Source organism: Lepidochelys kempii, chromosome 19 (assembly GCF_965140265.1).
Source record: "Lepidochelys kempii isolate rLepKem1 chromosome 19, rLepKem1.hap2, whole genome shotgun sequence".
Lineage (NCBI taxonomy): Eukaryota > Metazoa > Chordata > Testudines > Cheloniidae > Lepidochelys > Lepidochelys kempii.
In genome coordinates this window covers 15,762,197-16,048,473 of record NC_133274.1, presented here as the reverse complement: position 1 = coordinate 16,048,473, position 286,277 = coordinate 15,762,197, and the positions used below count along the sequence as shown (strand labels likewise).

General features: G+C 49.6%; 4 protein-coding genes and 1 long non-coding RNA gene across 14 annotated transcripts; 3 read left to right on the top strand and 2 right to left on the bottom strand.

The window, feature by feature from the left end:
* Positions 1–20,254: 20,254 nt before the first annotated feature.
* On the bottom strand, positions 20,255–51,509 carry SERINC2 (serine incorporator 2). 2 transcript variants are annotated; one of them, XM_073317595.1, is made up of 11 exons: positions 51,349–51,502; positions 46,717–46,880; positions 35,319–35,480; positions 32,558–32,745; positions 31,198–31,277; positions 26,747–26,884; positions 26,129–26,298; positions 24,692–24,782; positions 23,503–23,638; positions 22,822–23,034; positions 20,255–20,940 (listed from the first exon to the last, which is right to left on the bottom strand). In XM_073317595.1, the coding sequence occupies exons 2-11, from the start codon at positions 46,765–46,767 to the stop codon at positions 20,802–20,804; spliced, it is 1,368 nt and encodes a 455-aa protein (XP_073173696.1). In that variant the 5' UTR covers positions 46,768–46,880; positions 51,349–51,502; the 3' UTR covers positions 20,255–20,801. The 2 variants fall into 2 exon arrangements, with proteins under 2 accessions (XP_073173696.1, XP_073173698.1); XM_073317597.1 differs by lacking the exon at positions 46,717–46,880 and having other exon boundaries at positions 51,349–51,509.
* Positions 51,510–119,241: 67,732 nt separating this feature from the next.
* On the top strand, positions 119,242–225,763 carry FABP3 (fatty acid binding protein 3). 3 transcript variants are annotated; one of them, XM_073317769.1, is made up of 4 exons: positions 119,242–119,434; positions 209,957–210,129; positions 224,819–224,920; positions 225,501–225,763. In XM_073317769.1, exons 1-4 carry the CDS (start codon positions 119,257–119,259, stop codon positions 225,552–225,554), a joined length of 507 nt encoding a protein of 168 aa, XP_073173870.1. In that variant the 5' UTR covers positions 119,242–119,256; the 3' UTR covers positions 225,555–225,763. The 3 variants fall into 3 exon arrangements, with proteins under 3 accessions (XP_073173870.1, XP_073173869.1, XP_073173871.1); XM_073317770.1 differs by lacking the exon at positions 119,242–119,434 and adding an exon at positions 207,159–207,466; XM_073317768.1 differs by lacking the exons at positions 209,957–210,129; positions 224,819–224,920; positions 225,501–225,763 and adding an exon at positions 138,391–140,894 and having other exon boundaries at positions 119,361–119,434.
* LOC140900459 (uncharacterized) lies at positions 165,510–185,715 on the top strand. 2 transcript variants are annotated; one of them, XR_012155641.1, is made up of 5 exons: positions 165,510–165,656; positions 167,132–167,289; positions 178,430–178,631; positions 180,823–180,974; positions 181,932–185,715. It is a non-coding gene; the product is annotated as an uncharacterized lncRNA (long non-coding RNA). The 2 variants fall into 2 exon arrangements; XR_012155642.1 differs by lacking the exon at positions 167,132–167,289.
* A 2,733-nt stretch (positions 225,764–228,496) lies between the features above and the next one.
* On the bottom strand, positions 228,497–260,557 carry ZCCHC17 (zinc finger CCHC-type containing 17). 5 transcript variants are annotated; one of them, XM_073317777.1, is made up of 9 exons: positions 260,427–260,531; positions 258,939–259,113; positions 256,029–256,086; positions 254,244–254,344; positions 252,707–252,798; positions 251,791–251,891; positions 245,765–245,901; positions 240,384–240,468; positions 229,729–229,907 (listed from the first exon to the last, which is right to left on the bottom strand). In XM_073317777.1, the coding sequence occupies exons 2-9, from the start codon at positions 259,002–259,004 to the stop codon at positions 229,828–229,830; spliced, it is 720 nt and encodes a 239-aa protein (XP_073173878.1). In that variant the 5' UTR covers positions 259,005–259,113; positions 260,427–260,531; the 3' UTR covers positions 229,729–229,827. The 5 variants fall into 5 exon arrangements, with proteins under 5 accessions (XP_073173877.1, XP_073173875.1, XP_073173876.1 ...); XM_073317776.1 differs by lacking the exon at positions 240,384–240,468 and having other exon boundaries at positions 228,497–229,907; positions 260,487–260,557; XM_073317774.1 differs by lacking the exon at positions 240,384–240,468 and having other exon boundaries at positions 228,497–229,907.
* Positions 260,558–260,699: 142 nt separating this feature from the next.
* Positions 260,700–282,931, top strand: SNRNP40 (small nuclear ribonucleoprotein U5 subunit 40). 2 transcript variants are annotated; one of them, XM_073317773.1, is made up of 10 exons: positions 260,700–260,930; positions 261,684–261,813; positions 264,303–264,396; positions 265,316–265,481; positions 266,527–266,649; positions 267,844–267,964; positions 269,710–269,792; positions 270,201–270,262; positions 273,555–273,658; positions 282,697–282,931. In XM_073317773.1, the coding sequence occupies exons 1-10, from the start codon at positions 260,790–260,792 to the stop codon at positions 282,699–282,701; spliced, it is 1,029 nt and encodes a 342-aa protein (XP_073173874.1). In that variant the 5' UTR covers positions 260,700–260,789; the 3' UTR covers positions 282,702–282,931. The 2 variants fall into 2 exon arrangements, with proteins under 2 accessions (XP_073173874.1, XP_073173872.1); XM_073317771.1 differs by lacking the exon at positions 282,697–282,931 and adding an exon at positions 275,332–275,887 and having other exon boundaries at positions 260,704–260,930.
* Positions 282,932–286,277: the final 3,346 nt, after the last annotated feature.

Sequence of the window (286,277 nt, the reverse complement as noted above, 5' to 3'; positions counted from 1 at the left end):
GGCTTTTGCTAAGCCCTGGTCTACACTAGGACTTTAGGTCGAATTTAGCAGCGTTAAATCGATGTAAACCTGCACCCGTCCACACAATGAAGCCCTTTATTTCGACTTAAAGGGCTCTTAAAATCAATTTCCTTACTCCACCCCTGACAAGTGGATTAGCGCTTAAATTGACCTTGCCGGCTCGAATTTGGGGTACTGTGGACACAATTCGATGGTATTGGCCTCCGGGAGCTATCCCAGAGTGCTCCATTGTGACCGCTCTGGACAGCACTCTCAACTCAGATGCACTGGCCAGGTAGACAGGAAAAGATCCGCAAACTTTTAAATCTCATTTCCTGTTTGGCCAGCGTGGCAAGCTGCAGGTGACCATGCAGAGCTCATCAGCACAGGTGACCATGATGGAGTCCCAGAATCGCAAAAGAGCTCCAGCATGGACCGAACGGGAGGTACGGGATCTGATTGCTGTTTGGGGAGAGGAATCCGTGCTATCAGAACTCCGTTCCAGTTTTCGAAATGCCAAAACCTTTGCCAAAATCTCCCAGGGCATGAAGTACAGAGGCCATAACAGGGACCCGAAGCAGTGCCGCGTGAAACTGAAGGAGCTGAGGCAAGCCTACCAGAAAACCAGAGAGGCAAACGGCCGCTCCGGGTCAGAGCCCCAAACATGCCGCTTCTATGATGAGCTGCATGCCATTTTAGGGGGTTCAGCCACCACTACCCCAGCCGTGTTGTTTGACTCCTTCAATGGAGATGGAGGCAATACGGAAGCAGGTTTTGGGGACGAAGAAGATGATGATGATGATGGTGAGGTTGTAGATAGCTCACAGCAAGCAAGTGGAGAAATCGGTTTTCCCGACAGCCAGGAACTGTTTCTCACCCTGGACCTGGAGCCAGTACCCCCCGAACCCACCCAAGGCTGCCTCCTGGACCCAGCAGGCGGAGAAGGGACCTCTGGTGAGTGTACCTTTTAAAATACTATACATGGTTTAAAAGCAAGCATGTGAAAGGATTACTTTGCCCTGGCATTCGCGGTTCTCCTAGATGTACTCCTAAAGCCTTTGCAAAAGGTTTCTGGGGAGGGCAGCCTTATTGCGTCCTTCATGGTAGGACACTTTACCACTCCAGGCCAGTAACACGTACTCGGGAATCATTGTAGAACAAAGCATTGCAGTGTATGTTTGCTGGCATTCAAACAACATCCGTTCTTTATCTCTCTGTGTTATCCTCAGGAGAGTGAGATATAATTCATGGTCACCTGGTTGAAATAGAGTGCTTTTCTTCAGGGGACACTCAGAGGAGCCCATTCCTGCTGGGCTGTTTGCCTGTGGCTAAACAGAAATGTTCCCCGCTGTTAGCCACAGGGAGGGAGGAAGGTTGAGGGGGTAGCCACGCGGTGGGGGGAGGCAAAATGCGACCTTGTAATGAAAGCACATGTGCTATGTATGTAATGCTAACAGCAAGGTTTACCCTGAAAGAGTGTAGCCACTGTTTTATAAAATGTGTCTTTAAATACCGCTGTCCCTTTTTTTTTCTCCACCAGCTGCATGTGTTTCAATGATCACAGGATCTTCTCCTTCCCAGAGGCTAGTGAAGCTTAGAAAGAAAAAAAAACGCACTCGCGATGAAATGTTCTCTGAACTCATGCTGTCCTCCCACACTGACAGAGCACAGACGAATGCGTGGAGGCAAATAATGTCAGAATGCAGAAAAGTACAAAATGACCGGGAGGAGAGGTGGCGGGCTGAAGAGAGTAAGTGGCGGGCTGAAGAGAGTAAGTGGTTGGCTGAAGACAGGGCTGAAGCTCAAATGTGGCGGCAGCGTGATGAGAGGAGGCAGGATTCAATGCTGAGGCTGCTGGAGGACCAAACCAGTATGCTCCAGTGCATGGTTGAGCTGCAGCAAAGGCAGCTGGAGCACAGACTGCCACTACAGCCCCTGTGTAACCAACCGCCCTCCTCCCCAAGTTCCATAGCCTCCACACCCAGATGCCCAAGAACGCGGTGGGGGGGCCTCCGGCCAACCAGCCACTCCACCACAGAGGATTGCCCAAAAAAAGAAGGCCGTCATTCAATACATTTTAAAGTTGTAAATTTTAAAGTGCTGTGCTTAAAGTGCTGTGTGGCATTTTTCTTCCCTCCTCCACCACCCCTCCTGGGCTACCTTGGTAGTCATCCCCCTATTTGTGTGATGAATGAATAAAGAATGCATGAATGTGAAGCAACAATGATTTTATTGCCTCTGCAAGCGGTGATAGAAGGGAGGAGGGGCGGGTGGTTAGCTTACAGGGAAGTAGAGTGAACCAAGGGACGGGGGGTTTCATCAAGGAGAAACAAACAGAACTTTCACACCGTAGCCTGGCCAGTCATGAAACTGGTTTTCAAAGCTTCTCTGATGCGTACCGCGCCCTCCTGTGCTCTTCTAACCGCCCTGGTGTCTGGCTGCGCGTAACCAGCAGCCAGGTGATTTGCCTCAACCTCCCACCCCGCCATAAACGTCTCCCCCTTACTCTCACAGATATTGTGGAGCACACAGCAAGCAGTAATAACAGTGGGAATATTGGTTTCGCTGAGGTCTAAGCGATTCAGTAAACTGCACCAGCGCGCCTTTAAACGTCCAAATGCACATTCTACCACCATTCTGCACTTGCTCAGCCTGTAGTTGAACAGCTCCTGACTACTGTCCAGGCTGCCTGTGTACGGCTTCATGAGCCATGGCATTAAGGGGTAGGCTGGGTCCCCAAGGATACATATAGGCATTTCAACATCCCCAACAGTTATTTTCTGGTCTGGGAACAAAGTCCCTTCCTGCAGCTTTTGAAACAGACCAGAGTTCCTGAAGATGCGAGCATCATGTACCTTTCCCGGCCATCCCACGTTGATGTTGGTGAAACGTCTCTTGTGATCCACCAGCGCTTGCAGCACTATCGAAAAGTACCCCTTGCGGTTTATGTACTCGGCGGCTTGGTGCTCCGGTGCCAAGGTAGGGATATGGGTTCCGTCTATGGCCCCACCACAGTTAGGGAATCCCATTTCAGCAAAGCCATCCACTATGACCTGCACATTTCCCAGGGTCACTACCCTTGATATCAGCAGATCTTTGATTGCATTGGCTACTTGCATCACAGCAGCCCCCACAGTAGATTTGCCCACTCCAAATTGATTCCCAACTGATCGGTAGCTGTGTGGCGTTGCAAGCTTCCACAGGGCTATCGCCACTCACTTCTCAACTGTGAGGGCTGCTCTCATCTTGGTATTCATGTGCCTCAGGGCAGGGGAAAGCAAGTCACAAAGTTCCATGAAGGTGCCCTTACGCATGCGAAAGTTTCGCAGCCACTGGGAATCGTCCCAGACCTGCAACACTATGAGGTCCCACCAGTCTGTGCTTGTTTCCCGAGCCCAGAATCGGCGTTCCACAGCATGAACCTGCCCCATTAGCACCATGATGCATGCACTGGCAGGGCCCATGCTTTCAGAGAAATCTGTGTCCATGTCCTGATCACTCACGTGACCGCGCTGACGTCGCCTCCTCGCCCGGTATCGCTTTGCCAGGTTCTGGTGCTGCATATACTGCTGGATAATGCGTGTGGTGTTTAATGTGCTCCTAATTGCCAAAGTGAGCTGAGCGGCCTCCATGCTTGCCTTGGTATGGCGTCCGCACAGAAAAAAGGCGTGGAATGATTGTCTGCCGTTGCTCTGACGGAGGGAGGGGCGACTGACGACACGGCTTACAGGGTTGGCTTCAGCGAGCTAAAATCAACAAAGGGGGTGTCTTTACATCAAGGAGTATTTCAGGCAGGACTTCATGGAGGGTTCCAATAAGAAATGGTGCACCTAAGTTATTGTTCTTATTGGAACAAGAAGGTTAGCCTGGCCTCTGATTGATACATGGCTAGATTTACCTCGCTGCACCTTCTCTGTGAGTGACTGCAGTGTGATCTAGAGGAATGAGGCCCCTAGACAGGGGAGGAGGCAAATGAGTACAAAACAAATCTGGTCTATTTCTTGTTTTGATCCACTCCATCTATCTTTTACATCTTTGGCTGGCAGCAGACGGTGCAGAAGGACTGCATGCCATCCACATCTCATGGTTGCTCGGCAGAAGATGGTACAATACAACTGCTAGCCATCCTCATCTCTTGCCTGCCCGGCAGAAGATGGTACAGTATGACTGCTAGCAATCCGTATCGCCTGCCTGCTCACCGTAAGATGGTTCAATAGGACTGACTGCAGGACTAAAGAGAATGACCTGATCAAGTGACTCCAAATTTAGTCCCTGCGCCCATGTCTGCCCAGGTGCTCCCAGCCGACGTGGCCAGGAGCACCTCGGACACGACGAGGACAGCTACCAGTCGTACTGCACTGTCTGCTGCCAGAAGGCAATGGGTTGCTGCTACTGTGTAGCAAAGCCGTACCGCGTCTGCCAGCACCCAGGAGACATAGGGTGACTGTTACCTGAGCAGGCTCCATGCTTGCCATGGTATGGCGTCTGCACAGGTAACTCAGGAAAAAAGGCGCGAAACGATTGTCTGCCCTTGCTTTCACGGAGGGAGGGAGGGAACGGGGGCCTGACGATATCTACCCAGAACCACCCGCGACAATGTTTTAGCCCCATCAGAGTGCTCCATTGTGACTGCTCTGGACAGCACTCCCAGATGCACGATTGTTTGCCGTTGCTCTGACGCAGGAAGGCGCGACTGAGGACATGGCTTACAGGGTTGGCTTCAGGGAGCTAAAATCAACAAAGGGGGTGTCTTTACATCAAGGAGTATTTCAGGCAGGACTTCACGGAGGGTTCCAATAAGAAATGGTGCACCTAAGTTATTGTTCTTATTGGAACAAGAAGGTTAGCCTGGCCTCTGATTGATACATGGCTAGATTTACCTCGCTGCACCTTCTCTGTGAGTGACTGCAGTGTGACCTAGAAGAATGAGTCCCCTAGACGGGGGGAAGCAAATGAATACAGAACAAATCTGGTCTATTTCTTGTTTTGATCCACTCCATCTATCTTTTACATCTTTGGCTGGCAGCAGACGGTGCAGATGGACTGCAAGCCATCCACATCTCATGGCTGCTCAGCAGAAGATGGTACAGTACGACTGCTAGCCATCCTCATCTCTTGCCTGCCCGGCAGAAGATGGTACAGTAGGACTGCTAGCAATCCGTATCGCCTGCCTGCTCACCATAAGACGGTTCAATAGGACTGACTGCAGGACTAAAGAGAATGACCTGGTCAAGTCACTCCAAATTTAGTCCCTGCGCCCACGTCTGTCCAGGCGCTCCCAGCCGACGTGGCCAGGAGCACCTCGGACATGACGATGACTGCTACCAGTCGTACTGTACTGTCTGCTGCCACAAGGCAAGTGGTTGATGCTGCTGTGTAGCAATGCAGTACCACGTCTGCCAGCACCCAGGAGACATAGGGTGACGGTTACCTGAGCGGGCTCCATGCTTGCCGTGGTATGGCGTCTGCACAGGTAACTCAGGAAAAAAGGCGCGAAACGATTGTCTGCCCTTGCTTTCACAGAGGGAGGGAGGGAACGGGGGCCTGATGATATGTACCCAGAACCACCCGCGACAATGTTTTAGACCCATCAGGCATTGGGATCTCAACCCAGAATTCCAATGGGCAGCGGAGACTGCGGGAACTATGGGATAGCTATCCATAGTGCAATGCTCCGGAAGTCGACTCTAGCCTCGGTACTGTGGAAGCACTCTGCCGAGTTAATGCACTTAATGCACTTAGAGCATTTTCTGTGGGGACACACACACTCGAATATATAAAACCGATTTCTAAAAAACCAACTTCTATAAATTCGACCTTATTTCGTAGTGTAGACATACCCTAAGTCTCCCAGCATAGAGATGGTTTTTAGCTGCATATGTAGTTGTGATGGCTTTAGTACAGGATAGGCTGCAGGGATGGAGCGGGGCTGTGTGGGAACCTGCAGCTCCCACCAAAGGCAACGGGAGTGATCTCTAGTGAGTTATAATGTGTCCATCCCCATCCAGTGTAGGCTCCTCTGAGGGTCCAGCTCTTCATAGCATCCCACCACGCTGGGAATGAAGGAGAGTTCTTGAAAGCCTAAATGGCTCCCACCTGTGCTATTCATCTGCTTGGCTCCCAGAGCAGGAGATTAGAGCTGGGGCACTAAGTGTCTGCTTCTGCTAATTGCAGGTAAAGATGCAAAGTGGCTTTGATTTGTGGGGAGGTGGAGAAAGCCTCAGAGCTCCACAGTGCAGTGATCAATACCATGAAGAGAGTGGCTTCTGCTCCTGGAGAAGCCAGCACGGCAGTCTGGACCGCAGGCTCTGAGCCTTCCTGTGTTCCGGCCACCTGGCATATCTGGTCTGTTAGCAGCGCCTCTGGCTTGCCGTAAATGGGTTTTTACAGGAATCCACCTTTTGGTAAGTGTTTCTGTAGGGCCAGACCTGCAGGGATTTGCTGGTGCTGAGCTGCGTTCTCAGAGCTCGGCCGAGGAGACTGCAATGGCAGCTGCCCACACGTGTTCCAATCAGCAGGATGCTGCTGCAGAGATATGCCCTGGAAAAGGAGAGACCTGGGGAGCTGCTGCTAAAGTGCAGGGAGCTCTCAGCAAGGATGGCCCAGGGTCCAGGAGGAGCAGAAGTTGCAAAGGGGAACTGGCACCAGGAACAGTCTGGAAGAGAAGCTTCAGGGATACGTCCTTTGTCCCCCGTCTCCTAGAGAAAGGCCCTGGGGGTGGGAACCTGCAGAGAGCTTGAGCAGTTCTAACCTGTGGCCTCTCTAATGCACCCATCCCCACAGTCTCTAGACCTAGGCTGGATATTTAAGGAAGTCTAGGCTGATGTATGGTTCTGGGTGGAGACCATGCCCAGTGGAGGGATTTCATGGGGGTTCATTCCAGGTCATGCGGAGCAGACCTGGACAGAGGCTCCTACAGCTCCTGTACCAAGAGACAATCTCTTGGCTATAGTTGTGATGCAAGTTCATGCTGCTGGCTGCTTTCCAGCACCTGCCATCTATGCTCTAGGAGAGGAGCTTCCAGAGTGCTGGGCTACTCTTACAGCACTGCATCACTGTCCTTGTATTTAAGGCATTTAGGCTTGAGAGCCTGGGTCAGGGAGACAGCATGGTTTAGTGGATCGGCACTGGATTGGGAGTCAGGAGACCTGAGCTCTGGTCCCAGCTCTGCCACTGCCCTGCTGGGTGGCCTTGGGTAAATCACTTCACCTCGCTATGTCTCTGTTTCCCTTCCACCCTTTGTCTTGCCTATTTACACTGTAAACTCGCCAGAGCTGTCTCTCTTTGTACATCTGTACAGCGCCTAGCACAATGGGGCCTGATCTTGCTTGGCGCTTCTAGGTGCTACTTTTATCCCAATACTAACAATAGTCCCAGCTCACTGGAACCAGCTCCGTGCAAGTCTGTCAAAGCCCAAGGGCACAAGGTTGGGGTCACCAGCAGGAACTGCTCAGATGGCTTGGGCCATTTCCTGAACCATGCTTGAAGCTCTAGGAGCCCAACCTCCAAGTTGCTGTCTCTCCACTTGAAGTTAAACATTTTTTGCCAAGGGAGTCCCATCTTGCCTGTCATCTCAACCCCTGCAGGAGGGAGGTGCCAACAGTGTGAAACAAGCCTGGCCAGGTAGGAGTGCACAGCTGACTGTGCCCCCTCCCCCAAGACCATGTGAGGTGGCAGGGGTAGACCCAGATCCTCCCGCTCCAAAAGCACCAGCCCGGCCATTGGAGGTAACTGAGAATCCCTGTCAGCCGTTGGCAGTACAGGGCATACGACACAGAGCTCAGAAGTGCAGATTCGAAGCAGTAGAGGGTGACAGCAATACACACACACGTGCCAGGCAATTACAGTATTAATGTGGGAACAATACGTGGCACTTTAATAGCAGCCTTTAGCCCACAATCTCAGAGCTCTTTACAAACATTGGTTCATTAAGTCAGCCTGTAGCCCTGCCAGCCAGCTCAGCATTATTGCCTGGGTTTTAGAGAGGAGATAGTTGAGGCACAGAGTTAAAGAGCTAGTTTTATGCGCCTAACTCCCATAGACATCAATGGGAGTTAGGCACCTAAACACCTTTACAAATCTGGCCCAAAATGACTTGCCCAAGCTCACACGACGAGTCAAAGAAAGAACCCAGGAGTCCTGATTCCTACTCCTCTGTTCTAACCCCCACATGCACTGCCTCTGATATCATGCAGGTGAGAGTGCTCAGCCTCTCTTCCCTGCTTTGAGACGGCCCTAGGCTGAGCACTTCCCGGGGCAGATACCAAAAAACCCACAGCAGTTTAGAGACCTGACTTGCCAGTCCATGTACGTGTTTTGGCTGGGCTGCTCCCAGAGGGAATTAGGCTCCTGCAGCCATTCCCCTGGCAGGGCCAATGTGCTGTGTTTGCGCCTATCCTGCACACTGTGCCTTGCTCACGGAAGGGCGGGTAGAGGTGGACAGGCCCTGGCCGATTCTCTGGGAATTTTGGTTGGCAGATGATATGCTTGCCTGTGTGCTGTGAAACCCTGGTTTCCTAGTGAAGCGTGGGGCCTGTGTCCTGGTGGCCACTGGTTCCTCTGAGCTGGGGAGTGTTGCTGTTGGAGATGTTGGGCACTGCCTGTCTCCTCGTGTTCCTCCCTTTCTCTGCTCGGTGGTACACAGCCCCATCACCCAGCAATTCCCAGAACATGCTAGCATGGGTCTCTCCCACTGGCCAAGCTGTGTGTGGCATGGCCTTGGTAGTGGTCTCTGGAGCCCCTGCGACCATGCCAGGGCATGCTGTTACCCAGCTACTCTTGCCTGTGATGCTGTATTTGTCTCGCTCATGTTTCATGGTTCTGCTAATGAGTTAGAGCTGGGTGTTCAATCTGCTAATTAGCCTTCCAAATACCCAATGCTGGCACCCAGACACTGCCCCCGGGGAAGGCTCCTAGACCGAGCATCCCAATGGCCACCCTCCACCCAGCAATTCCCTTTCCGTGGGGGTGAAAAACCTTACAATCCCCAGAGCTGGCTGCCCAAGAAATGACTAGAGGGAGCATCTAGCAGCTTCTTTCCCAGACAGAGGAAAAGGCTGGAATTGCCTGGGTTAGGATTTAAAGCTAATGGGTTCATTGCTGCAGTGACTAAGGGCATGATTTTTCATCATACTGCAGACCCTTTGTGCCACTGTGTCAGTGGGTCTGGCTACTGTGGAATTTTCCCCTGGTGCAGAAGGAATCCCTATGTGGGACACAGCCAGGGTAAAGGCTACTTGCAGCTCCTGGCATAGGGGGCAGGTAGGAGACATAACCGGGGCAAGGGGATGTAGCTGGAGCATGTCTACACTCTGGCTGTTCCTGGAGCTGGGACAGCCTGGCCTTGGGGCTGCTCTAATGTACGCCAGGGCAGGCCCCATAGTGGGGGAGCACAAAGGAGTGTTGTGACGCATGGCTAGAAAGGGTTAAACAACCTGCAAAATAAATAACCCTCGAAAGACATGAGGGGCGATAATGTTTGTGTTTTTGTGTATTTACATATGTATGAGTAGGGTCGACAATGTAATCAACAGTCCCTGTCTATGCTGTACACTGATAATTCAGAGGTCAAAAGAAGATCCTAGCATTTAAATGAATTGTAAACAAGGGATATCTCTGTATTCATCTCTCTTTGAAATTATAGCAAATCATCTGTGAATGGTGGAGGAACAAGCAAATTGCCTTATGTTAATTCTATAGCTTATTGCTGGTGATGGATCTCCTTCAAAGTCATCCTAATTACCTTTAAACTCCCAACTTGTCAAAAGACATGAAATTGTCTAAAGGATCCTTGGGTCCTGATTCTGTCATCTCAGATCTGCTTAGGCTTCGTCAGGGGAAGTTTGAGTCGCAAGACTGAGGTCCCAGTTATGCTGGTACACCCTGAATATGGTATTTGGACATTGGACTATAACCTATGAACTGAATTCTAAAGGAACTCTTTGCAGCTACAAAGCTCACCATCTCTGCTATGAATCTGAACCTCAATGGATTGAATTCATGTCTGTATGTATATTGATCTTTTAACCATACTCTCTCTCTCTCTCTTTTGTTTTTTAATAAATTTAAGTTTCGTTAATAAGAATTGGCCATAGCGTGTATTGGGTAAGATCTGAAACATTCATTAACCCGGGAGGTGATGTGCCCGATCCTCTGGGATTGGTAGAACCTTTTCTTTTATGTGATGAAATAAGATTTACAGAAATTTTCATCATATTTGACGTGGGTACCTGGATGGAGGCCTGAGGCTGGATCACTTTAAGGGATCTGTGTTGTTTGGACTTCTGAGTAACCAGTAAGGTAATAAAGAAGCTCTTTTATGCTGGCTTGGTGAATCTAAGTATTGGAATATCCACCAGCTTTATGGGGATTGTCGGCCCCATTCTTTGCAGTTCACCCTTATTGAATGACCATAGCTAGCTCCCCACTAGGACCCTGGTCACAAGTGTAAAGCCACTTATGTCCCCACCTTGGTCCCTGCACCCAAGGAAGTCACCCACACCTGAGAATTGGGGCCTAAGATTTGATATTAAACTAGTATGTTTCCTAAATATCTGTGGTCCTCCTGGGAGGAGGGCAACTCCAGCTCCCCATGCCCAGATGTGTGGAGAAGAGGGCATGCAGACTTGTTAGTTAGTTAGTTAGCATGCTCCCCTTGTTAGTCTTTGCTGTGGGAATGGCCTAGCCAGGATCTCTCTCCCCCTTCCACTCCCTCCTAGCCCTCCTCTCTGGGTGCTCCCAGGCAGAGCAGTGGCTTCACCCATTAAAGCTGCTGATCAGAAGAGAATAGGATTTATGGGATAAGTGCAGACACCTGCCTGAGTTCAGCTGCTGGTAGGTAAGCTGTCTTCTTGTGCTGCCGTGTCAGTTTTGTCCCCAGGCCCAGAGCTACCCAGGCCAACATGGGAAGGCAGAGAGAGGCTGAGAATGAAGGACAAGGTGGGAACAGGCTGAAGCACCAGACGCAACCTCCTGCTTCTAGAAGAGTTAGAAATAAAATGTTTAGTCCACAATAAAGTCAGAGCCCCTCCTTTATTTAGCTGGAGACCTGGACTGGGGGAACTTGCTAGTGGGCAAGTCAGGGGCTGTTAAAATGCAGAGGAGTGTGCACATAAAGAATTATCAGACTGACTAAGGTATAAGGTCCAGCTAGGCCAGTGTGCTGTCTCTGACAGTGGCCCCTTCCAGATGCTTCAGCGATAGATGTGAGAACCCCATAGTAGGCAGATATAAACATCACAACATCTCAGGGTCATCAACGGCCATAGAAATGCCATGGTTCTGATGTTCAGTGTCACAGCCAGGAGGCATTTGTGCACACTCAACTGTCCGTGCACAACCAGGAGCGTGTGAGCTAATCCCTGCTTTGCACATGGACCTGGCTAACTAAGCAGTGGTGTCCATAACCTGGGATTTGCACACCCACCCAGGGCTGGGTATGGAGGGCAATGCGAATCAGGTCACAGTATAAAAAATAGCCAGCGTACACCCTGTATTTTGGCTAGGCAGCTCACTCCATCATACACAGGAACTGGGCACCTGCATCCCCTCCTAGCCACAGCCACAACTCCCAGCCCACCTCACCCTATGGCATCACCCCAGTACATGCCCCGAAACACGCTGCAGGGGATCCAGTGTAATATTTTGACAGGTTTCAGAGTAACAGCCGTGTTAGTCTGTATTCGCAAAAAGAAAAGGAGGACTTGTGGCACCTTAGAGACTAACCAATTTATTAGAGCATTTATTAGAGCAATATTTTGGTGTCTAGTTGCTGCTGAAAATGAATCAGCTCTCACAGCCTCCAGTTCTGCTCCTGTTTTACATTCCCTCCTGCAGTGGCTTTTCTTGTCCTGCTTTGGGGCATTTTCCCTCCAAGTTGCTGGCCTCTTCCTCTTTTCCCACCCTAAGTCTGTCCCACTCTGGCTCCAGCCCTTTCTTCCTCTTCCCAGTCCCTCTAGCGGGTGTCTTTTTCTTTCTGGTTTCACCTTTTACCTCACTTTTCTATGTAGATGCTGGGTTTCCAACCCCCCCTTCCCCCGCATTGCTCCCCTTCCTGGGGTGTCTTCACCTCTTTCCAAGGTGTTTTCATTCCTCACCCACAGGGCCCTACCACCTCTCTTTCCCCTTGACTCTCTTCCCTATGCCCCCTACCCATCCCTTTGGCTTTCCCTGCTGTCTCCCCTTGTGGCCTCATTACCCTCCGGCCCTCATCACTCCCTCGCTCGCCACTACAAGCCATACCATTGCCCCTCTTGCACCTCCAGCGCTCACCCTTGCCCCCATCAGCCCTACCTTGAGCCTCCCAGCCCTTGGTACCTTCATCCCCCCCACCTCCCAGGATGCATCTCCCCCTAGGGTTGTCAACTTTATGCATGCACAAAACCGAACACCCCTGCCCCCCCCCCCCCTCCAAAGCCCTGCGCCTCCTCCGAGGCCCTGCCCCGCTCACTCCATCCCTCCCCATCACTCGCTCTCCCCACCCTCACTCACGTGCTCATTTTCATCCGGCTGGGGCAGGGGGTTGGGGCTGGGGGTGCAGGCTGGGGGTGCAGGCTCTGGGGTCAGGACAGAAATGAGGAATTCAGGGTGTGGGAAGGGGCTCTGGGCTGAGGCAGGGGGTTGGGGTGTGGGAAGCAGTATGGGCTCTGGCCTGGGGGTGCAAGTTCTGGGGTGGGGCCAGAAATGAGGAATTCAGGCTGCAGGAGGGGGCTCCAGGCTGGAGCCAAGGGGTTCAGAGTGCAGGAGGGGGCTCTGGGCTGGGGTAGGGGGTTGGGGTGCAGGAGGAGGTGAGGGCTCCAGCTGGGGGTGCGGGCTCTGGTGTGGGGCTGTTGATAAGGGATTCAGGCTATAGGAGGGGGCTCTGGGCTGGGACCGAGGGGTTCCAAGTGTGGGAGGGGGATCAGGGTTGGGGCAGGGGGTTGGGGTGCAGGGGCAGGGCAGTACTTTCTTCAAGCAGCTCCCAGAAGCAGCGGCATGTCCTCTCTCTAGCTCCTACACAGAGGCACAGCTAGGCGACTCTGGGTGCTGCCCTGTCCACAGGCGCCGCCCCCGCGGCTCCCATTGGCTGCGGTTCCCGGCCAATGGGAGCTGCAGGACTGGCACCTGTGGACGGGGCAGCGTGCGGAGTCCCCTGGCTGACCCCAGGCGTAAGAGCTGGAGGGCGGACAGCCACTGCTTCCAGGAGCCGCGTGGAGCCAGGACAGGTAGGGACTAGCCTGCCTTAGCCCCACTGACTGGACTTTTAACCTCTCCAGTCAGCGGTGCTGACCGGAGCCAATAGGGTCCCTTTTCGACCGGGCGTTCTGGTTGAAAACCGGACACCTGGCAACCCTAGCTCCCACTCCCGGCCCCCTGGGCTCTCCAGCCCGGCACTCGGGCTGGCAGGCAGAGGCATCATAGCAACGGGCCTATGAGCCGGAGCTGCATGGGCAAATGGGGCTGCGTACTGGGGCTGAAGGGGCAGCAAGGACAAGTGCTGGGCACAGACTTTCTCTGGCCTTGAGGACCCTAGCCCAGTCCTGGGCATCGCCACGTGGCTGCTGGGTGTGTCCTGGGAGCTCGGGGTGGATTTGTCCCCAGTGCCACATGACACACAGACTCTGCCCCATCCTTTGGCCTCAGGAGAGAGCGGGGGGTTGCAGCCTCAGGCCCTCCCTCTGCAAGGGGCCAGGACAAGGACTATTTCTCCTTGAGAGGCTGCCCACTGCGGGGGGTTGGGGGAGTTTCCCTGGGCAGTGGAGGGATCCCGCAGGCCCACGGCAGGGGCACAGCGCCAGGCTGGGTCTCCCGCATAGGCTGAGCTCCGTGTGGTGAGGGAGCAGGGCCAGTTCACCTGGCCTGCTGGACAGAGTGCCAGCACCTCGGACCACCAGGCCTGTCAGGCCCTGGCTGCCCCCTCTCTGCCCCCCAGCAGTGGCCCCTGGGGCCTGAGTGTGAGCAGGAGGCACTGGGTTGGGGGTGTTTTAAAGGCAGGGGAGCCTTCAGGGCCATGGGGCTGGTTTTTCAATCCCTCCCACCCGATGGGGTGAGGCCTTGGCCCAGATCCGTCAGCGCTTGGCCCCCCCAGCATGAGCGCTCAGCTGAGCGGACTCCCTCCCTCCTGGGGAAGTTGCCCATGGCCATGCCCCATTGTCCAGCGTTAACCCTCCGTAGCAGCGGGGCAGGCAAGTGCCCTGCGTCAGAGCTACGTCATAACAGCAGCCGGCGCGTGATTCATCCCCCTGCCATGGCGGTTCCCGGTAGGCAGGGCCCCCCTTCGCACTCAGCTCTCTTGCCTGCCCTCCACTTCTGGGCTCACACCCTGGGCCCAGTGCCCCGCCTCCCCGGTTGGATTCAAGTTGCTGATTCAGCCAGGGCTGCAGACAGAAGGGCCGTGAGCTCAGCCTGAGGTGCCCTGTGGTGAATGCAGTGGGGTGAAGAGGTCGAGTCTCTGCCCAGAGGCTGTCAGACTGCTCCGCTGCCGAGCCACCCCCGCGCCGGGAACAGCAGCGAGTCCCTGTGCCCTGCCTGTGGCAAATGCTTCTGTGCTGGTGGTTGCCGTTTCAGCCTCAGGGGCAGGGACCAAGCTCCGACTCAGTCTCCGGATCTTTGTTGCCTGATAAGGGGGTAGTGGGGAAACCGAACAATGGCTTTGAGCTGACTCATGAACCGTAGCTGCCCCCAGCCGTGGGCAGACCAGGTCCCATGCTCCAGTGGTTTCACAGGGGTGACACAGTAAGTCAGTGCCAGGGCTGGGATTAGAGCCCATGAGCTCTAAGTCCCAGTCTCATGGACTAACCGCAGTTTGCCAGCAAACGGAAATAAATAAGGGATTGGACCTGTACCTATCCTCTCTCTTGAACGTGCTTATCACTGGGGGAGCTGGGCACCTCACAATATAACATATTTACCCTCACACAGCCCTGGAGGTAGTGCTATTATACCCATTGTACAGATGGGAAACTGAGGTACTGAAAGGGTAGATGACTTGCTCAAGGGCACACAGGAAGACTATGGCAGAGCAATGATCCCAGTTCTCCAGCATCCTAGATTAGTGTTCTAACCCCTGGACCATCCTTCCTCTCACTAGAGCATTTACTTGTTTCTGCTTCACATGGCCGCATTGAACCAGTGAAAGTACCAACAAGGCAGCATGCCCAGAGTAGACACTGTGAATTGGTTTAAGTTCTGCCCTATGCCCACCCAAGGTTCTGTTCTCACCTGATTCCAGGGGGAGGCTGCCCTCTCTAAGAGCAGGCAAAGATGACAGCTACCTCCATCGCCAAACCTTTGGTTCACCAGCTCAGTCTTTTCTCTGCCTCAGCAAACCCTCAGAAATGCCCTCCTCAGCCCATGAATCTCTGTGGTTTGCCAGCTGGTGGAAGTGGGCAGGGTTTCTTGGAGGGTAGGGATGTAGGCAGGTGCACAGAGCTGTGGGAATGGGCAGCTAGCGTTTTCTTAGCCAGACAGCTCAGGAAGTTGGGCGGCTGAAGAGAGCTGCCAGCTCTGGGATCTGCCACAGGGGAGAGCTCCCAGAGGTGCCAGCCCAGTGTTTGTGCCAAGGGGACACATCCAGCCTGCCACACAAACAACTGAGCCTGAAGCAAATCAAGCTCAGACATCACTTATCCTCCAAATCCCAACCTGTGCCATTTCCCACCTGTCCTGGCACTCAATGAAGTGCTCCTCAGTGTGCATGAGTGTTGGTGGAAGGGAAACAATGGTTACGTTCCACCTTCAGAGTACGCCGAAGTCTGTGGCCTTGTCCTGCTGGAGAGCTTAAAAGCATCTGCACATCAGCTCATGACTGACCTGAGCATTCTCCATGGGGCCCCGGGGAAGCAGAAGCTAAGATCAGCGTTTCACACTAGTTGCCTTCACCACTGGAGCAGAAAGCCCTGCTATGGCAGGGCGTGGAGTGCTGCTGTATTGAGCATGTGGCCAATGCTGATGGAATTCGTTATGCATCACTGAAGCGTGTTGCACGAAAACATCTTCCTTTATTCCAGTCTCCCTTGGAATTAGCTGATTGCGGGGGACGCCAACACAGGGGTTCACAAAGGTAGGTTGAGAGCACCATCTGGTGGCAAGAACATGGAACTCATACTTGCCTTCAATCCATAGCAAGAGTCAACTGGTTCCTCGCATTCCCTTGCCTCTGTTTAATAAAGTGTTCTGGATTAGAGCTGGGTGAATTGTAAATCCCCCTGTTCATTAATAATTCCATAAATAACAGCACCAATTCAGGTTCACTCTGATTCACAGGCTCCTGCTGTTCGTTGTCTGTGAGTACTGGGATGAACACAGGCACTTATACATAATCACCTTTATTACACGAGTGACCAACCGAGATTGGAGCCCCACCATGCCAGGTACTGCACAAACACAGAGCAGTAGACAGACCACTCTGAAGTGTGCAATCTAGATAGACAAGATTTAAGATTGTAAAATTATTTGGGACAGGAACTGTTCACTATTGTTTGTACAGATCCTAACACAATGGGGTCCTGGCCCATGATTAGGGCTGGTGTATGTGGGGGGTAGAACAGTGCTGGTGACAGCGTTGGAACAAGAACATCCACTTGACTGTAGCACTCCAGCCAACTGCCTGGGGGTGAGGAGGGACTGCTGCCGAGTCCTAGGGTAGGCTAAGGCAGTGGTTCTCAGCCCAGGGTACACATACCCTTGGGAGTACGCAGAGGTCTTCCAGGGGCGACAGCAACTCATCTAGCTCTTTGCCTAGTTTTGCAACAGGCTACATAAAAAGCCCTAGCAAAGTCAGTACAAACTGAAATTTCATGCAGATAATGACTTGTTTATACTGCTCTATCTACTGTACACTGAAATGGAAGTAGAGTATTTATATTCCAATCGATTAATTTTATAATTATATGGTAAAAATGAGAAAGTGAGCAATTGTTCAGTAACAATGTGCTGTGACACTTTTGTATTTTTATGTCTGATTTTGTAAGCAAGTAGTCTTTATGTGTGGTGAATCTTGGGGTAAGCAAGACAAATCAGACTCCTGAAAGGGGTGCAGTAGGCTGGAAAGGTTGAGAGCCACTAGGCTAAGGTCCCCAGCCCAGATTTCTGCTGCTCCTGCTCTATACAAGAGACTCTCTCTGCACCAAGCAACAAAAGCTCCAGAGAATCCCTGTCAGGCCTGATCTACGCTACAGAGTTTGGTTGACGAAGGCAGCTTTACATCATCTAACTATGGAAGTGTCTATAGTAAAATTTTGCTCCCGCCACCATAACTTGCCTGCTATGTCAACAATAATTCCACCTCCACGAGAGACACAGACTCAATGTCAATGTAGCTAGGTCGATGCAGCATCAGTGTAGACAATTCATTGCTTACATCAACTGTTGCTGGCTTTCAGAAGTCGTCCCACAATGCCCCACACTGGCAGTTCAGTTGGTGCAAGTGCTGCTGATGAAGATGTGCACTGCCAACACAAGGAGCAAAGCATAGACAGCCACAAGCAATGTAATTACTGTGGCGGCTATATGCCAGTGTAAGTTAGGTCGACTTAATTTTGTAGTGTAGACATGCCCTCAAGACAGAGCGAACTGCCAGAGTCTGAGCGGTCATGGGCTTTGAAGGCCTGGGACTTTCCAGTCCCGGGCCCCAAAGCGCAGCCATGCAATCACTAGGCCGTGTTGTAGGAATGGCTGCAGCTCAAAGGGAGCACAAGGCTCTCAGCAGTTCCTCAGGTTGCTCTTCTGCCTCGAACAAGAACCAGGCCAATGGAGAAAACTCACGATGGGGCAGCAGCCAGCACAAACACGTGAACTTGGGCCTCTGTATCAGCACTGGCCTGCTCTGAATCCGCTGAGGAGCTTGTGGGCCAGATCCTGTCTCCCTGTACTTTGTGCTGTCATTGCCACCAGGGCACAGCACTAGCTGTCCTGCATGGGGGGCACATTCCACCTTTTTTGCCTGGTGTAAATGATACAAGTTACAGAGCAAGGGAGAATCAGACCCTGGATATTTCTGTGCGCAGAATGGGCCCAGCTGAAGTGCACTAACTTAGCTGTGATGCTTCATAACCTCTTTATGGTTGTGCTTTTTATAAACAAGATACTTACGATTCTATCATCTTTTGTATAATCCCCCCCCCCCCCCCCCCCAAGCTATAGCCAAGGAGGCTGCAGGATCCTGCAACACTGAGTAAGAATGGTGAGAGAATCCCCAGAGTATGGGAGGGAGGGAGGAGAGGTGGGAGTTCCTCGGCTTCCTGAACTGCAAAAACTAGGACTAAGCCAGATATTGCTTCATGGTCAGTTCTCCCCATACCTGCAGAAACCCCTTTGGGGGAACAAAACAGGCCCCCGTGCAGACAAGAAAGAGAACATTGCCTCCTGCTCTAGACATCATTTGCTGGGATGAAGTATGAGACACTTCTGCATGAAGGTCACCTTCAAAAATCCCCATGAATCAACACCTGCCTAAGTTAATGTCTTTCTCGCCTCCGGTCCCACTCCTTTCTTAACTCCTGTGTCTGCTTTTCCCAGTCTCAGCCTTCTGCTGCCTTCTACACTTAACATTAATACTTAGCTCTTACATGGCACTTTTTTCCAATTGATCTCAGAGCACTTTACAAAACAGGTCAGTATCTTTAGCCTCATTTACAAATGGGGAAACTGAGGCATGGGGCAGTAACCAGCAGGCCAGAACTAGGAACTGAACCTAGGTCTCCCGAGTCCTAACCCAGTGCTCTATCCACTAGGTCACATTGAGCCTTGTGACCCTTACAGTGTCCCAAATAATGTACCACACTGAAACAGCACTTGTCAAAGCACTTGACAAAGGAGAGCACCCATCTTCCTCCTTTCTTCAGATGGGGAAGTGAGGTAGGTCGCACTCTGTGTCTCAAGGCCACACAGCAAGTCAGGGGTGAAGCTGGCAATAGAAGCCAGGTCTCTCGAATCCCAGTGACTAGGGCTGGTCTACACTGACAACTTACTTCGGCACAGCTGTGTCTCTTGGGGGGGTGTAAGACCTGAACGCAGGTCTCCCACATCCCACGAGTACCCTAACCAGCAGGTGATTGGCTGTTCCAGGGAGCGGGCTTGCTCCCTCTCTCTGCCCCCCGCCCTCCTATCAAACAGTGAAAGGTCTCAGTACCAAAGAGGAGAAATCTCTAAACTCTTTTCCACCCAGCTCTACGACTGAGCTATCCAAAAGGCCCACAACGCCTCTCCTGCCTCCGAGAACTCACCTGCTGCACAAAACATTCCAGCCACACTGACCACGCCTCCATTTGCCGGCTGCTACCTGTGCCCATCGTGACCTTAGTGTCAGTTCTTCCATGGGGACTGCGTTTGGACATGCTGCCTACTCTAGAGCTCCCTGGGCATTAAGTACCGTACACATCACACGTTGCTGGACAAAGGGATTTGCCAAAAAAAAAAAAATTCAAACCACTCTTTTATTGGCAGCACAATCTCCCTTTTTCAAAAAAACAAAACAAGCAAAGACGCTTCACAGCCAAAAGGAAAACCTGCCTCAAAGGACACAGGAACCAGGATTTCGGCCCCAATCCTGAAAACAGCCAGAGAGGGAGGATTCTTGCACCTACATGAATTCCCATTGGAGTACCCAGGGTGTAGGCTGCTCCTACACAGATCCAGTTACAGGATCAGGACCTTACGGTGCCATGGGGTTGAAGAGGCACGCAAGACTCTCTCAGTCACAGCGCAACCGTTTTCATTTCTGCTCCTAGTTCTGTTGAAGCATCTCATCCTAGAACGCTAATGGGGAAAGATCGGATGGATTTCAGCATGTCATTTCACCCCACTTTGTCCTTGTACAACCTGTGCAGGGCCAAGCACATAAGGGGTAACATGAACAGCAGAGAGCACTGTGGCAAGGAGGTTTCAGAATCACAACTATATCATAAATATCATTCTTGTTCTCTAAGGCAATGGCTTGTGAGCATCACAGAATTCCCTGTGGCGGCCATTGCTGTCAGTTTGGACTCGGGGCTTCAGGGAATAATGATTTGGAGGGAGGGGCTTTCGAGTGCATTGACTGCTCATGCGAGAGGCCTGTGTGGAGAAAGGCTGATGCGATTGGATGGTGTAAATCTGGTGTAATTTGTGAAAGGTTTCTGCTATGTTTCCAAGGCTACAGCTCTTCCTCAGCCACGTGTCTGGAGACTTGTAACAGTGAGACAGTTTGATCTATTGAAAGCCGGTTTATGAAGTTAGAATATTCCCTTGCGCCGATCGCTGATTATACAGGGATGGCTGATACTCAACCAATGCCAACTGATTCTGAATTCTGGCCATTTATTTAAATCTTTGCAGGTCTATAGACAGGTACATGCCAAAATGGGCTCTGCAAGAATTATACAAAATGCTTCCTGGGTAACATGAGTCAAAGAATGCATTGTACAAGCATCTGATTCAAAACAAAAATTCTCAAAGGTGATTCAACTGCCTCCTTGCAAAAGAGCAGCATGGAGGCCACGCTGAAACACCAGACAAACTTGGAGATCTACAATAGTAAAACAACCCATAAACCCATTTCCTCAGACACTTCCAACTTCACCCACAAGCTAAAGACTTTCCCTGCTTGGCACTTTTTCCCTTTTAAAACAATAAACAAAGAAAGGCACAATTCCGAGGAACAAGTCTCCGTGCAGAAACAGGAGTCCAGGGTTCATCCATAGCTAAGGCTTTTCCCACCATGAGAACCAAACCCAGCTACAGACACAAGTATAGGGACAGGGATTGGCCTTTGGCAACAGGGCTCCTTGGCTTGGAGAGTCCGAGCTGTCCAGCAGGTTTGGATCATGGTGGTCTGCAGGTCCTTTTTAGCTGAACTCTCGGCCAGGGAGTAGGATGGGGGCCACTAAGGTCCAGAGATAGAGGAGGAGACCAGCCCAGCTGGAAGAAATCTTCACCCAGACTGCAGTCCACGGACTCGTCATTGTCTGGGAACCTTCATCGGGCCTGAAACACCAAACACAAGCCTCCCGCAGTCAGGTGAAATTGGGTCACTGCAATGTACCGGGTAGGCTAGTTCCAACTAGTATCTCCTGCCCATTCCCCTCCCTGTGCCCAGCTCTGTAGCTGGGGGAGAAATAAGGAATTGAAATCCTGTACCCAAGTGGATACATTGATTGTAGGGGTCATTCATGCATGGGGCAAGGAGTGTGGGGGATTCCATTAACTAGTCGTGCACCAGTTTAAATTCCCACCTTTCGTTAAACGGGTGCTACCCTGTGAGCACAAGGGTCACTCCACACCAGCTTGCGTTACTGCCAATTGAAACCACCTGCCCCCACTTCCCCTTGCAGAGCCAAGGCTGCCCCATGGACAGCGAGAGCCGGACACAGGCCCAGCTAAGGGGAGAGCACGCTGGACACTGCACAGCTGCTGGGGAGCAAACTGGAGCTCATTCTGACGCGTGCACTGACAAGGCAGACTGTCAGCGAGGAGCTGAGGGCAGTGAGGAGCTGTACTGTGCTGCCAGAGTGGGGACAGGAGAAGCGGCTGAGTGACTAGTGCTTTAGAAATAGCCAGGGAGAGCGGGGAGGGGCAGGACGGGGCAGCGACGGACAGACCCAGATAAAGGGGGCAGTTAGTCTCCCAGGTGAAGTTCTCCAACAGCCAGATCATCTTGACTTCAATGGAGCCTGCAGAGCCCCCACCAGGCAATGATCTCCAGACTCTCACCAGAGGTTACGCTCCATTGCAAGCTCCCTGCTCGCAGGTCTGGCAGAGTTCAGCTGAGGACACCTCCAAGGGGACCCAGCCTGCACCGCTGCTGCCCCCGCTCTGCACTGGTTACCAAGGCAACCCTGCTACTGTGGCAGCAAAAAGGCGGGGGGAGCCTGCCATGGGCCGCATGCCCCCAGCGAGCCGAGCTGCACAGCTCACAAACTCCACGTTCAGAGCAGAGCCACAAAGTCGCTTGGGAGGCTGCATGCAGCTAGGGCTTGCTGAATAGCTGGGAAAGCTGTCAGTCACACCAGGCCAAGAGCGCCTAATACTCCTCTGCCTCTCGCCCTATGGGCCTGCTGGGGGGAGCGGCAGGGACGGGACGGGGAAAGGCATGGAGCCTTGGGCCGTATTACCAGCGCTGGAGCCAGCTAGGGTGAAACTCTCCTGGGGCAGAGGACCTGCGCAAGGCCTATGCACCACTCAAGTCCTGCTAGAGCCTCACAGGGCTCTGCCTGGCGTGAATTTTGCCTTCAGAGATCTCTTGCTATGGTTAAATAGATGGGAGCGTTTGTCCCTGTGCTTCTCAGTATCTGCGATGGGGGCTCAGTGGCACGTTTACAACGCAGATTGCGTCTGGGGGAGTCTTCCCCTGCCATTGAAATCAAAGGTGACTCAGTGGCATCATCGCTGTTTGACTGATGGGGAAACCGAGGCACAGAGCAATGAAGTATTTTTCTTGCGACGCAGATCTGGGAATAGAACCCAGCTTCCCTGATTTCCAGCCCAGTGCCTCATCCACCAACCCAAGAACATGAGGAGATTAAAATGCTTCAGGGATAACCCCATTGCAGGCCTAACCTTTCCTGTGGGCAGTAATGAGGGGTCTGATACTTCCTTAGCTCAGTGTGAGTGGGAGGAAGAACAGCCACACCATGGGTTGGGGACACAGATGCTCCACTGACTGCTCCCTCCACCCCAAATCACCGCGGAAATGCCTCGACACAGCCAGTCATTGCTGGGGCACTGTGCTGTGCTGCCAAGCAAGACGGATCCCATGCAGGCATGGCCCCCTTTTCTGCCCTGCAGCCCCCAGCCAGAAGCACCGGCTCTTGGCACTCGCAGCGGGACACCAGTGCGGACTCAGAGGGAGGTGGTGGCAGCTCCTACCTGTACCAGTTTGTGAGTGTCATCATGATGTACAGGGAGGCCAGGAAGAGGCAGATGTGGAAGAAGGTGTAGTTGTAGGCCACTCCGTCCTGCTCGTTGTCATAGGCCCGATGTGCCCCATCTTCCACGCCCAGGGCCCCACCACTCAGCATGGCCGGGCTTTCCTCAGTCAGCATCATCTTGTTCACTTGGCTGTGGTCTGAGGAACGGATGCTGAGAGCAGAGACATCAGGGAGAAGTTAAGTCCACTGTAGAGAGGCTCAGAAGCTCTATACTCCTGCCGGCTTTGGACGCTGCCTGCAGGTGAGTTCCCCTCCCCTCCTCGCCCATCCCTGTGGCTCACTCACGACAAACGGGTCATTAGCCAAATGCCACAGCAGGCCAGGCTGTGCCCTCAGTTACATCTCACTCAGGGGACGTCTCTGTCAAGCCCGGGCTGCACGACCCTCAGGAGAAAGCCCTGCGTGGGGGGACACTGCACAGGAGCTCCTAGGCCAGCACTGCTAAAATGCCTCACGCCAACTTCCGGAGTCCCCCTGCTCTGGCTGCTCCGCGGCAGGGGACAAGACGCTGAGCACCGCTGGGGAGGAGGAGCCAGGGGGTTTCCCGCATGGCTCAGAGACTCGAGCAGACACTCCCCGTCGGCCACGGCAGGAGAGCCGCAGCAGCCTCAGCCCTCACCTGATGAAGAGTGTGCACAGGAGGAAGATGACCAATCCCACAATGCTCGAGGCATCCCACCACTGAGTCACCTGCCCGTCAGCCGCGAGGCCGGCGGTGCTGTTCCTCACCAGGAGCGTCGGGTTACAGTACTTGTCTGAAAAGGAATTCAAAAGCCAGCGTACGCAGCAAGACACTTTCCACCCACTCAGGCCAGCAGGTCACTGCGGCTCTGGTGGGAGGCGTTGGGCTGGCGGCCCTGGAGGCTGGAGAAAAGGCACAACCAGCAGCACAGTAACTCCCTACTCCTCCTCCGGCCATCCCAGTGAACCCGGCCCTGGGAGGACCCCTGCTGCGGGGAGAGAGGGTCAGGAGCAACGCACTGACCAGCTCAGGGAGCCCTGCGGAGGTTGCTAACAAAGGTTGAGGTGAGAGCCAATTGCAAAGGTATTCGGTGTGCACTGCACCGGGCTTATTTCACAGAGACCAGTGTCCCTTCCCCCCAGGTCTGCTTTCCAATACAGACCTGAAGGGGAAAGCCCAACACTACTGAACTGCCCCCCTCCCACCCCCCGGCCTCTGAAGCTCAGACCCCCTTCACGCTGGAGTGGGGACAACAATCCTCATGCAACACACACACGAGCCCCGGACTGGCCGGGGTGCCAGGCTGGTGCACACCCCTCACCCGCTGGGCTGGGCTGGATCTGGGCATGCGTCACAATGCCCAGCCAGTGGGGCCTATAGCTACAACCCACCCACTGCAGGACTGGAAAGGGTCAGCACCAAGCAGCAGTTACAGCTCCTGGGACTCGCTGGCTTCGGTTCTAGTTGGTAACTGGTAACAATCGCCAGTGAGGGGAGCTGGGTGCATGAGGGGCAATGAAGCCAGCTGGATGCCAGACAGTAAAAGGTCACATAGTCATTGGGAGAGGGGAATGAACAAGGAGAGGACTTGGTCAGGGGGGTTAGGAGACAGACACCCCCTGCATTAGCCTTTCTGGATGGTGTTGTGCCATCCCAGGCTGATCCAAGGCTACCTGCAGCCTCTGCTGGCCAGCATCCGCGCCTTCGAATGCTACCTCCCCCTGCTCGTCAGAGGAGCTGGTTTGCCAGGCTCCATGGGCAGGGTCTCCCCAGAGGCTGAGGCAGGGTTCACGAGGTTCACCCTCGAGACATCGGCTGCAAGTCCTCGAGCGCCAGCATCACTTACTTGGTACATTCGCCAGGGCTGACCAGGTGATGAACAGGGTGTAGAGGGTGATGATGGAGGCCTGCAGCAGGCCTGAGTGAGGCTGAGCATCCTGCAAAGGCGAGGAGCAGGTCATTCAAAGTCGGCCCGGTCCCCAGCACAACCAACCACAGGGCTCAGACCAGCAGGCAGCATCACTGCCGGCACTGGCAAAGCACCACACGCTACCAGCCCAGCCCAGGGCAACTCCAGCAAAAGACTCCTGGGGGATGTGGAGGGAAAGGAAAAAGTCTTCCTCCCATTACTGCTCCTGAGTATGCCCCAGCACAGCTAGGGCTAGCCTGACCCCTGCCCAACAGACCCCGAGCAACTGGACTAGCCCCCTGTCCCAGACAGGCCCTGACAAGCCACTGATTTCAAACCCAGCAAATCTGAACTGAAAGCACCAGATGCTTCAGAGAGAGGCGAAGGAACCCTGCGGCAGCAGTTCTGGGATAACCTGCCCGAAGGAAGAGTTTCTTCCTGACCCCAAACAGTCAGTTGTTGGCCTATGCCCTGAAGCAGAAGGTTTTATACCCCTACGTAGTGCAACTGTTGATATGCTCATCATTCATAGACATGGCTAACCCCGTTTTGAATCCTGCTAGGCGCTTGGCCTCAGTGAGGTCTTGTGGCAGCAAATTCCACAGGTTAATTTTGTGCCGGGTTATTAGAAGCATCAAACAATCCTGCAAGATGTCCCCTCCCAATCCTGATGACACCGCAAGCCAGGGGTTCTCAGTGCTGAGCAACCAGAGGGACCAAAAAGCAGCAGGTGACCTTGGCTCAGCAATCTGGAAGGCTGGACCAGCGCTGCCTACCAATGCCAGCTTATGGCACAGCCTCAGAGCGTCTCCACCCTTCCCCATCTCACCAAGCTGGCTGCCAGGAGGAGTGGCAGAAGTTCCCTTCGCCTCTTCCCCTTCTCCTGGCTGCTACAAGGAACTAGAGGATCCCACAGCAGGGCCCTGTATTACAGGCCCAGTCACTCTGCACTGCCCATATCAGGCAGCACAGAGAGTGCTCCTGTGATCAGCACTCTGCCGGACAGACACAAGCAGAGTGCAGGGAGCCCAGCACACCCTGCTGGAGCTGCTGAGACGCTCTATGTGGCCACATGCCGCTTGTGAGCCAAGATCTGAGCAGCCTTGCTGCAGACCATTGCTTGAATATTAACTCTGCTTTCAAGAGTCCCTCATGTCAGCCAGTCCAGCAGAGACGGTTTCACAGAGGCTGGGCTGAACCGACTTCAGCATCGGTAACTCATCGCCATTGCGAACTGGGCCTGCCGTTGGGCCTAACCCAGGCATGCAGCTCAGCCGCTGTTCCCTGCTCAGCCACCAGATGGTGTGCGAGCTGCAGGGGGCGAAGCAGCCTGTGCCCTGGCAGGCTTCCAACAGCCGCCCGGTTCCCCCTCACCTGGATCTTGGGCAGGATGGACACGACAGAGGCGATGACGCAGAAGATCAGGTTGAGGCTGATCAGCACCTTGTTCTCCGTGCAGCCGTCAGGCTTGGTGTAGTAGACATACAGCAGCACCACAGCCGCGAGGGAGACCGCATAGAAGAGGAAGGTGAAGATGAAGAGGGCTGGGGAGGAGAGAGGATGGAACTAGGTGCAGTGCTCTCTGGGGGCCTGTACAGGGGGCAGAACCTGGCTGAGCCCAGACACCAGCCCAGAGTTAAACGTCACACGCCCTGCATGGGTTTCACACCCTGTGAAGTTTTGACCTGCTATGGGCACAGGTTACCGCTGAGATCCCTAGAACTCACAGAAAGGGGTTAGTCTGTTTTTCTAGCTTGTGTGTAGTCACTTTCACTGTCTTCCTGCATGGTCCCACAGCTGTAGGGAAGAGAAACGCTACCGGCAGGGAAACGTGATCCTTAAGCCACCACAACGGGCAGGAGCAGGGTCTTACCCAACTTTTAAGCTGATTGGATTTTAACACTGAAGGGGCCCCATCAACTTATCTTCCCCATTTCACAAAGAGACAGGAATTTACTTGGGTGGATCAAGCAAAATACGCTCTGTACAGACCTGCATACCAGCCCTTGGCGTTGCCTTCGTTCGCATTACGAAGCCAGATCTGACTCCAGGAGTGGGCAAAGTCAATCAGAAGGATGAGCTGGATGAGGATGAAGAAGAAAGACCCCACCACACCGAAGTAGAACCACACTGGAGTGGGGAGAAAGAGAGAAAGGAGTTAATGCTGGGAATTTTTATAAGTTTTTGATAATGGGTACCAAGGCAGGTGGTGGAATCTCCATCCTTAGAGGTTTTTAAGGCCCGGCTTGAGAAAGCCCTGGCCGGGATGATTTAGTTGGGGTTGGTCCTGCTTTGAGCAGGGGGTTGGACTAGATGACCTCCTGAGGTCTCTTCCAACCCTAATCTTCTATGATTCTATAATACCAATGAGTCCCCTGGGGATGAAGCCAATAGACGAGACTTCTTCCTAGCTTCTCTGCCCAAGCAATGAGCTGCTGAGGGGACAGTGATGCATGTCAGTGATGCATCCTTTCTGAGCAAGCACTCCACAGTGCATCCTACTGAGATCAGCTCCAAGGAGACCTTATGGGCAATTGTCTGTCCTCTGGGACACGAGGGAAGGTTCCTATTGCAGAAAGGGGTGCTTAAGACTTCATCATAAGTCTTTAGGCTAGCTTCTCTTCTCCCTCAGCCCCCACCCCACATACTGGCTCATGCTGGGACCTTGACTAAACTACAAAAGAGGTGTGCTCTTAACTGGGGTTAAAACAGCAGTGAAGACATAGCCACTTGTCTTGTACCACAGGTTAAAGTCTACATGGGAGGCAGGAGATGAACTCATGCTGCTAACCTGAGTTAAAAGCAGAATTTCCATGTCATCAATGCCATTTTAACCAGATTTAGCTAACCTGAGTCAAGGACACAACTTCTCCTGAGTGTAGATAACACTGTACCAGTTGTTACCCCATTACCAGTTAATTCAGCGTAATGAACACATCTAACAAGGCTAGCTTGGCACTCCCCAAACATCCATGGGGTATCCTAGGGCTCAGCTTAGAACATTAGTTATTATTTGTATTGCACTGGAGCCTATGAGCTCCAGTCACGGAGCAGGGCGCAATTGTGCTAGGCACTGTACAAACAGAAAAGAAAGACGATCCCTGCCCCAAGAGCTTGTGCCCTGGAACAAGCATTCAGGGAGTGTTGGGGCGAGGTGGTTAACATGTCTGTAAAGACCTGGGTTAATCAGCAAAAACAAATAAGCCCTAAGACCTGGGCCCAGCAAAGAGGTGTGGCAGGATCGGGAAGGGTTGGGGGAGGATGGGACCAACCTGGGGGAACATGCCTCACACTGCTGTTCTGGGGTTTGAAGTACTAGCTTGAGTTTGTGAACCTGTTGACCTGTAATCTTAACCCACCCACCAAGGGAGAGTCAAAAAACTACCACGTGTCTCAAGCTAGAGAGCAGCTCGCTCTCCCTCTCTATGCTGTTCCGGTAGAGAGTGGTAAAAGCTCAGCTGAAGAGCCTCCATACAATGCTCCGGATGTCACCTTTCGCAGCCTCTTCAAAGAGCACCCAGCAATAGACAGACTGATCTGCCAGTCTGAGATCAAACAGCCCAGCGACAGAGTCACTGTAACAATCAATTAACCTCGCCTGAGACTGCACTGGAGACAGCCACCCCCTCTCACCTGCAACAGACAGCCAGGCTGGTACCCGAAGGATCCTTCACCATGCCGCATCATTCCATTTAATGGAGCTCTCTCCCTCCCTGCTTCTTTTTCACAGCCTTGCTATGTTGGTTTCTTACTCTGCTCCTGGCTCTATTTTCAGCTGGATGTTCCCTCCCAGATCTCTGCTTTTTTTCTCTCACAGTCGTGAGACTGCAAACACGTGACTGCTATGCCAAGCACAAGCACGCTAACCGCACGGATGAACCAGATCAGGAAACACGCAAACCCTTTTGTCCTGGAGAGTCATTTTCTTATGTCGCTCTGCTGCCAGTGTGCCCATGTGATCAGACACACAGTATTGATCCTATTACATCCCAGCCTGCTCCCAAAGGCTCAGGCTGCGCCAGGGGCTAGTTAGATATTTTTCCCCCAAATGGGAATTTTGCTTTGGCAGAGAAATGGGAGATAATTTCCTATGGAGGGACTAATGGACGTTCTGTCCCCACCCCAGCTAATGGAGGGGCTTGGTTTTATACTTATATCACGCTCTCATACGCCATCACTTGCGATTCACAATGCAAACAACTCCAGCGAATATAATGGGCAACAAAGGCACGGTTACTGGAGGCGTGAAAACCATTCCTCTTTCTTGAAATCAGAAGCTGTGGCTCTGCTGCCCCGGGGGAGGGTCACTGCGGGCTCTGGGTGTGTTCTCCCCGCCTCTCCTTGCTCAGTCGGCTCTGAAGCGATCGCTCACATTGCGGAGGCGGCACGAGCAATCCCAGGGTGGCCCGGAAAGCCCCCCCCGGCGCCTCCCCCACTTCACATTCCCCTAGCAGCACTCTGACTACTCCCATCCGTGGCCACTCCCTAGGAAACTGGGCCACACTTCGCATGAAGGCTCCCCATTGAGAACGGGTCAATGGACGTTACAGCACAGGGGTCCCCAACGCGTGCCCGCGGGTGCCATGGTTCCCTTCGGGGCATTGTTATGTGCCCGCAGGGCACCCTGCCGCTGAAATGCTGCTGAGAAGCGTTGCCCTTTCTCGGCGGCATTTCAGCGGTGGCGCTTCTTCCCACAGCTGCTTTTTTCTCTGCGGTATTTCGGCGGCGGGGTGTTTGGCGCCCGCCACAGTCTTCTGGGAATAGCAATATGCTATTCCCACAAGAAAGGTTGGGGACACTGTTATAGCATGTTGCAGACAGGAGTGAGGGCGTATTACAAAGGGTTATAAGCACAGCAGTAGAAGCTGTTGTAAATGGTTATAAGCAACTTAGTGACCCCCTGGACAATCTGCAATTGATTCAAACATAGATGAAAACTTTATACACAGAACCATAATACGAAGCATGAACAGAAAGGGTGCATGACAAATCCAGGGCCAGAGGACAATGCTGTAACAGACACAGCAGCAGTGTGGCATGGAAAGTATACACAGGACAGAGTTGGTCCCCACTCCCACCTTGAAGGGCTTTCTCCCAGCACTGAAAACTGCTGCACCAGAATGATGAGCCGGATTTGTCAATTTACCGTGCAACAAGATCTCACCCTGCTGGAGCCATAAAAGCCCTGCTCTCTCGGTAGAGAGGGATGCTGGGAAATTTACTCCCACCACAGAAGGCACCCACCACAGAAGGCAGCTGCGCTCCAGGTAACAACTTCAGGGGGCAAATAACTGTGTCTGCAAAACAGGAATGCCTTGGGCAGAGTGCGATGGGGCCGGCCCAAGAACATGCAGCCATAAGGCAGGTGTAAAGGGACACACTTTATCAACCAGCTTACAGTTGCTATGGATCTTGCAAGACACCATGTTGTTCCCCCTTGTTAACTTTTCTGGCTTGTCTACGCAGGGAACCTGACCAGAATAGCTATTCCAGAATCAGAGTGTCCACCCACACAGTTATAGCAGAATATTTCTAGTACTACAAATTCACACCCTATCTTATCTGGATTAAGTCCCCTGTGCAGACAAGCCCTTATACAAACAAGGACCAGTTGCTAAGACACAGAATACAGCCACTGGATTACAGCAGCATCAGTACTGGGTTTGCGTCATAACTTATTTCTTGCTGTTAGTCAGCTAAGCTATTCTAAAACCCGCCTCAGCCATGAGGAGAGTGTGTGGCCTGTCCTGGCTCTGCAGGGTGCACACCCACCAGCAGCGACTTTCCTATCCCTGGAAGGCCAGGCGCACGAGCAGTTAATAAGGCATTAATACCACGCTTCTGTAGCTAGTCAGTCCCACTTGTATATGCACCACTGCCCTCAGCTGGGGGAAATGAGCAGTGCTCAAAAGTTTGGCAACTTGGTAAAGACACTCTCCGTGGCTCTTTTATCTGTCCTACAATGGGCACCCCAGGGCACGCACCCCACCCCAGGTATAAGACCTGCTTGAACCAGCAGTGCATCAAGACCCTGAGCTAGCTAAAGTTGGGCTCCAGCAGACCACCAAGGAAAGTGGATTTAAGAGGCCGGGACCTCTTAGAGGGAAGGGATAGCTCAGTGGTTTGAGCATTGGCCTGCTAAACCCAGCGTTGTGAGTTCAATCCTTGAGGGAGCCATTTAGGGATCTGGGGCAAAAATTGGGGACTGGTCCTGCTTTGAGCAGGGGGTTGGACTAGATGACCTCCTGAGGTCCCTTCCGACCCTGATATTCTGTGATTCTATGACCTCGCCTGAGAACGTCCCGATATTTGTTCAAGACTCCAAGGACCAACAGCAAGAGCAGCCTGTAAACACTGACTGTACAATTGTATTAAGGCACAGCCTAGGTCGCAGGTAACCCGTGGACAGGCATGGATGTGTTTATACATGTACGTGTGTTTACCTGACGTGAACGATCCATCAGGAATATAGAAAGCGCCCACTGTGATTCCAATCAAAATCAGGAATTTGAAGAACCAAAACCTGGATGGGAAGACAAGAGCCAAGAAAAGCCATCTGAGACCGAGGAAGGGAAGCAAGCTGGTGAGGCCCATCTGGGCCGAGTCCTACGCCCACTGACGCTCTTTACTTCTACTTGGAGTTCAACCAACGAGCAGAAGTGCAGTTGACTCATGCTATTTATAGCGCATGGAATCCATGGCAGGTGTTGGCCGGCTGCCCTGTTTCCAGTCAAAAATAAGCCACACCTCTCTCTGGTCAGGAAAATAGTTACCTTTAAAAAAAAAAAAAATCTGCTGTTGTAGATAAGCTGCTCTGTGATTGGCTTGGAAAACAGAATGTTTACATGCAGCAGCCAATCAGAATACAGCTATTAAATAATGCGAGACAGAAGAACTGTTCCTTTCTTGCACCAGCATTCACTAGGGAAAATAATTAACGCTCTAGTCAGCATTTTATGGAATAGAGCAGTCATAGATCAGCGACGCCTGCTTTAAAATGAGTAAGAACCGCATATTTATCTAGCAGCAGGAGGCTATTACCCTGCAGTAACATCTGCTTCGACCATGAGAGCTGCAGGGAATTCAGGGCCAAAATTTGAGTGTTTGTTTATTTTAAGAGAAATGTTACATACCTACCATTACGAGATTTACCTTTGTACCAGTTCCCCTGCAGGGTTTGCAAACTAAACAATGCAATTGGGCTAGAGCAAACTGGGCGTCAGGACTTCTCAGGGGGTTGCGAGGTTATTACGGGGGGGGAGGAGGGGTTGCGAGCTGTCAGCCTCCACCCTAAACCCTGCTTTGCCTCCAGCATTTATAATGGTGTTAAATATATAAAAAAGTGTTTTTAAAATATAATGGGGGGGGTCGCACTCAGAGGCTTGCTGTGTGAAAGGGGTCACCAGTACAAAAGTCTGAAACCCCCTGGGCTAGAGCATGAGAAACAGAAAACAAAACTGGGGTGCTGCCTAGTTATTGGACTCAATATCCTTCCCTACAAAGGGGGTGAATCCTAATTGCCTTCATTGCAGGAAATCTTTGGTGTGTTTCTGTGGTCTGCATTAGTCAGGAGGTCAGATCAGAGAATCCCTTTCTGGTCTTGAAAACTGAAAAGCAGATTCCCACCATGGAGATGAAAAAGCATCCGCAATATAAAGCAGACAAGATTTTTTTTAATTACTTCATTGTGAACAATCAGTGGCTTGGTTAGTAACATGCCAAGAACATTTTAAAATAATTGTGACTTAAGTGAAGCGCTTCCTGTTAACATCAGGGAGGTGAGATAAATCACAGTAGCCTCACCCATTCTGAATTGCTGCTCTTGGGTCCTTACTGCTCCTCACACAGATCATGATCAAGGCAAAGAGGAAGAAGAACGCAGCCGTTGCAAAGCACATGCGGTACACAGACTTATGACCCAGGAAGGACTTGCAGTTGACACGACCTTGGATGCCTAGATTTGAACTGCCTCCTTCACAAAAGCCAGGAAGCTGTTACAAGGAGAGATGGGGAGAAAACACTTCTGTGAGCACCTCAGAACATTATCTCAGAGCAGTGCCTAGAGACTCCACCAAGATCACGACCATTGCGCTAGGCAGTGAATTTATATAGAGGACTTGTCTACAGATGAAAATTAATCCAGAATAAAGTAAGGTGTGAATCTGAAGTAGATTAATGATTCCTGATCAACTGCATGTGTGGATGCTCTTATTCCAGAACAAGTGCCTCCAAATTAGCTTAACCAACTTTCAAAAAATAAGTGCATTCAGCTGATTTGTAATAAGGCATTCTAATTCTGGAACTGAGTTAGTCAGGAACAGCTATTCTGGAATAACTCCCCATGTAGACAAACCCAGAATAAGACTCAGTCCATCCCTTGAGCTAATAGGCAAAACAAAGGGGTGAGAGTGGAAGCAGAGGTGAGGTGACTTGGCCAAGGTCACATAGCAGGCCAGCAGCAGAACCAGGAATAGAACCCATGCCTCCCATATCCCAGTCTAGTACCCTAGTCACTCCACCATGCTAGGTAATTATTTTTCCTTTTTAACTGGGATTTCAGGGGAAATAGGTCCCGGTCTTGCAAGCAGCTCTGTGCTGGCAAACCCTTTACGGTTTCTGTGCAAAGGCAGAGTTATTTGCAGGACATGGGGCCTTTAATTCTCTACAAGTTTAGGCAAAGGGAGTTGGTAGCCAGAGTCTGACTGGTTTCACAACATCTCTTTGTAGCTTGTACACAAGGACTGACGAGAATTCCCCGAGTTCTCACCAGAAATGTAACTGTTCCTCTTTGGGGGAAAACATTTAGTGAATGTGCTGCTGGCAAGGGTGCAGTCCGCAAGACACAGACAGCTCTAGCAGCGGGAGTATCATCTCCCACCAGTGAGCCTCAGCCTTAATATGGAGTGACCACTTCTAGCAATGGTGGGGGGGAGTTAAAATGCACACTTCAATCCCTGGAACATCTTCCTAGGGGATGTGGTGGATTCTCCATCACTGGGAATCTTTAAATGAAGACTGGCTGTGGTCCTGAAAGACACCCCCTCATTGAACCACACGCTCTTGGGCTCCACATAGGAATTATGGGGTGACATTCTAAGAGCTGCGTAACACAGGGCAAATTAGTTTAGCATATGTTAGGATATAGATATTCAGGCCTGTCTGTAAAGGCCTATACTCTAAGAATTTAGGTGTATTCTTATCACTTGGCTAGTTATAGAGGTACAAAAGAAAGAATCAAAATCACTGTCTGCCGGTGTAAGGGCCTTCTCTTACTGTGACAGTCTGAGGTCCTGTGCTTAGGCTAAGACCTTTGGCTAAGCAGCAGAGGCAGCCATAAGCTGGGAAGCGACTGGTCACCTCCTCACATTCCAAACTAGTCACATTGAAAGAAGGTGCTATTGAACTGTTGGGAATACAATCCTCTCCTGATAGTGCCTATCACCTCCAGAGAAAGGGAAGTGCCTAGAAAATGTAAAAGGAAACTTAGTTTGATAGCATCCTGTCTGGCAAGAACTCATTTATCGATAGCTGGGATGTGAAATCCTCACTTCTGTATTGTTTTGTCATTATAGTTCCCACTTTGCTATTGTTTGTCTGTATAATCTGTCTGGTTCTGTGATTGTTTCTGTCTGCTGTATAATTAATTTTGCTGGGTGTAAACTAATTAAGGTGGTGGGATATAATTGGTTACATAATCATGTTTCAATATGTTAGGATTGGTTAGTTAAATTTCAGGAAAATGATTGGTTAAGGTATAGTTAAGCTGAACTCAAGTTTTATTATATAGTCTGCAGACAATCAGGAAGTGAGGGGGTGGGTGTGTATGGGGAAAATGGGAACAGGGAATGTGGGTAAGGAAATTGGAATCATGTTTTGCTAAAGGGAGAGATGGGAACAGGGAATGTGGGTAAGGAAATTGGAATCATGTTTGGCTAAGGGCAGGAATGGGAACAAGGACACAGGTGTAAGGCTCTGTGGTGTCAGAGCTGGGAAGGAGGACACTAAGGAAGGAAACATGCTTACTGGAAGTTCACCCCAATAAATATCGAATTGTTTGCACCTTTGGACTTCGGGTATCGTTGCTCTCTGTTCATGCGAGAAGGACCAGGGAAGGAAGCGGGTGAAGGAATAAGCCCCCTAACAGCATAATTTAGACTTAATCTATTAATTCAGTCTTCATGACCCATTGGTTACTCAGCCAGTTACAATGCCAGAATGGGACTGAGGCAGCATGGCCCAATGGACAGCGAGTTGTGAGAACTGGGTGATAAGTCACATTGTCTCACTGTGCCTCAGTTTCCCCATCTGAAAGGAGAGTTAATAACACCCTCTCTTTATAAGGCACATTAGGATCTCTGGGTGGTGGAAAGGGAACACTAAGTGCTAACTATTAATATCATTTTTCCTTTCTTCAACATGTCAGAGGGCTTCATTATTTAAATCCTCTTTCCCCGTTACGTTTTCTGACACCCACCTTCACAACCTCAGTTCACGCTTTGCTTCTGCCTTTGCTCAGAGGTCCCACGTCAGTGAAGTAGGGCGGGACATTGGAAATGCTGCTTACCTTGTGCAGCTGTTCTTCCACACCGGGTATGATCATGATAATGGATACCAGTGTGCCCAGGAAGAGGAAGAAGGTGAAGATGAGGCGGGAGATGGTGGAGTTCCTTGAGGAGGGGCAGCAGCCGCACAGGAGGCAGGGAGCTGAGCCGCACAGACATGACACCTGGCAATGGAAGAGTCAAACTGAGCAAACAGCGCAGAACAAGAGATGGTATTGGGTGCCATGGCCAATTTGCTTCCTGCCACGGGACTAGAACCTGGACTCCGCAGTCCCTGCCCCCATGAAGAAACGGCACCTGGTTGCCTAAAAGGAGAGGGCTTCCCTCTGTCACCCCAAACCTAACCGTGAGGGGCCATTATACAAAGGGGAAGGTACAGGTTAGGCAGGGCGGTGAGAGACCCAGGGTATGACAAGGTTTGGCTGACAAGCAGTGGGATGGGCAGAGCCCAGGCTGAGAGATTCTAAGGCCAGAGGCACCACTGTGCTCAGCCAGTCTGACCTGCATCACACAGGCCTGAGGACTGCCCTGAATTCAGATAAAAGAACCTCTCTACTCCTACTCGAGATTCCCGTTCTCACATCCCAGGATTGCATTAGCCCTTCTGGCCACAGCATCGCACTGGAAGCTCATGTCCAGCTGAACATCCACCCCCAAGTCTCCTCTCAGAGGAGCTGATTTCCAGGTTACATAGCAAGTCTGTAATAGAGCCAGGAATTGAACCTAGAACTCCCCAGTCTCTGGCTGGTATCATAACCACAAGACCATCCTTTAGCGCACTGTAGCCTGTGAACCTGATGCTGGTCTCACACTGATCAAATATTGCAATAACTCAATTGCAATCAAAGGAATTAAACCAGAATGAGGTCAAAGTCTGGCCCCGAGTGTCTTAGAGCACTAGTGGTAGCAATGAGGATGGAAGAACTAGTGTGGACTAGCAGTCAGTGTTTTCACCACCATGTGGTCCAACTCTGCTCTGAACAGGTGAACAGCACTGGACTCCCAGCCTGCTACACCAGAGCTCCCCCAGAGAGCTGTCCCAAGTGGGAAATCCTAGGGGAAAGGCCAGTGCTGACACAGAGCTTTAGTGAGTTCTATTACAGTTTGCTTCCAACCACACTGGCTGGTCAAACTATAACGGGCTTCTGCATGGCAATTTGCCTTGTATAGATGATAATTATCCCTAGCTCTTACTTAGCTCTTCTCATCTGTAGATCCTAAAGTGCTTTACAAAGAGGTCAGTATCGTTACCTCCTTTTTACAGATGGGGAAACTGAGGCACAGAGCTGTCAAGTGATTTGCCCACAATCAGACAGCAGGCCAGTGGCAGAGCCAGGAATAGACCCCAGGTCTCGAGTCTCAGTTCAGTGCCCTAGCCACCAGGCCATACTGCCTCCACTGCACCTATTCCACTTTCACCTAGTCAGACCGTGTCTGCTCTGGATTCCCAGGCTGCCAGCACCATGGCACCAGAGTGCAGAGCAGTGGCTTAGCTAATTCAGCATAGGCTGAAGAAGTGGCAGCAGAGCAGCTACATGGTCATTCCACTGCCAAGGGGGATCCTTCCTCCCTTCGGGCCGTGCACTGCAAACAGAGTCTGAATACTGGATTGAGAGGATACCTGAAAAGGACTCTGTGATGCTGGCAGGCCAGATGCCAGCTCTTGCCCAGGCTACGGGCATTCGCTAAGAACTAACAGCCTCGTAGCTGGAGACCAGCGCAGGTCACCTGTATGTTAGTTTTGCTCAAAGTAGGTATTAGTTTCCTAGGAATGTATTCAGTGTTTAGACTCTGTGAAATGCTTGTCAACTGCTGCCTGTGTTTATCTCCCTCGTAACGTCTGGATTCCAGGCTATAAGAAAACACATACGTTTTGGTTCATAACTTTAAAAAATGTTTGCCCTGAATTTGTGAACTCAGGCTCTGGAATCATCACCCTGTCCACCCAGAAGGGCTCTCGATATCAAACAGCCCATAAAGAATGATCGGTTGGTTCATGGCCCTATTGCACTTGGGAAATGCTACCTGCAAGGAAGCTCCTTCTGTCAGCTTGGAAGCTGAATGAAGAAAATAAAAACAAAGCCACAGGAAAATTTTCCATCTTTTTGGCTGTTTAAACTCTAAAGGGCTAGAGGCTCTAAACTGAAACCAAAGATCTCCAGGGTCTCATTCCTTGGCCTGCCCTGAAAGACACTTTGAATGGACAGATCACTACAACTCTATCACTCTTAGGATTTAGCTGGTAACTCATTGGTTTGTGTATGTTTGCTTGTTTTAACCTGTAAATAACTCTCCTATTCCTTTTTCCTAGTTAATAAACGTTTAGGTAGTTTATTACAGGATTGGCTACAGGCGTTGTCTTTGGGGTAAGATCCAGGGCACCAACTCATCTGGGGGTAAATGACTGGTCTCTTGGGACCGGAAGCAACCTGAACCTGATGTGTTTTTTTGGGTAAGTGAACATTTATCACTAAATCCAGTTTGTATTGGTGACAAGATAGACAGGAGAATCTAAGGGGAATGTCTGTGACTCCATGGTAAGACGGTTATGGTAATCCAGGAAATCACATTTGTTACCGGCTTGGTGAAATCTAATTCCAGAACACACCTGTCATAAACATACAGCTAAGGGTAGCATAAAATCCCTCCTTTACCTGTAAGAGGTTAATCAGTTCCATTAACCTAGTTGGCACCTGACCAAAAGGACCAATGGGGAAAGAAGATACTTTCAAATCTGGGGGGGTGGGGGAGGTTTTGTTTGGGCTCTCTGTGTGTTCCCTCTTGAGACAAAGAGAGAGACCAAGCAGGTAATTCAGCTCCTACTGAAACGATACATCTAAACTTACAGAAATTGTAAGTAATAGCAAGGAAATGCATTAGATTCTCTTTTGTTTTAGCTTGTGAATTTTCCCTATGCCTTATTTCTGTTTTGTAACTTTGAACTTGAGCCTAGAGGGGAATCCTCTGTGTTTTAAATCTTTTTATTAGCCTATAAAAAATTACCTTCCATCCTGATTTTACAGAGGTGCTTCTTTTACTTTATTTTTTTTTTATAACAAAGTTCTTCTTTTAAGAACCTGATTGGTTTTTAGTGTCCTAAAAACCCAAGGGTCTGGTCTGTGCTCACCTTGTTAACCTATTTGGTTGGTATTTTATTCTCAAGTCTCTCCAGTAAATGGGGTGAAGGGGCTTGGGGGGATATTTTGGGGGGGGGGGGATAGGGCTCCAAGTGGCCCCTCCTTGCATGTTTGTTTAAATCACTTGGTGGTGGCAGCAATACCGTCCAAGGACAAGGGAAGAAATTTGTGCCTTGGGGAAGTTTTAAACCTAAACTGGTGGAATATAAGCTTAGGGGGTCTTTCATGAGGGTCCCCACATCTGTACCCCAGAGTTCAGAGTGGGAGGGAACCCTGACAACACTACTGATTTGGGGTGTCTGCCCTGTGGTAGGCACTCAGAGTCATGAGCCACTCCAGACAGCGTGACAGCCTCTAGTGTAATATGGGAGGTGGAAATACTGTCTTGTTCAGGTTACACAACTGAAGAGGCCTCCTGGAGAGGAGTGTGTATATGTCATATGACAAGCTGCATAAAGGAAAAAAGAGCATTTGAAGTTAAGTCATGGGGGGGAATGTTACAGGAATTGAAAGTGGATTTAAATTTTAGCATTTTTGTGGGGCGAAAAGTGAACCCGTAAAACCCCTAGCATGACAGACTGACTGCTGCTTGACAGAGGCTGGGAAAGGAAGTTCTCTTCTTTGGAGTTTCTTTGCAGAGTCGCACGCTTCTGTGCGTAAGAGGACTGTTGCTAGCTCCCAGTACTAAAAGGGGGAAGGTCGATGGGGAATCAGGACCCTGAGACTGACAGCCCCCAGGAACAATGGGGAGAGGCCAATGCTCCAGGTCAGCCTGAATGACAGGGCGGGCAGGCTAATCAGGGAGTCAGGAGGCCAGGGAGGTCCCGTCCTCTGTGTGAGCTGGAATTGCCTGGGTCAGACAGAGTGGGGCCGAGCTAAGGAGAAAGCAAGGGCCCGAGCTGTGCTGGGGAGCAGAGCTGGGCCAGATCCCGAGGGACCAGAAAAGCAGCCCAGAGAGAGCAGACCCTGTCCTGGGAGCAGAGCTGCAGCCCCAAAGCCAGAGGCACAGCCCAGAGAGAGCAGACTTGCCCTGGGAGCAGAGCTGCAGCAACCAGAGCTAGAGGGGCCAGAAAAGCAGCCCAGGAAGCAGGTCAGTGCTGGGAGCAGAGTCACGGAAGCAGCCTGCAGAGCAGACCTGTCCTGGGAGCAGAGCTGCAGCAACCAGAGCCAGAGGGGCCAGAGAAGCAGCCCAGGGAGCTGGAGGCAGAGCAGCAGCAGCAGGGCAGAGACCGAGTGGTGTAGCTGGGGCTGGAGCCGTCTGGAGCTGGGTGCGGTGAGCAGCTGGGGAGAGCGAGGGGGACCCTGGGCAGTAGGCCCAGCACAGGGAGACCCCTCAGCCAGGAGGCTCTGCAGGCCAGACTCGGAGGGGGACTGGTAACCCTGAGCGGGCGGGGGCAAAGCTGGGAAGAAGGGCCCTGCCACCTAGAGCCTGTAGCCACCGCCAGAGCAAGTGTCCAACCTACAGCAGCCCTGCAGCACGGCCAGGGCCTGAGCAGGAGGCCTGGGACTTACAAGGAACAGATTGTGAACTGCCCTGACACTCCAGAGACACTGTTTGTGACATTCCCTGCCACAGAGCAGGGTGATGTGTTTCCTTCAACCTTTCCCATTTTCCCTTTTTTTTAAAAAAAATTAATTGTTGATTAAATAACTTTCATTTGCTTTAACTTGTATGTAATGGTCAGTGGGTCAGAGAAGTGCCCAGTGCAGAGAGAGTACCCCGGAGTGGGGACACCCTAGCCCCTGTCCTAGGTGACCGCAGCAGGGTTGGGGGTCGAGCCCCCCGGGAATCCTGGGCCCGTCCTTGTTGGGGTTGCGAGGACTCTGCCAGGCAGGAGAGTGGAAGGGGAGTCCTCAAGGGCAGGGAGGCCACTGGATAAAGGAAGTGGGAGCGAGGACTCGGATCCTTTCGCTAGCCCACTTCACCGGGGTAGTGCAGAAGCCAGGAAAGTTCCCCACAATAGCGGGCCTGTTCCCCCGCTTACATGTGTTTACCTCAGCTGGGCTCCGTTACCCAACCTTTCATATTACAGCCACGATTTACCTGCCTAGTTTTAAACTTCTCATTATGCAGAAGTGGCTTTCCCAATATTCACCCAAATCAACAGGGTTCTGCCTATTGGTGCCTGAAACTTTGGACTGGTCCGAGTGGTGTCCAAGAGTAATCACGTTACAGACAAGAAATGCCTCCCGGAGCTGATACTGAGGCCTCACTTCACTTGGTCAGTGGCAGGTTTCAGAGCCGCCGCCGGGTTCGTCTGTCTCCGCAAAAAGAAAAGGAGGACGTGTGGCCCCTTAGAGACTTTTCACTTGGTCAGGAGTTAAAAGGGTACTAAATTGCACATTTTTAGGCAAAAACGGTCAGTACTGTATTAAAGTAGGCAGCGTGACCCTGCACGCGCACAAGGGGGAAGAGCTAAAGTTGCGTGTTCGTCTTACTCTAACTTTCTGACTTCCTGGCTTTTTCAATCCTGCATTGTGCAACTTGATTGCTCTCTGAATGTGGCTCATTTGTATGGAACGTTCGAAGGGTTTGTTTTTTAAAGCAGGAGAAATAACAAGAGGATTTAAGAAAAAAGCAAAATAAAAAAATAGAAAGCATTAGTTTCTGTTATCTATGACTCCCTAAGCAGCGATCACTACCCCATCTGGAAGGAAGCTAACACAAGCAGTAGGTCCTTGTTAGGACAGCACGTCCATGAAGAAAAGGTTAAGTTACCATGGAGGAGAAAGATACCACCCTTAGTTGACTGACACATGCTCAAAACTTCTGGAAGAAGCAAGGGAATCAAAAAAAATGACCTTGTCTTTTAATCAAGAGCTGAACATTAAGACAAGTATGAGGAATGAAAAGTCACTGCTGTAATTTTGAGCTTAAGGGTGTTTAAGGTTGTCAAATTCTGTCCCAGCGCAGAGACCAAAACATGGCAGTGTACACGAGCTAAATTGCTAAGGAAAATCTCTCCCATGTATAACTTCATACATGATTTGCCCAGTGCCCATAACTTTGGCAAATCAAAACTTTTTTCCAAATCAAGATCATACTCTAATACTAACAGCTGGCTCTTATCCAGCGCTTGTCATCCACAGAGCTCAAAAAAAGCTGAGTACCAACCCTTTTACAGATTAGGAAATTGAGACACAGAGAGATTAAGTGGTTTGCCCAAGTGAGAGAACTAGGAATAGACTCAGTCCACTGGACCATGCTAATTCTCACTGTTTCCAGGCCAAATTTCAATTTTAAAATTTCATACAGTTTTCCTATAGTTTAAATGGGTAAAAACAAAAGTTGTGATTTTTTTTTTTAAAGGCAGTAACACAAATATTGTTTCTCCCATTTTCTGCTTCAAAACAATCTCACTCTCCTTTGGTCAGCAAGTTAAAGAAGTATGGGCTGGCTGAATGCACTATAAGGTGGGTAGAAAGTTGGCTAGATTGTCGGTCTCAACGGGTAGTGATCAATGGCTTCATGTCTAGTTGGCAGCCGGTGTCAAGTGGAGTGCCCCAGGGGTCGGTCCTGGGGCCGGTTTTGTTCAATATCTTCATAAATGATCTGGAGGATGGTGTGGATTGCACTCTCGGCAAATTTGCGGATGATACTAAACTGGGAGGAGTGGTAGATACGCTGGAGGGCAGGGATAGGATACAGAGGGACCTAGACAAATTGAAGGATTGGGCCAAAAGAAATCTGATGAGGTTCAATAAGGATAAGTGCAGGGTCCTGCACTTAGGACGGAAGAACCCAATGCACAGCTACAGACTAGGGACCTAATGGCTAGGCAGCAGTTCTGCAGAAAAGGACCTAGGGGTGACAGTGGATGAGAAGCTGGATATGAGTCAGCAGTGTGCCCTTGCTGCCAAGAAGGCCAATGTCATTTTGGGATGTATAAGTAGGGGCATAACGAGCAGATTGAGGGACGTGATCGTTCTCCTCTATTCGACATTGGTGAGGCCTCATCTGGGAGTACTGTGTCCAGTTTTGGGCCCCACACTACAAGAAGGATGTGGATAAATTGGAGAGAGTCCAGCGAAGGGCAACAAAAATGATTAGGGGTCTGGAACACATGACTTATGAGGAGAGGCTGAGGGAACTGGGATTGTTTAGTCTGCAGAAGAGAAGAATGAGGGGGGATTTGATAGCTGCTTTCAACTACCTGAGAGGTGGTTCCAGAGAGGATGGTTCTAGACTATTCTCAGTGGTAGAAGAGGACAGGACAAGGAGTAATGGTCTCAAGTTGCAGTGGGGGAGGTTTAGGTTGGATATTAGGAAAAACTTTTTCACTAGGAGGGTGGTGAAACACTGGAATGCGTTACCTAGGGAGGTGGTAGAATCTCCTTCCTTAGAAGTTTTTAAGGTCAGGCTTGACAAAGCCCTGGCTGGGATGATTTAATTGGGGATTGGTCCTGCTTTGAGCAGGGGGTTGGACTAGATGACCTCCTGAGGTCCCTTCCAACCCTGAGATTCTATGATTCTATGGTCAGAGATCAGCCACGGAAAATTTCAGTCCTAAAACTGTATGTTTTGGAGAATTATGAGTATCTGAAAACAAGGGGCTAGAAGAGAAACTATTTTCCACCCTTCACCCTAGTGGACATGTCCTGCTCCTGCTGTGTGATACGGGCACAGTACAACCGTACTCGGGGATTGCATGACACATCCAAGTGATGTTACATCCATATTTGGGGATAAAAATAGCCAGGAAACCAGTATGTTAGAATTAGTGAAACTGAATTACAACATAACTGCTGCTGGTAACACCCTCCCAACACTTCTCTGCACAGAACGTAACACCATCTTATGCTGCTAAAGCAAGGCCCTGGAGCAGTAACAAAGCAAATAGCCTTGCTATGTCCACGAGTCGGACAATAGCCAGACCATACATCAATAAGGATCAACAGTTCCACCAATAAGGACAACCTAATATGGAAAGATTAGGGCTTGTTTGTTTGTTTGTTTTTTTTATGATGTACAGAAGTGGCTACAGTTTCACTTCCAGGGCATTTGTGACATAATAATGCTACTGATCCCCCAGGCATTTACAGAGTAACAGGAAAAACAGGATTGACACCATCTGAATTTCTAACATAACAACCAAACAGAACCACCCACACCCACAAGAGAAAGGGGAAAAAAACTATTTTCAGACTTTTTTGTGTATCTAATTAAAAAGCAAAAATGGACTAAACCCACTTTTGCCCCACTTCACAGGTCACCTGAATTAAAAATTATGCAAACATCAAATTAGAGAATCATCTAATATTGCCAGAGATCTTATGACTCTTGACCATATAGTCCACCTGCTCACTGAGAATTTACTTACTTAGACACACAAAGGCCTCAATTCTCAAAAGAACAGGGGTTTTGAGTGCCAGACACAAGACACCTTAGAAGGGGCAAGTGCTCAACGGTTTCTGAAAATGAGATCTCCTTAAGGTGTCAAGTTGGGCACAAATAATTGTTAGTCAATTTGGAACATGTAAGGCCAGAGTTCATCTTGAGCCTACAATATTTTTGATCTGATCCCTCTAACAAGCCAGTGACAAGGAGCTCACATTAGCGAAATGCCACTCCCTGGAAATGACAGCATCGCTACCCCGAACATACAGAAGACATGTTCAGTTCAGCTCTGTTGGGATCATTTGTGTGGGAGAAAGATGCAAATTAATGTTTGCTGGGAGAGGGAGGGCATTGTCAATTGCTTCCAATTTTTAAACAGCTATTGTTTGGTTTTGATAATGCAAACATCGGAAAACTTGCAGTTTATGCAAGAAAGTATTTCAAACAAAGCAATGCTTCTCTATTTAACTTCTTAGTAATTTCCTTGGGTATTTTCTGATTTATTGCTACTGACTAATGTAGGCCCTGATCCAGCAGTGTACTTAAGCACATGCTTATCCTTAAGCACAAATAGTCCTGTGCATTTCAATCCTAAGATTTATTTTTTTGTTTGTTTGTTTGTTTTTAAAGTGTAGGGCCTAAAAAAATATGAGATCTTTATTGTTTTTGCTGTCTGAGCCTTTAGGGCACACTTGATTCACATTTTCAGGCTTTTCTCCACAACTATGAGAGCTAGATACTTACTTTTCATTTTTAAAAGACAGTTGGGGTTCTCATGCAGTGACTTTTCAAGCATCTGGGGCTTCACACTAACCAAAACAATCACAAGAGTGCAAGACCAAAGTTAAGCATGCACATCAGTGCTTTGCTTGGTTGGGGCCATAAGCAGTTTCGGACGTGCCTGGGCAGCAGGATGTTAAACGTATAGATTGTTATTGATTCCAAAGGAAGTATACTGGGAGCAAATGCTAATTAAAAAATTAAATACAGCTGTTTTGAGTTCCTCACTACATTTCTGTTATCCTCAAGGGAAAAAAATACATCCACAATATTTTTGGAGAGTGTTAAAAACAACTGGAGTACTGTGTCCAGTTTTGGGCCCCACACTACAAGAAGGATGTGGAAAAATTGGAAAACGTCCAGCGGAGGGCAACAAAAATGAGTAGGGGGCTGGAGCACATGATTTATGAGGAGAGGCTGAGGGAACTGGGATTGTTTAGTCTGCGGAAGAGAAGAATGAGGGGGGATTTGATAGCTGCTTTCAACTACCTGAAAGGGGGTTCCAAAGAGGATGGCTCTCGACTGTTCTCAGTGGTAGCAGACGACAGAACAAGGAGTAATGGTCTCAAGTTGCAGCGGGGGAGGTTTAGGTTGGATATTAGGAAAAGCTTTTTCACTAGGAGGGTGGTGAAGCACTGGAATGGGTTACCTAGGGAGGTGGTGGAATCTTCCTCCTTAGAGGTTTTTAAGGTCAGGCTTGACAAAGCCCTGGCTGGGATGATTTAATTGGGGATCGGTCCTGCTTTGAGCAGGGGGTTGGACTAGATGACCTTCTGGGGTCCCGTCCAACCCTGATATTCTATGATTCTAATAGAGAGGCAAAAATACACAGGATTTTCCAGGAGCATATGTCATAGCACATGCTCAAAACCTGCCAAGAACTCTTCTTCAGAAATGTTTCAAGGGGACCAGGAAACACCACCACACAGCTTATGCCCAAGAGTTCTAACTAAGTAATGGAGCCTAACAATGCACCAATTAGTCTTCAGGTTTAATGTGAAAAACGTTTTTCAAACATGTTACCAGTCTGTCTTTAAAATCCATGTACCAGCACATCTATGGAGAAATGCAAAAAGATCCTATAATCTCGTATATGCCGACCCTGCATGGTGTGAACTACTGGGGGGGTGAGGTGCTGGTGAAGTCAAGCAGATTTTATACAGGGGTGAAGGAGGATCCAATTAAGTATAAGCCAGTTGGTACAAGTGTCAGAATTTAGTGGTTCAGCTCCAGAGAGAGCAGCAGCTGAATAAATTGTTTCTTAAGTGAACCCACCTGCAAAGTCACTCAGCTTTGTGTATCATCTGAGAGCAGACGGAGACTTTAAAGGCGTTAAAGCCAGGGCGTCTAGAGATTTGTTATTTTAAAATAGAATCTCTACCCAGTCGAGTTTTACCTCTGGGTTTAGCTCACTTCCCTCACACTAGCAGGGCAGAAGTAGCAAAATAAATACAGCTGGCTTCATTTCAGCAGACTGCCCCCAGAGCAAACTTGGTGGCGGGGGAATGTCTCTAGCTAGAAAAAAGAAAAGGAGTATTTGTGGCACCTTAGAAACTAACCAATTTATTTGAGCATGAGCTTTCGTGAGCTACAGCTCACTTCAGAAGTGAGCTGTAGCTCACGAAAGCTCATGCTCAAATAAATTGGTTAGTCTCTAAGGTGCCACAAGTACTCCTTTTCTTTTTGTGAATACAGACTAACACGGCTGTTACTCTGAAATCTAGCTAGAAAGTTATTCCGTGAGGGGGAAAGGGAGTCACAGACACCTACAATATGAACAGGCTGTGGCATGCTGAGCAGCTTCAGAGAGAGAGACTCTTTCAAGACAAAGGCCCAAGTCCTGCTCACTTTACTGACACAAGTAGCCCAACTGAAGTCCAGCCAGATCAGACTCCAATGTTTCATCTTCACTATGTTAGCGACCCCATTGTAAAAACCTAGTGGAGACTTCCTGTGAGGCAGGTGAGGTCATCTGCGGGCCAGGTACAGGGCTGACCTCGTGGAAGGCACTACAGGTGTGTAGCTTCCACTTAGGATTTTATAGCAGGATAGCCAACACCAGTTAAGTTATCCCACAGCGACAGACTCTTTAGTAGGGAAGACATCGCCTGAGAATGGAACAGTTAAGAGTGCTGTGCAGCTTACTATCAGCACCAGACTGCAGGGCAATGCTACCATCATACGCCTGGGAGACATCAGTCCTGACAGCAAAGCTACATTCACAGCCGAGACTGTACTTTCGTTCCCGTTTCCAGCGGACCAGTTTCAAACAAAACTTCTGGGCTGAAAGTTTATGCAGCTGTTTCTTCCTGTTGGATAGCCCAGAAACAGTGATTTTTCGGTCAAAAACGTTATTCACCGTCTTCTCGCTACGGAATGTGTGATCTACTAAGCTTGAAAAAGAAAAGTTATTTAAAGAAGTTGCATAAAGGAAGTTAACATGTGACACATGTGCCAGACATTACTTTCCTTACAGACCAAAGTATGCTGTGATCTATAAACATTTATTTCAGTGGCCACTCATGTTCTTCCTTTTTAAAACCCTTAAGAAATTAAATTACCCATCTCCCCCAAAAGTGCAGCATTACTGCCAAGAATCAACAGGCACAAAAGTCAGGAAACTCAAGTTATAGTTCTCATTCTGAATTTAAAAAGTGACCTGCAAAATAATTATAATGTGGTTGGCAAAGGCATAACATTTAACATCTACAAGAATGTAAACAATATTACAGTGGTTGAGTATACCAGAACTTTGCATATACTGAGTAGAGAGTCTAATTTTAAATTCTCTGTCATGACTATTCATTACCTATTGGTTAAATTCTGGGTGCTCTATAGCAGTGGTTCTCAACTAGGGGTACGTGTACCCGTAGGAGAATGCAGAGGTCTTCCAGGGGGTACATCAACTCATCTAGAATTTTACCTAGTTTTAAAACAGGCTACATAAAAAGCACTAGCAAAGTCAGTACAAACTAAAATTTCATGCAGACAATGACTTGTTTATACTGCTCTATCTACTATACACTGAAATGTAAGTACAATATTTATATTCCAATTGGTTTATTTTGCAATTATAGGGTAAAAATGAGAAACTCAGCAATTTTTCAATGCGAGTGTGCTGTGACACTTGTATTTTTATGTCTAATTTTGTAAGCAAGTAGTTTTTAAATGAGATGAAACTTGGGGGTAGACAAGATAAATCAGACTCCTGAAAGGGGTGCAGTAGTCTGGAAAGGTTGAGAGCCACTGCTTTATAGTGTTGCATTAACAGTTTTTTTGTATTAAATATCATTAATCTCCAGTGTAATACTGAATCCTTGGGCACTGTGGTCTCTTTGATATCTTACCATACCTTTCCTCGTTCACAGAGCAGGCTACTGCACTTTAAGAGAGAACATAAGAATGGCCATACTGGGTCAGACCAATGGTCCATCTCGTCCAGTATCCTGTCTTCCAAAAATGGCCAGATGCTTCAGAGGGAATGAACGGAACAGGCAATCATCAAGTGATTCATCCCCTGTCATCCACCCCCAGCTTCTGACAAACAGAGGCTAGCAACACTCAGAGCATGGGGTTGCACCCCTGCCCATCCTGGCTACTAGCCACTGATGGACCTATCCTCCAGGGACTTATCCAGTTCCATTCTCACATGTGCTTGCAATTTAAAAACTTTCTAGACAGAAGAAGCTTGGCCATAACCACTTCACCTAAGCCTGCTGAACCCACTCATTACACACATCTCTCCCCCCTCACCAGTGCATCCTCCAGAAGACTGGGAGGAAGGGTTGCTTTAAGACAAAAATGAAACTGAGCAGCTAATGTGTTTTGTCATATTACGGAACCTGACACTGGGGGCCAAATTCTGGTGCACTGTGTAAAAATAGGCTCACAGCTATGTGCTCACATACCATAGTACAGAACTAGATCCCGGCTGGTAAGAGGATCAGCCTCCACATGGATTATTTCCACCAGCAGCACAAATAATCTGTGCCAGGGAGGTTGCATCGTTCCTGTCACTTGGTGAGGGGCCCGCATGCGTAACCATAAAAGAACAGATCCTCAGCTGGTGTCAACCGCCACAGCGCCACTGACGTCAATGGAAATACAACCATTTCTGCTACCTGCGGATCTGCCACAGTGACCACAATCCCAGCCTCCAGGCTGCCCCCAGAATGACCCTCTGGCTTTTGGGGGAGAAAACCAGAACGGGGGTTGCAAACTGCCAGCACATGCTCTCAGACCACAGACTGATTATCTGGCACTTACATACGTGCACACAGAACGTTCAGCTAGAGTCTGCAATACATTTCCTACCTGAGGCCTCCAAACATTGTTCACAATCATACAAACTGAGCTTTAAACACCCTAACGCAGGAGGCTGCAGGCCACTTGTTGCAACTGCCTTTGGAGCATTTTGTCAGGTTGTGAAACCATCTCAGTTCCAGCCAGTATCGGCCACCTGATACGACTCTCAGTTGTGTTGCAATAATTACTAGGCCTGGCGGCTACAAGTAGGCCCTGGTGATCCTGTTCTGAAGTTAATTTACATTGGCCTCCTTCCAACAGGTAATCACATAGAGGTGTGTTTAGAGGAAAACAAACTGGTGTTTAAACTTCCATCTTGGGTAGGTCCCTTTAATAATATCTTGGTGCTTTCACACACAAGGAGGGTGTGAGTTGATTGCAAAAGCACGTGTGATTCAATGAGAAAGAGGTATCGGGGGAGGGGGGGTAGCCGTGTTAGTCTGTATCCACAAAAACAACAAGGATTCTGGTGGCACCTTAAAGACTAACAGATTTATTTGGGCATAAGCTTTCATGGGTAAAAAAACACTTCTTCAGATGAGAAAGAAGATTCAGAGCACATTTGTACATATATTTTGTATATATATATATATATATATATATATATATATATATATATATATATATATATATATAGTGTGTGTGTTTTCAAGCTCCTAAGCATTTTCACCCTACTACTGTGCCTATCATAGACAGGTCTGAAGCACTGGAAACATTTGACTAGGAAGATAGGACACGCCACTGAAAGCCTGGATCAGATGACAGTGTTGCTAAAGAAAACTCCCAAACATTACCCCAAAAGTCTAGAAGACCCTCCCACACATTAAAATTACACATGGCACAGTTTGAAAGAAAACTAAAAACTGATAAAGCCCTGGTATTTAATAGACAAACATTACTTATTTTAGCTTGATCTAACTAAAATACCTACATTAAAGAAAAAAAACTAGTAATGTTTAGGGCAGCGGTCCCCAACCTTTCTGTGGGAATAGCATATTCTCGGCAGCATTTCGGTGGGCGGTTCTCCGGTGGCCACGCTTGGCGGTGGCATTTCCACGGCATGGTGTCCTGTGGGCGCACAAAAATGCCCTGGTGGGCGCCATGGCATTGGTCCGCGTTGGGAACCACTGGGTTAGGGGATTCTTTTTGGCTATCTGAGAAGTGGAAGGGTGTTTTACCTTTTAAGAGTTCTTTACTTTCTGTTGTGAAGAATTTATGCTAGTGCCACATTTACCAATTTCGAGTCTGATCCTGCAAACCCGAGGTCATGAGAGTTGTCCCATTGGGAGTACTCATTCTTGTGTTCGCAGGATTGGGTCCTGCCTCCTTACACCTCATGGTTTTATTTGCCTTAACAAAATCTGCAATTTTGTTTTAAAATGTCAACATGTAAAAACATTACACTGCTGCTTTAAGCCATAAAACCACACAGTCTTTCTTGATAAAGAACTTCCTTGAGGTTTGTCTCAAACAGTCACAAAAGATGCATGCCACAAACACAAGCAGTTTCTGGCTTTGAAAGAACAAGAAACAAATTTCATGCAAATTACTCTAACTGGCTATACAGTCCTCTCTCATTTTAAAACCAAGTGTGCGTATGTGTGTGTATATCTATGTGCAAGCTTTGAGTAACAACTAACTAGTCACTTTAACAATAAGCCATACACAGTTCTGTATTATTTTATACACTCCGGCTTTTAAGTTTAGGGAGATTGGGAGAATCCAAAATTTGCAAAGAATTTGTAGACAGGAAATTAAATACCATGATCAAGTTTTGCAATAAATATTTTAGACACTTTAGAAATATTTAGAGATACAAAAAAGCTCCCACACAAGTTTTTATGTTGCACAACATATGGTGATACATGGACTTCCTTCTGACCTCACTCCCCTAATTTACACTGTTGGCTTTATTTGAAGGTTTCGGAGGTTGGAAAGATGACTAAGAAATTGGTTAGTCTCTAAGGTGCCACAAGTCCTCCTGTTCTCTTTAAGAAATTATAGTGATTGAAGCATTTTGTCTAGAAGAGAAGTGGAGAACACATTCATTTATTAAAGAAAAAAAATATCAAACTTCCAGATAACTCTTTATATTTCAACAGAGAACAAAAAGCAACTCAAGAGAGGGTTACAGCCAGCGAGGCGCAGGTAACAAGGCTTAGCGGGACAGAGTCAATTTCAGGGGGGGAAGAGAAGAACAAATCTGAGCCCCTGCAAAAAGGCAGATCTTCGCCCTCGGGAACAAAGGGAACTCGGAGGGAAAGAAAGGAGCAGAGAGAGACAATCAGCAGGGGAGAGGGGGATAGGAAAAGTGGGACGGGGGAAACAGAGAACGAAAAGGGGATGGAAGAAGAGGGACCCAGAAGGCTGGCGGGAGCAGACCAGATCGAGAGAAGCACCCCGGAGAAAGGGCAGAGGGGAGCGGGCGGCGGGGCACGCCGGAGAGGGCGCTGCCCGGAGCGGGGCACTCACGCAGCTCAGCAGGGAGCAGACCCCCAGGCAGGCTCCCATGGCGCAGGACGCTCCGGGCGCAGCAAGCCCCGCTCCAGCCGGCTCCCGGGGTTACAATGTTCCCGGCGCTCGGCCGCTCTCCGGCCCCTTCCGCCCCTGCGCTCGGCTCGTTCCGCCGGGCCCCGCCCGCCCAGCACCTGGCCCGCCGGCCTGAGTCACGCATGGGCCGGGCGGGGCTGGCGCGGGGTCCCTGGGCTGGCCGCTGGCCACGCACCCGCTGGAGGCGAAGGGCGGCCACATTCCCCGGCCCCTGGGTGCCTGCAGCCTCCAGAGACCAGCCCGCTCTGTGCCAGAGCCTGGGGCGTGCAATGCCCCGCTCCCCCTCCGAGCTGGCCAGGGCTCCCCTCAGCATCCCCCCGGGATGGTGCATTTTGCATGTGGCAGCAAAGGAGTCCGTGATGGCAGGGGGGCCGGGGCTAATCAAAGGGCAGGATCCCCGTTCAACCCTGGCTGTGAGTCCTGGGCACACACGGCCTCGCTCACTTACAGCCCACGTCTACTCCGCTTTAGTTACAGCAGGATAAAGCGGGATAGTCACGCTGGGCTCTGGCACACCTAGGTGCATGAGGGAACCTCCACCCTGCAGTAAAACACCTACAGCTGGCCTGGGTCACCTGACTCAGGGCCAGGCTGCAGAGGTGTAAAAATACAGTGTAGAGGATGCTCCCTGCTCATGGGGTCTCAGCACCCAGGCTCCAGTCCAAGCCCAGCCATAGACACTGTGATTTTGTAGCCCTGGAGCCAGAGTCCCGGGAGCCCAAGTCAGCTAGCCCAGGCCAGCCACCTGTGTTTTATTGCAGTGTAGACATACCCTGAGCGCCCCCAGGCAGAGATGTTGATAATGTAGGTAACCAAAATTGCTTCCACTAATAAACAGCTCAGTTCCTTAAAATCTAGCCTAAAGCTCTCCCGAGCCTCAGCTTCCCCATTTTACCCATGAGTACAATGGGGAAAATACCTCAGAGAGGTGTTATAAGGCTTAACTGGTTAATGTTTATGAAGTGCTGCTGTTAAGGTGTTTAGGACTATGTCAGTCTTAAGTACTGGTGTGTTATGAGTGGGGTTAAAACTCATTGGAGCCAGTGGGCGGAAGAGCTGCCTTTCATCCAGAATAAATGTAAGAAGCAATTGAATTTGTTCATGGAATAGGTAACTGAAATAATAGGGGCCCCTGCCCAAAACAAAGCCATGTGCAAGGCTAGACTAGGAGCCGAGCTAGGCAGCCCAAGGGGGTTCCACTGTGATCTGCTAACAAACGCTGGGACAGGGGAGTGATTGGATTGGAGCAGTGTGTCTGTGTGTGAGAGAAAGAAAGAGAAGCAGCAAGAAGCAACACAGAAACAGACACCGAGAAGGAGCAGAATGCTAAGGAATAAACGGAACAAGTGCTGGGAGCATGGCTCATAAAAAAAACCTAGAGAGAAAGCTTTGGGGCTGAGTGCTAGCTGAAAAGAGGTGTGGAACTCTGAACAAGGAAACCATCTTCTGTTTAATTCCTACTGTGCTCAGGAAAGCAGGTCTTTGCACATTCTTTGTAAATAAACAAGATTGCATCAGAGAAATACCTGATTCATATCGTCCATTTCTCCTCCTAATGGAAACAACTCGCAGGGCCTCCAAAATTGGCAAACTGTTCCAATCAAAAAGGGGTAACAGTTAGTATGATGATGAGGTTGTTATGTGACCCAGTCAAATGCAGATTTCCACATTCTCCTCCATACTCCTAGGAAAGCAATGAAAGTACATGGAGAAACTCTAGGATGGGGAAACCCTGTAAGAGTTGGTTGTATGACTGATCCATGGAAAACTTCTCCCAAGGTAAGAACAGGCAGAGCCCTAAAGAAATGAGATCGCTGGGGAACAATGTACTCTAGGAAGATGGTTTCCCCATCTCCCTGTACAGTAGAATTAATTTCTTAGATATCCAAATGTGGCCACGATGTGTCCCAATGTAACTAAACAGCTTTAACCACAGAAGTATGGGTTTTCATGTGGCCTCTGCAGCTGAAAAAAAAAATCAGTGAAAAACTATCAATGAACAGCTCTCCTCCATGAATGGCTACAGCCCAGGAGAACAGCCTGCCAAACAGACGAGGAATGCAATGAAACATCCAAAACTGGGGGACTGGATGAGGAATGTGGAGAACCAGCATGTAAAATGGGCACCCTGTGAAACCTCAGGGACCTGTGGATTTTTCATAGGCATTTCCAGAATGGATAAGACCTGAGGTCCATTTAGTTCAGCATCTTCTCTCCAACAGTGGCCAGCACCTGATGAAGCAGAAGAAACGCCACCTGCTGGGTGACTTTGGGAAGTCATGTCCCCACCCTGTGCTTTCGTTTTCCCATCTGTGAAATGGCGCAAATGATACTGATGTCCTTTGTAAAGCGCTTTGAGATCTATGGATAAAAAGTACAGTATAAGAGCTAGGTGTTATTAGTCAGCTGTGGGATAATCAGTCCACCGTGAAGGTCTCACCCTAGTCGCTATTACACTAGAAATCTGTAAATAATGCACACACATACAGATACAGCATCTCTTTGGTTATGTTCTGCATAAGCCTGAGCATAAACTAAACTGCAAATTCTGAAGCTTTTTATTTCTATTCTCTTGTTCAGACTTCCAGACATCAAATAGGTTTGATTGTTGCTATGTCAGCAACTGACCTTCAGAGCGATGTTCATTATTTGTTTTGTGAACAAAGCATTTTATTCACCCGATTATAGACTATACAGGCAAACTTTAGACACTCATCTTTTAAATTCTTGGCCTCAGCTTCTATCTGCCCCTCTTACCCAGTACAAGGGCTTGAAAGGTTTCCATTTAAAAGGGTTTTAAAACCCTATTAAGTGTATTCCATGAAATCAATTCCCTGCAGTCCCTATTATCTGAGGCTTGAAGAACTGGAACCCACTATATTTATATTGGGGTGTTTTACCCTTTTTCTGCACTGCCTGTGTTCACATTAGCTCTTATGTCAGGTGCAGATGCTAAGAAGGCCCCCATTCAGTGATGATTCCCACTGACAATTGCTTTTTGAGATCTGTCAGTTATGCAGTTCTCAATCCATTTAACATGTGCTTAATTGATATTGTATCATGCTAATTTTTGTAATTAGAATGTCACGTGGCAGTAATTCAAACACCTTAGAAAAATCTAAGTATGTTACAGCTACACAGTTACCTCTATCGGCCGAAACAGTAATCTCAACGAATGCAATCAGGTATGTTTGACAAGACTATTTTCCATAGAACCAGGTTGATGGGCATTAATTCTATCCCTCTCCTTTAATTCTTTAACAGTTCTTTGTCTATTTAGGTTGTAAACTCTTCAGGGCAGGGACCATCACTCACTGCCTGTCTATACAGCACCTAGCACAATGGGGCCCTGGTCTTGGCTAGGGCCTCTATTGCTACTGCAATTCAAACAGTAATAAGAAGAAGCTGGGGTGGTTTGAAGCCAGAGGTCCTTTGTTAGGGAACTGGGAGCCCTATAAGCAGGTTCCTATTCCCAAGAATCTGGCGCAGCGTCTGCCTTAACTGATATTGGTGAATAATGAGCAGGTGTCAAAACAGGGGTAGGACTGATGGCTTCAGAGAAACCAGGAAGGATGGGGAGGAGAGGCGGATTCTGACAGCGCTGGGAGAAGAATGCAGACTCTGCTAATGGTGACTAATGAGAGTCACTCCGAGCAAGCTGGAAAACTGCTTTGTGCAAACAAAAACCTAGGAGCTGCAGTGTCCAGAGTTGTCTGATTAACAAAGAAGGAGACTCCAGAGTAATCCGCAAGATGAAATTCATGGAGGGGTAATAAAAAAATCTCACCTGAGGCAACAGATATATCTGAAGGTAAAAGCAGGGTGTTAAATGAGGCAATATGTCCTACTGGCTAGAGTACTGGACTGGGACTCTGCCACTGGCCAGCTGGGTGGCCTAGGGCATGTGAAGTCACTGCTCTGTGCCTCAGTTTTCCCACCTGTAAAAAGGGTATAATTATGGTGACCTCCTTTGTAAGGCACTTTGAGACCTACTGATGAAAAGGGCTATAAGCGTAGCATGTCCTGTTGAAATGCTAAACTGCAGCTTCCCCTTGAACTAGAGAGGAGAATCTGTGGCTTAAAAAAAAGTCACAGAGCTTAGAGATGAAAGAGCGATAAATCCCATCTAGTCCGTGACTCTGCCAAAGCAGCACTGTTCCCTTTTGCACATTTACTGCAGTGCTCTCCACCAAACCAAACTAGATATGTACACAGCCCTTGTTGCCTTCCTGCCGAGCATCGCCCAACATCTATGACAGAGAGGAGGGTTTTACTAACCCCACTGTACAGATAGGAAACTGAGAGACAAAGTAACTTCCCTAAGGTCTCACAGTAACTCAGGGCAAAGACAGAAATTCAGCTCAGGTCTCCTGCATTGCAAGGCATTGCCTTGCCTGCAAAAGCACCCCGTCCTGCAGTCTTATTGAAAAATGGTTCTTCTGCCCCTTCCCTTCAGACGACCATTCCACGCCCTGACAAATCTCACTGCCAGGGCTGTTTGCATGTTCATTATCTTAACTTTTCCCTTTCTTGGTTCCCCCCCAGCTCCTAGTTACACGCTCTTGCACTAGCCAGAATAACTCTTCTTCTCCCTCGACGTTCACATCCTTCAGGTCTTTGGTGACTTTTAACATTCCCCACCCCCGCACCTCCTGTAACACGTCATTGCTTAGCCAAGCTAGACATGAATTTCTCCTTATAACCAGGCCCTTCACCACTTCCCCATATAATCTGTGCTGCTTTTCTCTAAACTCCCTCCATCAGTGTCTTCTGGCAGAGAGATGCCCAGACATAACTGATTGCCCCTGTTTGTCTAGTTCAGCACTGCTCTGGCAGGAGAGTGCTCCAGCCTGGGGCTCCCTTGACCTTGGTGAGGGGGTTCCCATCTGCCAAAAGGAAACAGCTTAACCGTTACTGTCACCCACTCAGTAACGCTGCATCCCCAGGTGGGTCAGCAGCAGGAGGGATTTTACTTGGGACCTGTGAAATCACAAGGGTGGTGAAAGGGCCCTAAGGGAGTAAGGCACCCCACTGTCATGGAGTTTCAATGGGATTTGAGGTTCCTGACTCCCCTAGGTTCCTTAGGATTCTGAAAAATCCCATTGTAGAGCCAGATTTTCAAAAGCACTCAGCAGCTCCCACTGGGACACTGAAAGCCCAGCCCTTTAAGTTAGGTGCCTAGAGGGGAGCAGGGGAGTCATTTACTATGGGGAGGAAAGGGGCAGAAGTTGTCCCCACAACCTTAGTTTGCACCCCTCACCTCCCCACCCCCAACTTTTAAGCTGCAGCCTAAGGCAGCAGATTTCTGAGAACTGCCTCGGGCTGCCGATTTGGCCCAGCTGCCTCAAACCTCTACATCCTAATGCAGCACCCTAACCGGCAGGCTGTACCGTGGGACATGTGCGCACCCTATTCTGCAGCTTGCAAAAGGAGGGCGTTTTCTCTAACATTCAGTCTAAATTTTCCTTTGTTTGCATCTAGGACAGGGGTCAGCAACCTTTCAGAAGTGGTGTGCCGAATCTTCATTTATTCACTTCAATTTAAGGTTTTGCATGCCAGTCATACATTTTAACGTTTTGTAGAGGGTCTCTCTCTATAAGTCTATTAAACTATTAAACAAGGTTTTCAAAACATTTAAGAAGCTTCATTTAAAATTAAATTAAAATGCTGATCTTACGCTGCCGGCCCACTCAGCCCACTGCCAGCCTGGGGTTCCGTTCACCTAGGCCGGCAGCGGCCTGAGAGGGGCCCTGGCTGGCAAGGGGCTGGCAGCCAGAACCCGAGATTGGCAGTGTTCCCCAAACTGGGGTTCCATCCGCCAGCTCCTGCCAGCCAGGGTCCCGGCTGCCAGCTCCACTCTGCCCGCTGCCACTCCGGGTTCCCGGCCTGCCCACATACCTTCTCCCTGTTCTAGCCCATTCTCTTCCTCTCTCTCTGCACTGAGTGAGGGTGGGAGTGCACTGAGCACAGGACTGGGGGTGAAGGAGCAGGCTGGGGCTTGGGGTGCAGGGTCTGGCCAGGAGCTAGAATGAGGGAGGGGGCTCAGGGTTGGGGCAGGAGGTTTGGGTGTGGAGTGCTTACCTGGACAGCTCCCATTTGGTGCGAGGGGTGCAGGGGCTCCTGTTTGGTGCTCAGGGTGGGGGCGGGAATGTGGAGTGCAAGAGTCAGGGCATGGGATGCGGGGGCTGGGTATGTGTGGGGGTGCTGGGGTCAGGGCAGAGGGTTGGGTATGTGTGACGGGTGCAGAAGTCAGGGCAGGGGACGTGTGAGGAGGGTGCAGGAGTCAGGGCTGGGATTGTGGGGGGACTGGTATGTGGGGAGGGTGCTGGAATCAGGGCTGGGTTGTGGGGGGGCTGGGTATGTGGGGGTGCTGGAGTCAGGGCTGGGGTCATGGGGGTGCAGGGGTCAGGGCAGAGAACTGGCTGTGTGTGAGAGGGGGGCAGGGGTGTGTGCGGAGGTGCAGGGGTCAGAGCAGGGGACTGGGGAGGGCTGCTGGGGTCATGGGGGTGCTCACAGCAGGGGGCTGGAGGGGATATGTCCTGATTCCACCCCCTTCCCCAAGGCCCGGTCCCCACGTAGTCTCCACCTCCTCCCTGGAGCAGCGAGTGGGCGTGCTGCGGCTCCGCTTCTCCCCCTCCCCTGCAAGGGCCAGCAGCTGATGGGTGGCAGAGGGGGAGTGGCAGGACCCCAGCACGGGGAGGGGGGGAAGAGGCTGGGGGGGAGAGGAGGAGGGGCAGGACCCCAGCAGGTTGGGGGAAGAGGCGGGGGAGGGGCAGGGACCCAGCACGCTGGGGGAAGAGGCGGGGGAGAGGGGAGAGGAGGAGGGGCAGGACCCCAGCAGGCTGGGGGAAGAGGCAGGGGAGGAGGGAGAGGAGGAGGGGCAGGACCCCAGCAGGTTGGGGGAAGAGGCAGGGGAGAAGGGAGAGGAGGAGGGGCAGGACCCCAGTGGGGGAAGAGGTGGGGGAGGGGGAACTTGCCTGCCCGGCAGCAGCAGCCAGCAGGACCAAGCTTCTTCACCCTGCCCCGTGTGCCATTAAACATCGGCTCGTGTGCCGTCTTTGCCACCCGTGCCGTCGGGTGCCGACCCTGATCTAGGACCATGCTGAACAGCTTCTTTGTCTCCTCACAGGGAGTAAAGTCTTACTCGTGGCGTATGGTGCTACTCGGTGGGTGAAGTACGTCCCTCTGAAGAGGGCCAACACAAGGAACCGCTTAGCGCAGCGCCTCCAAAGCGGTGCCTAGACCTTGTGCGGGCTCTCTGCACAGTGGGGAATTTCATCCTTCGCTGGCCTGATTTTCAGAGGTGCTGAGCGCCCCCAGCTCCATCCAAAGTCAATGGGAGCTGCAGGTGCCCAGGCTATGGGAGTAAGAGTGACAGAATCTGACCCCGAAGCCAGAGGGGACAGGGCAGCTTTCTGCAGGGCTGTGGGGCCTCAAGAACCCTCCCTTTCTGATGCCCCGTTCCCATGTTCCGTTTGCTTTCTGGGAGCGAATTCCTCAGTCAAACAAAGTCTCTGACACCCTAAATCTGGCTGGCTGGGAAACTGCTCTCAGCTGCAGTGTCTTGTTGCTCATTTACACTCCTCAGGAGTCTGGCTGAGCTCATTACTCACTGTCCAAAGATCTTCAGGTGGTTACTGAGCTAAATTTAAACCCAGCAAACTTGCCCTGACTTTCCTGTGCAAAGTCTCTGGAAACTATTCAGGCTCAGGTTTCAGAGTAGCAGCCCTGTTAATCTGTATTCACAAAAAGAACAGGAGGACTTGTGGCACCTTAGAGACTAACCCATTTATTTGAGCATAAGCTTTCGTGAGCTACAGCTCACTTCATCGGATGCATTCAGTGGAAAATACAGTGGGGAGCTTTATATACACAGAGAACATGAAACAATGGGTGTTCCCATACACACTGTAAGGAGAGTGATCAGGTAAGGTGAGCTAGTACCAGCAGGAGCGCAGGAGAAAGGGGGAACCTTTTGTAGTGATAATCAAGGTGGGCCATTTCCAGCAGTAGACAAGAACGTCTGTTCAGGCTCAGGAACCTAAAATGATGCCACTTCTTCAAGGCAAAGGCAGATGAACAAAACAGCCCTGAGTGAAGTCCTGTGAATTGTCCCCAGCTAAGGTGTGCTGGGCTGGTCTCACCTAAAACCCTCTGTCTCCATGCTCCGCCTCTTCGATCTTACAGCTCCCTCTCGGTCCCTTGCTCCTGGTTTATGTGGGTAGGGTGTTAACTCTGAGGGCTTGTCTGCATGGAAGTTGCCACAGTGGCATAGCTCCTCCGTGGCAGCAGCTCTGCCATGGCAAGACGCTAGCTACCCCAACAGCAGGGATTCTCCTGCTGGCGTAGGGACTCCGCCTCCTCAAGAGGCAGTAGCTAGGTTGGCTGAAGACTCCGACCATCGCCTAGTGCTGTCTGCACGGGGATTTAGGTCGGCATAATTACTCCACTCAGGGGTGTGGATTTTTCACACCGTTGACTGAGGTAGTTAAACCAACCTAATTTTCTAGTGTAGACGAGGCCTCAAGTTCCAACTAAATCCAGAAACACTGCAGTTTAGTTCCTTTGAATGAGTCAGTCTTAGCATCTGGAACATCTTTTCACCCTATCATCTCTTTGGAAGACCTCCTCCCCCCTTCCCAGCCCCCTTGTCTCTTCCTCAGCTAGTATCTACCCTTTCACTCTGACACTCGGTTATTTATCCTCTGGGAAGTCCTTTTGCATGCATGTGCTATGAAAGACATTATGCAAAATGAAGCAGGCTGGGAGACGACAAAGGAGCAATACGACTTTGGGAGTGAATAATGACTGTGATGAATTTGCTCTTTGTTAGCCAGTGCACCCAAATCAAAGACACATGAGATTTTGAGCTGTGCATCCAGAGAAGCCTGGAGGATCTATAGGAACAAGCGTTTCCCTGACAGTACATAAGTCACTAGACAAGAGAGTGAGTCTAGTTCTGGCAAAAGGCACAAATCCGGTCACAAGAAAAATGCTGAGACAGAGACAGAAGTGTTGAGTGCGGATGAGTTACAAACAAAGACCAGCCAGCTCTTGCCACTGTAAATGGGAGAAAAGAAGACAAAGATGCCATGGAGACATGGAAAGGAAAGGGCTGGCCCGAGGCCAAGGAGCTCTTGGAGATATTAGGAAGAGGTCATGGACCAAAGGTGAAAGTGGGAGCAGTATCCAGGCAATGCTACTGGAATGTCTTTCCCTGCAGGCTGGTTGGGGTCTCAATGGAGCAAGCTATCCAAAGAGAGCACATCAATTCCAGGGGAAGGAAGCATTTGCGGGTCCCCTAGAAGAGGGGGCAGTCGTGCAGGGGAGCAGGCACTGGCTCTGCTGGGGGAGTTAAGATGCTGTAGATTTGTAAAGAGAGCAGCTGGTTGTTTTTTTGCATTTTCATGTTTCTTTCTTCCTACCATGGGGGCCTGATTCTGATCTCCCTGACACTAGGGGATCAGCATTGTAACTCCAGGGACCTCAGTGGAGTCACTCCTGATTTACACCAGGGTCAGTGCAATCAGGATCGGACCCACATGTAGGTAGCAATGGCTTTGTTGTCAGGCATTGTACACACTCATCCTTTCCCAGCCTGACTGCACCAGCTTTCGGGATGGTCTCTCAGGAGGCCTTGGCATGACTAACTGGCGATGCAGCGTCCCAACTGCATAATACTAATTATAGAAAGAAAAGGAGTACTTGTGGCACCTTAGAGACTAACCAATTTATTTGAGCATGAGCTTTCGTGAGCTACAGCTCACTTCATCGGATGCATACTGTGGAAACTGCAGCAGACTTTATATACACACAGAGATCATAAAACAATACCTCCTCCCACCCCACTGTCCTGCTGGTAATAGCTTATCTAAAGTGATCATCAAGTTGGGCCATTTCCAGCACAAATCCAGGTTTTCTCACCCTCCACCCCGCCACACACAAACTCACTCTCCTGATGGTAATAGCCCATCCAAAGTGACAACTCTCTACACAATGTGCATGATAATCAAGGTGGGCCATTTCCTGCACAAATCCAGGTTCTCTCACCCCCTCACTCCCCTCCAAAAAACACACACACAAACTCACTGTCCTGCTGGTAATAGCTCATCCAAAGTGACCACTCTCCCTACAATGTGCATGATAATCAAGGTGGGCCATTTCCAGCACAAATCCAGGTTTTCTCACCCCCCCCCACCCCCATACACGCACAAACTCACTCTCCTGCTGGCAATAGCTCATCCAAACTGACCACTCTCCAAGTTTAAATCCAAGTTTAACCAGAACGCCTGGGGGGGTGGGGGTAGGAAAAAACAAGGAGAAATAGGCTACCTTGCATAATGGCTTAGCCACTCCCAGTCTCTATTTAAGCCTAAATTAATAGTATCCAATTTGCAAATGAATTTCAATTCAGCAGTTTCTCGCTGGAGTCTGGATTTGAAGTTTTTTTGTTTTAAGATAGCGACCTTCATGTCTGTGATTGCGTGACCAGACAGATTGAAGTGTTCTCCGACTGGTTTATGAATGTTATAATTCTTGACATCTGATTTGTGTCCATTTATTCTTTTACGTAGAGACTGTCCAGTTTGACCAATGTAAATGGCAGAGGGGCATTGCTGGCACATGATGGCATATATCACATTGGTGGATGTGCAGGTGAACAAGCCTCTGATAGTGTGGCTGATGTTATTAGGCCCTGTGATGGTGTCCCCTGAATAGATATGTGGGCACAGTTGGCAACGGGCTTTGTTGCAAGGATAAGTTCCTGGGTTAGTGGTTCTGTTGTGTGGTATGTGGTTGTTGGTGAGTATTTGCTTCAGGTTGCGGGGCTGTCTGTAGGCAAGGACTGGCCTGTCTCCCAAGATTTGTAAGAGTGTTGGGTCATCCTTTAGGATAGGTTGTAGATCCTTAATAATGCGTTGGAGGGGTTTTAGTTGGGGGCTGAAGGTGACGGCTAGTGGCGTTCTGTTATTTTCTTTGTTAGGCCTGTCCTGTAGTAGGTAACTTCTGGGAACTCTTCTGGCTCTATCAATCTGTTTCTTCACTTCCGCAGGTGGGTATTGTAGTTGTAAGAAAGCTTGACAGAGATCTTGTAGGTGTTTGTCTCTGTCTGAGGGGTTGGAGCAAATGCGGTTGTATCGCAGAGCTTGGCTGTAGACGATGGATCGTGTGGTGTGGTCAGGGTGAAAGCTGGAGGCATGCAGGTAGGAATAGCGGTCAGTAGGTTTCCGGTATAGGGTGGTGTTTATGTGACCACTGTTTATTAGCACTGTAGTGTCCAGGAAGTGGATCTCTTGTGTGGACTGGACCAGGCAGAGGTTGATGGTGGGATGGAAGTTGTTGAAATCATGGTGGAATTCCTCAAGGGCTTCTTTTCCATGGGTCCAGATGATGAAGATGTCATCAATATAGCGCAAGTAGAGTAGGGGCTTTAGGGGACGAGAGCTGAGGAAGCGTTGTTCTAAATCAGCCATAAAAATGTTGGCATACTGTGGGGCCATGCGGGTACCCATAGCAGTGCCGCTGATCTGAAGGTATACATTGTCCCCAAATGTAAAATAGTTATGGGTAAGGACAAAGTCACAAAGTTCAGCCACCAGGTTAGCCGTGACATTATCGGGGATAGTGTTCTTGACGGCTTGTATTCCATCTTTGTGTGGAATTATAGAATTATAGAATTATAGAAGCACTCGCCGCTTGTGAATTCCTTTGGAGGTGGGTTTCCACGGAGCCCCTCTCTGTGCAGGGACAGCTCCCTGTTTTCTGCCCTCTCTTACTCCAAGTACAATAGCAACCCTTTGCCCTGGTTTAGTGCCTGCCCTCCCTGTTCTTCACTACCAGCAAAGAGCCACATTTCACCACGCCAGCCCGTTTTAGAGACGGGAAACTGAAATACTGAGACTTCTCCCTTCCCACCCTGCCCAGGTCAGAGAGGCCATTGGCAGAGCCAGGAACAGAACCCAGGCATCCTGGCTCCACCTTGTGCCCTAATCACTAGATCAGGGGTTCTCAACTTTCTTCTTTCCGAGGCCCTACCCCCAACATGCTATAAAAACTCCCACAGCCCAGTTGCGCCACAACTGTTTCTCTGCATATCCAGTAGATTAAAAGCCAGGGCCAGCATTATGGGGCAGCAAGCAGGGCAATTGCCCAGGGCCCCACGCCAAGGGGGGCCTCGTGAAGCTAAGTTGCTCAGGCTTCAGCTTCAGCCCCGGGCAGTGAGGCTTGGGCTTCAGCTTTCTGCTCTGGGCCCCACCGAGTCTAAGGCCAGCCCCTCTCTGGTTTATTTTCATGGCCCCCCAGGGGCTCCCTGACCCCTGGTTGAGAACTGTTCCACTAGACCACGTTAAAAACAGTGTTCTGGCTACTGGGTCTCCTTTCTTACACTTTGTCCTGATCTCCGGTTCATTCCCTGATGTCATGGAGCCACATGGCGATTGACTGCAATTAACTCAAATTAGCAAACAGTGTGGCAGGGCTGGTCTGGTCACACACAGACATTTGTTCCAGAACACACGGGTTTTTGCTTTGCTAGGCTGAGTCCAAGGGTAACTAGAGCTAATGTTAGCTGTGAACTGGCAATCACCTAGGCCAGCTGCATTAAGTGAGATGGGTACTAGGCCCTATGTGTCTAACTATTGATTACCGACTTGGGATAACCAGTCACCCCTGCCAAATGGGGGCATGCTGCCTGGTGCTGAGAAGGAAAGTAATGACTGAACAATGTGGCACATCAGGGAGGGCTCCCAAACACTCTATTTCTCAGGATCAGCGGCCACTGTTGGACATTTTGGCCTTTGAATACATTTAGCCTGCATCCACCATCAGGCTTGTCCCTGGCTCAGGTCAGGGGTCAGACAGGAGTAAGGAAAGTGGTGGGACTCTACCTAAGAACCACCCATAACCTCACACTGCCCCCACAAACCCAGCTCACCTGGGTGGTTCTGCTAACCTGAGGGGAATTAAATCATTTATAGCAGGAAGGCCTAAGGGGGTAAGGGTCTGTTTCCACTGCAGTGGGGAGCAAGCCTCCCAGCCCGGGGTAGACAGATGCACACTAGTAGTGTGGATGTTCTGGATCAGACTGGAGCTTGGGCTCTGACACCTATGTGGCCAGGGGGCTGGAGAGCCTGAGCTTCTGCCCAAGCTGGAACATCCATGTTCCTGTTTTTAGAGCACTGGCTCAAATCCTGCTAGCACAAATCTGTCTACCCAGGCTGGGAGACTTGCTTCCGCTGCAGTGGAGACAGACCCTGAAAGGCCCAACTCTCATTGAATTTCACTGGGATTTGGACACCCAGCTCCCTTCAGTCCTTTGAAAATCCCAGCCACCATGGGCATTGTTGACATGATGAGTGAGACTTAACTGGGGGCAATTCTCTGAGCTATTGTTTCAGGCTGTCTGCAGACTCAGGCAGATGGGCCTGCATTGGATCACATGTGGAATGTTTTCTTTGCAGTCATAAGGGCTGGAGGCTTAGGACCTGATGTGCCTCTCATTTACACTGGTGTAAATCAGGAGTAACTCCACTGAAGTCAATTGAGTTGCACTGATGTAAAATCAGTGTGAGTGAGGCTCTGAATTTTGGTTTTGGCTGTTGCAGACGCTGCCGGGAAGGCAGCCCACCAGGTACCAGCTCTCTGCCACATCTGCCTTAGGGGATGCATCAGATCCTCTTAATCCATTTGACACTTGGCCAGAGCCTTGTTTCCAAAGTAAATCCAGATTTAAGAGGGTTTGCCTGGCAATATATCTGGATTCTAGAACTGCAGGAAACACCCCATCCCTACATATTTCATGTTGCCAAATGCCTCCAGCCAGGCATTGCTGAGAAGGCTCGGGTAATGGACAGGAAAGAGAAAGTGTTGCCTTCAATAGCTTTGGGGAGCATATTGCATAAGTGTCTGAAAGACCTATGTATGCAGCTCAAGGGGAGAGGGCTGCCATAGCTCCGCCAGGAACTAAGAACGGTGGAAGGTGATTCAGGAGAATCACTCAGGTTGTAAACACCTCCGGAGAGGTACCGCCTGGTGGGGTGTGGTGGGTGGTGGGGGAGGCCTGCATACACTGGTTCATACTGGATTTTCCAGAGACCCACAGACCTAGAAAGGGCTTTTGGCATAAAAAGGCTGGATTTACACTGCTTCAGGGACCTCTTTCTGATCCAGCAAACGGACAGGGCCTCCAATCCAAGGGACCCAGCCTTGCAGAAGGGTTGGAAAGTCTTTGGCCCACTAAGGCCCCATAAAGCTGATGGGTGACCTCTGGTGAGCATTTAACATGCATGTGGGAACTTGTATTGTTTTTATGTTTTCTTAGTGATGCTTTTGCCTTAAGAATAAAGGTGCTTGCTTGGAGGAGCTGGATGGTCATTTGTAACTGCCTGCAATACACGGGTACTAGCCCTTGGAGAGAAAGTAATGTGCAGGAACTGGCCTTTAGGCAGCCTGACTTGCTGGTGATATCTCAGCGCAGTCGAGGAGCCACCCTTAACACCCCGCAGCCAGAAGGGAGAGAGACGCGGGTCTCCACCCAAGAGAAGCGATGCCTGGGAGCTGGCAACCTTAACTGGATGCCATCAAAGGACCATGGAGGGGAAATACGGGTGCATTTACCCTGAAACTGACCACCAGTTGGCTGGCCTGCTCTCAGGGAGCTGTCTCCTGCCTGGCTGGTGTCCCAGGCACCGAGGTGCAGGGCAGCTCCAGGTTGTCTGTGTGGAGCTGGAGAGTCATTTCAGGGCCTGCCTTCCTCTGGAGAAGCAGCGTAGCTGCAGCTTTGCAGCACATCAACAATTTGCCTGGCACCTGGGATCTGGGAGCGTGCTCTGCTCAGCTGTTGGGCTGCAAAGAGTGCAGCCTGGGAGCTAGGGAGAGGAACTGATGCAGACTTGCCAGACACCCAGCCCAGCTCCTTAGTAGCAGCAGGCTGCTGCATGTGTTCAGACGGGTGGTGAGGGGAAGGAATCTGGCTGGCTCAGGGGATTAGGAAATGGATACACAGAAACTTCCATCTCTAGGTCATTGCTCTGTATTGGACCTAGGTCAACAGAGGCTGAAAATTGTTGCTATGCTGACTACTCAGTGGTTTGTGGGCCCCAGACTACTGGGCCTTGCTCCAGGACACGGCAGGCAGGGGCTCAGTTTGCAACACGCAGCTGGTGCTCATTGTCCCCTAGGCAGAAGGGCCGAGGGCTGTGTACACCATGGAGCCTGACCTCCCTCCCCTGGCATCTCTGCAGGGCAGGGCTGATGATACCCATTGCTGCAATATGGAGTATGGGTGATGCTTTCGCTGCTGTTTTCCCTGCTCCGGGGATAGACAGAGGATTCCTCCCCAGGGCTGCTAATCCAACACCTTTCAGCAGCAATTAATTCACTGGCAGCGTGCGCACACCCACAAACCCACCCCCACACGCGCACACACACACACCCCCTACCTCCTCAGCTGTCCAAGTCTTTGGTATGAGAAAAAAGTTGGCTGGAAAGAAACGTCTGTGATAAACGATTCTTTCCAGCTGGAGTCAGTGTGAGAAACAACCCCGTAGGTGTGCAGGAGACTGGACAAGAAGACCTCTCAATGTCCCTTCCAGTCCTATGATTCTATGATCGTAGGGGACAATGGGCATTCTTTGTAGATTGGATGGAGTTAGAGGGGACACAGCAGGAAGGGAACTTGCGGAAGAGCTGATTTCAGGAGCTATAGGCCAAATCCTACCTTGAGTTAGGCAACAGTAGATTCATAGATTCCCAGGCTAGAAGGAACCATTGTGATCATCTAGTCTGATCTGTTATGGGCCATAGAACTTCCCCAAAATGACTCCAATTGCAGATCTATTGGGAAAGATCAAAATAAAACATAAGGAAACATGGTAAAGGGCTGGTTGTAAAGAGGATCATATTAGGATTATAGAGACTGATCTGTGCCCCCACACAGAGCATGTATTGGATTGCAGTCCATGGGGCTATCACTTGCTATCAGTTACAGGATCATGATCCTTACATTGCAACAAGGCCAACGTAGGCTAAATGTTAGTAAAATTTCTATAAGTATACATTAACTGAGGGTATCACAGAACTTTTCAGAACTGCCATCACTGGAAATATTCAGGGCTGCATGAGGTGACTTTCTTTGTTCATTTAATGATAATAAAGTACTTAATTTCATAATTCAAACTTTTAATGCATTGGCTAGCTCTTCCCAACCAAGTTATGTATGGTTCAGCAGGGGAGACTGAATTAGACATGAGAGGCAAAAAAAAAAATTTCAGCTGAATAGAGCCAGTTAAAAAACAACTTATTGGAAAGAATATGGGCTCACCAATGAAAAACAATCCCCCTTATGATCATAGATCTATGCCTGCTGTTAAACCCGGGAACGTTTGACACTTCAGTACAAGCCTGAGCCACATTGTTGACTACATCTAATTTAATGGGGCATACGGGGCACAACTAATGCACAATGTGCATTATGTGTGTAAGGGAGCCAAATGTTCCATTAGTGTTTTCAACGCTGGTGTCTCTCAGGCACTGTAAGATGAGTACAGTGCGCACTTCATCAGCCTGGATACAATTTACTGATTGGGGCAGACATTGCCAAAAAATGGTCCGATCTGAGTCATTTCCCCCCACCCCCACCATTTGTAGAAGACGACGTTAGAACAAAAGGGCTGACAAATTGCATTATTGAAATGAAAGTCAGATATGAAGCTCCACAAGAGGTTTAAATGTGAAGGGTTTAGTAAGAGCCTTGCACAAAGTCTGAGGGCTTGTCTACACTGAAAACACCACAGCTGCGCCGCTGCAGTGCGTCCGCGTAGACACTACCTATGTCCCATCGGCGTAGGCAATCCACCCCCCTGACAGGTGCTAGCTAGGTCAACAGAAAAATTCTTCCTTTGATCTAGCCCTATCTACATGGGGACTTAGGTCACCTTAATTGCACTGCTCAGGGGGGTGGATTTTTCACACCCCTGCCTGATGTAGTTAAACTGACCTAATTTTCTGGATGGGTGTCATTAATGACCCAGTTAAAGGACTTGGGTGGAGTAGCCAAGCTCCACAGAGGTGCGTCAGAACTGCCTCTGAAAAAGAAGAAAGGCCTTGCAAAGGAAAACGGGACAAACCCTGAGGCCTGCTCTATGCTAGAACATTAGGTTGGCTTAACTGCGTCACTCAGGGGTGTGAAAAATCCATGTGCCTGAGTGGCCTGGTTAAACTGACTGAAGTCCCCGTATAGAGAGTACTAAGGGCTTGGCTACACGTGCGAGTTAGAGCATTAAAGCAGCCCCGGGCGCCCTAGCTCACTACCTGTCCACACTGGCAAGGCACCTAGAGCGCTCTGACTCCATGGCTAGAGTGTCCTGGTGCTCCACCTCGGCAAGAGGATTAACACTTGATATGCCTTGGCTGAAACGCCTGGGTGTCAGTGTGAATGAGGTGTTGCATTACTGCGCTCTGATCAACTTCCAGAAACGTCCCATAATCCCCTTAAGTCAAGTGGCCACTCTTCTCATTGTTTTGGAATCGCTGCAGGAATGCGGATATGCCCTTTGAAAGCTCCATTTCTGACAGCTGGCTGCTTATCTGCTCCAGGACAAAGCAACCATTGCTGTGGAATGCTGTGTGTGAGAGAGAGGCAGGGGGCAAGGAGGGTCTGCTGCTGTCTGAATTTACAAGACAGCATGCTGACTTGCTCTTGGCCTCCCCAAAAACCCACTCTCTCTCCCCCCACATACACACAACACACTCCCTGTCACACTCCACCCCACCCCTCCCCCCATTTGAAAAGCACGTTGTAGCCACTTGCATGCTGGGATAGCTACCACAATGCACTGCTCTCTGTGGCCGTTGCAAGAGCTGCTAATGTGGCCACGCCAGTGCGCTTGTAGCTGTCAGTGTGGACAGACTGCAGCGCTTTCCCTAGTGCGCTCTACGAAGGCTGGTTTAACTCAAAGCGCTCTACATCTGCAAGTGTAGCCATGCCCTAAGTCCCCATGTAGGCTAGCTATCACCTCTCAGGGAGGTGGATTACCTACGCCGATGGCAGGATCCCTCCTGCGACATAGATAGTTTCTACGCTGAAATGCTGCAGTGTTTTAAATGTAGACATACCCTGAGTGTAAACATGGTGCCAGTCTTCCAGACTCATAACTCTTAACTTTCTTGCCTTTGCCTTCCCACAGAAAGGTTGCTAAAGTAAATCCAGAGTGACTCCTCCTCAGAGATCCTTTTTCATGACATAGGCAAGTCCAAGGCCCTGCAACCTGATATTATAAAGGATAATACCCTGGGTTTCCCAGTTGTCACGGCAACTCCGAGCCCTTGTTGGGAATCAGCTCCATTGCATTCTTTAGCTTCTGCCTTGTCTTGGCTCTGATTCCATCTTGGGGCATCTATTTCACCTACCTGCGCTCAGCTGCCCACAGCTTGAGCTGTTCTCATCAAACCCCATGGGACAGCTGCCCTCCCACACGGAACCCACCTGAAATCGTTGGTCTGCCAAGCTTGAGGACCCCTGCAGCTTGCCGACTCAGCATGTCGACTAATAGAACCAGAACAAGTTCTACATGGTTTTGAGAGGGACCCAGTTCTGGGCATGCACATGGGCGGAGGGTGCACAGGGTCTTTCCTCTCCCAGGTATCGGTGCGAGGTCAGCCGAATCGTGAGTGTTCATGCCCCTGATCACGGGATGCAGGGGATTGGGGCTTTGTCTTCACTGCACAGAGAGGTGTCTGACTCAGTGTAAAAGCCTAGTGTAGACAAGTCTCTGTTGTTTTTACCCCTATGTTGCTAGTCCAGGTCGGCCACAGGAGCCGGCCACATGGATGAAATCAACTCGGTTCATCGAGGTGCAAACTACCTGTGCTTTGTCTCCACTAGGATTTTACATCCAGTTAGCTATCTTGATTTAAAAACCTCCTCTTTTTGCCGTGGAGATGTAGCCTGTTATAGCTGCCAGTGGTGATGTGTAGCATATGGAGCATGGCTGGGTGAGGACACAGCTGTAACACAAAGTGGTGAAATGACTCACCCAAGGCCACAGAGTAAGCCAGTGGCAGAGACATGATGAGAGCTCAGGACTTCCTGGCTCACAGTCCCTGTTATTATTATTAATTATTTGCATGGTGGTAGCTGCTGACAAGTAGGCAACTGAAGCCTTTGTCATGTAGCTCTGGCGAAGACTGTTTCGCAGTGGTCCCCAAACTTTTTACCTTGTGCCCCATCTTGCCCCTGTCCATGCCCGCCCCCAGCTGGGGCTGGGAGCAGAGCTGCGGCTCCAGGAGGGGGGACGTGGACAGGGTAAGGCAGCCAAGACTGGGACAACAGCTGGAGGCGGGTGTGTGGCCAGCATCCGGGAGCCCTGGGGATGGGACCAGCAGCCAGGGCCAGGGCAAGGAGCAGAGCTTGGTAGAGCTCCCTCCCGCCCCCATGGCCCCAGTCCCAGCTGCACCCCCCCGCACATTTCTTCATGCCCCCCTAGGGGGGTGTGACCCATAGTTTGTGGACCTCTGCTTTTGCATATCTCCTGGATGGAAAAGACCACAAATGCCCATGTTAGAAATAGGATGGGAGAGAAGAGAGATTTCCCTGCTGTTGGAAATCAACAGTCGCAAACCCAGGCCCGCTAGGTTCATGGAGCTGGAACGCTTGAACCCTCCATGCAGCAGTCTGCTGGCCAGAGCTCTCCTGGGACCCACAAAGCCCAGCCCTAGCATGAGACTCCGCCCCTGAGGTCTGATTGGTGGAGTGCCAGAGCAGCTGATTGGCTCCCTGGCCCTACTTAAGCCAGCAGCAGGCCCAGGAAGCTGTCTGAACCAATGGCTCCATCCTGCTCTGGACTGTCTGCGATGTGCTTCCTGCTCCCCATTCCCGCTTCTGCTGCCCCAGCTTGGTTTCCTGGCATCTGACTTGTGGTTCCCGATCTCCAGTTTGTCTCTGCCTCTCCTCCCAGTATCCTGACTCAGCCAACTCTTGACTCCTGTCTCGTGGCTGTGAACTTGGGCTCTGACGAGTCTGGCCGCCCAGCAACCCAGGCGGGATACTTACGTACATTGGTCAGATCAGGCATAGAGATGGAAACAACCTAGAGAAAGTTGTCATGGTGGTGGGTCATTATATTAGGGGATGACACACCCCAGTTTGTTACACTCGAGTGCCCCAACCCTTTATCTTCCATACACCCGCAATGTACACTGATCCACTGCCTCCATGGAGACAGTGCACCCTCATTCACTGTTTCACCTCAGTTGAACCCTCTCCTTAGCCCAAGGCACTTGGACAGTCTATAGTAAAACCAAACTGGAGTTTATTTTACAGAGCTTAGATACAAATTCAAATAAAAGCAAGTATAAAGGTTTGGGAGCGTAAGGTTACAAGTAAAAGGAAAACATAAAACACAATGTAGATCCTATACTAATTAACAAGTTACTTTCCTGTCTAATAAGGTGTTTCTCCTTCTTAGAAATCCTGCATCTTGTCAGGGGCTTAGATTAGATGACCCTTGTTGTCCCTTCTAACCCTATGGTTCTATGATTCTCACCCAATGGTTAGTTCTTACAGTGCCTGTCCAGTTCAGAAAGACTGGACCCACCTTTCTGGAGACACCCCTGCTGGCAGAGTCTCTCCTCTGTAATGGATAAAATCTTGTGCCCTTTCCTCTTTTAATAGAGTTACAGACTATGTCTCTCACCCTACGGGTCACCTACTTAGAGGTGTTTCTTGGGCTTCTTTTGTCTTTGTAAATCCCCAAGCCGGCACCTGGTCTAGACAGCAAACACAGGGCTGGCTCCAGGGATGTCCATAGTTCTCAATGTTAACTGAGTTAGCCCCGAGATCGCCTTGCCTCCTGGGACAGGTTTCACTTTGACAGTTTTAAAACCTAACATTCTACATTTGACATATGTCGTAAGCTATTTCCCGGACAAATATCTTGCCATAACCATGATGATCAGCTCATTTTTAGCTTTTGGCAGAGACCACACACAACCCCTTTGGGTGAAAAATGGAGAAGACGGTCAGACACGGATAATATACCTGCCTGGGTTTGGCTGCATCACAGGTACCTACCTCAAAGAGTTTATAATTGAAGGCAGTGGTTCCCAGACTTGGGACACCGCTTGTGCAGGGAAAGCCCCTGGCGGGCCGGGCCAGTTTGTTTACCTGCCGTGTCCGCAGGTTTGGCGGATCGCAGCTCCCACTGGCCGTGGTTCACTGTGCCCAGCCAATGGGGGCTGTGGGAAGTGGCGCGGGCCGAGGGACGTACTGGCCGCTGCTTCCCGCAGCTCCCATAGGCCTGGAGCAGCGAATCACGGCCACCGGGAGCCGCGATCCGCCGAACCTGCGGACGTGGCAGGTAAACAAACCGGCCCAGCCCGCCAGGGGCTTTCCCTGAACAAGCGGCGGAACAAGTTTGGGAATCACTTATCTAAGGATAAAACAAGAGACAACAGAAGGAGACAGACCAGTGGGGGAGCACAAGGAAACAGTGACACAATACTGGCCAGTGTGATCGGCAGTGGTCTCTGAACACGGGCAATCGCACCATCATCAAGTTTGTTGGAGGCCTCATGGCCACGGAGATCATAGAATCATAGAATATCAGGGTTGGAAGGGACCCCTGAAGGTCATCTAGTCCAACCCCCTGCTCGAAGATTTTTGAGGTTGGATTTGAAAGAGGACAGTGTGGTGGCTTTGAAGATGTTTATGGGGCAGCCTGGGAGAAAGCACAAAGGTGCTGGGGCTGGCATCATGGGATGATCGGAGGCAGGAGTTGACATCTCAACAGTGACTGAGAGATGATAGGTAGGGTGGGGATAGGCCATGGCGGGCTTTGAAAGAGAAGTCAAGTGTCTTGTGTTTGGTGCAATAGAGAAGGGGCAGCCAGTGGAGAGAAGCAAAGAGAAGGGTGATGTGTCATCAAAGCAACAGAATAGCGAAGTCCGGTGACCCCACCACCTCCCTTGATGGTGCACGGTGTTACATGCTGCTCAGACAATGCACCAAAATTTTCCCACAGGATCAGACTGCTAACTAGCCTTTGTTGTGTTTCTTTCTCCTCAGTGTGAAGGGCATTTAGACTAAAGGAAAGGCAAGTAAACGAGTTTCTTCAGGAGAGAGTACGGTGTGTGTGTCCCCTCTGGAACAGGCTGCATCGGAACGGAACATGCAGCAGAGTCCCAGAAATGTAAAGGTGCAGTGCACAAAACCAGTTCCATTAGCAACAGATGCCATAACCTTCAGAGGCTTTGATGGGGGGCTGCAGCATCCTGGACTTTTCACGTGGTGGTGAGCCAAAGCTTTACATGAGAGGGAGCACATTATATAACAGAGACACTCACAGAAAATGTTGCATCTGTGCTAAATTTCCTGCCAGCCTTCATCCATTTGTGCTGTGAATGGTTTTGCAGTTGGGCTGAAGGAATGAATTATTCAGAGTACCTGTGTGCTGAACCTGCTCCATGCTGAGGCTGTGTGAGAGAAAGCACCAGACCAATGAGAGCAGGCAGCAATAGCTTGAGTGTCAGCGGCCTGAGAGCAGGAAAGGCAGGGAGGCAGAGGGTCGGGGCAGAGCAGGGCAAGCAGGATAGATGGCCCACAGGCAGCACCTATCTCATGGCCTTCCCTGCAGTTTCCGTCTGGAGTCAGGAGCATCCAGCCTGGAGATCTACGATTGGTGTTTGTACCATCACCCAAGCATTTATAATTCAGGGGATGAGATGAAATCTGATGCATTAGCCCACTTTGGAGCCCTAAATTGAGCTACATGAGCGCAACATGTGGGCTTTAGATCAGTGGGGAACACAAGTAAAAATGCAAGGAGGAAAGAACTCAGCCACTGGCTGGTTAGTCAATGGAGAATCCCGTCCAGCAAGAACAGCTCCAGAAAGTCATGCTCTTGGTATTGAAATCAAACCAGCCATCCTACTCGAGATTTGTCCTAAACCCAAATGAAGACACCATGTTAGCTTAAGTGACTCAGTCCCAGGCACCCAGATGGCATCTGTGGTAAGAAATGCTTTCTACTATCTGTGGCTGCCTAGTAACCTGCACCCTTCCCTCTCTTGCGAGGATCTTGGCTCTGTGACCTACGTATTTATCTCCTCCTGGAAAATAGGTAGAAAACCATCCTGTCAGCATCATCTCCCCAACGAAGGGTCAGAAGTCCCATTGCTACAATTAGGCAAAGTACAAGAGGTCTGATCCCAGTGGGTACTGGCCCATTGAAGGCAAAAGAAAAATTATCCTTAACCTCAACAGGCTCTAGGAAATGCACCACAGGGAACCATCCTGCAGTATCAGGGATTAGAGACAGCTGAATTATTCATTGCTAATAAATTATCCCATGAATTTAGCCTTTTTCTCCGTGAATCATTCATGAGCCAACCGAGATCTTTGCAAACAGATTTATTATTCCTAAGGATTCACTGACTTGCTCATGCAAACAGGTAGCAGGTTGTGGTGTGTTTATCAATAGGTCACTTTGCCTATTTGCTGTGCATGGTGTGTGAACCGTCATCTAAGTCACGTGGTACTGTTACTGCTCAGTGATTGAGTGACAGAAGCTTTCAAAACAGGGGAATAATGGACAACAGATGGCAAATAAGCAATGACACTCTGTGCACAAACACTCTTGTTCACCTGTGAATCCTGGGGTTCACCCAAAGAACGATTGTTCCCCAAACACCCACTCACAAACAATGACTAACAGGAGTGTTATGTTCATGGCATACACACAGCAAAGTTACAGTATTTTATGTTTTTATCTTTCTGGACAGTTGCAACGTAACACGACCTTTCCAGAACCTGAGCACACAAGAACCAAATACAGAGAGAGACAAAGCAGGCTGCACCCTAAGGCAAAGAGGCACCGCTGACCCCAGCTTGCTGTAGGCTGGCTCTGCATACTGACTGACTTCACAAGGCCCAGATTGCACACTTTCATACAGAGCCTTCTAGCCTGCAAGCAGGATGGAGAAACCCCTTACAAACTTAGTGTTTCTGCAACATTCAGCCAGCTGGGTCTGGAGCATATCGACAAGGGGATCTCAGACTTTGTCATAGTGTGGCCCACATGTCAGTAAAGATGTAAGCCTCATGAACCTAGTGGGGCTCTTTGTTCCCATCTCCTGGGCAGACCTTTGAAAGAGGATTAAGACCGTTGAAAATTTTCAATCCAAACTTTTTTCTGTGGGGAACTGGGTTTTTGCCAAAACAAACATTTTTGCAGAATATTTTCTGCTTTCTTGAAAATGTTTGAATTGTCATTGGGAAACCCCCAACATTTCAGTGTATGTTTTTTTGACAAAAGGTACAAATTTTCCACTGGAAAAGTCTCCCTAGTTTCCAGCCCGTTCTCGTGGTGGGTGTCTGAAGGGACGTAGGGAGATCCTGCTGTTCATGACGTTTTAACATCACGATTGTTATCCATTGGAGAGCAGAGCTGGTCTGGGTCCTGACCCAGCCACAGGGACGCTGCCCTCCTGGGGCATCTGGAGGGAGGAGAATTGTGAGCTCTCAGATGGGGCAAGGGATGGAAATTGTTAACACAATTTCGGTCTGTTGGCCGAAAACCACAGACACCAGGCCCTAACCAGTCATCCAGCGTGAGAGATAGAGTCCAAGCCCTAAAACCACAACCATCATGGGCAGTAGAATCTGGGTCTGTATCTTCTGTGGGCATCTATCTAAGGTCCGTATATGGCCTGATTACCTCACACTCCTTCATGTGTTCATCTCCACAAAGCTCCCTGTCAGGAGAGACTGGGGAACAGAGGCACAGAGAGACTAAGAGCAGGTCTACATGCTGCACCAATGCAACTGTAGCACTTAAGTGAGGACGTTCTTATGCTGACAGGAGAGATTCTCCCAGTGACATAGCTCTGTCTACACGGGGGGTAGGTCGGTATAACTGCGTTGCTTGGGGTGTGGATTTTTCACACCCCTGAGCAATGTAATTATACCCATAGAGGTCTGTAGTATAACTTGGCCTTAGGTCACACAGGAAATCTGTGGCAGAACAGGGAACTGAACCCTGGTCTCCTAAGTCATAGGCCAGTGTCCTAGCCACTGGGCATTGCTTCCGACCCACCTGTGCAGATGTACTGCAGCAGATCTTATTCCAGGCAGCAGAGGGCAGCAATGCACACAGGCTCCCCAGGCTGTTAGGGAGGGACAGACCCCTTAGTGCAAGCTGGATTCCCAGCGACATCTCCGGTCTTGCAGAGTCACAGATGCTGGGAATGGACCAGCCTTCTCCAGCCTTCTAGGCCCATCCCCAGCCAAGGCAGGACGGTTCCCTGCAGCATGTACTCCAGCCTTTTGTCCAGTCAAGTTTTAACCTCTCAAGCAACTGGGAGACCGTTTCACAGCCGAGCTCATCTCACTCCTCAGATGCGTTTCCACTGCTATTGGGCTTTTGCGTCATTCCCTCCCCTTGTGCCACCCTAACCAGCTCCTCACCCTCCGGGACACTGCCAATCCCCTCTGCTTTGCCCATGTACCCTACCAGCTCCCACCAGCCTCTCTTGAGAATGGAGGGATCAGCCAGCTGGCCTCTCTCTGACCCGACTCCCTCCAGCCTCGCCGGCCGGGGATGTGTTTGTTTCCTACGGAGGTATTTGCCCAAGACACAGCAGAGCTGGTAAAAACCGGCATTCTGTGTTAGTGCCCATGGCTTCGTTCCCATAACCACCAGCGAGCGCTCCAGCTTAGGGGGAGCAGGGGTGGGCGCGGGGGCAAGGTGAAGCGCTGGGCACTGAGTGGGGAGAAATCTCCAGCCCCCGGTGCATTCATTCCCCCACTGTCATGGGGCAGGCTGGGTGGAGAATGGGCCTGTCTGAACAGAGAAGGGTCCTTAGCTACCTGCTCCCTTTGTAGGCCTCACTCCAGCTGCTAGGCAGCCGTCACCTGGAGGCAACCCAGCAATGCTCTCAGAGTCCGCTGTGCTCCCCTGGTCTGCAGGTCCTGGTGCTTCTAGCCCCTGTGCTCGGCACTTCCGCTGGGCTGGATCAAGCCCTCGAAGCCACGGCCCGATGCAAAGCGGGAGGCTGTTTGTCCCACGTCCTTTGATCTGGATTATTGCTCCAGCAGCATGAGCACCATCAAAGCAGCATCCTACACCTGCCCAGTGCCTCCCCAGGGCTGGAAACCCACTGGGCACACAGGCAAAGCAGCTGGTGATTACAGACCTCTCCAGAGAGGTCCTTGTAGTTACCAGCATGCCAGGGAAAGGATCAGCTTCTCCAGGCAGCCCCCTGTGGTTCCCACAGCAGAATGGAGAGCCCTCAGCATGGGGCCTCTCCTAGGCAGGGCCAACTCCACATGAGCAACAGGAAGGAGCCTAGCTCCTGCCTTCATGCTTGACAGGATGACAATAAGTGGAAGGGAAGGAGAGCAATTAGCTGGCAGCCCCACGCCTCGCAACTAGAAGCAGGTTGCTGCTTAGCAAATCGCAGAGGATTTAACTGGGGAGGCGATTAGAGAGAAGTGACAGAGAGAGATGAAGCCAGGACTTGCCTAGAGTTTAGGGAACTTCTCTATGATTCTTCAGACTAAGTGGCTGAGTCACCGAGTGGGAGAAAGGCGTGGTCGCTGCTGGCTTGTTGTGAGCTGTGAAAGAAGTCCAGGGGTGAGGAGTGATGAGTGACTCCAGGTCTCTGGAGGTGTTAGTGGCTGGGGCTCCACATTCAGAGCAGGGTCTCTGGCTCAGGGTGTTCTACTCGGGAAAAAGGTCAATGTACGGAAATCCCCTCCCCGTGCTGAGTCCGTCTGCACAGCCACATCCTGCTGCTGCTTGGATTTTAGTGTGTGGCTATTGGGGCAAATTCTGTGCCAACATGCACCTCGTATGGCCTCCTGGAAGCAACCAGCAGCAATGGGGCTGTGAGTCAGGGGAGAACAGGGTCCACTGAGCTATAGATTTTGTTTTAGCATGAAAAAGAAACCTGAGCTATATTTTGTTTTGATCGTGTTGTATATGAAGTGGACAGGGAACAACGTTTGGGGAGTGGAGGCCTATACTCCAATTCATGCACCAAATCTATCATTTTCCATAGCACCAGAAAAACGAAAGGTTATTTGGGTGAATCTGGTTAGTGGAACTGCTTCTAGCTGAGGGTTTAAGAATGAATTTACCTTCAGGTCTGTAATTTAGCTTCTTAGAGCCAAGCACGGCTTAGGGGTTGATCCTGCCACCAGCCCTGAGGCAGGGTCTTCTGTGGCTGTGAGGGGCACCCAGAAATTTGCAGAACTGATCCTTCCTTGCAAGGTGAGAGCTATGCATTGTAGTGTATGGAAAACTGTATTAAAAAGTGTAAGTTATTTAAAATCCTCAGGGGTTTCCTGGTCCTGCTTGCAGGCTAGGGGCCTCTGTAGGGAAGTGTGCCAAAAGTAGTCAGTTTGCAGACAACCAACTTACAGCAAGGTAGATGAGTTGTGAAGATCTGCCTTTGGGAGCAGCCTGCTTTGTCTCTCTCTGATTTTGGTTCTTGTGAGTTACAGATCTGGATTTTAAGAAATAAAGTCATGTTACACTGCAACCTTCCAGCAGGAATACTCTATATTTTATAAGATGCATCTAAAGAAGTGGGGTTTTTACCCGCAAAAGCTTATGCCCAAATAAATCTGTTAGTCTTTAAGGTGCCACCAGACTCCTTGTTGTTTTTGTGGATACAGACTAACACGGCTACCCCCAATACTCTATATTTTATATCCTACTACTACGTGTTCATGTCAAAAACATAACATGAACTAGAGCTAGTCAAAAATTTTCAGAAGCAATGTTTTTCCATCAGGAAATGCCACCTTATCAAAATCAAAATCTTGTGGTGGAATGTGACAGTTTTGATGGAATTTCATTTTGAAAAATAAATCAAAGCCAAGAGTTTAATGTCCATTCTGTATTTTCAAAGGGGAATCTGATTTTTGTATCAAAATGACTTTTTATTTAGAAATTTATTTTATATTAAATTACAGATTATAATATACATTTTCCAATAGCCGAATCAAAACAAAACATTTTAATTGACCCCAAATTATTTTTTTCCAGATTTTTAAAAATTCAACCTCAGAATGAAAACAAACCTCGAAATTGTGGACTTTCCCAGGAATTCTCTGGTTCCTGCTTAGCTCTCCTGTGCCCTGGGAACCAGGATCACCTCTCTGTCCTTGACCATGCCCTTTCTGAGAGGGCTTTTGAGCTTCAAACAGAAACAAGTGTCCTTGATTTTGATGCCAAGTGTCCCCACTACTACATCTACCCAGTGTTGTATTCAATGACAAACCCTAATCTCCTGGTGTATGTGATGCGGTTACTATACCTCTTGTGACTACACAGCAATCCACTGCCCTGCCAGCCATTGTGGGAGCTGCTTGGGAACCTCCGTGAGTGCAGTTCAGTGGGGCAGGCTGGCACCAGAATTAATACCCATACTGGAAACAACACGTGCAAAGCCTGATTCTCTCCTTTCCCCAAAGTCTTGGGGTAAAGCACAGGAGAAGGGCTTGGGAGACCTGGATTCTCCTCCTGGCTCTGCCATGGCCCATCTTATGTGACCTTGGCCAAGTCACTTACCTTCCCCGTGCCTCAGTTTCCCATCTGTCACATGCAGATAATAATGCTTGCCTGCCTCCCTGGGGTGCTGTGAGGCTGGAGAATGGCAGAGTGCTATATTAACAGGTCTAATTAAGGATGGATAATTGGGGGATGGGGACTGAGTATGCCCATGACGCACTATAATAGGGGTGGCCAAACTGTGGCTTGCGAGCCACATGCAGTTCTTTTACAGTTAAAGTGCGGCTCGCGGAGCCCCGCACCCCACCCCCATTCTCTACCTACCAGGTGCGGGGGAGGAGGAGCTCGGGGCTTCTGCCCTGTGGTGGGGCTAGGAGCTTCTGCCAGAGACGACTGGTTCCTGGTGAGAGTGGAGGGGCACAATGTAAAGGTTTGCTCCCACCAGCAGCTTGAGTCACACACCCCCAGACATTCCCCTTACCCTTAGCAGCCCCTCCCTGCGGCTCCCAGTGGCAGTAGTAACACGTGGAGAGGCACAGCTGGGAGCTGCAGGGTAAATTTGGCCACCCCTGCACCATAAAGTTAGTAAGTGGGGGGACAGCGTCAAAACTCTGGGTACAGGCCCTGCAGACCTTACTTGTTACTAGGGTTGGCCTCTCAGGGTGTTTGTCCTGTGGGACAGGTTTGCCCCTCCCAAGACCCGCTGGGATATTTAGTGACATGCCTGTCCCGCACCAGTGTGTCACACCCAGCCGGTGGCGTGGGGTGCTGCATCAAAACATGCTCCCCGTGGGGGGCCGCTCACAAGCCCCCAAAGGGACACCTGGCCCAGGAGCCATGTCTCTGGGACATGGGGTCATTGTCTTAAAACCCAGAGGATCCATAGAAATCTAACAGAGGTGGCAACTCTCCTGATGTGGGGCAGACCTTGGCACCAACTTAGGACAGGAAGTGAAGAAGAGTGGTATATCCAGTGGGCATGCAGCATGAATGTACAGCAAATAGGCAAAAATGGGAATTAATATCCCCTATGGAAAGGGCCACAGAGGGCTTCCTAGCCAGGCACTTACCCAGCCCTCATCACCAGAGTCTCCAAGCCCTTCCCAAGGATTTATGGATAGATCCTCCTGACCCCGCTATGGGGCAGGACAGTGTCAACCTCCTCCGCTGTAGCTGGAGAGCCAAGGCCCAGCAGTGACTTGGCTGAGGCCATGCAGGGATCTGTGGCGGAGCAGGGAATTGAATCCAGCTTGAGAGGCAGCATGGTCTGATTGCAAACGAGCGCTAGGCTGGGAGTAGAAATGGGGGGTATGGTCCCAGCTGGGGGGACCTGGGTGAATCATTCCACCTCTGGCATCTCTGTTTCCTCGCCCACCTTGCGTCTGTCTTGTTTGTGTGATCATAAGCTCCTGAGGGCAGGGAGGGACTGTCTCTCGCTCTACCCCTGCCTGTACAGCACCTAGCACGATGTACTTGCTCTACCTGCCTATACTTAGCCACCAGACCATCCTTCCTCTCCTCTAATGAGCTCCAGCTCCCAGAGCCGGAGTGTAATGTCTCAGCTACAAGCTGGCACCTACCGCAGCCCAGCGCACCCAGCAGGGCCCGGCTCTCTTATCTCCTCCCTGAACACCATGCTCGAAGGAGCTGTTGTCATCATTTATGTGCTGGCATTTGGGGCTTTGTCCCAGGGTCCACGATTCCATTCAGCCACCTGCCGCCTCTGTGCCCAAGGAGCTGGAGAGCTTGTTGCTACCCTGGCTGCTGCAGGACCAATGATCTGAGGTGCTTCTACAGCCCCCATCATCACAGTGTCTGGTCCGCTCCCACTCTTTAATGTCCTTACCCTGACAACACCCCTGCAAGGTAGGGTGGAGCTATTGGCCCCATTGGACAGAGGGGAAACTGAGACACAGAGAGACTTGCCCAAGGCCACACAGGAAGTCTGTGGCAGAGCAGGGACTTGACCCCTTATCTCCCAAGAGTTAGGCTAGCGTCCCCACCACCAGCCCATCATCGACTTCACTCCTTGGCAGCCAAAGCCTCTCAGGGTCCTTCAGGCGACGGCACTGAGTTGTCCCTTCCGCCCAGGAGTCTGTAATAAATGACCATCTCCAACTGATCGGGGCTTCTTACAATACGGGCTGGCACTGGTTGCTGTGAGAGCATTTTGACATGGGGCAGACATGGCCTGCCACTCTCATGTACCAGCTGCTGTATGGTTTTGTCTCTCCAAGGCTGGATTGTTGCTTGTGTCTGGCGCCCCGCAGGCCTCCCCTCCATCTCACACTGCAAAGAGGGAGCATGTTGCAAACCACTTTAGGTTCGTTTCCCCCTGGATTTATTGAGTGTACTGAGTCCCCTGCAGTGTTCCTGTACTCATCAGTAAATACACACAGCCGTCTGAAACCTTCCACACACAGCCCTGAACTGGTGGGGGGGAAAGCAAACAATAGCAAGTGACGTTCTGGGACGCACAGAGAATGGAACCGAGTAATGGCCAGGCCCAGAGGAACTCCTTCCAGTCTCTAAATCATCCAATGAAGTGAGCTGTAGCTCACGAAAGCTTATGCTCAAATAAATTTGTTAGTCTCTAAGGTGCCACAAGTACTCCTGTTCTTTTTGTAAATCTTTTCACAGGCTCAGAGAGGGGAGCCAGGGTCAGGCAGCTTCAGGGCATAAACTGATCACCTGCAAGAGCCAGGAAGGATATTTTCCCCCACCTCACATCGCCCTGTCCTGCAATGGGCCATGGACCTGCCCCAGTCATGCACAGGCCCTGCATTGACTCTGGTCCTCACTGCCCCGGCCTCATGGTAGCATGGTCGCCATGCCACTGTGCTCCCAGGGGCTCCCCTTGGTGTTTGCTGCCCAAGGCACACGGGGATAAGCTCAATATGACCTGGACCCATGTGATCTTGTCAATTCCAAGGAAGACAATGTCTTTCTCCCTCTGTGCGACACATGTTCTTCCCCCTAGCCAGGCCGAGTCTGCACCCATTCCCCCTGCATGGAACCCTGGAGAGGCCTCCATTGGGACCATGTTGCAGACAGAGGTTGACCCTCCCCCTTGCACCACTCTCAGAGGTATGAGCCAGGGCCATCTGATGAATGGACCTCGTCACTCTATAAAGCAGGGGGGCTGTGGACTGGTCTCTCAGTGCCCTAGGCCAACAATCAACGGGAAGGCGTGTGTCCCACTGCTTGGCAGCCAGCCCTGCAGGTCAAGCTAGGAAAGCATCCGATGGGCTCTGAAGGGAAAGGAGCTGCCAGGTCCAGGGGAACTGAAGGAGGTTTTCGCATGAAGGGACAGGGCACTGGAGTCTCTATAAAAGACATTGTGGCCAGCTAACGAGAGAGAGAGAAGATGCAGCACCTGTTACCACAGTCAGGGATGTGTGTGTGATGGCCACTGTCTTGGCTGGCATGAGGGATTGAACTGGGGACCTCCAGAGCTAAAAGCATTAGCTGCTATAGCTTGAACTAAAAGGCCACCTCTTGGTTGATGCTATAAAAAGCCTCATGTTCTCAGTGGCTTGAACCTGTAGCTGAACCTATCTCCTGAGTCCCACTCCAGTGCCCTCTCCATAGGCTCCTCCCACTTCTCACTCTGCATTGTGTGGGTCTGGGAGCCTGGAAGCCAAATTCCTACATGCAGGAACAGGGGATGTTAGGGAGAGTTGTTTCCTAGAACAGAACCAAGCCTCTAGAGTGGGAAATATCAGCTTTGGAGTTTCCAGACTAAACAGTGAGTATTTCTATCCATTTCTATAAATATTTCTATAAAGGACCCAGGTGGGACAAGCTGAAGAGTCTCTCTGGACCCTCGTGAATTCTGGCTGATGCTATACACCTTTTATGAGATTTGCTGAACCGTCAGCTGCCTCGGTGAGTGTGGCATGCATCCCATGCTGACAGGGGCCGTGGCATGTCCCTCCCAGACCAGTGACAACGGTGGGTTGTTAGAATTTAATCGCCACCTCTTCACCACCATGACCCAATGGGTTAGCTCCAGCCTAGGAGAACCAGTTTTCTCTTGACTCTCTGCAGGGGCTGGTGTTTGCAGAGTGGGAGAGCCTCAAACACAGAGCTACACATCCAAGGTCTTGATGCTTCTGAAAACCACGCAGGCTGAGTGAGTGGGGGAAGATTCACGGGAAGTGTTGGGATGAGATGGGCATGCTTTCGTGGCAGAGGTGTCCTTTGTAACTGCAGACCAGCCGAGGCCAGAGGAGGCTAGCCAAGATATGGAAGAGAAGCCATGAGCTGCTGGGGAATGATCCTGGGTCCCCAAGAGAGCTCTGCACTAGCCCAAGCAGCTCTCCTGAGGCTGGGGAACGCATGTAGGTGTGTTCGTTACTTTGTGGAGATCACTGTAGCTCTCGTACTGTGAGGAGCACTTGGGTTTTGGATCCGTGTGTGAAGTCTCACTGTCATGTGCCCCTGAAGAGCTGCAGTGTAAGCAAGCCGGCTCACCCCTTCGAAAGGGCTCTGGGGAGTGTGACAGAGCTGCTGGGGAGGCTTGGGGGAGATGACACTTAATTTCAGGGCCTAGGTAACTGGATTGGGGGTGTTCCTAAGGTTTCTTGGGGCCATGGGCCACAGCAAGTGGAGAGCCCCTCCCCACCGCTTCCGCCAGCAGTCCTACCCTCTGTTCTGCCCCTTCCCGCCATGGCACTGCCCTGTTCCACTCGTGGTCTGCCCCATTCGGCCCCCACCCACCCACTGCAGCCCCGCAATCCCATTTGATATTCTCTGTCTCCCTCCCCCACTGTGGCCCCAAGATCAGAGATGCTCTGTTCCCCCCACCCCGCCCTGCCATGGCTCCGGGGCCACAGCGGGAAGTGAGAGCTCCTCCAGCCCCGAGGCTGCAGCCAGGGTCCGGGCACTGGGGCTTCCCCTGCCCCGCCCTGCCCGCCCAGCGCTCCTGCCAGGGAGCAAGGTTGGGGTGTGGGAGGTGCCCATTTTTCGAGGGCCCCGGGCACGGGCCCACTGAGTCAGAGTGTAAATTGGTGTAACTCACACAGGTGGGGCTAGAAGAGGCGTGCAGCAAGAAAAGCAACTAACAGGACAGCCTGAGTGCGAGCAGATCAGCTCTGATTTAACTGACATCTCCCTCCATTTCACTTACCTCAGTTTAAATCCCCTTGTGCTCACTTCTGCACTGGTAGGGGGTGAAGTAGTTACAAGGGACTCGCTTTGTCAAAAGGAAGCACTGATTTGGGGGGTCTCGCTTGAGACATTTGGGGCCTGGTGTTCAGAGGTGCTGAGCACTTGCAGCTCCAGAGATAAAGGTGCTTCAGCAGCTCTGAAAACCAGGCCCAAGCTGGACATTAAAAGATTGAGACACCCCAAATCAACAGCCACTTTTGGGAATGGAGGCTCAGTGCAAGGCAGTCTCGCGTCCATCACTTTACACATCATCTCTGACTTTGGCCTGCTCTTTGCGTCTCTACTTGCAGTACGTTGTTTTACTTGATGTTAGCAGAAGGTAACTATTTTTGCCTCTGATCACCCCTCTGATCTCGATTCTGATCCACTTACATTAAATGAAGAACAAAGTTCTTTCTAAAACTATTACCCAAAGCTAATGTTAATATTGGCTAGCCGTGGCTGCTGACCCAATGGTGAATACTCTCTATTTTCAAATGCTTCTCTAGCAATCTCATAATGGGACAGCTATGTATCAGTATGAACATGGCATCTTTTAAAAAATTCATGTGGAGCAGAGGGTGATGGAATGTGATGTGAAACAGGGAGGCAAAAAGACCTTGCCTCTTGCATGCAGGAAACGAGTTCTAATTTGTCTCTTATCGATATCTGGGAAACTATTTGAAAATACAGACGGGCTGTAACCAGAACCTTCTCTGTGAATCAGTGCAACTATGCTCGTGTAGGTAAAAGGATGTAGGATATGACTCTGTTTACAATGTTTTGGTTACAGCGTGGAAACAAAATGGTATGGTCTTTGGACCCAGTTTGGCTCCCCTATGTCATCGGGAACTGAAATATTACAGTATATCGTGTAGCACAGAAACTGCCAGCATACACAACATTGCCTGCGAGGCCACACATAGGAAAAAGATACATGAACCCTGGTGCAAGTAACACAGTGGCAGTGCAGATTGTTGTATATTTCAGAGGACTCTCCAGGACATAACTGTTAGCATAGAGGCTTGTTTGTTGGCCTGAAATAGAATTTGGGGGTTGATTTTTAATACTTTTATATTTTTACTACCATGTGTAAAGAACAATGAACAAAGCCATTATGTATTGCATTTTTTACAACCAGATGGGGCTTTTAGTACAATAAGAAATAAATAAGGAATAGAGCTAAAAGTGTTACAGGGTATGGTAAAAGTGTAATATACGAGCATACACTGCCTGGCTTCTTTTTGAAGCTAAGGTCAAGCAACCAGTTAGGCGGGGCAAGGAGGGCTGGGGCTAGGGGGCATATGACGCATTAAAAGCCAAAGAAAATCCTGGCCTTGGCCAGAACAAACCTCACTTCTTATTCCTCCCATAGGATACAAAAGAGGTGGAAGGAAGACTCCAGACTCACAAACATCCAGAATGGAACATAACTATAAGTTGTAAGGGGTGTGACTTGGGGCATGCATTGCAGGTATATTTGGGCCTGCTAAGAAGGAAGAGGTGGGACTAGGGAATGGGGACACAGGTAAGGCTCTATGGCATCAGAGCTGGGAAACAGACTCTGACAGCGTGTAGAGCTATGGACATGCGTGCTTGAAACTAACCCCAATAAACATTGCATTGCCTGCACTTCGGACTTCTGGTCTTCTGCTTTCTGTCTGCGTAACAGGAACCAAGGGAGGAGGTGAAGGGAAAGCCCTCTAACAATAACCAGCCAATTTAATAAGTTAAGTATAACCAGTCTGAAAGATACCAAGGAAATACATAGTACCAAGCTGCATCTCTACAAAGATGAGTAAATCCTAACAAGATATGCATGTAGCCAAAACCACTGTGGGCAACATGTCTCATGTTCTTGTAAAGGAGTTTTGTCAAACACTGGGGTCATATTGACCAAGAATTGAATGATTAAGTAGATTAAAAAGACATGCGTTGCACACAGAAGATTGCAACATTGAATCTGGAAACAGCATGGTGTCACACAAAAGATGAAATTTTATGTTTCCAATCCCGTAGTGTCCAGTACCTTACGCTAGGAATATGAAACCGGAATGCTGGCACATTAAGTCAGAAGTGTTTCATCAAGGGCCCTTTTAAGCTTATCAACTGGCATAAGAGAATAAGGTCATGGGAAGAGGTTGCACAAATAGTATCGAAGTGACACTTTTAAATGCACAGCTTTGCTCGTTAGCTCACATCTACTGTATATATTTAAGGCCCTTCATTTCTGGTTTGTTTTTTTTTTTAATTTCCTGGGAATTTATCAGTGTTTATCTCAAAAAATGGGTGAAAATCAGGGCAAAAATTAACTTCACCGTTTTCTGGGTTAATACTGGGGAACAGAAGGACAGGAGAAAAAGCGACAAATAGAGAAAAGTAAGAGTTTATTGTTTGTAAAACCATTTTCTATAATGCCCATTACAAAAATGAACCTGTCTTTTAAATGAAACCAGCTTTACTGTTTGGGGCTTGCGCAGTTTCCCTCAGCACAAGGGGATTCAGGGTGAATTCCTGGGGAACGTAGGGTCACAGCAGGGTTTCAAAGTGTTTTTTTCTAAGGCTTTTTCCACTGTCTCAGGAAAGGCTCTTTCCAACCGCCCCAAATGGGTGGTTACTACCTGACGGACACCAGAGTCACAGACAAAAAACAGTAATTGTACAGAACCCCCAACCCCAAATCATCAGCTTTCCTGTCACAGAGGTGGGACACAGGGGCAGTGGCTTCCCCGCCTGGTGCTCCTGACAGGGAGCAGGGTTGGGGCACAGGGGCACCCATTTTTCTGGAGTCCCGCAATTGGCCGGGGCCTCTGGGCACGGGCCTCGTCCAGACAGTGGCTAATCCGCCACTGCCTAGATCCCAGGGCCAGGAAAAGGGCCTCAATTCTGCCCAGCCCCAGCAGGCTAAAGCTGTAGGGGAAGGCAGCCCTTGGATCACCTTGCAGCAGTTTGGTGAGCGTCCAGCAGGGGGAGCGCAACCCAGGTATTTCTCTCTTCCAAGCCCTGCTCTGATGCCAGGTGTTGGCCCATCCGGTGCCCAGGCAAAACCCACAATGAGAGCAGGAGCCCATGGGCTGGTGACATAACTTTTAAGCCTCTCTTGTTCATTTCCCCTGGAAAGTGTCATGTTAACCCTCTGAGCACAGCTGAATATTCCAGGCCCATCCTGACCAAACGCCCACATGCCAGATGGAGCCAGGTACACACAGGTAGATGGCACCTGATGGGAGAGTCCAAGAAAGGGCAGGCAAAATACAAAATACCCCTTGTGGGAGGGTGGGAGTCCCAGGTACAGCCAGGTAGTGCTCACCTGCTGTCTGCTGCGTGACCCAGGCACACACAAGTAGCTGCCAAATGGGCCGAGTGCAGACAGGTATAATGCTCCACAGTCCCTCAAGGTTCCCAGCTACACCCAGGCAATTCGCACCTGCTGGCTGTTCCAGGCACCTGCAGCCAGAGTTCCCCCGCTAGGTGCTGAAAATCCCAGGCACACCCTGATATTTAACTCCTTTCAATGGACCATTAACGGAGCGACAGCAGCACAACCGGGGGCAGTCACAAAAGGGTTAACCACACCCCCATCCCCCACCACCACCACCACACACACACACTCACCTCCCTCCCCCCTAGAATCTGCAGAAGTGTTGTCCCAAAGCCCAGTCACCCGTGCGGATGGCACATGACAGGTCTGCCACAAATAGGCTCATGGCCTCAGTCTAGCCGAAAACATCCTTGTTTCAGAATCACCCAGCTTTGCCCGCACAGAATAAACCCAGCAAATTACCATGCTTTTGTGAGAAAGAAGCAATAACCTTTTATGAGTGTGTTTCAGGAGCCAGCCCGATAACACAGGCAGGAACGCCTTTTTACACACAAAAAGAAAAGGAGGACTTGTGGCACCTTAGAGACTAACCAATTTATTTGAGCATGAGCTTTCGTGAGCTACAGCTCACTTCATCGGATGCTCACAAAAGCTCATGCTCAAATAAATTGGTTAGTCTCTAAGGTGCCACAAGTACTCCTTTTCTTTTTGCGAATACAGACTAACACGGCTGTTACTCTGAAACCTGTCTTTTTACACACAGCAAGACACAATGATTTATTTACGCCATACAGTTCACTGGGAAAATTTCCATCTCTATCTGACCCTCAAGGACAGCTCTTTGCATGCTTTGCTTTATGCACCCCATACACAGCTGGAGGCTCAGTAATACACACCCTCATGAAGCTGTATTTTGCCTCTCTGCAGGGCACTTAAAGCACACTCTTCTGTGCTGAAGTTAAATACATGGCTAATAAAATGCCTCCTTTACAGTCACCCAGCACTGAGTCTATGCCAGTGCAATGTACTGTCGACTGCACTGTCCAAACAATGTACTGTGCCCTGCAATCTGAGAGCCGGCCAGGCCCAGACAGAGCAGGCAGAGAAGCCCGCGATGCACAACAACAAAGCAGGGAGTCCATGAAGCACCACGGCACGGACAGGAGCATGAGCCACAAGTCCAACAGAGAAGCTGGAGGCAAGATCTGCAAGACCCAGGGATTTCCCTCCGGTGTATCAGCAGATCCATTCACCTCCCAAGACATTCAGCTGCCTTGTTTCTACCTGTGTTTGTCAGCACTGGGTGGTGTCCCAAAAAAAAGGGGCTTTAATGGTTTAAGGTTGGTTTTCAAAATAGGAAGTTATTATTGATTATTATTACTCATTAATTAATGTAATGTAGCTTTATCCCCTAATAACGCTCAGCCTCAGCCTTCTTGGCCATGCCCATGGCTAATCTGGTATTGTCCCAGATTTAGTAAGAGGAGATCACTTGTTTCCAGCCTCCTCAGCCAGGAGAGCTGTAGCTAGCGATCTGAACCTGGCCATTGTTCACTGGCCAAGCTGGTGCCATCCCCAACTGCACTAACCCTATAGCCCAGCAAGGCAGGTACAGAATTACACATGGTCTGATTCCTAATGCAGCAGATGCTGTGGAGAGAGGACTCCAGCAGGGGGGTTGAGAAAGGCAAGAGGAAGAACAGAAATTGTCCCATCCCATCTCTTCTCTAATCTCTTTGGACACAGAACTCCAACTCAGAGAAGGCACCTGCACTGCCCGGTGGGGCTGGAGGCTCCTTCACCACCAGTTACGCTCCTGTTACTGACCAAGAGGGCATGATAGGCAACTAGCAGTGTAATGTAGGGTTAAACACTGCTGGGCCAATCATGCTACCGGGTACACTGGTGCAAATCAGGAGTAACTCCATGGAGGTCAGTGGAGCGATTGCTGATTTAAACCCAGTGTAACTCATAGTAGACTCCAGCCTTGTGTGTTTAATTTGCTTGGTAGTCATGTGCTGGGGACATGAATTTTTCCCCCTTCACTTCTTCCCCCATCTGAGCTAACACAGGCCCTGATTCAAAGCCAACTAAAGTCAACTGGAGTCTTCCCATCGATTTTAGATGGCTTTCTTTCAGGTCTGTGCAGGTTAGTACACAGGGGTCTCAGCAAAATATGTACTGCCCAGACAATGCACTCTCCAATGTACTGCCCAGACAATATACAGCCCAATGTACTTTTGGTACAAACTGTTACTGTTAAAGAAAAAACCCAGCAAGGTGCCATTATCATGAAAAGGTGCACCTCTGTCACCCCCCACCTCCCTGAGAAGAAGACCTCCAAGGAATACACCTGCCAGCACCCAAGCATTAGTTCAAGACAGACAATCCAGCAGCCTTGTTACAGGACAGACAGGCATCTCGGCAGTGTTCCAGAGTGGAGTGTTGTTTCATGGGAAATGCAGGTGCAGATGAATGGATCTGCTGATACATCAGGGGGAAACCCCTGAGTCTTGCAAATCTTTCCTCCAGCTTCTTGGTTGGGCTTGTGGCTCATGCTCCTGTCTGTGCCATGCTGCTCCATGGACTCCCTGCTTTGGTTGTTGTGCATCGCGGGCTTCTCTTCCCACTCTGTCTGGGCCTCCACGTCTCTCAGACTGCAGGGCAGGTCACTAGCTGCCATCAATTAGTTTCCCACCAGGAAAGAAAAGGAGTACTTGTGGCACCTTAGAGACTAACCAATTTATTTGAGCATAAGCTTTCATGAGCTACAGCTCACTTCATTGGGGCTCTTTTCTACAGTGGTCTCAGATCCCAAGGACACAGGAATCTGGCCTCCCAGTGCTTGGTGGAGATCCCACTGTACTTAATATGGGCTGGAAGGATGAGCATGGGGAAGTGCCTTAAAGACCACGTTATTGTCATTCTCATACTCAACAGTGTGGCTTCAATTTGGTGCTGCAGCTGCTGAGGGTCTCCAGTCCATGAGGGGAAGGTGAGTAGCGATAAAGGAGAGAATCCAGGCTGGTGTGGGAAACACAAATGCAACATTCCTGAGATTCCAAGCTTAAGGGCTCTTTTAAAGGGCTATCTACTCTGCCTTCCCTCTGACCTGAGGAAGACTTTGAGTCTGGGAAGTAGTGTCTACTGAGTGCCTCTGTAATAAATGGTAGGTGTTTTATAGGCCCAACAAAGAATATCTGTGTATTATGACGGCCTCTGATTATGTGGAAGGGCAGCACAAAGGCCAGGATTAAAAATAAGAAATGGATTTCTGCAGCGAGGCCCTGGGCTGATATCTGGAATCAAAACTCTCCCTAAACAGGATGTGTTTATTAAAGAAAACCACTTCAACTACAGATACAAACAACCAGTGTTCCACACTTCTCGAGTTCCAGCTTTGTCTTCCTTGTTTACCAGGGAACTCCACCAGCCCTCCGATCTGCAACTCTTTACAGCTCACAGTGACATCTAGTGACTGAACATAGACTGCAAGTAAACATATCTTTACAGATCCTGTAATTTTCCTGCACCCTTGGCCATATCACAAATACCAGTGCTATCTGGTCTCCCAGTCCAGCATGCTGCGTGCAGCAGGCAAACTACCCATGCCTGATCAGTACCAGCACAGGAGCCATGGGCTGACTGGACCATGGACACTTCTTAATCCTAGGGATAAGCACTCCAGGTGGAGCAATCTTGGAAAGGGGTGGAGACTCAGTCTGTTCTGAGGGGTTTGCTATTTGGGGCTGTCATTCCAGGACCCTTTTCCAGCTATGGATTCATTCTCTCTGTCTCTCGCTCTCATTATATATATATATATATATATATATATATATATACAGTGAAATGGCCCAATCAAGAATTTACACCAAGCAAAATACTGCCATTTTTATAGACCAAATGGGATCCCCCCTTTGTGTTCTCACGAGAAGTCCCAGGGCAAATGCTGAACATTTCATTTGTCACAATGGGCTAAGACATGATTTCTTCTCACCAATGGCCAGAGGGAATAGTTTTTGCAGCTCCCTGCTGCAGCCGCAAGGGGTTACTGTGTGATAACACAGAGGGAATCCCAAACCCTACTCTGCCCTTTAAGCCATCTTTAGCATAAGATTGAAACCGACCAATTCACTGGCAGCCAAGTTGCCTATGGTGGCTCCCAGCTGCCTTAATATTTCCCTGCCAATTCAGGACAGGCTACTATTTGTCTTTCTCATGATCACCCCCAGCTGCAGTGACTGGCGGTGGACTGGAACCTGTGGGAGGCATTTCTGCAGTGTCACACCAGCTGCTGGTCCTATTATAGAATGGAAGAATTGTGTGTCTATATTTGATTTCTTTTCCAAGGCAGAGGAATCTCCTAGGCCAGAGAGAGGAAGTGGGGAGGGAATGTGGGGGAGACAATGACCTAGCGACACACTTGAGACATGACTCGTGATGCAGGATCCCAGCACACTGCAAGGGGAAACATGGTTCTTTTTTTAGAGCCATGAATAATGGAAGTGTTGCACTTCGAGAATTCCCCAGTACCAGCCACAGGAGCAAACGAGACAGGAGCTGTCAGCCCTGTTCTCTCTTGGCAGTTCATGGGATGACACAACTGTCACTTCTATGGGGCTGAGCAGGCATCACCTGGGATTGACAAAGGAAGTCAGCAAAAGTGGAGCAGAGTGAACTGGCTCCTGAAGATAATGAGATGCTCCCTGGGAATGGAGGATATGGGACCTGCTGCCTTCAGATTCTCCTTTTCTCCTGAAAGAAGTTTTGACTTGGGCCCGAGCAATCCTGGGGCCCTATGCAGCCCCACCGCAGGGGGAGCGGGTGGGCTGGCCCCAGGCCTCCGTGGGGCGGGGCAGGGCTGGCTTAGGGGGTAGGGGGAACCACCCCCCAGCACTCACCGGCGGCAGGGCTGAGGCCGGGTTGCTGCACTCCCGCTGCCGGTGAATGCAGGCCCAGCCCGCTGCAGAGCTCAGGGGAGTGGGGGCGGGGCTGGGGTCTGGGGAAGAGCTGGAGTAGGAGCTGGAGCAGCACGCAGCTGCTCAGGGCACCAGGAAATGTGGTGCCCCAAATTTGCTGGTGCCCTACTCAGCTGCGTACTTTGCGTATGGGTAAGGATGGCCCTGGACTTGGGCTCCTGTGACCTGAGGTGCCCAGGGCAGCCCACACTGAAAACACCAAGGTCAGGGCAGGATGCAAAAAGGAGAGCAGATTCCCCCAAAACTATTGTTTAACACTGTACACAGATTACCAACCAGTCACAAACTGTGCTCCTGATCCCCGCCCCATCGGTTATCAAGGAGCTGAAAAAAAAGAAATCTCACAGCCCCTTTTATTGCATTCCAGTTCTCTGGCTCCCAACCACCACATAGATCCAGTAAAGTGAGAAGTTATTTAAAACTTGATTCGCTGTATAAAATGTTCTTCTGATCTCGAAAGGGCCAGCCACATTACCTGAGCAAAATTTTATATTAAAGTAAATGTTAAAATTATCTAATATACAGATTTAAGGAAAGAGTGTCTGTACATCTGGGTATGATGTTTAAATCATCCAAAAGTACAAAGTTTGGTTTCAGTCGTAAACTACATCATCTTAATATCCTTGATCGATTGGTCCTTCAGTCCTCATATAGATTGCACCAATCACAACACATCTTCCATTCTTCCCTTAGCCTGGCCTTCCTTCTCCATTTTATCATGCCTTTTCATGATAAAATCTTCCCATCTCTTTGGAGGTCTGCTGAGTAGTCGTTTCAGTTCCCGTGGGTCCCACTCGGCGACAGCTGTAGTCCATCGATTTTCAGTGAGGCTAGTTATATGCCCGGCCAATTGTATTTTACTGTACCTGCTTTCAACAATGACGTCCTGTGCTCCACTCTGCTGTCTGGTCACTGCATTGGGGACTCGGTCACGGATTGAAATCCCCATTCTTCTTTCCATTGCCCTCTCCATGACAAAGAGTTGTTTCTCTTCTATCAGCGTCAGCGCCCATGTTTTGCTGCTGTACTGCATTGTTGGAAGTACTGTTGACTTGAAGAGGTTGGTGCATGTTGCCTTTTGATTTTTCCTTAGAAGACATCCTTGATAGAATTGAACGTGCGCCAACCAGCTTGCGTTCTTCACGAGAGTTCACCTTCCTGATCGTGGTGCATGTTCATTTCTTGGCCCAAATAGACATGTTGTTCCATTTCTTCTATTTGTTCTCCCTGGACTATTAAACTGCATATAGTACATACAATCCATCAGAGAAGTATTTCAGCTATTTTCCTGACTTTGCTTCTCAGTGGCACTCCAGCTCATCTCTCCTGATACTGCCCATGTCAGGTGATGTGTTCTAAAGAGTTTGGGTCTTACCCAAAATACCACACTGCCAGCCAATTCTTTAGTATCTAAAACTAAAGGTTTAGTATAAAAGAAAAGAAAGACAATTGTTAAATGGTCAAATGACTTCAGAGTCCATGTATCAGGTTCTTAGCAGCATTGGTGAGTTTGCTGGCTTGTAAAGTTCCTCTGGAACGCATCCAAAGCTTGGATGGGTCTGTCAGTCCTTTGTTCAAGGCTTCAGTGTGTAGAGAAGTTAGTCCAGAGGTGAGGAGCAGGATTGAAGACAAAATGGAGAAGATGCAGTTGACTTTTTATATCCATTGCCATGTGGTTTGTACATCCTTTGTGCCAAACACAAGCTCACAGCACATAGGCATGGAAAAGCGCTTGGAGTCCCCTGTGCACAGACATGTCCCTACCTGTCCTGCTGACTCACAGGGGTAGCCCGTGGCTTTTCTCAATGGATTCCTTGTACAGCTGATTGCCCTGGATTGGCCATTAAGCAGGCTGGATAGTGCTGATGCCAGTCTGTCTGAGAGTGTCACCCAGAAACACAGCACAGCTATGAGATGCAGATATATCTGACCCAGTAGGGCCATTCTTATGTTCTTCACTGCAATTTTGGTATCAATAATATATTAAATGGTCACCCATATTCCATACAGCATCACAGCTCCCGCATCTGAATTTACACTGCAATCAATAGCATTACACCAGGGATGGATTGGGCCCATTGTCAGGAAAGACAAGCAGATAATTTATTCTCTGAATTTTACTTCTTTTTCTGTTGATGAATTGTCCCTGAGAGTCATACAATTTTCTCCAATTTCCTTGTCATTCGGAATTGTTCCCGGAGCAACTTCAGCAGATAGATGATTCTCTGGCTGGCTGTTGTGTGTAATTTGGATTTTTTTATGAGTATCAATCTCTGTCAATTACACCACCCCCAGCAGGGTAGGACAATGATCACCCTAATTCTGTATTTGATACTCAAGCTAGGTTGGTTGGTTTTCACTGAATCCTGTGCTTACACTCTGCTCCCAGAATGATCCTAGCTCGTAGAATCAGTTTCCTAGAGCAAAGTCCCGGGCATGTGAATTCAACATGGACTTTCTATGAATATTCTCTACTATTTGTTTAAAACTCACACTTCCTGTTAGCAACTAGAATATTCAGCAACAGCGAACACAGCAAGAGCACGCACACAGATAAATTACAGGTTTCAGAGCAGCAGCCGTGTTAGTCTGTATTCGCAAAAGAACAGGAGGACTCGTGGCACCTTAGAGACTCACCAATTTATCTGAGCATGAGCTTTCGTGAGCTACAGCTCACTTCATCGGAGTGTAGCTCACGAAAGCTTATGCTCAAATAAATTGGTTAGTCTCTAAGGTGCCACGAGTCCTCCTTTTCTTTTACAGATAAATTACTCATCATTCAGCAGCATCCAAGGGAGACCAGGGCCCTGTTGCACCAGGCGCTGCACAAACACATAGTGAGAGACCGCCCCTGTCCCCGTAGAGCTTACAGTCCAAATAGACCACACAGACCATAGACATAGCATTATATACATTTTACAGATGCGGAATTGAGGGTCAGAGAGATCAGGTGACTTTGCCCAAGGTCAGACAGGCATTCTGCAGCAAAGCCAGGAACTGAACCCATCTCTCCTCAAGCCCAGGCTAGTGCCTGGCCCACAAGCCCATCCTTCTTCTTTTAAGAGAGAGATCATGTTTAAAAAGTCGACCATAGAATCCTGGGAAATTGGCTGCCATCTCTGTGACACTCCCAACCACAGGCGGCAGCTTCCTCCTTTCCCAAGGGGTGCTCAACCCCCACTCCACCCCAGTCCCTGCCCCCACTCCACCCCATCCCCCAAACCCCCTCCCCTGCCCCGCCTCTTCCCATCCCTGCTCCGCCCCAGGTCATACCCCCACTCCCCCCAAGGCCCCACCTTGCCCCGCCTCTTCCCACCGCCGCCCCATCCCACCTCTTCCCTGCCTCTTCTTGCCCAGTTCTGCCCCCTCCCCTGAGCATGCCCTGTTCCTGCTCCCCACTCCCCCACCAGTGCCTCCTGCATGCCGTGGAACAGCTGATCTGCGGCAGGTGGGAGGCACTGGGAGAAAGGGGAGGAATTGATCAGTGAGGCCACCGGTGAATGGTAAGCTCTGGGGTGGGGGAGCTGGCTGCAGGTGGGTGCTATTTTTTTCTGGAGCACCCATGGAGTCAGTGCCTATGCTCCCAATGGTGACCCAAGAGTGTGAGTACCAACCTTAGGGCAGACTGTTAAAAACCAGGTCACAAAGCCCAAGTTGGCTGTGAATTCTAAACTTAGATTTCACCAAACTCTTCAGGCACTTTATCAGTCTTAACCCAGAGTCACAGACTGTCCTCGTAGGTACTGCAGTCTGTGAGGCCCCCCACGTGAGCGCCACTCTGTGACAGATGGCCCCTTACACCAAGAATCACAGCCTTTTTCTTAAATAATAAGAATTATTATCAGCAGCTCCCGATCTTGTTGTACAGAGATGAAAAAATAAGGGATGTCCCTTGTAATAAGGGGCTGTTGGCAGCCCTACTCCTAACCCCAAAGGACCAGTCGTTTATCTCAGGTCAGTTGTGCCTTAGGTCTCACACCAAGGACAATGCTTGTAGCCAATCCCATAGTAACTATATGAAGATTTATGAAACAGGAAAAGGAAATTAGAGTGTTATTTACAAGGTGAAAGCAAGCGAATTATGGACACACAAATCAGTTACACTCTTAGGTTTCAAAAAGTAATATAGGTTTCCATACTCAGCAAGCTCAATTTGTCCTTTAGGACTAACCCAGGCTAAGCACCTGGGGATCACTTGCTTATGCCTAGAAACACCCTGCCCTCCCAGAGTCCAGCCAGCACTGCATCCTAGTTCCTTTGGTTTTGGGGTTTTTAACCCCCACTCCTGCCATGTGCTCTGAGCTGCCAAACTCAGCTGTTGGGAGGAGTCCACTGGCGTGACTCACCGTCACAGGGTGTGGAGCAGATCAACAATAAGAGTCTTTAGTCCTTGTGTTGACCGTTTCTCAATCCAGGGGTAGGGAGTTCCCAGCTGTAAGATGCAACCAGAGCCTGTCTGGAAACGACGGGTCTCCTCTTTTGGGTGAGGTGTAACAGGTCCTGGAGAAGAGCAGCTCTTCATACCAACTGACCCTCTCCTGCATGGCGATTCATACGGCCACAGAGGCTCCCAGTACAACCACTCAGATAGTACCTGGCCATATGGCACATGGATAGGACAAGTGAGATTCATGCAGGCCGCATCCAATAGAGTCCAAACACTAAACACTTTCTTACCATTCCAGTCCCTATTTTATCATTATTAACCCCCAAGTGAGCCAGCCGATCCAGCCATGTATCAGTTAGTGTCCACTTGAGACATGAGGAGCATGACAAGAGTAGGCACATGGCCTGCCAACATCACAGACTCTACCCAGCTCTGACCACTAGCCGTGGGACTCGGGTTGCATCTTTCTAACAAATATGGACTGGTCCCTAGAGGACCAGGGGAATTTTCCTGGCTATGTGTAAGGAAGGCAGGCTCGTGGAAAGATATTTGGGCACTAGCAGTTTTCTAGCCTGTTAATTTTTCAGCCATGCCACTTAATTATTATTCCTTTTGGACAAATGGTTAATGAGCCATGGGAATCCAATTAGATTTCTTCTTCTGGCCCACTTGGCATTTTGTAACATTCATTTCTGTTTAAAAACAAAAACAAGAGCAGGAGTGTCGAGACAACTAGACTGGTGTCTCTAGAACGACTTCCCACTGCTCGTGAAACAGGAGAAAAGCCAGACTCCAAAGGGAAGGGGCTCATGTGTTTCATAAGACTTCTCTCTCCCCCACTTCCACCCCTCAATAAAACCTCAATATGATCCTCCTAGGTTCCCTTCAGATCCCATCTGCTCATATTAATATTGAGTAGCACAAGCAAATCCCAAAGCCCCATAAAGGGGTCAAATCCCGATTGCTCTCTATGCAAGAGTCACTTTGCTCCGTCCCCAGATCTGCTGTGTACTGTGTAAGCGTGAGTCACCCACTTGGCTCTCCTTAGCCACACAGCTTTATTATTAAGTACAGCATCTAGCTAATGATCAAGCCACATTTGTGTCTGTGGAATTGTAGCTGCTAATGAACTCCACACTCCAAACACTTCCCAGAAGTAAACAGCAGCCAGGGTTAAAAGAACAAGCACATCCTAGCAATAGTAACAGAGCCACTGGGACGTGCTGGAGGAAGAGATGGGGTCTGTGTGCAGAGTCTATTTCAAAATAGAGGGAGAGCTGATGAGGCAGCGAGGATGCTCCTGATGGTGCAGAAGAGGGTTCTGCAGGGGTGGGGGTAAGATTGCAGGAATGCCCAGAGAGTGCTGGGTCAGAGGAGTGGAGAGAGACCAGGGCTGTGAGCTGAATTGGAGCCTGCCTGCAAAGGGCACTTCTGACAGCATGGGGGACTCTGGGGAGATGGGGACTGGAACTGCGAGGATGTAAAAGGAGAGTCCAGGAGGAAATATGAGGGAGGGAGTCAGGCAGCAAGAGGAGAAGGGAAGCTCAGGGCGACCGATTGCACTGGGCTGCTGGGGCAAGGCGGGAAATTGGAGCCGGAGGCGAGGAAGGTGAGAGAGGAGGTGTCACTGTGATTAAAGGGCCTGACGGAGAAGACCTTGTGCCTGAAAGGGCGCAAAGTGGCTATGCCATGCTTTGCAGGGGACGGTGACTCCATCTCCTGTCACCAAGCAGAGGCTCCAACATTCACCCAGTGGAGGCTGTGGCGTTTCTCGCCCCGCGCGGCCCTGCTGAGCAGCTTCTGCTTAGCGCGTGGCTATATTTAGCTCCCTGTAAAAGGGGTTAGCGAGCTGTGCTGGAGCCGGTGGCACAGCTAAGGCAGCCGGGGATCAAAACAAACCAACCCAAATGCCAAGAGCTTTGAGCAAATCCCTCGGGCTGTTTGAGATGGGAACAGGCTGAGCTGGAGCAGGACCCTGGCTCAGAGAGAAGGTCTCTGGTACCACGCTTTCTGCTCACTCTTACAGAGCAGAATCTGTGAATCGCAAAGCAGGGATAGACATTAAAAAGCATCATACAGGTGGGAAACTGAGGCACACGGTGGAGCGGTGACTCTCTGCCCTAGGTCATCCAGGATGCCAGTGACAGAGCCAGAAATGGACCCTGGTATCCTGAGTCCCAGCTCACTGGCCCATGCTGCCTCCTCAGCACTTTCATAGGAGCAGGGCTCATCCCTGGGCGGGTTTCCTTCTTCTCAGGCATTTGCCACCAGACTTTGGAAATCCAGAAACCTCCCTGCCGGCCGGCCGTGACCCATCAGTGCAGCCAGCCCTTGGCTCATTTGCAGCCTGGCCCCTCTTCTCTGAGAGGGGCTGGGGGAGAGATCTGCTCAGGCCTAATTTTAAACCCTGGCATGGAGCTGAACTTGGCAGATCTGACTCGGCCCAAGCAGGTCGAGCCTTTTTCGCTCCCAACCCAGGTCTGAGTCAGCACCGCTACCTCCTGCCCATGGGCCAAGTGTATTGGCAGCCGCATGCCCTGTCCCTGTTGGCTGCTGCCACCGTGGCGCAGAGTGAGAGGAGCTGTAACCGCTCAGCTGAGCACGCTCGCTCTGCGGGAGCAAACACACCGAGCGCAGCGTGGGGTGGTGGCCGCCAGGAGCAGAGCATGCAGCTGCCACCACGCCAACCCCACGGGCAGGAGGGGCAGAGCCAACCCCACCCCCCCAGCCCCAAAGGGCCTGGCTATTTGCCTACCCAACCCACCACTTGTAGGCAGATTGTAGGGCTGCCAGCAGGCAGGGTATCTGTGTAGTCACATACCCGTGCTCCTTTCTGCCCCAGCGGGGCAGAAAGCCAGGGGGCAGCGATCAATCTATTGCAGATACTTACACTGCCTTCATCACCATCCTATGTGACAAGTTTAAACGCATGTATGTCCCCAGCACCCCTGCACGGCAGGGCAGTGATCCCCACTGGGCAGATGGGAAGTGAGACCGAGAGAAACTAATTGACTTACTCAAAGCCACAGAGGAATTCTGAGGCATGGCTTGGAATTGAGCCTCGTGCCTCTGAGTCCCAGGTGAGCACCCTAACCACTGGGCCAGCTGACTTCGATGGGCTCTAGCATGCAGGGCTTGCAGCATCCCTGAACACAGCCCCGGTGCAGCCTGCCCACGCCATACGGCAGAACTGACAGGCCCTCTGCCATAGGTAGATTGACAGGCACCGATATGGCAAATGTCGCCATAGGCTCCCTGCATGGCCCGGAGGAGTGGAAAGCGAACGTGTGCAACCACGCCTGCCTGTGGGGTCCCTCCCAGCCGGGCCCCTGGAACAGGGAGCAGGATTTTGCCCCCTCACGACACTGCAGTAAAGCAATAACAGCACTGCCCCTGTTTGCAGCTGTTTCTCTAGACATGGGCTTAGGGCTGAGTTGAAAGTTTGTGCCCCTGAGGTCACCCCGGAAGTGATGGGCTTTGGGAAGCTTCATAAAAAGCCACCCATCTGCCTGGGAGTTATCGGAGCATGAATGATAGATATTTTGTTTTTGCCCATTGAGACATTTTTCAGATGCTTTATTGCACTCAGTTAACTCACAATAGCTTTAAAAAAAAAAAAAGACTTCAAACTTAAGGCCAAATCTTGCAGCCCTTCCTTATCCCAGCAAAATGAGAGCCAGGCAAATCCTGCCCAAAAAAAAAAAAATTCCAAACGCCTCCTTGGACATTTTGAAATGAATTCACGTCCCCTGGGTCTGGGACAGGTTTGCTGTTCATTTCTTGCAATTGTAAACCAGTCTGCTGGCAGGAAGCAGCAAGTCTGCAGTGATAATTGGAGTGCATTAATGGAAAATAAATTCCAGAATCATTCATGCAAATATTTGCATTGATTTGAATTGTTACACTTGTCCAATCAGGGAGCAGAAATATGCCATGTGACTTATGTCCACTGAAAGCTGGTCTAGTGGGGAATGCTGAATGTTCCAAACAGCACGCAGAGAGAACCATTTGAGAGCATCCTGGGCACTGAAATACATTTGCATAAGAAATTTGGGTGGGATTTTACAAAACCCTAAGGGATTCAGGAGCACATGTCCCACTGAACTGTAGGGATGTGTGTCTTCAATGGTGCTTGTGCTCATAAGTCCCTTAGATACTTTTGGGGGAAAAGCTATGGTCAATTAATAATTTCAAAGATACAAATGTGTGGAATTTGGGTCCCCTTAATGGGCAATTTATGAACAGAAGAAAGAGCTAAATTCTATAAATAATTTGTTTGTTGTGAGTAACTTCTAGCCAAAACCCACACTGAGCAAACGCAGAAGGATTTAGCCCTTGGCAGCATAGTTGTCAGACCCCTAGTTAAGTCTTTCCTAGGTGTGGACTTCCCTGTAGCATTTCCTATTTAAGCCTTGTGTTGTGGACATTGTCAGCCCTAGAGCTGAGTGAAAATCGAAATTTCCATCCCAGGGGAAATTCCAATAGTCCAGGGTGTTGGTTCTTTAGTCCCGAGGGTTTAAAGAGTTACATTTGTCATAGACTGGAAAGTTCTGAAAAATTTCAATTCAGAAAAGGTGAGATTTTCCATTTTGGGTCTATTCAACATTAAAGAGTATTTCCCTGTTATGGAAGATTACAAGAAGTGGAAGGTTGGACATATGACCAGGGAAGAGTATAAAAATATTGCTCGGGCATGTAGGAATGAAATCAGGAGGACCAAATCGCACCTGGAGCTGCAGCTAGCCAGAGATGTTAAGAGTAACAAGAAGGGTTTCTTCAGGTATGTTGGCAACAAGAAGAAAGCCAAGGAATGCGTGGGCCCCTTACTGAATGAGGGAATCCTAGTGACAGAGGATGTGGAAAAAGCTAATGTACTCAATGCTTTTTTTGCCTCTGTTTTCACTAACAAGGTCAGCTCCCAGACTGCTGCGCTGGGCATCACAAAATGGGGAAGAGATGGCCAGCCCTCTGTGGAGATACAGGTGGTTAGGGACTATTTAGAAAAGCTGGACGTACACAAGTCCATGGGGCCGGACGAGTTGCATCCGAGAGTGCTGAAGGAATTGGCGGCTGTGATTGCAGAGCCATTGGCCATTATCTTTGAAAACTCGTGGCGAACCAGGGAAGTCCCGGATGACTGGAAAAAGGCTAATGTAGTGCCAATCTTTAAAAAAGGGAAGAAGGAGGATCCTGGGAACTACAGGCCAGTCAGCCTCACTTCAGTCCCTGGAAAAATCATGTAGCAGGTCCTCAAAGAATCAATCCTGAAGCACTTGCATGAGAGGAAAGTGATCAGGAACAGCCAGCATGGATTCACCAAGGGAAGGTCATGCCTGACTAATCTAATCGCCTTTTATGATGAGATTACTGGTTCTGTGGATGAAGGGAAAGCAGTGGATGTATTGTTTCTTGACTTTAGCAAAGATTTTGACACGGTCTCCCACAGTATTCTTGTCAGCAAGTTAAGGAAGTATGGGCTGGATGAATGCACTATAAGGTGGGTAGAAAGCTGGCTAGATTGTCGGGCTCAACGGGTAGTGATCAATGGCTCCATATCTAGTTGGCAGCCGGTATCAAGTGGAGTACCCCAAGGGTCGGTCCTGGGGCCAGTTTTGTTCAATATCTTCATAAATGATCTGGAGGATGGTATGGATTGCACTCTCAGCAAATTTGCGGATGATACTAAACTGGGAGGAGTGGTAGATACGCTGGAGGGGAGGGATAGGATACAGAGGGACCTAGACAAATTGGAGGATTGGGCCAAAAGAAATCTGATGATGTTCAATAAGGATAAGTGCAGGGTCCTGCACTTAGGACGGAAGAACCCAATGCATAGCTACAGACTAGGGACCGAATGGCTAGACAGCAGTTCTGCGGAAAAGGACCTAGGGGTGACAGTGGACGAGAAGCTGGATATGAGTCAGCAGTGTGCCCTTGTTGCCAAGAAGGCCAATGGCATTTTGGGATGTATAAGTAGGGGCATAGCGAGCAGATCGAGGGACGTGATCATTCCCCTCTATTCGACATTGGTGAGGCCTCATCTGGAGTACTGTGTCCAGTTTTGGGCCCCACACTTCAAGAAGGATGTGGATAAATTGGAGAGAGTCCAGCGAAGGGCAACAAAAATGATTAGGGGACTGGAACACATGAGTTATGAGGAGAGGCTGAGGGAGCTGGGATTGTTTAGCCTGCAGAAGAGAAGAATGAGGGGGGATTTGATAGCTGCTTTCAACTACCTGAAAGGGGGTTCCAAAGAGGATGGCTCTAGACTGTTCTCAATGGTAGCAGATGACCGAACGAGGAGTAATGGTCTCAAGTTGCAGTGGGGGAGGTTTAGATTGGATATTAGGAAAAACTTTTTCACTAAGAGGGTGGTGAAACACTGGAATGCGTTACCTAGGGAGGTGGTAGAATCTCCTTCCTTAGAGGTTTTTAAGGTCAGGCTTGACAAAGCCCTGGCTGGGATGATTTAACTGGGAATTGGTCCTGCTTGGAGCAGGGGGTTGGACTAGATGACCTTCTGGGGTCCCTTCCAACCCTGATATTCTATGATTCTATGATTCTATGAAGATTGCCTCATGGGAGGTGTAGTTCAGGAAGCAGATGCCCCTATTCCCTCCTATGGCCAGGCTCCCTAACTGTACTACATCTCCCATGATGCACCTGCAACCATGAGACTCCCTTATGAATCATGCCACTTGGTCAGAGAGGAGACTGCTTGGCATCGTACTGACCAAATATTTTGTTTGGGTTTTTCTTGGCAGAAAACTGAGACATTTTGGCAAAATCTAATTTTTTCCAGGGAAATTTTGATTTTTCAGAAACTGCATTTCCTGTCAAAAAATCACTCCGACTGGAAATTGCCAGCCAGCTGCACTCAGACTAGGAAGCACGTGGCTGTTTGGCCATCACTGGAAGCCAGCCTGGTCGCTTTGTAAAGAGCAGACGGAGCCACATGCAACTGCTTCATTTCCACCTCAGAAGGACGCAGCAGACTATGAAGGCTCCCGCGTGCCTCAGTGTGTCTGCAAGTGGGGAGCAGAATCTCTCCAACCCATGGAAGCCTCAAGGAGGAAAAGGCCACTGCATAATTGATGTGTCCTGACTTTTCAGCAAGAAGGACCATAAAGACACCTTAGATTCAGATGCCTGAATGGTCACATCCATCTAATTTGACCCCAAGTATCCAGTAAAGAAGGGGCAGAGAAGATCACTCAGATATTGGCCTGTCCTGCCAGGGAAGGTGCACCAGAGTTCTGTGTGATAGTCCATCTCCATCTAATACCAGATCGTGCCCTATGATACATTTGCTAGTATTGTGCCCAGTTTAGTTTTAAATGACACATACAATGAGGTTCCCACCAGTTCCCTTGGGAGGCAATTCTGTGGCCTCAGAGGTCTTACGGTCAGGATGGCTCTCCTGAGATTTATGTAATTATTTACTTATCAAAGGTATCTATATGGCCCCCATTACAGTGGGATCTGGAGGACTCACAATCTTTAATGTATTTAGCCTCACAGCCCCCTAGGAGGCAGGACAGGGCTATTTTCCCCGTCGTAGGGATGGGGAACTGAGGCATGGAGACACTGAAGGACTTGCCCAGGATCACACAGGAAGCCTACAGCCGGGAACCGAACAGTGGTCTCTGAGGACTCAGCCTTGCACCCTAGCCACTGGACCAGCTTATTTTCACACTAAACTTTCCTGTGGCTCCTAGTTCTACCCCCCGAGACCCACCCTCAATGGCTCTTCTCCCTCCTTTGCACTGACAGCCTTCAAATACTTGTGGATCATTGCCCAGGCTCCCATTAGGCTGGAGATACATCACCCACAATCCACCATGTGCTTGGCTACAGAGGGAAGCCTGCACTGCATCAGACTTGGGACTAAATCTCCCTCCCTCCCCACACCTAATGTCGGGGTTTGGGACGACTGACTCCTTTTCCCCACTACAGCCTTTGGGTTCTAGACCTACAGCTGCAGCTGACGGCACACAATGCTCTCACCCTTGAGGTGGTCCAGCAGTTCACAGGTGACTCTGGAATGCACCTCCAATTGCCCATCTGCTTCGTAGCCCCCTGTAGAGGAAAAGCACAGCATATGGAGCTTGCAGCGTCTGGCCACTGGTCCTCCAGGCGGCACCAAAATCAGCTTGACTGTGGAGACGAAGCTGGGTGGAGGAGCAATGTCACCTCGAGAGCGAGGTGCAGCGGACAGCTGAGCCCAGCAGACCTGGGCTACAGAGGGTCAAGTTGTATCTTTTTCGTGACCTTCTTGCACAAATGTGATAAAGCGGCTTAGCAGCATTCGAAGAAGCAAAGTGGTGATCTTGCTTCAATCAGATATAAGACTCTCCTGACCCATTTCCCTGAGACGCTCATCCCTTTTCCTCCAGGCAAAATAAGATTTAAAGCGAGGGTTAGTCTACAGGCAGGTTACGTGCTGGCAGTGACTAGCTTGGATCACCAGTGTAAGCGGTGCTGGGGCCACTGTGCCCTGATCATTTGCCTATCAATTCCCAGCCAACTGGAAGTGCTTCTAGAAATAGGCAATTTGCATCAATTATTATTAATCATAATTATATTAGCATAGCACCAAGGAGCACTAGTCCTGGACCCCGTTGTGCTGGATGCTGTGCACAAACAGAACAGAAAGAGGGCTCCTGCCCCAAGGAGCTTACAGTGGTGCTGAGTTTTCGGTTGCTTGCTTGTAAGATCAGAGGGGATGGTCCATTTTAAAAAATGAGCAAACTGAGCACTGAGTCCGAAGTCTGTGATTTGCTCACAAAGCAATTTACAGTGAATTTAGTGTTAGTGGATGGAGCCATGTTGATAGCCCTGGACAGCAAAGGCCTGTGGTTAGCTTCAGAACAGGTAGGTCACACTCAAAAGCAGGGTAAGTGCTCCTCACGTACTGCACCCATCCCCCTTTAGTGCACCTGACTAGTCCTCCCCCTACAGCTACTGCATCAAGGACAGAGAGAGAGAGAGAGGTTATCTGAATGTCAACATCTTCATGCCATTTTTCAAACAATGTTTGTAGGTCCCTCTTTAGGTAAAAGGGATGGTAAAATTGTAGATAATGATGCACCAAAGGCAGAAGCATTCCAAGACTGTTTCTGGTCTGTGCTTGGAAGGACGCTGGATGATGTATTCCCATTTACAGAGATAATTACTTAGATTGTGAGCTCTTGTCATTTGTTCTGTGTGTGCACAGCCCTAGCACAAAGAGGTCCTGGCCCACAGCTGGGGCACCGAGGTGCTATGGTAATGCAAGCAATAAGCAAGAAGACCCAAAGAAGAGCTCTGTGTAGCTTGAAAACTTGTCTCTTCCACCAGCAGAAGTCGTCCAAGACAAGATATTATCTCACCCACCTTGTCTCTAACAATAATCATGGCATATGTTTCATTCCAACAGTGATTAGGGAGGGTGTTAAACACCAACTGCTTTGGTTGCATATTTTTATAGCTACACAATTGGATAATTTGTACCCAAGAGTTTTAAAAGACTTGGCTGAAGAGCTAACTGTGCCATTGCTATTTAACAAATCTTGGAATACTGAGGAAATTCCAGAGGACTAAATAAATATGTGTAGTGATGTACAGAAGACTCCAGTAAAAGAATGACATAAAATAGCTGAGGGAGCACCATTGCAGACCTTTTGTGCTATGTAGATAAAAAAGGCCTCAGTCCTCTGGATTGCAGAGTTCTTCTTTGCATGATTGGGATTAACTAAAAATAGAACTAAATAAAACCCAGGTGGTGCCTGTGCACCATCAGAAAACAAGATGCTTATTGAGACACTGACTATAAAACTCCTGATTTTTGCAGCCCTTATAGACTCTGGGGACTGCTACTATTAGTAAATGCAACTCTACGTGAGCAAAGGCTGCAGAATTAGCCTCTACAATCCCACACTTATAGAGGGGAAGGAGTGCAGTGTTGTGGTTAGACAGGAGACATCCATCTGAGCCACCAACTCACTGTGTGAATTGGGGAAGTCCTAGAACCTTTTTGAGCCTCAGTTTACCCCTCCCCTGCACTGCAGAATTACAAAGGAATTATGATCCTAAAGTATCTTACATGCAATTTCCAGCAGTTTATCAAACAGCCCCGTGCTGGGCAGCATTAGCCCATCATACAGCTCCACAGGTAAACCCCATACCAGACTCTCCAGTGTGTTCTGGCCCCTCTGCACTGGTGGTGGAAGCAGCCCAAAATGGCCAGCCTGGGCAGAAAGGGTGTATTCCACTCCTGCACCACCCACACCCTAGATCCAGATCAAGCTTCACTACAACTATCCCCAGCTGGCGTAGCATCCCTTGGCATCACAGGCAGCTGGCGTAGATTAGAACAGCTCCCAAGCTGTCCTAGCCTGGAGGCAGATCCCCCACCCCCACCCGAGGACCAGGGGGCTGTAACAGTTTCCATGATGCGCCCCTCCCCACCACTTCTGGCCCAAGTGGAAACTTGGCACCACGGAGAATCTGCACCCCAGGGACCAACTCTCCTCTCGCTGACACTTGTGTAACTCCATTGACTTCTGCAGAGATGGCCTGATTCAGAGCAGTGCCAGCAGGCCCTGTTTCCTCTGCACAGATCTCTTGTGAGGGGTGGAGTCTCCTTCATCCTGCCCCCTCCTTCTGCAGCACCTTCATCCAACCTGTTACTTCCCTGGTCTGCATATGGGTTGACCCTGAGCAGCGCCAGATGGTGTGGTGGCATCTCCCTTCAGTTGCGTGGAGCAAGGGGGGTAATAACCATGGTGCCTCATACGTGTCAGAACAGCTCAGGCATTGTGCGTTATAAATACACACGGCGGACGTCGCTTCCCCTCCTGCTGAGCCGCAGGGAAGAGGGGCAGGGGCAGTGAGACAATATCGAATGAGGAGCTAAGAATAGCACATGGAAATACGTCCCTCTGCAGAACCGCTGTCAGAATGCGCCTCTCCTCGCGGCTGAATGAGCAGAGAGGATAAACATGCCCTCCCGCGGACCAGCAGGTGAAAACACGCTGCAGACCCTATGGGGCTCCTGCCCGTTTGCCAGCCTTTGATTCCCTACCTTAGAACACACCCTTGTCTACAGCCGAGCTTGGAAGAACCAAAGGATGGCAAAGAGAGACTCACAGGCAGAGAATGCCCTCTGGCGAAGCACTCGATTGGGCCGCTCCCCTGCTGGAGCAGAACAGCCCAGTGCTTTCTGGCTGGGACGCCTTCCTACCAGCCTTCGTGGCCATCTTTGATGACCCACATCACATTTGCTCTACAGAGGCTCCCTCCGGAGGCTTTGCCAGCACAAGGGCCGGGCCAGCCACCTCCTACAGCACCTACCTCTGATGGCTTGTAGATGATGTTGAGTGGAATGAGGCAGCCCAACTGAACCAATTCCACTGGGTCTCCATGATGAGGTAAAAGACAAGCTAGCCCCCATCGAAAACCTCACCCACCTAGGCATCTTCACCTTGACTATCGGCTGCGTGAATGAAAGGAGAAAAGAGGCATGCCCCAAAATCTCCATGCTTGCCCGCCTTGCCAAGGCCTGTAGAACCAAGCTCCGAACCCACGCAGGTCAACCTGGGCCGCCAATTTCTGACCCCGGAGGAGACAGGACGTTGATGATAGCTGAACTACGAGGGACCAGGAAACGCCCTTGCCTCCTGCCCAGCTTGGAAGAACTCAGGAAACAGACCTGACCAGGCCCAGCAGGGGCCCTACCAGAGCTCCATGCTCTGGAACTGCCCCCCCTGCACTGCAATAGACCCTGACCTGGGAACCATGGTACCTCCCAACATTTCCAGTTGCTTCTGCAGTTGCAGGTCTTGGGGCAGGCACAGCAGATCCTCCCTGCCCAACTAGCAATGATAGACTCTGGGGCTGCTGCCAGTTTTATAGATGCTAAGGCAGCCAAAACCCTGCAGATCCCCCTCAGGCTGAAACCTGCACTGGTCCTGTTGGAGACGATTGATGGGTCACCCTATCATTGGGACTGATGAATCAGGAGAGCATCCCCTTAGAGGCTGTAGTGGAAGGGCACCAAGAAGCAATGTGCTTCCATGTGATCTGCTCCCCGTTCTTCCCAATAATTCTCAGCATTCCTTGGCTGGAACATATCTCCTGGTGACAGAGGAACAGTAGCTTCTCCTCCGAACACTGTCAGAAAGTCTGCTGCCAACAAAGCAACCAACCCCCAAGTGACCCGCATCAGGGGCCCCAGGATGGGAGGACAGAAGCAGAACCCTGGACAGGAGGGACTAGCCAGGTAGGAGCAGCTCCAGGCCAGAATCTCAGTCACCCAGCAAGTATCGCAACTGCCTGGATGTGATCAAGAAGAAGAATTCAGATTCACTATCCCCAAACCGAGACTATGACTTCCCGACAGACCTACAGCCTCGGGCAAAGGTGCCCTATGGATGGACATATTCCATGTCTGAAACAGAACTGGAGGTGCTACATGGATATATCCAGGAAAACCTCACCAAGGGCTTCATTTGATGATCTACTTTTTCAGTGGGGGCACCAGTCTTCTTTGTGAAGAAGGAAGACAGGTCACTAAGGCTCTGTGTAGGTTATTGTGCATTGAAGTAAGTGACTCTCATTCTGGAATTGCTGGACCTCCTGAGGACAGCCAGGATCTTCATGAAATTAGATCTTTGGGGGCATACAATTTAGTGTGCATAAGGCCTGGGGATGAGAAAGACTGCTTTTTGTACACAATGTGGGCACTCTGAACACCTGGTGATGCCATGTGGCTTGACCAACAACCCTGCAACTTTTCAACATTTTGTAAATGATGCATTCAGAGATATCCTGGATCAATACACGATTATCTACCTTGACAATATACTGATATTTTCTGAGACCCTGGAGCACCACTACCACCATGTCTGGTACATCCTGGGGAGACTATGGAAGCGTGGAAAAATGCACCTTCAACCAGGCCACCATTGAATTTTTGGGGTACATCATCTCCATGGAGGGAATCCAGATGGAGCAGCGGAAGGCAGAAGTCATCTGTAACTAGACAGCGCAACAGACCTTATGGGATCTTCAGTGCTTTGTGAATTGTTATAGGAGATTCATCACTGACTTCTCTCAATTAATAACCCCCCTGACTTCTCTCCTTGGTAAAGCTGTGTGATTGGCTTGGTTGCCCAAAGCACAGCTTGCTTTTGACCAGCTAAAGGCTGCCTTCACCACAGCTCCAATCCTGGCACACCCTGACCTGACTCGTCTGTTTATAGTGGATGCAGATGCATCCAATGTGGCCCTAGGGGTGGTACTCTCGCAGCCAGAGCTGACTGGTACCTGTTGATAGTGTGTGTGGGGGGATAATTTAAAGGTTTCCCCCCCCCCCCCAACAGCTTGAGTCATGCCCATGGGTGGCATGTGAACTGCTTGCTGGGGGAGGCTAGCCCCCTGCCCTGCCCCTTCTGCCCAAGGTCCCACCCCTTCTGCACTTCCCGCTGGAGCCCAGAGCCCCCCTTCCCCCAACCACCACTGCAGTCACCAGCCCCGGACCCACACTAGTGTTCCCAGCCCTGAAGCGCTCTCAACCACTCGCCCAGCCCCAGAGTGACGTGAGGGTGGGTGCAGCCCCCCAGCCCCGGAGCGCCAGGTGGTTGGGTGGCACAGACCAAGCTGGGATCACCCCACAGGGAGACTGAAGCCTCAGTGAGCAGGAAGCAGGAGGGGGGGCTGGGGGCAGAGAATGGGCGGAGCCATGCCTGACTGTTTGGGGAGGCACGGCCTCCCCCAGCCTATGATACCCGCCACCCATTGTCACGCTCCCCCTCTTACCCTCACTGGCCCTTCCCTGCAGCTCTCAGATGTTTGCTGCTGCCTCTCCCCACGGCTGCAGCTTGCAGCTCACCAGCTCCAGGAGCTGCCGTAAAGGGAGGGGGCCTGGTTGGCAAACCCTGGCAAAAACCTGGTGTGGGGGGCATGCATGCCCCCATGTGTCACCTCTGTTCACAGTGACTAATGACCCAGTCGGTTCTGCACTCTTGGGCATTCTATTCCCAGAAGCCCATGAAGCTCATGGGCAACCCAAAACCACATGCGCGCAAATCATGGCAGATGCAGATACAAATGGAAAACTAAAGACTCTCCATTGTATGACTGTGATCAGCCAGAACAGACCAGGGAACATAACACAACTCACTCCCCGATTTCCAGATAGGAAGGAGGCATGACAGCAATACTCTCTGCAATTATCCAGCTTACCCATCTGAATGTAAAATTATAGTCGTTTATATAGACATTTCCATCAGCCACGTGAAGAAGACCCCCCCCCCGAAATAAACCACAAAACAGTGGACAAGGAGCTGCTCACCATAAAAATGGCATTTGAAGTATGGAATCAGAACCCTGCAGGGCTCGGCACCCATCAAAGGTCTTCACTGCTCATAAGAACCTTGAGGACCTCGGCAAGGCCTGAGCGCTGAACCAGAGGCAGCTAAGGTGTGCCTTGTTCTTTTCTCAATCTGAGTTCACAATTACCTTTCTCTCAGGAAGGCGAAATGGGAAAGCTGATGCTCTATTGTGGAAGAGGGAATACTACCAGGGAAGCAAAGAACTGACATCTGAGCCCCCCTTCTTCTTCAAGCCTGGGAACTTTGTCAATGCCACAATCCAGTGAGACCTGCTTTCCCTCAGCCGGTCCATCTTGAAAGGAGACGCACTAGCCCAAGGGATACAGCCCCTGCCACTGGGGGCTAAGATGTACCGTTCCATGCAGGATGGGGTAATGTACTTTGATGAGCATGTAGCTGTTCCCCCAGGGTGCCCCTGACTGCAAGTGCTACGGCTGTGCCATGCTGCGCCATTGATGGGGCACTTTGGCCACTGGAAGACCTCCTGCATGGTTTCCTGCTTTTTCTGGTGACCCCACATGCGGGCTGAGGTCCTAGCATTCCTGTGAGTGCTGTACATGTACCAAGATGCCCCAAATCAAACCCCTTGGCACCTTAGTACCCCTGGAGACTCTGGCTATGCCTTCGTCCTCCATCATTCTAGACTTTGTCATGGAGCTCCCATCATCAGATGGCCATACTGTAGTCTTGATGGTTGTGTACCGCCTGACCTAAATGGCCCATTTCATCCCCTGCAACCAGCTGTCGTCTGCCAAGAATACTGCCCAACTCCTACTGCACACTGTGGCCCCGCTCCATGGACTCCCAGACCACATAGTTTCCGATTGAAGCCCCAATTCACCTCTCCCTTCTGATGTGAAACATTCAGGCTACTGGACATCTGGATATCCACCTCCATCGCATACCGCCTGCCAAACGGACAAACAGAATGGGTGAACCAAGTACTGAAACAGCACTTGAGCTGCTTTGTAAATTATCATCAAGACAGCTGGTCCATGCTCCTGCCATGTGCAGTTTTCCTACAATAACACCGACCATGCCTCTACAGATAGGAGCCCCTCCTTCGCTAATTATAGGTTCCACCCCCATTTCCATAGAATCATAGAATATCAGGGTTGGAAGGGACCTCAGGAGGTCATCTAGTCCAACCCCCTGCTCAAAGCAGGACTGATCCCTGACTAAATCATCCCAGCCAGGGCTTTGTCAAGCCTGACCTTAAAAACGTCTAAGGAAGGAGATTCCACTACCTCCCTAGGTAACGCATTCCAGTGTTTCACCACCCTCCCAGGGGAAAAAGTTTTTCCTAATATCCAACCTAAATCTCCCCCACTGCAACTTGAGACCATTACTCCTTGTTCTGTCATCTGCTACCACTGAGAACAATCTAGAGCCATCCTCTTTGGAACCCCCTTTCAGGTAGTTGAAAGCAGCTATCAAATCCCCCCTCATTCTTCTCTTCTGAAGACTAAACATCCCCAGTTCCCTCAGCCTCTCCTCATAAGTCATGTGTTCCAGTCCCCTAATCATTTTTGTTGCCCTCCGCTGGACTCTTTCCAATTTTTCCACATCCTTCTTGTAGTGTGGGGCCCAAAACTGGACACAGTACTCCAGATGAGCCTCACCAGTGTCAAACAGAGGGGGACGATCACGTCCCTCGATCTGCTGGCAATGCCCCTACTTATACATCCCAAAATGCCATTGGCCTTCTTGGCATTACCAGCAGCCTCCCCAAACCTTGCCACCACCGACTGGGTCCAACAGATGCAACTTATTCAGGAAGAACTCAAGAACCACCTACTAGAGGCAAAGAAGCCCTACAACAGGCGACATCGGCGACAAGAAGATCTGCCATTTGTGGTAGGCCAGAAAGCATAGCTCCCTGCCAAACACCTTCACACCAAGCCACCTTCCTGCAATTCGGGCCACCAGTTCCTGGGACCTTTTCTGCTATGCTAGCAGATTAACCCAGTTACATTCAAACTCCAGCTTCCTCTGTCTCTCAAAATACACCCATTTCCCCCCCTGTTTCCCTTCTGAAGCCCTACATGGAGAACTCTTTCCCTGACCACACCACACCACTGCCTCCACCAGCTGAAATCCAGGGCCACAAGGAATATGAAATGTATGCCATCCTCCCTTCTGGACATCTGTGCTACCTGGTGGATTGGGAAGGTTATGGCCCTCAAGAGGCCTCCCATGTTCACACCTCTCACGGGGTGGAGGAATTCCACAGGGGTCAGCCAGATGGGCACCACCCCAAAGGGGGGCCTGCAGTAAGAGCCTGCAGGGCTAGAACCTGGGACCATAGGGGTTCTGATGACTCCACATCACCACAGAGGCTTAGGTTGGCCTTCTGCTGGAGGACCCTGTGAGGCTGGGCCCAGCAGGACATACTGCCCAGCAGGACCCGAGTAGCAGTTCCTCGCAGCCTGGCAGTGGTACTTAAGCCAGAAAGCCATGACAGGGAGCCGACTGAGCAACAATACAGACTGCCTGCCTGCATGTGAGAGATCCCAGACTGGCTTCTGACCCTGCCTCCCTCTTGATGCCTGACTCTTGGTTTGCCCTCTGGCCTGTCTTGGACTCTGACCCTCTGGTACCCGACTCCCACTCTGACCACTAGGTCTGACTGCCCATGACACGCTTGTGATAATGAGCGTCGAGAAGGATTCAATGCTCTGCTGAGCCACAACCTCCTTAGGTGAGTCATGTAAGGTTTGTCTACACTGCAAAGAGAGACCCACGGCAGCAAATGATTTAACTGGGAATTGGTCCTGCTTTGAGCAGGGGGTTGGACTAGATGACCTTCTGGGGTCCCTTCCAACCCTGATATTCTATGATTCTATGATTCTAAGTCTTAGAGCGCAGGTCAGCTGATGAGGGCTAAAAATAGCATGGTATACCTGTTGTCTTATCTATGTGGAGTGCAAGCTCTTGGAGGCAAGGGTTGTTTGTGCCGTGCTGCGCCTGATCTCAGGTGGGTGCTACCTTCATGCAACTAACATCATGCTTCATGGCATAAACTGATCACTGCAGGGCCCAGGAAGGAATTCCCCACCTCTAGGTGCAACACTGTTCTTCCATCTCCACTGACTGGGAACCTAAGCCCACATCTCTTCCTCAGGAGAGACACCTTTACCCATACAATGGTCCCACTGAAGTCAGTGGGCCGATTCTCGCACACAAGGGTTTTCAGGATCTGTGCTTAGATCCTTTGACGCCACTTACATGCATCTGTCCTCTTCATTAGAAGCCTTGCGACATCAGACAGTCCTAGTATGTAGAGGGGCCTCTTCTAGTCTGTGCTCAGCCAGCGTAGGACGGTCCCATAAAAAAACCTTTGTATCTCCAGCAATCGGGCTGACGTTGCATTTTCCTTGGTGGGCTAATCCAAAAGCCAATCCACATTATTGTTTGCAAAGATTCCCTGATTGAAAGGCTACATTTTGCTTTGCCCAATTCCACTCTGGTCACCCTTACATCAGCCACTGTGTGGAGAGACCGTTTAGTGTGACAGGGGCAGAGACTCCACTTCATCCCCAGCACATCAGGGGTTAACACCAGTTTCCTTCCCCCTCTGCTCGCCTAGGTGTCCAGAGGAAGCTCGGCTGGTGAGACAGAGGGTGGAGAATACCAGGGCTCTCTCGCCTGCCTGGCCCCTGAGTCCAAGCTCGGTGGCTATAACGTCCGCACTGCTATTCTCAGCACTCTGGCTCAAGCTGAGCTACTGCAAGCCTGTCTCTCCAGGCTGGGACTCACGCCCACCAGCGGCAGAGTAGATTTACCTTTACAGGCTTAGAATGTAAGACTCAGCCCAGGAGTAGTCGGATTAGTGGGCAGAGTGCAGGGGAAACAAAACTTTTCTGGATTGAATTCTGATTCCTGAACAGGATGTTTGTTCCTTACACACCAAACCAGCCCAGGCCGTGAATGAAGCAGGCTTCCTTAGAAACACAGCTCTGTTCAGTGACCCAAAGAAAGAGACCAGAGCCCACGATTGCCTGGTGTACCAGGAGTAGGGTGACCACCTTTTCAAAAGGCAGAAGCAGGACACATGGAGGACCCCCACCCCCCTCCATGGCTCTGCCCCTGCTCCTCTTCTCCTCAAGGCCCTGCCCTCTGGCCAGGCCAGAAGTCGGAGCCGGGCTGTGGCAAGAGCTGCCAGGGAGCCCAGGCTGCAGTGGGGAGTCCGGACCCTCCACCTACCCTGGGTGGGGTGCCAGGATGCCTAAGAGCAGCCCCAGCCCATGTCCAGAGCATGCCACCCAAGGCAGGGGGAGTGTCCTGGAGTCTGGGGCTCCCCCAGGGACCCGGGCTCCTTGGGTAGCTCTTAACATGGCCCAGCCTGGTTTGGCTAAAGCCCCCCACCAGGAAAAGACTGACGCTACCCCTGAGCCTCGGGCAGGCACGGAGTGGTACCAGTGGGAATCCGGGGCAAATACTGTCCTGGGACCAGCACTTGAACTCTGCATTTTGGGACTGTCCCACCCAGTTTGGGATGGGTGGTCACCCTCAGGAGGAAGGAAGAATTTCCGGTCCAAGGCACAATGCAGAAGAAGCAATTAGCCCAACAGCAACTGCTAACTTCTCCCAGCAGAAGACAGGAATTAGCAGGAAAATTGGTTCTGCATTTTCACCAGTAGGTGGCACTAGCAAGTTCTACACTGCATTAAACTGGAAAGACCGTTGAATAATGAGCAGGGCCTTGTGCCCCAAGCGATGGGTGCGGCGGCTTTTATTGCCCCCCAGCCTCGGGGATAAGGCTGGACCAGCTCAGGCAGCTTCGTTTGTGTTTATCATTCATTTCACTTCCTGCATCTCACCCACTCGCAGCCCCGAAGAGGAAGGTTCCAGATCAATCAGAAGATTGCTGAGATTGGCCTTTTGTAGCCACCTGTCCTGGAGCCCTCTCTACGCATAACACTATGCAAGGAGACTGGGCCTTGAACCAGGCATCTCCACTCCGAAGAGCAGGAGCTGTTCCATTTGAGCTAAAGGAATAGCTTCTCTAGCTAGTAGCAGTGGTAGACTTGTATGTGGGACAGCCACTAGCAGGGACCACAAAATACACACAGTTGGCTCTTAGGTTTTGTACAATCTTGTTTGGATGAACTGGCGATGTTGGGCGTAGCTGGAGCTAACTTCATATTCCTTGGGGGGGGAGTGCCAGGATAAAAATAATTTTAATAAACAACACAGAGGCAAGTTCCTCACCCGTGTCACTAATAACCCCATTTGACATTAGAGCTGGGTGGTAAAGCTCTCTCACAAACACACACACACACACACACACACACACACACACACACAGCACCAGTTCTCATTTACACCACACACGGCCTGTTCTGCTGGCAAAGTCGAAACAAACTGAAATCTCACAAGTTTAAGAACAATCCTTCCCCTCCTCCACTGGGTGTTCCCTGTCCAGCTTCCAAGCTGGAGGGTCCTGGCTCTCCCTACACAGCTAGCACCATGAAGTAAAAATAGATCAGCAGCATTCTCCCTGCAGCGAGGAAATACCCCCCACTTCCACCCACGTTTGTCATGGAAGAGACCATTGTACCCCATCCCTTTCCCAACATGCCCGGAGGTGCAGGCCTGCAGAGCCAGGTGGAACCTTAGGACTCCATTTCTCAGGATTCCTTCTGAGAGGCGAAAAAGGGAGCCTTGTCTTGCCTGAGCTTTGCCCACCCCACTCTGCCTTGTCTCCAGCGTGGGCCCTGGCTGTCGACAGAGTCGGTGGCCTGGGTTCTTCCAGTTCAGTACAATGAGCCGTTATTGGCGTGATAAGAGGATGGACTTCAGGTGAAGGCACTGGACTGGGACTCAGGAGACTTGGATTCAATTGGCTCTGCCACAGCCTCCCTGTATGACCTTGGGGAAGGCCCTTAAGCTTCTCATGCTCAGCTCACCATCTGTGACAAGGGATGACAATGCCGCCTGCCACCCTTTCTCTGTCTTGCCTGCTTAGGCCCCAGTTCAACAAACTCTTACACACGTGTGTTTAAATTTCCTCCTGTGAGTCGGTGCAGGATTGGGGCCGTAGACTGTAAATTTCTGGTGGGGCAGGGATGTTTGTAAAGTATCTGGTTCAACAAGGCCTTGGTTTCTTTTGGGCCCTCGACATGCAGCTGTGACACAAATCACACATAATAATCGATGTCTAAACAGGGGTTTCATAGATTCATACTGGCCAGAAAGGACCGCTACATTATCTAGCCTGCCCTCCTGTATAACCCAGGCCAGAGAATTTCACTCGCTTACTCCTGTAATGAGCCCAGTAATTGTGTCTGGATAAAGTGTATCTCCCAGAAAGGTGTCCGGTCTTGATGGGGAGATTTCAAGAGCTGGAGAATCCATCATCCCCATGGCAGTTTGTTCCAAGGCTCAGTCGCTGTCCCTGTTAAACAAGTAGGAACCCACTTCTGAACATTTTGGCTTAGTCTTTAATTTTTTTAATTTATTGACGACATCTAAAGTGTGGGCCCAAATGTGCTGCTTTTCAGTCCCGGGAAATGTGAATTTCCTGGCTTCCACGGGCTTCAGCCAACAATTTTATTTTCCTGTCACCCCTGCACGCGGGTCGCTACCCCTGGAGCCTCGGAATGTCATGGATGCTGGGTGGAATTTCCGTTCCTTTGAGAACCGTTTGGATGGCGGGGGCCCGGGGCGGGGGGGAAATCCCCAGGCTGTAGCAGCAGCAGAAACAGGCGTCTCAATAGAAATGTCAAACAAACAAAAAATTATTTGTTGATGGGGGAAAAAACAAACCCAACAACCCACCACCCAGAGCAAGGCGGCGGCTCCCGTTGCATGCACAGCACTGCCAGAAATGCTAATCCACATCTTTGGCACTGCTCTGCAGCACTGACTGAGGAGGCAGCCAAGGGGGGACTTGGGGGGATTCCTAAGGGGGACTCAGGGGCTTCTTTACAGGGGACTTGTCTGGAAATAGCAGCCCTGATCTCTGACCCTCAGACAGGCTGGGACAGAGAAGAGGTGCCCCTGTGTTTGGCACAGGGATGGAGAGCAAGGTTAATTGCAGGGACTCTCCCCCTGCAGAATGAATGGTATGTCTCTCAGGCAGGCAGCTGGTACCCCAATGCATTGTGAGTGCTGTTCAGCTAGACAAGGAGATGTCTTAGTGGCTGTGCTGGTCCAGGGACTTTACTTGGGTTTCCTGCAGCTCCTGGCTCCTTGGGCAGCAGCTGGCTTCTGCATTTCACCCCCTTATGGTTTAGCAGCAGGATCAGCCCCTCCATTTCTCTCTACTGCATTTGGTAAGTGTTGGGGCTCTGGCTTGCTCTGGCTGGGGAGCTGCTGGGATTAAGGGAGAATGAGGAAGGGGAGGAGTATTGAGGGGTGGGATAGGCATTGTTCCAGGCTGTCATAGGGTGCCCTGGTCAATTTCACTCACAGGGGAGGGAGGTCTTTGTCCCATAAAGGGGCTTGTAGGCAGCATGCTGCCGGCTTGGGGGAATAAAGGGCAAAGGAGGATGAAGAAGCAGAGGGAGAGAGATGTCAGGACATGGCTGACTCCAGATGGATGGGGGGTGGGGGTGGTAGGACATGTGTTTGAAATTCAGCGAAATCAAACTTTCCAGTGGGTTAAAATCACAGAGGGCTGATGATGCTTCCATCTTTGTGAGTATGTAGGACTGATGCCCAGACACTACGTTCACCCAGGGGTTACAAATACCCTGGACCCAGGGAGAGGTAATTAACAATCGTCAGGGAGTAAGGGGTCGCAAATGCAAAACTTCTCCAGGGACATGGCTGGTATTTCTTGTAGTCTCTAGTCTAAGTGGTGCCAGCAGCAGTGGCGGGTGTTGGACAGAACCAGGGCATGCCAGCGTCATGGCCGGGGGTTTTCTGTTCAGTAGCCGAATAATCCCTGGTGTCTGTGCTGCTGTTTTTCTGATTATTACACCTGGCTTGGAAGGCGGCTCCAGAAGTGTGGTCCCAGCTTGCAGGTCAGGATGTGAGGATGAGTTAAGCTGGAGGATCTGGTGTCATGGAGCTGAGAACAGGCTGAGTGATTCCTTTCGACACACAAATATACTGTGTATGATTAAAAAGTATTACAAATGAGCAACTAAGCCCCCAAACACTAAACTTTCACTCCAGATCCCTATCACTCCAACCCCCATCTCTATCTTCCAAGGTACTTGTAACCCCCACCCATGATCCCTATATTCCACCTCCCACCCCGGTCCTAGTTTCTCATTACCCCAGAAATCACACCCTATCTCCCAAGGCCTGCTATTTCCTGCCCATGGACCTCATAGCCATCCTATCCTAGTTCCCCATCACCCCTACAACTACACCCCTATCACCCAAGGCCCGATGATTCCCAATCCTGGTCCCCATCACCCCCAAACCCACACCCCTATCACCCAGGCTCCATCCCAAATTCCCATACTCACCCCATCACCTTACCCCCACTGCAGGTCACCATGCCCACCCCCTCCTATCTCCCCATCACCCCCAAACCCATACCTTTATTACCCTCATGGCCCCCACCCTCAGAGTCCTCACCCCAGGTCCACCCTAGCTTTTCTGTCCCAGGCTTCCAGAAGGAAATCAGATTTCAAGAGCTGTGGGAGCAGAAATGGCTCCAGCAGTGCTGAGCTGTGTGTTGGGATGAGAGCTTGAATTCAGGGGGCTTGCCGGTCACGCCCAGACCTCCTAGCTGAAAAGCAGCCCCGGGGTGTGTGGTTCCTGAAGCTAAGCCCTGCCTATTGGTAAATAGCACAAGCATTCCTGGCTTCTTGCCTTTCTTCACAGGCGCTCTGGGAGCTGCGTGTGGAGGATGAGGCTACACAGAAATGATCGTTCCCTTTCCAGACACAGTTTCACCAGGGCCACAGCCCCTGTGCTGCCCTTGCCACTTGATTGCAGCAGGTTTCCCCGGGAATACCCCGTCTCCAAGCCCCTGGCACCCAGGCCCAGCCCGTGCCCTCTGGCCACATGGAAATCTTCCAGACAGGAAGGCAGAGCAAAAAGGTCCAGTGTGTGGGGTTCCCCTTCCATCACCCCCTTGGGGGAGGTGGGTGCCTTGCCCCCTCTCATCCCCCACGGAGTGGGCAGGAGGTGTGACCGTGTGAACCTAGTGTGGCTCTTGGGGCACTGAGCTGGGATATTCACGCAGCTGCCCAGAGCCCCTGCATTGCTTTCCAGGACCTGCCGTTCTCTGCTAGCGCTGCTCCCACGGACTGCCCCAAACCCTCCAGCGCAGCGGGGAAAGCGCTTGGTGTAATACTGATGGGTCCAGCCTGACCTTACATGTGGACATCCCTGGAGGTTTCCGGGGGTTCGTGTGATCCTAGATGGAGAATGGCAACGCCCCACGGCTCTGCCCCGCACCACCTCCCCCAGCCCCTGAGCTCCAGATGTAAGGAAGGGCCTTTCAGAGAGCTGGGGGTGGCGTGAGAATTGCGCTTAGGCTCAGCCCCTCCCTTCCCTGCCAATCAAAAAGTTCCGTGATTTCCCCATCCTCTGCTGGATTTTCTAAAGGCCACGTTCTGGCCCACGGCTTGGAGCTGAAGGACACAATGATATGCAGGAATCGTTTCCACCAGCCGCTGAAATGCAGCTGTTGCTGGGGTGGAGTGCAGCAGCTGTTGAACAGCAGTTTAGGTCAGGCAGGGGCGATGAAACCCAGCAGGGCTTGGTATAAATGGCGGGAGTGATGCAGCAGAGGAAGAGATGGGCTCATCCCCCCACCCAGCAGGAAGACTCACGCATGGCCGGTGCTATTTCTGCTGCCATAAAAGCCCTTCCCCCCTCACCCCCCACCACCACCCGCAACCTCCACTCAGCAAGTCCGGCTGATAAACTGGGACCCGAAGCTGCCCTTAAATGCAAGTGGCCCAGGCAGGCCTACGGTCTTGCTTGGCTGCTAACCGCGCTCTGAGGTCTCACACTTGCCGATGTCCCTGGAGGCGGATGGCGAAAGGTGGCATGCGGCAGAGGGATAAGGAAGGTGTGGAGAAACCTTGTGCCTGGGACTCTGGGGGCAGGAGCAGGAGATGGGAGGCTGAGGAGGATGTGAGGTGGCAACAGCAGACTGAGCTGTTTTCCTCAAGCCCCTGCCTTTAACTTCACAGCCTCCTGCTATGTGCCAGGGCAGCCACTTAATGAGATAAGTGGTGGGCCTCGAGGTGCTCTCGTCGTGGTGCTCAGGACTGTTCCTAACTAAGACCCGTCTACTGGGGATGGAATTCAAAGCTCAGCCGTTCAGAGGCACATTTCCTCCTTGGCTGGTAGCTTTCACGAGCCCCGATGGGCCAGATGCTGTTGTTAGTTACTCTGGCTCTATGCCAGCATCACACAGCAGTTTGGCCCTTAATTTCAGGTCTCCCACAAGCATGCAAAACGCTGCTAACTTGGACCCACTTACGCTGTCTTGGAATTGGGCCCTGTGACTCTGTCTGGGCTGAGGCTGGGATATTAGCTGGAGGGGGACAGATGGGGTGCCCTGGAAAAGGGCAGCAATGTAATGTATGTGGGAGGGTGGGGTCTCTGATCGCTTCAGGAGAGGAACCCAGAATCTGGACCCACTGTGTGATCACAGCCAGTATCCCCAGGAAGAGCCATTTGGAACTGATGAGTTACCTAGTGCCCGGGTCCCACCAGTAAACAGCATGGGTGGGCGTGGGGGAGTGTGGAATAATAGAGAAGAGGATGGGAGGCCGTGACGGGACGCACCCAGTTCACTGCTGTACGCTTGACGTCCAATTGCTGCTGAAATTCTCCTGCCAGGACTAAACTCGTAAAAAATACTAGCTGCTTCTGAGGAGCCCCAAGCTAGGATCCAAGCGTTCTGATTCCCCTGCTCTGCCCTCTAAAGCTCAGCGCCTCCTGGACCACCTTGATCTAGTCTGCCTTGCTCCCCTGACAGGTGCTGTGGGCTCCTTCTTTGGGTCCTGGCTTTGTTTAATCAGTGGCTTGGGTCCCAAAATGCTCAAGTGCTGCCTCTGAGCCAGGAAGCTGCAATCATGGGCCCAATCCCATACACATGCCAGGCTTTATTCTCTTCTCTGGGGGGGTCTGTTGGGTTGGCGGAGCCTTGCGGAATAGCAGGGAAGGCCCTGTAATATCTGTCTGGAGTGGATGGCTCATGTGTCAGGGAATCCCAGAGATGCTCACAGCCTTTAAGGGGGAGGAAACAGCTGGAGGCTCAGATAGGCCTGGGCAGGCAGGTCATTCCCTCCTGTGGGGAGCGAGACGTGTAAGACCTTGGAAAATTTCCACCCTCCTTCCTGGAAGGGAAGCGGTCACATCAGTCACATCGCACAGGAGAAAATCTGCTGAGTGCAAAGGGTCCCAGAGAGGGAAGGATGACAAACAGCAGCACGCTCCGCTTCTGATGAGAGACTCCCAGGGGAGTCCCTGAGACACCAGCTGTAGGCACGTGGCCCAGGAAGCCATCCACTGGCTCCGGTCCCCAAAGGAATTAGCTGGGAGTTTGCATATGTTCAGCCACGGCGGCAAATTGAGTCTCTTCCCCCCTGACGTCTGGGTTTTTATTTCCTGGAGGGTGTTTGTGACTCTGAACAAAGGCTCTGAGGGGGCCGGCACCAGGCGAGACAGGGGATTGGTTACTGGGTGGGGAGTAGCAGAGGTGGAAGAGGAAGGGATTGGCTGTGAGGGGAGGCCCGGGAAGGAAGTGGTTGCTTATTGGATGGGAAGCAGTTGGTTCTATGTTGGAGGAACAGAGAGTCTGGTTCGTTGGGGGGTGGGGCTGGAGAGGAGTGGGTATTGGGAGGAGGCGTGTCACTGGGAGGTGGAGCCAGAGGTGACATGTTAAGTGACTTGCCCAAGGTCCCACAGGGAGTCTGTGGCTGAGTCGGGAGCCAACCCTGGTGCCCAGGCCTGTGCACTAACCACACCTCTCCTGGTGCGCCCTGGTCCCGCCTGCCTTGTCTCAGATCACCAGACTCAAGCGCAGGAGACGCACGGCTGAGAGGAATGCATCAGTGGTGCCTCTCTGCGTCACCCTCGCTTCTGCGGCACAGTAACCGTCCTAGCCAAGGACAGCCAGCCAGAGCCCTCTCCAGAACTCATGGTGCTGCTCCTGAGCCAGCCAGAAGGTGCTCCCATGAGCTTCACTGGGCAGCCTGTCTCTTGCAGATGGGTGGGGGGCCTGCTACCTTTGTAGGCAGTGCTCTGCATTTATTGCAAAATCCGTGCACTCAAAGCGGGTCACCGCCTGCCTGAGTTGCAGCCCAAAAGCCAGCTCCCTGCCCTGTAGATCAGTGTTTCTCAACCAGGGGTCCAGGGCCCCCTCGGAGCCGCGAGCAGGTTTCAGGGGGGCCGCCAAGCAGGGCCAGCATTAGATATGCTGGGGCTCAGGGCAGAAAGCTGAAGCCCCGCGGCATGGGGCGGAAGCCCAGAGCCCTGCCACCCGGGGCTGAAGCCAAAGCCTGAGCAATGTAGTTTCATGGGAGCCCCTGTGGCGTGGGGCCCCAGGCAACTGCCCGGCTTGCTACTCCCTAACCTAATGCTGGCCCTGGCTTTTATATGAGCGTGTTAGGAGGTGCCGGCTGGAGGAGTTCGGCACCCAGACGCCATTTTCAGGATTTGTGGAGCCCTTGTGCCAGCGTGGCATTCCCCGCGCAGCAGTCAGGGTGCACTCCTCAGCACAGAACCGTTGCCCTGCAGACGGCGGCTGGCGGGGGCCTGAACCGCGCTGAGCCGCTGACTGAGGCACCAGATTCTGGGTTTTTCCCCAAACGTTTCCTAGCTCTCCGCTGCTTCGCACAGGCTCCAGAACTGAGCCCTGCAGTCTAGAGGAAAGGGGTGGTCTCCAGCCGCGAGCCACACCCAAGGGCACTCTGCCTTCTCCAGCTGCCACACCCAAGGGCACTCAGCCTTCTCCGGCTGCTGAAGAGCCGCTTTGGCAGGAAGGGAGCCTGCAGCCAGTCAAGACTGAAGCAGATTTAGAACATGAAAACGTGGGGGACACGTGTATTACATAAAAGAATAGTTTGTGCAGTCATCAAAGCAGCTAATAAAGGTTACTATTAGATCAGCTGCTGCCTTGCAACTGAGACACTTCATAGGAGAAGTTTCTATTTACCTTCAGGGGCTATCAGAGCAAATCTAGATTTCACCTGTGTGTGTGTCACGCTGTCTGAGTGTGTGGAGGGGCTGACATCTCTGTACGTGTCTGTGTGTGTCTGTCTCTCCCCCTCCCCCCACCCCCCATTATCGAGGGAAAGAATCCAAGGGCAGTAACGAAAGTTGACAGCAAACAAAAATCACCCAAGAAGCATGTAGTAGTGAAGAATAACTGTGATTTTCAAACCAGACAAGGGGAAAACTCATCCCTGCTGCCAGCCATCAAGGTCAGTGGGAGGTTCAGCTGGTTGAGCCTCAGCTGACTTTGGGCCTTGGGCTCATTTCTGTGATTGTGTAGATCTCTTAGGTGATCAGCAAGCAGGAGTGAGAGAGAGGAGAAGAGAGAGGGAGGGAGTGGGAGAGGTTTGGCTGTGAGGGGAGAGAGCAAAGGAGCTGAGTCTGGCATCTCATCTACCCTATGCTAGTGGGAGAACTTGGGACAGGAGTGGGGGACAATGAATCCCTCTGCTGTGTTCAGGGTCACAACCCTACATGGGGCACTGGAGATGGGCAGCCATGGCTCCCTGGATATATTCATTCTCTACGTGTAATGTTATTCTGCACTGTTAAACAGTCCCTGAGTTCCACCTCGGAAGTGGCTACATTTCAGAGATAGAAGAAGCGATTTTCTGTATCTACTGCATACTGTTTAGAAAGTTTGGGCTCCTTCAGGACTGGAAGGTGCTGTAGAAATGTGAGTTTCTGTTCTATAGAAGGGAGAATTTTTGTAAAGTTCTCATCTCCTCTCTAACATCCATCCATCTCCATCAACGTCAGTGGGCCAGATACTGCAGAGGCTTTCAGAGTGCGTTTAAGGGATGGTGGCACGTGAACAGGACACTTGGAGTCAGCTTGCTCAGCTCTTAAAGGCTGACCTGTGAGTGCACATCCTATGGGGGAGGGGGGCAGATGCTGACGCCTGTTTGGGGACTGTGGCTTAATGGATAAATACCACCTCTGAGGTACAAACCCTGCAGCTACTTCAAAAAAGGGACCATTCTGGAAAGCCTGGACAGGTGGCAAACCTAATGAACATGACAGCTGGAGAGAACACAGGCCATGTGCGGCTATTAGGACACATGGGATTTCCTGGGGCTCCATGATCTTCCTCGGGGCAGTAGAAGGGAAGTGACAGGTGAAAGCACACGCCCCACTGGTTAACTCAGGAAAGGGTTTCTGCCTGGCAGATAGACGTGTTCCATGCCCTGAGGCAGTGCGGGGCCGGGAGGGTGGAAGTCACCCCAGAGATCACAAGTGTTGCTAGGCTGCACAAGCCTTCCGTGCCTCATTATAGCAAGAGCCAGGTTGTGGAGGAGAGATGCTGAGAGGGATTTGGCCCTGGGGGAGCAGGACAAGCTGGCTAGGAGTAGGGGGCTATCTGGGACTGCATGCAAATCAAGTTGCTCTAGGTGTATCCCCCCCCCCAGCCAAAAATCTCCCAGGGGCCTCCTTTTTCTAGGAACGATGCCTTGGGCAAGGCCTATGTAGCTCAGAAAGGATGAGATTTAACATTTGCTCCCAGTCCCTAAGCCTGTTTCTCTGCAGCTTCCTGACCCAAGAGAGTCAAATCCAGATCCTCAGCTGGTGTAAATCAGTGAAGCTCCTTTGAAGTCAGTAGACCTACCGCAATTTATACCAGCGGAGGAACTGGCCCTAAAGCTGTGGCGTTCAATGATGGCTCAGGCCCAGTTCCAGTCAGGTTGCAGTGGGGACTGAGGCAGGAACTCTATTGCCCGCCCTTGATCCTTCCTTGCTGAATGATTGCGGTAGTTGCACTGGGCTGGGATTTTTTAAAAGGGCTAAAGGAGGAACCCAACTCTGAAAAATCCCAACCTTAGTCTTTGCTCATCAGCTGAGATCTGGGGGTTAACATCCCAGCAAGAACCAAGGGAGCCATTTTCAAGCTGCAGCTGTCCAGGAAGGATGAGAAGGAGACACCAGTCACCCCACAGGAATTATTAAACATAAAGCCCCTCCCCCAGCCCATGCACATCTTGTCATCGGAGCACCGGGAACTATGTAATCCTTTCCGCTATGGAAGAAGAGGAGTTTGGAAAGAGGGCCTGGGTCCTCGAATGGGGAAGTTATTAGAGATTGCAAAACTTGCTCTAAATTGACACCCCCGTCTTCTGGGTCTCCCTGCCCGACCATCCCCTCAGTGGGTGTAAATCAGCACAATTCCATTGATTTCAGGGCCAAGACCTGCTGAGGATGTAGCCTGTTGTCTTGTAGGGTATGTCTACAGTGCACTCAGGTGTGACTGCAGCAAGGGCAGACAGACCCTCGCTAGCTTTACCTACCATAGTACGGCTGAAATTAGCTGTGCAGATGCAGCAGTGCAGGCTTCAACGTGGATTGTAGAAGCCCCCGAGGACCTACTTGCATTGCTGAAGCCTGCTACTCTGCTATTCTTAGCCATGCTAGCGGGAGTGAAGCTAGTGCAGGTATGGGCTACCTGAGCTCCCATCACACCTTGGATGTAATGTAGCTCTACACGCAGTTTACAGTCTAAGAACATTTGTGCGTGCACATATGCAGTGTGGTATTCATGAGTGTCGGCATGTCCTTGTGGGAGTGCAAGCATACGTGGGTGTTTGCCTGTGTGCACAAGTACATGTGTGTGTGCATACCTGTATTTGTGTGTGTGCTCGTTTGTGTGTGTGTGGAGTGCGCAGACATGTGTTGGTGTGCATGTGTTTTCATGTGTGCTAGTTTAAACATTGCTTGTGTTTGTACACTTCTTTGTTTTGCATAGGTGTGCATGTGTCACTCTGCAGATACACTTTGCACGTGGACATGCTGAGGTTTGGGGTGTGTATATTTGTGTGTGTGTAAATACCGCTAAGTTTTTGTGCAGTGGGGGTGTATGCATATTAATAGATATGAACATCTGAGTTTTTTAGCTGTGTGTGTATCTTTGTGTGTGTAGGCTGTGAATGCCTGTGTGTGTGTGTGTGTGTGTGTGTGTGTGTGTATTTGCATGGCATTTTGGGATGTATAAATAGAGGCATAGCGAGCAGATCGAGGGACGTGATCATTCCCCTCTATTCGACATTGGTGAGGCCTCATCTGGAGTACTGTGTCCAGTTTTGGGCCCCACACTACAAGAAGGATGTGGAAAAATTGGAGAGAGTCCAGCGAAGGGCAACAAAAATGATTAGGGGACTGGAACACATGAGTTATGAGGAGAGGCTGAGGGAGCTGGGGATGTTTAGTCTGCGGAAGAGAAGAATGAGGGGGGATTTGATAGCTGCTTTCAACTACCTGAGAGGTGGTTCCAGAGAGGATGGTTCTAGACTATTCTCAGTGGTAGAAGAGGACAGGACAAGGAGTAATGGTCTCAAGTTGCAGTGGGGGAGGTTTAGGTTGGATATTAGGAAAAACTTTTTCACTAGCAGGGTGGTAAAGCACTGGAATGGGTTACCTAGGGATGTGGTAGAATCTCCTTTCTTAGAAGTTTTTAAGGTCAGGCTTGACAAAGCCCTGGCTGGGATGATTTAATTGGGGATTGGTCCTGCTTTGAGCAGGGGGTTGGACTAGATGACCTCCTGAGGTCCCTTCCAACCCTGATATTCTATGATTCTATGATTCTATGTGTATATTTCTGAGGGGTTAGTAGCTTGTTCTTTGCTCTAAAGACCCATCCGATGTGTTCAGCACGGGGTGCCCTACATGGAGCGTCCAGGGGACAGCTGCCCAGGCTGCCTTCGCTCAGGAAATGCTCAGGTGTGGCCATTACCTCTCCCTCATCACCCCCATGCAGCACCCCTTCGCAACCCGGCAGAGTCATTTTGCCTTGCAGGGCTTAATAATCTCTCATTTCCCCACAATAAACAGCAATTCCCCGAACACTGCTGGTGACTTCTCTCAGTGCTCCCAGACTGTGATGGCTGTGGTGGGTCCAATTAGCATGTATGCTGGCAGGCAGGAGTGCTGCTGGAATGGCTAACATGGAGCAATACAAGCAGCTGGCAATTACAGAGTTGTTCACTATGGAGCGTTTGCTGGGGCTGTGTCCAGTCCATGTTTGAATGTCCCAAGTGATGGGGCCGTGGGTCCTTTTCTTGAGATGACATCACACCCACTGAGATCTCACTGCCAGAGTGGTTTTCCTGATATTCAGCCTAGATTGTATCATTCCGAAAAGAATCTTGTCTTCGTGGCAATCCCATTTTTTCTGGAAACACTGTACCTGGTGTGGTCACCTGTGGCACCTACAGTAACAAGAACTGAGAGATGGTAGCAGAAAATCTGTCCCCAATCTAGATTTTCAGTTTATTTCCTTTGGACATTTAGCAGTGCTTTGTGGCACTGTTTCTCTAGCATAGTTAGGGCAAGAATCATAGAATCATAGAACATCCGGGTTGGAAGGGACCTCAGGAGGTCATCTAGTCCAACCTCCGGCTCAAAGCAGGACCAATCTCCAAGGGTCGTGGTGGGTTCTCCATCAGTGACAATTATTAAATCAAGACTGGATGTTTTTCTAAAAGATCCGCTCTAGGAATTATTCTGGGGCAGGTCTCTGGCCTGTCATGTACAGGAGTCAGGCTAGAGGATCACAATGGTCCTTCCTGGGCTTGGAATCCCTGAATCTTCCATAATAAGTAAAGTTTCTAGTTTCCTGATTTCCCAAAGCACTGAGCCCTCAGTAGCGTCCATGGCAATTACCTGCAGCAGGACAGTCGGGACATCAGTGGGAATGGGCCAGGGCAGTACACCCAGGTTGGTGACATCCATTGACTTCAGTGGGAGTTACTCATCTCTGGAAGGACAGTCAGGAACAGGCCCCCAACTTTGGTTGTTCCAAAGAGGAGCCTCTGCTCAGGTTTTACTCTGAGCCCAGTACATGCTGGGAGTTTTGTCAGTGCTGGGAGGTTACCCAAGCTGTGCAGACACGACCGATAACACTCATGCTTGAACCTCCCTGTGAAGTCAGTGCTTTGGTTTGATGAGCTCCCAATGTCAGGAAACGCTGCCCTTGGGCAGCTCACATAAAGCATAGCCTTCAATTTCCCCGTCTGTAAAATTAGAGTAGTACGTATCTGTGCGCCCATTATGATGCCCTGTTTTCAGTTGCTTATAACTTTGCCAAACTTTAAGTATTCAGGCTGAAATTCCCCTCTGCCTCTGGTTGAATTTTGTTGGAAAATGCAGCAAAAATGGCTTAGCAACTTCTGAGAATGAGCGTAAGGAAAAATACGTTGTTTGGTCCATGTTAAAATTCTTCCAACCACTCTGTTGAAAAGCTCTATAGGGGCTTGACATTGGGATGGGGGTAGGATGGGGAGCAGGTGGAAAAGGTCACCTGGTGTCAGGGATGTGCCTTTCGCTGTTCCTGTGAAAAACTACCCAAATTTGGCCACATTATAAACCTTTTTAAAAATCAGTGTGCACATGCTCAGTTGAGACTTGTTAGAGTCTGGCTGCTAAATTCTCTGAAGATCCCAGCTGCACCAGGCCAGGGCTGCAGGGGCTACAAGGGATTTTGCTTGCAGTTGCTGCTTCTGGCTGCTCTGGGCCAGGGTGGGGACAGGCACAGAAACTGAGAGCAGGGCGACTGTCTCTCCTGGGCTCGTGATGCCCTCTGTGTTGGCACCCAGGAAGCATGGAGGAGGAAACAGCCTGACATAAACACAGATGGGACAAGAGCTAGACCTAGAGATTGGGGGAGGGAATAGATTGGGACAAGGATAGAGAGACAGGAGCTGGAGGGGAGACTGGGGAGGGATGTCAGTGTTTCAGGGGAGACTTGCACAAGGAGCTAGGGAAGTGGGGGAGAGACAGGATAGGCACGGGGACAGCTTGGAGGGAGTGGGGCAGAAGGTTTCTTAGGGTTTCAGATTGGGAGGAACAGAGACAAAAGGGTCTGTGACCACTAGACACATTCTTCTTTTGAGCCTGAAATGGAACCCAAGACTCCCGAGTTTCACCATTCCTCTGCTGTCAGCAAATATCTATGAAGCCCACTGACAAAGAGTGTGTATCATCGCCCTCTAGTGGCTGGTCTGCTTAGAGGATGACAAACTACTACTGGGGTCAGTTACTCCATTAGCATGGGTGGCATAGGAATAGTTGGTGCTCATAAGGACTGCATGGGGCGAAAGGATGCTGTCATGGTTAAGGCAGTTGAATGCTGCCCTGGATTCTATCCCTGCCTCTACCACAGAGTTCCCATGGGATGCTGGGGAAGTTAGTGCTCCTCATTTTCCAGGTGCCTCACTTGCGAGCCTGGGGTCTGGTTTGCAGCAGTGCTGAGCACTCACAGCTGCAGCTAAGGTCAGTCAGAGCCGTGCTTTATCAACAGCTATCGAAGGCTAAGGACTGGGGAAAAAATCGGCTTAGTTATCTCAATCTGGGCACCCAAAAGCAGTGGACATTAATCTCTGGGCCTCAGCTCCCCATCTGCAAAATGGGGATAATACCCTGGCTCAGCCCCACAGAAAAGTCCCTGAGGAGCTTAATGATTCTGTATTCAGAGCAGGGTTTGAATAGTGTGCAGTTAATGGGGCCTGGGCCACACACTGACCAATTAGGATAAAACAAAATATTAACTAGCTGCCGTCCTCCCTGTGCACTGAGTGAGAAAATGAGAAAAGCTCTGTGGAAAAACTTGTATGTGCCCATGTAACTAAGGTGTGTATTATATAATGCATATGTAACACCGACAGCCTCCAGTTATTGAAGGGCAGGATAGAACCGGGGATCTCTGGGGCTTAGTGCATGAGCCTCTACCTCATGAGCTAAAAGCCAACTAGCTGCTAGCTAAGGCTGTAGAGCAGACTCGTTTTATCTCTCTCTCCAAGTGGTCTCGGTGCCACTAGATGGGCCAGAGCACCGCACCCGGGAGGTGTGGGGGTTACATGTGGGCACAAGGAGGCTGAATTGACTTTGCAGCCGTCATGTTGCGGATGATACTAAACTGGGAGGAGTGGTAGATACGCTGGAGGGGACGGATAGGATACAGAAGGACCTAGACAAATTGGAGGATTGGGCCAAAAGAAATTTGATGAGGTTCAATAAGGATAAGTGCAGGGTCCTGCACTTGGGACGGAAGAACCCAATGCACAGCTACAGACTAGGGACCGAATGGCTAGGCAGCAGTTCTGCGGAAAAGGACCTAGGGGTGACAGTGGACGAGAAGCTGGATATGAGTCAGCAGTGTGCCCTTGTTGCCAAGAAGGCCAATGGCATTTTGGGATGTATAAGTAGGGGCATAGCGAGCAGATCGAGGGATGTGATCGTTCCCCTCTATTCGACATTGGTGAGGCCTCATCTGGAGTACTGTGTCCAGTTTTGGGCCCCACACTTCAAGAAGGATGTGGATAAATTGGAGAGAGTCCAGCGAAGGGCAACAAAAATGATTAGGGGACTGGAACATATGAGTTATGAGGAGAGGCTGAGGGAGCTGGGATTGTTTAGCCTGCAGAAGAGAAGAATGAGGGGGGATTTGATAGCTGCTTTCAACTACCTGAAAGGGGGTTCCAAAGAGGATGGCTCTAGACTGTTCTCAATGGTTGCAGATGACAGAACGAGGAGTAATGGTCTCAAGTTGCAGTGGGGGAGGTTTAGGTTGGATATTAGGAAAAACTTTTTCACTAAGAGGGTGGTGAAACACTGGAATGCGTTACCTAGGGAGGTGGTAGAATCTCCTTCCTTAGAGGTATTTAAGGTCAGGCTTGACAAAGCCCTGGCTGGGATGATTTAACTGGGAATTGGTCCTGCTTCGAGCAGGGGGTTGGACTAGATGACCTTCTGGGGTCCCTTCCAACCCTGATATTCTATGATTCTATGATTCTATGATTCTATGTTCTTTTAAAGTAGTTTTTTGTTTGTAACTATTATGAAAATGGAGGGCAGAGCCTTTTCCTCTCAAGGTCACCATCTGATCCCACACAGCAACACGGGAAAGGTTGTCTGTTGCTAGGGTGATGAGCATGGTATCTGTACTTTGGGAGATAGAGAGATTGCCTCATTAAAGAGCAAGTCCAGACTCATTCTAGCACCTTTTCCCTTTGTCCTTGAAATTCTCGGAAAAGCTGAAAGAGTTAGAGGCCAGAGAATGCGTAAGCCAGTGTCGTTGTTACTCTAAAGCAGTGCTTGTCAATCTGTGGTCCGTGGACCCCCGGGGCTCTGCAGACTGTTGAGGGGTCTGCGAAAGGTTGTTGTTACCATAGAACACTGGTCTTCTTCCTAAAAAGAAAAGGAGGACTTGTGGCACCTTAGAGACTAACAAATTTATTTGAACATGAGCTTTCATGAGCTACAGCTCACTTCATCGGATGCATTCAGTGGTCTTCTTCCTGTGGTCCGTGGACCCCTGGAATTCAGACCTCCAGTCAAAAATTTTTAGGGGTCCTCAAATGAAAAAAGGTTGAAAACAACCGCCTTGGAGCAGAACTTGGTCTGATTGTGGTTTGATCACATCAAGCAAAAGCGAAAGTTTATAAAAAACAAACCCAAATCCTGCCTGGAATGGCGGAAAAGTTTGAAATTGGCCGGCTTTCACGTGGGTACTGAAGATGCTGGGGCTGAACTTTGCTGTCCTCACACAGCCAGTGACTCACAGGACAATATCACATTGTTCATTTATCTGACTAGCCTCAATTTGCAGCCCACAGATCTCAGCAGAACTCTCTCATTGGGCTTCAGGGAATGTGGGTTGCCGATTGAGAACATTAGAATCTCCCGTTTTAAGTGGCTTCATTCTGACTGTTCGTGTTGGACTGAAGTTTGAGTACAAACCTTTAACTGCCCCCCTTCCAATTCTATCCCTTGTGCAATTGAGATATACTGCATGATGCTTCTCCGACAAAGAGGAGCTCTTACATTCATTCTAGATAAATGGCTCTCAGCCTTTCCAGACTGCTGCACACCTTTCAGGAGGCTGATTTGTCTGGCCTACCCCCAAGTTTCACCTCACTTAAAAACTACTTACGTACAAAATCAGACATAAAAATAAAAAAGTGTCCCAGCCACACTATTACTGAACAATTGCTGACTTTCACATTTTTATCATATAACTATAAAATAAAGCAATCGGAATATAAATATTGTACTTCCATATCAGTGTACAGACGCTTCCCGACTTACGCAAGCGTTCCGTTCTGGAACGCCTTGTGTAAGTCGAAATTTCATAGAATCATAGAATCATAGAATATCAGGGTTGGAAGGGACCCCAGAAGGTCATCTAGTCGAACCCCCTGCTCGAAGCAGGACCAATTCCCAGTTAAATCATCCCAGCCAGGGCTTTGTCAAGCCTGACCTTAAAAACCTCTAAGGAAGGAGATTCTACCACCTCCCTAGGTAACGCATTCCAGTGTTTCACCACCCTCTTAGTGAAAAAGTTTTTCCTAATATCCAGTCTAAACCTCCCCCACTGCAACTTGCGTAAGTCGGAAACGTATCTCCGGAAACGTATCTCCGGCCATTACGCAACACCCCCCCCCAAAAAAAAACAAAAAACCCCCTCCTATTTCTAGTTTACAGCAGTTTTTCTGTAAACTCGGATTTGCGTAAGTTGGGTTTGCGTAACTCAGGGAGCGTCTGTATAGTAGATAGAGCAGTTTAAACAAGTTATTGTCTGCATGAAATTTTAGTTTGCACTGACTTCTCTGGTGCTTTTTATGTAGCCTGTTGTAAAACTAGGCAAATCTCTAAATGAGTTGATGTAGAAGACCTCTGCGTACCCCTAGGGGTCCACATACCCCTGGCTGAGAACCAACTGGTCTAGATTAGCAACTGATTACATGACACTCTCAGCTTTCATTTAAAAAATGAGTACGTTTCTAGCCCTCATGATTGCAGAGAAAACCTTGTCAATGTAAACCCAGCTTTCTTCCCCTCCAGTGAGAGCCCTAACCACCAGGCCAGAGTCATTCTCGTTCTCGCCTTCTGGCCTAAGGATTAGTCAAGTATTTTGTACGCAGTGGAACAGCTTCAACAGGAAAGCCTGAGAGAGCCCCCCCAGCCCAGCCCAGCCAATAGCCTGGTGTTTAGGGCTGTCATGGGGGATGTAGGAGCCTTGGGTTTAAGTCCCTGCTCCAGAGCTGCCACGGAAACTTGCCTCTCCCACACCTGGTGAGAGCCCCAACAGCTGGGCTACTGGGTGTGAAGGCAGCAGCAGCCCCGCCTCCTGGGGCTGTGAGACTCTAGCCTTTCATTTCCTTTTATTTAAAAAAAATGGTTTAAAATGCCCCAAAATGAAACATTTCAGGCCGAATGAACAAAATTTTTCTGGCTTTTTTGATTTGTCAAAAAATCTGAAAACTGCTGGTTTTGGTTTGACCCTAAACTGAAAAAAACTTTCCTCATTTTTTTTGGAACTTCGAGCAACCTGAAAACTCAGTTTCTCGCTCAGCTCTGCACAGCTCCGTACTTGTGGACAAGTCACATGACCTGTCTGCGACTCAGTTTCTTCCTCTGTATCACGGCAATGATACCTATCTGGCCAGGGTGTGGCGAAGGTTAATTAATTGCATGGGATGGTCACTAAGGTGCTTGGGAGAGAAGCAGTACTGGCGAAAGGCACATCCCTAATCCCTAATGAGCGTTAATAGTGGGGGGGATTTTAAGGATTATTCTTCACCTGGGGCTGACCCTGATGCAGGGTTCTTACTCCCCTGTAGTACCGGGCTGCAGTGGAAGTGCTCATACCTTAGACTGGTTTCAGAGTAGCAGCCGTGTTAGTCTGTATTCTCAAAAAGAAAAGGAGGACTTGTGGCACCTTAGAGACTAACAAATTTGTTTGAACATAAGCTTTCATGAGCTACAGCTCACTTCATCGGATGCATTCAGTGGAAAATACAGTGAGGAGATTTGTATACACACAGAACATGAAACAATGGGTGTTCCCATACACACTGTAAGGAGAGTGATCACTTAAGGTGAGCTATTACCAGGAGGAGAGCGAGGTGGGGGGGAACCTTTTGTAGTGATAATCAAGGTGGGCCATTTCCAGCAGTTGACAAGAACGTCTGAGGAACAGTGGGGGGGTTGGAGGGGGGGAATAAACATGGGGTGTCAAATAATAAAATAAAATAATAATAATAATAATGTCAAATAAACATTGTTTCATGTTCTCTGTGTATATAAATCTCCCCACTGTATTTTCCACTGAATGCATCCGATGAAGTGAGCTGTAGCTCACGAAAGCTCATGCTCAAATAAATTTGTTAGTCTCTAAGGTGCCACAAGTCCTCCTTTTCTTTTTGCGAATACAGACTAACACGGCTGTTACTCTGAAACCTGTCATTATCCAAGGCACTGCATTTAGCTGTATGGAGTGGAAATCTATTAACTTCATGAAAAAACTCGTACAGATACAGACAGACATCATCTTCCTTTCCAAATGCAAACGGATGGACATCGTACCAAAAGGACTGAAGGTAAAAAATCCATTACAATCTACATACCACACAGACTACGCTGACAGCTTGTGCCACACGCTCTCAAAGAAACTGCGGAACCACCTGTTCAACATCCTTTACAGCAAACAGGGAAAGATTAAGAGTGAGCTCTCAAAACTGGACACTCTCATAAAAAACCAACCTTCCACACAAACTTCCTCGTGGCTGGACTTTACAAAAACTAGACAAGCCATTTACAACACACACTTTGCTTCTCTACAAAAGAAAAAGGACACTAAACTATCTAAACTACTGCATGCCACAAGGGGCCACAACAGTGGTTCCCTCAACCCACCCAGCAATATTGTTAATCTATCCAACTATACTTGTAAGCACAGTCAGGATGAGCTCCACCCTGACATCTGGTGGTGAGGTGTGGCAAGTTGTGGAAAAGAACTTCAGGGGCCGATCTCATTTGCATAGGCACACCCACCCTGCCTAGAATGAGGCCATAGCTGCTCAAATGATCAGTTTGGCTGCTGTGGGATCCCCAGTGTCTCTGTTACTGGGGCAGGAAGAATAAATTGTTATTACCCTGATTATGGGAACTGTGCTTGGAACTGTACTTGGCCTTTTGTTATGATGGAGGGACTCACCATCAACTGAGCAGCACTCGCTAGGCAAAGGACATGGGTTCCAAAACTCTGTGAATTGAGAGAGGTTGGGGGATAAGTATTAATACTTGGTGGTATGGGCCCTTGGGTGAGGGCCTTACATACTAATTGCACTTCCTCCTCTCTCCACTGTGGAGTATCAGAGCTAATTTTGATTTCATTAGCAATCTAGTTACAGGCTGCTGAGCTCACTTTGGGCTAATGGTGCACCAGCATTGAGGCTCCCCTACTACAAGTTGAATTCACCTAAGAGCTGAAATCACTGAGTGTTGTGTTAAGTAGTGGGGGAGCCTGACGATCTATTGTGGAGCAGTTTGCGGGACGGCGGGAGTGGCTTGTGGACAGGCTGGTGGAGCAGTTCATAGGACGGCGGGAGCTGCTTGTGGGCCGCGGAGCTGAGTGAAGCAGTTCGCGGGGCGGAGCGGAGCGAAGGCCTATGGAGCTGTGGGGCGGTCAGCTTCAGATCATGGAAGGTGCCCCCTACCTGTCTCTCTCTTCCCCCTCCCCCCATCTCCACCCAGGTTGGGAGGTGAAGCTCTGCAGATAAACTTTCGAACTCTGGGGCTGCCCTGACCAGGGACAGAGACTTTTGGGTCATTGGACTTTTGGGACTTTGGGTGATTTGGGGTTGCTGGACTCAAGAACCAAAGGGAAAGGGGCATGCCCCAATTTGCTTGGGGTGGTTTTTTTGCTCATGGGTTGTGTTACGAATCCTGTTGGTGGTGTTTCCCCAACATAAGGCCACATTGTTTCTCTCTGTTATTAAAAGGCTTTTTGCTACACTCAGACTGTGTGCTTGCGAGAGGGGAAGTATTGCCCCTTGGAGGCGCCCAGCGGGGGTGGTATATATTTGTCCCAGGTCACTGGGTGGGGGCTCGAGCCGGTTTGCATTGTGTTATTAGAATGAATCCCCTAGATATTGAACCCGGCCCTTGTTGCTGCCAACTCTGACGGGCAGAAGGGTTACATACTCTTAGCCCAGCAGAAGAATCTGTCCTATCTCGGGGCCTCTCCTTCTGCCCCTCCACCCCCACAAATAGGGTACAGTTCTGGGGTGACCTAGAATCCCATTTTTGATGTCTCCGACTCAAGGAATATTTCCAACACACCTCTGAACAACATACTAACCCACAGAGACCTTCCTCCCAAGACTACAAAAAGAAGGATTCTGGGTGGATTCCTCCTGAAGGTCAAAACAGCAGACTGGACTTCTACATAGAGTGCTTCCGCCAACGTGCACGGGCTGAAATTGTGGAAAAGTAGGATCACTTGCCCCATAACCTCAGCCGTGCAGAACACAATGCCATCCACAGCCTCAGAAACAACTCTGACCTCATAATCAAAAAGGCTGACAAAGGAGGTGCTGTCGTCATCATGAATAGGTTGGAATATGAACAAGAGGCTGCTCGGCAGCTCTCCAACACCACTTTCCCAAGCCATTACCCTCTGATCCCACTGAGGGTTACCAAAAGAAACTACAGCATTTGCTCAAGAAACTCCCTGAAAAAGCACAAGAACAAATCCACACTGACACACCCCTGGAACCCCGACCTGGGATATTCTATCTGCTACCCAAGATCCATAAACCTGGAAATCCTGGGCGCCCCATCATCTCAGGCATTGGCACCCTGACAGCAGGATTGTCTGGCTATGTAGACTCCCTCCTCAGGCCCTACGCTACCAGCACTCCCAGCTACCTTCGAGACACCACTGACTTCCTGAGGAAACTACAATCCATCGGTGATCTTCCTGATAACACCATCCTGGCCACTATGGATGTAGAAGCCCTCTACACCAACATTCCACATAAAGATGGACTACAAGCCGTCAGGAACAGTATCCCCGATAATGTCACGGCAAACCTGGTGGCTGATCTTTGTGACTTTGTCCTCACCCATAACTATTTCACATTTGGGGACAATGTATACTTTCAAATCAGCGGCACTGCTGTGGGTACCCGCATGGCCTCACAGTATGCCAACATTTTTATGACTGACTTAGAACAACGCTTCCTCAGCTCTCTTCCCCTAAAGCCCCTACTCTACTTGTGCTATATTGATGACATCTTCATCATCTGGACCCATGGAATAGAAGCCCTTGAGGAATTCCACCATGATTTCAACAATTTCCATCCCACCATCAACCTCAGCCTGGACCAGTCCACACAAGAGATCCACTTCCTTGACACTATGGTGCTAATAAGCGATGGTCACATAAACACCACCCTATACCAGAAACCTACTGACCACTATTCCTACCTACATGCCTCTAGCTTTTATCCAGACCACACCACACGATCCATTGTCTACAGCCAAGCTCTACGATACAACCGAATTTGCTCCAACCCCTCAGACAGAGACAAACACCTACAAGATCTCTATCAAGCATTCTTACAACTACAATACCCACCTGCAGAAATGAAGAAACAGATTGACAGAGCCAGAAGAGTACCCAGAAGTCACCTACTACAGGACAGGCCCAACAAAGAAAATAACAGAACGCCACTAGCTGTCACCTTCAGCCCCCAACTAAAACCCCTCCAACGCATCATTAAGGATCTACAGCCTATACTGAAGGTCGACCCATCACTCTCACAGATCTTGGGAGACAGGCCAGTCCTTGCTTACAGACAGCCCCCCAACCTGAAGCAAATACTCACCAGCAACCACACACCATACAACAGAACCACTAACCCAGGAACCTATCCTTGCAACAAAGCCCGTTGCCAACTGTGCCCACATATCTATTCAGGGGACACCATCATAGGGCCTAATAACATCAGCCACACTATCAGAGGCTTGTTCACCTGCACATCTACCAATGTGGTATATGCCATCATGTGCCAGCAATGCCCCTCTGCCATTTACATTGGTCAAACTGGACAGTCTCTACGTAAAAGAATAAATGGACACAAATCAGATGTTAAGAATAATAACATTCAAAAACCAGTTGGAGAACACTTCAATCTCTTTGGTCACTCGATGCGTTACCTAGGGAGGTGGTAGAATCTCCTTCCTTAGAGGTTTTTAAGGTCAGGCTTGACAAAGCCCTGGCTGGGATGATTTAACTGGGAATTGGTCCTGCTTCGAGCAGGGGGTTGGACTAGATGACTTTCTGGGGTCCCTTCCAACCCTGATATTCTATGATTCTATGATTACAGACCTAAAAGTTGCAATTCTTCAACAAAAAAACTTCAGAAACAGACTCCAATGAGAGACTGCTGGTTGGAATTAATTTACAAACTGGATACAATTAATTTAGGCTTGAATAGAGACTGGGAGTGGATGGGTCATTACACAAAGTAAACTATTTCCCCATGTTTATTACCCCCCTCCCCAACCCCCCACTGTTCCTCAGATGTTCTTGTCAACTGCTGGAAATGGCCCACCTTGATTATCACTACAAAAGGTTTCCCGTCTCCCCCCGCCCCCGCTCTCCTGGTGGTAATAGCTCACCTTAAGTGATCACTCTCTTTACAGTGTGTATGGTAACACCCATTGTTTCATGTTCTCTATGTGTATAAATCTCCTCACTGTATTTTCCACTGAATGCATCCGATGAAGTGAGCTGTAGCTCACGAAAGCTTATACTCAAATAAATTGGTTAGTCTCTAAGATGCCTCAAGTATTCCTTTTCTTTATACCTTAGACTGTGTCTACACTTGGAGCTGGGCCTGTGATATGCAGCTCATGTAGATGTACCCATACAGTGTAGCCAGGGGAGCCCGGGCAGTGGCTTGGGCTAGCCGCCCTTGTACATACCCGGGGGTTGGGGCAGGTTACAGGTGTGTAGTTGAGTTGTAGCCCAAGCAACCTGTGCTCCCACAGCCAGCCTGTTGCTTTTAGCGGTACATCGACACGAGCTGGGAATCACACCCCCAGCGCCCAGCACAAACGTGGCCCGAGAGAGCCAGTGAGGAAACAGCGTCTCGCCAACCAAGCCAGGAAGAACCACTTAGGTCCCCGCTGCGACCTTGTTACCGCAACAGTAACACGATCAGCGAGATGCCTGGTCTGCTGGCCCGGCACCTTTCATCAGGGCTGGATTCACGGTAAGGAGGAAACACATTTACTCTGGTTGAAACATTAAATCAAGGCCTGGGGAATGTCAGTCGCTCTGATTGAATGACAGTCCGTTCCCATCAAGTGTTCAGGCCAGTTCTAATGTAAACGAAGCAGCTGCCCGTCCAGTGCCAGGCTAGAGCCACCCATGGTGTTTTCTAACACAGCTTTTGTCAAAACCGTGATTGCTCACCAATGGTGTCTCTCTTGGTCACTCTCACACACACGTGCATGCACTGCCCACAGAGTGCAGACCTACAGAGACGTGTACACACCCAGGTACACACGTGCTGTTCAGACACATGCATTTAGTCCAGGTACTGTGCACATGGAGTACAGGCACACACCTCTGCACAGCTGCATATGTACGCCGACAGACCCCAGTCGTTGGCGGGCAGGATTGAACCAGGGACCTTTGGAGCTTAGTGCATGAGCCTCTACCACATGAGCTAAAAGATAGCTGGCTGTGAGCTAAGGCTGTAGAGCAGACTCCTCTCGGTCTCGGTGCCACTGAATTGGACAGAACACCACACCCAGAAGGTGTGTGGGTTACACATACAGTATAGAAGCCTACAGCTCTACCGTCCCGACACATGCTTACAGATCAGACACATGCAAAGTCTGGTACACAGCTATGCACGCAGAGCTCACAACTGCATGCGCACACCACCACTTATCACATGCAAAACCAGACTCACAGGCATATACGGGCGTGCACAAACACATTCACATACACTGAGCCAGCTCCTCAATGGAGCTGTGCTGATTTACACCCGCTGAGGATCTTCCTGCCCAGCCAGACATGGCCACGCTCACAGCTGTGTTCCATGCGTGAGGGGGAAGCTCATGCAGGAATTGCTGTAGGGAGTCAAGGGGAGAAGAAACCATTTTGTCCTTGCAGCGCCTGCAGGGGCTTGGAGAAAGGGGCGTTTCTCCCGCACCCCAGGCACTAAGCCACCCATGCCGGTCACAGCTTCACTGCCGTTGTTACTCTAGCTAGGTTAAAGCTGGCTCTGGATGTCTATGCGTGCTGCCGTCTCACGTCTCACTTGCAGGGTAAACAGACCTTCAGAGAGTTTCTAGCCAGTGGAAGGGGCTGGATTGACAACCCGAGTCAGTGACTCCCTTTAGCTATTCGCAGAACAGGGATGCTCTGGGTAGCTCTAGGATGCACTTCCTACATCCGCACTGCTTGACCTTGGTCAGGAGAGACTGTGCTCAGGGTGGGAGTCACCGTGGCCCTTCCACCCCATGTCCTCTCTGCTCAGATTGACATGTAAGGTGCTGCTAACACTGGTGACCTCCACCAGCTCCTCTCTCACAAGCCACCAGGCCTCAGAGAGCAACAGCTTCCAACATCTACTGATTGGGGCTGGCTTTGAACCAATGACCTATTGGCAACAGCTTCCACAGCATAAGGCCAGTTCCCTAAATTGTGCTGTCCTGTTCCTGGGCTAACATTCCTTTCAGGGACGATGGACAGGTCTGGTAGGAAGGAACAGGATAGGCCTCCAGGAAACAGTGGGTTTCCCACTATTTCCTCCCTGATTTCCCCAAAGCTCTCAGGGCTCTAGCATCTCATTGCAGGGTACCAGTGAGTCCTATTGAGGTCAGTAAATGTTGCTTGTACCCTTTGGTGGGAGGATTGGGCCCCAGTGGGTATCCAGGATCTGGATCAGGCCCTTCGCTCCTGCTTCACTTAGGGTGAGATTCAGAGAGGCAACACGAGCCCTGCACCAAAACCCGATGGGCTGAAGTAGGTCTTAGGTGGTGCCTAGGCCTGGTAAATTTCACCCCCAGGGAGTGGTTCCTTTGTATTATTTGTTCAGGTGGTGGTAGTACTTTCCAGTCACACTGTTCCCTGAGCCATCCTGCGTCGTCTTTGCATGCACTGTGCTGGTCACTTGTGCACGCATGTGGTGAATTAAATGTATTTGTGTGGACAACATGCACAAGCATGGTAGCTGTGCGTGCAAATTAAGTGTGCACTGACGTCCCCTTACCTGTCTGGAAAATAAGGATCCAATTTATTGAAGGGTTAAAGGCAATTAAAGTTTGGCGATGAGCTCAGGTGATGGACACCCATGTGAACATTTTAACCCTTTATTCCCAGTGGCCCTGCCCTCTGAGGTGGGTTCTGAATCAGATGCTTCTTTCTTTGTTTTCCTTTACGAAGATTAATAAAAAAGGGCACCAATCTGAAACCCTAGGACCCCGGATGTAAATGACACCCCCCCACACACACATACACAGATAACTAGCAGCTTAATCTCTCCCCCAGCTGACAATACGCCACCCCCAGTAAAACTCTCTCCCTCACACTGCCCTGGGTTCCCAGCACCCTCCTCCCCTGCTGCAAAAGCCCAGAGAACCAGCTGAATCTTGCGGAGTGTCATGAAGGTCCACAGAGCGGGGTGGGCAAGGATGGGGCTGCAGCTGAATTCTGTCCTCCCCAGCATCTCTGCTGATCACTGCTATGGCATCATGGCCAGGGAGAGAGCCCCCCGGCCGCCTCCCCCCCATTCCCCTTCCCCCCAGAGAGAAAAATTTGCCTCCTGGTCTTTCCCTGCCTTGGATGTGCTGGCAGCTGGTTTCAGACCAAGCTTGGTTTGCAGGAGGGACTTTCCGACAGCCTGAGCCTGAAGCACAAACCCGGTTAGTTCACATGTTGTCAGTGATCGTTTTTCTTACAGCGTTTGCTTGTTCTCCAGTAGATTTGTAGATAAACAAGATGCTTGGCGCTTTCCCCAGCACCAGGTCCCTTCCCACACACCCCTGTTGGGAAGTCAGAGAACGCTGAGTTGAGGCAGCATATTTGCTTCCATTTTTTTCTGCTCTGTTTCTAGCAAGCCCCCGGGAAGCTGGTTATTTTCGCTCTCCATCTTCCTGAAAGCACACGCGAGGTTTGCTTCTAGGGGGCTCTTCACAGACACACGTTTGTTCAGAACAGTTGGTAGGTTGCCTATGCCACAGGACCGGGTGTACTGGTTTGTTGTCGTAGTACTGCACAGAAGCACTGGACTGCTCATGCTGGCTTGTTATTGTAGGGTAGCTCAGAAGCACTGGGCTGTTTGTTACTCATGAGTGCAGGGCTGCTGGCACTGACTATTTGAAAAATAGACCTTCATATCCTTTGTTTTCATGTCACCTAGAAAGAACCAAACAGGCTCTGCAAACAGATGCAAGAGACCAGAAAGGCTGGTCCAGCTCTGGGCTTCCAGACCTTGATCCTTCCAAACCACAGTAAGACATTCAAGAGCATTAGCCCCAGTAATAAAGACACCAGGGTCTCTCCCCAAACCTCAGGTGCCTTCTTCTTATGTGCTCACTCAGCTCCTCAGACTCCTGGCTTGTGGTTAATTATCACCATCTGCTCTGTCAGTCTCCAGGGGCTGGCTTGTTTGTTGGGTGGTTGTTTGTCTGGGATTAAATGAACTCCACCGGGTGTTCTTGTTTGTGAGACCTCCCTGCTTTTTTTTCTGGTGTTGACTGCGCTGTGTCTCCATTCTGATATGGAGGCAGCTGTCGCCATCCTATTCAGCGACCCTCTTCCTTGTTCGCCTTTTGCAGTGACAGCTCTTTAGATAAACTCCTTGAGCCCTTTTATTTTTAATTCTGATTGTTGCCTCTCAGTGATATCAAAAGTTTCACATCTAGTTTTCCTTGGTTATGTTGGGGAATTCACTGGAGGGCTCATCTCCTGCGGATGGACCTGGGTGTTGAATTTTTAACAGAGAGAGCCTTTCTCCAAAGTGTTTCTCAGGCATTTGATGGGTGCTGACAAAAAAAACAAACAAGAATCTCAAACAGTCTGAATGAAATTTCCCCTCTTAATTAATCTAGTTTTACCCACTTAAAACTGCAAAATCCTGGGTAAGTCCCAAAGAGACTCTATGTGTGCTTAAAGTTAAGCATATGCAATCTGCTGTCATAAATCCCCTAGTCCTGGAACATGAACACGCCCTGTGCCCTGTAGGGAGAATTCTATTGAATGGCATCAAGTTCCTGGTCAAGAGGGTGGGTGGAACCCTAAAGCTCCGCAGTGTGGCCTACGCCCATGGTTTTATTGAGACTCTCACAATATTCAGTGATTTTCCTAAAGCCCTGCCTCCTGGAGTGGTGTGATGATGGGAGAATCTCAGCTTTCATTTAAAAAAAAAAAGGTAAATTTCCCATCCTCATGGTTGCAGAGTAAACCTGAAAACGTGACCCGCAAAGGCTATGACACTAGAAGACCAATAAAAAGAACCCTGACGTTACTGGTTTTAAAAGCTGCGTCATCTTTAAGCAAAATCGCACAGTTTTGTGGGGACTGAGTTATTGTTTTTGATCATGGGGGTTGGCAATACAGGCAGTTCTCCTGTCTGCCATAGTGTCCTCTGGGGAAACCAGGCTAGAGAGACCTGCATTTGTAATGTAAAAAAACAAACAGAATTTTTTTTTAAATACGTTTCAAATTTCTTTGGATATAGTGAGGAAATAAAGGGGGCAAGCCTAGTGTTTTCCCTTGCGTCCCAGCTGAGGTGAAGACGGGACTTGATAGTGCTGACTCATCCTTGTTGTGGAGCGTGGCTGTGCTCCACCCCAGAGCTGAGCGACATGATCCAGTATACAGACTACATGTCTTTGGGGTGGAAGATGCTATATTGGGCCTTACCTAAAGAGCTCTTCACACTACAGTCTTTGATCAAGCATAACCCCCCCACACACACACCAGGACTCCTCACAGTGGGAGTCTTGTTTTGTCCCCCCACTTAGCAGGGATGTATGGCTGTTACTCAGTTCTACACTGGTGCGTAGGGACCCCTGACTGTGGGTGTCCAGCCACACAAGCCATCTCAGAGGTTCCCAAGGAGCCAGTACATTGAGACAGGTCAGAGACGAGAGGGCAGACGAGTCTGTAGGACGCAGGGACACCCAGCCATCCGCACCTTCTCGGTCACAGCTCTGTGAGCCTGATCCTTTGCCCCTTGGAGTTGTGGGGGAGCAGCCCTGGTGCGAACTCCAGATAAGACTGAAGTCTCTGTCTCAATTCCCGCATCTCTCATGCCATGCAAGGAATGGGATGGCATTTCGGGGAAGCCGTTTCCTGGTTTCAGGGCACACCCTGCATGAACAAATGTAGCACTGTGTTCCCCATCACAGATGCTTGCAAAGCCCGATGAGAGATCAGCTCATGCCCCCCACAGTGTAGAATTGTTCCCAGCGGGGACTTTCCACTGCTTCGTTCAGAGTTTTAAGTGGCTCCAGCAATAGGGCTGTCATGGTTGCAGGCTGGCTGCCCCTCTGGCCTCTCACAATGCACGCCTCAGGTGTCAGGCCTTGTGTCTTTACCTCTCCTGGGGGTGGGATCACACAGTTCCCCCACTCTGAGACCAGGCCCTGGGCTACAGCACCTTGCAGATCAACAGTGCTTAGCCAGCAGGTCCGACTGGGTTCAGCACCGTGGTTCTTCCCTTCGGGAGTGGTGACTAGTGGTGGGCAGTGACCAGTCAGCCTCCTTACACCACCATGCTGTTTACTCTTAGTAGAGGGAATAAAGCATAACATGAGAGAGAAAGTATTGAAAACAGCAAACCGGCTGTACACAGAGCTACCCATAGAGCCCTGCAAATCTGCGGATATCCTAGGGTTGCTAACTTTCTAATTGCACAAAACCGAACACCTTTGCCCCACCCGCTTCGCCAAGGCTCTGCCCCTGCCCCATCCCTTCTCTGAGGCCCTCTGTCGCTCGCTCTCCCCCACCCTCACTCACTTTCGCTGGGCTGGGGTAGGGGGTTGGGGTGCAGGAGGGGGTGAGGGCTCCAGCTGGGCATGCGGGGAGCTCACTCAGTGGGTTGGTGTTTATGGGGTGTCACTGCAGAGTTTCTTTCTTGCAGTCCAATAGCCCTGGCTTGTGGGCTTCCTGTTCATAGGGCAGGTGAAATCCCAGCCGTCACAAACCAAGTCTAATGCCTCTTCGCCCCAATTTAAAATCCGTTAGCGAGATTCTGGCATGGCCGCATGCTCTGATTAGATCAGGGGCATCTTGGAGTGAAGTGAGCAGCTTGCTAAGAAAGCCAGATGGGCTCTGCCTGGAATAACCGAGGAAAATGAAATATGAGAGTGTGAGAGAGAGTTAAAATAACATTAGGAAAACCGGGAGTGAGTCTAACACAGTCACCTCCAGCCTTGGTCCATTAAGCCTTGATAACATTGGAGACTCTCAGAATAGGCTGTGGGGTCCCAACATGTAATGCACCAATTCCGGGCCTGATCCTGCCAGCTGCTGAGCCCCTCCTGGGAGCTGCTGTGGGTCTTCAGCTTCCTATGAAGCTGCCAGGAGTCGGAACTGCTTAGGAAGGCTCTTTGCATGTGTAAGGGAATGTCGTTGGTCTTTAGTGGCCATCCCATGGAAAGTCTATGAGGCCTATATGGCCATAGCTAGCTAAGGGAGCTCTCCCTTGGCTCGCAGGTTGAGAGTGTTTGAAGCTGAAGGCTCAAGGTTCTAGTCCTAGTTCCCCAATAACAGATCTCACCTCACCCATCTTGTCTGTCTGGTATCTTGGGACTTACACAGCTACAACACCACTGCACACAGATCGTCGTTGTGTCTTACCTGCAGGAATGGATCTGTACCACAACCCTCACTCGCTGAGAGGCTCAGCCCTGGCAGATCCTCAGCTGTGACTGTGTTTTCTGGCTTTGGGAGACAGTGAACATACAGGAGGGTTTGGTGGAGGAGGTTTGAATAATAAGAAAAGCTGTGACAGCCTCCACTAGCGAAGCCTTCAGACCTCCTAGGAGTGGGCAGTATTAGGCAAGGGGTTTGGGCTAGGGGCTGGGAAATCAGCTGTAAGGGATATAAAAGGCTGGAGTTGAAATGGATTCTCTACTGGGGCCTTTTCTCACAGGTGCCATGTTTAAACCTTTGCCCAGTTTCCTGGCTGCAACCATGTCTGTTTGGAACCAGGAAACAAAGGCGCTTCTACGCGAGGAACCCTAGGCCAATCCCATCCCCGGGGGGTAACTCCAGTGATGTCAGTGAAGTTACAGCTGGGTTGAATTTGGCCCATTGAGACTAGAGAGCCAGAAATGAGTATCAGCTGGGAATACACTGCCAACCTAAGGGGAGCAGGACAGCAAAGATTGGTTACCTATTGTCATCATAATACCAGCACTTCCTGCTTTATTTGATTGGATTGTAACTACTCTGCACTAAGAGGAGCCCAGCCAATCCCTGGGTGTCCTGACCAGTCTTTTATAAGCCCTAATGTTGAGCTGGAAGAACAGACTGTCTGGGGGATAGCAGCTTGGCTGACCGGGCAGCTAAAGAGCAGGTAATGTTTCAGAGAAGCCGGACCTCGGACAAATGGGAAACAATTTGGTCTAGCTTTTTAGAAAACCTTGCTTAATCCCTTATGGCTGGAAACTGAGATGTCGTTCTCCTTTCTCCTCCCTGTCCCCCTCCCTTCCCTAGCTGGCACAGCGGGCGGTGAGTTAGAATTCAGGTGCCACTTACACTCAGGCTGATAACCTGCCCACTCTGCAGTGAGGACCCAGCCTAAACAACTTGAGTGCTGATAGTCCTCCAGTGCCTTCCCACAGTTCCCCCGTGTGCCCAGAAGGACGGACAAGGTTTCTCACAGTTCACTGGGAGAGATTCAGAGCGGCTCAGCATAATGCAGTGGTAAGCACCATGGGATGTGTCCCCTCAACGCTAGCGACACACACGGGGAAACGCAGCACAGAGGACACAGTCGCACAAGGCAAAGTTTTGCAACATGGCTGCTCACACTCAGCCTGTCTAACCCAAGCAATGAGACCCGGGTGCTGATCACCTGGGCTAACTCTGCCGTGAAGAGATTTTAACTGAATGAAATGTGCCAATGACTAATACAATCAGTGTAGTGACCCTTGTGCTATTTATTTTCATATTAAATTCCATTTATTTTACTCTCAGTTTTCAACGGACCACAGATTTCTTGCGGCCCCTGGATAACTGCCTTGTAAAAGCTGTCCAGGGTTAAAGCTGGAGGTTTTGGCAACTGTGTAGGGGAGAGTTGAGACATTTGGCCATTGTGAAGAAGTGGGAGGGATTTGGGGTAATCACATCCACTGGATGTTTCCGCTAAAACAAGCAACAGTGAAATAGTTAATGGTGTTGATGTTTCAGTTGTTGGTAGGTTTCAGAGTTAACAACCTATTGTTATGAACAAAGAGGTTCACACCTCTCTTTGAGCTATTGTTTGAGGCTGTGTGCAGACCAGGAGCACATCATGGCATTTGTGCACTCTTGTTTAGTGGATGGAAGGTTTCCTTCACAACCAAAACGGTTAGAAGCCCTTTATTTATAAGTGAAAGCTGGGAATCTGCAGGAGTTTCTCTGCTGTGGACTCGCAGAGCAGGCAGGCAGCCTGGACGGAGCACCAACGCTCTCCCATGCTGTGACATTACCCAGCATACCATCTGGACTATTTAACAGCTATGTCATCTTAATTCTCTACCCTTGGGCTATGTCTACACTACACAGCTTTTAATAACATGGCTGTGCCGTGCTGCTAAAAGGCGCACAGTGTAGCTGCCGTTTGTCGTCAGGAGACAGTTCTTCTGCTGACAAAAAACTTCCACCCCCAAAGAGCGGCGTTAGCATTGATGGCATGAAAGTGCTCCCGCCAACAGTGCAGGAGGCACCGGTGGGGGAGGAGCGGGAGCAGGAAGAGGTGGGGGAGGGGCAGAACAGGGCAGGAAGGGGTGGCGGGGCCTGGGGTAGAGCAGGAGTCAAGCACACCCCAGGAACTGGGGAAGTCGGTGCCTCTGTTACAAGCTCATAGAAAGTCAGTCATTTCATCAAAAGAAATTGTTATCCCAAATGGAGATTCCCCACACACTTTCATCCAAGCACACTGGTTAAGATAAAACAATAAGATATCTTTAACTACAGAAAGATAGATTTTAAGTGATTACAAGTAACGACACATAGAAGTCAGGATTCAATGTCTTTCAAGCATTGTAGCTGCCATGAGTAGAGATTGGGAGGGAGAGACAGGTGAGATGGAGGCCACTGTCTCTCATTTTTATACCCCTCTCCCCTCTTTGAGGACAACCCCCCTGCTGTCTCTGGTGGACATGAGGTCTGAACCATCCCTGTGATGGCTGCTTAAGCAGGTGATAATTTTTTAACACCTGACTGGCTGTTGGTCTGTCCTTTATCTCTGAAAATTAGTTTAGGCCTACTTTTCTTAACCTTGGAGCATGTTATAACAATGTTATACACTATTATCTTGTAACTTTACATAAAATACTGATACACCTATTTTATCTGGACAATAATGTTCAGCCGATTACAAGTTTTCAAATGATACCTCACAAGGCATACTTTGTACAAAATTTATCATAGGCTTGTAAATGTGGTGAACATAATAGCAGAGACTGTCACAAATGCACTCCCATGCAAATCCAGTCATGGCCCAGAAGTGCAGCCAATCAGTCTAGTTGTGTTATATGAGCTGAGTGACTGACAGGGCTGCCAATCAAATACTTTTCACTCCTCTAAATTTTCAAAGAAAAGCAGGCACTGCTGGAAGTAATGCTGCATGAATTGCCTCTCCCTGCAGGGGATGCTGTGGAATACATGGCAAACCACAGATAGGGTCCTGCTCTCAGTCTCAATGTGAGCTAACATTGACTTCAGTGAGCTTACTCTTCATTGACCCCAGAATCAGGCCCCATGGCAGCAAATAGGATTCTCTCTAGACTTGATTTTCTGCCCTGCCCAGCATAGATGGGCCAGGGGGAGCGGCAGGCAGCGTCCAGCCCCACCCCTTGGCTGGTGCTGGGCTAGTCATTTAATTATTTGCAATTGTGTATTAATGAAACCAAACTCCGGCAAGCCAGACTCTGTGGTGCAAAGGTCACAGTGCCGGGTGTTCCTGTGACATCATTAGATTTACTGCCTTGTGTTTATGGTGTGCAGGGATCTGCAAGTGATTGTTTATGGCCCCGAGGATGAGTGAAGTGTGACTGTTTTTTCCCATTTCATGGTGCTTGAGACATAGCAGGTTTTCAGAAGTGACCTGTTTGGGGTGCATTAGGTTTCGGAAGCCCGGTCTCAGCCAGCTTGGGCCTGATTCCTAGAGGTGCTGAGCAGCTGCAGCTCCCATTGGCTTCAGCACTTCTGAAAATCCAACCCAGAGGATCTGAGCTTAGGTCCCCAGAACTAGAGACCACGTTGGGAATGTTTTACTCTAAGCAACTTGACCATGACAGCACATCAGTGGCAGAGCCAGGGAAAGAACCACAGAGTCCTCAGTTCTGGTCTATACAGACAGCTTCTGATTTCATGTTTTAACTAATCAAAGATCCCTGGTACATCCCCGGTCACAGAGTTACTGGGCGATGCTCTGGAACTACTCCATATGAAGCCAGTCAGGACTCTTGGGGAGCCTCCTCTCTCTGAGCAGACTGTCTCCAGGGCAAGAAGCTTACACAACTTCGACCTTCCTGGGTCTGACCTCAGAACATTCAGCATCCCCTTCCTCCCTGTGCGCTACCTGCAGCGAGTCCACCTGGGTGGGGCTCCTAGGGAAGCCAGAGGGCCCTGCACCCCAGCTCCACAGTCAAACGTGACTCTCAGCCAGCCAGTAAAACAGAAGGTTTATTATTCAACAGGAACACAGTGTAGAACAGAGCTTGTTAGCACAGAAATCAGTGACTTTCAGCCAAGTCCATCTTGGGGAGTCCTGGGCCAGATGCCTGGACTCCCCCTCTTCCAGTCCCCCACAGCAGACTACCAGCTTCCATTGACCTGACCTCAGACACCCCTGTTGCTCCTCCTCCTTGTCCTTGTCTCTTCTCCCTTCTGGGGCAAAAAGTCACCTGGGTCTCAGGTTACGAAGGGCACTGGTCATAGCATACGTGCAGGCAGCCTCACCTGCCCCAGAGGCCTCAGCCAAAGTCACACACCCCTATTCCCACCACCGAGGTATTGGTGCAGCACACAGGGAAACTGAGGCACATACAGTATTCATGCAAAACAGTAAAACTCACATAGGCTCAACAGGAAGACTCACATACAACATAACAAGGGAATATCCCCACTTCGTCACCCCCTCCCCAAAATAAACAGCGTTTCTCCGGTAAACATTAGAAAAACACTGGAGAGGGTGACTCAGTTTGTGCTGACTTCTCCCCTTTCCCAGAGCAGTTTGTTTATGCAGGCGATGCCTCTGCTCCTTGGCTCATATTGAAGGGCTTGGCTACACAGAGCAGTAATCAGGCTATGGGGGTGTGGTTTCTAAAGTGCACTGAAGTTTTGCACATTTATTGGTCCATGTAGACCCTGCTGGGGTGCTTTAACATTAGGGTGGTTTGAAACAACATTGTGTCAAAGCTCACGAACACTAAACGAGCGGTTCAGTAACAAGGATACAAAGCTTCAGCTAACGTGTACACCATTTTTATACATATAATAATTAAAGTAGTTCCTATTTAGACAAGAATTTGGGGAAGTACCTGATAAAAATCTTCTCATACAGGATCAAAGAGAAAGCCCCAGAAAACCCTGATGTTCGGACATCTACATAGAACTTTAAAATTACTAAAAATAATCCCCCGAAATGAAATTAATAAACCCTGAAAACCTGAAGCCCTTTGTGTGTATTACACTGCGGCGGAAGTTAGGGCAGGTGAGAGCTGAGGGGTTCCTGGCCCCCACGGCCATGCCTCGTGTACTAGACAGTTTTGTCCCTCTCATACAGACTCCATGCACTCCAGTGCATTTCACTAGCTCTATTTTTACCACACCCTCAAATATCCTCATTAGAGGGATTTTCTCAGGAAACACTTCCTTGTGACCCTGGAAGCCTGGTGAAGCAGAGGCTGCACTAAGCCTACAGGAAATCAACCCTGCTTACAAAGCCCAGAAATGAACCCGCTGCCTTGTAGGAGTGGAAGCCCACTTGGCTGGCCCCAATCCCAGGGGCTCCAGCAGCCACCCAGTGCATTGGCTTTGCTGCAGGCTGTATTTATTCAGATTTATGCAACACAATTAGCTCTCATTAAGCAGCCCCTGTCTCCTTGACCTGTTCTGGATTAGACTGCAAACTGTGGGGATCCACCAGGCGCTTTCTTAGTCCAGGGATTAACCTCCGCAATGGAAGTGCAGCACCTGGGAGCTGGGAGTGTGCGTGTCAGGAACAGGGCATGCTGCACAGGGAGAGCGGACAGAGGGGATGGTGACCCTGCAGCCACAGGTGTCGCGGCAGCATGTCTCGACCTACCCAAGCTGGCTCTGAACGAGCTCAGCTAACAAGAGTGGTGAACCCGCGGCTGCCGGTGCTGCTGTGGCTTCCCTGCTGTTGTTACTTGAGCCAGCTAAATGCAAGCTAGCTCGAGCATGGCAGCGCGTGCTGCAGTCACACCTTTGATGGCAGGGGAGACATACCCTGCCTTGGCTATCTATCCCCAGGGTCAGATGCCTTAGAAGGAGATGCTGTAGCTGACAGCTAGGCTCAGTGGATCTTAGAGAGCAGCCCCTTCCTCTGTGGGATGGGAAAATTCTGCAGCAGGTGTGCACGCGGCCTGCAGCACCAGCAGGCTCTGTCTGTCCTTCACTGTATTCGTTCGCTTTCCTATGGCCCCCGTTTTGCTTCACAGCCTGACCCTCACAGCAGCTCTGTCAGCAAGGTGAATCTTTTCATCCCCGTCTTGCGGGTGGGGAACTGAGCCCCAAAGGGTGAAATTCACACCAGCCACAAGGATCCACTTCCTAGCCCAGGCCAGCAGGTGAAATCCCCCTTCTCATCCCCCACAACCCCTCCTCCCCGCAAGCCACCTCCAGCCTGATTTCCAAATGTGCTGGGCACCGACAGCTCCCATGCAGCTTTCCGTCGAGCTGTGGGGGCTTAACACCTTGAAACTCCAGCTGTAGACCCCTTGAGTGCGGTGTTATTCTGGCTCTCTCCTGAAGCTTCTCATCCAGCGAGCCAGATGGGTTGTTTTCCACACTGTACGCGTCTTGGTTGGGGAGACAGATTGGGAGCAGCAAGGAGAGCCAAGAGGATGGGGCTGGGGTCGTTCTCCTCCCTAAGCAGCCCAGCTGCCTCATTGGCTGGGCTGTTCTGCATTTATCCCTGCCATAGAGATGATGGGAATAAAGGAAGCCCAATTATTATGGAAGGGAGAAAAATGTCCTCATCTCTGAATCTCACCGTCCTGATCCCTGTCATCAAAGGGATAACCAAGCTCCCGGGAGCACTCTCGTAGGAGGCAGCAGTGGAAGCAGCTTGGGATTTGATCCAGTGTGTTCACAAGGACTTGGAAAGAGGCGTGTTAGCTCCAGGACATTTTGAGGGAGACAAGGAGCATGATAGCATCAATTACATCCTGCAAATGAAAAGAGTCGCTTGTATAAGTCTTGTGCTTGACCCACAGCCTGAAGGAGGCATCGGTCCTGCTCTGTTGACATGGTGATTAAAGAAGAATCTTCTGCCCCCAGGGACTGAGCTTTATTAGATCTGCTTATAGAGTGAGCAGGCTTTGTGTGTCATCCGAATAATATACCCCACCAGGCACCAAGACAATAAGGGGAATTTACTTGGAAGCAACTGATGAACAGGCATTCTGGGGATACACTATTTGGGAAAGCCCAGGGCTTTGCGAGCACACAGCACAGGCCCTATGGGCGAGGTTTGGATCTCTAATTCTAGTATAAAGAAAAGGAGTACTTGTGGCACCTTAGAGACTAACCAATTTATTTGAGCATAAGCTTTCGTGAGCTACAGCTCACTTCATCGGATGATCCCATGAAGTGGGCTGTAGCTCATGAAAGCTTATGCTCAAATAAATTGGTTAGTCTCTAAGGTGCCACAAGTCCTCCTTTTCTGTTTGCGAACACAGACTAACACGGCTGCTACTCTGAAACCTGTCTAATTCTAGTATGACTCCACATTACCCAGTGACACAGCTGGGCAGGGATTGGACTTTCCATTCTACAGGAAATTCTGATATTTCAGAATTTTTTTTCATTACAGATTGGAGCAAAAAGCAAAAACTTTGAAAGTTCCTGTGGAACAAAAATTCTGAAATTTTTTTATTTGGAACCATCCAAACATTTAGGTTCAATCAAGTTAAAACATTGCTGTTTTAGTGTTGAAACATAATATAATCTATTTAAATTAATATTTACTATACTATGAATCAAAATGTCTTGAAATGAGAGTCAAAAGAAAATGCTGTTTTTACCTTATCAAAATGAAACATTTTGACATCAATTCAGTTTTTCCTATTGAAAATTTTGTTGAAATTAGACACATTCCTACAAAATGTTTCCATTCTGATGAAACTGCTTTTCCAATGCAAAACTATTCTGTCAAGAAAATTTTGACCAGCTCTGCGCAGTGTGATTTCCCCACCAGACAGTATGAGAACAATAGGAGCACTCAGTTTGAAAAGACAGCACATTTTAAACAGACAAATAAGAAATCAAGGTAGCACACAAACTGGTGGAACTCCCTGCTGCAGAGGGAGGAAGACAACAGCAGGGACTCGATGATTGTCTGACCCTCTGTGCTAAGATTATGAGAGGTGAGGGTGACTTCCTGCTTCAAGGTACCAGCTGATGCCTTCCAGGGGTCAGGAAAGGAACTAACCTTCCATTTGCTACTGTCACTTGACTGGGATGTGGGCAGTCATGCCTCATAGCTGGAGCAGGAGTCAGTAGTCAGGAGTCAGACGCCAGAACCAAAATCAGAACTGGGTTGCATGGAGAAAGGCGAGGTGAGGCAAGGCAGTGCTGGAACAAGGAGGCACAGAAGCTATCTCAGGGAAACTGGGGGCAAATGCTTACCACTGAACTACTGCTGATGCTGACTTTAAGAGCTGGTCTGCTGACTTTTCCAACTAGTCAGGGGGTGTAACTAATTAGGCAGCCTACTACAGGCCAGCCATGCTTGTTAGGTTGCTTGGAGACTGACTCTCCTGCAAGCCCTGCTTCCTGACAGCTGCCCTGTATAATTGGTCAAGTCCACTACTAAGGGTTTTCAGCTTCCACCACACCTCCAGACATTGGTCGCTGCTGGAGGCAAGGTCCAGACTGGATGGCCCTGGGCCGTGGACCAATGTACTGTCTGTTGGCAAAGATCTCTCAAATACAGATTAGGCTCCAAATCTGACTAACCTTGAAATTATTCTCATCTGTTGGGAAATGACTTCTTTATTCAAGTTGTTAAACAGAAATAAAATCTTTTCCACCCATCAGTGTAGAAATTTAAAGGAAACAAAACAAGCACAGTTTATGTAGGACCTATGCAAACATATTGTTTTGGCTCCCCCTGCTGGTTTGTTTAGCAACAGTCAGCTAGCCAACATTAAGCCTGGGTCTCCCTTGTCCTGCACCTGGTGTCATGGCTGACCGCTGTGCTGGGGGGGTGAGCCCGTTGCCAGTGCTGAGCGGAGGCAATTGGCGATGCAAGGCAGTAAACAGAAAATCCAGGAATGAATGATCACGTTTCTGCTGCTTCACTTCCCCTTTAATATGCTTCAGCATCTTTGGAAAGGAAAAGTAGCCCCCCCTCTCCTGTCCTGCTGCCCTGAGACAGCGCACAGGCCCTTGCTGTGATTCACCGAAGGGTTTCATGGCCAGAAGGTACAAAATAGCCCCCAGCAGAGGAGCCAGAGGCACTTGCCAAAGTGCTGATGAATCCAGATGACCTTTCAGCTCATTTATCAAAGCTCCTGCTGTCATCCCTTGCAGTCTGCGAGACAGCAATTGATCGCCGGGAGAGGCCGGGCGGCAGGAGCCAGAGCAGGGTCTGGGCCAGTCCTGCTCCTCCCAAATGGTGTGGAGCCAATCTTGCGTCGGATGGAGGAGGAGCACTAACTAAAGCCAAGAGCAGTGGGGCAGGTTCCCCAGCCACAGCTCTGCAGCACGTCTGCACTCCTGGGTCCTCACCAGCTCCCGCTCCGTCCTGACGCTAGGGTTGCCGACTTCCTAATTCCAAAAAAACCGAACACCTTTGCCCCGCCCACTGCCCCGCCCACTGCCCCACCCCTTCCCGAGGCCCCGCACCCCGCTCACTCCATCCCGCCTCCCTCCGTCACTTGCTCTCCCCCACCCATGCTCACGTGCTCATTGGCCCAAACAGGCGTATTTATTGTTTTGACAGATGTATTGTGCTCAGTTCAGGTTTTATTTTTTACAGGATGCTAGAGCTGGCAGCAAAACAGTCAAAAAGGGTAATTTTTAAAAAAATGAAATTTCACCAAGGTTTTCATGATTCTTTCCCTCCCCTCTTCCCATTTTTCATAACCAGCTCCATATTTTTTTGTTCACTAAAGTTATTGTAATTTTATGAGCGGAATTAGGACCACACCTTATCACAGCTGCAATGGGTCAATTAAAGGCCCACTCCTGAAGCCCAAATACAAATCCATAGAGCACAACCACAAAAATGCACCTGTCCAGATACCTATATAACTGAATCTGTAGAAACTGACTCCCGCACCTACATGCGAATACACACGTGTATTCATGTGTACACATCTATCGTTCACTAACACATATACGTCCACATTATTTATTATTACAATTGTTGTTTAGTGCCTAGAGACCCCAACTAAGATCCGGGCTCCAGTGTGGTCAGTGCTGGACATACACATAAAAAGAGAGAGTCTGCAACAAAGAATTTATAATGTAGCTAGACAAAGGTGGGGAGAAATGTATGATACATCGGCTCTTATGCAATTAGTAGTCAAAAACATTCACTTTTTAAGAAATAATGCATTTCTCTTAGAGTTCCCTTCTCTTTTAAAAACTTGTTATGAAATGAATACACACATTTTATGTCATCAATTTTTTGGTGCACGAGCCAGCAAAAGAAATAGAAGTCAAAGCGTTAGGCTGCAAATTTTATTCACACAGGTATACACACATGCGGCAATACACTCACCTCCCTACACAAAGACACACAGTCTCTTACACACATACAACGCCTGCATGCACACACTTGCCCACACAGAAACACTTTTTTATACACTTTTCCAGGGGCTGCCTGTTTTTTTATATTTGTTTTGTTTGGCTTTGCTTAGTTTTAGGCAGTTTGACTCTGCAACATACTGGGAAAAAAAAGGGGTGGTACTCTCTCAAGCTCCACCCACAACCCAGGCTCTACCAACATCTCAAGCTCTGCTAACTTGTCGCTCCAGAATGGGACGCCGCTCAGTAGATTGCACGGATTGCCATAATGCTAGGTTCATCTCTCCCCTTCCTTGTATGCTTTGATCAGCAGCGAAACATTTAAATTTGCATAATTAGGCTTCACAGTCACTGCCCCATTGAGATGAATGGAGGAAGTTCACACTTTTGTTGGAGGTATTGGTTCAGGCTGTCTGCAAACTCAGGCAAGCACCACTGAATTGCATTATACAGAGTTCCAATTCTGAAGAATTTATGTGCAGCTGGAAGCAAACAGAGACTTAATATTTGTAATGAAGGTTTAAACTGCAGAGCACAAGCTGTCTGCTCCCAGAGGAAAGCACTGGCTCACCGAGATACTGCAAACCAGCCCGGTCCAACTCTGGCCTGCCCCAGCCAGCCAACATATATCAGAACAAGCATGGCGAAAGCCAACTTTGAACCTCCTTTTAACAGGTTCTGAAACACCCCTCCCTTTAAACAGGGAACTGGGCCTTTCCTAGCTATATCTGCATCCGCAGGTGGGGACAGAGAATGAAATGAGAGGCAGCCTAGGAGATTCTTGCAAGATAAGTTTGAGTCCTGGCTGGTGCCCCTCAAGCTGTGACACCAGCCTGATTTTTTATTTATTTATTTATTTATTTTACTGAAAGGCTTCCCTGGGCACAGAGCAGCCTCCAGGCAACTGAACCAGCCCAAGAAAGGCCGACAAAGGTGGAGTGTGCATTGTACCCTGGATTAGCCGTCCATTGCTTTAACCACTCAACCACCTTGCCACACAAAAGGGGCCATTTGGCTACTAAGCAGGGACTCTGCGTGGCTGTGCAGTGGGGAGGGTGGGGGGACACATCTGTGTGCAAAGCCAAGTGTGTGAGGACCAGATTGAGACCTCGCAGCCGCCAGGCCCTGCTCCTGGACGGTTGCTATGGAAACACACTGGGGGTTGCCTAGGGCCCCAAGATCTGTGCTGAACTCTCCATTGTGCTGTCACGCCGGGAGGTTTGAGCGTCAGGGCAATTGGACCTGGCTGGGCGACTCCTAGGACAGGATTATACAGGCCAATGGCACAGGAGGAGCCTCTTTCCTGGGCTGGCATTTGTTGATTGTGGCTGGGTTTATTGTCTAGGCCATAAAACAGATACTTCCCCAAGGTCGTGCAGTGGTTTAGTGCAAGGTAAAACCTAGGCTTTGTCTACACTGGCACGTTTGTCACTCCACCTTTTGTCACTCAGGAATGTGAAAAAACACCCTCTCCCCCCCGAACGACAAACGTTTTAGCGACGAAAAGCGCAATATGGACGGCGCTTCATTGGCGAGAGCCGTTAGAGGTGGTTTAATTTTGCCGCCGGGAGAGCAACGCTCTTGTAAGGTGAGCAGTGTAGACATAGCCTAAGGAACTTAAAGAGCCACTGTGGAGCACAGCCGGTGACCAGAGCAATACACCAGCTGCTAGTGTAAAGAGAGCTGGCACCTGGCAGGCAAGCACCAATGTGAACAGCTGGGCACACACATGCACATCAGCGCACCTCCATACACTCACACACAAGCTACATGGACACGTGTGAACTACACATACATGCACACACACATGTAAGCAATATGCCCCTGGGCACGCACACACTGTGCCCTCTCCGATTTGACTGTGCACACTGGCACAGTTCTGCTTTCATAGAATCATAGGGCCAGAAGGGACCACAAGGGTCATGTAGTCTAACCGCCGAGTGCTTTAGTTTATCCCAGGCTCCTGGATTTATTTCCTGTCCACATTGGGGTGAGTCCCTGAGGACCTGATCCTGTACTCCTTGCACACACAAGATGCCCACCGACGGGTCTTTGCCTTGCTGTGTCTCAGTTTCCCCATCAATAAAGGGCCCACTGACACCATCTGGAAAGCAGAAAAACATTTAGATCCAGGTCTGGCACATCTGCTTTCCTCCCTGCTAGAGGTTGCTTGTCAGACAATTTCTTCCATTAGGGTTGGACCAGATGACCTCCTGAGGTCTCTTCCAACCTAATTTTCTATGCCGTGGTCTACACTAGGACTTTAGGTCGAATTTAGCAGCGTTAAATCGATGTAAACCTGCACCCGTCCACACGATGAAGCCCTTTATTTCGACTTAAAGGGCTCTTAAAATCGATTTCCGTACTCCACCCCGGACAAGTGGATTAGCGCTTAAATTGGCCTTGCCGGGTCGAATTTGGAGTACTGTGGACACAATTAGACGGTATTGGCCTCCGGGAGCTATCCCAGAGTGCTCCATTGTGAGCACTCTGGACAGCACTCTCAACTCAGATGCACTGGCCAGGTAGACAGGAAAAGAACTGCGAACTTTTGAATCTCATTTCCTGTTTGGCCAGCGTGGCAAGCTGCAGGTGCCCATGCAGAGCTCATCAGCAGAGGTGACCATGATGGAGTCCCAGAATCGCAAAAGAGCTCCAGCATGGACCGAACGGGAGGTACGGGATCTGATCGCTGTATGGGGAGAGGAATCCGTGCTATCAGAACTCCGTTCCAGTTTTCGAAATGCCAAAACCTTTGTCAAAATCTCCCAGGGCATGAAGGACAGAGGCCATAACAGGGACCCGAAGCAGTGCCACTTGAAACTTAAGGAGCTGAGGCAAGCCTACCAGAAAACCAGAGAGGCGAACAGCCACTCCGGGTCAGAGCCCCAAACATGCCGCTTCTATGATGAGCTGCATGCCATTTTAGGGGGTTCAGCCACCACTACCCCAGCCATGTTGTTTGACTCCTTCAATGGAGATGGAGGCAACACGGAAGCAGGTTTTGGGGACGAAGAAGATGATGATGATGATGATGGTGAGGTTGTAGATAGCTCACAGCAAGCAAGTGGAGAAATCGGTTTTCCCGACAGCCAGGAACTGTTTCTCACCCTGGACCTGGAGCCAGTACCCCCCGAACCCGCCCAAGGCTGCCTCCTGGACCCAGCAGGCGGAGAAGGGACCTCTGGTGAGTGTACCTTTTAAAATACTATACATGGTTTAAAAGCAAGCATGTGAAAGTATTAATTTGCCCTGGCATTCACGGCTCTCCTGGATGTACTCCCAAAGCCTTTGCAAAAGGTTTCTGGGGAGGGCAGCCTTATTGCGTCCTTCATGGTAGGACACTTTACCACTCCAGGCCTGTAACACGTACTCGGGAATCATCGTACAACAAAGCATTGCAGTGTATGTTTGCTGACGTTCAAACAACATCCGTTCTTTATATCTCTGTGTTATCCTCAGGAGAGTGAGATATCATTCATGGTCTCCTGGTTGAAATAGGGTGCTTTTCTTCAGGGGACATTCAGAGGAGCCCGTTCCTGCTAAGCTGTTTGCCTGTGGCTGAACAAAAATGTTCCCCACTGTTAGCCACGGGGAGGGGGGAGGGGGTAGCCACACGGTGGGGGGAGGCAAAATGCGACCTTGTAACGAAAGCACATGTGCTATGTATGTAATGTTAACAGCAAGGTTTACCCTGAAAGACTGTAGCCACTGTTTTATAAAATGTGTTTTTTTAAATACCGCTGTACCTTTTTTTTTCTCCACCAGCTGCATGTGTTTCAATGATCACAAGATCTTCTCCTTCCCAGAGGCTAGTGAAGATTAGAAAGAAAAAAAAACGCACTCGTGATTAAATGTTCTCTGAGCTCATGCTGTCCTCCCACACTGACAGAGCACAGACGAATGCATGGAGGCAAATAATGTCAGAGTGCAGGAAAGCACAAAATGACCGGGAGGAGAGGTGGCGGGCTGAAGAGAGTAAGTGGTGGGCTGAAGACAGGGCTGAAGCTCAAATGTGGCGGCAGCGTGATGAGAGGAGGCAGGATTCAATGCTGAGGCTGCTGGAGGATCAAACCAGTATGCTCCAGTGTATGATTGAGCTGCAGCAAAGGCAGCTGGAGCACAGACTGCCACTACAGCCCCTGTGTAACCAACTGCCCTCCTCCCCAAGTTCCATAGCCTCCACACCCAGACGCCCAAGAACGCGGTGGGGGGGCCACCGGCCAACCAGCCACTCCGCCACAGAGGATTGCCCAAAAAAAAGAAGGCCGTCATTCAATAAATTTTAAAGTTGTAAACTTTTAAAGTGCTGTGTGGCATTTTCCTTCCCTCCTCCACCACCCCTCCTGGGCTACTTTGGTAGTCATCCCCCTATTTGTGTGATGAATGAATAAAGAATGCATGAATGTGAAGCAACAATGACTTTATTGCCTCTGCAAGCAATGATTAAAGGCAGGAGGGGAGGGTGGTTAGCTTGCAGGGAAATAGAGTGAACCAAGGGGTGGGGGGTTTCATCAAGGAGAAACAAAGAGAACTTTCACACCGTAGCCTGGCCAGTCATGAAACTGGTTTTCAAAGCTACTCTGATGCGTACCGCGCCCTCCTGTGCTCTTCTAACCGCCCTGGTGTCTGGCTGTATGTAACCAGCAGCCAGGCGATTTGCCTCAACCTCCCACCCCGCTATAAACGTCTCCCCCTTACTCTCACAGATATTGTGGAGCGCATAGCAAGCAGTAATAACAGTGGGAATATTGGTTTTGCTGAGGTCTAAGCGAGTCAGTAAACTGCGCCAGCGCGCCTTTAAACGTCCAAATGCACATTCTACCACCATTCTGCACTTGCTCAGCCTGTAGCTGAACAGCTCCTGACTACTGTCCAGGCTGCCTGTGTACGGCTTCATGAGCCATGGCATTAAGGGGTAGGCTGGGTCCCCAAGGATACATATAGGCATTTCAACGTCCCCAACAGTTATTTTCTGGTCTGGGAATAAAGTCCCTTCCTGCAGCTTTTGAAACAGACCAGAGTTCCTGAAGATGCGAGCATCATGCACCTTTCCCGGCCATCCCACGTTGATGTTGGTGAAATGTCCTTTGCGATCCACCAGAGCTTGCAGCACTATTGAAAACTACCCCTTGCAGTTTATGTACTCGCCGGCTCGGTGCTCCGGTGCCAAGGTAGGGATATGAGTTCCGTCTATGGCCCCACCACAGTTAGGGAATCCCATTGCAGCAAAGCCATCCACTATGACCTGCACATTTCCCAGGGTCACTACCCTTGATATCAGCAGATCTTTGATTGCGTGGGCTACTTGCATCACAGCAGCCCCCACAGTAGATTTGCCCACTCCAAATTGATTCCCAACTGACCGGTAGCAGTCTGGTGTTGCAAGCTTCCACAGGGCTATCGCCACTCGCTTCTCAACTGTGAGGGCTGCTCTCATCTTGGTATTCACGCGCTTCAGGGCAGGGGAAAGCAAGTCACAAAGTTCCATGAAAGTGCCCTTACGCATGCGAAAGTTTCGCAGCCACTGGGAATCGTCCCAGACCTGCAACATTATGCGGTCCCACCAGTCTGTGCTTGTTTCCCGAGCCCAGAATCGGCGTTCCACAGCATGAACCTGCCCCATTAGCACCATGATGCATGCATTGGCAGGGCCCATGCTTTCAGAGAAATCTGTGTCCATGTCCTGATCACTCACGTGACCGCGCTGACGTCGCCTCCTCGCCCGGTATCGCTCTGCCAGTTTCTGGTGCTGCATATACTGCTGGTTAATGCGTGTGGTGTTTAATGTGCTCCTAATTGCCAAAGTGAGCTGAGCGGCCTCCATGCTTGCCTTGGGATGGCGTCCGCACAGAAAAAAGTTGCGGAACGATTGTCTGCCGTTGCTCTGACGCAGGGAGGGGCGACTGACGACATGGCTTACAGGGTTGGCTTCAGGGAGCTAAAATCAACAAAGGGGGTGGCTTTACATCAATGAGTATTTCAGGCAGGACTTCACGGAGGGTTCCAATAAGAAATGGTGCACCTAAGTTATTGTTCTTATTGGAACAAGGAGGTTAGCCTGGCCTCTGATTGATACATGGCTAGATTTACCTCGCTGCACCTTCTCTGTGAGTGACTGCAGTGTGACCTAGAGGAATGAGTCCCCTAGACGGGAGGGGGGAAGCAAAGGAGTACAAAACAAATCTGGTCTATTTCTTGTTTTGATCCACTCCATCTATCTTTTACATCTTTGGCTAGCAGCAGACGGTGCAGAAGGACTGCATGCCATCCACATCTCATGGCTGCTCGGCAGAAGATGATGCAATAGGACTGCTAGCAATCCGTATCGCCTGCCTGCTCACCATAAGACAGTTCAATAGAACTGACTGCAGGTCTAAAGAGAATGACCTGATCAAGTCACTCCAAATTTAGTCCCTGCGCCCATGTGTGGCCAGGAGCACCTCGGACATGACGATGACGGCTACCAGTCGTACTGTACCGTCTGCTGCCACAAGGCAAGGGGTTGATGCTGCTGTGTAGCAATGCAGTACCACGTCTGCCAGCACCCAGGAGACATAGGGTGACAGTTACCTGAGCGGGCTCCATGCTTGCCGTGGTATGGCGTCTGCACAGATAACTCAGGAAAAAAGGCGCGAAACGATTGTCTGCCCTTGCTTTCACGGAGGGAGGGAGGGAGGGAGGGAGGGAGGGAACGGGGGCCTGACGATATGTACCCAGAACCACCTGCGACAATGTTTTAGCCCCATCAGGCATTGGGATCTCAACCCAGAATTCCAATGGGCAGCGGAGACTGCGGGAACTGTGGGATAGTCACCCACAGTGCAACACTCCAGAAGTCGACGCTTGCCTCGGTACTGTGGAAGCGCTCCGCCGAGTTAATGCACTTAATGCACTTAGAGCATTTTCTGTGGGGACACACACACTCGAATATATAAAACCGATTTCTAAAAAACCGACTTCTATAAATTTGACCTAATTCCGTAGTGTAGACATACCCTATGATTTTTGGTGGGTGGTTGCTGGATATTGCACTTGCTGAAAGGCCAAGGCAGAGAGTGGTTTTAGTTCCTCCAAGGGAGGTGTGACACTGACATGCTGCTCCAGGCAGTGATTCAGCCCCTGGGTTAATCATTGACTCCTCCCTTCTCTCTTCTCCCTCTCACGCCTGAGCTCACTTTTATTCCTGCCAGGACAGAGCCTCTGCTCGCTTCCCACGGGTTTATTTCCATCTGACCAGATGGCAGATGCAGCATTCAAGGACTTCAGAACCTTTGATTTCATTGCTTAAAAAGTAACATCAAAGCACATGGGCAGCTCTGCCTGAAAGCGGGAAATTCTGGGTGAGTTGGTAATTTTTGTCTGCTCGGCCCAGGGCTGTGTTTTGGGAGAGTTACACTAGCACAGGACAGGGAAGGGTGCCAGCACTGTATTCAGTCACCTTGACTCCGGGGACATGCTTGCTGCTCATATGCCTGGCCTAAATTTCTCTCTGTACCTCCCACCCTAGCCCTAATCCCCCCAAGACTGGCTGGAGCTCATTGTTTCCAGCCCAACTAGCAGTGGCTGTTTGTTTTCTTGCTGTTTGTTAACTGCAGGGTGTCAGGCGTGTGCCAGGCTGAACAGGCAGGGAGGGGCCTTTTGTTTCATGGAGTTCCCCCTCCTCTTGGATCTCTGTCCTGGGCAAGGTTTGGAGTCCTTCTGGTGCCAGCCCAGGGGCTCTGTATTCGACAACTTTGCTCAGTGCTAACAAATTCTGGAAAATTTCATTTCACTCCCCCTGCCAGAATTCCCCGAGAGGGGATACTTCCCCACTCTCCCTCCTAGAGCCTGGGGTGCCGAGCTCCGTGGCAGCTGAGAGGACTCAGCACCTCACAGGATTGGGCCCCGACCTGATGTGTGGCGTAGCTGCCGGATGTTAAACAGCTGCCGCCATGTTCACCAGCTGGAAGGAGCTGGAGGTAGCATGCCCTGTAGGGCTGCCAGGGATGGGGGGGGGGTCATTGTCCAGAGAGGGATCGGGCCACACCAAGAGCCAAGCAACTGGGATTAAACATTCTCTGTCACATCAGTGGCACCTCCATCCGTCCCCTCCTCCTGCACCCCTGCCCGGACAGCTGGCTCTGTGTGGCTGAGACCCTACCTGGGAAGTGCCACCTGGCGCTTATATCTGCAAAGCAAGAAGAGGGGAGAGATTTCTCCTGAAAACCCTTGGCACCTCCCCCAGGCAGCTGGGTGTGCCTGGCATAAAGAGCAGGAAGAGTTCCTGCCCTCTTCCAGGCACTGTCTGTCTCTTGCTATGTAACACCTGTGAGCAGAGATAGGACAAAAGGGTCTCACAGCAATAGCTTTAAAGGCCCCGCACTCACCAAGGAATAGCAGCAGCCAGTTCCTCTTCATGCTCTTCCTTTGTTTTGTGACTAGAAAATCGCCACTCTCTTTGCCATATTTGAATATTAATGGATTCATTATGTGATTGTTGGAGCTAGCTGAGCAGCAGCAGCCCAGTAGCTCTCTGGCCAAGTAAAGTAAGTTTCTAGCCAAAGTAGGCTAGGGATTAAAAAAGAGGCTGTGAGCCAGGACTCCTGGGTTCTACTCCTACTTCCACCACTAACTGCGTGTATAACGTTTGGCAAATCGAGTCCCCCTCTCTGGGTCTCAAATTTCCTTCTTTTGGGGTCATTCACTTACCAGCCTCAAAGGGAAGTTCAAGGCTTAATCCACTGCTGTTTGCAAGTTACTTTGAGATCTCTGCAGCCAAGTATTGTTATTTTAATGGGATCACTGGTTACTGACCTTCTCTTTTCTCCTCTATGAGTAACTCGGGCTCATCCAGCCGGTCTCTCTCCCTCCCTGGCGACCTGCTCTGTGTACGCTGTTCAAAGTGAAAGCAATTCCCACTTTGCTTCTGATTTGATCCCAAGTGACTGTTTCCCCAGCCCAGGCTCCAGCAGCTGACGCAGAGGGATTTGCAGGGTAAGGGATGGAAAATCACCTTCAAATAATATTTGCTAAACTCTGAGTAGACAGGGAGGGAAAGGACTGACTTGGGTCACCTCGGGCTGCATGATGCAGTTTCACTGCAAAACTGACCTCACAACCCCTATAAGAAAAGGAGTACTTGTGGCACCTTAGAGACTAACCAATTTATTTGAGCATGAGCTTTCGTGAGCTACAGCTCACTTCATCGGATGCATACCGTATGCATCCGATGAAGTGAGCTGTAGCTCACGAAAGCTCATGCTCAAATAAAATGGTTAGTCTCTAAGGTGCCACAAGTACTCCTTTTCTTTTTGCGAAGACAGACTAACATGGCTGTTACTCTGAAACCCCTATAAGGTTCCCTCTGCCAAATTTAGAATCTGCCAACCAAAGAGGGCCAGATTTTGCTCCCAGGTACACCTGTTTAGATCAGGACTATCTACACTAAGACAATTAGCAACGCTGCCGTAAAACTGGTGTGAGAGCAGCAGTATTACCAACTTCAAGAGATCAAAAATCAGGAGGCAGACCCCCCAAAATTATGAGACTGGCCCAAAAAACCATGAGGGTTTTTTTTTAATCAAATCTTTTTTTTTTTCAGTCTGTCCTTTGACTTTATCAGTCCCCTCTTTATTCCTGTGCCAATGTTCGGGAGAGAAGTTCAGGTTGAAAGGGCAACCTTTAAAGCGCACAGAAATGCACGTCTCTCCCTGGCTGGTGTGGTGGAGATTCCACATACCTTGTCTTCAGCCCCGAGATAGGGGAACTGCCAGCTATTCCTTCACGTCTTGCCTTCTCCCTGCCCTGGGACATAATGACACCACTTCCCTGACTCCCCATTCCTCTGCCCGGGTCCCACAGCACCACTTCCTCAACTCCCCTCCGCCACCTTCTGCTGCCCCAGACCCTCTCTCTGCTCTGGGGCCACATGTGAAGGCATGGTCCAGTGGCAGGCCCAGAGGCTCTCACGCAGAGCTCTGCCCAGCCCTGAAAAGCACCAGATCAGAGGAGATCACGACAGCTCCTCCTGCAGTCGTCAAAATCCTGTGGCTTGAGATCAGCTCGAAAGAGTTGGTGTGATGCTCGGACACTGCCTTTTCCCCTATCCCTTCCCCACCAGCACCCAAGCTGGGGGAGCTGCCATCTGATCCCTCCATCGCCCACTCATCACTGTCATTTGCACCCCCTCAGCCTTCCCTGTCCCCTTATCCCCCCACATCCTCAGCCTTCTGCTATACCCCCACATATCTCTGCACCCCCTTGGCCTTCCCTCTGTCCCCAGACAAACTCCTGGCCTCATCGGCACAACCTCCCACCCCCCTCAGCTCTCCCCCTGCCCAGGACTGGCTCCAGGCACCAGCAAAGCAGGCACATGTTTGGGGCAGCGCAGCTCCGGGGGCGGCTTTCCGGCCACCCTTGGGCACTTGCGCTCTCGGAGCTTAGGGTGGCAAAAAACCTAGAGCCTCCCCATGTCCCTTACACCCCCATCTGCCTCCCTCCTGCTCCCATGCACCCCTTCATACCCCAAGCCTCCCCTTGTCCCCCCACATTCCCTAAGCCTTCCCCTTGCCCCATCCCTCTGCACCCCCCTCAGCCTCCTCGTTGCCCCCGCATCCCTTGCACCCCTCTTGGCCTCTCCCCGTTCCCCTCCCCCTATTGCCTGTACCCCCTAAATCTGCCTCCTGCTCCCCCTCACTCTCCCCATCCCCTTTTCACAGGGTCTCTCCTGCTCCCCACAGTCTATGGATCCCACCAGCCCCTGACCCATTGAGTGGCAGCTATTTGGTCTCTGGGCATGGTGTCAATCTCACTGAAACCAGCAGGAGGCAGCAGCCATCTTTGCTAAGGGCAGGCGCATTCCCGATGGATCTAGACTGTGGGGAAATGGCAGCCGTCGTGCTGGTAATGGGAGATGGCGGCCATTTTGAATAAGGGAAGAATTGTGAGTTGGGGCCTTTCATTATGTTTTCATGAGACAGGTTAACTCCCCCCGCTCCAAATCACTAGAGTTGTGGTCAGATTGCGGGAGACGGCCAGACTGGATCAGAATCTGGTCCCGGGGTTCCGGGACAGACCTTGGATCCTTGGGGCCCGATTCTCCATTGCCATGCTCCTTGCAGGGTGAATTGCACCAGCTGGCGCAGCGTGTGAAATGCTGCCCTCAACGGAAGGGTGGCAGCCTTTTGCACTGGTGTAATGGCAACAGGAGGTGTGGAGCGACAGAGGGTTGGGCAGCAGCAGGCCTCAGCGTGATGTTTATTTTATTCCCTGCGTCCTAGAAGCAGAGCATGAAGGCCTCCCAAGCAAGGACTGTTATTCTTCCTATAGTGCAGCCCTGCCGGGCGGTTAGAAATACATGCTATAGAGGTTGTTGTTGTCTTTAGTGTAATTTCCTTTGGAAAACAAGGGTGTAAATTAAAGGGGAAATCTGAGGCTTTGTCATCTCCCCAGTGATATGGAAAAGGGAACAGAGGTTGCCAGCTGGCAGGGAGGCAGATGCAGCCTGCAGCCACTTGCTGAAATATTGTCATGCTAGGAGAGCAGCTGCTTATCTCTGCTGCATTTAAAGGGACAGCTACAAGAAAGAAAAAATAAAGCAAGCTGAGAAAGGGTGCTACACAAGGGTGATGCTGCAGGGACAAGGGTCGGTAGGGAGTGACCAGGCTGTATGGAGGGGACTGTATGGAGGTGGCTGTATGCAGGGGACTGGCTTCCTGCCTTTGGAAGGGCAAGAGATGTCGCTGGGAAGACATGCTCAGGTTTTCAAGGTCGGGTGTTTGAAACGGCTGTGGCTTTTCGTTGACACTGTTTCTCTACAATAAAAACAGGCGATTTTGTCATCACCTGCTTTGGGCATGCAGAAACCAGACCTTGCCCCCAGTAGCAGAGAAGAAGAGGTGGTTCCAGAGAGGATGGTTCTAGACTATTCTCAGTGGTAGAAGAGGACAGGACAAGGAGTAATGGTCTCAAGTTGCAGTGGGGGAGGTTTAGGTTGGATATTAGGAAAAACTTTTTCACTAGGAGGGTGGTGAAACACTGGAATGCGTTACCTAGGGAGGTGGTAAAATCTCCTTCCTTAGAAGTGTTTAAGGTCAGGCTTGACAAAGCCCTGGCTGGGATGATTTAATTGGGGATTGGTCCTGCTTTGAGCAGGGGGTTGGACTAGATGACCTCCTGAGGTCCCTTCCAACCCTGATATTCTATGATTCTATGTCTTGGGAAACTGAGAAACATTTCACAAAGGGCCATACTTTGAGTTAGCAAGTTACAAAGGCTGCATCAAAGCCAACTGCCTACTTTCACCACACTAACAGCGAGAGGACCCACTGCATTAGGTGCTGTACATACACCAAGTGAATGACAATCCCTGCCCCACAGAGCTTACAGTCTAAATAGACAAGGCAGAAGTTTTATCCCCATAGGGAACTGTGGCAGAGATTAAATGACTTGGCCAAGGTCACACAGGGGTGAGGAAGAAGTCAGTGGCAGCACCAGGACCTGAATCCAGCATTGCTGAGTCCCAGTTCAGTACCTTAACCACAGGATCGTCCCTGTCTGCACACTGAGTTACCTGACTCTGCAAGTACAGTTGGTAGTAATGGAGAAGAATGGCTATACAAGTGTCTCCTGGCTATTGTGTCCTGTGAGTGTCCTGTTTGTGCCAGTCTTCAGTTAGGATCAAGTCATTTTATACCAGAAACGGAGCAATAACCAGTTCTGAGCAGATTCTATGTAGAGAAAAAGCGATATTTTGGTGTATATTGTAATCAGCAGTTCAATCCGTGACTGCCCAGGCCAGGGAGACCCCGGACAGAGACACTAGGCAGCACAGGCCGGGTCAGTCAATATGGAGTCGAGAGCACCACGGGGTCTCTCTGTGGCCAGCAGCCTCAATAATGAATCCCCTTGAGAGATGTTATAGCCGAGTGCTGGTTCTTCTCTGCCTCTGGAGGGAAATTACGTCCGTCTTGTAAAGCACAAGGTTTTGTTCCCCAAATGTTGTGGCCTGGGGAGTTTCTTGAGCCGTGTTGACTCTGTAAAGGCAGTTCTGGAAGGAGACTGAGGGTATGTCTACACTCCAAATGCTCCGCTGCGGCTACTCCGCTGTAGTGTAGACACTTACTACAGTGACAGAAGGGGTTTTCCCTGTCAATGCAGTAAATCCATCCCCTCCAGAGGCAGGAGCCAGGTCGATAGAAGAATTCTTCTGCCAGCCCAACTGTGTCTCCAGTTTGAGGAACCTGGATGGGATGGGGCTGTGCGTTGGGGTTCAGGGCTGGTCTACATTTTTCACAGCTCTGAGCAATGTAGCTAGGTCGACCTATGTTTTAGGTGTAGACCAGGCCTGAGCCCCAACACACAGCCCCATCCAGTCCAGGTGCCTTTCGTGAGTGAGTCCATGGCTCTACTCCTTCTCCGCTCCACTCCTCATCTGACAGCACAGTGACAGCAGACTGTCAGGGCGCTTTGGGAGCACTGCGGGCAGCCCGTCTGGAGTGAGCAATGGGTCCTGGGGGGCCCAACCTGCCTGCCCTGCCCTGCCCTTAGGACTCTGAAAATTGTGGGGGGCCTGAGTGATGCCCTTGAATTCCTATAGTACCTAAGAGCCCCTACCAGAAGAGGGTCCCCTTTGTGCTGGGCACAAACACACAGTCATAGCAGTGCAGGGCAGGAAGGGACCTTGTATAAGTAGGGGCATAGCTGTATAAGTAGGGGCATAGCGAGCAGATCGAGGGACGTGATCGTTCCCCTCTATTCGACATTGGTGAGGCCTCATCTGGAGTACTGTGTCCAGTTTTGGGCCCCACACTTCAAGAAGGATGTGGATAAATTGGAGAGAGTCCAGCGAAGGGCAACAAAAATGATTAGGGGACTGGAACACATGAGTTATGAGGAGAGGCTGAGGGAGCTGGGATTGTTTAGCCTGCAGAAGAGAAGAATGAGGGGGGATCTGATAGCTGCTTTCAACTACCTGAAAGGGGGTTCCAAAGAGGATGGCTCTAGACTGTTCTCAATGGTAGCAGATGACAGAACGAGGAGTAATGGTCTCAAGTTGCAGTGGGGGAGGTTTAGACTGGATATTAGGAAAAACTTTTTCACTAAGAGGGTGGTGAAACACTGGAATGCGTTACCTAGGGAGGTGGTAGAATCTCCTTCCTTAGAAGTGTTTAAGGTCAGGCTTGACAAAGCCCTGGCTGGGATGATTTAACTGGGAATTGGTCCTGCTTTGAGCAGGGGGTTGGACTAGATGACCTTTTGGGGTCCCTTCCAACCCTGATATTCTATGATTCTATGATTCTATGATTCTTGAGAGGTCATCCCTGCACAGAGACAGGACCAGGTAAACCTAGACCATCTCTGACAGGATTTTGTCCAGCCTGTTCTTAAAACCCTCCAAGGATGGGTTAGTTCAGCCTCCCTGGGGAACCTGCTCCTGTGCTGAACTAGCCTCAAAGTTAGACCATTTTTCCTAACCTCCAATCGGACTCTCCCTTGGTACAAACCCAGCCGATTCCTTCTTGTCCTAGAAGAATGTTAGGCACCCAGTGACAGACAGCAAACTGGCCATTGTCAGAGCTGCTTATTCGCACACCCTGCCAGCCTCCGCTCAGATAACAGCCCTGCCCCCTCCTATGCCCTAAGTTCAACTACCAATGCCCCTGGTCAGCCAGTGCTCATCCACTTCCCATCCCACCTCCCCAGGACCCACAGTAGAGGTGTGAGCCTGGCTCTCGGTGGGGACTGCTTCATTCCACAATTTCAGCTCAGCATTAGTGGCACAAAGCTGCTGAGCAACCCAGCCAGCCAGTGTGCTGAGCCCAGGGTCCAAGGACAGCTCTGCGGTCACAAAGCAGCTTGCCAGCCCATTGCCCGCATAGCAAAGCCCTGTGCCCAGGGCAGCTCTCACAAGAAACCTGACAATAGCAAAGCAGGGGCTGCATCAGTCTGACTGCCCATGTAAGTGTGGAGCTAGGTTCACCCTGACCGCAGGTGATCGATCAAACCTTCAGCGTGACGAGCGTCTGCGTTGCTTGGCATCCCGGTGCCAGCAGCAGCTGGGGCAGCAGGGCTGGGGATGGTAAATTAATGAATCTGCCACCTTTATCTATTTCACTATATGTTCTGCTCTAAGAGGGCTCATTTTCTTTCATGCTACCACTGGGTAATTACCAGCCTGGCGCTGATGGTGCCCCTTATCCTAATGAAGTGAGCATCCTCTCCAGACACTCTACATGGGGCTGGTTCCAGCTCACTACCCCCACAGGCTCATTGCATGGGCACTAGAGAAGGAGACAGCTTGGGGGCTGGAGGCGGGGCCAGCAGGGTATTGCATGAATCTTTGTTCCTCAAACACTCATGCATGCAGAGATGTCCTTGTGCTCTTCAGGACAGAGCGGTTATCACTTAATGCCACTGACAATGAGGATGGAGGGATGGAGTTGGCCATGTTCCCCTGGAGACACCTAGGTACATTGAGGGAAATGCCACAAGGGCCCTGCAGAGACTGGGGAATTAAAGACAGTCCTTTTATATGAGGCTGTTGTGCAGTGTCCCATAAGTTCCGCTAGGGCACAGGAAGGCAGTGCAAATGCAGAACCTTCCCCACAGGTCCTGCTACCGGGCCTTGGGACACAACGCTGCTGAGAGCCAATTCACCTGATGCTATCACAAGTCTTGTGATATCTGGTTTATTTCTTAAAACCCCAGGTCCTGGAGTCATGTGATTACACGAGAAGCTCAGCTTTCATTTTTTTAAAAAGGAAGTTTCTAGCTCCCGTGTTGGTGGAGAAAACCTTGAAAACATGACACGAGTGTGTCCACAAAGCTCCAAAACCAGATGGCAAAGAATTACTATGTAATCCAATCTCATGTTTGTGATTTGGGAACTTGTGGGGCTTGATGGTACCAGGAAGACCATTTTCCAACAGTCTCTTGGACACGCCCCAAACAAACCACCTCTCTGAAATGGTTTTTAAAGACAATGGAGAAGGAGCAGTGAGCTGCCCTGGCAGCTTGAGAGACTGACTGTCCTGCTTGGAGAATGGCCTCTTCTCACTCAGCAGAGCTGCCCCATGCATGTCCAGAGGCAGCACTTCAGGGACCAATGTTGGTGTTCACAGCTTTCGTCCCCATTCCCCTCTGGGGGACGGAGCTGGATTGGGGGTGAGACTCGCCCGCTCTCAGCAGCGTTGTGTCCCAAGGCCCGGTAGCAGGACCTGTGGGGAAGGTTCTGCAGTTGCACAAGCAGCTGCGAGCTCTGCGAGTACGAAGCTGCCTGCACCCCTGGGATATGTGCGTGGGGCGACTAGTCCATGCCGCTGCTGTTGTCGCCTGTCCACTATTTTTAGCCTGCCTGCTCACGAGCTGGGAGTCACACGCCGAGCTCGTCGTGTCCACCAAGCCTTAGAGAAACCTTTGGCCCCATGTGAGTCTAGTGACAGGTCTAAATGTAGCACTTCATAGCACAGGAGATGGAAAGTTTGGAGCATTAAAGCCTGGTGCATGGTTAGCAGTCAGCCTCATCGTCTGCCCTGTCGCAATCTCCCTGATGCTACAGGGGGCTGCTAAGAAGAGGGATTTAAAGGAGGAAAGCAAAGGTACTTGGCATGAGGTGGTTGCAGACTCCCCTCCATTATCAGGGTCCGGCACCCAATACCTGATCAGAGCCAGCTTCCAAGCAGCAACCACACAAAGGATCCGATGCTGTGAAACTGACAGTGGGTTTGGACCATGTGGGCTGCTGCTATCCCATACAGGCCTTGTGTTGTGTTATTTCCTACAGATGCCCTTTAGTACCTGGCAATGTACGTGAGTGGATCTTGCCCTCAGTCCCTGCAGCTGTAACATGGAGAGGAGCACTGCCTCACCTTATGTCGGTACTGGGAGACTCTAATTCAGGAATGTTTATGTGGTGCTTTGAGATCCTCAGATTGGAGGGAACTGGATACTTTCTTACGCACCAGCAGCTCTGACTGGTCCAGGTCACATTCAGAAATCTCCCCCCACCCCCCAAGTAGTCGTTTGTTCTCAAGAGCCCCTGAGTTTACAATTTGGGGTCTGGGTGAAGGCTGGCTCCCTGCACTCTCTCTGGTAGCCACCACGCAACATGGCCCTGCGACACTGTCCCGTTTCAGCATGCCCACTGGCTGGGTCATGACCTGCGTTCCAGGAGGGAGCCAGACAGCAGCATCGCCTGCAGTCAGAACAGGAGAGGAAAGGAACACCCCCTCCTGTGGGCTGTGGCCCTTTGGTCTGGTTTCAGTGTTGTGTGTTGTGTGCGGGGGCTGGAGGGGGTGGTGGCCGGTGAGATACAGGAGGTAAGACCGGATGATCTGGTGCCTTTCGGGCATTAAACTGTGTGACTCTCTGGGTACATCTACACTGAGATTAGACACTTGTGGCTGGCCCAGGCCAGCTGACGGGGGCTAAGGGGCTGGTTAATTGCGGTGCCTGAGAGAGGGGAGGGCCCCAGAGCTTGAACTGCAGCCTGAGCCTGAAGAGCAACACCACAGTGAAACAGAGCCTTAGCCTGAGCCCCGTTAGCCTGAATCTGCTGGCAGGGGCCAGCCACGGGTATCTAATCGCAATGTAGGCGTTCCCTCAGACTCCTTACCTGGAGAATGGGAAGGGGAACAGCCGGCAGCCCAGTGAGTCTGGCTGGCTCTGATTAGGACTGTCACTGTTGTTGGTGCGGGAAGCCAGAATAACACAGACCCCGTCTCGCCTTTCCCTCGACATTGGGTATGTGACATAAAGGCTTGTCCTGCTGCGCCGTATTGCTCGGGGCGCTTGCCTTTGGGAAGATTAATGCCGTTGGGCAGAAAGGCCGTTGCCGATATTTCCATTCCTGCCCCGGGGAGCAGAGGCCAGCACCCGCTGCCCAGAAAGCACGCAGTGCACAGGGCCGGCTCTGGGTTTTTTGCCGCCCCACGCTCAGGTGGGGCTGGGGCTCACGGGTGGCACTGGAAGCGGCGGGAGTGAGGTCCCCTTCTCCCAGCGCCTGCAGGGGCTTTCCCGCTCCCCCGCCCGGCCGCGCAGAGAAGCCCCGAGTTAAGGGGTGGCACAAGGCCGCGCAGCAGCCGGTGCGCAGATGAGGCAGCGCAGCCCTGGCTCCCCGGCAGGACTCGCCCTCTCCTCCCCAGGGAGCGGCTGGGCCCTGGCAGCTCAGCATCCCGGGGCTGGGGCTTCCTCGTCCTGCTACAGCCGGGGGCGCGGCACCCTCGCCCCGTCTAAGTGGCACAGCTCCGAGAGCGCAACTGCCCCGAAAAAAAGGTGGCCGGAACGCCGCCCCTGGAAACGTGCCGGCCCCAGCACGTGCCCACTTTGCTGGTGCCTAGAGCCGGTCCTGGCAGTGAGTTAGCAGCCTGATGCTCTTCAACAGGGGGGCCGTGAAGGCAGTGAGCTGGGAGTGCATCTCCCTGTGATTAGCTTTGGCTAGAGGAGTTTTGAGCCCCACGTTGTTATTTGTCTGGTGGGGTGTCTAGATAGCCCCATTAGGAATCAGGGCCCATTGTGCTAGACACCACACACACGTAAGGAAACAATGCGCTGGGCCTCCCTCTGGATTTCATTTAACACCCAGGATGCTGGGGCACTGTGAGTTCGGGGCTTGCTGACCCAGCCTGTGCCCATGATGAGGCTGTCACGGTAAGACAGTGCTGTGGTCATTTTCAGGGGTGCTGCGGTTATCTGAATAGATTTAGGGGACCAGGAACCAGGGCGGTGTCAGACTTTTCCTGGTGGTGGGGCTGTGGTGGGCTAGAGAGAAAACTGAGGACAGGGACTGTACTATACATCTCGTGGGCACACATACAGGAACACTGAGGCTCGCTTATCCCCCCCACAGGGCCCGGGAGGAGCAGGAGGGCTCTGACCCCTCACTGCCTCTTTGTGGGAAGGGCCCTGGAGCTACCCTCGGCTTGAGGTCAGCCCCGCACCCCTCACATTGCCCACCGCCCCGCGTCATAGCTCTGCTCAGCGCCTGGTGAGCCCGCTACTAGCAGCCCGCGGACAGCCACAGCGGCCGGACCAGACCCTTTGCAGGGTCCGCTGGTGCCTGCCTGCCCTGCTCACAGCAGCAGCATCCCCTGCACTCCCAATTTGGCTGCGGACCCCTGTCCCTGTGCCACCCCCATGGCGTGCAGTGCCCTGCACCAGGCTGCACATTATCGCTCCACTGTGTGTCAGTCCCCTCCTTGCATGGTCCGGGACTTCTCCCCCACCCACACTTCCTCTGTTCGGGGCTCTTTGCCCCTCATCCATGCCCCCCTTCCTCTAACCATGCCCCCCTTACCCTGTTGGTGATCCCCCCCTCCCCAATGCAGCTTCCCCCCACTGTGATCCCTTCCCCATGCAAGTTCCTCTTCCCTTGTTCTATGACCCCCTCCCCTAACCAAGCCCCACCTTTCCCTCTGTGATCTTCCTCCCCCAGGCATGCTCCCCTGTCAGTGATCCCCCCTCCCCTATTGATGCTCCCCTTCCCCTGTCTGTGATCCCCCTTCCCCATCTGTGATCCCCTTCCTTAGGCACCCCCGTCTCTCTCCCTGCATGCTTCCTCCCTTGTTTGTTGTTATTTCCATGTCCCCACCCCTTTGCATGCTCCACATGCCACCCTTATTTCTGTGCTGCTGCTGGCTTCAGAGCTGGGAACCCGGCCAGAGTCGCCGCTCTCCGGCCCCCCAGCTCTGAAGGCAGGGCCAGCAACAGCACAGAAGTAAGGGTGGAGATGCCGTACCATGCCACCCTTACGAATGCGTAATGTTTGAACTTTGCGCTAGGAGGGGTGGCTACAGGGTCCCCCCCAGTGCCGCCCCTGCGGGGAACAGAAATTGACCCACTGTGGCTAGCACCCAGTGCCCATTTGGGTGGAACCCACTTCATGCTTGCCAAAGGGCTGGGGGTGCAGAGTTTATACTGCAGGAACAGTTCTAGGATCTTATATAGCATGTGAAGCCTATAGGAAATAGTCATTTCTTGCCCCTTGAATGTGGGCATGGTAGAGAGAGACCAGGCTGCGGGAGCTGGGGGAGTTAATTCTGGAGGACATTGGGGCAGCTCTGTCTGGGAGCTGCTGCTGGGTTGCCCGTGGGCATCCCCAGGACGGCTCTGAGGGTTTCACTCTCTCTTTGCACAGGCCGTGCTGCGTCGCTCTGTGGGCAAAGGCCAGTCACGCTGGGACCGAGCCCCAGTCTGAGCCCCAGATTCTCTTGGTGAAATCGCTCCCCAGGCTGGAGGACGTCTGGAGGGGGAGACCCCGCCCCAGGGAGCCTACCCCAGGCAAGCAGGGTCCCTGGGAACTCGGAGAGCCAGAGCCAGCCCCTTTTGGAAGGCTGCAGGTAAGGCTGCGCCTCTGCTCCTGTTCCCTCTAGGCTTGGCTGAGTGTCGTCCACGTACCATGCACCAGGACAGAGACAGGGCTGCTGGCAATGGCGGGTCGCTGGAGACGGTCAACTGGAGGCTGTGATTCCCCCCAAGGGAAACCTGCAGGGTGCAGAACCAGAGGGGAGATGAAGCCTGGTTCAGTGGGTGCCCTATTCCCATTGCCCTTTCCAACAGTGCAGAGAGGGTTGCCCTGAAACTGACTGCTTGCACACAAGGTGCCCAGGAGCCCTGGTCCACCCTGACCCATCCACTCCCCTCCTGGAGGCTCTGCACACCCCACGAGAATCTTCAGCCCAACCAAACCCAAAGAGAAAAGTCCCAGGCCAAGTTGGGCTGGCTCAGTTCCTTGTGGGCAGGAGGCCCCATCAGCGAAACCACCCCCCACTGGCACTCGCTGGGCCACTTGTCGGGCGTCTGAGCAGAGAAGCCGAGGAGTGGCTGGGCCACGAGGCTGACCTGCCCTCTTCCCCCACCAGGGATGAGGCACTTTGGCAGAGCACGTGGGGAAAGCCTGGACTGCTCCCATGCCGTCCCTGCCCCCAGAGCACCTGCACCACACCCTGAGTCCTAGGGCTGTCACCTCCAAGGCACAGAAAAACCGGCTGGTCTGTGGGCGGGGCCACATTCCGGGGGAGGCAGGGTTGGTCTGTGGGTGGGGCCAGGACCCAGGACTGGGGGGAACCAAAGGGAGGGCCTACTTGAGGCTTGGAGGGATTCGAGGCAGGATTAGGGCTAGGCTTCCCCAACAGCTGGTGGCTGCTGCAGGCGTGCAGAGCAGGACCTGGGCGCCAGCGGTCCCAGCCATGCGGCTGGCACAGTGTGTACAGTGGGGGGGCTGAGAGCCATTGAACCAAACTGAACCCTGCATAGGATGGAAACCACTTCAAGCGAGGGGGTGCGACAGCCCCTCCAGCACCCCGAGTTCCAGCCCCTATGGCCATGTGTGGCCAGTAGCTAAGATCAGCCAGCAAAAACACTGGCATATTTTACTTCTGACCAGAAAGCAGCAAGACACTAGAAACACCAGCCAGGTGGCAGCTCTGCTACCACCTGTCCCGTAAAGCGACTGAAGACAGGAAATGGGGTAGGGAGGAAACCCAGGTCAGTATCCCACCAGGAAAGATCAGAAGCCCAGGTTACACACCGTTCAGTCCTGACCCCCTCCTGTACCGAGTCACAGAGGAGGTAAATGTGTTGTATCCCCAGCTACAGAGCCAGGCTCTTTAGTTCAAGCTATGGATCCCCTGGCTCCTGGCTCTGGAGCTCCCCAGCGCAATCCCTGATGCCAGCCCCAATGGCTGCTGTCACTGCACCCCAGTGCCCCTGCCAGGCAGGGCTCTGCACTCCAGCTCCCGTGTCCTGGAGTCATTCCCAGGGCCAGTGAGTGAGTGTCACAGACAAACGGCCTGGATGGGCCAAGGCCTGGTGCTGGGGGTACTGCCAGCTCAAGGACGCCCCGTACTGTCCCCTCCCAGGAGCCCCTGCCTCCCCCACCCTGCTCCTCCCCCTGTCGCAGCAGCCCCAAGAGGACCTGGGTGTTTAAAAAACCCACTGCCAATGCAAAGTATTTCTACAGAATCCTAGACGTTGGTGGTGCAGATTAAAGTAAAAGTATGATCCCTGCCCCCAAGAGGCTTACGGTCCAGGTTAAATGTAGCACAGAATGGGGCCAGTAGATGCTGGGTATAGTACGGCTGCACTCGCAGACGTGACGTGTGTGGTAGTTACAAAATGGCGTGTGCACATCTGACTGGGAGGGCTGGTCCCAGCCAAGGGGAAAAAGCCAGCACGTTATATCTTTTCCCCAGCAACCAGCAAGGCAGCACCAAACCCAGCCAGGTGGCCAGCCTAGGCATGGGGGTGTGGGGAAGACAGGATTTCTCTGCCTCCATTAGGGTGACCAGATGTCCGGATTTTATAGGGACAGTCCCGATTTTGGGGTCTTTTTCTTATATAGGCTCCTATTACCCCCCACCCCCATCCCGATTTTTCACACTTGCTGTCTGGTCACCCTAGCCTCCATCCTGGTTTCAGTCCCTCTCCCCACCATGTGCTCTGCTCCCAAGGCTCTGAGCTCCCCAGTCAGGCCCCTGGGGTGGGATGGGGAAGCAGGAGATTCTAGCCTGACCTGGGTGTGCCTTCTAGGGGAAGCATGACTGAGGTGGAGCCTGTGCTGGACTTTGCATCCTCCGGGAGGACTGGTCGCAGGAACGCCCTCCCTGACATTCTGGGCTCGCCGGCCGGCGTCAGCCCCTCCGACCTGCCTCTGAAACTAGCTGAAATGTCTCTAAGCTCAGGTATGTACCAGACGGCAGGTCTGGCCCTGCCTGATGGGCCCTGCTCTGCCCTGTGTCCCCCAGAGAATCTGGTCCTGTGGCCACTGGGCCACTGGAGACAGAGGGCAAGTGTGCCCTGCAGAAGGGTCACACTGCCTAGAAGCGTGGGCTAGTGGTTACAGCAGGGAACTGAGAGACTCTCGTCACTTCCCCTCTGCGCCTCTAATTCCCCATCTGGAACAATGGGGATTGTTATGTGTTATTACTCTGATAGGCATCTCTCTAGTGTGAGTATCGTTATTTATCAGTTGTGTTACCACAGCGCTTGGGAGCCCTAGTCACAGACCAGGCTGCATGGTGCTAGGCGCTGTACAGACAAAGAACGGACAGATGGTCCCTGCCCCAAAGAGCTGACACCGAGCAGTGCCATGGCCACGGCATGCGGGTTCCCTGCCAGAGCACTGTTCCAGCACGAGGGGGGTCTTGCCTAATGGCTAGTTCCTGGGAGGTCACTGCCTTGAACAATACATTTGGCACCCTTGGCAGTCTCTGAATAAGCCAAGGATATGGTCCCTTCAAGGTCTGAGGGTTGGGCCACTCGGGGGCTGGGAGAAGTGGGGCTGGCCCGGGACAAGGGTACTGGGGGAGTGGGCTGGACTGCTGGGGCTGCCTATGAGCTGGGAGGCAGGGGCAGTGCAGCCACCCAAGGACAGGGGATCTGGAGGGAATGGGGCTGTCTGTGGGCAAAAGTCCTGGGGGAGTGGCTCTGGCTGTGAGCAGTGGGGCTGGCTGGGGGCTGGGAAGCTGGAGGGAATGGGTCTCGCTGAGGCTGGGAGTGGGGCCGCCAGGGGGCTACAGGGAGCGGGGGTTGGCTGGTGGAAAGGAGAGTGGGGAGGACTGTGCTGTACCCGTTTGTGGACAGAGAACTGTGCTTTCCAGGGCTTTTCACTGCACTTGCCTCCATTGCTCTCTCCACAGACAGATCCCAGGAAATGCAGTCCCCCTCCACAGAGGTGCCCCCGCAGCAGCCCCAAAGCCCAGAACTGAAGGACACGTCTTAACACCGTTAAGACCATTTCTGACCAGCAGGGAAAGGAGAGACTGTCGAGCATCAACACAGCTTGACTGGTGGGGCCTGGAGTTTGCTGGGTTTTCCTTGGTGCTATGCAGCAAGAACATCTTGTGTTCCTTGGAGCGGGGGAGTAGAGGAACCTCCGAGGGGGAATAAGCAACCACGTGTCTGGCAAAGCTGGGGAAAACCCCTGTGGAGAAATGTTTCTTTGGTGGCATCTAAGGACACAGACTTAGGAACCAAGGGCGTTTGTTTGGGGGTATTTTCTCGTCTTCACACCCAAACAGCTGAGCGGTGCTGATACCCGCGATGACTCTGTGCTAGGAGCGTGACGAGCAACGAAGGGTTGTTCTTAGCTGAGTACGTTCGTTCACTGTGATGTTCTGGGGCACAATTTCCTTGTCTTTTCTTTTGTAATAGATGATCCAGTATCCTTATTCAGGCCTTCTGAGAAGCCTGGGGCAGATGGCGCAGTGGGGGTCCGTAGGACATTCTCCTCTCTGGCACCCAAAGGTGAAGCCCTTGTCTGGCAAACAGAAGCGAGTCCCTTCCCAGGCTGGGTCCTGCTTCTGCCGGGACCCAGTGTGACCCCTGCAACTTGTGAGATAAAGCTCCCTTGAGCCCTGGCTCCCTTTAAGAGCTTGCCAACCAAACGGGATGAAGTTTGGCAGTTTCACCAAAGTCTCAAAGCAGCCAGCAGGCCACACCGGGGCGTCAATGACACCAGTCCACGGAGCTTATTGTCACTGGTGAGCCGGGCTCAGCCCAGGCCCCCGGGCTTGCCTGGATCCCCGCCCCCCATGTAGCACCCCCTGCCCCAGGTTGTGGTTAGGGTCTAGGGCGCTGGACATATTGTGCACACTACCTCCCCCGAGGACTGGCCTTCAGGGGCAGCACCGGCTCTGCCCCCAAGCCAGGGCTGCCGCCTGCACTGATCAGCAGTATCCGCCCTCTGTACGAGGGCTCTGCAGGGAGAGAAGCAGGGTCAGTGGGTTTCACAGCAAACCCCAGAGGGGGCTGCCCCCCACCCAACAGCAGAGAACCCGAGGCCGAGGATTTTGCGGCCTAAACACAGGCTCTGTCTAACCGGCAGCACTCGGCCCTCTGCAGGGAGACCTGTGCGTTACGCAGGGAGAGCTGTAGCCCCAAGTTCCCATCCCTTACCGGCCGGGATGGCAGGGAACCAGCCGCAGGTGGTACCAGGCGCTACTCAGGTTTTGGGGGGCATTTAATGTTTGCTTTTCACTACGGGTGTAGAGGGACACCCCCACCCCCAGCCCCTCCCACCGTGCCTGGATCCTCCCTGCCCCCGCGAGGAGGAAAATATAAAAGAAACCTAGTGGTTTGGCTCAGATATACTGTGGCACCTTATGCTGCCGTGGCCACACGGGGCAGGGTTCTGGATTGATAGAGGGGTCCCTCCTGCCCTCCTGCAATGGTCCCCCCAGAGGGGAGCTCTGGGACAGAGAACCCTGGTGTTCTGCTCGACATGGCCTCTCTCTTACTGTTCCTGTTGTTTGAATTGCAGCAGTGCCTAGGAGCCCCCGTCACGGACCCAGGCCCCACTGGGCTGGGCACTGTGCAGACACAACGGAGACACTCCGAGCCCTGAAGATCAGATGTGCAATGTGCCATGCCCCAGGCTGCATGAGAGCTCATGCTAGGTTTCCCCCCAGCACTCACTGTGGCCACCTGGCTCGCGGGAGACGAGCACTATGAATCCAACAGGACTCACTGCCACTGGCCTCGCGTCCAGCCTTGGGCACACAGGAGCCAGGAGAATAGCCATAGGCATGGGAGGACTCTGCAATGATTCCTTCTGGGGAGGGAATTAGTTTAGATTCAGGCCTCCCCCTCCCACTTGTGTCCCTGGGTTCCCTAACTCCTCGTTAAAGTGGGCACTCTGTGCTGCCAGCCCCTCCACGGTGCCTCCAGCCATGGTCTCTGGTTTGGGTGCTCAGGGAACTACAGAGGCCCATGTGGATTTTGTTGTCCTTTCCCTGGGGGCTGGGCGCATCACTTTTGCTGGCCTTTCACCTTCTGCCAGTGCAAAGACGCAGGAGTCTAAGGCTGCCCCCAGTCTCTGAGAATGCAGAACTGCTGCCCAGATTTCTTATTGACCCTCCTGGGCTCCCAGACCCAGCAAACTGATGTGAAGAGCACTCCTTCCCCAGCTGTCACTCTAAGGTCAGGTCTCCAACGTGGTGTTTCTGGAGCTGCAGCTTCTGCCTTGGCACTGGGAAGTTCCTTCTGGGAGAGGACTGAGCTCTGGTCGCCCAGCTGTGGGATCAGGGTAGATCTCAGTGCCCAGGCAGGACTGGGGTCATCATAATACAGCTGCAATGCAGAAACACATCGGTGTCGCAAGGAACAAGATGCTTCTAATCAACCTGGAAGGACTTTGTGCTGCACAGTAATACCAGCCCTTTGCCATTCTCCAGCACCTTCCATCTGAGGACCTCAAAGTCCTATACAAAAAGATCACATGTACCCAAAGATACAACCCAATCCTGGTTATTGACGAGAATGAATATATCGCTGGTCCAAGGTACTTGCTACACCCTGTGTTGGGCATTTAAAAAAAACCCTACAGCTCCATTGATACACATAACAACTCCTAAAGGCTTGACATAGACTTAAGAAATTCATTTCTCACAAACTACCTAGGGGACAAACTTCCTGCCATTAAAAAAGCTGGTATTCTCAGCTTTCCAGGGGTATAAAGCACTAATTTATAATCATCAAAGGTCATTTTGTCAGATCTTTTAAAATCGCACCACGCCGATTACCATCTTGCTCCCCCCACGCTTGCATTCCAGTGTGTTTTGGTAGCTGCCATCTCAAGAACTACTTGAGACAGAAACTGATGCTGCCTGTCCTCTTGAGTGGAAGGTTGGGAATCTCAGATTTCAAAGGGGATAAAACATCAACCTCTATCTTGAAATACCAGCTGCTAAAATCACCCTGGAATGACCGTCACAAACGTGCTTTGTGGATGGGACCAATATAAATGGTTTCAGGACCAATCTGATTTTTCTAAGCACTGATCCTGTGCTGAATTTGCAAAACATCCGTCTGCCCATTTATTTCTGGAAGGCTCAGGCCTAGATTCTGATCTCAGTGACTACCAGGATAAATCTGTAGTAAATCCATTTCAGTGAATGGAGTTATTCCAATTTTACACCAGTGGAAATGAGACCAGACTCTGACCCCCCACGGCTAAATAATGCTTGTACAAGGATACTGGATTTAGCATCATTCCTAACATGTAAACAAGAGGTATCCTGGATTTAATGTCTGTGTAATGTGTCTGTGTGGGTGTGTGTTGGATATGTATAGTGTGTACATGCTGCTTCCTAGAGCATCTGAGCACAGCTGGGAACAGAGCGAATGCGGAGACTGGTTTGTGGTGGACACTTGGGACCAGGGATTGGGGCTGGGAGGAAGGTCTGAGGACTGGGACTTCCAAAGGAAAATTTCAGATGGGCACATGCCCCCAGCGCCCAAACTGTCAGATCGCCTTGGTTTTGACTTGGTGGCTGTCAGGAATTGAGATGGGGCTGGGAGTGCAGTGAACACGGGGGTTCTTTTTTTAAGGGAGCAGTGTGCATCTCTGGGAGAGTCCTGAGCTGCTCCCACCTGGGGACTTGTTTGGGTAATAAATTGTGAGTATTTTCCTGTGCATCCCTATGCAGCGTATGGCTCTTTGGTTGCAGGGGTGTAGCCACGGGGGGAGGGCTGTCCAGGAGAGAGCGGGACTTTCCAAACTAAATCCCTCTCTCTGGTTTGCAAAGGGGCCTGTGAGGTGCATAGGGAGCTAAACTGCCTGCAGGGTGTGTACGTTTGTGTAGGGGGAGGTGTTGCAAGGTGGGAGGATTCTGGGGTGAAGATCTCCAGGGCTGCAACACATCTGTGCTCACTGTTGGAAAGAGCTAGCAGACGATCAGCAGGGGAGGGGATAAGGATGTGATATTAGCGAGAGAAGCAGATAGCTCATTTGGGGAGAGCCATTCAAAAAGGGATTGGACATTTATATGGCTATCAAGAATAGCCAGAGTTCACACAACTGGCCATGCAGAGCATGGGGTGAGGACATACACTCAACTCGACGGCATTTCTCCGCATTTTGGTGACAATCTGAAACCGCAAAAAGCCTTGTTTCCACTAGAACCAGGCCCACCGAGTGCCAATTTCATCAAGATACAGGGGTGAGACAGTGACCTCACAGAGGCTTGAGGGAGGGGCAGCCTTTTCTGGTTTTCACCTGAATCAATTGGGTACTGACCAGAGTACGGAGCAAAGGGCCTGGCCATCATATGGGTGAGGGCCCAGCTGGGTGTACAGCGTGGCCTACATAAGTAAAGACGTCTGCAACCCTCTGGTAAAGTTGCGCGTGTAATATGAGATTCCGCTGGGTCTCCTGCTGGGCTCTGTTAAACTGAGGTGGGTGCTATAACGTAGTGCACCCGTAGCCGTGTCACCAAAAGCAGCAACGAGATCTGTCTGTCAGCTCAGAGTGTATCGCAGACAACAAGCATGCCTGGATTTAAAGGAAGTGATTAATGGGGTGCGGGGAGGCCAAGGGAGGTTGGGCTGATGTCAACTGCAATGGCGGCCACACAAGGCATGGCACAGGATACACGATGATGGATGAGTGTTCAGATGATGCTGACTTCAGTTCTGGGTTTGTTCTTATCGCTTCTCACACGGGAAGCGAGTCCGATCTGGGGTCTTGCAAGTGTAGTCATTGCTGGGGGGAGGATGGAGCACTGACCTTATGACATGCTCTCTTCCCGCAGAGACTTCACATGCAGCTCCTCAAAAGTGGGCACAGACCTCTCCTTCTGGGCAGGGGCAACAAGTTCCCAGGTTTTAATGTCTATCGTGCATGCTTTGAGTTGGATTTCAAGGTGTCTTTATATCTGAGGATGGGTCGACCCTTAGAGCGGGCTCCTGTGCTCAGCTGGCTGGAGAGCACTGCTTTTGGCATACAGGAAACCTCCAGGCGGACCACGTGTCCGACCCAGCGAAGTTGAGCCCTGATGAGCATGCTGTCGACGCTTAGGGTTACATTACAGTCTAAAGACATTAAAGATGTGTACAACACCCACTCTTTGAGAGGTGCCAAATGCTGGTCAGACCATCGGATAGTGAGATGTATCATGTTACTACACTTTGCACCAAAGCGCCCCAGATGTCATTTCCAACCCCCAAAGATGATCAATGTGGTTTCCATGAAAGACCCCAGCAAACAAAGTTGGAACAGACACTGGAGACTGCGTTAGCTGAGGTCCCAAAGAACCCCACAGATATTGAGGCAACCTGGTAGAAGCTCAGAGATGTCACATATAATACAGCATCCAAGGTTCTTGGCTTTGTAAGGTGGCAACACCAAGACTGGTTCGATGAGAATGACCATAAGATAGACTGGCTACTGAAGACCATGCACACCAAACACAAGTTCTACATCTTGGACAAGAAATCAGCAATGAAGAAGGCCAGGTACCATCAGGCCAAACATACACTACAAACCAGATTCAGGCTAATGAAGAAACACTGGTGGGAGCAGAAGGCTGAAAAACTGCAGGGAGCAGCTGACAAGCACGACATGAAGGCCTTTAAGAAGGTCTCCATGCTGTGTATGGCCCAAAATCCAGTGGTACAGCCCCTGTCCTCACAGCAGACAGTAACGGGCTGCTCACAGGGGATGGTGATATTCTCTCTCACTGGGCAGAACACTTTGATAGTCTTCTGAACTGTCAATGCCTATGTCCAATGAAGCTATTGACTCACTTCCTGCAGCATCCTGTCCTGGAGGAGCTGTCCCTCACTCCTTCTTTAGATGAGATTACTAGAGGCCATCAAGATGCTGTCCATGGGCAAGTCTCCAGGCCCTGAGAGCATTCCATCTGAACTGTACAAGTGTGGAGGTGCCCACCTGGTCAGAAAACTCACCAGCCTTTTCAAGACTATCCAGGAACAGGGCACTGTGCCCCAGGACTATAGGTATGCTTTCATAGCTCATCTATACAAAAGGTATAGGATATGCTATGCATCGTGAACTCCAGGTGGTGTGCAGAATTTGGTTAGAGTACAAATGGCTGTAGATGGCTCTCATGCGGACTCCCTTGGCCACGTGTAGTTAGCAGTGGGGCTGTGCAGGGCTCTGGTAGGGGCTGTGCTTTGCATTGTTTTAACGTCCAGAGGATTCAGACGTTTGTTCTCATGGCAGTCTACCGAGGGCAGAGTGAATTGTGTCTTGAATTGTGAATTGTGATGAGGTTTACAAAGGGTGGACGTCCCAGATCTGGTTCTGGGGTGAAGGCACAGCACTGGGGCTCAGGAGACTGGGGTTCAGGTCCCAGCTCAGTGTGTGACCTTGGGCCAGACACTTCGGATCAGATTTGACACTGGCAGGGGAGTTTAAAATGACAAGTAGCAGATGCGCATTTGGTTGGTTTTCTAGCTTGTCTTCCACACCCTGCTGCTGCCCAAATGACATCCTGTCCCTGCTGTTCCCTGAGACCTTCACCCAGCCACCCCTCCCCATGGATCACAATGGGCGCAGTTCTCCAGCTAAGCCCAGTGAATTGGTGAGAGCCGCCTGCTGCTGGAGCAGGCTCCCTGTGCTTGTGGGGAGACAGACTGTGGGCAGGGAGGTGGAGGCCCCCCGCATTTGGGGGAATAGGAGCAAGTTTCTGCCATGAGGAGGCATGAGCAGGTGAGTAGAGTCCTGCATGGGGCGGGTGCAGAGGAGGTCCATTCCCGTCTCCCCCTCCCCTTGTGGCTGATTTGGTGGAAGCAGGTGAGCTAATGAAAAGACTTAAAGTGCAGGAGCCATATGGCAAGGAGCCAGGACGGTTATCACAGGTGCAGCATTCCAAATGTACTGGAGTGGGGGAGGCCAGAGAGCTGGGGCTCAGCAGGCCTACCCCCCGTTACCTGGCACAACGGCACAGGAGGGAAACCAGCACTGTTGGTGCAATTCTTACCAGGCCTCAGCCCCACAGCATGTGCCACCACCTGGGAGCGGGCTTCCCAGCCCCATTCCTGCCCCTTCTGCTCCCTTGAGTCTCATTTCGGTGCCTAAAGGGGAGCTGAGCATGTCTGAAAAGCTGCACGTCTGTAACCCCCTGGGGAGCATGCCAAGCCCACCCACAGCGGACGCGTGCACTCTGAGAGTGACTGCATACCGCAGCACAGCGCTGGGGGGACAGGCCCCCGCCCGACTGCTCGGTGTCACACAGAGCGACGGGGAAAAGGGAGTGAGCCCACGGCTGCTGAGCCAGCTCATTTAGCTGGGAAAAAATAAGAGGAAATGCTACGAAATAAATCATCCGGGGTAAATTGGCATCATCTCCTGGAAGCTATTGCTGGGAAATGCCTCTCAGAGCCTCCAGCCTGTCTCCCAGTGCCATTGCAGGCCTGCAATGCCCCCCTCAGGATCCATCCCTGAGGGGGGCATTTCCAAGGGCTCTTTCCAGGCCAATTTTAAATGTCCTAAGTGATGGGGCTTCTGCAGCTTCCCTTGGGTACACAGTTCCACATCCTCAGAGATCTCACCCTTTGGGAAGGCTTGTCTCATATTCACCCTAAGCTCCCCTCCCTTTCAGTCCATCCTGGGCATCTAGTTACCTTCTAAATAATTCTCTCCCTCCCTGCTGCTTACACTTTGCAGAGTTGTAAGCTCCAGGCCTCCCTAGCAGTTGCTTAGGTGAGCAATGGATCTTTAGCTTGTCTAAGATTTCCTCTTAAATCCATCTCTCCAATTCCTGCATCGTTTGTTTGGTTTTTTTGCTCTTCACTGAATTGCCTCCAGCTTGTTAATGTCTTTCTGGAGTGAGATTCCCAGAACCAAATGCCAGCACAGAACCACTCGAAAGATGACAAAGTCCCAAGAACCTCCCAGGGACATGGAGCGGGCCTCAAAACTGCTGAGCATAAGAGCCTTCAAGGCCTAGATCCACAAAGGGACGCCGTATCATCATTTGGTTTGGGCACCCAGCTGGGAGGTCAGAGCCCCTGGGTCCATGCCCCTGCACCAGCTTCAACAGGAGAAACTATCAGAGCCCCACATCAGACTATCCCAGAGCCCTGTTCAAATCCTTTATTTCCCCTCAGGTGGAAAGGGGACAGAACCTGGGTCTCCCACATCCCAGGTGAGGGCCCTCACCACTGGGCTACCAGTGACCACCTGGGCACAGCCTCCCGCAGCAGGGCTCAGATTCCAAAGGGACCCTGTGATAGGGGACACAGCCCTTGTGAGCGCCTCCTATCAGGTGGGTACGAACCTGCGCTCTCGCTCTGCTCCTTTTTAACTGAGCCTGCTGGGCTCTGATTGGCTGCTTCCCTGCAGCCTTTCTAGGCAGGCCTGGAGGACCCACCTTTACTGCTCCTTTTCTGGGGTGGTCTGTGGTAGGACCGTGAGGACTCCAGCAGGGGGCCTCAAAGGGTCCAGTACACCCCATCACAGACCAATCTGGTAGGTGGCCTCCGACACCCCTCCTGGGTCAGGCCCTGCACGTGACTTATAGGGTTGCCAACTTTCTATTTGCACAAAACCAAACACCCTTTCCCCGCACCCCACCCCACCTCTTCTCCGAGGCCCCGCCCCTGCTCACTCCATCCCCCCTCCCTCCATCGGTTGCTCTCCCCACCCTCACTTACTTGCTCATTTTCACCAGGCTGGGGCAGGGGGTTGGGGGGTGGGGGAGAGCATGGGGTGAGGGCTCTGACTTGGGGTGCAGGCTCTGGTGTGGGGCCAGGGATGAGGGATTTGGGGTGCAGGAGGGGGCTCTAGGCTGGGGCCTAGGGGTTCATAGTGTGGGAGGGGGCTCTGGGTTGGGGCAGGGAGTTGCAGTGTGCGGGGCAGGTGAGGGCTGTGGCTAGGTTGTAGACTCTGGGGTGGGGATGGGGATGAGGAGTTTGGGGTTGTAGGAGGGTGCTCAGGGCTGGGACTCAGGGGTTCGGAGAGCAGGAGGGGCATCAGGGCTGGGACAGGGGGTGGGGCGCAGGGGGGGGTCAGGAGTGTAGGCTCTGGGCAGTGCTTACCTCAGGCATCTCCTGGAAGCAGCGACATGTGCTCCATTTGGCTCCTATGCGGAGGCATGGTGGTGGCTCTGCGTGCTGCCCTGTCTGCAGGCATCACCCCCATAGCTCCTGTTGGCCATGGTTCCCAGCCAATGGGAACTGCAGAGCTGGCGCTTAGGGTGGGGACAGTGTGCAGAGCCCCCTGGCTGCCCCTGTGCATAGGAGCCGGAGGTAGAACATGCCACTGTTTCTGGGAGTTGCACGATGCCATGGCAGGCGGGGAGCCTGCCTTAGTCCCGCTGCGCCACCAACTGGACTTTTAACGGGGCCGCCAGGGTCCCTTTTCGACCGGGCATTCTGGTAAAAAACCGGACACCTGGCAACCCTACTTAGGTGGGTGAGCCCTGATCTTCCCTCCAGTTCATGGATTGCTCTGGGGCTCAGGTGGGCATCCAGATGCCTGGAGGGAGGGAGCCATGCACATGGCCAGAGGCAAAAACATAGATGCCGTGGGAACTTTTACCCTGAAAACTTAGGGGGGCAAGTGAGTTTAGGAGCCTGCAGGGTTCAGTGGCAATGTTGTGGATCACAGTGGGCCCCAAACTGGGACTGAGGCACCTATGTACCTTTAAGGACTGGGGCCTAAGTGCTTCAAATCCTAATGAGATGAATGGGAATAGAGAGTTTTCAGCATTGGGCCCTTATTTCCTGTTCTGGGTGCTCTGGGTGGGGTGGGGCAATGCAAGGTGCTGCCAGGAGTCATTAGGGCTGGGAAGATGAGAGCCCAGCAAACCTCCCCCTGGAACAGCATGAATGAACCCAGGTACCATCCATCATTCCTCATTGCTTGGGGCCGGCAGTGCTGAGGCACCCAAGGGACGTGATCCCAGCCCAGTTTTACAGAGTCTGGCCACTTCTCCAGAACCAAACCCAGTGTTGTATCTTCGGTCACTGATTCAGAGAGCACCCTGGCCAGGCGCTGTGCAGATCCCTCGGATTGTTCTTTGTCGATGGCATGCACGGTGCTTGTAGGACAGGCCCGACAACGTGTGCCCTACAGACAGGAGAAGACAGACAGACCTAGCACTCCGAGAAATGAATCCCAGCACCTGAGCCAGCCTGTTGAGTAATGACAAGGCAGCCCCCTGGGGAAGGCTGCTGATGCGCCCATCAGCATTCCAGAAGTGTCTTTAGGAAGCAAACGGCACAGCCCCAGCCCTTTTTATGGCCAGTGGTGGGGATGGGGCTATCATTTAAATTTTATAATGAATTTAGGTCCAATGAAAACTATGCCATGAAAGCATGACAGCCTTGGAGGGCAGCTGTCTCGCCCTAGGGAAGGGGTACTGCATGGGCAGCGGCAGGGCCAGCTTCGCCCACAGCCCCTGCCAACACATGTTGACCTTGCTCTACGGGAGACCCCTTTCAAGGTGAGAGAGCTGTTCGGTCTCCATGGCCCATCTGGCCCTCGGCACCTCAGCTGAAGGGGCCAGTTAGTGCCAGCCGTGGTGAGACTATTTTGTGACATGGTCACCGGCCTGTTAGGAACTGGGCTGAGCACCTGCCCACCACTCATCCCACGGTTGACCTGGAGGGAAACACTAGTAGGTGAAACACTGAGGTGTCCCTCTTCCTGCCCATGAACACACGGGTTGCTGGGGGACTTGAAGTCCTGCCTTGCGATCTGCCGCTGTCCCATAGGGACGGTCAGAGGGTCTTGGACAAAGGAGCCGGGGAAGCTGGAGCCCATCACATTTCCTCCAGAATAGCAATTTAAAACAAACTGCACCTGGATCTTTAAATGTGGGTGATTTATTGTGATTTTAAAGGACCTACCCACAGGTTTAATTTTTTTAAGGATGTCTCCTGCTCTTATAAAACAAACTAGGGCTGCAGTGATATCTTTTGCCCAACAGGTGGTGCTCTGGCGTTAAACCTAGGAAGCCGTCCCCTTGTTCTGAAGGAGTCTGATCAGATGGTTATTGTTCAGATCCATATTTCACGCTCCAGGATTTGTCAGAGCCCGGTGTTCCTCTATGTGCTGATTTGCCCTGGGCTAATGCTGAGGTCTGACAGGGCTTCTGGGTCCAGTGCAAATCTGCTCATTTGCTCTACACTGCAGTTGCCCCATTGGTGAGGGATCTGATTGCAGAATGGGGCCTTAGCTTGGCTCTATGCTTGTAATGCCCGTGGGCAGTGGGCTCAGGTTGTATGAGCAGGCATTGTTTCCTGCCCTTCACTCACATGCCACAGGTGAAGATGCAGCCACGCAGCCCCCTGCTGTGAGCCTGTTAGTCCTTGCAAGTGACGTAGCGTTTGGCTGGGGCAGTAGCTGAAAGAGCTGCAAGGAACAGCTGGGCTGTAATGCTCGTCCCGTGTCAGTCCTGGGCCAACGCTGCTGTTGGAGGGTGCAGAGGGGAGCTAAACCCCAGTCCTAGCTATCTATGGTAATTAACGATTCGTGTAAAGCCACTGCTGGAGGAGTCACCCAGGAGGGCTGAACGTGGGGCCTCTGGGTCAAACGTGCTTCTGCTAAAACATCAGGCAGCAGACCCACAAACCTCTATGCATGATCTAGCCACTAGACGGGGTATTAAGTTCTGCTTATCTCACTACCTAAGGGTTTTCTATAGTGCCCATCACTGCAGTATGCTTATTATTTATTATTTGTGGTGTGGTAGCCCCTAAGAGTCCCAGCCATGGGCCAGAACCCCATTGTTCTGTGTTTGTACAGTCCCTTTTTGACTGGGCGTTCTGGTTGAAAACCGGACACCTGGCAATCCTAGCCCCTCTGCCAAGCCATGTGAAGTGACACAAGCTGGCTACGCCGTGCGCTTGACTACAGGCAAGGGCGGGAGGGTCACTGTTCTGTCCTTAAATGCCAAACTCTGCTTCTAGCCTGATGGCTCCATGGGCTTCATAAGCTGGGCTGGTCTCAGGGGGGCAAGGAGCACTAGATGGGGCTGTGGGCAGCTGGGGCCTCATGGCAATTACACTGGCAGTGGTTTCCAGCACCTCCTGGTGGAGTAAATCAGGAGTCCCTGGAGTCCTCCAGGTGTCCATAGGGGAGAATCAGGCCCCGTGTGTCTGACACTTTTATCCAAACCTTCTGGCTGAGCATGCGGTGGCAATGAGTAAGGTACTCCTCTGCTCCTGGTGTGGGGGTCACACTGGCACCAGGGCAGCTCCAAGGGGCGGCATCACTGGGACCTGCAGCTGAAGTCTCTCAGGCCTGGCTCTGGGCAGCACAACCTGGATCCCAGAGACCTGCAGGCTGGGTGCAGACAAAAGGGACATGCTTGGCCTCCTGGAATCTCTCCCAGCTCTGCACCGGGATCGGGCTGGCTGCATGCCTCCTGCCCTTATCTCTTGGCACTGGGTGCAATTCTCCCAGCTGCTTGCAACACAGTGAGAGGTTAATGTGCCCTGGGGTCAGAGCGCAAATGAGAGTGAGACGGGCAGCATCACGGGGTAGCACCCTCCACCTGGCCACCACGGTACCCAGCTGGCCAAGGCTTTCCCCAGGAGGCCACCCCACCCCCCTAGACATGAATGCCGTGCCCGAGCCAGCAGCTCATCTAGCATGTGAGTGCAGGTGTCCCGCCCACGTCTATTAGTGCAAATGTTATAACCATGGGGTGCGTCTGCCCTGCAATCAGAGGTGCACCCAGCAGGTCCAGACATCCCCGAGCTGGCTCTGCTCTCGCTAGCAGTAGCAAGGCAGGCGTGGCAGTAGGGGCAGGGCGAGCCATTCAAGTCCCAGGCAGGCGTGAACAGTCCATGCTGCCGCAGCGTCACTGCTCTCTGGTTCTGGAGTTAGACCAAAGCCAGCTTGGCTGTGTCCAGACGTGCTGCAGCCGCACCTCTGACTGCAGGGCAGACCCTAGTCCACAGCCCCACTCCCATTCCTAGCTCAGACCCACCCGTGGATCTGTGCGGGGCGGTTCAGGCTCCCTCTGGCCCTGCTCGATCATCTGATCCCACTGGAACAAGAGCCCAGTGGAGAGGAGAGGTTGGGGACGGATTTTCCAATGCGCTGGTGACACATGGGAGCTGATATTTTAAACAGCTCCTACTCCGCCATCCCCAAGTGCTGGGCCCTGCTGGCCGGCTCCTGGGGGGATGGATGGGTCAGTTTCCTAACGGCACCAGCTGCAGCAGTTCTGCCACGCCCGGGGGCCGATCAGTTAATCAGTGGGGCAGCTCTGCGACCTGAGCAAAGCCCGCAGGTTAAAGGCTTCATGGCTACATCCCAGAGTGCTCTGGGCAGGGCTGAGAGAGCACTGACTGGCTCACTGTGGGCCCCGCCTGTCCCGAGCCTTGGCGCTGCCCCCTGGCAGTGAGCCCGGCCCTTTCAAACATGTGGCCCTGCTGGAAATCGGGAGCTGAGCACCCACAGCTCCCATTGGCTCATAGGGTCTGAGATGCACGATTCGGAAGGATGCCGCTAGGTCCTGTGTGCACGGAGGTTGGGGGCCAAGACTCCCAGACCCCTCTGGGCCTGCAACACCCACAGGGCCTGCTACAGCCACCAGCCAGCTCCTGCCTGAGGAAACACCCCAGCGGGCATCAGCAGCCCAGGACTGTGGATCCTGGGCAGCGGCAACCCACCAGGATGCTCAGCAGAGACATTCAGCGCCCAGCCCCACCGAATGGAGAGGGCAGAGCCGGGAGAGACGGTGGAGAGCGGCGGGCTCCAGGCTCCTCTCCCATGCTCCCAGGGAAGGCTGCCATGGTCCTGTGCTGTTCCTCTGGCCCCCAGGCCTGTGGCTGGGTGGGCTGCAGGACGTCCTGGCGCTGCTGGGCTGAGCAGAGAGGATTGGCGCCCAGGAGGCCTTGGCCCAGTGATCTGTGGGTTCCTTAAGTTCCCTGGTCAGCCACTGGCCACGCCTCGCCAGAGGGCTGAGGTGGGACAAAGGCGCTTTAATTGCTGCTCAAGCTGCTGTTCTGCCTAATCAGCTTGTTCCAGCCACAGGCACAAATGTTAAACAGTAACTCTGCTGAGGGAAACAGGGGGGAGCCATTCCCCCGCCAGGCCTGTGCACGGAGGCTGCCTCAGCAGGGAGCAGTCCCCCGCACCCGGCCAGGGCCTGTGAGCAGCTGGAGCCATGTCCGGCCCCCTCCTCCGGGTCTGTGAACGGAGACTGCCTCAGCAGGGAGCCGTCCCTCTCCAGGGCCTGTGAGCAACTTCCACCAGCTCCTTCCCACCCTCCCTAGGTCCCTATCTGCCTCTGGTCCATCAGTGTATTGGTCGCTGACCCGCGAGGGGCATGGCTGAGACCTTCATGCCCACACACAGCAACTCCTCCCTGCTCTTCCAGCATCCTCTGCTCAGGGCTCAACGCTGAGGGCCAAGGAGCTGTCCTGCTGCTCCCTCAGGTGGTGTCTCCCTGCCTCTGGGGACCTGGCTCTGCCCCCAGGAGCTGAGTGCACAGGGCAGCCCTGACCCATAGGATTCAGCGCCTCCTCCAACCTTCTGCCCGTCCTCTATGACCAACAGCTCCCCATTCGGTTCAGAATTCCCACGTCCCTCACAGCAAACTCTCCCCTCCTCCAGCCCAGCCTGGCTCGGGACACTTGGGAATGTCTGGGTTATGCTTTTGTGCACAGAGTAATTTTCTAGAGGTCCCATCACATTATCTCAAAGCCTGGGGGCTGACCCAGTGGGTGATATGTGCTGTGTGGAGGGGTGGGTAGAGCACGGGACAGGCAGTCTGGACTCCTAGGCTTTATTTCCAGATTTCCCACTGGCTTATTGGGTGACCTGCAGCAAGTCACTTTGCTTTGGTGCCTCAGTTTCCCCATCTATGAAGAGATCATTGAGTTTCCTGGCTGATATGTTGTTATCAGCGTCCATGGTATGTCTTGCCAGGTAGGAGAGCTGGGCTGGCCGGAGGGGGAAGAGTACTGCAGAGCACTTAATTTCTGGAGACAGGGTGTGGATCCCGCAGTGACACCCACGGTCTCTGAAAGAAGTTCTATCCAGATCTCCCTGCCCAAAAGTCTGGTGCAGATAAGGTGGTGTCTCAGGCTCTGACAAGGGGTGTGGAGTACAGAATCAGCAGCCAGACAAAATGGGGCAGGGAATAAGGTTTCTCTGTATCCCATTCCCACAGCCCACCAGTTCCAGACAGGAAAGCAGTGTCCTGGGATAACTGGAGACCATGGTGCTCACATTTTGGGGTGCAGTCCAGGCCAGTGAGAGGCTGTGTAACCACAGCTTGTCCTGTAACCCGGAGAGCCTTAAAATGCTCTGCTGCTGTAGCTCCCTGTCTGGACACTCCCAACCAGTGGACAAGCGTGCCCCGAGAGTCTGTGTGCTGAGCTGCCCTGGTTCAGCGGCTTTGACTCCAGCAGCCTGCTTGTTACACCTCAGCCAGACTCTGATCTTCACCAGCCTCGGTTACTACTAGCCAGGTGACCCAAACACACCCCCAGTCCTGCATTTCCCCCAAACTGTCTGCCCAGAAATGTCCGGCCCTGTCCTGGAACATTCAGAGGAGTGATAAAAGCCCATTGCGCCTTTAAAGAGACAAAAGCACACAGCTTATTTCTTTGACTGGAGCTAATAAACACTTCATAGCAAACACAGCACTGGGTTGATTTAGAATAGAAGTAAAACTGGTGTATTTAACCAAAAAGAGAGAGGTCTGACGTGAGTTCAGGGGTTAGGGATAAAGACAGAAAGGGTTGCCAACAAATAAAAGTGAAAAACATTTTCCAGTGACTAAGACTTAACAAAACCACAGACTTGGTTCCAGGAAAGAGTCTTACCACACATCCCTCCAGCCAGATGGCTGACCACCCCAGGTCAGGGTCTCCCACAAAGTCCAAACTGCTCGGTTCCTTTGTAATCTTAGATGAGAGATCACTTGGGGTTCTTTACCGCTGTCTTGTACAGTCCAGTGGACATTGGAAATGTCTCCTCAAAGGCCAGTGTCCCCGCTAAAAGGAAAGGTGCCAGGAAGCCTGATGGAGAAGGTTCCATGCGAGTTTCTTCCCCGCTGGTGTTTTCTACAATGGAAAATGATCTGTCCCTGCAGCAGCTGATAGGCCAATGACTGGCCACTTGACTGTGATTGCCAATTGTCTGATTGCAGCTGGAGGGAGGCACTGGCCTTTCCTTTGTCTGGAAACACCTGTTTCCCCACTCCCCAGCCCTGTTTTGGTCCCATTTTTCCTTCCCACTTGCTCAGTCCTTTGGTGTTTACCATACACGCACCACGCAGGAATATTAACGATCAGGGTGTTATTGGTTTTCCAGGGATACCTCACATGACACCCATTCAACACAGATCATGACTTACGTGAATTGGGACGCACTGAACAGGTCAGGCCAGCGGAAACTCCCTGCCTGATAAAGTGAGCCCCCTGCCTTCTGGCACTGGGGTTCTCTTAGGATCACAGTAGGCTCTGCAGAAATCAATAGGGGCTGGCCTACGACCACCTGGCTGCTACAGGTACCAGCAGCTCCATCCCGCAGTGGCCAGGCGCAAGCATTTGACAGCTGCTTCCTAAACCCATCAGGTCAGCACAGTGCGGCTGGCTGGGGAAAGAAATGTGGCCACTAACAAACTGCCCTGTGTCAGGCCACGCATGGGAGAGACTCTGGCTAAAGGCCCCTCTTCCTTGCCTCAATTCACAGAGCTAGACTTTCCAAGGCACAGACTAGCAGTAAGATGACTGCTGCAGAACATGCATTTGCTAGCTATCAGGACTGTTTAGCCCTATCTATCATACATGGCCCACAGCACCTCACAATCACAAAGAGATTTTGGCCACGCACCCCTGCGAGGTGGGAAGTATCACCCTCATTTCACAGACAGGGATCTGAGGCACAGCGTAGACTAAGTGACTTGGCCAAGGGTACCCAGGGAGTCTGTGACAGAACCAGGATTTGAACCCCGTTCTCCTGAGGCCCAGTTCAGCACTTGATTAGTTAGAGCCCCCTTTATTTCCATGGCCCGGATTCCATGGCCATGGACCAGGTAGTGTCTCTGGGTGAGGTTCTGATCTCTGTCACGGTGGTGTAGACCCAGAATAACTCCACTTCTGGCAAGGTAGTTACTCCCAGCACAAGGGAGAGCAGGCCCCTGCCTTCTGGGCCTCAGTCACCCACAATAGGGGGCCACTGTAGCACCAGCGTGAACCAATTGTGGGACTCCCTTGGGACCATCAGCAAGCAGTCATGGCTCCAAAACAGGGCCTCTGGTGGAGACCATTTAAATATGAACAGAGGTCTCTCCGGACCAAAAACTAGCATCACAACACGGGCATTCCCTCCGGACCTCAGCTAATGAAATTAATGCACAGTCTTTAGCAGCAACAGCTGCAAAATACCTCTACCCTGCAAAGCCCCCAGGGTGTTGGTCTGGCCGGTGAAGCAGTGCCTGTCTAGGAGATGGTACGCACCGCACCCCTGTGGAGAAGGGCCGTGCTAGTATTCTCCTAGCACAGACAGGGACCTGAGGCACACACAGGCTAAGGCCAAGACCCTCACAAGTATTTAGGTGCTTAAATTCCACAGACTTCAGTGGAACTTCGGACCCTAAATATCTTGCAGGATCTGGGCCCAAGTAACTTGTCTAAGCTCACAGAGGAACCCTATGGCAGAGCAAGTCCTAATCACTGGTGTTACCACCATAACACAAGGCAGTGGAGAAAAGGCGGAGCTGAAGCTAAGGGTCTACATAGAACTGCAAAAAAGAAAAAAAAAAAGAAAAAAATATTAGAAGAGATTGGCGGAGTCCCTGGAAAAATCATGGAGCAGGTCCTCAAAGAATCAATCCTGAAGCACTTGCATGAGAGGAAAGTGATCAGGATCAGCCAGCATGGATTCACCAAGGGAAGGTCATGCCTGACTAATCTAATCGCCTTTTATGATGAGATTACTGGTTCTGTGGATGAAGGGAAAGCAGTGGATGTATTGTTTCTTGACTTTAGCAAAGCTTTTGACACAGTCTCCCACAGTATTCTTGTCAGCAAGTTAAGGAAGTATGGGCTGGATGAATGCACTATAAGGTGGGTAGAAAGCTGGCTAGATTGTCGGGCTCAACGGGTAGTGATCAATGGCTCCATGTCTAGATGGCAGCCGGTGTCAAGTGGAGTGCCCCAGGGGTCGGTCCTGGGGCCGGTTTTGTTCAATATCTTCATAAATGATCTGGAGGATGGTGTGGATTGCACTCTCAGCAAATTTGCGGATGATACTAAACTGGGAGGAGTGGTAGATACGCTGGAGGGGAGGGATAGGATACAGAAGGACCTAGACAAATTGGAGGATTGGGCCAAAAGAAATCTGATGAGGTTCAATAAGGATAAGTGCAGGGTCCTGCACTTAGGACGGAAGAATCCAATGCACTGCTACAGACTAGGGGCCGAATGGCTAGGCAGCAGTTCTGCGGAAAAGGACGTAGGGGTGACAGTGGATGAGAAGCTGGATATGAGTCAGCAGTGTGCCCTTGTTGCCAAGAAGGCCAATGGCATTTTGGGATGTATAAGTAGGGGCATAGCGAGCAGATCGAGGGACGTGATCGTTCTCCTCTATTCGACATTGGTGAGGCCTCATCTGGAGTACTGTGTCCGGTTTTGGGCCCCACACTACAAGAAGGATGTGGATAAATTGGAGAGAGTCCAGCAAAGGATTAGGGGTCTAGAACACATGACTTATGAGGAGAGGCTGAGGGAGCTGGGATTGTTTAGTCTGCAGAAGAGAAGAATGAGGGGGGATTTGATAGCTGCTTTCAACTACCTGAAAGGGGGTTCCAAGAGGATGGCTCTAGACTGTTCTCAATGGTAGCAGATGACAGAACGAGGAGTAATGGTCTCAAGTTGCAGTGGGGGAGGTTTAGATTGGATATTAGGAAAAACTTTTTCACTAAGAGGGTGGTGAAACACTGGAATGCGTTACCTAGGGAGGTGGTAGAATCTCCTTCCTTAGAGGTTTTTAAGGTCAGGCTTGACAAAGCCCTGGCTGGGATGATTTAACTGGGAATTGGTCCTGCTTCGAGCAGGGGGTTGGACTAGATGACCTTCTGGGGTCCCTTCCAACCCTGATATTCTATGATTCTATGATTCTATGATTTTCACACCCCTTTTGCGCTCGCTCTGGAGGAATGCACCAGAGATGTGATTGGTAGCAGGAGTGTTAACCGAATCAGCACACGCTAAGTAACTATTTGGAGCATATTGACGGAAAGCAATATTCGCCACTTTAAACATAAGTGTTGTACCGGAAACCTGATACTGATAATCACCCTCATCCAATACGGGAACACAGACCTTCTATGAGATCTTTGCATCCCGTCCAAACTAAGCAAAATTGTTCTGATTGCAGATCTCAGATATTAAGAAACTGAAATACAGAACAAGAGATAGGTTTCAGAGTAGCAGCCGTGTTAGTCTGTATTCGCAAAAAGAAAAGGAGGACTAGTGGCACCTTAGAGAGGTTTCTAACCATCAGAGGAGTGAAGTTTTGGAATAGCCTTCCAAGGGAAGCAGTGGGGGCAAAAGATCTATCTGGCTTTAAGATTAAACTCGATAAGTTTATGGAGGAGATGGTATGATGGGATAATATGGTTTTGGTAATTAAATATTCATGGTAAATAGGCCCAATAGCCTGTGATGGGATATTAGATGGGGTGGGATCTGAGTTACCCAGGAAAGAATTTTCTATAGTATCTGGCTGATGAATCTTGCCCATATGCTCAGAGTTTAGCTGATCGCCATATTTGGGGTCGGGAAGGAATTTTCCTCCAGGGCAGATTGGAAGAGGCCCTGGAGGTTTTTCGCCTTCCTCTGTAGCATGGGGCATGGGTCACTTGCTGGAGGATTCTCTGCTCCTTGAAGTCTTTAAACCACGATTTGAGGACTTCAATAGCACAGATATAGGTGTGAGGTTTTTTGCAGGAGTGGTGCGTGAAATTCTGTGGCCTGAATTGTGCAGGAGGTCAGACTAGATGATCATAATGGTCCCTTCTGACCTAAATATCTATGAATCTATCTATGAAAAAAACAAATTTACTTGAGCATAAGCTTTCGTGAGCTATAGCTCACCTCATCGGATGCATTCAGTGGAAAAGTGTAGCTCACGAAAGCTTATGCTCAAATAAGTTTGTTAGTCTCTAAGGTGCCACAAGTCCTCCTGTTCTTTTTGCGAATACAGACTAACACGGCTGCTACTCTGAAACCTGAGATTAGCTGGCAAATCATTTCCTGTAAGAAACAAATTCAGAGAAATCATGTGCTGCCTATGAACACTTTGGAAAAGGAAACAAGTGATGTTTGTCAAGTAATGTGTGTGCTCTGTGAAGGGAAAGTGTGGTCAAGGCACGAATTCTTCCATCAGCCTAGTGCTGGCTACACCTGGGGCTAGGTTGGTGTAGCTACATCTCTCAAGGGGTTGTGCATTTTTCACACCCCTGAGAGATGTAGCCATACCAATGTAAGTTCCCAGTGTAGATCAGCCCTTAGGAGTAGTGAGTTTGTCAGGTCTGGGACAGCAGTTGGTTTGTGGGGTCTGAGACAGAAGTTGCTTGTAAAGAACAGTAAACCCTTTGCTTGTTGGCACCAATGGGCCTCTGTGCCACGAATAACTGATTTTAATTTTTTGATTCATGGGCAAATCTGAAACAAAACAAAAAAACTGGGATCAAAGCAAAATGACAATTGTCAAAATTTTGGTGAATTGAAAAGTATAAACATTTTTTTCTGAATTAAACATTTTGTTCGGACAAAATCGATGTTTTATTTTACTTTTTACCATTTTCAGATGGTTTTGATTTATTTTTTAAAAATAAAATGAAAGGCTATTGTGAAATGAAAAGTCCTTTGGAACCAAACTATTGAAACACATTGATTTACTTCCGTGGATTTGGGAGGGTCTCTCCAGCCAAAACAATCCAGTGAAACCAACACGCTGTCGTGAACTGTTTCAATGTCACTGTTGCTGCATTTTTTTCACTGAAAACTGCCTAGCTCAGCTCACCAGCCTCCCTGGCAGGGCAGTTGCAAGGGTCATTCATTAATATCCGGGTGATGCTTTGACATGAAAAGTGCTACAAAAATGTTAAGGATTGTTGAAGTGCTTTGAAGAAAGAAGCACTTAGAAACCCAGGGAATGTTTGCTGCAGGGCCTGCAAAGTGTTCTTGAAAAACGACCCATTGTGCTCTTCATAAAGTCCAGAGGTGAACAAGATCCATGGAGCAAAGTCTGTGGGGGGAAAGTCAGGCCCTGGTCCCGTCAATGGGAGTTTCGTCATGGATGTCTGTATGATCGTCATTTACTATTTATATTCCCACAGCGGCTAGGAGCCCTAGTCAGAGACCAGAACGCGTTGGTGCTAGGTGCTGTACAAACTGTGGGCCAGTATTTCAGCCCTGGTCCATAGAGTCTGTGGCTCAGGGCAGGAGGAGAAGGTGGCTGCTGCTTGTCACAGACGTGGCTACCTTACACAAAGGGTGCAAGGAGGGTGCGGGGCATGGGGGCAAAACTGAGACTGTGCCTCTCCCGTTTTCCCTCTGCAAGCGCTGGGTGGAGCTCCTAAAATCCACAACCCCTCTGTGTCAGGCTACACACACTGTTTATACCATGCAGCAGCCATGCCTACTAATCTTTTCAGTGTGCACTACCCTGGGTGAGGGGGAGGGGGCTGCACAAAGCCCTGGTGACCATGAGATGAGGCCATGGACCGATAGCTCATCTGCAAGTGAGACGTTCAGCTCCTTACCCCGGGCGACAGAACCACGCTCGCAGAGTCCCAGGCCAAGCTGCTGCACAGCTCTGCCCTTCCCCAGGGAGGGGAGAAGGAATTTGTTGGGAAATGAGAACAAAGCTCTCATCTTCCTACCCCGCCCCCCAGCGAGAAACACTACGGCTGAAGCCTGGCCAGAATCACAATCCCAGCAGAGGACCACGCCGGAGACGTCCCAGCCAGCTTCAGGTTGCTGCTCTTGGGGGCAGGGGGCTGATCAGGCTCAAACCCCACATGGGACCACAGCGTCACCAGTCATAGCAGCGGTCCCCTGAGCCCCACCTCGAGCCGTGGAGACAGCAGCTGTTACCACTGCAATCGGGGCACGCTGGCTCTCAAAGCATCTCCTGCACATATACACGCCTGCTTCCCTCGGCCCCAGGGGTCAGCCTTGCTGGCATGCTGCTGCTGTGACTTCAGGTAGAATAGTGCAAAATGAAGCCAGCAGCCAGGACCTGCCACCGACTCACTCCGTGGCCTTGGTTAAGCCACTTCAGCGCCGATCCTCAAAGATTATTTAGATGCCTAAATGTCTTTGAGGACCGGGGACTGCCTCGCTCTGTGCCTCAGTTTCCCCAGCTGCAATGATAATTATGTCTTTGAGGTGTATGGAAGAAAACCACCATGTGAATGCTAAGGACTATTAGTATCTGCATTACACCCTGGTTTACGGATACGAGATCTGGATGCCTGAATTCTTTTCCTGCCACTGCTGTGCATCTCCGGGGTGGGGGGGAGAAGGAGGAGAGACAATTCTCTGTGCCTCACTTTACCTATCTACAGAGTGAGAATAACTCTACAGTGCTGGCTTTGGAGCTGCCTAGAACTGATGACGAGGCTGCAGTGCTGTTTAGTGGACTTATAGCCTGAGTTAATTGACGAGCAGAAAATGCACCCATGCAGGGGAGGTGAATCCTGGTTGCCCTTCTCCCCAGACATGCCAATGCAGATCAGTTCCCTCTGAACACTGGGCTCCATGCCCCTGCTGGGCTAGATTCACCAGGAGGGGAAAGTCCCGGGGGTGGGGGGATCAAAAGCCTCATGGGGGGTTAGACACTTTCACAATGAGGGGCAGAAACTGACCCTCGTCCCCTGAGTTTAAGGGTGCCCTGAGGCAGCTGAGCCTGTCCAGGTCTCCACTTTGGGATGTCAGACCCCGGGCAAAGCAGACAGGCCTGCTGGCCATTGGGTGGTTTAAACGCCTCTTCTCCTGCTAGGCTCCTGTTCAGATGAAGCTGTCGGGGGTCACTGCCCCCACACGGGCCACAAACTCCCGACCTGCTGCATCCTGTGTGCGGGGGACTAGAGCCCAGCACCCGCTCCGAGAGCGGGACAATCGGAGGATGCCAGCCCCCAGGAAACCAAGATGAGGCCTGATGCCTGCACTCGGAGAGGCAGCCAGCCCCACACCATGACCCCTACTCATCTTGCCCCTGGGGTGCGCGGCTGCACTGCTGAGTGCTGATCGATGGCACTGATGCCTTGGGTGAATGGCACCAGAGATGGACAAAACCATGTTACAAATAAAAAGCGAGACCATGCCCTCTCCAGCCCCTGAGCTAAGAAGGTGGGTGTGAGCAGGGGCAGGGCTTAGCCCAGCGAGAGAAGCGGGAAGAAGTGGATTTATACCATGTGCCCTGAGGTCTGACAGGAGAGAGTGGGAACTCCCCTGACTCTTAGAATCATAGAATCATAGAATATCAGGGTTGGAAGGGACCCCAGAAGGTCATCTAGTCCAACCCCCTGCTCAAAGCAGGACCAATTCCCAGTTAAATCATCCCAGCCAGGGCTTTGTCAAGCCTGACCTTAAAAACCTCTAAGGAAGGAGATTCTACCACCTCCCTAGGTAACGCATTCCAGTGTTTCACCACCCTCTTAGTGAAAAAGTTTTTCCTAATATCCAACCTAAACCTCCCCCACTGCAACTTGAGACCATTACTCCTCGTTCTGTCATCTGCTACCATTGAGAACAGTCTAGAGCCATCCTCTTTGGAACCCCCTTTCAGGTAGTTGAAAGCAGCTATCAAATCCCCCCTCATTCTTCTCTTCCGTAGACTAAACAATCCCAGCTCCCTCAGCCTCTCCTCATAACTCATGTGTTCCAGACCCCTAATCATTTTTGTTGCCCTTCGCTGGACTCTCTCCAATTTATCCACATCCTTCTTGAAGTGTGGGGCCCAAAACTGGACACAGTACTCCAGATGAGGCCTCACCAATGTCGAATAGAGGAGAACGATCACGTCCCTCGATCTGCTCGCTATGCCCCTACTTATACATCCCAAAATGCCATTGGCCTTCTTGGCAACAAGGGCACACTGCTGACTCATATCCAGCTTCTCGTCCACTGTCACCCCTAGGTCCTTTTCCGCAGAACTGCTGCCTAGCCATTCTGTCCCTAGTCTGTAGCGGTGCATAGGATTCTTCCGTCCTAAGTGCAGGACCCTGCACTTATCCTTATTGAACCTCATCAGATTTCTTTTGGCCCAATCCTCCAATTTGTCTAGGTCCTTCTGTATCCTATCCCTCCCCTCCAGCGTATCTACCACTCCTCCCAGTTTAGTATCATCCGCAAATTTGCTGAGAGTGCAATCCACACCATCCTCCAGATCATTTATGAAGATATTGAACAAAACCGGCCCCAGGACCGACCCTTGGGGCACTCCACTTGATACCAGCTGCCAACTAGACATGGAGCCATTGATCACTACCCGTTGAGCCCGACAATCTAGCCAGCTTTCTACCCACCTTATAGTGCCCTTGGGGACTGTCCGCCAAATACCACTAGGGACTGAGCAACTGCCCTGCTTCAGAGGGGCAGTGGGGTTGGTCAGGTGGAAATCAGGATCAGAATTCTGCTCTGAGCTCTGCCATTCATTATGTGATCTAGGGCAAGACACTTCCCCTGCCTGAGTCTCGCTTTCCCATCTGTAACATGGGCATAATTATACTAGCTTTTCCTTCATGTCTTGTCTCTTGAACTGTGAGCTCCTCGGGGCAGGGGGTGGCTCTCCTTGCGTGTCCACACCCCGCCCTACAACAGCAGGACCCTGATCTCCGCTGGGCACCACCTGAGCACAGCTAAAACACAAATAATCATTCGTATGTCGCTGCCAAACCTTAGGGCTGCATAAACCACTGACCCCCCCCCCTCCCCCCGAAGATACTAGGAGGAAAGCCAAGGTCTGATTCCTGACCCGCATCTGCACACTGGGGTGTCACTCTGCAGAGGTCAATTCATGCCCGAGATTGCACTGCACAGGCTGGGATCTCATCCGAGCAGTGGGGAGCGGCCGGCCCGGGAGATGGGGGAGGATGCCGGTGACTTGCTTGCAAGAAGAGCGCAAAGCGCGCAGAGCTGGAGCGCTCCCCGCGCAGTCCGCGCGCTCCCGGAGCGCTGCCCCCTGCCCCCCAGCGAGCGGGCCCGGGCTGTCGGCTTCTCCGGCGGGCTGGGGAGCCAGTGCGCCGCTCGCTCCCTCTCCCAGCACGTGATCAGAAGAGCTATTTAAAGAGGCAGCATGCGGGCAGGTCGGAGAGCAGGCTCGCCTCCTCTCAGCGCCCAGCCGCGGCTTGCAGGGCCCCGGGGCTCGCCATGGCTGAGGCTTTCGCCGGCACCTGGAAGCTGATGAGCAGCTGTCATTTCGATGACTACATGAAAGCGATTGGTGAGCGCGTGGAAGGGGGCTGGGAACTGGGGGGTGCGGGGGACGAGCCTTTGTTCCCAAGGGGCAGCGATGGCGAGGGGCTTATTCTTTGCCCCGGAGACACAGGCTGGCCAGGAGAAAAGGCAAAGAACAGAGCGTGAAACCCCGGGATTGGCGCATTCCCGTCGCGGCGCTAAATTCCGCGCACTGTGCGCAGGCAGGTGTCGCCGCGCATCCTGGGCCGGGAGTGGCCTCGTACTGCGGGTAACATTTTAAACAAGGGTGGCTGTTTTCTCTGTCCATTTGACACTGAATTTCCAGCACACGTAGGGCTGGGGCAAACGTTCCTGTCCGGAGCAATGCTTTGGAAATGGAAAATACGGGACACGTGGTATTGGCAAGCAGTGGCCAGAATGGTCGGTCTTTGCTTTTTTAAAAATAGCAGGTTTTAAACCTAAAATCAAAGGCAAACGGGCTGCTGCGCTGTAGTTAAAATGCGCGCTCGCACACTCACGCGTGCCCCTTTCCGACCTTCATGGGGGGCATGGAAGTGGCAGGATTAATTGCTCTGTCACCTGATGTCTGCGGGAGCAGCTTGGCCTGGCAGGAGGGTGTTCTGCACGACTGACAGCTGGGGGGCGGGGGAGGGGGTGTCTAACTGCAAGAGCTGGCGAGCAAGGTCAGTGTAACGGATCCAAGCCAAGCCCGGTACTGATATATCTACAATCAGACACAAAAGGGGAAGCCTGGGTTTTGCAGCGTCAGCCCCCAGTTGGGCAAGTGAGGCGTGGCAACTGGCCAGGCTCATCACTCTCGGCCACAGAGACTTGCTGCCAGCATCAGGGAGCTCGCAGGCATCAGCTGCACCCATGCAACCCTCTCTGCAGGAGCGGGGAGGGGCGGTGTTAGAGGCCCTTTGTGTTTGATGTAAGATTCTTCCTACCCTTTGCCTTGCCATGTGCTGGCAGCGGGAGCTTGGCTTCACTCGGTGCCTCTCCTCTCTGCCATGCGCCGACTGCTCCGTGCCAGGCAGCGTTTGCAGATGGATGTGAATTCATCGCTGGGTGTTGGCAAGGTTCAGACAAGTGAACTGGGCCCAGCAGCAAGCAGGGGGTAGGGGGACCCTGGTCCAGCACCATCACAGTGAAGCTGCTGGGGTGGAATTGAGGGCAGGATTGGAACCCAGGTCTCCTCCTTGTGGCATCGGAGGAAAGGGTTTGACCTGCCCAGTGCCACACTGGACACCCCAGCCACCTCCAACTCACCTGGGCTGGGAGGTGCTCTGCTTTGCACGTGAGTGACTGTTGGAGCATGGGGCAGACACTGCTCCAGAGCAGTGCAACCTCTAGCATCAACAAAGCATCCAAGAGGGGCTGCCTGACTCCTCAGGGGACCCATGCACTGGCCAGCCTGCCTGAGCTACCCTGAGGGAGGGGATCTGTCAAAGATGGCGAGTGGCTGCTCCAGCCTTCTCCCTAGCATAATTATAAGTATAAGTAGGGGCATATAAGTAAGGGCATAGCGAGCAGATCGAGGGACGTGATCGTTCCCCTCTATTCGACATTGGTGAGGCCTCATCTGGAGTACTGTGTCCAGTTTTGGGCCCCACACTACAAGAAGGATGTGGATAAATTGGAGAGAGTCCAGCGAAGGGCAACAAAAATGATTAGGGGACTGGAACACATGAGTTATGAGGAGAGGCTGAGGGAGCTGGGATTGTTTAGCCTGCAGAAGAGAAGAATGAGGGGGGATTTGATAGCTGCTTTCAACTACCTGAAAGGGGGTTCCAAAGAGGATGGCTCTAGACTGTTCTCAATGGTAGCAGATGACAGAACGAGGAGTAATGGTCTCAAGTTGCAGTGGGGGAGGTTTAGATTGGATATTAGGAAAAACTTTTTCACTAAGAGGGTGGTGAAACACTGGAATGCGTTACCTAGGGAGGTGGTAGAATCTCCTTCCTTAGAGGTTTTTAAGGTCAGGCTTGACAAAGCCCTGGCTGGGATGATTTAACTGGGAATTGGTCCTGCTTCGAGCAGGGGGTTGGACTAGATGACCTTCTGGGGTCCCTTCCAACCCTGATATTCTATGATTCTAGCAGATTGTGGGGCCTGCTGTGTAAAATGGCTGCTCCCTCGAACTCGGCTCCCAGAATCATAGAACTGATTGTGTCCTGTGGGCTCCCGCTGGTCGGTGATCTCTCGTCGGGAGCTGTGGGGAGAGGCAGCAAGGCTGAGCTGGGCAGTGAAGTGCTGGAGGGAGAGGCCATGTGGCGGCAGCCGTGACAGCCCTGTTTGGAGCTGCATTGCCCGAGGAGGAACCAAGGCAGGGCAGTCCAAAGCAGAAGGGTGGTGTCAAATGACACGGCTCTATTGGAGTTCGTTCACACCAGCTGAGGCTCTGTTCTGCCTGCTCCCCCGCAGGTAGGCCTTGAGCCCACTGCCCTGTGAGCGGGCCCTGAGCCCACCGCCTGCAGCTCCCACTCAGTGCTGTCTGGTCTTGTTTGTCCCACAGGCGTGGGCTTTGGCACGAGACAGATTGCAAACCTGATCTGGCCCACCACCATCATCAAGCTGGAGGGTGACAAGGTCACCTTGAAGACCCAGAGCACCTTCAAGAACACAGAGATCAGCTTCAAACTGGGGGAGGAGTTCGATGAGACAACTGCAGATGACAGACATGTCAAGGTAGGAGGAACAGTTGGCATGGAGAACAAACAGGACACACACAGGGCAGCCCTAGCCACCAGATGGGGATTCTGCTAGATAGCCAAGGGCTAGTTTACATGAGGCTACTCAGGAAAATGAATCTGAATTAAAGGTGTGAATTAGTGAAAACACATTAAATCCCAGTGTGCATGCTCTTATTCAGCATTCACTTTGGAAGTGAATTAAGGTAACTTTAATCCCCTGTAGGAGCACTCTTATTCAGAGTTAATGCAGTTAACTAAACCACCAAACTAATTCAGATTAATTTTTCTGAGTGTCCCCACGTAGACAAGCCCTAGTTCAGATCTGTGTCCTGCCACCAGCATAGCAAATGTAATGCAGGGCTGTGAATCAAGGACATGGGTTTCCAAATGGTCAAGGTCTAATAGATATTACTAGAGATTGGCCTGAGCCAAACATCCCCAAACTCTCAGGTATATTTAGAATCTAGACACCAATCTAGATCCAACTTTGCAGTTGGCCTGATCTCTACAATGGGCCAAGGCCCGGGGTCCTTGGCCCCCTGGCCCTCTCTGCAATCTAGATATGTGGTACCTTAGCACCTACACCCTTCAGTCTGCCTCTTCAACCCATTCCTTCTCACCTACAATCCCTCCCTCTCTGCCTTGCCTCGGGTTTGCCTGTCCCGTCTCATTGAGCCTGAAAGCTCTCCAGCTCAGAGGACATGTCTCAAGGGAAAGTGACACAGTATTTTGTAATAACTGTCCTTTCAACCAGGAGATTTGTATCTGAGCTTTGTGCCCATGGCCCCTTGTTCCGGGGGGTGTGGAGACAACGGCTCATAGCCATAAACAGCCAGTGCAAATCAGAAGGGCTTTTGAATCAGAGAGAGGGAGGGCAGAGTAGAAGTTTCAACTCTGGACAGCAACAGGTGGCTGAGGAACCTCCACGTGCCCCGAGGATCAGAGAAGGGACAGCAGCCGAGGCTGTATTAATTCCCTCCAGTCCATTGACCAAGGTGAGCATTCAGATAGGCACCTTTCCTGCAGCTGCTGTATGAAGCAGGCTGCGAGGCTGCCAGGGCCCCACTGCTGAGCCACAGGGCACTCTTGGGAGTCCTTTGGTAAAACTCCACACCAACCTGAGCAGGGGGCGTCTCCCTACCTGTCCTAGAGTCCCAGCTTCCCTGGACACTGCCTCACCAGAGAGTCCAGAGTGAACAGCCCTGCTTGGCAGAGCAACCAGAAAGCACCCAAGAGTTTGGTGTGGGTAACCCTCGGTCTGCTGCAGGGTCATCGCCCCACCTCCTGCAAACACCACCCCGGTGACTGTGGGCTGTTCTATTCCCTACTGAGTTTAAGTGAAGCCTGGCTGCTGGGCTTAGGTCCTGTCCTCTCCCATACCCGTCTGAAAAGCCCTGCCGTCTCCTGGGACTCTGAGCTTGGGGCCCCTCTCTCAAGTCCTTTGCTCTTGACACGCTGCAGAAGAGCTGCTGCAGGAGTTCAATGTTGCAAAATCAGGTTCTTTTGCGAGATAAAATCAAGGGGAAGTTATCCACGCCTGGCTGCCAGATGCACTGGAAGCTTGTAATGTGAAGGCAAGTTGTGCACAATAAATACACCCAGCCCTCACTTTCCCCAGGGTAAAAACAGAGGTTTGCATCCCCCTTTTTGCTTCTTTGTGCCCTACCAGGAATGCCTGGAAGGGGCTTTCCAAAAACATTTGTTGCATTTTTATTTTTTTACATTAGAAATGTAGGTTTGCAGCCCCTGTTTTCCATCCGTGACTGGAGAATTGGTAGGGTTCTGCCACCACAGGTCTGAAGAATGGAGCATGATCAACTGGCGCTTTGGATGGGATGTTTAAAAATGCTGGTTTTGGTAACCCCTCCTTAATTCCAACGCCTGGTAAACAGTGAAGCGAGAACCTCTCTTTGGGAAAGATTCAAACACTCCCACCCCTCTATGCCGAATTACCTCACACCAGATCTCTCCTCTTCCAGGAGTCCTCCAAAGAAACAGGGACGGCAAGTTGGGATACCCCTGGGGGAGGGAACCCACAACCAGGAAAAACCCTTTTTGAGGGGGAGGAAACCTGCCTTTTCTAGCGTCTCTATCCATCAGAGTCCCCCCAAAAGGGAGCACACCCTGGATTTCCCTGTTTTCAGGTTGCTGTTAGCAAAGAACACTCCCCTCCCTGGAGCAAAGTGAGATCTGGCTGCACGGACAGTAAGCTGGCATAGGCATGAGGCTCCCAGGCTCCATTAAATACACTTCAAAGACCTCAAACGTGGCAGTTTGTGCCCTTTCATTAACGATGGGGATATCATCAAGGTTGTTGATTGTTATAAAAGGTTGTTATAAAAATAAACTCCATCCTGCCTTGGGGCTTGCTAAACTGCTGACATGCCCAGCACGCTGGGGCTTCTGCATGTTGTTAAACTGATTTATCTCTCGTCAGTGTTATTTAGTATCTAAAAGGATCCGGGCATGCGCTGGATGGGTGCGTGTGCGTATGTCGGGGGGCAGGTCCATATACAAAGTCTGCCCCCTGCTGGAGTGATGCAGCCATTCTCTTGGGGTACAGGCCTCAGGCTGGCCCTTGATGCAGGGGTGAATTTCAGCCTCTGTACATATAACCAACCTTGCTTAATTTCTTAGAGTGAGATGGGGCTCCCCCCCATGAGAGTGCTGGGATGGAGGCCTGGGGAGACCCAGACAACTGCACTGATGCTTCCTGTAGTGCTGAAGGAAGGAAGACAGCAAGGAATGGGGCCAGCCCCCATGGGTGCTGGAACTCGGGGTGCTGGAGGGGCTGCAGCACCCCCTGGCTTGATGTGGTTTCCATCCTATACAGGGTTTACAGTTTGGTTCAATGGCTCTCAGCCCTCCAACTACAGAAATTGTTCCAGCCCCCCAAAGAGAACGTGGCCAGGCCCAGGACAATCATGCTGAGCCCTACTGAGGGACGTAGCACATGCTATTTCTGAACAGTCTCCCCTGGCGCCGCCTGGTGCTTGCTGTCCATCCCTGCATAGCGCCTCCACCACGCTCGCACCAGGACTGCCCTTTTGCTCACACCTGCCACCCAGCCAAACACCAAGACCTGCCCAGAGTCCGAATGGCAAAGCTAAGCGGGACAATCGGTCACACGCCCGCATTGGCTCTGTCATATTCACAGCAGGGGTGTAGCCACGGGTGGGCCTGAGTGGGCTGTGGCCCACCCACTTAGCCTCCCGGCCCACCCAAATTGGGGCTGGAGCCACCCGAACCCACAGGCTGGGACTCCTGCCCCCAGCTCGGTGTCCGTCCCGCTAGCCATGTCCCTGTCCTGCTGGTGCCGAGTGCAGCTGCCCCGTTTCTGGCCCCAGCGCTTGCCCCGCCCACACCCATCCTCAGAGGCACCCCCACACCTGGGAGGGGGCGAGTCGTAAGGGTGGGTCTGGGTGGGGCTAGCACTGGGGCTGGAGACTGGGAGAAGTGTGTGGTGCCGACAGGAGTGAGACACAGACAGACACCGAGCCGGGGTTGGGAGGGGTGGGCAAAGCTTGAGCCCTGGTGGGGCCCCTTCTGCTCCATGGCCACACCCCAGCCTGTGTGCCCTGGGCAGCCTCATCTTTGGGTGCCTGCTGCTGAGCGGTAAGGGCCAGTTGGAGGGGCTGCAGGGAGGCGGGTCCCCCTCCTTTCTGGCCCCCTCCCTCCCACATCCCATCATTGCCCGCCCGCCCGAAGGCCGGGGCCCACCCAGTTTTCCTGTCCTCGCTATGCCACTGAGTCACAGTGGGTCCCCCACCCCGAGGCTGTGACCTTGCAGGGACAGTGCTTAGTGCAGCATGGGATTTTTAAGGGGAGTGTTTGAGAGAGTCCTATAATGTATGGTACAAGCTGGAAAATCTATATAAATGGCTAAAGATACCTAGCACTTTACATAAGAGGCTTTTTACCACTTCACAAAGCTGGGCAAGAATCATCTCTCCCCCACCTCCTTTTTGCAGATGGGGAAACAGAGGCACAGAGCAGGGATGTGACAGTAGGAGGCATTGAGGGTCACTGGCAGAGTGGAGAGTAAATTCAGGTCCTGTCCATAGAAGCACACGGCCATGCCTGACTCCCTGTCACAGGAGGTTGTAACTTACAGTGAAAGAACAGGAATGTACATTGCTATGAGGCTCTGTAAGATCCTGGGCCTATATTCACTAGCCAAAATGTTCAGCTGATTCTACTGTGTGTGTGTGGGTGGGGTGGGGGGTCGACTCTCTCTTAGCTCAGGCTGCCCAGGGGATCTCGTGATGGCACTGGAAAGCTTGAGAAAAACATACAGGGTGACTAGGTCTGATGGAATCTACATTAATCCCACCTGGGCTTCCCATAGGGAGCAAGCAGGCATGAAGTGCTGAGGATTCTTCTTTGTACGCTGAGCATGTGCCCTTCAGGTGCCCCTGGGCAGCTGGCCAAAGGGTACAGAATAGCAGGAAGAGCAGGATGGCAGCACAGTAGCCTCCAGCCCGAGGCAGCTGCTGCAGAGCTGCACCGATCTCGGCACCGCATACAGCCGCAGGTCACCCCGCTGAGCCCTGCCAGCCCAAAGCTGTGCAGTTTGGGGAGAGCACCCGCCAACCTCTAACCAGGGGGCGGGGCTACTCAGGAAGACCAGGGCTTTACAGAGCCCGCTTCTAAGCGACCTGGAGCGGCTAGCAGGGGAGCTTCGTGAGGGAGTTTGGGGGATACATGTAACATTCCTTAAATTTCTTTAAACTTAAGTTAAAACACATCCCCTGATTAAAAACAAAATAACAAAGGAACCAGCTGCAGGAGTAAAAGGAGAATGCAGGCTGAAGTCCAGCACCAGTGTGGGGTCTACCCAGTTTATTTTACTCAGTGCCGCATGTCTGATTACCTGCCCTATGGGCAGGGGACGTATGCGTGCATTCGCAGCCAGGAGCTCCCGGCCCTCAGAGACCGTGTACGGGCTTTGGAGGCCAGGGTGGCTGAGCTGGAGGAGCTGAGGGAGACAGAGAGGTTCACAGATGAGACTTTCTGGGACACAGTAGAATGGTCCCACCCGGTACTGGTTTCCCATGGCGCCAGTGGCTGCATGGGGCTGGGCCCACACCCAGAAGGGCCCATAACGCTCGCTTCCTCCTCTCTCAGTGCGTGCAGCAGCACACTAGTTACTGCGGCACCCAGCCTCCAGCCCCAGAGAACACCTTACCCCCCACCCCGCAGGCTCGGCTAGCCCCTGCGGGGAGCAGACGGCCAGCCCCCGGGGGTATGATACACTGTGTCAGGGCCCTGATACATTGTATCCCCCCTGCCATGACCAGAGACAGGCAACAACATTCCAGACCAGCTCTCACCCTCTGCCTGCAGGGATCCAGCCTGGCAGCTGAGAGCCCAAGGTACGTGGTGTGGGGGTGTAGTTCTTTGACCAGCTCCCTGCCTGGAAAGCTGGGCCTGGAGCAGGAAAGGAACTACATCTCCCAGCATTCCCTTGGCTGCTGTCAACCAGAAAGGGAGGGGAAGCTGCCAGGGCTGTTGAGACCCCATATACGGAGCTTGCTGTGGATGGGGAGCTGGCTGCTAGAAAGGGGTGGTGCTGTGAATGGGGAACATATAGGCACAAGGAGTAAAAGACTGCCCCAGATTGGATTAGGGATGCTAGTGGCCTCGGCTGGCAGTCCCTGAATTGCGTGGAATGAATGGACAATGTGCCTCTATCTGAAGCCTAGCAAGGGTCAATAAATCAGGGTCTGTGGACCCTGCCAGGAGAAGTTAAAATGATAAGTAAGGAAGGGAAGGCTCTACTAGAGGACCTGGGCAGCTTTAGATACCAGGCCTGCAGGAGTATGTGACTCAGTTTCCACTTCTGAGCCATGGAAGCAGAAATTGGCTTTTCCTTTCCAGACTTATCTAACATTCAGAAAGGGAATCTAGCACCTGCCTTCCAGATTTACACCCTCAAAGTTCAGAAGTGCTCAAGTTCAATCTGGGCCACTCTCTGTTACTTCATTTCTCCCATGTCAAATACTGATCCACTGTAATTTTCTGTAGAAAAAGTAGGATAAAATTGAACAACAAATGTTGGCATCTTCCCAATGCTAACGAGGACCAGAATTCTATTTTCAGTAGCCATTACCCTTTTTTTAAGTTTTGTTTCCTGTAAAAACATAAAAAGAAGATGACAAGTTCTCCACAGAAACTAAGATTGCAACAGACAGCAAAGGCACCTCAACTTTTCCTCATTATGTGGGTCAGTCTTACAATACGGATCCAGATATCCTCTAATCCCACAAACTGAAAATTGTTCCACTTTACTGCAGTTCTGTAACCATGCAGGAACCAATCCTGTGTCCTGCGCATATCCAAAATTCCTACTGAATTCAGAAGTGCCTGGCTTTTGTAACCATACCACCTGATATTTTCAGACCCTGTAAGCTAAGCAGGTTTACGTTCAGTAGTGGAGTGGGAGACCTCTCAGAAAAAGTTACGTGTTGCAGAAGGTGTTGATTATTCCACACCCAATCTGACAGCCTCTGTGCTGTTGAGGAGGATGAAAATCTCAGGGAAGGAAAACATCCTATTGGAGCACAGGGAAACAATCCCATAGTTACAGGTTTCAGAGTAGCAGCCGTGTTAGTCTGTATTCGCAAAAAGAAAAGGAGTACTTGTGGCACTGAAGTGAAGTGAAGTGAACTGTAGCTCTCGAAAGCTTATGCTCAAATAAATTGGTTAGTCTCTAAGGTGCCACAAGTACTCCTTTTCTTTTTGCGAATCCTATAGTTGGAACCCTCCTTCCAGATGATGTTGTGGTATCCTCTTGCACTGAGGATACCTCTCTGGGGGAGGGAACTGCAGCTATTAAGAAGAGACAGGCATTAGTAATGAGTGATTCGATCATTAGAAACATAGATTGCTGGGTTTGCAATGACCAGAACCGCATGGTGACTTGCCTGCCTGATGCAAAGGTTGCAAATCTCTCGAGACATCTAGATAGGCTTATGTGTAGTGCTGGAGAGGAGCTGGTGGTCGTGGTATATGTCGGTACCAATGACATAGGGAAGGATAGGAGAGAAGTCCTGGAGGCCAAATTTAGGCTGCAAGGTAAGAGATTGAAGTCCAGGACCTCCATGGTAGCGTTCTCTGAAATGCTTCCAGTTCCAGGTGCAGGGCCAGTTAGACAGGCAGCACGACAGAGTCTCAATGCGTGGATGAGACGATGGTGTAGGGAGGAGGCTTATTAGGAACTGGGGAAACTTTTGGGATAGGGAGAGCTTATGCAGGAGGGATGGGCTCCACCTAAACCAAAGTGGAACCCAATTGCTGGTGCTTAAAATTAAAAAGGTCATAGAGCAGTTTTTAAATTAAGGGCTGGGGGAAAGCCGACAGGTGCGGAAGAACATGTGATTTGGACATCCCTTAGAGGAGGATCTATAAATGGAGATTCCCTATGTCCTAATAAGGAGGAGAGGATGAAACATGATAAAATACAGGTAGGATCTGATGAGAAACAGTCAAACGACATTCAATTACATCATGCAATGGCAGGCAGCTAAAAAGTGACAATTTTTTAAAGTACTTATATATCAATGCTAGAAGTCTAAATAATAAGATGGGTGAACTAGAGGGCCTCGTATTAAATGAGGATATTGACATAATAGGCATCACAGAAACTTGGTGGAATGAAGATAATCAATGGGACACAGTAATACCAGGGTACAAAATATATCAGAACGACAGAACAGGTCATGGTGGTGGGGGTGTGGCACTATATGTGAAAGAAAGTGCAGAATCAAATGAAGTAAAAATCTTAAATGAACCAAACTGTAGCACAGAATCGCTAAGGATAGTAATTCCATGCTTGAATAATAAGAATATAGCAGTAGAGATATGTTACAGACCACCTGACCAGGATGGTGATAGTGACTGTGAAATGCTCAGGGAGATTAGAATAAAAAACTCAATAATAATGGGGGATTTTAACTATCCCCGTATTGACTGGGTCCATATCACCTCAGGACAGGATGCAGAGATAAAGTTTCTTGACACCTTAAATGACGGCTTCTTGGAGCAGCTAGTCCTGGAACCCACAAGAGGAGAGGCAATTGTTGATTTAGTCCTAAAGGGAGAACAGGATCTGGTCCAAGAGGTGAATATAGCTGGACCGCTAGATAATAGTGGCCATAATATAATTAAATTTAAAACCCTGTGGTGGGGAAAATGGCCCAACACTGTAGCATTTAATTTCAGAAAGGGGAACTACACAAAAATGAGGAGGTTAGTTAAACAGAAATTAAAAGGTTCAGCACCAAAAGTAAAATCCCTGCAAGCTGCATGGAAACTTTTTAAAGACACCGTAATAGAAGCTCAACTTAAATGAATACCCCAATTTAAAAAACAAAGTAAGAGAACCAAAAAAGAGCCACCGTGGCTAAACAACAAAGTAAAAGAAGCAGTGAGAGGCAAAAAAGCATCCTTTAAAAAGTGGAAGTTAAATCCTAATGAGGAAAATAGAAAGCAGCATAAACTCTGGCAAATGAAGTATAAAAATATAATTAGGAAGGCCAAAAAAGAATTTGAAGAACTGCTAGCCAAAGACTCAAAAAGTAATAGCAAAAAATTTTTAAGTATATGAGAAGCAGGAAGCCTGCTAAACAGCCAGTGGGGCCCCTAGAGGATTGAAATGCCAAAGGAGCACTCAAGGACGATAAGGCCATTGTGGAGAAACTAAATTAATTCTTTGCATCAGTCTTCACAGTTGAGGATGTGAGGGAGATTCCAAAACCTGAGCTATTCTTTTTAGGTGACAAATCTGAGGAACTGTCCCAGATTGAGGTGTCATTAGAGGAGGTTTTGGAACAAATAGATAAACTAAATAGTAATAAGTCACCAGGATCCGATGTATTCACCTAAGAGTTCTGATGTAAAATTGCAGGACTACTAACTGTTGTCTGTAACCTATCATTTAAATCAGCTTCTGTACCAAATGACTGGAGGAGAGCTCATGCGATGCTGTGACTGGGGTCCTAGTGTGGAGCCAGCTACAGTCACTCAATTAGAGTGAACTGCAAAGAATGGAGCAGCCAAACCCCAAAAGCTAGCAGATACTCCAATATTTAGATTCACCAAGACAGCATAAAACAGCTTCTTTATTACCGTACTGGTTACTCAGAAGTCCAAACAACACAGTTCCCTTAAAATGATCCAGCCTCAGGCCTCCATCCAGGTACCTATGTCAAATATGATGAAAATTTCTGTAAATCTTATTTCATCACATAAAAGAAAATGTTCTACCAATCCCAGAGGATCGGGCACATCACCTCCCAGGTTAATGAATGTTTCAGATCTTACCCAATACACGCTACAGCCAATTCTTATTAATTAAACTAAAATTTATTAAAAAACAAAAGAGAGAGAGAGAGTATGGTTAAAAGATCAATATACATACAGACATGAATTCAATCCATTGAGGTTCAGATTCATAGCAGAGATGGTGAGCTTCGTAGTTGCAAAGAGTTCCTTTAGAATTCAGTTCATAGGTTATAGTCCAATGTCCAAATACCATATTCAGGGTGTACCAGCATAACTGGGACCTCAGTCTTGTGACTCAAACTTCCCCTGACGAAGCCTAAGCAGATCTGAGATGACAGAATCAGGACCCAAGGATCTTTTATACAATTTCATGTCCTCTTTGACAGGTTGAGAGTTCCTCGGGGAACAATTAGGATGACTTTGAAGGATGTCCATCATCGGTACTTAGCTATACGAATTAACATAAGGCCATTTGCTTGTTCCTCCACCATTCACAGATTATTTGCTATACATTTCAAAGAGAGATGAATACTGAGATATCCTGTGTTTACAATTCATTTAAATGCTAGGATCTTCTTTTGACCTCTGAATTATCAGAGTACAGCATAGACAGGGACTGTTGATTACATTGTTGACCCTACTCATACATATGTAAATACACAAAAACACAAACATTATCTCCCCTCATGTCTTCTGTGGGTTATTTATTTTGAAGGATATTTAACCCTTTCCAGCCATGCATCTGAGATTCCACTTTTTAAAAAGGGCTCCAGAGGAGACCCTGGCAATTATAGGCCGGTAAGCCTGACTTCAGTACTGGGCAAACTGGTTGAAACTATAGTAAAGAACAAAATTGTCAGACACATAGATGAACTTAATTTGTTGAAGAAGAGTCAACATGGTTTTCGTAAAGGGAAATCATGCCTCACCAATCTACTAGACTTCTTAAAGGGGGTCAATAATCATGTGGACAAAGGGGATCCAGTGGATATAGTGTATTTAGATTTTCAGAAAGCCTTTGACAAGGTCCCTCACCAAAGGCTCTTAAGCAAAATAAGCAGTGATGGGATAAGAGGGAAAGTCCTCTTATGGATTGGTAACTCGTTAAAGATAGGAAGCAAAGAGTAGGAATAAATGGTCAGTTTTCAGAATGGAGAGAGGTAAATAGTGATGTCCCCCAGGGGTTTGTACTGGGCCCAGTCCTATTTAACATATTCATAAATGATCTGGAAAAAGGGGTAAACAGTGAGTTGGCAAAATTTGCAGAAGATACAAAACTACTCAAGATAGTTAAGTCCTAGGCAGACTGCGAAGAACTATAAAAGGATCTCAGAACTGGGTGACTGGGCAACAAAATGGCAGATTAAATTCAATGTTGATAAATGCAACGTATTGCATATTGGAAAATATAATCCCAACTATACATATAAAATGATGGGGTCTAAATTAGCTGTTACCACTCAAAAAAGAGATCTTGGAGTCATTGTGGATAGTTCTCTGAAAACATCCACTCAATGTGCACCGGCAGTCAAAAAAGTGAACAGAATGTTGGGAATCATTAAGAAAGGGAAAGATAATAAGATAGAAAATACCATATTGCCTCTATATAAATCCATGGTACGCCCTCACCTTGAATACTGCGTGTAGATGTGGTTGCCCCATCTCAAAAAAGATATATTGGACTTGGAAAAGGTTCAGAAAAGGGCAACAAAAATTATTAGAGGTATGGAATGGCTGCCGTATGAGGAGAGATTAATAAGACTGGAATTTTTCAGCTTGGAAAAGAGATGACTAAGGGGGGGATATGACAGAGGTCTAGAAAATCATGACTGGTGTGGAGAAAGTGAATAAGGAAGTGTTATTTACTCCTTTTCATAACTCAAGAGCTAAGGGTCATCAAATGAAATGAATAGGCCTCAGGTTTAAAACAAACAAAAGGAAGTATTTTTTCACACAACACACAGTCAACCTGTGGAACTCCTTGCCAGAGGATGTTGTGAAGGCCACAACTATAACAGGGTTCAAAAAAAGAACTAGATAAGTTCATGGAGGATAGGGCCATCAATGGCTATTAGCCAGGATGGGCAGGAATGAGTCCCTAGCCTCTGTTTTCCAGAAGCTGGAAATGGGTGACAGGGGCTGGATCACTTGATGATTACCTGTTCTGTTCATTCCTTCTGGGACACCTGGCATTGGCCACTGTCAGAAGACAGGATAGATGGACCTTTGGTCTGACCCAGTATGGCCGTTCTTATGTTCTTAGGACAGAGGATCTCTGCTAAGCAGGGGTGAGAAGCTCATGGCTCGGAAGGGGAGAGGGGGCTAGGAATGGAATCGATTCAGGGACAAGTGTTTAGGGGGCTTAGGAGAGCAATTAATGAAAGCCCCAGTTCTGGGTGGGTGCTGCTGTCTGGAAGGGTTTGCACCAATGGGAGATGGGGATTGGGTGGGACAGTCCAAGGGGCAGCCAGCAGATGGCATTTGGGGAAGGGATTTCCCTAATGGTGAGATCTGCAAGGCTGGGGACTCGTTTCCTGGAGGTTGGGAAGTCCTGTTCCTTGGGACACTCAAAGCTACCCTACATAGATCTCCCAGATATACAGCAGGGAACAACCCTGCTGTGGTTCCCACCTCCTGGACAGGGATGGCAGGGGTCTGATGCTGCTCTCACTGCGAACAGGAGTGGGCTGGCCAGATCTCTGCCATCTCTAGGTCCTAGGATCTGTTTAAGCTTCCCCCAAAAGTGCTGTGAAACATCACACAGAGGCCCCCCTGTCCCACCCAGCTGCTGCACCATTCCTCTCTCTTGCCTTTATGAAGCCTTCTGCCCTCTGCCCAATGCTCCCACTTTGAGAGAGGGCAAGTTGTGTATCCCCCCAGGTGCCTGGAGCACCAAAAGGCTAGGAGGCCACCTGCTCTAGTGGGAACATGCCTGCAGCTGGTGGGTGGCCCAGACCAGGGAAGAGAGCAGTGAGGCAGGATCACCAGCGAGAAGGCGCTTGGTGGGGGTCTCATATTTAAGCAGGATTAGCAGCCGGGAGCCATGGAACAATCTGGGGGGTTCAGCAAGGAGTTTAGAGAGCCCTAGAGGTGCCTCCCAGAATGTTCCAGGAGGGTGGCTGGGGGTAACTGCATCCTACAGAGATGGGTACTCCCTAGGCATTGGGGTGCTGGAAAGCAGCAGCTGAGTCCTGCAGCCCAAGCCCGTCCCTGCGGGCCTGGAAGAGGAAGTTTTTATTGCAAACACATGCAGAAGGAGCACACTGGGACAGCAGCAGGAGGGGGGTTGGGGAATGCAGCCCGTCTCCAGAGGGCAGGAGGCTGTCTGGCCTGAGAGGGACCCGGATTGGCCTCACAGCACCTGATCGCACGGGGGTTCTCTGGCTCTTTAGACAAGAGAATTGTCACGCTGACCTTAGCCATGGCCAGGCCCGGCTGTTAGGCCAGTGTCAACACAAGACGCAGTGTAAACAAAGCCTTGCCAAGGCCGGGGCAGGTGGAGGGAACCATCAAGCTTTAATTACACTGCTCAGAAACCCATTTGTGACACTGTGACCTGAGTCCCCCACCCCTGTCAATAAGCAGCTCATGGGGAGATGAAATTCAGCCTCTACAGCTCTCATTTCCAAGGGAAAACTGGCTCATCTGAGCAACCAGCTGGGCAGTGATTAAATAAAGAGGCCTTCGTGATTCAGTCCTCTCTGAACAGCCCAAGCAGCTCTGAGGAGGTGGTGAAGCAAGCGGTGGGGGGAAAGCAGAGGTAATGAAGCCATGGCCACTCACACACCATGCCACAGCGATCACCAGGACCATCAGTCCTTGGGGCCTGAGCAAAGGGTGACCGTTATTAGCACGCTGTTCTAGATGCGGAGCGTAAAGAATAGTGACACCTTTGCTCACTGGCCTCAGTGGACCTCTGAGTCATCCACCTGCCCTCCCACGTACACACACACAGGTGCAGAGCTGCCTGTCTGATTCATCCCGGGAGTCAGAGCAGGGTGGGGGTCACTCAAGCAGCACCAACTCTATTATAAGAGACAGAGTGGCTCCCTGAGGGAGGGCTAGGAACCAAGGCTGAAAAGCCCTGGGATTAGGTGTCTCAGGACAGGGTTTGCATTTGTAATTGAAGCCTTGGGGCTTTGTCAGGTTGGAGTGAAGGCCACGCCAGGAGAGAGCAGGTTTGGACAATCCCCTCCTTGCTGTGGGAGAGACACTAGAACGACACCTGTTCTCATCAGCCACAATGAACAGACACACTTCAGTCTTCCAAACCCGACCGAACTTCTGCTCTGGTCTGTAGCAGCTTGGGCTACCCTTTCCTTATCCAAACCAATGTGGCCACCCCCAAACTCTCACATAACAACCGCAACATCCCCCGCCCCATCTTCCCAGTAGATCTCCTGAGCGTTTATTCCCCCTGGACATTAATCAGCCCCTTCAATTTAAGGTTGAGGCAAGAGCAGCCTCAGGTGGGACCAAAGGGTAGGAAAAACTCCCTCCTCCTCCTCCCTTTTTTGACATTAACTTACCCAGGAAATTCATGTCAAGATGCACCATTAAACTCAGGGTCAGTTCTAGGGTCCCATGATTTACGGGGGGGAATGGTATTTTGAGGCCCCTGGATATCGCTATTTAAAAAACAACCCATCTTCCAGAAGTCCAGGGGCTGGTGAAACTCCTGGAAAATCTTGGATTTTAAGAGTTTACAAATAAAACGTAGCTCTGGTGTCAATATTTTGCTGTGATTTAGAATGCATGTCGAGGATGAAGACTCTCCCATCTGCCGCTGTTCATGGCTTTTCGTTGGACAACTTGGTTCATATTTTAGCCTCTCTCACAATTTAGGACCCTTTGATGATCTTTTGGGAGGGGGAGATAGAATGTCCCCTTTGCTCCCCGGTAGCTCTGGGCCTGATTAAAATCTCTCTCTTTGCCACCATGACTGTCCCTGTAAACTAATTCTAGCAGCTGGGAGGGCAGGGTCCATTCTCTCTGCAGCTACCAAGAAACTTCATTTGTACAAGCCACCAAAATACAGCCACTAGGATGGCTGGGCGAATGCTCTGCCCTACTCTAGCTGCAGCAGTGAACAACCAAGCATCAGTGAGATCTAAAAATCCCCCCCTCCAGCCCTGAGCTAATTCTGATGGCTCTTTCTGCAATGACACCACTCTGCCTGCACCCCTTCCTTGGTTTCACAGTTCCCAGGCATTCACCCCTTTGATAGACATGAAAGGTCTTGCTGACCTGGATTCAAGGGCAAATCCTTGGGGATGTGCAAGCAGAGACGCTGCGTGTGCCCGAACCTTTACCCCACGCAGGATCTATTTTATTGCCCCGTTTTAAACCACTTGTGCTGCTCCTGTGCTATGCGCTTTGATCTCTCTCTTCCCCTGCAGTCTCTTGTGACACTAGATGGAGGAAAACTTATCCATGTGCAGAAATGGGATGGAAAGGAGACGACGTTAGTCCGAGAACTAGAGGATGGGAAGTTAATTCTGGTAAGAGGGCAAAAGCATTCCTAGGATCTGCTAACAGCACCTGCCTTTCCATTCACTCAAGATATTGCCAATCAGTGGGTGGCATCAGATAAGCTTAGAGGCTGTCTACAGCAGTAAGTTGTAACTGCTTTAACTAGCCCTGTTAAAGCAGTACAAAGCCCCTTGTGTGGAAGAAGATACATCAGCATAAAGGTGCATATTCCCTTACCAGAAAGAGAAATAGCTATCCTGGTAATAAGGTACATTTATACCAACATATACCAGGGAGGTACCGGTATAAAGATACACTCTCAACCCACAGTTAAACCAGTCCAACAAGTGTAGACCAGGCCTTGGACGGGTTAGAAGAACCAGAACAGCTGGCTGAATATCTGTCCTACAGGGATAGGTTAAAAGCGGAGAGAGAAGCTAGGGGGCAGATCCCAAGATCTGTTAATTCCCTGAAATGCAGCTTAAGTTGCCGTGCCCTGCGGTGAATGCCTGACAGAACCTGGGGGGGGGAAAGTCAGCTGTGAAGCTCCTGACGAGGGACTGACCCCAAATCCTCCTCTAACCTCCCTTGTTTTGTTTCTGATTCCAGACTCTCACCATGGGCACTATTGTCTGCACTCGCACGTATGAAAAGGCAACATAGATGTCAGCTCTCTGCTGATCACCCGGTGCTGAACTCACTGAATTGCCTATTCCCCCTCCCCCCCAATTTGTATTCAACTGAATATTTGAGCATGGAGCCAGTGCTGGTGAGCCCTCCCCTTCTGCCCGTGACTCTGCTTTCTGTGGTACTGTGTTTTTGTTTAATCTTGTAAAACCCCATGCGGAAAATAATAAACCAAAGTTGTTACAGATTGGTGTCTGGCTTGCTCTGGGAAAGGCTCACAAGCCATCTCCATACCAGGACTAATTTTCAGCAGCTCTAGCTATGGGCCTCACTCTCTGCTCTGGGCCAGGGGTGGGTTCTGCTTCGGTAATACTGTAGGCTTTGGACTTGCAGAGACCAACAAACCCTAGCAAGGAAGGCAGAGCAGCTTAATACAGCCTTCGCTTCCAGGCTCACTGGGCAGCCAGGCCGGAACAAATATTCTTTTAAAAAATTCTAGATTTTTCCAGGGAGGGAAAGGCTGTTTTCTAGCCAGCTACAGTCGTAGCCCTGCTCAGAGCAGGTCAAAGCAGCCTGGTGTTTAAAATATCAGTGGTCTCTGCTGGCCTCTCTACTAGTGCTCCCGCCAGTGGAAAAACAACAGGATACCCATAAAGCTTAAGCTCAAATAAATTTGTTAGTCTCTAAGAACTCCTGTTCTTTTTGAGGATACGCAGTGTGGCCAGAGACATAAGGCCTCAATACACCTACTCCACAACACTCTAGTCATTGATTGATCAAACACTGTTTAATCTTGGATCAGTCCCTCCACCATCTTCTTTCAGTCCCCCTCCAATTTGCCAATAAGCTGAGCAGCAGTTGGGTCTTTTAGGATCACATGCTAGCTGCTAGGTTCAAGGGTCCTGAAAAACAGAGGGATGCTGCTACTCACCTGGATACAGCTCCACAAGTCTCTCCAGTTCCCTCCCCATTCCATCTCCATGAGTTGTCTTTGTTCACATTTTGCATTACACTCCCTCTAGGGGCCTTGGCCCCAGGTAGAATTGCAGCTAAGGAAGGAGAAAAACATTTTCCCAGGGCTGACTTACCTTTAAGGAGCCTGTTCAGGCAACACAGATGTCTACTACTCTGGGGAAAGTTGGATCCAAATGCAGACATAACAGGCACTGTTCCCGTTTGTTTTGTAACCAGGCAGCTAAGAGGGTGCCACGGTGGTTTAAAAAGACAGTGTTCCACTACGATTACTACAGAGAAAAGCAAGCTGAAATTGCAATTCCAGCCTGCCCCCAAGTTTAGTATGAAGACCTCACAATGACGCAGCCTTCAAACATGTCTCTTTACTCCAACCACACAGGACTCACTTCAAGATTTCATTGTTAGTGGTCCCCCTGCAATGGATTAGTATCTGCCATGAAAGCACGGGTCACAATCTAGCCTGGTTTTCTCCGGGCTGTTATATTTTTGCACCTGCAATTTTACTAGTAGTTGTTCAGAGTATAATTTATATATACACACACACACATCATTCCACATAACCAAATCCTTACACCACAACTTCAGCAGAGAATGCTGCTGTATAGCGTAAGCATGATACTGCGCATATGAGCAGAGGGGAAGATGGGAAATCAAAGTTAGGAGAAAGGGATGCTCAGCTAGATCCGTCACACTGAGGTTTGGGAAATGAGTTTTCGATAACGAAGGATTCATGCTTTGGGAGTTTTCAAAGAGTCTGATTTTGAACTGAAAATTCAAGTGAAGCATATCACACCACGCCACCAGTGCTTGAAGACCTTATAAGTGGCAGAAATGTTTGGTCTTCCCTGACTTCGCTGAAGAACACATGTGGAATGAGAGCTCTCTCGATAGCCTGCTCTTTCAATCTAGGGCTGAATTCTTAAGCCTTGTCTACCTTGAGGAAATTCAATCTGGTGCTGCAAATGCACTAAAATTTATCTTGTAGTAGTGGCTAGGGGCCTGGTCAGTGATCAGGGCCCCCATTGTACTCTGCAGTGTACAAACAAAAGGTTTTGCAGGGTTTCCACTCATGTGGCTTACTTCAGTACGTTACTGGTTTAGCTGTATTGATGGAAGCCCTACTTTGCATCAGTTCAGTGCAGTCACATTAGAGTTGGCATATCCTTTTACACTGCAGTGAATTTCCTCAGTGCACCCAGGGCTTTCCCCGAGAGATTTTCTCCCTAGTGAGTTAAATAGGTGTATCAGAGTTTTAAATGAGAGTAAGAATCACTTATCTTCTCAATTAGGAACCACCCTTGTTGTCAGGGATGTCATTCTCTGGCCCACGTCATGCAGGAGGCTAGACTAGATGATCATAATATTTTCTGACTTGAATCCTTCTAGTTCTTCAGTTGTCAAGAGAGACTTTCAGACTTGCTCTCTTTCTGTACATCAGACTAGCAAGACAGTACAAAGCCACCTTTTTTCCTTGTCAGGTCAGTTGACCAGTCTGGGGCAGATTTATATGAGAAAGCTGCAGCATTTTAACTAAAGGTGGTATTTGAAACTGATGCAAACCCCCTATGGGGACAACCCTTAGTTCAGCTTAACGGTGGTCTACAGAGGTTTATCTTACATGGATTTGAAACAGGTTTCAACTACTCTGAAATACACCCGTAAACCATTGCAACTTGTGTGTTTAGACAAGGCCTTTGTTTTGCTGCCCCAGACAAACGACTGTAGCTACCCCAGGAACACTTTACTGGTATAGGAACAGTGTTACACTAGATCAGCAAAGAGCTCCTAGTGTGAACACAGCTCTACTGACAAAGCTGAGCTTTTGCTGGAATGGTAAGGCCACCCCCTACAGGGGACAAGCTATAGCGGTAAAAGTGAGGTTTTGCTGGTATAACTGTGGCACAGCTCTGTCAGACAAAAATCACCCCCAACTGACATAGGTATGCCAGCAGAGTCTGGAGTGTAGATACAACCAAAAAAAAATCAAAACAGCATCAGAAGAATGTAATTTAGCATTTCAGAGGTTTATTTTTCATAATTTACACAGCTAGCAATACTGACAAAGCTAATGTTCACCTTGAGTGTCTCCATAACATAATTTAGCTGATTTGTTGCCAACCCTCTGCCACTGCTAGCAGACAGAATGGACAAGATTGAGGGGTTGTCTACACACAAAAGTTTTTCTGCTTTTATTATCCCAGTGTAGTTAAAGCAATACAATCCCCCTACTGTGGATGTACTTTCCTATAAAGACGCCTTATACTGGTACAGCCATTCCTGCATGGCAGGGGATTAAGCTGTATCAGTATAAGGACCAGAGGCACCAACTTTGTGATTTCCCCAGGAGTGCTGGACCCCCACTCTGCCCTCACCGCACCCTGCCTCTTCCTGCCCCGTTCCACCCCCTCACCCCTAGCACCTCCTACACACCACTTAACAGCTGATCGCGGCGGCCGGGAGGCGCTGGGAGGGAGGGGAAGGAGCTGATCTGTGGGACTGCTGGTGGATGCTCAGCACCCACTATTATTTTTTCCCCCTGGCTGCCCCAGCCCCAGAGCACCCATGCAGTCAGCGCCTATGATAAGGGCATAATGGAGTTCACACTAGGAGCTACCCCAGTATAACTCTACGGCAAACAAAAATCACACCCCCAGCCACATAGTAACATGGATAAAAAACAGTGCATAGAGCAGGACTGAGATGCGGAGGGGTGATAACTGTAACAATTAGCAGGGAGGCAGTGCCCATGACTAGACAATCAGCTGACAGGGTGTGTGAGTGGCTCCCTCTAATGTTTTGCAGGGACCAAACCCGAGTGGCACAGCTGTCACCCTTTGACAGGCACTGGATACGCTGCTGCTGTCCTGCACACTCCTTGCCGTTTCAAAGGAACTCACTGCAGCCCTGGCAGCTCACTCAGAGGAACGTGAAGCTTTACAGGATGGGAGAGTCACTGATGAATGGGTATAATTAATCTATTTTGGCAGGCAGAACCATTGGCCTCTCAGCAGGAGAATGGCAGCCTGTGTAACTTTACAGTGGATAATTAATTTCATAGTCAACATCTTTAACATCAGTGACTGAATGCTGCTTTAAGAAGGAAGCTCTTCATTCCTGAAAGAAGCGTATAGTGATTTAACTCTACTCTCTCCGGATAGTTTACTCTAGAAGGCTAGAGCAGACAGGCAGGGAGATGACAACACCAGTGCCCCTTTCTAGCTCCTCTTCTTCTCATTCTTTGTGCTTTTTCTTGTGCTTCTTTTTCTTCTTCTTTTTCTGAGGCTTACTAGCTTTCTCCGAACGCTTGGCCCTCTTGCTGGCTGGCTGAGCCCCATCACTCTCCAAGTCGGAGCTGTCTGAATTGTCGGACTCTGATGACTTCTTGCTCTTGTGTTTCTTTTTCTTCTTCTTTTCCTGTTGGCGAGAAGGAGACAAAGCCACACCGGTTGCAAAGTGCTCACCTCTGCTCACTGGTTAAGGCAGCGAGCTGCTTTTCAGAACGAGAATGTCAAGTCATTTCTTAACATACCACCTCGTGCTGGGAAGAACAGGATGGGCTGCTGGTCGAGCTACGCAGCAGTTAAATAATTCTGACATGTCAAACCATATCAGCAAACTGAGGCTAGGGTTACCATAATGGGGGCTGTTTGATAAAGCATAAACCTCAATCCTTCAAACTGTTACTCATGTAAGTAATCCCTACTCACGTGCCTAGTCCCACTGAAGTCAGAGACTATTCAAATACAGATGACTCACTTGAGTAGTAGTTGGCAAGATCAGGCCCTTGTTTATTCATAAAGTGGGTTTCTAAACTAGCTGGTCTAAAACCAGTTTCTGTATCTCCCCTCCCCCGCACTCAAAAATGTGAAAGTAACTGAACCCTTAAGCTCGGCAGGGAACCCTTGGGGACTGTTCCCTACAGCAGCAGTTCTCAGAAAGGGTTCTGTGGCCTCCAGTGGGCTGTGAACAGGTTTCAGGAGGTCTGCCAAGCAGGGCCAACATTAGACTCACTGGAGCCACAGCATCTGAGCAACTGAGGTTTGCCGGCCCCTGTGGCGTGGGGCCACAGGCAACTGCTCTGCTTGCTACCCCCTAACATCGGCTCTGCCTTTTATATTCAGAAAACCAGTTGCTATGGCACAGGTGGGTCATGGAGTTTTTACAGCATTTGGGGGGGGATGGGAGCCCACAGGGGACGGGCGGAAAGAAAAGGATTGAGAACTCCTGGATTAGAGCACTGGTGAGTGAGGGTACATGGAGCCTAGAGGAATATGAAGCGTACAAAAATAGAAAGAGGGGCATCGATCAGAATTGCTGAAAGTAGTACAAAGGGGCATAGTTCGGAGCAAGCAACAATGGAGCTGATACAGACTGGTGCCCCATTAGTGTATGCCGAATGGAAGCATCATTTGAAAAGAAATAGTCTCTTGCCTTTATGGCTGTGATGATAACATCTTGAATGTGACTTACTGCTGTGCTGTTCTAGCCAACTTGTCTAGCTCTTAATATTTCCTCCTGATTCACCTGCCTCCAGCTCCTGCATCCAATTTTGACGCTCTTCTCAATTCTTGCCAATTAATCTGCTAGGAGTTTGCTTATAAAAGTCATCCACAGTATATGTTTCCTACCTTTCTACTGATGATGGCGGCCACTTAAGTATGCTACAGAGCCACAATGCCTTTCTATGAAAGGCAGGGACAAACACACAACCTCACCAAAGGTGCAATCCTAACTCTCACTCATAGCTACTCAAAGCAAAACCTCATTTCAGTGGACCCATCCAACACACACTTTATTAGGCATGAAGCAACTTAGGATAACCTACCCTCCCATTTCTAAAGCCAGACCTCTGAAGCCAAGAACTTGGCAGGATTCAAAAAAGGATTGGAAATTGACATGGAGAACAAGAATAGCCAGTGTTGCTATAATTAATATTCTTAAAGAGAGCTAGAAAAAGGATCTAAACTCTCATGTTTTGAGACATAAAACAATCACTGACTACTAAGCACAGGTTACCCCATAACTAGCAGAGCAGGATTTCTTCCCCTGAAGCCGTCAGACAGAGGATACTGAACTGAACAGACAGCTGGTATGATCCAGTAAGGCAATTCTTATGTTTAATTGGATGAAGAAACTTTAATGACAGGTTTATCTCATGGGGAATCCTGTTAGGGAGGGCAAGGGAGTACATTCATATTGATTTAATTTAGTAATAAAGTGAAGAAGTAAGGCTAATATTTACAATCAAGCATGCCTATGCCATAACATTAGCAAAATATACCTCTGTTGAAATAGGTAGTAAATAAAAGCAACTGAAGCCAAATAGTGCGTTTATAAGGACACTTAATCACAGAAGGGAATAAATCAGAAATGTTACTTTGTTTAATAACACATGGACTCAGCTCAGCCAGACATACTAAGGTCCTACTATTGTTAAAACAAGGAGAACAAAAATGGAAGGTTTATACATCTGTTCCAGTTTATACTGCTGGAGAACAACAGTTCTTGAAGTCACTTTGTATTGTATAATGAATGGACTGTTAGAACAAGTTTAAAAAGCATCAAAGAATAGGAGTCACCATCTGAATGGTCCACATCAGCACCTCCAAGAAAAGGAACCAGGTTGGACCACATGGGATAGGATAAAACAGCCTGTTTTCTTCAGCACATTGCTGCCCAAAAGCCAAAGATGCCTAGAAAGATGACTGAGGTCCTAGGCCGGCCACCTGGGAGGCCTCCTGGTGACTCCAAGTAAAGTACCTATCTTGGATAGGCACCTTTAACTGTCTCTTATTTTCCAGCAATTCAGGTTGCCTGCTAGTTCATCGGAAAGAGACTATAGTCCTGTCTGTCCTTCACTCCACCTATGTTTGCAGTGTTAACTCCTGCTATGAATAATAACTGAGCTAAAGGCTGGTGGCTGAGTAAAGATCTGGTGAGAAGTAATACAAACTTTCTCTTGGGTGACTAACCAAATCACTCACTGACCACCACTTGAAACAAAGTACCTAATGAGTGAGGAAGCATACATGCTTGTGCATGTGCTCTATAGACTGACAGAGTTAGTGTGTATGTCTTTATTTTGGAACAGGTTCCAATTAAGATTGTGGTAAAGTAGATTTAAAACTGAAGACGTTACTGTTAACTACATGTACTGTGAACTGTAGAACTGTACATGTGTTTACCCTAGTTAATGGTTTCATACTGCTTTTCAAGTTCTAGGTGTATGTAGATATAAAGTGAGACCAAGCCTTCAAAATTTTTGTACTGCTCTCAGTCTATCATAATGTAGGAGTTTATTTTAGGTAGTTAGGAGTGTTTATCTGATCCTGAGACAATCATTCACTGGGAAGTGGGCAACAAGGGCTGACTACTACATATTAGGAAGGAGACCTTGATGAACTGGAATGTAAATAATTGACCAAATTGTCTTGTGATCTAGCCTTGGTTTGTGCTTCTTCTGTTGTGTTAGCATCGTCAAAATCCGTAACTAATTGGCAAGTGAGGATGAGGGACTGAGTCAAAAATCTAAACAAAGTCACTTTCCAAGCCAGTAATTGAGTATAAGTGTTATTCTCTATTCTGTGTACTTTGATTCTGAAAACCTAAACAGCTGTATCAACCAATGTTCTAATTTATGTAACCAAATCATAGTCCAATACCATTTTTGCCTTCTATCGTATATGATTAGTTGCTAGTGTTAATTAAGGATATTTAATAAATTCTATAAATCTACTTTCAAATCATTTTTGTTTAGTTAAGCAATTGAAATTAAAAGAACTCTACACTACCCGCCAGATCGGCAGGCAGCGATCGATCCAGCGGGGGGTTGATCGCGTCTAGTTTAGAAGCGATAAATCAATCCCTGAGCGCTCTCTCGTCGACTCCTGTACTCCAGCGCTGCGAGAGGCGCAGGCAGAGTCGATGGGGGAGCGGCAGCAGTCGATTCACCGCGGCGAAGACACCACGGTAAGTCGACCTAAGTACGTCAACTTCAGCTACATTATTCATGTAGCTGAAGTTGTGTAACTTAAATCAATCACCCCCCCAGACCAGGGCTAAGAAATGTGGTAGGGGTAATGAGTTAAATAGTTGCTTAACAAAGGTTTTCTTTATACTCTGTCCTTCTTACAATAGCTCTGAAAGGTATTGCTACCAGTGGGTGAGATTAAACAGGGAAATGGTAAGTTCAGAAGGGGCCATCTGTCTTGACCCCCTTTTGGGGCAGCGTGAGCAAATGCCCGGATGTCTTGGAGTGTTGAGCTTTCCCCAGTTCAATCAACCTGCTTTTGCGTACCCAACACGTCTACAGAATTAGAGCATTTTTAAACAAAATTTCCAAACGAGTGCGACATTGCACCTGTGTATTCTAGGAGGTGGTTAGTGAAAAACCCAGATGACCAGTTTTTCCTTAAGAATGTGATGCTGCCTGTCCCGTCCATCTGCTCTTGTGAGGCTAGAGCACAATGTGGGACCACATCCCACATTCTAGGCCAACCAGCACCACTAACTGGCTTTAATAATACTTCGCAATCCTGATGTGCTTTACCAACATCAATTTGTAGAGCCCTGCACTGATACAAATTTATACTCTCAGATGTGGATATCTGTAGATATAAATTGGTACCCGCGGAACTGCAGGGCTCTCCTAGGAACTGCAGAAGTGAAAGGAGCAGGGCGTGGGGCCGCCTCTCCCAGGAGCCAGTGCCCCGTGCCGGCAGCTCCTCTGGCGTGGTTGTACCGACCCCAGTCCCGCCCACTGGGGCGGGCACCAGGTTCACTGTCAACTTGTGTTCTAGTGGCGCGCACGCCCCCAGACAATAGACGCAGACAGTTGCATGGAAGGGACCAGGGCAGGGCCGGGGAAAGTACAGCTACGCTGCAGGAGAGGGAGCCCCTGGGAGAGGCGGCCCCACATTCTTCCTTTTTCACTGCTGCAGTTCCTGGGAGAGCCCTGGGGTTCCATGGATACAGATTTGCATTCATGGGTATAAATCTGTATCTGCACAGGGCTCTATCAATTTGGCTCCCAGCTTTGTGCTCACTATAGACAATGCTGGCCTTTAATAATAATTCCTAGCTCTTCTACATGGTTTTCCATCAGCAGATCTCAATGCACTTTACAAAATGAGGTTAGCATCATTTTATTCCCATTGTTTACAGATGGGGAAACTGAGGTAGAGAGGAAGTGACTTGCTGTAGGTCATCCAGCATGCCAGTGGCAGGGCTGGGAATAGAACCCAAGCCAGAGTTCAGTACTCTTACCCACAAAACTCTCAGGAATGGATCATCATGCACTAAGGGCTGTTTTGCATTTTTCATACAGTTCAAGGTTGAAAAGGGGGTGGGGAGGGGAACGGAGGTTTCCTGGGCAGAAGGGGTGCCATGCATACAAACCAGGCTGGTGAAATTAAACCATTGCCTGGAAAAAATATTTGTGCCAACTGAAAAGGGTTAAGAACAACTTCAAAGATCAACTACACAAACTCCATCACTCCCAGATCACAGGAAATGAAGCCAATATAAGGTTTACACTGTGCCATAGTCAGATATTTGAGTGTCATTTACTTGCTGTGGGACTGTTGCACTGGTAATCACGAGCTCACTCTTCACTGTGCCTATTTCTGAGAGGGTCTTCTGACCTTCCTTCCCCCGGGCACTAACAAGATATACTCTAACAATGAGTGTACTGTATCGGGATTTTTCCCAACTGTAACTTGTCCCTGCCTTAACTCCCTTCTCCCCCCAGCCCCCTTTGTTCGTTGTCACCCCTTGCTATGTGTATCTCATTTACACTGAAGTCATCCAGCCACTGTAATGCTCTATTAACTGACAGTGTAAGCAGTGCACAGAGAACACAACATTTCTGAGCATGCATCCTCTATTAACAAGCATTCAATCAATAACGGGGTTAAAACAAGTTAACTGTCCAGTGGTTAAAGCATGAGAGGGCTGGTATGAAAGGAAATATGGGGGGTTGTGGGGATGAAGCTAGCCCTTGTTGCTCAGGAAAACAGTCACAAAGCAGTGGGGTGGAGGAGGGCAGAGTCCACTTCCCTCCTCCAGGTGAAGGAAAGACCACTGCACAGCGTCCGTAATGCGAATCACCTGGGCACAGGCCTGCTGGCTGGAGAAGTCCTGGGCTATTCATGCTTGCTTGTCATGAGAAGAGATGAACAAGGGATCTCAGTACATCTGACAAAAAGACTTATTTTACTTTTTTAGTTCAACAGGTTGACAGACTGTTAACAAGGCTCAGGGTCTGGCTGTGAACATGCTTCAAGGAGCGGAAGGACAGAGGAAGATGAGGCAGCAAAGTAATGGGAGCCCTAACCATAACCTTTTCATTGTTTCTGTCATATAAAGAATGATTTACATTCCTCCCTAGAGGGGAGTGTAACGGGAGAAGCCAAGTGTCACCGAAGCTGACAGCACTCCTTATTATCTTAGGGAAGATGTTCTCCAGTAACCTCGAGCCCATCCCAGGGCTCATGGGGAGTTTTGCTGGAACAGCCTTGCTGTAAATCACTCCTGCCCTGTCACAGCTGTTAGTGCTGTGCAGTCACTTGGTGAGGAAATAGAAATAAATAGTCAAGCCAACTGGTATAGAACCATAGAATATCAGGGTTGGAAGGAACCTCAGGAGGTCATCTAGTCCAACCTCCTGCTCAAAGCAGGACCAATCCCCAATTAAATAATCCCAGCCAGGGCTTTGTCAAGCCTGACCTTAAAAACTCCTAAGGAAGGAGATTCTACCACCTCCCTAGGTAACGCATTCCAGTGTTTCACCACCCTCCCAGGGGAAAAAGTTTTTCCTAATATCCAACCTAAACCTCCCCCACTGCAACTTGAGACCATTAATCCTTGTCCTGTCATCTTCTACCGCTGAGAATAATCTAGAACCATCCTCTTTGGAACCACCTCTCAGGTAGTTGAAAGCAGCTATCAAATCCCCCCCTCATTCTTCTCTTCTGTAGACTAAACAATCCCAGTTCCCTCAGCCTCTCCTCATAAGTCATGTTTTCCAGTCCTCTAATCATTTTTGTTGCCCTCCGCTGGACTCTTTCCAATTTTTCCACATCCTTCTTGTAGCGTGGGGCCCAAAACTGGACACAGTACTCCAGATGAGGCCTCACCAATGTCGAATTTCTAAGGAGTGAAACTTTCCTAGCTGGAGAGGAAGGCTACCTCACATTGCCAGGGATATTTCTTCCCTTAGAAGAGAAGATCCTAGAGCCTCTTCCCAGATTATTAACACCACACAAATGTGATTCGATGTAAATCCAGCGAAGTTGAATATGGGAGAATGACATGGTTTGTAAATGGTTTAAAGTAAGTGCTTTGAAATACTATACAACTATTCACATAGGACAGTGATGGGACCACAAATACCTAGCTAGAGGGCAGTGTGCGCCAAAACAAGTGACTTTTGCCTTTTTTTCCTGTAAAGTTGTGATTTTAGTATTGTTTGGCATGACAACCAACCAGCCTGTATTTTTAGTAATCCACACTACGGGGCCTGTTTATTTATATAGTTTATTTGACCTACAACAGGATTTAAATATTTTGGGCATGCTGGAAAGACGCAATGGTGACAAAATACAGGTTACAATGCTGGAGGCTGTAGTGGGCTTCATTCTGACTGGAAATTAAAGGAATTTTTTTCATCCTACAGAACATATAGGAGAGACTGTAGCAAAGAGTATCACTGTCTCCTATAATTACAACTACTTTCAATGGTGCGCGCTCTCTCTTTCTCAAGTTATGGAGAGACAATAGTCTCTTCCAAATTACGATGTGGTTCCTTTGTGGAGAAGCAGCTCTGTAAAAATAGCATCTTTGAATTGTATTTAGGTTCTTATACTGCACCCAACACCCTATTCAAGTGTCTCTGCCTTCTTTACTCATAACTCTGAAGATTATGTTCCTATTAACCTTATACCATCCCACACAGCTGGATGTTGTTCTGGCTCATATAAGTGGCAACAGAAATAACTTAGCTGCAACTATAGGATCAAATTCAGCTCTCAGCTAAATCAGTGAAACCCCTCTGGAGGCAATGGGGCTGCTCAGATGTAAATTAGGGCAGAATTTGGTCTACAGAATCTTTATTGATGGTGATGATGCATTAGCGGACTCCTGATTCTCAGTTGAGTTTGCAGGACTGGAAGATAGAAAAAACTTTTTATTTTTCTTGTAAACACACTCCAGATTTAAAGGTGCTCAGAGAGACAACACATGTTCTAAAGGTTGTCTGTGCAGTGTGTGAAGTAGCACTTCCTTAGGTTTGTTTTAAACCTGACGCCTATTAATTTCATTGGGTGACCACTACTTCATGTGTTACATGAAGGGGTAAATAACACTTCATTTTCTCCACACCATTCATAGTTTTATAGATTTCTCATACCCCTCTCCTCCCCTTAATCATCTCTTTTCTAAGATGATCATTCCCAGTTTTTATAATCTCTCCTCATGCGAAAGCTGTTCCATTCCCCTAATCGTTTTACTTGCCCTTCTCTGCATCTTTTCCAATTCTAATAGAATTTTTCTGAGACAAGCTATACATGAAGGAACAGTCTGGAAAAATACTTCTGAAATATTGTTCTAGTTCTTTTTGAAAGTCACCTCTCAAAACCAGCTCTGTTTGGGATTATGTAAATCCAAGGAGATTGTGCTGTCACTTTATATGCATTAGTCAGACCACTTGACACACAGTGTCCAGTTTAGGACCTTATGTGAAGAAAGATGTAGCTTAGCTACAGAAAGCACAGCATTTGAGCAGAAAATTAGATGCTTAAGTGGAATTAAATAAACTGAAGGAGATTTTAGTCTTATACCTGGGAATAGCTGACCTCTTATGGATGGGGGATGTGTGGGGGGAAAAAATCAGAAGGGAAATTTTTGCTCAGTATATTTTCCTCCTACACATGCCCAGCCGAGACTAGGTATGCACTATGCCCATGGGAGTTTTTTGTTCTCCTGTGACCCAAAAAGTTAAAGAGTTTGTTTCAGTAACAAAACTTGAGGCAGCTTTCACAGAACTTTTACATAATCTAAGGTATTTATCTGGCCCCCATTACCATAATACCGGAGAACCTCACAATCTTTAGTGTAGTAACATATGAGGGGAAACTGATGGACAGGGAGGCTAAGTGACTTGCTCAAAGTCACACAAGAAGTCTGTTGCAGAGCAGAGACTTGAACCCAGGTCTTAGGCTAGGGCCCTAGCCATTGGACTACTGAGAAGTTATATCAACAATGTGACAAAGTTAGTTGGGTTCTATGTGAATACAGAGTCTGGTACAGACTACCGTTTCCTGAACAAAAGCTGGCATTTGTGCTGATCAGCGTGAATCATCACTTAGAAGTTAGCTGGCCCTCCATGCAGTCTTCTCATTAATATTTCATTAGCTTTAGTCCTGCAAAGTCCATGGGCAGTCAGGGTGCCTAGGGGTGCTGTGCGTGTGAGAGAATCCCATCTAATACTAGTTGATAACAGTCTGCCTTTTGGGTAGACATGACTAACATCGCTGTGTACTTTCTTTACTTTCAACAATTCCCTCAGATAGAGTGGGTAAGTAGACCCACAGACTACTGTTGCCTCCAGGCTGTAAGTCTCATTCCCAACTAAAGAATTCCCTAGCTAAAGAATTAATATAATTTAAATTTATCAGACTGACCACCTTCTGTGATCCAAGAGAGCAATGTAAAAGTACAGATTCCCGGTTTTTCTCCGCAAATAAGTATGCCTGAATCCAAGATGGCATTTGAATGTCAGCAATCTAAACAGGATGACCTCTTGGTGACCTCTGATGTAAAGATCTATGTCCTACACTTAGAGCACAACTCCTACACAAAAGTCCTAAAGAACTGAATAGTAAATCACCACCACATCTTCGGAACCATCCTACAGAATTTAATTATAAACACTACTGTAGAATTCCATAGGCTAGTCCAAAACCCTGCAGGAATGAACTCATTCTCTATTACATTTCAGAGGTTTATAGAACAGGTTTGATAGAGCCCCACTTGTATTGCCACGATTAAGTTCTCCAGGGCTTTTTTGACAAGAAAAAGTAAATCTACCCAATTCCAATATTCCACCTCAATTGTACCATGGAAGAGATTCAGGTACCATTGCATGCAGTAGGAACACTTTGATAGCGTCAAGTCATTCAAGGTACAAATCAATTCACAATGGAGAGAGGCAAACAGCTGGGTTCCCCAAAGATCTGTACCGGGACTTGTGTTGTTCAACATATTCATTAATTATATGGAAAATGGAGTGAACTGTGAAGTGGTAAAATTCAGATACAAAATTGTTCAAGATAGTTAAGTCCAAAGCTGACTGTGAAGATTTACAGAGGGATCTCACAAAACTGGGTGATTCTGCCATTTTGTTGCACATGAAATTCTACATTGATAAGTGTAAAGTAACGCACACTGGAAAAAATAATAATCCCAGCTGCATACAGTAACTCCTCACTTAAAGTCATCGCAGTTAATGTTGTTTTGTTGCTGATCAATTAGGGAACATGCTCATTTAAAGTTGTGCAATGCTCCCTTATACCGTTGTTTGGCAGCCGCCTGCTTTGTCCACTGCTTTCAGGAAGAGCAGCCCCTTGCAGCTAGCTGGTGGGGGCTTGGAACCAGGGTGGACCAGCAGCCCCCCTAGCAGCTCCCCATTCCCCTAAGTTCCCTGTGCAGCAGCCACCCAGCAGACTATCATTGCGGGCAGTTTAGCTGTCCCTCCTCCCACTGCCATGCACTGCTCGTGCCCTCTGTCTTGGAGCTTGCTCCCCGAGCCTCCTGCTTGCTGTGGGGGAGGGAAGGGGGGGGAAGAGAGGTGCTAATGTCAGGGTGTCCCCCTCCCCCCTGCACCCCGCTTACCCAGTCTTCCATAGAGCAGGGGATACACACGACAGGGCTCAGGATGGAGGGAGCTTCCTGGCAGCTGCAGTCTCAGCTTGCTGATCTACTTAACAAGGCAATAAAAAGAACAGGAGTACTTATGGCACCTTAGAGATGAACAAATTTATTTGAGCATAAGCTTTTGTGGGCTACAGCCCACTTCATCGGATACATAGAATGAAACATATAGTACGAACACACACGCCATGAAAAGGTGGAGTAAGAGGCTAATTAATTAAGATGAGCTATTATCAGCAGGAGAAAAAAAAAACTTTTGTAGTGATAATCAAGATGGCCCATTTAGACAATTGACAAGAAGGTGTGAGGATACCTAACATGGGGAAATAGATTCAATATGTGTAATGACCCAGCCACTCCCAGTCTTTATTCAAACCCAAGTTAATGATATCTAGTTTGCATATTAATTCAAGCTCAGCAGTTTCTCCTTGGAGTCTGTTTTTGAAGCTTTTCTGTTGCAAAATTGCCACCTTTAAATCTGTTACTGAGAGGTTGAAGTGTTCTCCTACCAGTTTTTGAATGTTATGATTCCTGTTGTCAGATGTGTCCATTTATTCTTTTGCATAGAGACTGTCCGGTTTGGCCAATGTACGTGGCAGAGGGGCATTGCTGGCACATGATGGCATATATCACATTGGTAGATGTGAAGGTGAACGAGTCCCTGATGGCATGGCTAATGTGATTAGGTCTTATGATGGTGTCACTTGAATAAATATATGGACAGAGTTGGCATCAGGCTTTGTTGCAAGGATAGGTTCCTCGGTTAGCGTTCTTGTTGTGTGGTTGCTGGGGAGTATTTGCTTCAGGTTGGGGGGCTGTCTGTAAGCAAGGACTGGTCTGTCTCCCAAGATCTATGAGAGTGAGGGATCATTTTTCAGGATAGGTTTGATGATGTGCTGGAGAGGTTTTAGTTGGGGGCTGAAGGTGATGGCTAGTGGCATTCTGTTATTTTCTTTGTTGGGCCTGTCCTGTAGTAGGTGACTTCTGTGTACTCTTCTGGCTCTGTCAATCTGTTTCTTCATTTCAGCAGGTAGATAATAAAGGTAGATCCCAAGAGGGGAGAGTTTGGACTCTAATGCGGGTTCTGTGTAATCTGCTGAGAACAGGGTAGGGACTAGCATTTGGTCCTAGAGTTGGGATACCCTAATACCCACTGCACAAAGAGGGAAAATGGAAGAAATTCTGATATGGAGGGTATTGTAGTTGTAAGAATGCTTGATAGAGATCTTGTAGGTGTTTGTCTCTGTCTGAGGGGTTGGAGCAAATGCAGTTGTATCTTAGAGCTTGGCTGTAGACAATGGATCGTGTGGGGTGTCCTGGATGGAAGCTGGAGGAAGGAAGGTAAGTATAGCAGTCAGTAGGTTTCCGGTATAGGGTGGTATGTGTGTGACCATCGCTTATTAGCGCAGTAGTGTCCAGAAAATGGACCGCTTGTGCGGATTGGCCTAGGCTGAGGTTGATGGTGGGATGGAAATTGTTGAAATTATGGTGGAATTCCTCAAGGGCTTCTTTTCCATGGGTCCAGATGATGAAGATGTCATCAATGTAGCGCAAGTAGAGTAGGGGCATTAGGGGACAAGAGCTGAGGAAGTGTTGTTCTAAGTCAGCCATAAAAATGTTGGCATACTGTGGGGCCATGCAGGTACCCATAGCAGTGCTGCTGATTTGAAGGTATACATTGTCCCCAAATGTGAAATAGTTATGGGTGAGGACAAAGTCACAAAGTTCAGCCACCAGGTTTGCCGTAACATTATCGGAGATACTGTTCCTGACGGCTTGTAGTCCATCTTTGTGTGGAATGTTGGTGTAGAGGGCTTCTACATCTATAGTGGCCAGGATGGTGTTTTCTGGAAGATCATGGATGGATTGTAGTTTCCTCAGGAAGACAAAAGATATCTGGAAGATAGCTGGGAGTGTTGGTAGCACAGGGCCTGAGGAGAGGGTCCACATAGCCAGACAATCCTGCTGTTAGGGTACCAATGCCTGAGATGATGGGGCGTCCAGGATTTCCAGGTTTATGGATCTTAGGTAGCAGATAGAATACGCCTCGTTGGGGTTCTAGGCATGTGCAAACTAGATATCATTAACTTGGGTTTGAATAGAGACTGGGAGTGGCTGGGTCATTACACATATTGAATCTATTTCCCCATGTTAAGTATCCTCACACCTTCTTGTCAACTGTCTAAATGGGCCATCTTGATTATCACTAAAAAAGTTTTTCTCCTGCTAATAGCTGCTCATCTTAATTAGCCTCTTATTCAACCTTTTCATGTTCTCTGTATGTATATATACACATCCATCCATCCACCCACCCACCCACACACCCCTTCTTACTATATGTTCCATTCTATGCATCTGATGAAGGGGCTGTAGCCCATGAAAGCTTATGCTCAAATAAATTTGTTAGTCTCTATGGTGCCACAAGTCCTCCTTTTCTTTTTGCTGATACAGACTAACATGGCTGCTACTCTGAAACTTAACAAGGAAGTGTACTTGAGAGTGGGGTGAGCATACTTAAAGGGGAAATGCACATCTCTCTCTCTCTGAGACACACACACACACACGGTGTGGGTCTCTGTCTGCCATGCTGTCTCCCCTCCCTTCATTCATGCTGCCTTGTAGAGTGTGAGGCTATATTAACAACAACAAGTTAACCCTTGAGGGCTCAGCCAATTGCTAGATCATTATTTAGCAGTAAGGCATTCCCTGGAAAATATCCCACCCTCTGACTTCACCACCTCAACCAAGCTTCACAATCATCGCTGTGTACAGTATTAAATTGTTTAAAACATAACCTGTGTGTATATAATATAGTCTTTTGTCTGGTGAAAATTTTTCCCTGGAACCTACCCCTCCTGATTTACATTAATTCTTATGGGGAATTTGGATTCGCTTATTCGCATTTTTCAGGAACGTAACTACAACGTTAAGTGAGGAGTTACTGTGTATGTGTGTGTATATATATAAAAATAAAATGATGGGTTCTAAATTAGCTGTTACCACTCAACACAGATCTTTGAGTCACCATGGATACTTCTCCAAAAACTTCAGCTCAATACACAGTAATAGTCAAAAAGGCTAACAGAATGTTAGGAACTATTAGGAAAGGGACAGAAAAGACGACAGATATCATAATGCCATTATATAAATTAATGGTGCACCCACACCTTGAATATTGTTTCCAGTTCTGGTCACCCCATCTCAAAAAGAATATAATGGAACTCTAAAAGGTTCAAAGAAGGGTAACAAAAATGATCAAGAGCATGGAATGACTTCCATACAAGGAGAGACTAAAAAGATTAGGGCTGTTCAGTTTAGAAAAAAAGACGATTAAGGGGGGTTATGATAGAGGTCTATAAAATCCTGGTGAGGAAAAAGTAAATAGAGAAAATTGTTATTTACCCTTTCCTACAATACAAGAAACTAGCGGTCAATCGATGAAATTAAACAGGCAACAGGTTAAATGCAAACAAGAGGAAGTACTTCTTCACCCAACACACTATTAACGTGTGGAACTCATTGCCAGGAGATGATGTGACGGCCAAAAGTATAATTGGGTTCAAAAAAAGAACTAGATAAGTTCATGGAGGATAGGCCCCTCGGTGGCTATTAGCCACAATGGTCAGGAATGAAATCCCAAAATCTGGGTGTCCCTAAACCTCTGACTGCCAGAAGCTGGTAGGGGAAGACACAGTGAATCACCCTAACTGCCCTGTTCTGTATATTCCTCCTGAAGCACTGGTACGGGTCACAGTCACGCACAGAATACCAGGCAAGATGGACCCCTGGGCTGACCCAGTATGGCAGTTATCTTATCTCATTACAAGCATCGAAAAGGGTCCTCAAATCTCTGTGAAAGTAGTTTGTGACAAAGTTTTAAGAACTTAAAAATTTAAGAAAGTATATAGGAGTGCAACAGATATGGCAATTTCCTACAATATATTTGGGAGATCTTACTGAATTAAGTTTAGGTAGCTTTGGAGTCAATTATACCATAAACACCAAATTCAAGTCTTATTGTGGGATTGTATGCAACTTCTCTAGCAGGGAGATGTGACCAGAGTAAACCCAAGGAAGTGGTATGAGCTTCAAAGCACTACAGTATTTTAAACAAGTGCCAGACAAGGAGACAGTTTTGGACCAAACAAAGTTGAGTGTGAATGCAAATTCCCACCTCTAGACCCAAACTTTTGAAGCTATGCCCTGTAGAGAAACCCACTGTCTGCTGATTACCTATTCCTGGAATCTGAAGATCAAAGTCCTGAGCTGCATAAAGGAGGGGCTCATGGATTCTTGGGTGTGATTGTTCTGAACTGAAGTTCTTATGAACTTGTGACCACAGAAAACCCCCTTTATGGGGTGAGAAGGGCTGATTGCCTGCCAGAACCCTTTTGGGATTGGGGTGTTTTCTGGTAAGCTTATTAGCATGCAAGTAGGTCCTTTTATTTTTTAAGGAGTTTTTTTAATGGTTTTGCAAAAACAACAAACCTCATTAAACCTTATTGGTTTTATTTAATGCTCAGGCAATCTGACTTGCTGAGGAGCTTGCAGTATAGGTAGGGAACTGTGCAGCCTGGAAAAACCCCAGTCAGGAAAAAATCCACATGTCTCTGCCCAGGAGAGATGGCTAAAGAGCCTGCAGTCTAGAGTGGGTGCCCATGATGGACCACAAGGGGGTGCCCTGAACTGTGACAAGGCGGGGTAGAACTATCAAGCCATTCCAGACATGAAGGACCCATGGCTGGCTTCCACTCCCATGCTACTGTGTATAAACAGATGAGGTGAAGAGCTCCATTTGACACTGAAAGCCTAGAGATAAACTAGAATTAGAGTTACTTCACTAGATGGTAGCTCAGTTCTATCATTCGTTTTTCTGGAGAAGAGAATGAAAGAACGGACAAGTGGACTACATGGAAACCGATGAGACTGCAAGACTACAGTATACTATCATAGAATCATAGAATATCAGAGTTGGAAGGGACCTCAGGAGGTCGTCTAGTCCAATCCCCTGCTCAAAGCAGGGCCAATCCCCAATTTTTGCCCCAGATCCCTAAACGGCCCCCTCAAGGATTTAACTACAACCCTGGGTTTAGCAGGCCAATGCTCAAACCACTGAGCTATCCCTCCCCCCACTATGGTAACAAGCACCTCAAATATCCAAGCTAAATTTATTAAAAATGAATAAGTCTAAAGACAGCTAGAAAAAACTTGCATAAATTGTCTATTTCACTACACAAACTGTTCAAAACCAAAGTCTATCCCATTCTCAAACCAATGAGCTGCCTGCTTGTAAACTGGTCCATTTTTCTGTGGTCTAACATCAACAAGGCTACAACCTGTACCTTTTTTCTTTTCTTCGAAGAATTCTCAGTGTGGCTGGACTTTTTATCACCTTCATATTCTGCTGTCTCCTCCTCCTCCGGTATCAGACTATACTTGGTTCCCCCAGGCTGCATGAAACACTCTTTGGCAAAATGACCTGCAAAATGTTTGAAACAGAAAAGAGCAAAATAAATCCCCCTTTTTGGGCTATTTCTTTTGAGGAGCCTAATGAAGATTCTACTTGGAGCCTATTTCTATAGTGGCACCTTAGAGACTAACCAATTTATTTGAGCATAAGCTTTCATGAGCTACAGCTCACTTCATCAGATGCATTCAGTGGAAAATACAGTGAGGAGATTTATATACACACAGAACATGAAAAAATGGGGGGGGAGGGAGAGAAAACCCTTTATAGTGATAATCAAGGTGGGCCATTTCCAGCAGTTAACAAGAATGTCTGAGGAACGGGGGTGGGGTGGGGGGGGAAATGGATAAACAAGGGGAAATAGTTTTACTTTGTGTAATGACTCAACCACTCCCAGTCTCTATTCAAGTCATTCAAGCCTAAGTTAATTGTATCCAATCTGCAAATTAATTCCAATTCAGCAGTCTCTCGTTGGAGTCTGTTTTTGAAGTCTTTTTGTTGAAGAATTGCCACTTTTAGGTCAGAAATCGAATGACCAGAGAGATTGAAGTGTTCTCCGACTGGTTTATGAATGCTATAATTCTTGACATCTGATTTGTGTCCATTTATTCTTTTACGTAGAGACTGTCCAGAAACTCTGAAACCTATTTCTATAGTGATTACTTCCGTCTGTTAATGTTAAAATAAAATCTCCTTAGAAGCGATAGAATGCCTGCGTAATACCAAGTGAGCATTGGGCTGCTCCCCTCTATCTGCTGTGAGAGTTAATGTAAGACACTTCCTTCCACTGTGCTTTTGTTCCTCCCCCCAGTCTTTGTTTAGGCAAAGCTCTCCAGGGCAGGGACAGTTTCTAGCTCTAGTACAATGGGGTGCTGATCTCAGTTGGGGTCTCTAGGTGCTATTATAATACAAATAATAATTAAGGCTACAATTTAGTCATGGGTATTTTTAGTAAAAAAGTCACAGACAGGTCACGGGCAATAAACAAAAATTCATGGCCTGTGACCTTTCCATGACTTTTACTAAAAATACCTGTGATTAAATCTTGGGGTGGGGAGACGCACTGGCGAGACGTGAGGGGCCTGCTGCTGCTCTGGCCAGCCTCCCGGGGCCGTGGCTACTCCAGCTGGCGTGGCTGTATATAGGGCTGCTCCAGCAGCAGCTGGTGTGGCTGTTCTGGTGGCAGCCAGAGCGGCTGGCCCCGGAGCCAGCTGTTTGGGTGGCACTGGGGTCAGCCACACTGGCCCCTGCAGAAGTCATGGAGGTTGCAGGACTCACGGAATCCATGACTTCCGCGACCTCCATGATAGACACGGAGCCTTAATAATAAATGAACTTGCTCTTCACAGTTGGAGCCCTTTGAAACTGACCAACACGAAAGATAATGAAAGGAACCACTACATACATTTGTTTTTGTTTTGCTCATCAATTTGAATTTATGTTAGTGTGTCCACGCTGCATTCTCTACAAAGGGACAGATGGAAGATGCTGTCACCATACTATTAAAAATCCATCACTATTTCAAACTCTATTCAGTGGTCGTTGTCTCTCATTTGAGGTTGACACCTTATTGTATAACTCTAAACATCCCAGCAGGAGCCAGGAACAAGAAAACTTCGGCCCCATGAAAAAAAAGATATTCAGACAGATGACTCAGTGTACAGGACACTAAAATAGGACTAAAGTCCTGCATTCTGTTCCTGGCTCTGCCACTGGTTTGCTGTATGACCTTGTTTCACCTCTCCATCTCTGTTTCCTCATTTGTAAAATGGGGATAACAGTGCTTCACAGAGATGGATGAGCACTGAGATAACTGGGCCAAAAGAGAAATACTGAATACGTTTCAGAATTATTTTTAAAATATGGTTTGGTTAATTTACAGTTAATTGTAGCCCGTTTTGCGTGTGTTTATGTTTTATGTTATATATATATATATATATATGACAAAGTTCCTCCTCTACCTTGGTGGGTCCTGCGCTCATTGGCAGATTTTGCTCGCCTCAGAGATTCACAGTAGCCCTCAGTTTGGCCACTTTCGTGGCTCAAATCTGCCATTCACTCAGATAACCTCATCAGTGTCAGCATGGGGAAAAAAAAAAAAAAGAGTAACAATCCCCACAGTTTCTACTGATCCACCATGTGGGTCAGGGAACAGATCAGAGACCTTCCCCTCTGGTGGAACCTCCTGTATTGGGTCAGGAGTTGGGAGGTTTTGGGGGAACCCGGGCCCACCCCCTACCCCGGGTTCCAGCCCAGGGCCCTGTGGACTGCAGCTGTCTAGAGTGCCTCCTGGAACAGCTGCACAACTGCTACAATTCCCTGGACTTCTTCCCCATGGCCTCCTCCCAACACCTTCTTTGTCCACACCACAGGACCTTCCTCCTGATGTCTGTTAATGCTTGTACAACCTCTCACTCCCAGCTCCTTACACGCACCTCACTAACTGGAATGAGAGCCTTTTTAAACCAGGTGTCCTGATTAGCCTTAATTAATTCTAGCAGCTTCCCAATTGGCTACGTGTCCTAATTAGCCTGCCTGCCTTAATTAGCTCTAGAACCTTCCTAAGTATTCTGGAATAGTCCCTGTTATTTTACCTAGGGAAATGGGACCTGCTTAACCTGGAACTAATTTATCTACCTTCGACCACATATTATATAATTATAAAAATAAAATTCAGTACTTTAAAATACTTGGAAACTGGGACCAGAGGTCAGTCCTGATTTGCCTTGTAAGACTAAAGATGGTGGTTTCTCATTTGTTTTTATTGTATTTCAGACATTTAAATCACTGCTTTTTTTATTAGATGCAGCAGTGACAATCTCCTTTCCTTTAATGTTCAACTGGTTTAATCTGCACTGATTAACCAACCCAGGGTACTGAATAGAACACAGGTCACTTAAAAGGGATTAATCAGACAAACCCAGTGTCCTGGTGTCTGAAGAAAGAACTATGGGAGAGACTTATCTGAGCAGGGGCTTCAACAGTAGAAGGGACATATGGCAGAGGGAATAAGCCCATGTCAGGGAAGCTCTTCACAAGAATGGGAATGTCTTTCCAGCCAAGCATCTTAAGACATCCCCAAGGCTTATAAGGATTCAGTTTTTTTAAAATCGGTGTCAATTTTACTGTACACACACAAACCAATGAAAAAAATATTTCCATTGATAATAATAAAACAAAGATAGGAAAACTAAGAAAAATGCTGCATGAGAACTCAGTTTGATTTAAGGATATTTTGTATCCTTGATTTAGTTGGGGATTGGTCCTGCTTTGAGCAGGGGGTTGGACTAGATGACCTCCTAAGGTCCCTTCCAACCCTGATATTCTTGATTCTATATTTTGACAGGCGATGTTGACAATTTGTGTTCAAAGGTTAATGAAGCTGTCCCTTTTTGAATCTCAAAGTCTACTGCCATTAAAAAGAAAAGGAGTACTTGTGGCACCTTAGAGACTAACCAATTTATCTGAGCATAAGCTTTCGTGAGCTACAGCTCACTTCATCGGATGCTCACGAAAGCTTATGCTCAAATAAATTGGTTAGTCTCTAAGGTGCCACAAGTACTCCTTTTCTTTTTGCGAATACAGACTAACACGGCTGTTACTCTGAATACTACCATTAAATAACTAACTGTCTGATGCCCCCATAATTTCTCACAACTGAAAATTAAAATGGACAAAAATAAGAATACTTAAAAAACAAAGATATTATCAGTCGAATTAAAAAAAAAAAATCATCATCATCAAATTCTGGCAAGCCATACAGAAACAACTGCTTAGTTTTGGAAATTAGCCTCATTTTGGATCTACCCTGTACACACCAATGGCTGAACTCTAAAAATAGTTCCTGCCAACACATCTTGCCTAGTCAATTTGGACCAGACAAAGCCATTTTAAAAATAATGCTTTAAAACCATTATCATAGTTAGGAATCTACTTTAGAAAATGGTTTTCAGCCTCATTTTCAAGATGGTTGTGTGCAGTCCATACTGGACAGGTAACTATATTTAGCATCAGCAGAAACTGCTTTTAAATGTGCACTTATTAAGCTTTTTTAACACAGTTTAAAAGTCCACCATAACTATTAGCCAATAACCATGTAATATATAAGAACAAATAGGGCATGGTACAAATTCCGCAGGCAAAATGCTTAATTAGGACTAAGGTTGCTCATATGACCCATCAACAAAATCACTATGCGTTAAGGAAACCCCCAGTTAAGCCAAAAAGAAAAGGAGTACTTGTGGCACCTTAGAGACTAACCAATTTATTTGAGCATAAGCTTTCGTGAGCTACAGCTCACTTCATCAGATGCATACTGTGGAAGCTTATGCTCAAATAAATTGGTTAGTCTCTAAAGGTGCCACAAGTCCTCCTTTTCTTTTTGCAAATACAGACTAACACGGCTGTTACTCTGAAACCAGTTAAGCCAAGATTCACTTCCAAACAACCCTCATATCTAGGCTTCTCAGAATTCAATATTTTTTTTATATAATTTTGACAGCTAAAAATAGGAAAAATGCATAAAAATAAAGATCATCAATTTTCACAGTTCTGAAACCTCATAATTTTGCAGATTTATTTAATAGTAGATGTTGAGATTCAAAAAGGCAAAGCTTTATTAACTGTTGAACACAAACTGTGAACTTCACGTCAAAATATGCAAAGTATCTCAGACGCAGACTTTAAGGACAGAAGGAACCATCATAATCATCTAGTCTGACCTCCTGCACATTGCAGGCCACAGAACCTTACCCACCCACTCCTGTAATAGACACCTAACCTCTGGCTGAGTTACTGAAATCCTCAAATCATGGTTTAAAGACTTAAATTTACAGAGAATTCACCATTTACACTAGTTTAAACATGCAAGTGACCCTTCCACCTTCCTCTGCAGTATGGGGTAAAACCTACAGAGTCTCTGCCAATCTGACCCGAGGGAAAATTCCTTCACGACCCCAGATATGTTGGTCAGTTAGACCCTGAGCATGTGGGCAAGACACACCAAGCAGACACCTGAAAAGAATTCTTTGTAGTAACTTGGAGCCCTCCCCATCTAGTGTCCTGTCTTCAGCTGTTGGGGATTTTTGTTACTGGCAGTCACCAACAGGCAATGTGCCATCGTGGGCAGTCCCATCCTACCACCCCTTCCATAAGCTTATCAAACTCAGTCTTGAAGCCAGTTAGGTTTTTTGTCCCCACTTTCCCTTGGAAGGCTTAAACTCATTTTCATGCATTTCATTTTAATTTCTTTGACTATCTATAAGTTTCATTATCATAGATGGAAATCTTTTGTGCTGGTCTGTGTGTGGGGAAATCAACGTTTACCAATCAAAAAAATCTAATCCTTCCAAACTTACTTATCTCACACACATTAAAACTGAGCGTTTGGATAGCAATTCTAACAGAACTGCTCACAAACATGCATTCAGTTCCTAGTATCTGATGGAACTAAGTAGTTCCATTGGCTTTTCTTGAAATAGCAAGCAGTTAGGATGAATTAAGGAAATAATAGTTTCTGTTGAAGTGTAAAATCAGAACAGTATCCTTGCTGTGAAATGCAATGTGTGAGAGAGAGAAAAGTATGGAAACTGTAGCGACTGGTTCTTTAGCTAGATGAAGTTCAAAAGAGCATGGCTATGAGAATCAAATCTTTAAGAATGAGCATTTCTAAATGTTTCCCCTGCAATAGTCAGAAATGACAGAAATTTCAGTTGTCCTCTGAAGAGTTAAGTGTGTTAAGTTTGGAGACCTAAATTCAATCTTTACAGCGAGAAATGGGTAGCATGCTTTAACTGAATATATCAACACAGCCATAATTGCAGAGTCACTACTGATACCTCCGTAATGAAGGTCAAGACAAAAAACTAGAATAGAACAAGAATGGAAACAGCACAAACGTACCTTTGCAACCACATTTTTTGCAGATAGTGTTCAAGACAGCTTCCAGGGTAATCTTCTGACTAGTGTAGTCTCTGAATGAACGTTTCTTCCGCTCATCCTGACTGTGGAAAGAAAAGAACTATTTTTCTCTTCCAATCTGCATCACCTCTAACCCCATGCATTTGCTTGGAAGCTCAAACAAACGTTTTCAAACATGGCTGCCTGAAGTTAAGCTTTTAAATCCATAGCTAGGCACCTAAATAAAAGCGACTACTCTGCAGAATGCAGTTGACTACTTGGTGGAGGAAGCCACAGACAGCATATTACGCTTGCTCCCTATTTGTTTCTTGGTATAAGAGGACTCATTTCAGAGTCAGTTTCACAGAATACAGGCAAACACTCATAGCTTTATACTTTATAGTATAGCCTTATACTTTGGCTAACACGCAGCTGCCCTACTTCACACTAATATATACATACACGTACATATAATGTACACAAACATATGCCTGGGATAAAATAATTATTTTTGACGGAGTAATAAAATGTCATCACAAGAAAGTGCAGACAAGAAGATTTTGTGCCTGGGATGGTAAGTGTTTGTAGGGCTGCAAGCTCACAGGAAATAAATACACCCTCAGCACAGGAAGAAAGATTGCCATGGACAGGTCATTATGTACAGCACGTTTTGTTAGCATGCTGAAATTTGGTATTCAAATGTAGTCCTTTGCTAACAGTGCTGCAGAGGGAACATCTTAGATTGTTCTTTAGAGACCCCTCCATTTGCTTCAGAGCGGCATTGATGGGCTCAGGAGGGAGCTGCCGCCTCCTTCCTGGCAGGAGGACCAGGTCAGTCACTGTAATAGGAGGGCAGGGAACAAAGGAAGCAATAGTCGCCAGGCTGATTTGTTACACCCAACAGAGCAGATTTACCTACTCAAGGGCAACATTGTTTGGATCAAGGTCCTTTCCTGTTCCTTGGTTGACGACCTTCATGGAAAGAGACAGCTTCAACTTGTCATCTTTCATCTGTAAGAGACGGACACGGAGGGAAAAAAAGCAAGTCATAACAGAATCCGGTTATAGGAAAACCCACAAAGACTGAGTGAAACTGCCAACTAGTAAAGAAGTGAATGCTCTAAAGTCAAGGATACATCACAAAATGTTTTAATTTTGACAAGTATATTTTAGTTTCATTTACACTTCAATGTTCTAGTTAATGGACCAGAGTATATTACTTAAAAATAATGGTCTCAGAAATAAGATCATAAAAATTACCCCAACAGATCAGAACATAGACTCATCTAGCCAGTATCTGGTATTTAATAGTGGCCAGTAGCAAATACTTTGCGGAAGGGAGGGTGTGTACAAGAAACACCAAAATGGACAATTATGGAATAACCTGGCCACAAGGGAAGTTTCTTCCTGATCCGAGCCAGGTTAGTGGTTGGTTTACGCCTTGAAACATGAGGTTTTATATCATTTACACATTTTTGTCCTTTTCGGTAAATGGGAATGTTCTAATTATCCGTATAAAAGGCTCTTTTCTGAATCCTAATCAGCTCTTGCTCTCCATATTATCTTGGAGAGTTTCACAGGTTGTGTGTTGCTTGACATCTTTCTAGAGTACACAGCCTTTTAAACATTCTTGCTAATGATGTGGGGTAAACCCCATCATAGTGTGAAATAATGAAATGGGCAGGTTACAGTGAAGCGCCGCTCTGATGCAATTTGCAGTCAGGCCAAAACTTGGGAGTTATTTTTCATTTATTTATTTGCAAAGTCCATGTGTTCTTTTGGGTGCTTTAACAGATAATTTTATTTTAAAAAACAACATTTATCCACCCTGCACACACTTCCCATCAGACCTTCTTTAGACACCACAAAGAAGCAGAAGAGGGCACAAGCCCTATTGTTTTTTATTTTGCAAGTCATCTTTAAAAACAGAATGAACACTGTAGCAGTGTCCTTTCAAAGAAAGTTCATTCCCTCAAATAGAATTAAGAGAATTCTCAGCTTCTGCTAAGAATGGGTTAAGAGACCTTTCCAATCGTGAGCAGTTTACAACTATATAGCACCTTACTTTCCAATAAATCTTCAAGTACTTCACATGATATACAAACACCATAGAGGAGTCATGTAGCTACCTACAGGGTGACATGCCAACCAGTAAACAGTAGTCTGAACAATGGTGCAGGGGGGAGGCAAGATGACATTTGATCAAGGATGAACTCCTACTTTTATGAAGGATGCCATGTGATCTGTGAAGCCTATGCAAATCAGACAAAAGGTTGGTTCTTAAATGCTCATGTGATGAGGAACATGATTAGTTTGTGTTCACAACAAACAGCATCATGCACTAGACAAAGTGATTGGAACACTACGCTTCTGTTAACATGAAGATCATTAGCTTGCTGTCGTTGCAAATTTTTTCTTAGTTTACACAGTGCTTAAGACACCATAAGCAATTTTACCTCTCTTCCAATAAGCTTCACCCACACTTTGTCTCCAACATCTACCATTTCCGAGGGTTTGTCGACCCGACAGGCTGACATGTGGGTTTTATGGACAAGGCCTAGAGGTGGTTTTAGGGGAAATAAATAAAATTGTTTTTGGTTGAACATAACATTTTATCCTCTAGAAAATAAGAGCATCAAGGTCTGGAGCATCCTCAGGTGAAATTAAATATCTGGGTTACTCAACCACTACTTCACGCAGAATAAAGATTTATGAGGTTTACTGGTTTTTCAAAACCATTTATAAGCCAAATGCAGCCAGCTAAACCCACCAAAATCTGCTCCAAACTCACAATGGGGCAGCTCTTGCAAAATTAGAACCTGACAGCTAAAAAAATGCTTATATCATTCCAATCTCATAGAGTTAGTGTAATTTCCCCCAAAGAGTTTGATCCTGCAAGTCTTTGTGCATAGGTGCTTGCAAAATTAAGGTTCTGGTGCAGCAACAAGCTCTGTGCAGATGGGAATCTTGCAGCCATATGGAACTTACTGAGAGATTGGGCCAAAAGTCTCCCTGACTTCAATGGAATGTAGACATCCATAAAGGCTGCAGGATTAGGTACCTACTGCATTAAACCCAATGCTAATTACTTCGGAATACAAATCACTCTCGTGGGAAGGGGAAGATGGGAGGCTGCATATTCTAGATCTTAGAGTGCAGTTAGTAAGAAAAGCAACTAAAAGAAAGAGCATCCTATCAAACAGCGAAGGTGCTAATTTAAGAGGCACAAACAAGTTTTAATTCCTGCCAATCCTGTGGACCTAGCAGAGCTGAGGGACGACAAACAAGATGCTGTTCTATTTTGGGCATTAGCAGCACAATTTTTAGCTGGCAACACCAGAGGCAGAAAACATAACTTGACTTGAAGACTCTGGCTTGGCATTGCAGAACTAGCAGGGAGAAAAAAAATCATCCTTTTAACTTGCACAAACTAAACATTTGGTGTCCAAGCAAGATTAACTATTGAACCCATAGTGGCACTTTTCAGGGTATTATCACATTTCAAAGGAAACCCCAGGTTTTGTTTGTTGGGGTTTTTTTAGTGTCACAGTTGCATTGGAAAACTTGCCACTTATTTTTGTCACAAGTAACACCCCTAGTGCCACTGCAACGCAGAGACCGGAGAAAAAGATATTTAATACTTTTTCAGTTTGTTTACCTCGTGCATTTGACAGCATTCCCTGTACAGTTTCACTATTTCCCTTGTATACTCAGATTCACCTTTTAGTGCAAGTCTTTCACACAACTGATAGGAACATGAAAAATAACCAGGAAAGCCTGGACTGTGAGGCAGTCAATGATTTACCATTATGATTTTTCCTTCCATCTATGAATTCCATTTCATAGCAGAAATTAAGCATCCCAGGCCCTGAATATGTAGGGAATCACTGCACTCCAGTCTAGTGCCTTATAATGCCACTCCAACATATTCTATCATCACCTGGAAATGCACTTATTCATTTAACATTTTTTTCTGTAAATGAGAATATATTCAGTATTAATGCAAGCATTTATATAGCCCCATCACTGTATCTGGAGCTCTTGTGTAGCATAAATGGGGACAAAGATCTCCATAAGAAACCAAACCCCATACCGGGAGGATTTAATCAACTGGGAAGGGGTGAACAACAGACTCATTTTGCAGCATTTTCTAAAAGATGCCAAGTCCTTCTGCAAGGGGAGGACTGTATTAAGCAAACCAGCATGGAACTAAGTCTGAAAATCTAGTCTAAGAAACAAACCTTGTTTCCTGCAGCCTGGAATTTTTATAAATGCTCCATATTCTGTTACAGCAGCAACCTGTGAAGAAAATCAATATATCCATTGACTGAAAGAGAATCTTGTACATTACACCCATTTTCTGTCTCATTTTCTCCTTCCCTGCAACCCACTCTGGTTACATGCACTTATTTGGTTTCAGCTGTTTCTAATTTGCTTTCTATGAGTCTGCTTCAGGTTATCTTCTTTTGAACTGGGGAGCTACATAATAACACATATTGTTGCATCAGATACACACAAAAGCACAAATTACAGACAGATCTTGAAAAATGACATTTTTCAAAGAGAGTCTATTTGCTATATTCAGCAGCAGGAGCCAATATTTTTAACTTCTATTTTCCCCTATTTTACCATTTGAGTAAATTTAGTGCTTACAGGCCAGACTGACAGGCCTTGGAAACAGTCTTATGCTCATCTATGGAACAGACAGTGGACAGGCAACAAAAACTTCCCTAAATCTTCAAACTAGTGTGCCTCTGAAGGGACTCACCCTACCATTTGGGGAGGGATAGCTCAGTGGTTTGAGCATTGGCCTGTTAAACCCAAGGTTGTAAGCTCAATCCTTGAGGGGGCCATTTAGGGATCTGGGGCAAAAATTGGGGATTGGTCCTGCTTTGAGCAGGGGGTTGAACTAGATGACCTCCTGAGGTCCCTTCCAACCCTGAGATTCTATGATTAAGGGGAATTAACCCATCCCTCCATGCTCTATTCTATCCTAGGCCTCTCTAATAAGACTACCCAAAAGAAGGCCAGTCAGTGTCAATTGTGGCAGTGGTGGTTTTGAAATGGATACTTGTCCACTAGTACCTGCACTGAGACCTACCAACTAATTTCACATAGTTATTACAAACAAACATCTGATGGTAATGACTTTTGCTCACTGCTGACTATGGCCCCAATTATGCAATAAACTCTATGTAAATAGACACCTGAGCCTGCAGAGAACTTCACTGAAGTTAATTAGTCACGGCATGGATCCACCCATGCAGAGCTTTATTATGGAATCAGGGCCTGATGTTGGAGTTGAACCAATCTAGACTTGAGAGGCTCTTTAACTCATTCTCTGTCCCCTGACACCTATAATTCTAGCCTTTGTCCTCTTCTTACTATTCTTACAGGGGGAAAATAGTACCCAGGGCTTTTTTGATTATAACAAGGCAGACAGGATCTCACTTCCCTTTTAATTAGAAGAATGGAAAGCTAACATTAAAATGTGCAGTGCCCTTAAGTTCAGGCACCAATATGTGGAGTGAGCCCGAGGTATTGCAATTCAGGACTTTGAGTTGTGCCAAATTGAACAACAAATATTCTTGATAGCAGCTATTAAACTCAAGACAGTTTCCAACTTTTAAAAGCTAAAGTCTCTTGTATTTCACAGCATGAGGCAGGATGGAAAGCTTTATCCCCAAGCTCCACAAAAATTAAAGCAATAAGATTTTCAGATCCCTCACACTTGAGTCGAAAAATTAGACTTGGCGGAGAGAAATAATCAGCATGAATTCTCTGAAGACAGCTTTTCTCACCCTACAAGAGGACTAGCATGTTTATGAATACACATTCTTAGCTAATCCTCTTAAAGAGTTATTACTCTTCAGACTGGAGGTGTTTGCATTAGCAATGTGGCTCACCCATCAGTTTTATTTTAAAGACATCTAATGAAATAACACCTGCAATAAGAGTCTCAACCTGTTCTCAAAACATTAGTTAAAATATTTGCAAAAAAGTGTGTTAAATATTTTTCTTTAATCTGAGAATGCTGGTAAAAGGCAGCGGCTCAAGAGACTGAAGTCCTCTTCTCATCCCTGTCAATGTGGATCAACTCTAACCTAGTGGGGGAGAGGGGAGTTCTCTCTCTATATAGCCTATGTACTCCTTAGTCCAGGAGTGGGCAAACTACAGCCCAGGGGCCACATCCGACCCTTCAGATGTTTTAATCTGGCTCTTGAGCTCCCGCTAGGGAGCAGGGTCCAGGGCTTGCCCCGCTCCGGTGCTCTAGCCAGGGAGTGGGGTCGGGGGCTTGCCCTGCTCCACATGTGCCGTGGCTCCACACAGCTCCCAGAAGCAGCGGCATGTCCCCCCTCCGGCTCCTATGTGTAGGGGCAGCAAGGGGGTTCCGCACTCTGTCCCCGCCCCAAGCGATACCTCCACAGCTCCCAGTGGCCAGGAACCACAGCCAATGGGAGCTGCAGGGGTGGTGCCTGCGGACCGGGCAGTGCACAGAGCCACCTGGCCGCGCCTCCGTATAGGAGCCAGAGAGAGAGCATGCTGCTGCTTCCGGGAGTTGCTTGAGGTAAGCACCACCTGGAGCCTGCGCTCCTGTCCGTCTCTCACTCTCTGAACCCCTCCATCCCAGCCCGGAGCACCCTCCTGCATCCTTAACCCCTCACCCCCAGCTCCACCCCAGAGCTCGCACCCCAACCCTCTGCCCCAGCCCGCAGCTCCCTCCCACACCCTGAACTCCCCATTTCTGCCCCACCCCAGAGCCCGCACCCCCAGCCAGAGCCCTCACACACCCCAACCCGCAATTTCATGAGTATTCATGGCCCACCATACAATTTCCATAGCCAGATGTGGCCCTTAGGCCACAAAGTTTGCCCATCCCTGCCTTAGTCTCTATACCAGGAACGCCAGCAAGGGGTCAGTCTGAGGCAGCTGTGGTGGCAGTAGTTTTGTGACGTAGACACTTGTTCTCTATGAACCACAATACACAATAGCAGCTCATCTCACACAGGTCACTTAGCTTTGTTGCCAGTAATTAGGGCTAGTTCTGAACTGGTGATTTAAAAATGAAAGGCTCTATATTCTCTCTCAATATCCTGCACTATTCGTGTCTCCAATACTTTGTTGTGACCCTAAGCAACGACAACACATACCTCTCCTTGGAAGACGTCATAGAGTTCAGGCAATGTCTCCATCGTCTCAGGTCTCACAGACTTCATTTGGGAAGTTTTCTAAGAGCATGCACTGCACAATTCTTTCCTAACCTTGCAGCTTACTTTGATTCCATTTATGAGATGTTATCCTTCTGTGGAGCAACCCCATTCATAACTGAAATGAAGACAGACACCACTTGTTGAGAGAAATATCTTCACTGGTAATAAAAAAAATAGCTCTTGGGGAGGCCTTCTTACCTGCCCCACTTTCACTCATACTAGTCACACTAATTTCTCAATATCCATTACTACAGTGACTGGTGCTTACACTATATACTATGGCAGTATAATCCAGTTGGTAGACAAGCCAAAGAACCAGAAGACATGAGTACTTCTATGATACAGCTGCCAATAACGTGCTGTGTAAAAATTATAAGAAAGTCACTTAAGTTTGTGTCTCACTCCCCCCCCATAAAAGTGTGTAAGTATTATAGTACCTAGGCAGATACAGCAAAATATGTATCCATGACTGTAAATTGGCTCTGATAATACCTTGCAATTTTGTCCCGTTTTCAGAATTCAGCACCCTCATGCATATGTAGTTCCTATTGTTCTTCAGCAACTGTATTTAGGGTGTATTTGGGGGGAGGGATAGCTCAGTGGTTTGAGCATTGGCCTGCTAAACCCAGGGTTGTGAGTTCAATCCTGGAGGGGGCCATTTAGGGAACTGGGGCAAAAATTGGAGATTGGTCCTGCTTTGAGTAGGGGGCTGAACTAGATGAGCCCTTGAGATTCTATGATTATAATCTGTTCCCTTCCTTAGTACCTACGACACAGGCCTAAAAACCAGAATGTAAACAAACGGAGCCCGCGATTCCTTGCCTAAGCCGCCACCCTTTAAAAGGCCGAGGGGACTAGCGCTTTCCAAATGCTTGGCTCAGCCACGGAGGGGCGCGCTCTCACCCATACAAGGAAACACTGGAGCATCTCAAGGACTGCGAGCGCCCCCCCGTTAAAAAGTAATGAGCCCAAATCATTAGAATGACTTAAAAATCACAACGTTCTTTAAACACCGCCTTTGGGATTCTTTTTATGTGCCGTCCTTCCGGCTGCCTCCGGCTCACGTTTCCAGGCTGTCCTTAGCTCCCAGAGCAGGGGCTTAGACGGAAACACTAAACACGCCGCACCCTCCCCTCCTCGATTCCACCCCGGCCCGGCTAGCGCCCAGCGCCCACAGCGAGCGCTTACGGCGAGCCCCTGGGGCGGGGCCAGCGCATCGCTGCGCTGAGTCTGTGCAGCGCCGATCACACGGGCTGTCACCGGGGCCCGCAGGTGCGACCGCCGCCCAAGCGATCACCCCGCCGCGGCTATCGACGGCCAGCAGGTGGGGGTGGGGGGGTGACAAGCCCCCAGTTGGGGAAAGGGCTGAGGGCTCAACTTCCCGCTGCCGCCCCCGGCCGGCCCACCCCGCTGCCCCCCGTCACTCACCCCAGGGCGCCTTCGCCGCCATTAACCCGCCCGCGCCCGGTACAACCGGGGATGACGAACCTTGCGCCGACCAATCACCACGCAGCATACTCCTGAGTGCCACTCACACAGCTAATGGGCGCGCTCGATGCTAGAACGCCCTCCGCCAGCCCGCCGATAAGTACGGCCAGCTCTACCCAATCAGCGCACTGAAAAGAAGGTGGTGGCGTGGTCGGTGCTCGCAACCAATCAGAGCGGGGAAACTGGACCGTTCCGTCCAATGACTGGAGGACGGGGGCGGGGCTTGGCTGCTCGGGCGTGAAGCCTCTGAGGCCTAGCGCGGGGCCGAGAGCCGAGGCCGAGTGGCGGCGACAGGGAGCGGCGATGATCGAGCAGCAGAAGCGCAAGGGGCCAGGCCCGGAGCTGGCGTTGGTGGCGGCAGCGGCCAAGCGGCCCCGGCATGAGCTGCTGCTGGGGCCCGGCCCGGGCGGGGGGCAGCCGCCTCCGGGGGCCCTGCTGCAGGCGGTGAGTCCCGGCCCCAGGCCTCCGCCCCACGGTCCCTGCTCCGCCCCGGCTTCCTCGGGGGCTCTCGCTGTGTCCCCCGCCAGCAGCACGTGCTCCCCCCCCCCCGCCGGGGTCACTCAGGGCCAAGCCTGGCCCCAGGGTTCCCAATGCCGGGATGGGCCGCTCCGTGCCCCCGCCGCCTTGTCAGCGCCCCCCGGGCGGAGCTGCGGCCAGCTCAGGCGAGCCTGGCTTGGCGAGCCTCCCCCGGCTACACTGACACAAGGGCTTCCAGCTGCTGCTCGCCGATGGCAGAGGCGGCCCCAGCTACTTCCCTGTCTCCCTCTGTGCCTTCCCGTGCACCCCGAGGCAGAGGGGTGGCAGACTGGAACCCCTCCCAAGAGAGCCCTTGGGGCAGGGGAGCAGTTACCCAGCCCCGTTCTCTGGACTCCTGTTATAACGTGGTTTAGATTCTTTGTGTAGTTCCTCTGGTTGTAATATCTATACTGACACCAACTTGCGATGTGACTTTAGACAAGTTATTTCACCTCCTCGTGCCTCAGTTTCCACATCTGTAAAATGGGGACACATCTGGAGTTGTGAGGTTTGATAAGTGCTTTGAGATTCTTTGGTAAATGGGGACAGAGAAGTGGAAATGTTAGCTTTGTAAACCCAGTAAGGGAGTTACGATTTTTTTTTCTGCCTTCCTTTCCCACACTGCAAACATTCTGGTTCATATGTTTCATTATCACTCTCTGCATTTTCTCTGTATTTTAGGGCCCTCCACGATGTTCCTCCCTCCAGGCACCCATAATGCTGCTCTCAGGACATGAAGGAGAAGTTTACTGTTGCAAGTTTCACCCTAATGGAGCCATTTTAGCATCTGCAGGATTTGACAGACTGATCTGTGAGTTTGTAATGATCGGTAGTTCGTGATATGAGCTATTTTTCTGACAAAATCCAGTGCTGCTGTAAACTGCTTTTTATACATTCAAATGGCTATGGAGTGAGCTGTTGTGAGCACAGAATGCTGATAGCTTGGCATTGACCTGCTATGTCAGAGGTGGGCAAACTTCGGCCCGTGGGCCACATCCAGCCTGCGGGACTGTCCTACCTGGCCCCTGAGCTCCTGGCCTGGGAGACTGTCTCCCCTCTCCTGCAGCCACGTCGCCGTGCAGCGCAATGCTATGCCAGCCACCGGTGCTCCAGGCAATGTGGTCAGGGGGTGGGTTGGATAGAGGACAGGGGAGTCTGGGGGCTGGTCAGGGACGTGGACAGGGATCGGGACGTTCAGAGCGTGGAGAACAGGGGTTGAATGGGGGCAAGGGTCCTGGGGGGGCAGTCAGGAAGGAGGGGGGGTTAGATTTAGGGGTGGGGGGTCCAGGGGTGGTCAGGGGACTGAGAGCCTGGGGGGGGTGGATGGTGCAGAGGTCCCTGGGGGTCTGTCATGGAACAGGGGGGATTGGATGGGGCAGGAGTCCTGGGGAGGGGGGGGGGCATCAGGGGCCAAGAAGCAGGGGAGTCGGATAGGGCGCGGGGGCCGGGCCATGCCTGGCTGTTTGGGGAGGCACAGCCTCCCCTAACTGGCCCTCCGTACAATTTCAGAAACCCAATGTGGCCCTCAAGCCAAAAAGTTTGCCCGCCCCTGTGCTATGTACTTCTAGGAGTATTTCAAAGTGTTGGTGACCTAAAATTATCTGGGACCCAGCCCGTCTCTCACCTTGCACTCCACCACATCAGTTAGTATTGGAGGGATTGTTCTTGCTCTCATTTTCTGAAGGGGAACTTAGCAACATTAACAACAGAATTATTATTGGTGGGGCGGTATTTGAACTCAGTCTCTTTGTCAGTCTCCCAGAGCCCACACTGAGCATCTTTCAGTCAGGAGGACTCGCACATTTATTAGATTTAGAACTTGTCTACATTGGAAAATTGCACAAATTAAATTTAAATCTGTTTTTTAAATCGATATACTTAGACTGGTGCAAAGCCAGTGTAGATACTCTTATTTTGGTTTAAAAGTGGTTCCTTTCAATTTAACTTAATCCTGTTCTTAGTTGAATTAAACTAAACCAGAAGAAGCCATTCGTATACTGAAGCGTGTTTACTGAGGAATTTGCATGAGTTTAACTATATCAGTTTAAATCAGTGGTTCTCAAACTTTTGTATTGGGGACCTCTTTCACCCAGCAAGCCTCTGAGTGCCACCCCCCACCTTATAAATTAACATTTTAAAAAATATTTAACACTATTATAAATGCTGGCGGTGAAGCAGGGTTTGGGGGTGGAGGCTGACAGCTTGCGACCCCCAGTTTGAGAACCCCTAGTTTAAATTCACACTTAGGGTTATACCAATGCAACTTTCCCAAGGAAGGCTGTGACTTTATAGGATTATGCCCAACGCTAACTCTTGTGAGTAGCAGCATAGTACTGTTATGGTTTTGGTTTTTTTGTTACTGTTGTTTTCAACATGCAGTTAAATCCATATTCATACAAACAGGAATATAAACTGATGGGAAATCCTTCTGTATAAGGAAAGATTGATCTGGGGCTCCTTTCACATCTCCTCATATTTGTCACCTCTCTACATTAAGAAGTATACAGCATGAAGTGTATAGGAAAGTTGAAAGAGATGCTTCTATTTACACTTATAGTACAGGAGGCAACATGACACTCAAAAGTGAGGAAAGGAAATACTTTTCGCCACAATGGATAATTAACCTGTGGAACTCACTGCAACAACATGCCATTGAGCCTAGTAGGATTCTAAAAAAAGATTAGATATGTATATGGAAGTCATCCATGTTTACATTAAATAGAATACATATTTATAAGGGAAATAAACCTTCCTGCTTCTGGGCATGAGGCAGCCACTCATTGATGGGGAAAATTTTCTCGAATCCACTATGGGCAAACTGTTCCTTAATTGTCCACTACAGAGTTTTTTCCACCTTCCTCTGAAGAATCTGATACTATCCTTGGTCGTTATCACAATTTCCATGTTCCTGACTACCACTTACAGGTGGCCAAAAAAGTAAATTTTACCATACAGCTAATAAAATGGTGTATGTTTATGGATGTCCACAATAGAAAAATATTAGTGCTTGGAACGGCAGTGGAGGTATTTACAAAAACATGCTTCCCTTATCCAGCTTGGTTTAAGAACACACACAAACCAATATTTAAGGTATATTTTAAATTTCAGCCATCTCTCTCACATGGAACTTACACTGACCATTTAAAGGCTTCCTATTCCACGTAGTAAATACTGGGGTTTGGAGATGGTGCTGAATACAAGAGGCACTTTATTTTAGTGAGCTCAGGAAGTGTCACTATAGATATTTGGACAAATTGGTATTGAAACATAGTTTTGGGTTTGTTTGGTTTATTTTTACAGTGCTGTGGCATGTGTATGGGGATTGTGATAATTTTGCTACCCTGAAGGGACACAGTGGAGCAGTTATGGAGTTGCACTATAACACTGATGGCAGGTAAATATCAGATGAAACCGACTTGACCTATAATTAGCCTGCCTTGCTGCTGTTTCTGAATGAACGCTCCAAAATGTTTTGGGAGATAGTTTGCATGAAAGGAGCTGCTAAATGAAGGTGGTGGTGTTGAGGTCTTGGGTAGAGATAGTAAAAGATCTTGGGTAAAAGATACTTGTAGTTGGCAAGGGGGATACTTGCTGGTGAATGTAAGCTACTCTCCAACTCCTCTTCATTGCTTTTGCTCTCAGCTGGTGGCTCTGACGAGGAGACGCAATGGTGTTACTTGAATGGTTGCACCTCCCAGAAATATCTCAACATATTACATCTGTTCTAGAGTGCAGGAGCAAAGAGTAAAGTCAGTGTGACAAGTTCCAAGGCCCATGGATGGGGAGCAGAAGATCTAAAGCCTAGACATTCTGTCCCAACCCTAGCAAGCAAATCTGTGAGAAAGTGAATAGGGGGACTTTCAGTGTGAACGAGAGAATGGAGCAGAGATTTGGGATAAGGAAAGAAAGATGGGGAAGGAAAAGTTGACTGGTAGAGACAGCTTCTGACATTATCCAACAATATCTGAGGTTTCTACAAAAGATATCCCTCCTACTTCACCATCATCCCAAGCGATGTCAAGGAGGTGAAATCTGGCAGGAAGCCAGCAGACACCCCTCCAGTAATTGGATTGAGGGGAACATAGAAAATGGGCTTTTCACCATCATGCTACCCCTTGGTCCTGCCACAAAACCTTGAGTCATCTTTTGATATCGGCCTCTGAGTATTGGGTTTAGTCTTCTAGCTAGCATCTACTTAATTTTGTAACCTCTAGTCTTGGATGTGCTTGTAGAGTAACAAAAGGGGTTGGGGGCAGATATTTTACCACCCTTCAGGATTCCATAGCTATGTTGTCTTTTCCCCCCCATGCTAGCATGCTCTTCTCAGCATCCACAGATAAAACAGTAGCTGTGTGGGATAGTGAGACTGGAGAAAGAGTGAAAAGGCTGAAGGGGCACACATCATTTGTTAACTCCTGTTATCCAGCGAGGCGGGGACCCCAGCTCGTCTGTACAGGCAGCGATGATGGAACAGTAAAGGTCAGTACTTCTGCAGGGGCTGACTTTTGCAGTGATGGAGACTATACAAACACTAGATGACCCATCTGAATAAAGGACATTCAACTTTGGTGACTTTGCAAAAATAACTAATTGAATAAACCACTTGAGTAAAACTTTGTTCATCTGAGACCGCTTCATCCAGAATTGCCTCTGAACCAAATTCCAGCCTGAGTCACTTACCCATTAACTTCCTTAGTTATCGTCATATATGCTGGCCCTGAAATGTTTTGGATGAACAAGACTAGATTGTTAAAACTAAAATCAAAATCCTAGAAAAGAACATGAGACTAAACCCGGAAAATGGCTGGCTCTTTTTGTGAATCGAGATGGATTTTTAAATGAGATTTTTCCTGGATCAGAGCTGTCCAGTTCTGTGTGTCCAGTTCTGTCCTTAATTATGCTCCTGTAAGTTCACTGGCTAACAACTTAACATTTAAAAGATCAATACTGTTCTCCTTCCCCCTGCCCCAAACCCCATCACCACCGTTTGGGCAGGCATTACCAAGGCACCACAGAAGTGTCCATGTTGGAGCAGTCTAACCTACATTATTAGATCCTCTTTGGAGAATGGAGTTATATTTATACAGCATCATAAAAATATAGGGCTGGGCGGGCCATCAATAGGTCATTTAGTCCATCCCTCCACCCCTACACTGAGTGGACCATCCCTGACAGGTATTTGTCTCAACTGTTCTTAAAAACTTCCAATGATGGGGATTCCAGAACCTCCCTAGGTAACGTGTTCCAGTTTTTCCTACTAACTACCCTTAGTTTTAAGTTTAGAAAAAATGCAGTCTGATTTTTCCATCTCTCCCCACCACTTGAAAACAAACGTGTGTGTCAGGACAACAGGTTTCATCTGTCCTGTAGAGATCCTCCACATGTTCTTCCCCCAAATTCAGCTCTTAAGCACTTTGACAATGTGGGGAGTACTGATGTGACTACTTAGTTGTACTGTGAAATGTATGGTGTGCGTATAGTGTGCGTATAATTTTAAAAACTTTTGCTTCCCGTGTCCTTTCAGCTGTGGGATATTCGTAAAAAAGCTGCTGTCCAGACATTTCAGAACACTTACCAGGTATTAGCCGTGACCTTCAATGATACCAGTGATCAGATTATATCAGGAGGCATAGACAATGATATCAAGGTATGTTGACTGTTTTAATGCACTTTCCTATTGTAACTATCCCAAACAGACTCCCCAAACCTTTAACATTATCCCAGATGTTGTGGGTAATGGCATGATATGGTAGTGGGCTAGTCTTGATGGTTATATTATTCTTGTGGAAGTCTGACACTTGATACATTTTTTTCTAAAGAGCCAGACTGATTTGACCATGTTGAGCAGCTTCTGTGATAAACTTAGCCTCTGCAAACCCAGCTCCAGTTTCCTACCAGGAGGTGATTCCATTAGGTAAGATAGGGCCAGGCTGGTACGAAGATATTTGCTAAGATTACATTTAGTTTAAATGAAACACTGCTCAGCTATTTTTGAGTGATGTGGTCTGCAGAACTGTTCTTACATGACTGTATAGTACAGCTGATGATGGTTCCTCCTCCGAGCATCCAGTCTCCACCTTATCTAGGGCCTGGGCAAGTCAGTGCTAGGCCTGGGGAGTGCTGAGGTGATGAAGGGGCTGTCACGGAGATGAAGCACTAGAGCAGTGTCATTTCTGGCTGACCATTTGAAGCTTAAGATTCCACAATTTTTTTTTTTTTTTTTTTTTCAACAAGAACAGAGCACAACCTCTGGGTCCTGGCCGTCATGCCCTCTCTCTGTCAGACAGTTTGTAGCTCCAAAGTGCTGGTAGGGTTATCACTGACCATGTGGTGATTGCATCATTCACTTTGCTGCCAACATCTAACTCCTTACTGCATAAAGCAGGGGTACCTTGGGTAGGAAGTATATGAAGCCATATATCCCATGCTTGAGACAGATGTGCAGGCTTAATTCTTCTAATTTACCAGTTCCAATCCAGGCCAGCAGTGAGTGAGAGTTGTTCCCAGCTCATGACTGTTCTGTTCAGTGGCCTGTGTGAAAAGAGTTGAGGACTGAGGTCCCAGTCAGTTTCTTTGGGTAGGCGTGTGCATCACAATTTGCTCTAATTAGTTTCTGGTGAGAATACCAACAAGGGGTCTTTGCGGCTGTCTCTCTAGATCAGGCTTGAGACAAACGGTGAGGAGAACTTTGCACTGTTGCTGCCTATGATGTGCCAGTTCTGTGGGTTCAGCCTCCAGAGCAGTCAGGCCAGCTTCTTCCACTCTTACCAATTACATTGACAGGCGCTTCCTTACATGGAGAACCAAACCACAATACCATGCATGTGCGCTTTTCTTAAAGGTATGGGACCTTCGCCAGAACAAACTAACGTACACAATGAGAGGGCATGCTGACTCAGTGACAGGCCTCAGTTTGAGTTCAGAAGGCTCTTACTTGCTTTCCAACGCAATGGACAACACAGGTAATTGCCACAGCTTGCCATCGTAGGAATCAGAGTTTTTCATGCCAGTTAAAGCTACAGCTGGTTAAGGAGTGGGATTGCCTAGCATTGTGAGAGAAATAACTCAATGTAATTGGATGCCAAAGGAAGATCTAGGCTGAATTTGTCTGATAGACTGATGATAGTGTGTATGTAAGGGGTAATTCCAGTTATAGTGACTCTACTTACAATGATGCTTTTTCATGAAAAGGGTGACTGCACGGGGAGGGCTCGTCATCTCGTCAAAGTGAGGTGAAGGAGACCCCAACACAGATTACTTAGGAGTGGAAAGCAGTGCGGACATTCAGGGAGCATCAACCCCACCTTGTCAGGACCTAAGTTAGCTGACCCAGATCTATCCTGCTGTCTCTGATTCCATAATATTCAGCATTGCAAGAGGCAGATCATTCAGCTGACACCCCAAGCACAATGAATTGGAATGAGTGTTTTGGGGTTTACTGAACTAAAACAGCCTCCAGTTTAGAGAACCTGGTAATGTCTTGGGACAATGTACTGAAGGAAGGATGGAATTTCAGCCTTTGTTCTGAATTTCATGTTTCTTGTGGATTTAGCCTAGGAGCTGAGATGGTTTGAACATACTTGTAATAGCTTAAATATACTACCAGAAATAAAAGCTATTTAAAACAAAAAAGGATTACAAATAATACTCATTTGTGGAGATGACTGCTCACGTAGTCACTTTGTTTGGTACGATAACTAATGGTCTTTAGCTAGTTGCTGACAGATGTCCAAAGCCAACTGCGAAGAGTTACAAAGGGATCTTACAAAACTGGGTGGCTGGACAACAAAATGGCAGATGAAATTCAGTGTTGATAAATTCAAAGTAATTCATACTGGAGAAAACAATCATATAAAATGATGGAGTCTAAATTATCTTACCATTCAAGAAGGAGATCTTGGAGTCATTGTGTCTCTGAAAACATCCACTCAATGTGCAGCGGCAGTCAAAAAAGCGAACAGAATGTTGGGAATCATTAGGAAAGGGATAGATAATAAAATAGTAAATATATTGCCTCTATATAAATCCATGGTACGCCCACATCTTGAATATTGCTTGCGGATTTGGTCGTTCCATGTTAAGAAAAATATACTGGAGTTGGAAAAGGTCCAGAAAAAGGAAACAAAAATGATTAGGGATATCTAACAGCTTCCATCTGAGGAGCAATTAAAAAGACTGGAACAGCTCAGCTTGGAAAAGAGACGACTGAGGGGGGGATGACGGGGATCTATACAATCGTGACTGGTGTGGAGAATGTGAATCGGGAGGTGGTGTTTACTCCTCCTCTTAACACAAGAACGAGGGGTCACCCAATTAAATGAATAGGCAGCAATTTTAAAACAAACAAAAGGCAGTCTTTCTTCACCTAAGGCACGGTCAGCCTGTGAACTCTTTGCCAGAGGATGTTGGAAGGCCAAGACTATAACAGGGTTCAAAAAAGAACTAGATAAGTTTATGGAGGATAGGTCCATCCAGGTTATTAGCCATGATGGGCATGGATGCAAAACCATGCCCTGAAGTGTCCCTAGCCCCTGGTGCTAGAAGCTGGGTATGGGCGACAGGGGATGGATAACTCTGATTACCTGTTCTGTTCATTCCCTCTGAGACACCTGGCATTGGCTGCTGTTGGAAGACAGGGTACTGGGTAGATGGACCTTTGGTCTGACCCAGTATGGCTGTTCTTATATTCTTATGTGCTCCATTATAGTTCGTATCTGGGATGTGCGACCGTTTGCCCCTAAAGAGAGATGTGTGAAGATATTCCAGGGGAATGTGCATAATTTTGAGAAGGTGAGTGTTCTGCTAACCGAAACGCTGCTCATTAATGAAACGCTGCAGCTCTTTAAAAAACAATTTACAGACAAATTACTAAATTCAAGAATATAAACTAGAAAGGATTTAATGAGGACTAGAGGCAAGGTTAATGTGTAAAGGGGGATTCCAATTAAAGCTGTAGTAACAGGCTTTCTTTGTTCAATTCAGCTATAATTAGCTGTAAATTAAATATTTTCTACATTTAGTATCTACTTTGTGTAAAATAACAAGGCACTGGATGTTTCCAGCATTAAAATACAGTCTCTTAACTACAGGCTTATCTTCCAAAAGGAGATCATTAAAGTGTTCTTTGTGATATTTAAAATCCCATGGTGACTTTATTTTAAGCAAAAGGGGAACCAAAAACTTCTCTTTGTTTCGCAGAATCTTCTGAGATGCTCATGGTCACCAGATGGGAGTAAAATAGCCGGCGGATCAGCAGACAGGTAAAACTTAATCATTGTGCTTCTCTCTGGCACTTTCCATCCCAAAGCACTTTACAGTCACTAGCTGGGCCTCCTCCTAACCCTGTGAGTTAAATTCAGTTAGACTCATTTTCCAAATGGCACATACAAGAGATGAGCCCAGGGGCATAGCTGAGACTGAAGCTGCAGTCTTAGAACAATATGCTGCACGATAATGTAACAATGTGAATGTAGTTGTTAAAAGAATATCCATGATGTATTTGTTACATAACATGCAGTTATACTTTGAGGATAACAAGACCTTCAGCACTAACAGAATGGGGTTTGCAAAGGACTTACAAACATGGTTCGTTCTTGATCAAATTACAGAGCAGCTGAGAGACTGAGTAGCCTTTGTGTGATGCTTCTTCCAAGTGCTGCTACATGAAATGCTAATGCTGTTATTGCTTAGACAATAGAACAGCTGCTATTTATTAACACAGCTAGAGCTACGTCTGGTCCTTGACTGGACAGCGCAGCATGGTAACTCAGGGTTAAAACTACAAGGTGTTAGATTAGGTGCTGGGTGCAGTCCCACAACCTGAAATGAACTTTGTGTGTAATGCATAACCAAGTGCATGTGGTTGTCTCATGGTGGGACAGATAGGGATGCTATATTCTGGGCCTGTCCGGAATACTGTTCCACTAATAATACAGCTGCAAAATCTTTTTTTTATTTTTTAAAGTCCTGGTAGGAAACTAAAGTGAAAATAAGTATTCTGCCTCTTTGAGGTGTAAAAGTTGGCTGCCAAGTAATGATTGGCTTCCTGCTACATTACATGGACCCTCAAGATGACTAAATTTAGCTGGAGATCCTTAAGCATGTAAAATGACTATTTGCTGAGCCTTCAAGAGTTTGTTGTGGCTAAAAGAAGCAAATGACAGTGCCTTGCCTCTCCCACAGCATTAATGAAAATAGATAACAGGGAGAATGTTGGAGCAAAGATTTGTCACAGCTCTCACCTACTAAGTTGAAATAGCTATAATCTAGTTTAAATAGATGCAGCATTAAATAAGGGTTCATAACTTACCCATGCTTGTAGGTAGCATATTTTTCTCTTTAAAGAGGTTTAATGAAGCAGGTAAAGTGTGGTTCCAGTCTGGAAAGTGACTATGGCTTGCTCAGCAGATCTGCTCTATGTGCATATCCAGAGTAGGACCTACCTACCTGACCAAAAATAAGTTAACCCTCTGGAGTAACACATGTCTGGGAGAGGGAGCTGGATTCTGTGTCAACTAAGAGTTGTTTAAAATTCTAATTACAAGGCCCAATTCTGCCCCATCACTCCTGTGAAACCATATAGAAGGCAATAAGATCGAACAGCTGTAACTAAGGATTTACTGCATCTTGATTACTGGTAATACACAAGGCAGAAATAGTGGGCTGGCGCAGGCTTGGCACTCAGATCTCGGGCTGAGTTTGCAGGGCTGGCAGAAGAGACTTTTAAACAGAGCACGTCTGATTTGGAGAGAGAGAGAACTATGGGGTCCCTTTTGCAGAGAGACCTATTTCAGAGTAATACAACACTGTAGGTTGCCTTTATGCAGTTTTTCTTGTCTGGTCGTCCTCTGTGCCCTCATTCTTTGCAATGTCCCTTTTAGTAGTGATGCAGAGCAGTTGAGCCAACCTTCTCATTCAGCCTAGCCAATTACTGCAACATCAAAACTTATTCCCCAGCTAGCAGAATTAGTTTGAGAGGCTGGTGATGTCCACCAAGAGCGCTTCTTTCTGTTAGCATTTCCATGCCAAAGCAAAAGAGAGAGCAGTCTAAATGTAGTCCATAACTGGCAGCTTTCCTGAGCTCATTTCAATGAATTCTCTCAGATCTGAACCCTCTAATGAGTGGCCTTTCACATGATAAAACAGTTCTGGTGTATTTGAAAGGAAGTCATTCAGGTGGGACACACAGTGATTTTGCCTGGTTTATGATACTTTGCTCAGAGCTCTTTCTCATTCTGATTGACAACAAACCCCTAAAAATCTCACTCTAGCTAGGGTCAAGTCTTCCCGTGAAATTGGGCATTAGTTGAACAGTTACTTTCTCAGCCAGACTGGCAGCAAATGACACGTAAATGAACCATATTTACAATATGTTTCAGGCATTGGTCAGTTTGCATTCTTGGTGTAGCATGATTTGCAGTGGGCTTTTTTCCTCAAAAGAAGTTTTCTTTGTAAACATAATCTGCTTAAAAGCTGAACTACTCATACTGCCAGCAGTTAATTTCTGACCTATCACATGGAAATATTCTAGTGTCTCCTTCACAATGTCCTTCAGCCAAGGCGACACAGCTGGACAGGACCCAGACATGGTGCAAACAGGGATAGAGAGTAGGAAGAGATTCACAAAAGGGCTTTACAAAATCTGATCAATCCCCTCATAAACTAGGTCACTGGGAAGTGACTCCTGACTTTGTAACCAGTTAGGAGATAGAAATCCACCTATAAACGTTATTAGCTGTGAGGAATTAAACGGTATCGAGAGTTGGTTTTAGTGCAAAATAATCAGCCATTCCTTGGTGGAACAACCTGTCTTTCTATAGCAGTGCTCATCCCAAGGCACGCTGACACACTGACTGATAGCAACTGCTGCAGGGTGCTGCTGGGCTGGCAGCTGTCTAGCAGCAAACAGCTGTGCTACACAGTAGTTTGTCACAAGCTGTGGAAAATGCTGATCTCCAGCTGAAATTTTCAGGATGAATTTGTAAGGAGGCGGAATGGTAGCTGGGTACTTCCCCAGAACACTGGGATGAGCATCCTGCTCTTCCGAAGAGTTACATAACCGCCAGAAGTCAGGATCTCAGACCTGGTCTCATCCAAAGCCTACACATCAGGCTCTCGGTCCCTGTACTAGCATGCTGGGGCAGTGACGCTCAGATAAAGCCCCCACTGACACCCCTCCCGTCCCAGACGCCACTTCATCCAAAATTATTGATGGGTGCAGAGTGGCTCTGTGGCATGTAATTCCAGCCATCTGCCTCCTTGTGTGAAACGCCCTGCTAGGGCTCCCTGGTACAGGCCGAGAAGCTTGCTCCCTGCCCAGGCTGCTCTCGCTGTCTAACCCTTTCTTTTGTCTGTGCCTGGTAATGACAAATTTTCATCTCAGGAGTAGTCTCTTGGCATGTTAAAGTTGGAAGACAATTGTAACTATTAAAGTGTAGCTGGGGAAATGTAAGTTACCAGGAAACCTAGACGAATTGGGGGCTGGAAGTTTCTTTTCTTTTTGAAGTCCTGCCATCAGGAAGCTTTCACCCTCATAACGACTGTGTCTTGCAGGTTTGTTTATGTGTGGGATACAACCTCCAGGAGAATTCTCTACAAGCTGCCAGGCCATGCCGGCTCAGTAAACGAGGTGGCTTTCCATCCAGAGGAACCAATTAGTAAGTCTTGTTGATTTGTCAAAAAGCTCTAGTCTTCTGGGGAAATGAGACTGAGTGCTGCTGAAATATTTCTAAGCCTGTATGCTAAGTGCAGGACTCCCTCAGATCCCAAGAGAGGGGCACTGTGCTGCAGGGTTTCTGCAAGCAGCAATGCTGTCACCAGCAAACAGCATCATAAAACCTTCTGTATGTTCCTTCACCTCACTGGGCTGAGCTCCCCTCATCGTGTTCTCAGACATAAAGGGGAAGCGCTGGAAATTAACACACATGCAAATTCAAATGCATGTGAAGTGGCTTTTTACCGTTGTTTCTTTAAATGGCCTGCTCTAGGTGGTATTGACAGACACCGTGGTACCCCTATTCGGTGGGGTGGAGGGGAAATCTAACTCAATCTGCTAGATGGCTTTGAAAACCATCGTCATCACACGATGCCTTCTCTGTGCTTGTGCCACCACTGTGTTAGCTGAAGCCATTCTAACAACACCTGTTTACTGGCACAGTCGTCTTTGTACAGGCCCTCCGGGTTACATTGTTTCCATGGAAACAAAGACTCATAGTTATCATGGGCTGGGTCGCCCCATTGCATTGGCCAGGAAATCAACACTCCTCACCCCCTGTAAATGCATTTTTCCCAGGAATGAATATCTGCACAGAAAGTTGGGTGTGGGAATTCAGTGCCATGAATTATTGGTTTGTGCCTTGGTTATTCATTGTTCTGTCTCCAGGTCAGAGAAGGTGCTAAAAGCGCAGAGCGATCTTCCCCTCCACAGAGGGGGTTTGTTGTTTGCAATTGCATTCAGCTAAGTACTGCTTTGTGAATCAATCATTCGTCTGAAAAAATAAACAAGCGATCTGTCCCCTCCATGGGCAAGGGTTTATGAAAGGTGACTCCTGTTAACATCAAAGGGAGTTAATCTTGTAAACCACTCCCTTCCTCCAAGACCCCCACACCTCTGCATGCAGAGGGGCACAGACTTCCAAAGACTGAGATTATGGGCCTAAATCAGTAATCCTTAAACAAGAAAGTCTCCAATTGACTTGCATGGGAGCCTGCTCTGGGTAACGGGTACAGCAGGTCTAGAGAGACTGTCACTGCACTTGAGATCTGTGTCATGAAACCACTGAACAATTATGTCTGAATTAAAGAGGGTCAGTGCTTTGTTATGTTGGGATGACAGCTGAATTTTTTTTTTCATAACTATTGTGGTAAACAAGAATAATGGCCCTTAAAGACTTTTGATAAAGAGATTGCTCCCTCTAGTGGCTAGCAACCAGAATTAGAGTACTTAAATTTCTGATATCTGAATATTTTTTTGGCAAAGAAAATAACATCTTTGACATCTTATTGCGGTTTTTCTTGAGGAGAACAGCAGTAACAGTGTAAACAGAGTGTGTACCTTAATATGAGGTATACCTGCAATTATAACTTGGGATAGAAAAATGTCAGTGTCAGGAACATGCAAAATGTGATTAGCTGTCAGGTAACTAATTCTGAAAAGCATGCTGGGGAGAAAACCATTTTAGTTCAAAAGTTACTTTATAGACACAAGATTGAGAACAGGTGAAATAAAAAAAATCTTAAATCCAGATGGGTATTCACTCATCTGCAACTAAACTCTCCAATGGACTCTTAAAGTTTTTGATTTTGTCTCTCCCTCTCTCTCCTGACTCAGTACTCTCTGCATCTAGTGACAAAAGACTGTATATGGGAGAGATCCAGTGAAGATGAGAAGAAGACTGCTTAATATTTGACCTTGACTCCTTTGGTTTACAGAAGTAGAATTGAATTGCTTCTAACCAATGCCAGCCCCTTCAGACACATGTGGTAATAGAAAATATCAAGCTAGCTTCATTTGCAGAGCAATATTTGTCTTAACCAACAAGGCTTCCAAGAAGCTTTAACTGGATGCGCCTCCCACAAAGAGAAGAGAGGAGAATTTTTGGTAGGAAATGCATTAGAGCCTAAAATGGTTGGAATTTTTAAGATGCTTCAGGTGTTCCCACTTTCAGCTGCTGAAGAGGTTATTGGCCATGACCAGAATCACTTACAATTTATTGTCAAATGTGTTAAAATGCATTAAGTGATTTGTATATTTCCTGTCCAGTTTCTCTTGGTTGTTTTTATACAGAAAAACTAAATAGACAACTTTTTATAAGAATTGTGCCTGGAATTTATTGCTCTGTTTCATTCTTCTATTGTACAGTATTAAATGGGGAATTTTGCTTTAATAGAGTCCAGGGAAAGAATCCACTTCATCTTCAGAGGAGCTGCTTTATTTTTTATTCAGAGCAATAAAAGTGACCATGCCGGAAATAATGATCCGGCAGCCTCTGGATCCTATTTTCTTCTTTTGTGTGAAAACCAGCCAAATGCTATAAATAAACTTTAAAGGGACGGGGGTTTCTAGGACAAAGTCAGAGTATTTAGCACTCAGCAGCCAAAGGAACCAGTACAGTCACTCTCCCCATTCCCCATAGACACGGTTTCTGCAGGGAGCATTCTTTTGGGGGCTGGAGCAGAATGAAAGGGGCTAGTAGCAGGGCTTCTGGCCAGTTAGCCAGTCTGTCTCTCAGCCTTGCCTTTGATGCTCCAGAAGTTAATTTCTTTCAGGATGATCAGAAATCCTTCCCAACTGACTACATCCCTGCTGCTGGGAGTTTGCATCTAGGCCAGTCCACTGCCAAAGGGCAGAAATAGAACTGCTTTGCCCATGGGATCATTCTACATGAAGAGTTCAGGCTTTGTCCACAACCCTCCTTTATGCTTTAAAGAAGCTGTCAAATATTGGTCCCCTAACTAGAGTAAATGGGGTTGGACAGCGCAAGTGAACCCATGGAAGTCCCCCTAGCATGCCTCTTACTAGCCTTTATCAGATGGTGGTGGGGTTGCCCCTCGACAAGGGTGCAGTGGGCTCCGATGCTCAGACATGGGTGTTTGGGTGAGCATGGTTTCCTCTTACCACAGTTCCTCTCTCAAGTGAATAGAAATGTCTTTACAGAGCACCTGTGACCTGGGTGGCTCAGGCTGCTCAGAGACACTGTTTTGGCCAATAGCCTTTGATCTAAACCCGTCCTTTCCAAAAGTGCCTTCATCAGCTTTTCACCAAGCTGCTGGCTCAGTCAACTGTGCTCACTCTACCTGCCCCCTCCCCTGGGCTGCCTGCAAGGGGTTGGACAAGTAGGTACAGTATTGGTTTTATCCTCGCAGCAAGTTTTTCAAGTCTGTAAATCAAAAGTTGCCTGACTGCACAGAATAAATTCACTGTGTGGTCTCTGTGCTCTGGGCTAAACATCTGACCTAGAGTTGTGTTCACAGTGCCCTCAGATGAACATGCATGCTGCCAAAGCTTACAGGAACCCACATGTACAGATCTGTGCCCCCCATGCTCTCTTGCAATGATCCCTAGTCTCTTCCAGGCAGGGTCTTCTGTGGGTGCTCTTCCATGGCATACCCCTCCCCGAGGCTCTGCACTGACCTCAGTACAGAGGGCCTGTAGCCTACCCTGTGCTGCTGTTTCAGAAGAAGCCGGAGCTGGAGTGTACGCTGACTCATCCTCTGCTTGTGTGGGTGGGTTTTCTGGAGGGAAGCCTCTGCCAGAGCTTTGTCCAGTGGTGCATAAAGAAGCTGCTGGAAGGTGGGCCAGCTTGGGGCTGTAAAGGTTAGAATGGATCTGGACAGCACAGTCAAAGGGTGTTTCTCATGAGAGCAAGCGAGCTCTGAGAGCATGAGTGGCCCTGCATAGCTCACTCTTCTGCACTGCACCCTGGCAGTCAAAGCCCCAGCAATTTGCTGTTCTCTTTCACCACGTACTCATAGACTTTAAGGCTGGAAGGGACGGATAGAATGATCTAGTCTGACCTGCATAACCAGGCTAGAGTATACACCCAGCGATTTCTGCATCCAGCCCAGAATCTCTGGTTGAGCTACAGTGGATCTTTTAGAGCAGCCGTGGCCAATAGAAATTCAATGCTAGCCGCACTTGTGGTTTTGAATTTTTCTCATTAGCCACATTATAAAAAAGCCACATGCATTAGCCACAATTCAATAGCCTATTAGCCACACGTGGCTAGTGGCGAACGTGAGAGATGGCTGAGCTTGATGTAAAGATTGCAAGTGATGGAGAACCCACCACATCCTTAGCCATGGGATGCTAAGGAGTAGGGAAAGCCATCGTTCATGCAGCTTGTGCTTTGGGAAGCAAAAGGAGGAAAAGACGAACTCCCCTTCCTTTGAGAGTGCTGTGTGCTGCAGCGTCTGCCTCTGCTGGGCATGTGGGGCCCTCTGACAGGGTGTACTCCCCACACTGGCTCTGCAAGTGCTGAATGAGGCCAAGTGGGCCCAATTGGCCAAGTAAGATGCCAATGGGGGAGCTTTAGGGTGTGTGGAGGGAGCAAACTAGAAGGAAGCTCACCTAGGAGGGCCTCCAGGCTTTAGAGAAGCCCCGCAACAACATGGGGATCAGTGGGGAGGAAGCCTGCAGCCCCTCTGCCTGAGGTAAGGGAGAAGCAGCATGGTAGGGAGGAGTCATGGGGTAAGAGCTGTAAGGTTGGGGTAGATGCAGACCTTAACTGTTCAGTACAGGGCCCTGGACTGGCCCCCAGAGTAGAGGATGGGCCTGAGTTCCCGGGCAGAGTGGTATTACTAAGGGCAGTGGATACGAAGCCTACCGGAGTCACTGCGGGAGGGACGCAGTCAGGGCGGCAGGCGTGAGGGCTACCTGATGCTGCTTGTGGAGACAAACTCTGAACGGCCACCCCAGAAGGGGAAACCGCTGAGCAACCTGGCCAGAGAGCTGAGTGCGAAGAGGAGCGAGAGAGGAGCCACAGCCTGAGCGTGGCAGAGTGCAGCCACAGGAAAGGGGGGCCTGGCAGAGCTAATCCCCAGACCACCAGGAGGAGGCACTGTCCGGCGGTGAGCAGAGCATCCTGTCGCAGGCCCATTTTCCCTGTGCGCTACTGGTGCCTGGTGGAGTAATGCGAGAGCAAACTGCCTTAAAGTGAGGGCTGCATTATGCACAATAAAACTGGGCCATAAACATTAACAGTGAGGGGGAAACTGCGGGATCAAGTTGTCAAGAATGAGGCTTATCAAGCACCTCTGACCAACTTCCCCATTGTGCAGGTTTGGGGGATCTGTTAGACTGCAGCATCCTATCCTTTACCCCATCCCCAGTCTGCTTACCCCAGTTCACAGGAACAGCTTGCATTACAGCCCCATGTTCTTAGAGGTGGTTACAGATTTCAATGAAACAGTGTCAGAAATCCCCCCTGAATCTCTTGAAAAATGCAGTGGGTCAAATTTATCCCTAGGTTAATTCTCCTGAAGCCAGTGGAATTAGAAGCCAAGGGTCTGGTTTGCTAATCCTTGATTATTACATTCACATCAAGTTGAGGGGAATTCAGCACAGACTGGATTGTGTGTGCTTAACAACACCATGAAAGTTGTTGGCTGTATGTGCATCTTTCATTGAACACTTCACTGTAGACAGCTGGAGGGGATGTCTTAACATGTTAAGTATCAACTTTGAAAGAACTACATTCCCTGGAACCCCATGTTCAAATCCTGGGAGGACTAGTTTCATGCTGGGGTAAGGAATTGGGTTGGCTTCTGATCCCACACCGACTTCAGACGGATGGAGCAGGAGGAAGTGAGAGTGCAGTTGGGCTCTCTTAGACAAGATCTTAAAAAACTTAAGTCCTATCTGCCCTGGGTGGAAAGTACAGATCCGAGAGCACTTTCCCTAACAGTAGGTATTTGCCCTGGTGTGAGGTCAAAAATTTCCCTCCGCTCCTACTGTGCACCATGCTGTGAACCTGCCTGCTGTCCTCCACCTCAGAGGTAGCTGCACTCCAGTGCTGCTGTTTCCCTGGGCCCCAGCTCTGCCATCTCACACCATTGTACTTTGGGCATAAATCAGGGGAGTTACCCGTGGGGGTGAGTCAGAGGAGAATCCGACTCCTGGATCTGTTGGGATGAAAGGCTCTACAGAAATGTAAACTAATGACCCTTCAGACACAGAAGCAGGAAGGGAGAGGGTAGGCGGGGAAGATTCATTTTGAACTCTGCATCATATTAAATAGCATGCACTGAAATGTACGTAAGTTAGGGTTATGAATCCATCCATCATGGGTGCAGTGTGGAGCTGGAATCCCTGGTCAGGAATTACAGCTGATCTCTAACCAGTGATCAGGAACAGTCAACATGGATTCACCAAGGGCAAGTCATGCCTGACCAACCTGATTGCCTTCTATGATGAGATAACTGGCTCTGTGGATATGGGGGAAGCGGTGGATGTGATATATGTTGACTTTAGCAAAGCGTTTGATCTGGTCTCCCACAGTATTCTTGCCAGCAAGTTAAAAAAGTATGGTTTGGATTAATGGACTATAAGGTAGATAGAAAGCTGGCTAGATCATCGGGCTCAACAGATAGTGAGCAACTGCTCTATATCTAGTTGGCAGCTGGTATCAAGCAGAGTGCCCCAATGGTCCGTCCTGGGGCCGGTTTTGTTCAACATCTTCATTAATGATCTCGAGGATGGCATGGATTGCACCCTCAGTAAGTTCATGGATGACACTAAGCTGGGGGGAGAGGTAGATAGGCTGGAGGGTAGGGATAGGGTCCAGAGGGACCTAGGCAAATTGGAGGATTGGGCTAAAAGAAATCTGATGAGGTTCAACAAGGACAAGTGCAGAGTCCTGCACTTAGGACGGAAGAATCCCATGCACTGCTACAGGCTGGGGACCGACTGACTAAGCAGCAGTTCTGCAGAAAAGGACCTGGGGATTACAGTGGATGAGAAGCTGGATATGAGTCAACAGTGGGTCCTTGTTACCAAGAAGGCTAACAGCATATTGGGCTGCATTAGTAGGAGCCTTGCCAGCAGATCGAGGGAAGTGATTATTCCCCTCTATTCAGCACTGGTGAGGCCACATCTGGAGTATTGCGTCCAGTTTTGGTCCCCCCTACTACAGAAAGGATGTGGACAAATTGGAGAGAGTCCAGCAGAGGGCAACGAAAAATGATTAGGTAGCTGAGGCACATGACTGATGAGGAGAGGCTGAGGGAACTGGGCTTGTTTAGTCTGCGGAAGAGAAGAATGAGGTGGGATTTGATAGCTTCTTTCAAATACCTGAAAGGGGGTTCCAAAGAGGATGGATCTAGAATGTTCTCAGTGGTAGCAGATGACAGAACAAGGAGCAATGATCTCAAGTTGCAGTGGGGGAGGTTTAGGTTGGATATTAGGAACAACTTTTTCACTAGGAGGGTGGTGAAACACTGGAATGCATTACCTAGGGAGGTGGTGGAATCTCCTTTCTTAGAAGTTTTTAAGGTCAGGCTTGACAAAGCCCTGGTTGGTATGATTTAGTTGGGGTTGGGCCTGCTTTGAGCAGGGGTTGGACTAGATGACCTCCTGAGGTCTCTTCCGAACCTAATCTATGATTCTATTCCTTCGATGATGATGCACATTGCTGGTGTCCCTTCCTTGTTAGTATCATTGCTGAACAACAAGAAGGATGCAATCACTTGCTCTTCTTAGCTTTTAATAACCCTATTATAAACTTCCCGGGATTATTGTTTATATATATATATATATATACACACCCCCAAGTGTCAGGGGAAAGAGAGAGATTCAGCTGAGAGCAGCTGCTTTCCCAGGCTTATTTAGTAGTGATGATATGATAATCCTGCAGGTTTCTGAATCATCTTTGTTTTTAAAAAAGCTTTTTCATAAACGCCAGCGCAAGCAGCTGCAGAGCCTGCAGCATGGAGCTGAACAAACCGGAGCTGAGCTGGGAAGCTGTGAGAGGGAGGTTTCTCTCCCTGCTGCTCTGGCTCAGATAAATTTTGTTGTTCAGCTAGACTTTTCCTAGTGGCTCCATAAAGGGGAAGCAACATACCTCTCTCTTGTGTCAGAAACAGCTGGCCTAGTAGCCTTTCCACCACAGCAACCATGGGATATTCTCCTGGGTTAGGCTGTAATCTGATATTGAGTGGGGTGTGCCCTCTCTCTTCACCCACTACATCTGTGCACATCAAGAACGCAGTTTCAGACTGGCCACCTTGTTTTCAGAGAGGCAAAGGCCTGGAAGCCTTGGAGCCTCCGGGGGGGAGGGATAGCTCAGTGGTTTGAGCATTGGCCTGCTAAACCCAGGGTTGTGAGTTCAATCCTTGAGGGGGCCATTTAGGGATCTGGGGCAAAAATTGGGGATTGGTCCTGCTTCAAGCAGGGGGTTGGACTAGATGACCTCCTGAGGTCCCTTCCAACCCTAACCTTCTATGATTCTATGAATAGCAGCTGATGTCAGCAGTGGCTCCCTGGGGCGGGGGGCACCGGATTAGACAAGCAGGGGGTGCTATGCAGCAGGAGCGAGGGACGTTGTCAGAGCTGTGTCTGGGTGGTGGGTGCGATGTCCCAGGAGAGAGGTTCAGTGTGTCACAGCGGCTGTGTGTGCAGGAGCTTGAAGAACCGCCGGCCACGCACTTGTTCGCATTACAGCCAGTGGGTGCGGTCGGCGCTCTTACACCAGAGACCGGAGAGAACAGCAGCAGCAGTTTAAGCTGCAATGGCGATTTTCCCTGTGGGTGAAAATTTTACTATTTCATACAATGGAGAGATCTCGGACTTCCCGGCTGTCCGGCCAGGGGAGAAGCAACACTGAGATTTGCCAAAGCGCACACGGGGTACATCTACACTGCAATTAGACACCTGTGGCTGGCCTGTGCCAGCTGACTCAGGCTTGGGCCAAGGGACCACTTAATTGTGGTGTGGATGTTTGGGCTTGGGCCCAAGCTCTGGGACCCTCCCATCTCGCAGGGTCCAAGAGCGCAGGCTTCAGTCTGAGCCCAAACATCTACACGGCAGTGAAATGGCCCCTTAGCCCGAGTCAGTTGGCGTGGACCAGCTGCAGGTGTCTAATTGCAGTGTAGACATACTCACGGAGAGCACTGGGCAGGGCCTGGTGTCTTGCAGTGGAATGAGGGAGGCAATGTATTTAGTTATTTGACGTTGTTGTTGTTTATCTTCCCATTGCAGCCTAGTGCTTGTTCCACACAGTGCAGTGAAACACAGCATGGATCTTGCTCCAGTTCCCCAACACAGATCAGTGTGGATGGAAAAAGGAAAGGATGGCAGTGGGAGGTGATTTGTGTTGACCTCCACAAACTCCCAGCAGGGCCAGGGATACAGATGGCATTGTGGCTAAAAGACTGAACCGGGAGTCAGAATTCCTGGGTCTCATAAAATCATAGAATCATAGAATATCAGGGTTGGAAGCGGCCTCAGGAGGTCATCTAGTCCAACCCCTGCTCAAAGCAGGACCATCCCCAATTAAATCATCCCAGCCAGGGCTTTGTCAAGCCTGACCTTAAAAAGTGGGATTGTTTAGTCTGTGGAAGAGAAGAATGAGGGGGGATTTGATAGCTGCTTTCAACTACCTGAAAGGGGGTTCCAAAGAGGATGGATCTAGACTGTTATCAGTGGTAGCAGATGCCAGAACAAGGAGTAATGGTCTCAAGTTGCAGTGGGGGAGGTTTAGGTTGGATATTAGGAAAAACGTTTTCACTAGGAGGGTGGTGAAACACTGGAATGCGTTACCTAGGGAGGTGGTGGAATCTCCTTCCTTAGAGGTTTTTAAGGTCAGGCTTGACAAAGCCCTGGCTGGGATGATTTAGTTGGGGATTGGTCCTGCTTTGAGCAGGGGTTGGACTAGATGTCTTCCTGGGGTCCCTTCCAACCCTGATATTCTATGTTTCTGTGATCATCCAGATCATTAATGAAGATATTGAACAAAACCGGCCCCAGGACCAACCCTTGGGGCACTCCGCTTGATACTGGCTGCCAACTAGACATGGAGCCATTGATCACTACCTGTTGAGCCCAACGATCTAGCCAGCTTTCTATCCACCTTATAGTCCATTCATCCAGCCCATACTTCTTTAGCCCATACAGTCCATACGTCTGTCGGGGCCTTTCCTGCATGATCTTGGGCTAGTGGCTGAGGCTGGAGGAAGCTGGGCCAGCGATAGCCCTGCTTTGCCAGTTGCTCTGTTCCATGCTCCTGGCTTTCCTGTCCGAAGACATTTGCCCCTTGCCACCCCTCCCCGTCATGGGGTGAGGAACAGGAAACTGTTAGTTTAAATGCCTGTCGCCTCTGCCAGTTCTGCTCTGGTCCCACTCCATTAACTCCACTGGATCTTCTTTAGTAGAGTTAGGAAGCTCAGCAGACCAGATCCTTTCACAATGGTGAAACTCAGGAGAAGATCTGGTCCGCTGAGCTTCCTAACTCTACTATGCGTTTTCCCGATTTATTGCCAGATTCGGCCCTCTCTGTAGCTGCCTCTGATCTAACTGTTCATGCATCCCCATCCTCTGTGTAAACTGGTCCAACCGGCTGTAAACTCCACCATCAGGGTATGGCACTATCTCTGCTTAGCAGTGTTAACCCTTTGATTTTCGGAGACATCTCCTTGTCTGGAGACATCTCCTTGTGGATGGAGAGGTCTTTATGAGCTCCTGCCGATTGCAAAATTACTAACTCAAGTGTGAGAGCCAAGCCCCCAAAGTTTGAGATTGGTGTTTTTAAAGATCCCATTATTTGTAAGCCAAAAGTTGGGGTTCTTTTTATTGGCCTTCTGGGTTTGGCACCTGTTGGGGTCATGTCTCCAAGCTTTTCTCCTCAGCCAGTTGGGCTAGAAACTTCTCCTCACATGGGTAATGGAAGCTGAAATGTTCTGATAATCCCCTGACTCCAGAAGCTCAGGCTTTAAGAAGAACACACACTATTGTGAGTCTTGGGATAAAATTGCAAGAGTTAGTGAAGCTGGTTGGGTGGCATCTTGGGTCTTAGCAGCCGCTTCACTGAAATTGGAAGAAGCTCAGGGGATCCAACGTTAGAACCACCGGTGGTTAGGAATCCCGGTAGAAAATGGGGGGTGGGGGCAGTTTGGCAGGCAGGCAGGCTCCCACTGGCTAGGTGGTAGGAGCTAGGAGAGCTGCTATCCTATTGAAATGGATCAAGGCTCCCTGGCCGGAGCCCTTGGTGGCAGGATGTTATTTAAAAGCCCAGCTGCAGTATACAGCTCGAATAGTTCAGTCTCCACTACACTCCCAACTCCACCGTGTCCCACAGGCCCACCTTCCCCAACCAGAGGGAAGTGGAGGGCTTGGGCGGGGCACCTGACCCATACCCCACATTGGGCCAGCAGCTAGGATGTCTCCTGGCAGTCTCAGGAGTGTGGACCAGCAGCTGCTCCTCTACGCCTGGCCAGCTCTGCTGGGGCCAAGGCCTTGAGGGGAGGCTCCGGGCTGCTGTCAGTCAGGTCTGGGCCCTGCCTGTGTGCATGGGTTCCTTGGGCACCCTCACAGGGCTGCAAGAATGTGCAGGCCACAAGGGCAGCAAACCCAAGGAGGCTGGGAGCCAGTTCCAGGAACTTCCAGGGGCAAGGAGCCACTGCAGAGAGCAGCCCCCTTCCATTAAACCAGGCCCCTGTCACCTCTGCCTCTGCTCTCCCCTGCAGGGCACTCAGGCCCAATCCTCAAAGGTATTTAGGCACCTAACTCCTATTGGTTTAACTGGGAGTTAGGCACCTAAGTACTTCTGAGGCTGTGGGCCATAGTTCTACTGTCCAAAAGCCCCTTGCCTAGAACAGTGTCCACCTCTGTCTAATCTGACTGCTGCACATCTGAGAGGTCCCTGGGGCAGGGCTGGGGGGCAGAGAGCATGCGTGCTCAGTGGCTAACTTTCTTCTCCACCCACTGTGGATGCTTCCACAGGATGTGTGAGAGCAGAAGAATAAACCCCACAGAGGAGGCTGGGCCACCCAGGGCCGCAGCTAGCCAGGGGCGAGGGGAGACGGCTGCCTCCCTCACAGAGCCCAGCTGCAGTTGCATTCTATTATCCTGGCAAAGAATCGCCCCTCTCAGTGTGCGCCCACCTCGGATTGCATATGGGGCTGCTGCTATCACCTCTGTCTGCATAGGTAGCGGTGTCTAGGGGGTAGGAGCTGGCACACAGATTTCCTGTTTCCAGCTCTGCCAGCAACTCGCCAGGCAGCCTTAGGCAGGGGAATTAAATTCTCCTTGCCTCAGTTTCCCTATCTGTAAAGTCGGGGAACTAATAATCCTTCCCTTCTGCCCAGGGGGGTTGAGCAATTTCATGGATGTTTGCTATATGCCAAGAACTCCTTGTTGGGAGGGACAGTGTATTTGCAATCATTCTATAGCCTCTGGCCCTTTCCTCGACTCTGGGCTTTTAAAACCAGGGAAAGCTTTGGGGGGTGGGGAGGTGAGGAGGGACTCACTGGTCTTGTCTAGGGTGGATCTGTCCTGGTTGGTGGGAGCGGTATCTGAGCTGCAGACATCCGCCACATCCCAGATGGGTGCCAGAGGGAGCCGCGAGCCCTGCTGCAAGAGAGGAATGCCGGGAGAGGTTTAGCAGAAGCGGCGGCCTCAGCTAGATGTGTCCAAATGCTGCATCTCTGCTGGGGGAGCAGGCGGTGCCATGGGGAGGGAATTGGGGTCACGGGGCACCCAGCTGCACTAGTAGCTGAGCTGTTCTCATTGCCCCTGCCCCCTTGAGAACTGCCACAGGGCAAATGGGGGCTTCCACCTCAAGG

Bases quoted from the DNA above. Each gene is read 5' to 3' on its own strand.
- SERINC2 (XM_073317595.1), bottom strand. From the start codon at position 46,767: ATGTCTCCCAGGCGTATGATGGTAGCATTGCCCTGCAGTCTGGTGCTG. The intron at 24,783-26,128 runs GTGAGGGGGAAC...TCGCCTTTGCAG, and splicing joins CCATCCTGCCCAAGATCCAG to GATGCTCAGCCTCACTCAGG. The intron at 23,639-24,691 runs GTAAGTGATGCT...ATTCCTTTTCAG, and splicing joins AGCCCTGGCGAATGTACCAA to ACAAGTACTGTAACCCGACG.
- FABP3 (XM_073317768.1), top strand. From the start codon at position 139,071: ATGGATGTAGAAGCCCTCTACACCAACATTCCACATAAAGATGGACTA.
- ZCCHC17 (XM_073317776.1), bottom strand. From the start codon at position 259,004: ATGAAGTCTGTGAGACCTGAGACGATGGAGACATTGCCTGAACTCTAT. The intron at 256,087-258,938 runs GTATGTGTTGTC...TTTTCTTCACAG, and splicing joins ATGACGTCTTCCAAGGAGAG to GTTGCTGCTGTAACAGAATA. The intron at 252,799-254,243 runs GTAAAATTGCTT...CGTCTCTTACAG, and splicing joins TGAAGCTTATTGGAAGAGAG to ATGAAAGATGACAAGTTGAA.
- SNRNP40 (XM_073317771.1), top strand. From the start codon at position 260,790: ATGATCGAGCAGCAGAAGCGCAAGGGGCCAGGCCCGGAGCTGGCGTTG. The intron at 267,965-269,709 runs GTAATTGCCACA...GCTCCATTATAG, and splicing joins CAACGCAATGGACAACACAG to TTCGTATCTGGGATGTGCGA. The intron at 269,793-270,200 runs GTGAGTGTTCTG...TTTGTTTCGCAG, and splicing joins ATGTGCATAATTTTGAGAAG to AATCTTCTGAGATGCTCATG.